This window comes from Enoplosus armatus, chromosome 11 (genome assembly GCF_043641665.1).
Source record: "Enoplosus armatus isolate fEnoArm2 chromosome 11, fEnoArm2.hap1, whole genome shotgun sequence".
NCBI classification, from domain to species: domain Eukaryota; kingdom Metazoa; phylum Chordata; class Actinopteri; order Centrarchiformes; family Enoplosidae; genus Enoplosus; species Enoplosus armatus.
The window spans coordinates 7,483,980-7,772,337 of NC_092190.1; the positions used below are offsets into that span (position 1 = coordinate 7,483,980).

The window sequence follows — 288,358 nt, forward strand, 5'->3', positions numbered from 1 at the left end:
GAAGCTGAGAGGGTAACTCCAATTTGTTTACAATAAGAGTTTGGCTATATGTGTGTGTGTGTGTGTGTGTGTGTGTGTGTGTGTGTGTGTGTGTGTGTGTGTGTGTGTGTGTGAATGAAGTCTTTGGTCATGACTTGGTTCCCAGCAGCTGTTCATTTGCTAGCGATTCGAACACTTGCTCTAAGCAGTGCCAAACAAAGCTCACTCTCCTTCTCTGATTGGTAGACATCTTGGCTGTGGGCATGTTGGGTGAAAGGGAGCGCATGGTTTTAACACTGCTACTGAACATGGACATGCATGTGGTCCCAGTCTAGAAATGCCTGAAAGCATTGGCTGTGACTTGGACCAATGCAAACGTTTCTAAATGAAACTACAACAAGCTGATCATGAAACTTAATGCTTTTTACATTAATGACAGAATGACGTTACTTTGAACACATTAAATATTGAAAATAATAATAACAATAATACCTTAATTTGTATAGAAACTTTCATGCAAAGATGCAGCCCAAAGTTAAGCACTTTGGCAAAACAAGATCAGATGACAATAAATAATAACCATAAGTAAAGAATATAAATGATAACAATAGCAAGAGTGAGTGAGAGGAAAACAAACAAACCAAAAACGGTTTGATCACAATACAATAAAACATTAACAATGACACCAGCAAAGTTAACCCAAATTAAAAGCCAAATTAAAAAGTAAGTCTCTTTTCTTTTTAGAAATTCCAAGGAGGTTTGCTGTTCCAAGGGGAGGTTGTTCCACAGTTTAGGGCCATAAAAACAGAAAGCAGCCTCACCAGATTTCTTGTGGGACACTTTAGCAACTTCTAACAGAACATCTGAGAGTTCTTGTTGGGACATAAAATGAAAGGCAGTCACAGCTTAATGTTTAATTATGTTACACAACTATTATTTTACAATAGCAATATATTCATTATTTGATGTCCATGATGTCCTTATTAATAACACTGGTTTGAATCAATAGCAGAAATAGCTTCATTATCTAGTGATCTTTAGGATTGTCCAACATTATAGTATGTAAACTATTTCAAGAACTTGCACCCAGTGTGTTTTTCTTATAACTAATAAAAACATCATCCAGGATTGCGTGATGCAAATTAGATTGTGGTGGAAACTGCGGTACTTCTCAGGCTTATCCTCCAAAAACAAAACATGCCAAAAAATAAAAAGCAAACTGATTGAAATATCCACTCCTTTCAAAAGGGCATGTTAGGGCACTGGGCACTGATGTGTGTAGACATTCATGAGTTTAACTTAACAATTAATAATGATAAAATACTCCAATTATCTCAATAAAGTTCATCATGCTTACTGCCACCTTGTAGCTTATTAAATGTATTTGAATATCTTCAGTCTAAATCGAACTACTATACTCTAATGGATTTCTGGCTCTTTGATATTAGATTGCACCCACTACTTTAAAGGGTAAGTTCACCCAAATTACAAATCTACTATATATGTGTGTGTGTGTGTGTGTGTGTGTGTGTGTGTGTGTGTGTGCAGATTGTTAATAAGAAGTCCAAAATTGTTTAAAGTATCCTGCAGTGTTATCAAATAGCTCTCTAAATATTGTTATATTTTTCACATTAGATAATGATACGAATCCCTCCATATATACGATCTCCAAATGATAACGCTCATGCAATTCATGCAATCTTCACACTCCCCCATGTGTGAGCCTTTTAAATGTGTACAGTAAAACCACAGAGACCATGAGTAAAACTGGAACCAGTCCATTTATCTCTGTGCATCTTAAATCAAGTTATTTTTCCCCATCAGGAGAAAACAGGCTGTTAAGAACTCACAAGGGAGTCACTTTCTGCCGGCTGCAGCCTGGGCAATCAAAAAGAAGTATTCTAATGATCCCTGACAAAATTGTCAGACGATATCCTCCAGGGTGCGATGATACTTTACATTACAGTAGACAGATCGATAGGGAGGATGACATGAGAGGCCTCTGCAGAGGGAGAAAGCTGGAGAGCCCACAGTGCACTGCTCAGACTTGCGCTGATTCCACAACGAGTCCATTTGACCTCACAGGACACATGTGGATGTAAGTCTAAAAGCACAGGCACGTTGCATCCACCGGTTTACTGGATATATGCGTGTGGGCGTTCTGTTGCTTTGCGTGTGTTCACCTAATAAGTGTGCATGAACAGTAAATGTGTTAGCAGGTACACGCCGTGTGCAAACTCGCAAATCAGTACTAATTGACAGCCACCTCTAAAGTCAATAAGAAATTCTTTCCAGTTGGTCTCTAAACAGTGACACAGCAACATTGTAATACCATGTAAAGGAAGTCAATCAGGAAACATTTTGTTACAAAGTGGCCCACATCCCAGAGGAACCAGTTATCACAGACAACTGACAAGACCTGGGCGCCACAGAACTAGGTCATTAAAGTGGATTAATGCTGTAATTCAGAGATGAACACACAACACAACCCCACTAATGAACCCCTCCAGTCTCTCATCAAGCTTCCTGCGCTGTGGTTAATATTGTTTACACAAAGCTCGCTTTTGCTCACTGGACGTTACATTGGATAGAAGAAGCTTTGATAATAACTCTTCCATACAGTTCAACTTTAACTTGTACATAAAAAGGACAAAACGGGAGAAATGGAATTTTTTTTATTCTGGAGAGGTTGGGTGATGTTAAATACATACAATGTAAAATTATTACATGTTACATACATGCTGGTTTTGTTAGGTAATTTGGAAAATGGAAAGATCAATGAAGTGATCGATTGCAACACGGTTTCCTTAAGAATGGATCAACCTTTTTCCTTGAGCTCATATTTACAGCAAATCACCATACAAGCCAGAATTCAATACACATTCCTGACTAATAAATTCAAGTTACAGGAAAAAATGAACAAACTACAGTTTCTAAATAGGTACTTTGTTCTTGCTGGGGCCATAATACTGGTCATTTGTATTTCTTCATATTGCAGCTTAACAAAGATGGCTTACTGGCAAACAGTATCTAACACCTGTGAGTGGGGTCAACACTATATTGAGCAACTAATGGGTCCACTTCCAAACACTGGCAGACAAGCAGGCTTCTGCCATTTGTGCTGGGGGCGGGGGGGTGGGAGAGAAGTCACGCTGACAGATCTATGAGTGATTAACATCAAACAGCAAAGACACCACTGGTCCCAAATCACATTTGTTTGAAGCAAAGTCCCTCTCCACAACCTCTGCCTGGTGAGGGCGGGCATATTCAGTGTCAAAACAATGTCTTCTTCCTTCTTCTCTCTTTGTCTGTGATGGAAAACCTTTAAATCCTCAGAGAAAAGTAGTCACACAGTGGAAACAGTCGTCATGAGCAACACTAACTGGCATGTAGCCCCTCAGGGATGAAGGAACAAAACAGAACTAGTAAATGTAACCATACAATATCACAATACCATACATCTGAATGTTTTGTCAAACAAATGATACACATTTCTGCTCTGCTTATATATATTTTGTAGAAGACCTACAAAATATGTTTTAATGAGAAAGTCGCTATCTGGCACTCTTCTGTATTAACTTTTATGATGAATATGTTGTTCTGCAGCTAATGTTTGAGTCAATTCATTCAGCTTGCCAAAGTAATAGTGATCTGTTGCAGTGCCCTATAGGCTACTCCGTACTCTGCAGCCCTGCTTCACTAATGCTTAGATGACTTGACACAAACACAGGGAAGCAGGTGAGTCTTTACACCTGTGACTTTGTAGCTTCTATGCAAAATGTCTCGGTTAACACGCACCTGGATGCACACAGCTGCAACAACTTATGGAACTGAGAGCAAAGAAATGACACGTCAAGTAGAAACGGTATAAAGACGAGGGCTGTAAATGCAGACTCCTTAATGTGCAGTGCACACATGCCGTGATGCAGAAATTCTACTTCACAGACACTGTCATTCCCAAGAAATCAAGCTGAAACGGCTTGGGACAATAGTCTCAGTCGGATCATAAAAATTTCCGAGAGCATCACTGAAATGACGGCGCAGAAACCACGTGTTTACGTAATGGAAAGCCAATCTTTCAATTTAACCCCTCCTCCCCGTCTATTTCTAACAGAGGTCCGACGCTAAAGGAAATTCATGCAAATGTTTTTATAGGCGCACCGTACTTTTGAAGATGCCAGTGGCGTGGTGCTGAAAAGGCTTTGAGGAAAATACCCCACAAAGAGAAGAAACGCACACTTTAGGAATCACGGACACACACCAAGAACCCAAGCCTGGCTTTAACAGAGACGTTGCAGTGTGGGACTATAAGAAATGCAAACTGAGGTTGGTGTTATCTGACCTCGCCAACCGAGCTGGTTTACACGAGAAGCGAATTGGACTTGATCCGGCAATGTGGTGTTTTGTTGGGGCTATCATTGCAGCAGTCTGTGCATAGGATGCATCCTCCCTTGGCTTTTGATGCTGTGCAGATCCACCCTCCTCTCCTCAGAGTGATGAACTAATAGGCAATGATTTTCTCCTCGGAAATCCACCGTGTTTTACTGTTTTCACGTTAGTTGTGTTTGTTTACTGGCGGCCCGTCTCCTCCCGGTGCGACACATGCAATTTACAGAGTATATTTTCTATTATCGACTAGTTGAGGAGGCATCCTTTATACGCCAGAAGAAGAAAACACACCATTATTACGAAGTCTGACAGATACTGAATATTTTGCCACGTGAATGAAAACGCATAGGACTTGGATATACCTGTTTTTCTATGATACAATTGGTAGCCTTGTCCTGGAGAACTGATCCAATTGTGTTATTATGCAACCGCAAGGATCTCATCTATATCTGGGTGTTTAAGCCACTGGATTGCTCTTCGCCCAAATCAATGTGGTTTCTTTGGAACATTTTCAGCAAAGGAACGCATATGCTGCAGTGTCTTTGTGGCAAGAGTCTTAAGAAAAACAAGAATCCAAGTGGTAAGCTCATCACCATTATGCCTACTCCTCCGTTTCGCTGGGAACCGGCGTTGTGCGCGCGCGTGTGTGTGTGTGTGTGTGTGTGTGTGGATCTGCGTTATTCGTTTGTTTGTTGTAATGGTGATAGATCTGCAATCATATTTATGCAGCGAGTGGATCATGCAGCGGCGCTGGGAGGGGGGAACAACTTATTCTGTGCAGCTACTATCTGTGAGACCAGGTTTGGGGACTCGCAGCGCACGGACACACAACGCCCCCCCCCCTCCTCCCGAATCACCACGGCACCATGATCTCCTAACTTTTTAAATAGCGCTCGCACACACGCACAAACACAGACACACACACACACACACACACATGCGGGCTAGATGCTATTTCAGCGGATCAAATCCATGCACAGTTATTCGGTCCAACGTGATTCCCCCTAACCAGATTATTCCATCCTCGGGTTTACTGCAGCAGCATTCCCCCCCTCTGCAACACCACTTCTCGATTAAATGGGCTACTCGCTGTGTTTCAAGCCAGCCAGCCAGCCGGAGGAGACAGACTATTCTTTCATGTCCACCTCTCGGCTGTTGCACGCCAATATTCATCATGCGGGCCTGGCGAAATATGATTTTTATAGGAGCACTTGAGTTGATTTTGTGTTGATCATGCCAGCCCGGGTAGCTGAGGTGCGAATAGGGCATGGAGAAAAGCAACTGGGCTCCACTGCACTAACGCAAACCCCGCACTTCAGCAGCCGAATTCAGACTCTGGACTTTTTGCATAAACCCTGCCTTCAGTGTCACCCCGACCAGTCTTAGTTATATTCTGTAGCTAATTAAATGTAACATGGGAGAGCTTCAGTGAGCAAAGCATTTACTTCAACAGGCTGTTGTAGGTATGAAAGAAAAGCCCCAGGTGGACAGCATGTTGTGCGGGCTACTTGTTACCTCATGCTGTGGGTTTGAAGACGATGTGCTCAGCAGCAGTACAGTTCCTCGACACTGCAGCTGCAGTATAGTAGATCATCATCACACTGTAGCGGGACTATTTTGCCTTGCTGACACTGCAGGAGCGACGACAACAACATTGTCTACTATCAACAACACACACTACCATTCCGTCTCCCCAGCATACGATGTATTTTACAGTTCAGATGAGTGTCAAGCCATGGTTTGAGCCTTTCAAGTAGCAATCATACATTTTCCATTGAAGACGTGTTTTTACATTAATGAGCTACATTCACAGAGTTAGCGGTAAGTAGCTGCTTTTCGACTAAGCTAACATACACAAGCTGAACTTTTGAAAAACCTCGCAGGCCGTTTGAAAACACTTACCGCTAGTTTGGAGACATTTCTAGATTCTTCCAGGACTCTCCTAAGCATCTGTGACACAAAGAGGGCTACACAATAAAGACGATTTAAACTGGTCTCCCAAGTTGCAATTAGCTAAACACACGTAGCAGGAAGTGGTATATCTCTGCTGGCCTTGTAGAAGCAACACCAGAAAGGAATAAAATAATTAATTATTAGGTTAATTTATATGTATATATATATACTAATACAGTATATACATGTTACATTACTTTTAATGTACATTATTTTATCATTTCTTATATGTTGCTGTCACGTCTAAGGTTCGTGGTAAGGAGCTATGTCATGTCTGGCTGCCATCTTTGTTTGGTTTAAGGAGCAGCATCACCACTTGGAAAGAGTTAAAATGTGTCTCTTTGTGACGCAAACAATGGACTTTTGCTCCAGATGTTAAAAGGACTTTAAAGAATATGGAAATATCTCCAAAACAGTGGTAAGGGTTATCACACAACCTGAGAGATTTTTCCCCCCAGAGTTTGGCTTGTATTTATCTTCGCTAAAAGTACATAGCATAGCAACGTGAATTTGCTTGTGCAAAGGCTTGAAATATAAAAGTGCTGATTACATGAAAGGCACAATCAGGGGCTAAGCCACAGTAGACTGATAGCTGACTGATTTCTGCTCAGCGGAAAAGCCGCAGCAAGACACTAACCTCCCTAACTGGTGCTCAACACCATGCAGCCAATCGATCAAAGCTGAGACTCACTGTCAGGTGTGTGAGATTTGAAGCCATGTGCCTCTCAAAGTGAGAGTAGCCCACCTTGTGGAGGCTCATTATCATAAACTGATGGTCTGGGCACAATCGTCAGGGTTTGTGCTGAGGCCGCAGATAGAGCCAGTAGTTTACTGGGAAATAAAGTAGGCCAAGATGCAGACTGTGTCAGTGGGGTGCAGTACTGTTTCTTATGACTAAAAACTGCTAACTCATTGAATGTACACTGTCAAACAAATCATGCTACAGATTTGTTTAAGCTACAGAGCTGCTCTAAACAACCCTAGAGGATTTTCTAGTACCTTTTTGTCGTAGTCGGGCATGTGGCCCTTTGTCAGCACAGGCAGGTGTTTCCAGAGCTCACAAGGCCTGAGCTGCAAAAGGCCTGGATATAGTGCTCCAGCTCTTTGGCTGTATTTTTAGTAACACAACAGAGAACACAGAGAGACTAAGCCAACTGGGCTGTATCAATAAGACCGATAAGTCAGGCTTTGTCAACATAGAAACATCAGTTTTATAATTCAGATATTGTTATCTGTATCTCTTTCCATACACAAAAAGTAAAAGTAAACTTAGGTTTGCTCACTGTAAGCCAGTACATCTGAAGAGGTTAAAAGTAGAGTGTTGATTCTTTAAGTGCCTTCTGCTCCAGCAGATGGCACTTACTTTTTGCCTATTGTGGGTTAATATTTACCCATTAGGATGTCGCCCCCCCCCCCATCCAAGTGGGGATATCTATCTGTCATATGTGTGTGGAGAGTTTGTCCATAAGTGCCTGTGATTGGTGTGTGGCAGGCACAGCTGTGTTGGAAGTCTGCATGAAAACGGCAACAAATTAAGACTTCTAACGAGTCTTAGCTGGATCCAAGCTACCACCATTGTAGATTTACAGATCAAAAAGTAATGCTATACAGTATAATCATGTCATAGACTCTATCTCTATAATTATCTTTAAGGTCTGTCTGCATCCCTTTCAGTTTCCTTCACATTGTGAAATGAATTCGCCACTCAATCTACAGAAAGGGCAGAAGTAAATTGTCACTCTGTTGTTTAAAACGAAGTGGTAATGCATTAGTCTCAGCTATTTTGATATACAAATAAGGTAGATATGTATGGAGTATTTCTTGAAATAGACCACATGGTTTTATGTGGGAGCCAGATGCCAGGAATGCAGTGTTTCTGTGTAGCTGAATGGGTAGTGCATGGCATTGACATTACATGGTTTAAGGCATCTACTCCCTTGGAGTCACCCACACTCTAGTGGCTGTCACTTTTACTTATAAGATAAGTAAGTGCAACCAAGAGATGTTGCATTCAGATGCAAATGAACAAGCTGGGTTGTTGTGTTGTATCACACAACATAACCACTCACTTTGTTAGAGACTTCACGTCCCCTTTTAGCCTTTTTGTCTCACTATGCCTTTGTAGTCTCTGACCAGTTGATATTCTTTCAGCCTCATGGCTGTTTTCCAGCAAAGTTCTTGTTTTATCTATGGTGGATTGTCTTTAAGGTTGGTGGTCTGGTACAACTGGCTTTGCTGTCCCAGCATGGATACATACCTCTGAGTGAACATACTTCATTAAGTCAATTAGGTAATGAACTAGCTGAGTGGAAGGGATGGAGATACAGTATGTTTCACCCTGCAGCCTGCGTAACATTTATGATTGAGTAAATGACCACATAGTTGTCATCTTAAAACTTTGAGAGCGCAATTGAATTGATAATATAGGTACAATGAATGACAGGGGTCTAATGAGGGCTTTTGGTGATAAATGTTATAGAGGAAAAAGTTATGCAATGAACTGCCATATAAAGGCAGAGGATTGATGGGTGCTCCCTGGCATTTCTTGGGCTTTGTAGTTTCGTAAAGCCTTGAATGCTGTAAATGTGGAAGACGTACAGCCAGGTTGCTGAAAGAGCAGAATTGCAGTGGATGTGTGAAGTCAGTAGGTGGCTTTCTCAGAGTAGCACAGCAGCGGCTCATTGACAGCAGAGTGGCAGTACAGGTCACAGAACACCCAGGCATCCACGTGAGGATGGTTCATAGCATATCAAGTGAAACTCAACTCTATTGTGTGTGACAGAGCCAGGGAGCCGAACCAAAGCTTCAGCCCTGTAATGCTATTGCACTTGTTTGCTTTATGGGTATACTGGAGCTTTAACCCTAAGCTCTAGCTTGACCTCACACTCATGAGGCTGTGATCCAAGGTAATTTATTTGAGTCTCTGGCATGGCCAACCATACGGACTACTGGAAGACTATAACTTTGTACTGGTGCTAAAAACAGCTTACTCCGAGAATTAAAATGTTTTGATTTGGTGCACACAAACTATTTGAATAAGTAGAGACACAAATAAACAAAAGGCAACAATTCTTTAGACTTTAAAGACTTGTGTTTACACGCTCTGCAGGTATAGGGCTATAAACTGCAGTTGACAGGCTCATGACGAGGCTGTTAATACCTTTTTTATAGAAAGACTGCAACAGCTTATTGAGTGACACCGGTGATAAGATGCATGTTCATGTGACTACATGCTGTTTGCTGTCATATCAACTTTATGAATTTTATAATGTAAAATATTCTTTTTAGTTTGCATTGTTCTTTGCTGAGCAGAGACTTCATAGTGTAATCTGGAATAACATATGCATTTTAATAACTCAGATTATACTGCTGGTGTCTTCTCTCCATTTAATTCTCACTTCAGAGCAAGAGCAACATATTTCAATTCGGCCATTTCCAAAATCATACCAGTTCTTGAATTTAAAAGGGGCCAGGATTTTTATACAGTTAAGACTCTTGATTCATTTGTGTAACATGGCCACGGTAGTTTAATTTGTGGTAGCAAAGAAACAGCAGTGTAATTAAAGGGGATGGGTAAGATTCAAACAAGAACTCCTACAATTAGAATAACAGCAGGGTTGGCTAAAAATATCCTCCTCCAACCACCATGGCATGTTGCTAGGTTTCTTCCAGAAACATTGCAGTAAGTTTGTAAATGGCTAAACGGCAGTAGCTTTTCTGATAAGAACACATGGGTTATGCAGGCCCTGGCATATCACAGCTCAGACTACTGTTAACAAGTTTAGCAAATGCTTGCACATTTATAAGGGCCATTCTAAAAACTGTACTTCTTCACATTGATGAACCTTGTTTCTAAGAATAGCTGAGAGTGCACATTCTCATGATGCAATTGAATACAGAAAAAGACGATTAAAGTGTGTCATTATTATGAAGCGAAATTAATTTAAACCTTGAGGTTGTCCTGACTGTTTTTTCTTCTCATGGCAGTGTAAAAAATCAGGAATGCTCTAATCCTTGATATGCATTTGTGGTCATTTGGAAAGAGAGATTAAGTTATGTGTAGCTGCAGTTGGTATGTCACAGGTCAACAAGAAACATTGCTTCTCTCTCATCTTTTTAGGCATGATAATGGCAGTGGCATCATCAGTTTTCACAGTGAATTAATTTGGCTGTCTCTGTCCTGCTCTTGAGAAATATGACATGCAGGGGTGATGAGATTCAACTTCCTGGCTGTCATTCTACTTCCCTCTGAGCGACAATCAAGTTTACATACAAATCAGGTCAGAGGAGAGGGCACATGTATATACAATGTATGTATAGAGAGAGAAGGAATAAGAGAAAGTGGTGTGTAGAAGGGTAGGATTAATATCTGTAGAAAATACATCATTTACATGAAGCATCTCCCAGGGTGCTCTGGATACTTCCCAGATGCCCCTGTTTGCAGAGGTGAGAGGAATGATGGGACATGTGGTCCTGGCTGGGTGCCTCCTAAGGCAACTCTGGCCTGCAGGTGGATGGTTTCACAGGCCAAACATGGAGCTGCTCTCTGTTCCCTCAAGGTTAGGCCTGATGGGGGTTCACTTGAAGGGGAGACACTGAAATGGATCAGTTCTCTCATAGCTTCTGGGATGAATAACATCTTGTGTTTGTCTGATGTTTAGCATTTGTAAATGCATGAAAAAATGAAAATGCACTGATGCAGTGTATATTGACATGTTTTTCATCATACATCTGAGCAGCTCGAAACTAGAAAACAGTGCCATTGTGGTCTGTTGTCTTTTTTCAGCACTGAACTGTAAATTGTATTATTGGAGTTAAAGCTGCTATAATCAGTATTTTTATTTTAACAGTGGATCAAATTACTTTATGAATGTGAAAGTGTCACTCGTAGTGACGACCCTACAGATAATATCACCGACTCTACAGGTCCTCTCAGCTCTACGGAGAGTTTCTACGTATTTTGGCTCCTTGTTTTGGTTTAACGACAAATTACTAAAAACACACTGTACACTACCTGCTCAGCAACAAACAGCAGACAGCCAAAGTTAGCAACTAGCTGGTGGACATAGTGGAGCATTTTGCCGCCAGATATTCCCTTCAGGAGTTGATAGGGAACAAACCAGACCTAACGGGAAAGTGAATATTGGGCCTACATTTGTCAGGTTGCCAGTCACACAACTCCGAATGAATGCTAATGTTGCTCCGTGTCTGCTGGATGTGTAACTGATCAACTGTTTGCTAACACTTTCATATATATATATATATATATATATATATATATATATATATATAGGTGTTGTGTCTACAGCTTGTTTCTGCTTCCCCCAAGAACATTGTCATTTGAGAGCTTGATTCTGACCTGATCTGTCTGGTCTTCAAAGCCAACTTTACTTTCTGTCAGCTCATGGGGCCAATACTGGCTTGCATATCAGATAGTGACACAGTGAAATTGTCAGTCTTTCCAAATGGAGTGAAAACACAGAGGATGGATTTGTGTTTCTAGCTAAAGGAGCAAGAAGGCTACCGTTACTCTAACTTGCACTTAGTTGATTGAAGACATTACAGATAATATTGTAGTTTTGAATAAACTGTCGTAGCCCTGGTAAACGTTTAAAAAGGTTAGATCTTTATTTGGTAGACCATCTAATGCACATTTCCTTTCCACAAAAAACATATAAAAACATCTCAAGCTAAAGAGATGACATTTCTGTTTTGCTCAAAATGTTGGTGTGCAAAAACACCCTCAATTTGATCTAAATGGGTAAAACATATCGAATACCTGACATATTTGTTGCAACCTCATTAAAGGACAAACAAATTGAAGAGTTCAGATTGAACAGATTGTTCAGATTGAACAGCAAGTAGAATGTGAGTGAGGAGTGATGATTAGTTGATTGCTTTGTGATTTGAGTCATAGATTCAGTTTGCTACCTGTGGTGTGAAAGGTTGCTGTGAGGAACTGATGTGGCTGAATGAGAATTACAATGTGATTACAGTGAATGATGCTGATTTAGCAAACTTAGACAGCTTTGTGAGATAACATTTATGTGTATTTTGTTATTAGGCTGTCTGCATGCCATAGACAAAGCATAATCAAGCACACTGACACATGACACTTTTTCTTTTCCACATTTTCTGATGGCAGATTTGTTTCTGTGGCTGTTTTGAGTTATGTTTGACACAAAGGGATGAAATTGGCCATTGGTGAGTGGGTACTGGCATGGTCTTGTCAGATTTGAAGGACTGACTTCAGAGGATGTAATAAATTGTTTCTCAATTGTCAGTTTTACGAACCTTCTTGTCATTTTGATTCATTTAAGGTCAGTGAGAGTTCTAGTTAGGCCTTGAGTGATATGTTTTCCATAGTCCTTAAGTGTTTCTCTGAGATACATTTCTGATCTCAAGACACCAGAAATTACAGTAAAATGACTGAAACACAATTTTAGGTCAATACTATATGAGCGTGTTCAGACCGACAACAGCCCTGCGTTAAAACAATACAAGGGGCTGCGTTAGTGGAGCTGTGTTTCTTCAGACACCAGTGAGATGATAAACTACAATCCAGGAAGTTCAGTTTGAGTAACTGATCCATGCATAAGTTTGAAGGCTTATCAGAAGCCAAAACTCTGCACAGCAGTTTGTAACACTCTCACGTGACAATTACTTTATCTTTTGGTGCAATGGTCGTGAGGTAAACAGTAGAAATATGGCTTTCACGTTAGTAATCTATCAGGAATGTGAGCTTGCACTTATTTGATTGGCTACTGCAAACTGATGCAGGCCGTGCCTAATTATGGTTGCTAAGCCATGATTGGAAAATTACTGCTTGGGGGAGGGGTTTAACAGTCAGTTGCTTGTATAGTATCTTACACACACTAGCACACACCGACTGGTCTGCTTCTCGTCCTTTATAACTGTAATAATTGGCGGTAACCTTAAAATTGAACACACAGGTGCAAGTAACATTTTTTTTATTACCATATAACAAGGGTATTCAACTAAAATTCGAAGAGGTCCAGTTAGAGAAAATTTCCTCAAGCAAAGGGCCGCAACATCATAATGTCTAACTTGTGTTGTGATTTAGTGTGATATATATTGAAGTAGCCTAGCAGTTGTATCAACATCTGCATGTAATCAACAACTGACTGTCAACTCAAATAAAGAAAGTACAATTCAAAAACATTTTGACAATATTTATTGTCACTTAACATTGAACTATACAGATATATAATACTGTAGATATGTATAATGTTCTTCTCTCATTAACTAAAAGAAGGGCTGCATTTAAAAATAAAATAGAGAAAATAAACAAGATAGCTTTTGAAAAATTGTGCTTCTTAAAATAAAGTGCTTAATTTTAGAAAAACAAAATAAAGTGTAGCAGCAGCTTGAGTTTCCCTTTTTCTTTGTTAACTGTTTCACATCTTGACTTAACAGTCTTACCAATTTCACAATAAATAATGTGTCTTCTCTCCCTTCCGCTCACTCGTCTCTCCGTCTTCTGTCCCTGTATCGTTAACTCGTCTTATCATTGTCACTCGCCTCTCACCTCTCTTGTCTGTCTGTAGAGTCGCGATGTTTATCGTCTGGAATGCACGGATTTGATTGGCTGAGTAGCATCACGTGGGCTGGCGTAACTCGTATGCAATTGGTCTGTGAGTTTCCTGAATCAGTGCCGTAAAGACTAGAAAAGCTGCACCGGTTGAAATAGAAGCGCCCTGTCAAAATTTTAAATCCCTGAATAATTTATTGATTATAGGTCTGGGTCCGTAAAGGACGCCGTCTGGGTCCAGACTCGGACCGCGGTCCGCCTGTTAGTGACCTATGCCATATAACATTAATTTCAAGGACTTCCTGATTTCACTGACCTCAGTAGAGTATAACTGGCTTTACTGAGGACATGCCCAATTTTGAAAGCTGTATTCTTTTCCAGGAACACTGGGAAATCGAGGTACATCTCAAAATGGTCATCACAGCAGGTTATTTTAGCCTGTGCTTTTCCCCACTTGGTTTTCTGCCCTGTGTCTTATGGAGGCTCCATAAATCATCTTGTAATTTGGCTCATCCCCTGCCCTTTAATAGTAGAAGCTGTGTGACATATCCCCCACATCTGTGAGTGAATGTTGGGCGTTGTGTGAGGAGCAGGGGTGTAACGCAACTATAAGCAGGTCGTGTAACACATGACACATCTTAATGCTCTCTACTTCCCGGACCCCAGAGGATTGGACTCATGACAGCTGCTGTGGAGCTGCTGTGATTCTCCTGGAGCTGCTTGAGCTCCTGTGCAGGGCTGATGCACTGCGCTCTGATTCACAATAAAGTGACAAAGTGATGAGAAAGGGTGATGAAGAGCAAGAGAGAATAATGCAGTTAGACTATGGGATTATTGATTTACGGGACCCGTAGTTTGAACAGTTGTGCACAGTTGTACAGCAGAGTTGACACAGATGCATGGGCATTTTTTGAAGTTCATCGTCATTACCAAAAATACATGGTGTCAGAAATGCCTGTGCACAATTGATGTTAACACTGTGAAAGTGGATGAGAACATTTTAATGGGTGTGAAGGGCTTTTGTCTCCAGAGAGAGCTTTTGTCTCAGAGTTCAGGGTATGAAACGATTGCTGTGACAGGCCAATGTAAAGTAGTCAACTACAGGTTACATGTTTTAAAATCAAATCAGTACTGATTTGATATCTCTGCAACCAGTGTGTCATGTGTTGCCGCCACATTATGGAGAGCATTACTGAAACTCACGTCTTGTGTTTTCATGCCTGTTGTGTGGGCAGCCTTGTCGAATGTGAAGATGTGATCGCATCCTTATGCTTTGTTGATTGAAACCAGAAGTTATTCATTCTAGCGGCCACTATTTTGACATCAGCAGATCAGTATCCTGAATAGTCATAGAGAGCCGACGTGAAATAGGAGTTTCAAAATCCCATTGACATTTGTAACAACGCTAATAACTAAAAGTCCAGTCTTGTGTCTTGGCTAGTTCAGACATGTCTGTAGTAATAGCAAGACAGAATGGTGTAGGAGTTTTTTGGACAACAGCGATTACAGCTAAGAAGTTGTAAAAATTACTTTAAAAGAGAGCTGTTGTAAATTTTATGGGTATAGATGAAACCAAGCTACAATGTCTTAAGTACCTGTGCTGCTGTGCTTTTAAATTTTCATGGGATCTGTAGTTTTTTTCTGCACTCATAAAGTAATCGTTTAACTAAAATCATGAAGCTTTCAATTACTGATAGTAAGTGCTGTAGTTAATGACGATTTGTCGTAGATTATGGAAAGTACACCCCAGGAACACTCATTTTTTCAGAAAGACTGATGAAAGAAATGTCGAATGAAAGATTGCGTTGAGTTACAGAAGCTAGTGGAACAGAGGATATCCTGAACGTGACGTCATGACTTTGGCTCTCTATAGGCTTTCCTGACCAACACAGATGAACTCCGAGTTAACAGAACATCAACAAAAGTAGTGAAAGGTTAACACTAAACACTGGTGGAGCGTTGTGTTCAAGAAGAAATAGTTGTGAATTTATTTCCATCACAAAAAGTTTGCGTAAAAAAGTGTGTTTTTTAATAGTGACAATGTGCTGTAATTATATGAATGAAATATGCTCTTTATGTAACGATATCCCATTTTCCATTATTTGTGGCAGTTTATGCATTCACTATAAAAAGCCAATCCTCAGAAACTTAACACAGCAGGTGTTTCCTCTGTGTTTGAGATCAGTGACTCACCTACAAGAGTGTGGTCCTTTAGGAAATGGAGTGAGAACTGATGTTAAATTGGTACGAGTTCCTGACTCCCGCGCAGTCATTGCTGCTATTAGTACTTGAACGTCATACATATTTCTGTTAGTTCCTGAGAACTTATATAGTTCTATGGTCTTGTTTATTTATAAGGTATACCATTATTTTTTTCACTTTTCTACTAAATGTACGATTTATATTGGTATTCTCGCTGTAGCCCTACCCCTTCATTTAGTGGCATCACCATTCACCCTGTGGTAACAACTTCTAAATAATCCTCTCACCCACTGACATTTCCTCTTTAGATTGAAAGCTGACTTGATTATAGTGTAGATATTTTTAAAGGGAGTGTTTATCTCCTGTTGTCTATATGTGGTGCCCAAGGGGGGGCATCAGAGGCAAAAAGCTGTGCGATGTTGACAAGGCTCATTGATGAGTCCCCTCAGATTTTTCTATAAAGAGCCAGTCTGTATAGACACATTTTCACCTTGATTTCATATCCTAGTCTATTCACCATTTTTTAGGTTTTTTTATGCAAGAAGAAGACAGCATTCACCGCAGTTAACCATAAACTTTGCAGTGCTTGCCTCAGTCATTGACTACACAGCCCCTCTTCAGTGATGCAGATGTCAGAATCCACACAAGCTGCCAAAAACAGACAAGATGGGCTTCAGAATGCCCCCAGAGAAACCCAAGATTGATGTCACACTAGTCCACGTTTTTAGATGTTTTGTGATGTAAACTCTGCCTCCTGTAGACTAGCGTCTGCTAGCTGCTCAGACTTTCATATATCAGTGTGCACGGCCCTGCTCTCTGACCCCTCACATCACCAACTCTCAGTCTCCCCTGTAGTGGTTCTTTGCTTCTATTACTTCTTTGCTACAGTCTTCTCCTTACCTCTCCTCTCCAGTATTATCCCAGATCTGGATCCAACCCAAAGCAATGTTGTGGTTTTATAACTTGTGGAGATATGTGTGTTATTGTAACACAGTCACATTGATTTATGCTTGTGTTGAAAACAAGCAATTTACGTGACAATACGGGTGTATCTAAAGCTATTTCAGTTTTGTTTCCTATGACCAGTAGCTCATCACAGCCCTTGGTACAGTTCCAGTACAGTCACACTGTAGTTCTAACAGTTTCTCCTGATAGATGATCACGCCATTGTGAATGGTCTAGAAGGTAATGCAGGTACCAAAACCCTCCCGGTTGCACTTGCCAATTTATTTTGAGTGATGTTAAGAGTAGCTTGCATCATCACAGTGTCATCCAAGATGACCATGGTAAAATGTAACAGAACTTAAGGTATATGCATTGCATGCAAGTGGCTAAATGTAGTGTAGTAGAAGGAAAGTCAATTTACTGGCATTTATCTTTCAGAATAGATGTTGTAGATTATGTAAATTACATTTTCATGCTGACATAAATCTTTGTAATGTGAATAAATATTACAAACTAAGCCTAAATTCATGTAAATAGTATGAAAATTGGATTTCTCAAGGAAAAAGGTACTGACCTTTTATTTAGTAAACTGGGTATAAAATTCAGTTTTTCAAACCATCAGTTGTATAAGTCGAGCCAGCTGACTCACTTTGAAGTGCCATGGCATCATGTTATCCTACATAAAAATGATTCCAATGAGTTCCACCCTGTGATGCACAGATTTTTAATTTGAGTTGAGGTATCGGAAATAGTATCAGGAGAGTGCATCCCCTGGGAAAAAGACTTGAGTAATACTTTTTTTCTCAAAGTATAATTAATATTATACTTGTTGCTTAATTGTGCAACGATTGCACAACAATGACTGAGTATTCACTTATTTAATAGTAAATATTTCTCAACAAATACTGTGACCATTATAAATTGTAACAATTGCATTAAAATATGCATTCATTTACTATCGCTGTACACTACAAATGTGTGTACATGCGAACACCATGTAGGTCATAATATATTAATTTGTAAATGGTGGAATTAATGACATTATGAACATATACATTCCAGCAAGACAAACCATATATCTTTGGTGAAGTTCAAAGGTTTAGTATTTTGCTGAGAACATACAGTGTCTTGCAGAGAAAGGCAAAGACATAAATGCATCCCAGAGTTTGTCAAACTCTCTGACTTCCCCTTCAGGTAATGGAACAGAAAGGTTCAAGTTTTTTCTAAATAAAGAAGAGGGAAGTCAAAGTAGTAATGCTACCAAAATTGTAGCATTATTAAAAGTTGTTTTTATCTTTATCATAAAAAGCCTTTTTATGTTTACATGGGGTCAGTGGACATCATATTTCCGTGATCTCTTAAAGCTATTGTAACCTGCTTAAATCAGAAGATAATACTCAAGCGACAAAAAAGTATTTCAGTCTGGTGCTGAATTATCCCTTTTGAGGATGGAATCATAAACAGTCTTCTCCATTCTGACAACATGATGCACAGCAGGTACACAGGATGAGGACAAGCGGCAAACTTCATGCTTGATGGGGCTTAATAGAAGTGGAAAAAAGTACAGATGCAGATGAGATGAAATACATCCAATAGAAAATGAATCTGACAAACCACTGAAGTGGATTATAGAAATCAAAGAATGGCAAAAATACAACAGGGCAACAAATCAACATTCCTGGGAATCATTAGTTTCCAATATTGTAATTTTGATACAGACAAAAATATTCAGCTGCATTGAGCCTGTTAATATTTTACCTGATGTTAAAGTAGAAAAATACACAGCAGCTGACGGGTTTAAGGGCCATGTATTATCAGCAGTATTGTTTCCAGGCCGTCATCTAGGAGCGGAATATGATGCAGTCGCATTAGCATGTTGTTGTGCTGCACGGCGAGAAGGTTGGGTCATGTTCCCTGTGGCTCTGGTGACAGGAAAGTAGCGTCTTTAACCTTTATCAAACACACCAGACCGAACATACTGGCGTGTGTGTGTTTGTGTTATTGAGCCACAGTACTGTGTTACTACAAATCCTACAGCCAGAGGCACAATGCTGTGGTGGCTTTCTGCTGTACTGTTTTAGAGCCATGAGGAGTGGTAGAGGGAAACACAGAGCGAGGTCAGCTTGGCCTGCTGCTTTCCTGTGCTGGAAGTACATTTTAATGATTTGATTATGATTGATTGCTGATATGATTTCATGACTCACTGTTGTCCTGTAGCTCATTTATTACTGTTGTCCATCATCTGAATGTGCGCCCTCCTGACGGGATAAGCTGAGCAGACTGCTCTCTCTCGCTCTCTCTGTCTGACCATAATAAGGTACAGTATTCCCAAAGCACGATGTGTCATTTAAGAACAAAGACAACTGAAGGTTTGCATATGATTTACCTGTTGAATGGAAAGGTAATGGTGAGAACTACACAAGAAGAGATGCATTCGAAGACGAAGATGAGTACGATTTTGATGGAGCTTAGTATATTTTCATGTGGTGCTCTGCTTCCATGGCAATGTCAGTATGCTTTCCCCAAGTAAATATTGCAGTTTGGTTTGGTTTGGGAGTGTGTTGAGTTCTTGGCATTTAAGTATTATTTTAGTAGATAACTTTTACAGTCTTCAGTGTTGCTCTGCCTCTACCTCTTGTTGTTGGTAGGACTGACTCTGTTTTGTCTGGGTTGTCTCAATGGCCAGGTTGTGGTCATTCAGTTTTTCAGTATCTCTTTTTCTAGCCACTCATGGTAATTTGCCTCTCAGCACTCTGTTCACTTTGAGTTTTTGTGATTAATGTCCAGTAGTTGATGTACTTAAATTTTTGTGAGGCTCTAATGTGGTCCAGATTTCAAAAGTCTCTCTTGTGTGAAAAAATGCAACCTTCTCCTTCATTTGAATGAGGCCAGTTTGTCGCCGCAGCAGGGGTGCAGAGAGGGTGCTGGCAAACAAACACTGGCTCCCCCTGCAAAACAAGTCGAACCTGGCTCCTCTTTTCCCGGACTGAAATGTGACATCATTCAGAAAGAGCCGTTTCAATCTGAATGCCCACATAGAGGAGCTGTGCGTAATGACCAGCAGGTTGAGGGGACTTCTCAACATCCTGTCAATGCAGAGCGTTGGGGCTCACTGGCTTTGAGGTCTTAATAGAATTATATTTCTCTCTTTTGAATCCCGATTAAAAGTGAATTGGCCTAATTCTGTGCATCATCCATTGTTTGTTGTGTTTCTTTGGACTCTGAGGATTTTACAAATTTCAGTGTGGAGTGTTCAACTATTTCATGCATATGTTCACAGACACAAAGTGGTCTCTGATTGTGATTGATGCTATTTGTTGAATATCTTGGAAAAGATATTTTTTCTTTTTTGTCATTCAGACGTCTTGTTTTTCCCCAGTCTCACGCACACACACATGCACAGTGTCTACCTCACTCTGTCTCTATCACCCCTCTCCCTCCGTACAGGGGTCTGTTCTGTGCAGTGCTGGAGGTTGTGTGGTGGCTACGGTATGCTGTGTAGATTTTTGCTGCAGTGCAGCAGGCAGCATTGTGCTGCTGCTGCCTCTGTCTTTCCCCTGCTCTCTCTCTGTCTCTCTCTCCCTCTCCCTCTCTTTCTCTGTATGCATTCATTTTTGTGTACATTGTTTGGGAGCAGTGGAACACTTCCAAACAGTTTTGCTGTAAAAAAGAAAAAATGGCATTAGCCCCAGAGCTTCTGTCTCATTCATTACACCCGGCAAACCCAACACTTTGTTGCTGTCCTTTTTTTGTCCTGGGCACTTGCATAGCTTTGTCAACGTTTTTTATGATGACCTTTTGGAAGTTCTTATTTCCGTGTTTGTTTTCACCTCTTGTACATCCCCATCTTGAAGTTCAATTCTCACTGTTTTAGGCTGCCCCGTGGCTGTTGTCCTTTATTCAGACACAGAGAAAGAGACGGGGAGAGAGGGAGAGATGATGGGGTGGGCAGTGACTAAGTAACCTGTTTGTGGTGAGTGCTCGGCTCTCTGCGCAGAAAGGCCAGTTGTTTTCAGTTATACACACTAGGCTAGAGACGGTGAGGCACTCAGGTACAGTGTGTCAGAAACCAGACAGATGCAGCACCAGGGGACAGAGTGGAAGCTGAAACACTTCTGTATAAACAACATGTCGCTAAACTCACCAGCCGCACAATATTTTCAGACCGACCTTTTTCTTTGGGGACTCAATGCATTCACGTGCTGTTGCATGCCGTACAGGCAGTGCATAAGTTGCCATTTCACCAACACCATTTAGACATGACATGACAGTACTTGACATTTCTGGTAGGGTACCTCCAGCCAGCTGAGTAAGTGTCAGTGCTATCTGTGGGATATGGTTATCTGCATGTTGGAAGGTTCTGGTTGGGAGATGGTGGCGGGGTCCTCAGAAGTGGGTGACAGGCGAGGTATGTGTGTGTGTGTGTGTATGTATATGTGTGAGAAGGTGGCCATGCTCGCGTGATTGGGTTAAAAGGTTGTGTCAAACTCTGTGGGACATCATGAGGGCTGTCAAAACCTTAGCAGCAGTGCAAAGGATATGCTTCTTCTAAATTATATTGCATTTATCAGCAAAGTTGAGGGAAATCAAGCTTGATCCAGTATAGGGTTTTTTAGCCAGATATGGAGGCATCGTCTTTTGCAAAGATTGTGGAGCGGCGTTTACGCAAGGCACTAAAGGCTGAAGGAGAGCATGGTGAGTCCTAGCAGGGAGCTTTGCAAGCTATTGGACAAGAGTCTTGACATAATTACACAATTATTACACTTGTTGCCCATTTAAAATGGTCCAACTGTTTATAGATGTCTTGACTGTGGACAGGTTAAACACAGGACATATAGTATTTTTTTGTTGATGTCAGATCACTTCATTGAGTCACAGTGTGAGTGTGATTGACATGAATAGTCTGTGACATATAAAAGAAGCACGGATGATGTGAACTCCATATGAGCAGGGGAGAAGTCTTATCAATGCAGTCTGCTTCACCACCAATAAAACTAATCACTGCATTGCAGATGATCAAACCTGAAGGTCACACTTTGTAGTGTGTGTGCGTGTGTGTGTGAGAGAGAGTATGTTTGCATGTCTATGTGAATGTGGTCCACACACCAATAATTTTTTACGCAGCAGTATGCCAAAGTGGATGAGGTCATTTCATTATGTATGCAATGCTTCTGGAGTATATTTCGTATATTATTTGTCCTGCATAAAATATGAACCGTTTTCGGGGCCAAGTAAGGAAGCCAAGTAGATTGATGCATGGCTGTGGATCAACAGTGACACCAAACTTTTCTCTTTTTTGAGAATGGAATAAGTTACATTCCTCTGAAGTACATGTGCTGTCAGCTCTGCCCTCATGTTCATACACAGATTGACATAAGAACATACATATGAGAGACACCCAGAGCCTGACAGACCTACACAGCTCACATCAGGCCTCAACACCTTACCCAACATGTGATATAAGAATTGCTCTTTGATAATGGCTAAGAAAGTAGTCACTTTGACAGGCCTGCTCTTATAGCAACACAGTCACGATGCACGGGTTCCAAGGTCAAACATCACGGCTGTCTTTTGTGATGCTCTCAATAGAACATCTCTTTTTGAGACTTCTCTTTATGCTTACTGTTGAAGAGTTATGTAACAGCTCAGAACCAATGTTGGAACACACTACGCCAATGTATTAACAAATAGAAGTGTACTGTATTTGAGAGAGAGATGGAGACTCGCCAGATGTGATGTGAAGACGGATTAATGCCTCTGCTGCTTGTAGACAAGTGGGAGGTTTGTCATCCAAATTGGCCAGTATTTTCCATCAGTGTACTGTAGCATTGTTACTCTTCTTGTGAACACTTGCTTTGTTCAAAAATGAAAATATTTACTCTGCCTTCTGTCTTGTAGCCATGCAGGTGTTAAAGAAGCTGAAAGAAGTAAAGAAATAGGAGAAAGTGGGTTAGATAGACAAGATGGTTGAGCTCCTGTAGGTTGGGCCTCTATGGCATGACTGTAGAATCCCTGTTTGTGTGTCTTTCGCGTTAGTGTTTGCAAGGTGCTCCTCTCTCCTTATTGCATATGCATTTCAGAGAGAACGATACAAATAATAGGTGGAGATACTGTATGTTAATTGAGGTTGTGTATTCAGCTGGATTTATTAAGGTCATGCAATTTGTGATGGCCAGTTTTGGTCAGTTTCTCCACCTCTCAAGATCAGGTGTAAAAAAAAAAAAAAAAAATTGTTCTGATTGGATTTGCACAAGCCACAAAGGACGTAGTGGTGGGGAAATGAATCAAGGACTATCCTTAATTCTACAGACACCTCAATGACAGCAGACAAAGAATGAAGTTACAAGTCACTGTTGATGTGGGAAGATCGTGGTTTGGGTTAAAATGACTTTTTCGTTAGGGTTTCGGGAGCTTTGGCACTTGCTGGAATGACTGATGCTATCGTTCTTCTTGAAAGGTCTGTCTTTTTTTTGTGTTCCTGAACACACTCTTCAGTGTAATGGATGTTTTTCTCTGCTGCATCATTAAGGGTTTACATGGTGCTGGTCCCTGAGCCTGCAGCAACCTCCCTACGCAAGTACGGTTTTGCCGTGTGACTGTGGGAGTGTGTTATAACGCTGTATGTACAGCAAAGTGAGGGAGAGAAAAAGAAAGGTAGCCAAGGTGTTTCAGAGTGCCTTGTTCAGACGTTAGCGTACAGAAATATGTTGCTCATTTTCTTCTTCAGTCCTTCTCGGCTCCATCAAAGGATCTGATTAACGCAGTATTGTTATATTGTGTTACATGACAAATTTATAATTCATGACCAGTGTGACCAATCTGTGACTGGTCAGCTGTATTGATTTTTAAAAGAAGCTGCTTGGAACAATATGGATTTGCAGCAGTGACCATTAATGCAGGGGAGGAACAGGTGAGCAGTATGCCTGGATGTGTTTTTCCTACTTGCCCAGAGTCTGAAAAACTCATGAGGATATATACCAAATATGTCTGCATGCAGCTTTGAGCAGTGAAAGCCTACTTTCTAAAAGGTAGGTTAATGCAGCTTCTCCTACACTTTGTACCCATTAGTCTGAAAAAAGGATTCTGAAGACCCCAGCGATTACATAGGGCTTGTTATTTAATGGGAATTTATCTGTATTAGTTTGAATATTTAAAACATGGGAATGAATAATAAAAACTCTGGGTGATTATAAAAACCCTCTGGAGCACAAATACACAATACTTTTAAAAAAATGTTTTCTTACTTTGCAGGGAAAGCAAGGAAAATATTCCTGGCTTGATGCATAATCAGCATCCAAATTATGTTTGCTCCCAGTTTTGTTTTCATTTTCTAGTACAAGAAGAGATGTGTTTACCACAGATGACCATGTTTAGTGTAAATTGAAGTAAATAGTGTCTCTATGCTGCAGGAAACACAACTTTTAGATGTTAAGGGACAACAAATCCATGTGAAAATCGATTCAAACCAACTTGCCAAAATGACGAAATAGCCATTTTTTGTGGCTTTCCTGCCCTGAGCTGAGCCTCTCAGGCAGTGCTTCCATTCCAGTGTATTACCGCCAGCAGGCTCCACCAATCAAGTGTATATAGTTAGGTTATAGATGGTTAAGATTCTGAAGGAAGTATGATTGAGTAAATTTGTTTGCAACCTGAGATGAAGCATGACCTGAAAGGCCCAACACAGGGCTATAAACGTCCTGTAGCATGCGCCATATCTCTGCGCATGTCAACAGGGAGTTGTAAGAAGTTTGGTACAATCTAATTTCTATGGTGATTCAAATAAGTATATATAATTGACATAAGTATACATATATGTAATTGACACTTTTATAACCATGTGAATGATAACATGTAGTTTATTTATACCAGCATAGACAGGAGACATTAAACAAGGAGACATTCATGACTTCAGCTGAGCTCAGCATACCATCAAACCACATGCAGACATAGAAATGTCCTCCCTGTATTTGTCAGAGTCTGAATAAGTAGGAAGGATAATAAAATCCTCATAAATGGAACTATCCCACTATTCTACCACTATCATTAGAGGTAGTTACATTTACCAGTTTACCACTCCATTGAGTGTATGTATGTTTGGTGTTGATGAAATCCATCTATCCCTCTTAGTATTTCTCCTTATACACACTGTAATTGAAACTTTGTGGTTTGTTTCAGGATCTCTTAAGTACTGAGGGAAACAGAATATAACATTACAGTGCTGACCTAATTATCTGACCTCCCCATGCTATTCATCTTTGTGAAATAGCCTCCTCACTATTTCCAAGGAGATCAATCGGGAAGCAACCATTCAAGCACTCACAGTGGGAAATACTATAATATCCTACACTAGATGTACTGTTGTGTAAGATAAAGTTACCTCATATTGAATATTTCATTCATGGAATAATGTATAATCCACTGAGAGTAAATTGAGAAGAAAGAATAATGACATCTACTGTAACTTCAGTATTGTAAGTACTGAGTATGTTGTCATCGCTGTATTTTAAGAATGTTAAATTTAGAAAAAGATGGGTATTAAGTTTTCCCAGTAGAGACAGAGGAGGCCGCTTTTTTTGGAGGCAAATGAAAGAGGAAAAAATGAAGAGTGACTCTCTCATGCTGCAGAGGATCACATGACAGATGACAGAAAGAGGAGTCTTTGTTAACGATCAATGAAGCAAAGAGTCAAATGTTTGTCAGAGTATCTTCACGGCTTGCAGAGGTCACAGCCCTGCTTGTGGTGTAAAGCGAGAACTATGTTTAAACCCTGCTATTGATACAGTTGTGGGCAAACGCGGCTATCACCTGTACGCTGTTCAAACCCTCTCATAATAACGTGGAGAGTCCTCCTGAATCACTGGAGTAAAACAGTGATGGATACACGATGGAGAGAAGCGATCACTAGTGAAATGTCACAGAATATGAATGGCTCTGCAGGTAAATGAATGTTGTCACAGGATGGTTTCGTGGAGTTCTCGGAGCTGACAAATCTCTGTGCTCAAGATAATAATTGCTTGGCAGTGCTTTGCTTTGCATCTCAAGACAAAGTATGGTCACATGTCATTAATCGCCCTTCTAGATCACACAGTTGTGTGTTTTTAAATCCATGTTTTTAGTTGATCTGACTGTGTCAACCTTCCTCCTAACCAGGTTGAATGTAGGTTAGGCGCTGCTCGGATTTGATGAGAATTTTGTTCTTTGTCTACAACTACACGACGAACCTTAAAGGAACCGTTCAACATTTTGGGAAACTGGTTTATTTATTTATCCATCAGCTCAGTACTTCTATGCAGTGTCTTTAGTAGAGACTACCTCACTGACAAAACTTCATGAAGCTGTGCTCAGCTGTTGTTTGGCAAAAAAACCCAGTACATTTTCATACACAGGGAAACCAGCTTTCACAGGTAACCCTGTTACACTAGCCCTTTTAAGCAGAGATCCCGCAATACTGCCCTACATGAGACCGATATTATGCCGGCTTTACTCTGAACCAAACGACGGAAGCAAAACAGGCGTGAGCGTTTAGTGTGCAGTGTACGTCGATTCGGCTCTGTTGCTACTTCTGCTGCCGGCTTAATGGCGGAACAACAATGCTCGACCAGCCTCGTTCTGTGTACGTTTTATACAGACGTCGGAATAACGCTGCAACATTCCCACCTTTAACATGCTGTATAAAAGAGGCTACTGTGTGCTATATATTGACATTGCTCTTTGTTTGCTTTGGGGTGTGTGTGTGTGTGTGTGTGTGTGTGTCTGGTTGAACAGCTGTGAAATCCCCCCTCCATACACACCTGTACGACTTCGGATCAGGGGGTGCTGTGTGCGACCGTTTGTGTAACTTTCCCAAACAGACAATCTGACATTCACACCCACTTCACCCAGTGATTAGCCAGCTCTGCGGAGGTGAGAAAGGAGCCAGGGTTTGAACTGCTCTCTTTCTTTTTTAATTCTTGACAACTATTTATGTCACTTTTCATGTGAACAACCGAGTGCAACCCTATGAATGCATTCCAGGACAGACCATCTGAAAATGTGCACTGTTGTCCCCATTTTAATCGATATCATGATATGTCTAATCCCCTACCCCAATTATGGAAAACAGGTTTCTTGTTTACATGATGTTTAAGAAATCAGCTTACTGGAGAAAGCCAACTGTAACCTGATATGCATATAAACATGCTGATTGTTACACTACTTAACTCCTAACTCTAAATCTACAAATTGTTGTTTTGGATTTCTATTTGTGAACAGAGGATATACAGCATGCCAATAGTGAGCATTGGAGACGTAGGTAGGCTTAGTTTTTCACTTAAAGAGAGCAGGTTTAGCCATTTCCCTCTGTTTCCAGTCTTTATGCTGAACAAGGCCAACCACGTCCTGGCTCCAGCTCCATACGAAATGCAAAGATGTTCATTGGTTTTACAGAAAATCCGTATTATATCTTAAAACATTGAGCTATTCTTTTTATACGTTAGATGCAAGTTAAAGAAATTGAGATCATTAGAAAACAAGGGAGCGTGAGAGGGAAACCAAATTGAAACTTAACTTTATTTGGTAATATGTAATGTAATTGTGTGTTTTAGAAGTGAAGTCTGCGGTTGCACACTGGAGTCTCTAAACGGATGAACCTGTGACAGCAGTCTCATGAATGGGTCAAACCCACGTTGAGTGTGTGTTCAGTTGAACATGTCGGGCGTGGGTTTCCTGTGTAAAAGGGGTATAATTAATGCAATTCTATGGAAACATGATAATATGGTTTTGGCACCATGAATGTTATTGAGTTTTGGCTTTAATGTGCTTCGTACTTGTTGTTTGTACTCGTACATTTTATTGGCGTCTTGTTTTCTCTAACCAACTCCTGTGATTGATTGATCTGACTGCTGCATCTGTCTCCCCAGGGCATTCAGCATGTCCACTGTTCACTTGTCTTTCTGTTGCTATAAAACTTAAAGGAGCAGGGCTGTTGGCTGTCTACATGCCTGGTTTATGCCATGTAATGGCTACGTACTGTAGGAGCAAATGTCAACAGACACAGACGCACTGTAGATGAAGTCAACCATTAAACGAACTTTCTCTTGTTTTCCTGTTTGTGTGTGTGTGTGTGTGTGTGTGTGTGTGTGTGTGTGTGTGTAAGCCCTGATATGGTGTGTATATCTACCTTGAGATGATTCTTTGCCTTTTTAAGCCAACAGTCTAATCCTCTGCGGTGGTCTCCTTATCTCCCTCTTATCTGTTTGTGGTGCACTTTATTTCCTTTTCCTCCTCATCTGTTGTATCACTTTTCCCTGCAAGGGCAACATCAGCTCCCCTAGACCTGCTCCAAAATGACCTGTCAGTAAAATCTGATCCTTTTAGACTGAGCAGGACTGGTCTTTTGCATGCCAAAGTCTTGTTGATGGGGGCCAAATGTCCTCCCGATGCCCTCCAACTCACCACGGCAGCAAGAAAAGGTCTCCTAATGTCTCCACAGTAACTCTAGATTCTGTTGACACCGAAAAAGAAGGTTGCAACAGCAGTGGGGTGCAAGCATTTCTCGCTAACCAAATCAGCAGTCTTTTTGAGCAGTGAGAATAGAGTGGGAATAGGGATGTGCGACAATCTTGGATCAATGCGAGCAACAGCAAAATATGTCAGATCTGAGACTTTATAATAGAATGAGCATTGACAGGGAAGCTGAGCCCCGGCCACTGCTGAACCTTCTTGATCAGAAAAAATGGAAAGTCATCACGTTTTGTCCCAGACAGACAGACTGTTGAAAAAGGAGAAGTTCCACAAGACAAATAATCTGTGTGTAATCTTTCTGTCCGTTTTTGTGTAGTGCAGGAGAGAATTGTTTCTGAACTGTTAATTATGAAATAAGACTGTCTAGCAGCTTGAGTGATGTGTGGTCCTTAAAAAGACTAAGGAACATGCAGGTTTATCATGTTTGTCAGATACACCGTGTGCCTGCTCTACAGTTGAGACAAGGAACTGCTCCATCACCATTAATCCAATTTAATCTCATTTTGTTAGGTTAATGTTGCTGGAGTAATACATTATCTTTGTGGGTTTTTCATTCTGAACAATGTTATTTTTTTTTCTCCCTTTCTTATTTCCGTGACTCCCATAGCGGAAGCAAAATATCTGTCAGTGATGATCTAAAATGAGCACAGAGTCAACTGTGATTTTCTCGCTAATTAATATTTAAGGTTTGAATTTTTCATGATGAAAACCCTCATAGTTTAGATAATGTGTAGGGTTATGTAATTACAAACAATCTTTTCGTTCATACATACTAGTGTGGCTGTGTTCGTGGCACACTCATCCACACGGGTCCTGGCTAAATCCAGTTGTCAGATTTACTGATTCGCACCGGTCCTTATTTGATTACCCCATTGATGTGAGATGTTGGCAGCAATGTTGATGGTGAGGAAAGGTAAGAGTAACTGACAAGGACACTCAGCGAAGCACCAAGGTCCTTGTGTCATACACACCCTGCACCATGCCACTCCTTGCTGCTGAGCTCTTCAGAAAACTGCTTTCTCAGACTCTGTATATTAATATGTGTTTTGAGTTGATCTTATTAGAAGTACCGGGATAAAAATAGATAGAGGAATAGACCGCTGAACACTATTATATACAGCATGTATTTATAAAGGAGAAAGCGGGTGACAGGACACCTGAGGGTTAATGGTATTGTAGTAAAACCACAACATAAGCAAAAAACAGTCATCAGTGCAGTGAGGCGCCAAACACACAGTTAACAAGTAGATTCCTTGCAGTTTTTTTAAATGTATTTGTTGCAAAATAGAAACAATATGAAATGCATGGTGATGTGAATTTTGATTGTTTAGAGGTCTTTCATGACCCATTGTCATAAATATGTCAGCTGCTCTCAAATCATGTTCGTGAGTGGTAACTGAGTTGACAAATTGAGGCTGTCTCATCGCTCAATTCAATGACACAACACAAGGTATTCGTGATGTGACTGATATATGTTGCGTGGATGGTCCGAAGTGTCAGGCTCGCTGGTTTATCCACATTATGTCATGACGAGAAAAGGATCATGGCCCGTTTTTATGGTTCAGTATATCACACAGAAGATAGAGGGCCATATGTCCAGGCCCATTCTTATTGCCCTGTGGTACGTGATGTATAGTGCAAGACAACATATAAGGCATTTGATACGATGTGCTACACACAGCCATTGCTCTGAGCTTCACTACATAAACATTTCTACAGGCACTTTCGAAGGGGGGATATGAAGGGAAGATTTGTGGTCTTGTTGCTGCTCTTCACCCCCTTGGATGATGAATATTTAGTCAAAAACATTACTGTCATAATTGACTATCATTGAAAATAAAATTGATCTTGGTGTTAAAGGTCTGATCTTAGAAGCAACTTTCCCACTCCGTGCCATTTCATATTTGACAGAACAAAAAAAAGATTACAAATTATTCTGAATCTAGGGAACACAGCTAACAATAATAATAGCATAACAATAAACTTTATTTGTATTTATTCAAATGGCAGTGTTGTAGCTGGATTTTACAGCGGCTCTGTGAGGATGTACTGGGCACAGCTAAAGGCTAACTGATGTTTGGCAGGTATAATGTTTCCTATTTAATTTTAGCCCTTTGGCATGCTAACATTTGCTGAATAGTACTAAACACAAAGTACAGCTGGGGCTGATGGGAATGTCATTAGTTTTCCCGGTATTTGGTCATAAGCCAAAGTCAGTAGGATTAATCCTCAGGGGACCACGAATGTCTGTACAAAATGTCTTGACAAGCCATTCAATAGTTGAGATATCTCAGTTTGGACCAAAGTGGTGGTCCGACCGACAGACCGACATTACCATCCCCAGAGCCATGCTGCTAGCGTCAGCTTGTTATGCAGTGAAAATTACTGGCCATTGAAGTTGGAGTTAGCAGGAGCAATAGGACATATCAACAGCCACAGTAGGAAAAGAGAGCTCTCTCCTACAGTAGGTACCCTCTGTTCTGTTTCTTCTGCAGCTCAGTGGGTTTTGTCATTGAGCTTTTCTTTCATTAAACTTTAAGCTGACTCACGCTTCTTAACCACATTAAGAACATGTTCCAGGAAAGACCAATTAAAGAAAGTCTCAATAAGAATCAACTGAATTACAGGTGCTAATTGCCTCGAGGCTAGCAAGCAAAGGTGGCAGAACTTCAGCTCTCCATTAAATGTATGCAGGCAGGGGTGTAGGCATAGGGTGCAAGATCAGCTGATCTGGTTGGTGCCACTGACTTCATGCTCCTGCCTTTACCTACACTAAGGGCTCTATTTATGGCACATTTTTAGGTTATTACACATTACACAGGGAATACACATACACACAAAAAGAAATAACATAGAAATGACTGTGATGGTTCGGTTATTTCTACCCTGAAAGTAGGCTGACAGGGACATCAAATTTCAGTTCTCAATTTTATTTTTTTTTTGGGATCTCCTGTGAGTCCTTTTACAAAACAAGGTCATTGGTCCCAGGAGCGAAAGAGGCACAGTGGTTCCATAAAGATTACAAAACCAACACCATATACTGTGAACTTGTGTTGAAGGCCAAGTGATAACTTGCCTCTATAATCTCTGCTCTAGATGTTGTTTGGACTTAAATGGCTTTAAGTGCGGAGGCCTCAGTTAACGCTTGAAAAGCATGAACTATTCAGCAGTGTCTAATGTTTAAAAAAACAATACAGTGAAATATTCATAATGGAATTGTCATGGCTCAGGAAAGTGTTATTTATTGATGCAGTGCATGTGATGGAAATTGGGGAGTGTTCTGTGTAGACAAACATGCTTACGAAACAGGCGGCTTCTGTGAAAGGCTGCTGTGCAACCTATGGAGCGTTTTAGCTGCCCTGGCCTTGTTTCTCACCACTCTCCCTGTCCCACATTTTCTTGACAGTAGCCAGGCCACAGCTCCCGTTTAAAAGCCAGTGCTAGCTTGGTTTTTGCTGTCAGCAATGCTGCAGTTGTTAAAAGCTGTTTGTTTGTAGTCAGCCTAAGGAGACATGACCTCTGTTGTTGATAACTGAATGGCATGCACAGACTTGGAAGTCCCACCTGCTCTCTCACAGAGACACAAGCAGTGAGGTTGTGCTTTGGTTACATGATGATTGTACTTTTCTTTTTCTTTGTTCAATTCTCTGTCCTGTTTTTCTCCCGTATTTTGCTTTCTAACCAGCAGAGTCAATTCCCTGTATAGTTATCTCAGTGAATGAATTCACTGCTGCTGTCGCAGCAAATGGCTAGCTACAGGTATAGCAGGTATTATGTGCATGCTTGTGTGTGACTGGAGTACATGAGAAATGCTGACAAGCAGGAAGTCAAACTGTTAAAGGTGTTTCACTAAAAGCTGTGAAATATGTGTGCTTATAGTAGAGTGCTTGTGCATGCACGTGTGTGTGCGGTCCTGTGTCCAAGGTGTCGTTTTTTTATCCACCTGTGTATTGTTGCTGTGAACCACCTGTGTTCACCTGGTATTCGTTCAACACCTTGATGCCTTTTGTTGAGTCCAGCCTCCCCCAGTGTGACCTGTACAGAAACAAAAGACCTCTCCCACGACATATAACTAGCACGTTTGTGCATGCACGCACACAAACTCATTGCTCTGCTTTATACTTCTAATTGGAGTACCATTGCTTCCCACCCGGATTCAAGTCTAGACTTGTTTGTACTTGGGAAATAATAGAAGGTGTAAGTGAGTCTGGGTCAGTAATTGTGTGTGTACAGTATATGTGTGTGTGTGCGTGTGTGTGTGTGTGTGGTGTTTGTATTACTCACAGATGAAATCTAAATGTATTATCGTGTTTTTTCTTCTTCCTCTTCCCACATCTGCTGCCTTTAAGTCTGAATCGATCTGTGTGTTGTTGCCTGATGTTTCTCTCAATGCTTTACTGATATTCCATAAGGAACTGCTGTCCATAGCAAGCACTTAAAATAATCTATTTTTCCACATTCAAAATATACATCAAATATAAAGTATGCTTTGTAATACAGTGCTCATGGCAAGTTTGTTAAAGAGTTACTACGTGTACGTGTGTGTGTGTGTATGTGTGGTAGGCTGTGCTGGCCTGTTACAGTTGAATACAGTACAGCAGCTGTTGCTTGCACTCTGTCCTGTTAAATTTATAATGGTTTTAACTCCCCTCCTTCTTCAGAACATGGAGCAGGAAGCACTTTTGCTGCCTGTTGTGGGTATGGAAGCATGGTAGAGCAGTCTCTTTAGTAACAGTGAGGAAGTGATGGGTCTCCTTTAAATTAGACGCCATGTGCATGTTATGTGGTGTTCCATTCAAACCATTATTAAATATAATGACTTGACAGTACGTTAGCAATGTGCATGTTTGTATGTTTGTCAGATACTTATACAGTGCCACAGTCTCTTCTGCAAAGCGGCTCATCAGACTTCCTCCACATCTTGCAGAGATACATCTCGGATTTTTGGCATACTTGGAAAGGTTGCAAGCCATGTGCTGATTTGCGTATTCATGATGTATTCATATTCATTTGCGTATCAACACATGGAGGGACAGTTTCTGAAAATTCTAATAAAATAGAACAGCATCTACTTATTGTCATATCATAAATGAAATCATCTTTTGTCATGTAGTCACAAACTGTTTATGCATTTGCAGGATGTAAAAGATTATCAATCCAATCCAAATCAACAGCTGATGAAGTGCTTCAATCCCAAAGTGTTCACTTTGTATAATAGTGAGAGTTGAGTTAAAAACCAGCAGGGATTTACGGTGGCCAACTGAGCTTTAAAATAATCAAGCAAGATGTCTTTTAAACACCAGCGTCTGTGTGAAATCCCCATGTAAAAGAGATGTTATAATCGAAAGAGTACATTGTCCGTAATCTAAACTTGTGTATTTTGAACCTGAATTACATTCATATCAGTGGCCAGCTGAGGTGTGAGCTGGTCTTGTGTTCCTCAGAAGCTCGGTTTCCTTGTAACCAGACAAATAAAGGAGTTAGTATGCTTCATTCATCCAGCTTGAGCATCATGCATATAAATTGGATCTCTATTACTAATATATTCTCTTATTGTCTTGATAGAGCCAGTGAACACTCACTATGTTTACTCACTGAGTGGTTACAGTGATTACAGCAGCATACAATGAGATACACAGCAACAATTACTTTTATCAGTGCATATGCAGCTGTTTACACATGTATGTGCAGATACACGTGTACAAACTCAGTTCTGGATGGTTCCTGTTGTGTAGGGTAGTAATCAGTAGAGCCATACATTACTACTAACAGATATGTTAATAAGAAATGCCATGAATGTGTAAAAAATGCTAAAAAGATATAATATTTACAGAGAAATACAGGGCACAGTGAATGGGCTGTGTGTTTTATGTGTACCAAATATATTCCAGTAAGCGTGTGTGTGTGTTAACAACAAACGTGCAGGTTAGTTGAAGACAAAAGTGACAGAGAATGAGAGTCAATGACCAGGGTTTGAGGAGCCTGTGGGGTGGGGGTGGGGAGGCGGCAGATTGGGACTCGGACAGATTCATTTTGAATATTTGGCTTTCGAGGATACAGAAATTATCATGAAATTATTTAAAGATCGATTTTTTTCTGGCATGCTTCTGGCAACTATTACTATATGCACACTAAATTTCTCTGAACCCTTCGTGTTATTTGCTACCTCGTTTATTGTGGCCTATTTATGTTTTTTATCTTAGTTGAAAAAATACTGAATTAATTATAGCTAATTGTTTTTTTATGGCCCGTTTGTCTTGAACTCAAATCAACTTCGTCTATCCGTCATCCATCACAGCAGAAGAAGGGGGTGTTTGGCTCAGACATCTGATTTATCACCACCGACTGTTGTTCTAGAAAATGTACTGAGGCTCCCTTTAGTCCAAGTAGAACGTCTTGGCCAAGACTTGTCTTATCCTCATCTAGTAACCAACATACAGTTCAACACAATCTCCCAAATACACCAAAAAAATAATAAATAAAGGGATGATGAATGAGGAAATATTTTAGATGTAGGGCCATGCACATACATCTTATACAAAAACATAATATCTAAACACACACTGGTAGCTGTGGCCAGCTGCCACATGTTGAGGGATTATTGTGAGATTCAAAGTATTTTAAAAGCTTACTCCATTGTGTTTTAAGTCATACACAACAACCGAACTGAGTTATAACACAAAAGTTTCCATGAGACACTAAAAACTGATGAACATGCTTGTAACGAATGGAAGGCTAATGTTGTAAAGCCAATGTCTCCAGTAATATCAGAATAGTGTGTTAATGTTAAAACTAAAATAAATATTATTAGCTCTGGACATGTTCATCAGTTTTTAGTGTCACAAAACTGCTTTTTATGTTGTAACTCAGTTCTGTTTTCTTCTGGATGACTTTCAGTGTTTCCGTGTGTTTTCTGTATTTGAAGCTCATCTGTTTATACAGTGTGTTTTGTCCATTTGTCGAGCTCTCTCAGCCAACGTGCAAAACAGGCATTCGTCAAGGCTGTTGTTGACCGTGACTGTTGTAAAGCAGCATGTTGTGGAAGTATGTGGCCATGTACAGTATGCCTTTCTCTTCATGTTACCTGCTCTCTTGGATGTTCACTTTACATTTTTTAAGTTCAGTAAAATTTGTTGTGAAGTGTACTGTGCCCATTGCAGATTAGCTTAGTTTAGTTGTGTATAAGCTTACTGCCCTCTACCAATAACAGAATATTACAGGGGGCATTAGAAGTAGAAGTACAGCAAGTGCGGGCAAAGGTGGAGCACTCTAACAGCAGGGTGGGGCGTTTCTTTGTGCTACCACTGTATGTGCATGTTTCAGAGACTAAGAGAGAGTGGGTAAAAAAAAATGTTTTTATCCTGTGTGTATGTGTGTCAGTTGATGTGCGTACGTGCATGTGTATGTACTTTATGTAACTTGAGTATTTGTACGTATTGTGGTGCAAGGCTGCCCGCTTGTTCGATCGTGTCCTACATCAAAGTGTAGTAGCCATGCAGTTTGTCTGAGAGGGCACGTTTCATTTCAGTATTTATGTGAGTGCGTGCTCTGTGAGTTATAGTGGTGGGCAGGTTCTGCCTTCAGATACAAATGGCATCCTTCCAGACTAGAGCACTGTATCTCTGATGAATCTGTTTCAGTGCAGATTCTCCCCACAGCAAAGCCACTATACCTCTGTTTAATGGAGCATATTACATTAATCTCCCTCTCTCTTTCTCTATCTGCAGTTGTGTGTTTTCTGTATGCTTGTGTATGTATATATATATACTTAGATGGTAAAAGAGAATGAAGGCTTGGCAATGTTTTACTTGTGTGCATATGTTCATCTTTTACGGCTGAGCTTGTTGCCAACCAAAACAATCAAGAAGATTTCATAATATGATCTTATGGTTTGCTAGAAAGTCTTATTAATGCAGTTTTAAATGTTCAGAAAGATATCTTGGTCCCAATTTCAAATAATGATGCAGGGAGCAGTTATGCATGACAGATGTAGTATTGACCACAGTTTTTGTGCTATTTTTAAAGCTGAAATCGGTGCCTTTATGGGTTTTTCAAGCAGAACAGATCAACATTTTTTACATTCCAGTGGAGAGTCTCCACTTATGGTAAATAAATACAGATGGGACATATAAATGATATATTAAAGACTTCAGCTTTGCGCAGTTATGTCAAAATCAGACGTATTACTTACTGATTATTCTGCTAAATACTGTGATCACAATCTGTTTTAAAACTGCATTTTTTATACTTAGTAGGCACTTTTTCCCCAGTCTGGTTTTCAGTCATCAGTTTTATCAAAATCTGTGTAGTTGCTGAGACATCAGGGTATCGCAATACAATACTCACAACACCGTCTGTTAACAGATATAGTTGAGTTTTTGGTCGTTGTAATCATTCCTCCTCTCCATTCTGGCTGTGAACTGACTGATTTGGTTTCGCTTACTCAGACTGCTGATGCCTCATTTTAGCTTAAGTTTAAAGTTGGAATGCATTTTTGCACTGAACAAGTATTGTGAATTTTGTCCCCTCATCTTTTACAGTGTATTTGCACCAGGGATGGATCACTTTACGGCCAGTTTGAATAGGAGGAATGATTACAGCAACCAATATGTCTTTAAACAAACATTTGGCATGTAAGAATTGTATTAGATAGACCTGGAAAAAACCCAAACCTCCCCTTAATTCAGCGGTTTAGCAAAGAGGCACTGGTGAATCCAGTCCATTCCAATCCCCTTAAGACTGTATACATTACTCTCTTCCCTTCCCATGGCTCCTCTGTCACTCTTAACTCTCTCTCTCTCTTGCACACACACACACAAACACACTCATCTCTGTTCTCCTTTCCCTCCCTAGCCCTCCTCATATCTCCCCCCTCTTTGGTGCATATGGAAACTCTAAGAATAGCCCTGTCACCTGATGGGCCTGATAATACTGTATTGATGCCAGCCCTACACTGCCCCGCGCTACCCTGTGTGGGAGTGTATGCTGCAAAGTGAGCGAGTGAGTGACTGCTGGAGTGCCTGCGCATCTGTGTGTGTTTCCCACCAGGAAGCAGGGGATCAGTGGGATGTTGACATCCAGAGTCCTGTTCTGCAGGAGCTTAAGTCACCCAGGGGGACACTGTGTTGCTGATTAGTGCAGCTAGACGCAAGGGGGACAGGGGACACACAACTGTCTCTCTCTCTGTCTCTCTCACTGACTCTCTGTCTGTGCCGCTCATTTTAACCCTCTTTCGTCTCAACCTCTACCCCCTCTCTACCTACCTGCCTCTGTTCTCCTCTCCGTCTTTTCCTGTCTCTCTCTGTTTAGTCATGCCTCACTATCCGACAGCTTTCCACTCCTCTTTCTTCTCTCTGAGTCACACGTCAATATCTTTTGTGTACACTTAACCTTTCCACGTTTTTCCTGTGCCTCCTCCTCTGATCACACACTGGATCTTCTGTGATGACACATGTGGTTTATTCAGTGGAAAACACTGTGTACTCTGCCTGCGTGCTACTCTATCGGAGAGAAGAAGGGAGGATGGAGAAGCAGAGGGAGAAAGAGACAGTTGGCATTCTTTGTGCTGATAATCCAGCCCAACATTTTCAAAAGACGGTGTTTGAGTCATAGTTAATCTTAAGCTTTCCTGGAAGGAAGAGACTCAGACCTGGGCTAATATAATAATTCCTGTGCCTGCGTTTTCTCACAGAAAGAAACATGATCTCATTTTAGTGTACCATTTACAGTACAAGTGGAGTTTGACTCCAAAATAAGACATCCGCCGTTAATGGTGACGCAGGTGACGGTGACTTGCACAGAATGATGACGTGCAAAGAAAAAACAGTGGTCTTGATGGCATAACGTGTCGGCTAACCATGACATCTCTGGTTTGAGACCAGCCCGGGACCTTTGTTGCATGTCACTCTATATTGTCAACTTTAAGATAAAGGCAACAATGAAGTTAAATGAATTTTGAATGAACAGTTTCAGAGATTTAATTGTCATTTTGGTTGCTGTAGTTTGCTGCTGTTGAATTGTGTTATACTGAGAGGTGTTTCTATGTTATGTCTACCTATTAATATACTGACTGTCAGATTGAAGTGAATGTAAATGGTTCTGGTTAGTTACCCCATTCTTCTGCTATCTGAGTGCATGCAAGTGTACATGTTCATGTGCATAGCTCAGACCTATGACGTGTATATCTGTCTATCAGGGAAACTTTCTGAGTGAGGTGTTGCTGTTGTAACCATGCTAAATCTATCTCGACTTGTCATTATCAGGGGTCGCCAGCCACTTTCCCTCCCCGTAGAAAGCCTCGGCCACAGCTGGGGATTGAGGAAACTGACAGCCTGAGCCAAAGTAAGCCTGCTGTTGTCCAGTATTGGCCAGAACAGATGTACGGCCAATGTACTGTAAGGAAATGTCTTGATCCTAGTGCTGAAACAATCTTTTTGAAAAATACATTTAATGTAATACATTTAAAGGAAAAATACAAGCATTAGCTGCTTTTCAAATGTAAAGATTTTTAAATTGAATATATTTGGGTTTTGGACTGTTCAGAGACTACTCCATGTTTCCTTACTGCCCACTCTCCAGTGTCAAGCTGACAGTTAGTAATCTGCACTGTAAAAACACACAGTTCAAGAAACAACTGTTTCTGTTTTTAGGAAACATTACTGTAGTTAAGAGTCCTTTTAGTGTTGCAGTAGCAGAGAGCAGAACAGCAGCCATCGCTTGTGTTTCACCCTGGGGTTGAAACTTGTCATGTGTATTAATCCTCCAGATTCCAAGTGAAGTGAGTGTTGTCTAATTATGACATAGTGCAGTTAGTGTGTGTCACTCTCCCTAATGATAAGTGACTGGACACAGAGGATAGGCCTTGTCGTACACTCCACATGCTTTATTCATGTCGGCTATACAAGGAAACTGCATTGAAGCAGACGAGCATGTTTCTGCTTAGATCTGAGGAAAGAAAGTTTTGGGGAAAGGGTGAAACGGCACTCAGCCCATTTTCTTCAACGTTTAATCACGTAGCATTTGTTGTTTAAAACCTTTGAAATAGGCAATATATTCCACGCTCATTTGTTGTTTGGGTTGCATAATCAAACCATGTAACTTTGGCAGATACAAATGTTTGTTGACCTGCAGTATAGACTGTGTAGCAGTTTAAAATGTCTATCAATTTTGGGAGGAATGATGAGAAACTAGAGACAGAGCAGCTGGCCTCAAGAATGTATTTAGACAGTAAGTTTTTGAAATCCATCTTGCACCACTGAGCACTCGACACACCCCTAGACCTTGAACGTTCTTGTCACCAAACATGCAGAAATTGGAAAAATCTAATGAACTTAAACTTCCAATTAACACTATCCTGGAGCCATTCCTCTCTACATACTGTTTTTCTAACTAGATTTGAGGGACATGTTAATATATACCATTAGGTGACAGAGTTTTGTCAACCCATAGACATTTGCTTACCAACATTAACGGTTGTTGATGTTGAGAGTAAAGAGCTGTGAAATGAAACACATTTGATTTTGACCTCACCCTGCTAGAATTTGTTGTGACACAATTTGTATTTAAGCAAGCTGACCAGGTGTTTCTGATCAGATACGTCTTTATCGCAAATGAGGAAAATACCAGGATTCCCTCTTGATATGTGAACAAAGGCAAAAGCAATCAAGCTCAGACTAGCAGATCAAGGCGTTGTTTCACACTGCCACTGCCCTCCTTTTTAATATTTGAAAAATGCTGGAGTCCCGGAAGGCGATTGTGCTAAACCACAATAAACCTTCCTTATATGGCAGATGATGGTGGCAACAGGGAACAGTACTGGTTCTACTGTCAGAGGAAGGAGGGCCAGCTCCTTTTAAGAGGTGTCCCCACAGACCACTGTCCCTTCCCCATGGACTCTCTTTGTCTTGTGTTAGCTTACTACAATACATCTCTCCCTCTCTGTATCTCACTGACACACTTATCTCTACTGGTACTATTTGTCAATTGTGTGCATTTTTTCAACAAGCAGTTTTTCTCGTCTTTGAAAAATACCTCCCTTTTACTCCTCTTTACCTCCTCACACCTTCGCCTCGCTTTTATGTATCTGATGGGTCTTTGCCATAACACCTTTTGAGCTGGTAAATGTCAGGTATACTAGATTGCTCCCCCCCTTGCAGTGTTAACTCATCAGCCCTCTGATCCTGCACACTCACTTCTGCTGTGGATGTGGATCACGTTGTGTAAATGGCCGGAAATCCAATACACATTTTTTTTTTTTATCAAACATGCTGTTATAGCATGCACGTTATAGTGGCGACATAGACTGGGCACAGTCTAAGAGATATACCTAAGTTTAATATGTGTGACATTGGAACTTTGTGTTGCAACCTCATTGGACTAAACTGGGGGTGTCTTTAACTGTTAAATTTAACTGAGTTAGCCTGAATAGATCTTCTGTCCAACAGAGGGATCTTTTCTGTAGTTACACAACTCAACATCCCAAATTGCCTTGTTTGTAAGTGATAAATTCACAGATGACTATCAGGTGTCATTTTCTCACCCTGTGAGTCAGCTCTCATCATGTTCCAGGAGGTGGGAAGCCTTCCCAGGGTTACAGACACAACAGTTGCAATCACGTCCCCTAAATACCTCATTCGCTGACAGAAAGTGGCGCCCCTGAATGTCTCCGACAGACTGCGACTCCACAGTAGATGATTCACTGATGCTGCATCACCAGTGGCTAGATTCAGTGTGTGTTCAGGAAGGGTCTGTCTATCATGTAAAAGCAGTAAATTAACCATTAACCTGTTTTGCCGTCATCATGACCAACAGAGAACAGATGGTGTTGTCAGAAGATCTTGTAGCAGTGATATATTTTTAATGTGCTGTAAGTGCTGAGAACTGAGAGGAGGTAAGGAAACGCTGAAGCTGCCACTGGTTTGACCGGTAGGCTTTGAGGGCGTCTATGGACTTTTATCCAGGTTTCATACAACGGATATTAACAGCTGCTGTTCCCTTGACAATTCACAGGAATACCCTCAACTGACATCAAGCCAATGCAGACATATTGTAACTTATTTGTTTGAAAAGAAGAAGGCAGTCCATGAATCCTAAACTAGCCTTTAAATTTCTCAAAACAATCCCAACTCATGGTCCACTTACCAGCTTTCACCTGTATCACACAGTCTTCATCAGCGAATGAATTTGGATGCTCAGTTGTAATGGAGATGGATCTGTTGACAAACGAGCTCAGTAACTGTTATGGTGTCATTCATAGCACTATAGTTCATCCTGGACCTTGGAAATAGTAGTTTGACAAAAAATTCCCAACTCAAGGTCCTCTTACTAGCTTTTACCAGAGCAAACAGACCAACCTTTTACCAGAACTTCAGCCTGTAATTGTTCTCGGAGGAAGGAATTATGTGAATTAATGAAAGTGTATCACAAGTGATGGGTGCTTGTTTTGTCCCATTTTTGTGTTTATCTATATATTTAAATATATTTACTATTTATATATTATTATTTTGTGTTTACCAGTGTGCAAAACACATACATGTTGTTGTTCAGTCCAAAAAACTGTAACTGTGATTTCTGCCTGCCAAGGACTCATAACACTGTGAAACACCTTTGAAATATATATATTTTTTTACGAGCATTTTAGCCCAGATTGGCTCTTCTCCAGGTACAGAGGAGCGATATGAGTAAATCCTCCTACCTCTGTTTCACACCATTATGATAGTTTCGTGTTCTGAAAACACACACATATATATATATATATTATGTATGTTCTTTAAGTTACTTGTATGGCTACTGCTCTCCTTTATCAGGTGCAGACTGTGGGATGGAACTACAAACCTCATTCATAGACATTGTAACTGCACATCTTCTAGGTAGGGACATGCACACATTGTTTAAAAGTGCCACTATAGACTAGCCTTGCCCACTTTGGCTATAACCTGTATTATTGTTGTATTTGACACTACTGCTATTAATCTAAATCTTGAGAAAACTACCTTTTAACAAGCCTAGCTCCCATTTAATGAGCAATGAGATCACTGGCATTTCATCATTTCTTTTAGTGGCCGAGTCAAGAAGCCCTCTGAACCTTTTTTTTTTTGGACGTATGCATGCCAATACTATGGACAACAGTTTTTATAGATAGTTGTGGAACAATTCTTGTGTGCAAATGTGAGAGATGAGAGGGCAATGGTGAGCAGACCAAGGGGGAAAGCCAAGGCCGAGAGCTGCCCCGTGACCTGAGGTGTGTCAGTGATTCTCTTTATATATATACAGTATGTGTGTGTGTGTGTGTGTGTGTGAGAGAGAGATCATGAATACACTTACACATGCGGTGCTACAGTAGCACATCGTTGAGCATTTAAGAACCACTTGACATATTCATGCCCATCTGTTGTTTAGAGTCAACACAAGGCGGTGCTCCAGAGAGACGGGAGGAGGTGTCAGATCCAACGGGTTTGTACTACACTGAAGGTCCAGACAAAGTCATTTCTATTTATTGGGGTTTTTTAGACCTGTCATCCTTTTTCTTATTTGCATGTTGACGTCAACGAGCAGACTGAAACTTTCCAAGTAGTTTCTGGAGAAGATGTACTTAGCTGGGATTTTTACCATCCCTAAAACAGTCTTGATAATGTATCAAATGTATAATTCCTAATGCAACCTTATTTTCATAAGCAATCTAGATGCACACCACCAGCTACAGCGACTTTACTGGGCTTTGTGCTCAGCATCATCATGGGTCATGGGTCATCATGGGCTGTCACTCTTGGACACACATTAGGGTATACACACACAACTTCCAGTTGTAAGAGGAATTGTTAAATAATATAATTCTAGTTATTATCACTTGATCTTCAGTGTTTTGTTTTCTTAAGTGCAGTTCAGTCTTTTTTGGAATATTGACAAAATAACCACCAATATACTGGTAGGAGTTGAAATGTTTTGTTGTTTTTGAAACACCATGATTCACCTCATCTTCTCTTCTTTGTCAGTGAAGAACGCGTTTGTAATTTGGTTTTCAATTTCCTTTTCCCTCTCTGCTTGTGGCTTACACACATTGTACTCAGTATAATGTGAAGCTGAGTGTGTTTGAAGGATAGCTGTGTCAGTTTGGAGTGTGCGAATGAGAGATGAGGTTTGTGTATATTAGGGTTGAGTATTCAGATTCAGATTACATTATTGTCCATTAAATGTACTTAAAATGGAAATTCGCCTTTTGGCACTGGCATATGGGACCACGCACACCATACACAACAATACATAACAATACGCAACAATTATACATTAAGGTAAGATGAAATCTTAAAGTGACAAGTGGCGGTAATAAAAGTGATGAGTGGATTCTTCTTCCACTGGCATGTAAGCCGTCATAACCTTCGCAACAATATATAATACACAGCAGTACTTAATGAATATATAAATGTACATTTAATTTGATGGTGTTGGTTGCAGAATGCCCTAAAGAGCAGCCTCAAAAAGCTTTGGGGAAAGGGTCAAGAACAAAGTCATTGTGTATGTGTGGGTGGAGGGCAGGCAGGTTCAAAGGGGCTGTTATTGAGGATGGTCACAGCTGATGGAATAAAGGATTTCTTGTAACTGTTATTCCTGGCAACTGGAAGTCTGCGGACCGATGGCAGCAACTTAACTGAGTGGAGAGGATGGGTGAGGTTGTAGATCTTCTTTTGTTTTGCTGAGAGGTTTCCATGCCATGAGACGATGTTGAATGTGACAACACTCTCAGTCAATAATTTGTAGACCATGGGAAGGGTGTGCTAGCTGGTGTTAAAGCTCCTCAGTTTCCCGAGAAGAGCAAAGCACTGTAGAATTGTAGAAGTAGTCAACATTGTCTTGAAAGGTGTGTTTTTATTGTCTATTACTGTTCCCAGATATGTGAAGTCGGTGACCTGCTCCATTTCCTGGTCCTTCATACTGATTGTAGGTTTGACCTGCACTGCCTCCAAGACAAAGTTCCTTAGTGACATTAAGGTCTAAGAAGGAACCAGTAGGAGGCACTGTTTATATCCTGCAGGACATAAATGTTGGACTTTTTCTATATGACAGTGGACTTTGTCCAAGAGAGTGAGTGTAGCATCTTCAACACCACAATTAGGAAATTGCATTGTGTCTATAAACTCTTAATGTGTAAAGAACTCTCATTGCTTATTGCTAAGTAGAGGTGTGAGAGCGATTGGTCTGAAATCATTAGGAGACTTGGCATGAGGTGTTTTTGGTACAGGGATGATGGGCGTTGTCTTCCAGGCCTGGGGGACAATGCTTGAGTTGAGGAATATTTGGAATATTTGGAAGGTGGGTGAAAATAGGTCCCAGTTGGGCCGCACATTCCTTTTAGAGCCGTCCCCTTGAGTCCGTCTGGGCCAGGAGCCTTGCAAGGGGTTGACCCTTTGAAACACAGTGATGACCTCCCTTTCCTGTAGGGCATGCAGTCATTCCAGTGCAGACAGCCTCACACTCATCACTGAAGTCCTATTTTATCGAATCTGGAATAAAATCAGTTCAGAGTGGTTGAGTTCATCACATTGAGGGGCTGGTTTCTGCTGCCTGTCCATCATCTTGTTCAATCCCCTCCAGGCATCTCTGGCATTACCAGTTCTCAGTTTCTCCTCAACCTTGTCCTTACAGAGGAGGGTGCGACCTAGACACATAAGTGGGTTCAAAATGACCAAAGCATTGATCCAGAGTTTTGTTCAGTCTCTTCGGACATGTTATATATTGTTCAAGATTTGTCAAGAGTGTGGAAACATTGCATATGTTAAAATCTCAAAGTAGGAAGACTGTCTCTGGCTCCTCTTTCTTTCTCCTTTGGATTTTAGGACGGGCTGATCGATGAGTGGAGCAGACCATTTCAGGAGAGCTGAAGACTGCAAATCCTCATGGGTGTAAGCAGGAAACATAGACATACAAAGTAGACAAACAAACACTTACGCCAGAACCTAGGGCCAGCACTCGCTCATGTGCCCCCGATAACTTGGATGTAATCTGTGGAGGCTGAGAAGCACTGAGTGGCATTTGTGTGTGCAACGGCAAGACCCACTTAGAGTATAATAAGAGAACGGTTGGATGAAGCTAAGCAGGTTGTCCTGGATAGTATGGTCAAAATATGGGTCAAGACCGGATCCTTTACAGCTCCCTGTTTCACTTTAACCCTTCTGGCTATTGTGCTTTGACTGTGATTCAAGCGTCTGTGTGTGTGCCTGCATGCAGGTGTACATGCTGAAGCGTACATTTGTGGAACACAACCTACGTCTGTGCACATTTTGCATCGGACTCACCGGTGTATTCATCTTAGTGTTGAAACAGCTTTACTTGTCCCTCTGAAATACAAAAGTCAAAGCAGTGCTGTCATTGGCTCTCTGTTTTCTGTCTCATTTTGTTGATCCTCTTGTGTTTTCAAAACAGGATGTTACAGCTGCACCGGTCACATACTGTCGGTTCTCCAGTTTTCCACAGTTTTCATTTGTTCCGCTCCTGTACCATTGATGTCACAGCTTTATTCGTCCCTCCCGCCCCCCCTGTGGTGAGTTCGGAGTGTCCTATGGGTGTCACAGCTTAATCGCTCCCTGTGGCCAGTGTGTAGTCAGAGTGACTGATGAAGGGCACTGCTGCCATGGCTGATTGATACTCTGAACCCATCAATCAAGCACCAAAGTCACTCTGCCAAATCAGATAGCTGGGTACACGTTTGCATACCCTATCTAAGTGTGTTTTCAAGTGCGTTTGTGATTTAGGTTGTGGATGGGGGTAGAGTGTAGAGTGTCTATCTCTTGGTTGATTGTTTCTTTTACTTGAAGCTTCAGTTAAAGAGCTGTGTCTCAGTTGGTTTGGAGAGTGAAGAAAGGAAGAAGGATCATACTGTAACATGACCACTTGTCACTACCTAAAGTTTTGCTGGCCCTCCTGCAACAAGAAATCTTTATTCTTGGTAATGACTGTCAAACTGTGACAGACTTTAATTGCTTCACAAACTTTGCCCTGTAACTGAACTGTGAAATTACTGTACATTTGGACCACAGCACCAGTGTGCAAAATATGGATTTGACAGAGTGTAAATCATCTCCTTCTCATCTAAAACAAAGGCCACATTAGCCTTACATATTGTTGAATATTCTTTACATATTTAATGTGAAATTTGTTACAGAAAGATATGGATACCTTCCTAGCTGGTGTGTATATATGTGCGTATTTGTGGACAGCATGGCTGTCAGTGCTGTGAACCAAGCACTTTTGTAGCAGTGCAAAGTTGCATGCACCAATACGGAGCTGTGAAATGAAATTGTCTGCATAGCCATTGCTGTTCTTAAAAACTTAAGAGTTGTGAAACCCAAGATCAGCTTTCTCAGTCTGCAGTCTTTCTTATTCAGATTGCTTGCAGTTTGTAAATTTTAATATCATCTGGCCAGCACCTTGCATGGCAGCTCTGCCGTGTGTGTGTGTGTGTGTGTGTGTGTGTGTGTGTGTGTGTGTGTGTGTGCGTGGGTGATTGAGAGGCATAACTTAACTTGAGAAGCACCATGTAAATTTATATTTACTATTTTCTATTTGCTGAAGGAGACTCTCCTCTCTGTTTAAGCTCACAATGGTGTACGGTGGTGGTGCTGTCCATGGTGCTGAACTTCACCGTCTGAAATCTATCTGGTCCCATCTATAAGATTTTGATTATTTAAGTATTTGAGTTCATATCTTGTATGTTCTTTGTTTCTATTGCAGACTTTCACTTTGTTATCCATGTCATGTGTGAAGAACGTCAAGAGTGCCTTAAAATGCCTTTTCAGTGCATTATTTATACATTTCAGAGTTTGAGAGTTTGGGTCTGTGGCTTTGTCATGTTATATTCCCATCAAAGGCATTCCGTTTCAGAGTTTATTCATTTTGAAGATACATTTTCTTATAATAGCTGACAGTCAAGAGAGAGAGATAGAGAGACGTTGCTCAGTCTTGTTGTCATTTAGCAAGCCTCTCTCGATTACTGTTGGAAATCAGCAGCTCCATGCTTCATTACACCACTCCATGCCCATCTGAAAAGATGGCTAGATGGCCAGTTATCATCACCATCATTTCCACGTGCCACACTGTGTTTGCTCTCTTCCTGTGAAGCCAAAGTATTGAGAAAACTTTGAGAGTGACTTATAGAGTATGACGCATTTTCTACATTTTACATTTACTAGCAGAAGATATCTCAAGGTCTGAATGACACGGAGTCATTTGTTTATTTGTTTGCTTTCACATTGGTGGCTTTGTGTTATGAGTATATGCCATTTACTCTAAGTGAATGATAGCTGGCGTAGAACTGTTAAAGTGCTTTTACCCATAAATCAATGCAAGACACAGTGAAGAGAGGGACGAGGGACACTGTGGCAATGGACACATATTGTAAGGCTTTAACATGTGTGTAGAGCTGGATTTGTCTACTATTTGTCTACAATGTTCATTGTATATATTGCCTCGAGTAATCGTAGCTAATCTTTATCAGTGCATAGATAGATACTGATAAAGAGATACATACTGATGAGGAGATAGAGACAGAGAGCACCCTGGGAGAGTACATCATGAGTAGGAGGTATGCAAGCCTCTTGGGAGCTTGCCTGCAGGTTAAGTGAGGCTCTTGGAGAAGCTAGAGAGCCTCTTTATTCATTTAATTACAGGTTAGCACAAAGTCTTTGATTAAACACTTTCTTATTGAATTCAAGGTGGCTTTAACAGTCCATGAGTACAACTAAAATGTAGTACATCACATGCTAAATTAACATAGAGCCCTCACGCCCCACCATGGACATGACAAAAAGAGAAATAAAAACATTAGCTCAGGTCTCAAAAACGTTTTATGCATCTAGAATGTGTCTGTTGCTGTCCTCCATGGTTTTAAAATGCTTAATTTAGTCTTCTGAGTCAGGTTACAGGACACAAGAAGCACTGTATGGAGCCCTGAAGTGTTTGGCAAAGGCTCGTAGTTAGAAAGTTCTCCTGCTTGATCAACAACCCCACGTGTGGCGATGGGGCATTTTGTCAGTAAACCTGTTCTCACATGGAGGACATAAGGTGGTACATATAGGATGCTCATAGATCACAGGAGTAGTCTTGGCTAAGCGCCCTACACCAGCCCACCTTCCAATCCTTTCCACATGTGTGCACCTTCACACTCGTTTGCTTGTTTTTATCTTGTTTTGTATTTTAAGGTTTTACTAATCAGATTAAGTGAAAAATCAGCACTTAAAGTACTCTACGGTTTATTTTTAATAAGGTTATCACGCCTTCTACACCAGAGCTTCAGTAATAATTTAAGTAATAAGAAAAAAGCATGCAAGCTACACCTGCACCATAACCTCTGTCTGTTCATATTTATTTTTACTCATCTGTAACTATCAGTGGCAGGAATCATTGATTGATGAGTATTTTGTAAAGAAAAATCAATGGAGAACTACTTCATCACTTGCTAATGGATACAATATACATTACTGCTTGATTTATCACCTTTCTGATGGTAAAACAAAGTCTGTTTTTACACAACTATTGACGTTATTTGTTATTGATTAAATGTCCCACAGATGTGTGTACTTAATTATGGATATGCTCTCAATTTACATCTCAGCTAACATGCTTGTGAGTCCAGGGGAAGGAAGATGATGTTGGAACTATTGATTCTAGTCAAGGGTAAAGGTGAACTTTACCGTTGCTTAGATGGGATTATCTCTTAGACGGACGTACACAGTGTGTACATGTGCTCACACACATGCTCATGTGCTCCAAACTGGGAAAATTCCAGATTTACATGCACAGATCCGGCAAAAGTTTCAGCATCTGCGTTTGCTCTACTTCTTAAACTTTTACTTTGAAGTAAACTCCAAGAGGAGGGTGTCTTCAGCCTCTTTAAGGTACCAATCTCTACTGTCCACAGACTGGAGTTCAGTATGAACTGCGCTGGACTGTTTAGCTAGGTGCCTCTCAAAGTAGGCTGTTTGTAATTGAGGGGGGTTTATTATAGGAGGCCAGAGGATATTTTAAAACAGATAGGAGCGTTCTGAAAGCCAAAGCTAGCTCTAACAGCCCTGATTCTGTCTTGGTGATTTACACCACTGTGTGGTGTAGGTCTTCTAGAGGCTTTCAACACAAAGGACTGGGCCTCTGTTGGGGCTGTATACGTGATGAATTACCTGGTGGTTATGAGATAACACACGTCAAAGTGTTGCTGTCACACTCTCACAATGCCTGCACAGCAGTCACACACAGAAAACAATGGCCTGTGTTTTTCTCACTCTAAACGGAGAATAAGTGATGACAGGGAGGGGTGGCAATATTGTAGCACCTTGCTGAATTAAAGAGATCAGAGGTGTTTATTTATAATATACGAGTCAGTGTCAGTGACAGACAGAAGAGAGATCCACTAATTATCCAGGGCGACTTTGCTCTACTTGAACTGAGAATGTTAATGCATCAAAAAACAGAAAACAAGCCTATTACTACATGTTATGATGTTTTTGGTAGAAGTGTTTTGCCCTCATGTGATCCCTGTGATTTTCTCTTTCTCTTTATCATCCACTTCATGTGAACGCCTCATATATAAAACATTCTCATATTTTACTCTGACCTCATAAATGTGTATTTTCCTGCATTGTGCATGAGTGACCTCCCTTAGATCATTTTAAAAGCACTGCGAGGCAAAAAGCATCATTCCAATATGTTGAAGGAGCAAAAGGAGGCTGGTTGGTGAGCGGAGTGGACTCGCAGTCCTCCATGATGCCCTAGTGCGCTCTCAATGACAGGTTTTTCCCCTGTCCACCTCCAGACTCATCACCTTGGAGAACGGAGGGTCATGAATATTCAACAAAGTGTCCGCTGTTTATTACTATGCAGCAAAGATCAATGTGTGCCCTCTGCATGTGAACACACTCTAATCTCTCTGTTACTGTTCCAGCCAGTGTGCTGGACAGTAAAGGCCAGAGCACTGAACCAATCCTGGCTTTACTTGCTAACACTTTTCCGTAGTGATTCATGTGAATTATAGAGATGAAGACAGAGACCTGGAGAATTAATGTGCTTAGTGAGAAGGAGAAGCATGAAGGAAGCATGTTTGTAGAGCTTTCTCAGGGAGAGAAACTTTCCGTCTTTGCAGCGGACGCTCAGGATCTCCTGGACTCACTGTTTGGCTTTGTTTCTCAGTTGGAATGCTGCCCCTTGTACACAGTACTTGTGCTGAAATGCTCACCATGAATAAGCTGACAATTAAACATTTGGACAGAGCTCCAGAGTGAAACAACTCCCCCTCCGCAGCATGCCAAATAAATATTGAGTTTATGAGTTTCTACTCATTCTCTAATTGGCAGCATACTTTGACTGTGACACTGTAGAACAAATAATTTAATTCCAATTTGGTGTCCATCCAATCATTTACTTTCAAATCTGGAAGTAACAGAGTATAATAGGCCTTATATATTGTTTAGCTGTGGGAATTACTGAAGAGTATGATATACAGTAAGGCAAGATCCAAAGTCAAACAAACAGTAGTTATCAAAGGTGCTCTGTGCTTCAGATTAAAATATTTACAAATAGATTCCCAACAGTAGAATATGTGGCTCTGCCAGCTGATGCACATTGTTTCCCCAACCCATTTAACATGGGTGAGATTGTACTGTATTTAATCAGCTAATGCTGCACTAGGTTGACTTATCCTGATGAAGCCGCACTAACACTCGTATTGAGTGTCTGCCGCGCTGAACAGCTGAACTCAGCCACTTACTCAATCCAACCCAAAGGGAGAGGGCTCATAATAAAATTGTTTTATTGGGAATACTCTAGCTAGCACATCAAGTGCAGTGGGAGGAAGGAGTAGGTGGGTGGGCTTGATGCTGCAGGGGTGGGGAGCTGGCAGTGTGTGTGTGTGTGTGTGTGTGGTCAGTGTAGTTTGTCAATAAAATATGTCCTATAAGTTCAGGTAGAAGGTGAGTTTTCTTCATGTAAAGTAGGATCATGTTGAGTGTGTGAATGGGAGAAGGACTCTGTGTGGGTGGACTCTTCGTGTTTGTGTCCCTACTGTGCATATTTGCTTGTGTACATGCATATACTGTATGTGGTAGCAGGAGGCGGACCAGTGGGTGTGCACACCGAATGATTCAGCACTTCATGGACAAGATTCATGTTTTATGAGTATGGGCTCCCATAAATTACATGGCCTGGCTTTTCTGCTGCTGCAGCACAGCGCCATTCTCTCTCTCCGTCCCTCTCTCGCTCTTTCTTCACTCATTCTCATACTCCTTCATCTTTTCACTCACACTCTTTGACATCTTTCTCCCTTTGCTCTATCTGTTGCTTTTTTTTTGTTGCACACAAAATGTATTGTGTCAATATATTTTAAGATGCGTTATGCCCTTATGTAAATGTTGTCAAAAAACAATCACCCTCAGTAGAAGTGCCTAAGGCTGTTTGCTGCTCAACCTACTCGTGCAGGGATAAAGTACACTGTGGCAGAAAGACGTGCAAACTTGACTCAGTATGTTTACCTGTGCACCATGTGCATGAACTTACTGGAGTGTGCTTCGGGGAGCTTCCTGTGTGTTACTTAGCAACGGTGTGCTTGCACTGCGGAGTCTGTTTCAGTTTTCTTAAGGAGCACCATCTCTCCCTTTGTCCCTCTGTAAATGTGTATTTCAGTGTGCATACAAACAGAGAAAGAGACCAAAACACAGTCAGAGTGAGAAACTTGAATAGACTTGACTCTGTGTGGTGAATCAACAGATGTTTCAGGAGAGCTGATGGAACAGCTTGACTCAGGGGGAGTAGGGTCACCTGGCTCTGCAACTGAACGTATACCTGGTCTCTGTCTCCACCACCTCTTCATGGACAAGAAGTCAAAGTCAAGTCATGAATTATATGCAAAAAGTAGAATAGCACTCCATGCTGTTTGGTTGGATTTAAAAAAACACCTGGACCCTTATGCATGTGGCTTCTATGGTTATGTACATGCATGTGTGTACTAAAATATTTATTTATATCATACTTTGCCCATGGGGGGGTCGGTCAGTCAGCCTGCCCTCCTTCCATCCAGCTCACATTTATCCAGAGCCAAATATCTCATCAACTACCTGCGCATGAATTTTGCTGTGTATATTTACAGCTCGCAGAGGATGAATACTGATGCTTTGGTGCCTCCACCTCTAGCAATTTTCACAAGATATCAAAATCTGTTGGACAGATTACCATGGAATTTGCTGAGCATTCAGTGTACCTTAGATGTGAGATGATTGATTTTTTTGTTGGGCATGACAGCAAGCAGTAAACACAGCACTGGCATATGATCAGCATATAAAGTTGATGTGGTGAACATGTTGGCGACAAAATGTGCCTCTTTGCACATCCAGCAGATGTGGAGCAACATTAACATCTTGACGATTGTAGGTCTAATATTGACTCTCGTTTTAGCTCTTTCGGTCTTCACCTGAGGAAATGATTTGTCTTTTTAGACACTAAATTCTTCACAGTGTTCACCAACTAGTCGCTAACTTTGTCTGTCTACTGTTTGGTGTTGGACAAGTTGCTTACAATGGGTTTATGAGAGCTTTTTGTGCTGAAAACAGCTGCTACAGCTGGAAGCTATTTGATGAGAGCGGTGAGAGCGAACCAAAACAGCGAGCTGAAAGATGGTAAAACAGTCTGCAGAGATAAGGGAACTGCTGGGTCAGGTGATCATTCTGCCTGTTTGTCACTATGAGCTTAATATATATGTCTAGTGATATTTTTGATTGTTAATATAAAAGTATTAGTGCAGCTTTAAGGCTAACTGCACACAAGACATTTAAGAATTGATCGTGCTTGTTGCCATGAACATAGGATTCTATACAGTGATTAAGGGTTTGTAGTCTGATCAGCGATCCTATCAGTGCCTTCCTCCTCTGATACCTGAAGTCTTTTGTTTGCATTCATTCTCTATTCTTAACACGCAGTTATGCTGTGAACAGACGCATATGTGCATGCTAACAGTTGTTGTTCCTTGACAAAAAACAGTGTGTTTGCCATTAGCCTGCGGAGAGACAAGACTCCGACCTCTCTATAAGACAGATGAGTTAAACCAATCTAATTCGAGCTCGTCGATAGGAAAGGAGCACATTTCCCTGAGCAGAAATTGACCAGGTGTCAGGGGGGCTGATGGAGAGGGCAGTGTGTGCTAATGTGCTTGCATGTGTGTAGCAGCTTTTGTGAGTGCAGACATTTGTGTGCACCTGTACTTCACAAGCATCTTACTTTTCCCAGGAGCTCCCCTTTATTTGAGGATGTTGCTATTTTTAGAGCTGTGTCGAAAGGTCAGCTCCTCTATCGGCTGGAAAAACACTGAAACAACGGTTTAACAGAAAAACATGCATCCTCTGGGAAATAGGCACCGCTTTGCCACAGTCACCTGCTACATGCTTTGCATCACAAACAATGCATTGCTGTGATGACACTGTGTGATGCTATTTTGACTGATGGTTTAGCCAGTAGGCTGCCTGCTGTACATGATGTCTTATATCAAATCATGCTTTTCAAAGTTCAGTTTTGTTGTCATTTTACATTTTATGACACAGGATTGCACAATGAAATGCAGTTATAACCCCCTCCACGCTCAACACACAGAAAATATATAAATACATATTTAAATTAGAATAGAATAAAACAGTAAAATAGGCATAACATAGAACAAAGTATATAAAAGTAGCACTAAAGAAAGGAAGAAAAAGGAAAACGTAATTATCTTTACAAGAAAGACAGTTATGTGTATATATACATGTATACACACAGAAAATATGTACAGTATGTGCAATATCAGTGAAATAGGAGTAATATAAGTTATAGTGCAAAACTTTGGTTTTAGTAGAAATGGTAGTGCAAAAGGTAATGGTGTAGTAATGTGCAAAACCAGCATAACAGAAAGTTCAATGTAAAAAGAAAAATTACCTTGAAAAATTTACATTAACCAGCTTTCGTTGTCTGGAGTCATCATTATGCCTCCAAAAAGACTGCTGCTTTTTTTAAATCGACCCATTTTGTTTCACCAGAATTTCACCAGATAAAATGTGATCCTATAATTTTTTTGGGTGACCTTCATATAAAACCTGCTGGTCTTATGCTTGACCCAAAATCTTTCTTTTGACCATCAAATGTTCACCCCATGTCAGCCTGAACGCTGTCTGTGAGAAGTTTGTAGTTTTCTTCACAAAGAGCAGCAGATATGGTCACCTTGAATTCATGTGGGTACAATGGATTCCAAGGGTGTTAAGTTTTCATGTCAAAAAAAAGTATCAAAACATTCACAGAAGCTCCTGAAGCCACTGCAGCAGCATCAGTCCACTTTCCCACCATCCATCTATGTGCCTAGTTTGTTCCAGCCACTCATATATATCTTCAAAATATAGATATTCTGCTTCTTTGCTGCACTGTTGTCCTCCTGGAAGCTCCAAGAGAAGATATGTATTCAGCCGTATTTTGGAAAAACAATGATATTTTGATGTATGTTTTGAACATACAGTATCAATACCACAATGTAAAAATACTCTGTTACAAAGTACTGTAAAAGTCCTATACTCTAAATCCAGGACAGAAGTTTTATCAACTAAATGTACTTAAAGTATCAAAAGTTAAAGCACTAAAAATGCAGAATGTCCCCTTTAAATACGTTATGTTATTATATACAATATATTATATTATTGGATATTTTATATATTGCGTGATTATTGTTGATGCATTGACATTAAAGCAGCATTTTAATGGAGTAGCTGGTTGAGGGGGAGCTGATTGTAACTACTTTATATACTCCTGGATTGTTCAATCTATAGCAATGTTACATATTTCATAAACTGACATGTTTTACAAGTACAATTTAAATATTATGTAAATAATAACTAGGATTAAGTGTTATAAAATGGAAATGCTCAAAGTCCAAGTGCCTCCAAATTGTATTTAAGCACATAACTTTCCAACACTGTCTACGAATAAGTTGATTTATGCTGCAGGAGGATCCATCCATTGAATCAACATGAATTCAAGCTGATGAAAGTAAACAACCACCTCTCTAGTATACAAAGTTGTGTGGTGTTTTATGCTGATAAATAAATTTTGGGTGGAGTATCACTTGAAGCTAATAGGCCGTAGCAGCGATCATATGAGGTCAGATGTGTTAAGTTGCAACACCATCATCAACATCATCTGCTGTTGTCTCATCTGCCAAAACCTCGATCTTAAATATCTTGCAGCCCAAGATAAAAACATGTCCCTCCTCTGCGTCCTCCTCCACCTCCTCTGTAAGTGGGCGTGATGGAGGAGGTGAGTGAGCTCCAGCAGTACAGTGAAGGCCAACATCGATGTCCACATTGCAGGCTTTGTCCTGCCAATTTTTGAGCTCTCAAATCAAGTCCCACCCCAACCGGCTGTTTCATGTGGAAAGAAAATTACAATATTAAATAAATTTTTTTTTTTGCATGAACTTCAAGTAATTTTCTTCTCACAGTACATTTCAAATGGGTTAACATACCCTCCCTCATGTGTAGCCCAGTCATGAAGACTTGGGTTCTGGCATCTCACTTACACACTAGCTAATTATAGTCCACTGTAATTACAAATGTGTCATTTCTCATTAGGCCCTAACAGCAGACATGCAAATGAAACACTATTTGACAGAGGGCTTTTTTATCTTTTCCTCCACTCTTTTATATCTTTCAGTTTGACACGGAGTAAAAAACAGCTTAAAGGTACTCATCCTTCCATTTTAATAAAGCTTACATATCTGTCATTATTATTTCATTATCCTGATTTGCATATATGTTAATTAGGCCCTTGGGGCATAAACATAGCACATGGTGTTGAAGCTTTGATTTTGTTCGTCTCTGCACTGTTTTTCTGCATCACCTGCTTTTCTTATGACACTACTTTCTCTTCTAACCTGCGCAATTTATGTGCAGGTTAGAAGAGCTCTCTAAGACCTTTAACCTGTGGAGATTACTGAGACTGAGATTATTTACATCTTTGTAATTCTGTCATTGGTAGAGGCTAATGTCTGATTTCTACATTAAATCAAGAACACATAAACACATTGCCAACTGTGGTCATCTGGCTGTGTACATTAACAGTGACCAGCTCAGTTAGTGTGTGTGCAGGATGCACCACTGACCGCTATTGGAAACTGTGTCCTAAGGCTCTGATCTATACATCATAGAGCCCTCTGTGCCTCCATTGCATAACATATGGAAATGAAAACAAATGTCCTTTTTTTCTATCTTTTATTTATGACATTATATTTACTGTGTTTCCCTCTCTCTTTCCATCTATGACATTCACACATATGCACATACACATGAATTTATGAGGAGTATACATACAGAACATATATATGTATCAGATACCAGTAGGCAATAAGGGATCAATTAATCTTTTACAGCACTCAGAAACCCACAATCACATTATGGCTTATCACTACACCAACTCTAATATTAGTTACTGCTCACAACACAGCCTCACTTCCTCTAGTTAGGTCATAACTCCACATAGAGTTCACCACTGCTTTCATCATGTTGTCAGAACCTCTGTGAGTTAATAGTTTATCAAATCAGCGGTCTATCTATCAATCAATTGAGAGTTGGACACCAGGGGATGTCATTATCAGACACACGTCCGAACACATCTTCAGTGATGTGGCCTGTTTTGGCCACTTGAGGGCATCTTGGCTTTCTTAAGACTAAGAGTGTTTTGTTTCTTGTAAAGTGTTCCAGTTTTAGTTCAGTGTATAGCTTCGCCAGCTGGTTATCTAAATGCAGTGGAAGATACGTAATGTAAATATAGTGGTTACAGTCAGAGTAGATTTCTAGGAAAGTAACAGTCTGGCATGTTAGTGTGAAAAGATCTGGTGAATTAAACATAGGACGAAGCACTATGTGTTGCTCCAATTGCAAATTGAAGTTGATAGGGATCCATTTAGTGGGAACTCTTTTGTTTTTTTGTCAGTGTAGAAACCATCGTTAGACTTGTAACCTTCGTTTTAGAAAGAAAGACTTTTCGAATAGAGCTACAGAATATATTCTCTGTGCAGAGCAGTTTGCCTCTCTTTGATCAACACTGTAATCCTGCAGCAGTGTCCTGCTGAGCTCTGTACTGCGCTCTAGTGGCTGAAAAGTAGTAAAGCAATTTGTAAGTAGCAATTTAAGCATGACAGGAGGGTCAAAATCACCCCAGCAGGAGCTGCATGTTCATTCTTATTCTTCATTCTTAAAACAGTTGCAGATTATGTGAAGTTGGCGTGACACTTTTGTCTGCAAGCCTGTAGCTGCAACAAAACAGATGTAGCAAATGAGCTGGATAATTGTGCACTTCTGTTTGACAGTTTACCAAGAGTTTATGAATTCAACTCTCTTGCCAACAAACAAACAATCCAGCAATGTGTGTCATCTAACATCAAGCTAAGAGCAACACTGACATGATCATTTATACTGACATGATCCACCGGTGAGTTACTCTTTTCTGTAAGCGTTATTGGTGCAAAACACTCCACATTCACCTGAATAGTGATTACAGTGATCTTGTGGAGCCACAATGTTCTGAGTTGGCAAATATTTTTTGCTGCTTTACTATTTCCAGTCATAACGACACTAAATTCCAGTGAGTTGATACTGTTAATACAAGTACCGATTAACTGAAAACATTCACATTATGTTCAATTTTACAATCAACCCAGCTGATCTCAGAGAAACCCTTTTAAGATGTCTTTCTCTACAAGCCCCAAGAGTTAGTTAGTTGTGGAAACATAAACAGAGGCCAAATAGATGACCTCATAGTATGAATATGCTCCAGAGTGCCTCTGTGTAAGATGCCTGCATTTGCAAATCTGTTCCACACATACAAAACATTTAAAACACTGTTTATATCTTTACATCTTAGGCCCTCATTTCATTTAGTTTGTCTTTTGTATAGTATTGGGTTGTTTCTTATGTTGCACATATTTAATGATCAATTAATTCACCACCATACAATCTGAACATGGCAGTTTTGTTCAGCTCACACACTAAACTTTTATCCACACAACATAGATTGTTTAAATGTAACTTTTCAGAGACAATAAAGTTTCTTTTCCCTTAAGTTTTTATATATCCATCTGCAAGGTACAAGTGCTGCTACAGTAGCATCAACTGTCTTGCCTTATACTGTCAACACGGAGCAGACCTTCCTGACTGGTTTCGTTGTAAAATTTTGAGCAGCATTTTCCAAGGAGCTTCTGATCTGTACCTCACATAATTTGGCTAATTGGTTTGTTTGCACTGGCTTCTGGCCAAATGTTGCTGAAAATTAGTTGAAAGCAAATGATCTACATGAGGAATTTTTCTCAGCTCATGTACAAATCTCCAACGGGTGATTTTTAGGTGTGTGTGTATTCAAATATGTATTTTTCCATGTTTGTGGGTGTGTGTGTGTGTGTGTGTGTGTGTGTGTGTGTAGGTGTGTGACTGTGTTGACCATAGTTATTAGAATAACTGAAATAAAAGTGAAGATATCATGTGTAGTAAAATATGACAGAAAATATAGGCTAATACCTTAGCAATGTCTGATCCTAAATTAAGCACAATACAAATTTAACTGTCTGCTAAATAAGTTAAAACTTAAAATGAAAAAAGCTGAAATGACACATCAGGGATCGCAGACCAACTGTAACTCCACTGTCTGTAAGACTGAGTGGATCCTGCGATACAGAACGTGTACAGAAGTACTTGATGTATTCTGAGCTTTGGTAACATTTGATCTGTGACGGTGTTAATGGGTGTCTGAGTGTGGGGTAATGTCTGCCGGTTAATGACTGCTGTCATACTAGAGTATTAACCCCCGTCACTTCAGACGAATCACCGCGCTGCTCGTCCCCCTTCCACCTCCATTAGCTCACAGTGTGTGACGCACACACACACACGCATTATTTCTGCAGTGGCAGGGCATCGTCTGTTTTTTCTTACTTTATTCTCAGGGCCAAGAGGGTCACAGCAGCCAAAGCGCCACCCAAGCTAATGACGATTAGCGTCATAACTTTAGCCATTACAGACATCATTAGTCTTTCATTGTCTCTTGGGGAAAACTTTATTGCTGTTGTCAATCAGAGGTCGCTGAGGTCCCATTCACACACCGTCTCATTGGAGATCTATGGTGCATATCACATGAGCCCACCTTAATAGACCCGGAGGAAGGAAACATTAAAACAGGAGCGATGTGAAACACACTTATTAGACATAATATTTCATGGAGGTATTATTTTTTATGGCTATGGTTTCATTAACAAGAGGACATTTGTCATGTTGTAATAAAGAATGTTTATAATTCATATGCAATGCATGGTTATGAAGTCCACTTTTTTTCCAGTATGGTAGTTCATTCCTGAAAAGCTCCATTAAGCAATATTTTGAATCAAATATACACCCTTCTTGAAATGTCAAAGGTCTATTGGTACTTCTAATATATAAAACTCATCACATTTCGCAGCTCTTTGCAGCATTAAATTGCTTTTAACTCATCATTTTGGTCTCTGTCTGCCCCTAAACTGTGTGGCCACATTTTTGTGTTATAGCAGTTGTTGTAGTTATTATTAAGATTAAATTAGACTTTATTAATCCCACAGCGGGGAAATTTACAAGTCACAGCAGCAAAGACAGAAAGGTGCAGAAACACACAGCAGACAAGCACTGTGTCAATAATAATTAGAAGTATTTTTTAAAAAAGAAAAACAATATACAAATAATAAATACAGATATGGGGGACAAAAATAAATGCATACACGGAAAATATAAAGTATGTACAGATTTATGTGCAGTTAAACAGTCTTATAGCCGAAGGAATGAACGACCTGCAGTAGCGCTCCTTCTTACACCGTGGGTGTAACAGTCTGCTGCTGAAGGAGCGGCGCAGGGCCCCCACAGCCTCGTGCAGGGGGTGAGAGGTGTTGTCCATGATGGATGTCAGCTTGGCTAACATCCCCCCCCCCCCTCCTCAATGGAGTCCAGCGGGCAGTCCAGAACAGAGCCGGCTCGCCTAATCAGTCTATTGAGCCTCCTCCTGTCCCTGTCCATGCTGCCCCCCCCCAGCAGACCAGAGCATAGAAGATAGCTGAAGCTACCACAGTGTCATAAAACGTCCGGAGCAGTTTGCTGCTACACACGGAAGGACCTCAGCCTCCTCAGCAGGTAGAGGCGGCTTTGGCCCTTGTACAGGGCCTGAGTGTGGTCAGACCAGATTTGATTTGGAGCTTGACCTGACCTGACATCTCCCTCATTACCATTCTATCAAACCCCAGGACTGTATGCTCAGGCCCTTTCCCTGCTTCAGATGATGATGATTATGATTATTATTATTGTGCAGACCTACACACTGTGTTTGCTTACCTACATGCTCATGCACCACTCAGAAACAAACACAGAAAGCATGTAAACACTCATCCATACAGACTTGGGAGACCAAATGTCCTCACAATAATAACATGATCAGGATGAACCTGATTTTGACAGAGAAGAATAACTACGAAATAACAGTATGAGTGCAGACCTTAAAGGAATAGTTTGGCATTTTGGGAAATATGCTTTTTCTTTTTCTTACCCAAAGTTAGATGAGAAGATTGATACCACTCTCAAACATGAGCATGGTCTTTCCCCAAATGTCAAACTATTCCTTTAAGGTCTGCACTCAAACTGTTATTTCTTGGTTATGTCTGGGCTCAGGTTTAGGTTTAAGGCTAGGGTTTCATTTGGGGTCATGGTTAGGCCAAGTACGTGTTAGGATTAGGCTCAGTGTGAAGGTGTGTGTTTTATTTTACGGATTAGGGTTGAAGGGGTAAACACTTTGGATTTCCTTTGGAACATCTATCTGTATATCTGTGTGGCCTGTCCAAAGCCTGGTTCCTCTTCCAAGCTATTTGATTTGTGCTTGTTCTAAGTAGAATACCTGCTTCTGTATATGTGTTTTTATGAAGTGTGTGTGTGTGTGTGTGTGTGTGTGTGTGTGTGTGTGTGTGTGTGTGTGTGTGTGGCCATTTGACAGGAGTGTGTAGAAGCTGTCAGTAGTGGTAATGTTGTGAAATGTAGGTAGGGATTCTGATGATACCTGATGTGAATGCAGGCGTAAGAAGCCCACAGGTCCATCTGTGGACTGCAGCTTGACAGGGAGCCAGTTTAGAAAAAAAGGCACTGACCACACCTGAAGGTCACTGCCGGCTCCGTCTATGTATTTGTTTTGTCTTAAAATATGCGTTTGCAAGCTTGTGTTGCAGACTCAACCAAACTGATATCCTTTACATCCACAGCAGCATTCACTGACCTGATTTTCCCCATATCACATCTTTTGAATTCACAAACAGAGCTTGGCTTGACCCGACATCAACCTCATTACCATTCTATTAAGGTCCTTCACCTGCATCAGAAAATTATTAATATTAATGCGCTCACCTATGCACTCTATGCATTTGCAAGTGGGCACACACACTGCCTTTGCTCACCTACACACCCATGCATCGACACTTTTGCTCGCTGAGAAATAAACAATAAAGCATGCACTCACACACACACACACACCTATACGCACTTGGTGTCAGCCTTCAGCTCCGGAAGCAGGCCTTGCCAGAAGGGTCTGGACTAATTGATATTCTCCCACACTGCCCAGGGCTTCTCCAAGGAACCTCACTCTGCAGTGCTGCTGACAAGGCACATTCCATCACTGCTGCAGACTTAAAATAGGATCAAAGGATGGAGCTGTGTGTGTGTGTGTGTGTGTGTGTGTGTGTGTGTGTGTAAGACTGATAGAAAGAGAGAGAGAGAAGAGAGAGGATATGTGTGACCAGTATGTTGACTCCTCAGTGAATAGTGACAGGGTTGTTTTGAGTCTGCATGTCTGCCTTTGGTCCCTTCTGTGTGACTTTCCTCTGTATTTGCATCCCTCTCTTTATATTTGCCTCTTTGCTCACATTAGTGTCCTTAAACACCCTCGTTTTGCTTCATACCAAATTATGCACCATATAACTGGGGTTGTTTGTGATTTGGGCTATTATCCGGTAGTTAACCAATCACTGCTGGTGAGGGGGCCACAGGGCTGTGTTTAATCACTGGCACTCGTACCCAATTGTGCCTCCCTCCACTTTCTGTAACCAGGTTTTCTTAAAATGTGCAGAAAGTCAGAGTAGATGGCAAAAAAAGCCCCCAGCCACATATTTTTTTCACCAATTGACCTTTCTGTCCAAAGTTATGGTCACCAAGAAGACTTAATTAGGTGGCTCCTTTAGCCTTATAACCACGGAAACTCACAATTCAATCAAGATGTCATTATGTGACCCCCCCCCCCCCCCCCCCAACTTAACAGCATGTCCAATCATTCCTTCCCACAAGCCCGTCCTCCACCTCTCCTCTCTGATTTGTTCATGTGGTTGATTTTGTTTTACTGTAGCTCAGCAACATAAGTGTTAACTTAAGTTTTTTTTTTTTATCTGGGAGTAAGCTATTTGTGAGTGGAGCTCACAGTTTGAAGCCACTGTGTTTCATTAATGTCTCCGTCGGAGGGCTGCACAGCTCAGGCCCACTCTAATCTCATTCCTGGGGGACGGGCAACACTCCATCATGCTCACAACAGAGAGACATATTGTAATGTGGCTATACATATTCTCTGGTGGCATATTTAGTGCACCTAGCGGCGATTATGTGATGTACATTTAAATGATTTTATGACACTCTGCATGAGATGATGAACAAGCTATTTAAAGGTCTGTGAGCAGCAGACTTAATGTATCTGCTCCTTCGCTCGCTTGGAACTAAATCTCTCCAGGGTTGTTTTCTAACCTTTTCAAATATATTATTCATTGACAGTGCAGTAGGCAATAAAACAACACTTGGATTGCCTCTCATTTGATCGCTCACCAGCTCATTCGTGCATTCATACATTCACCTGCATGTTATGAGACTGGGGCAGGTAATAGCCCCTCGCAAATAAGGAGCAATAGTCACAAGAAAAGCTCCAGTCCAAGAACTGAATGCTACGCCTTCATGTCACATCGGCTGTATCTGAATGATTCGAGTATTCACAAGGACGTCTATGTAGAAGACTAAATTGTTCGGTCTGTGCAATACGTGATGGTGTTGACTGTCGCTTTTACACTCGTTTTTATTTTGAATTGTGGGACACTTTGAATCCACTATAAAAGTATAAAGTAGTAAAGCTAAGTTTGAAAGCACTGTAAAGACACTGTATGGACTGTATCTCCTATTACGTCAGCCTCTATTCCACCTCCAGACCCCTCTGATCTTGTTACTTTTCGCCGTCCCACGTTTTCCAGTCAAAATTCAAAGGTGATGGAGCCTTTTCCCTGGCTGACGGTTTCGCTTTTAAGCAGCTTTAAAGTAGTTATAATCATCTTATTCTCCAATGCCTGACTGTGTTTTACATATTCTGCGTATCATCTTGTTCCAGCTCTATGATGTTTACACTGAGGAAAATATTCAAACCCCAAGACTCTGTGTTTTTAATGGCTGTAGTGCTCCATCAAATGGAAATATTCTAGATGTGCATAACTTTAGACAAATTTCCCCCAAATTCAGCCTGACATATTTGGCGTCTTTGGAAACTTTTGGATCTCAACTATAATTTAAAAGAAAATGATGTGGCTTGGTCTCCACAGTAATTAATATGGTTGCTTTTATTTTGACTGTTTAAAATAGTCTCTCTGCAGCACTCTTGTCAAAATCAGTTGTTTTTAAATGTGCTCTTTAAATACATTTTACTTGACTAATAATTCTCAGTAGACACTTGGCTAACACTATTAAAAGGGCAAACTCACTATACAGTAAACTCACCACAATATTTAATGCGGATATTCTTGATTTATAACAACCCCTTGAACTTTCTGGCCCTCACCCACCTTCAGGGCCTCACCATGTGCTCTTAATTTGTGGCCATTTAACAAAAGCTCTCCATTTTTATTCCCTCTTACAAGCACTTGATGTGTACTCGTCTATCTTGGCTCTCTGATTAGCTTGGCCTATTAGACTCATCATAACAAATGAGACACATGCACTGCAGAATACTTAGTCCATAAGCAGGCTCTCTAAGCTTTTATTGCTTCAGTAGATGGACTCATGATATTCAATGATTAAACAGCTGAAGCATGGGGAGGAAGAGAGGGACAAGGGAGGAAAGAAAATGACACAAATCCCAGCTAAGCAAAATCATTACTCATCTCAAATTAAATTAACTCTCTGTCTTTGATAATGCAATGTGATTTGATTCCGGCAAGTTAAGCTTCTTTTATTTCACTGGGCCTGAGAAGTGCTGACTGCTTTTCCTATCAAGACGGGTGATAAAAGAACACGGCCCTCAAGCAAAGTAATAGCAATAATCAAAGGGGTTGTTTACCCCATTCCAACGGGTGACATTTGCTTTGCCTCGGCAGCAGGACATCTAACGAACAGTAATGTAATTTCCTCAGAGGAGATTGGATTAAAATGTTCTGACCTGATGAGGCTGTGGCTTCACAAGTCTGCATCAGATTCTGCCTCGCTGAACCTTAGTGCATTTGGGTCTCCTTTCTTTCCATACAGCTGTGGATGGTATTATGGTCTCTGGTATTCTGCGTCCAGAATGTATTGATAATAGAGGAGTGTAAGCCCATATGCACCATATTTCACACGAGTCTTCTTTGCAACAGATTAATTTCTTGTAAATTAGATCACGCGGCAACATTTAGTCCTCTTTCATTTGTGGCTGGTCTCGGGCGAAATGTCCAAATGTGTTAATCTAACTGCCTTTCTCTGTGACCCAACTTAAAGAATGAATGAAGTGTTTAAAGTGTTTGTGAACAAATTAATGTGAACAGCTCGGGGCAGACTGTCAGTTCAACGTAACCACATTATGTCCTACAAGGGGCAGTATAAATGGGGCATTAGAAGTCACAGGAAAAGGTCTTGGCTTAGAGGGCCTTGGAATGGGACTGCAATGGACTCTCATTCGTTCACATGTAGGAGGAAAAAAAATGTAGGTATGTGCGCCCTTGTTTTGCTTCGTGAAAGAATATTTCACAGGGTTTTGATGTGCTTTTTGACGCCCTGCATTGTAATCTGTTTGATATAGAAGCATTCTCTAAACTTTTATTTTTGCTCAGTCAGTATGTGCTGTGGTAAGGCTTTTTGCATGTGCATGTCTGTGAAGAAGGCTTGTCTGACCGTCCATGCGTTCAACCTCCATGCTGTGTGATTAAGAAGGTAAAATCCACAGTGCAAAGCCTCTCCTCTCCAGTATTAACCCAAACCTTCATTGCCACATTTGTAGAAATGATGGGGATACTGGCATTACTCAAGCACACCAATGCTATTGTATGCCTAATATGAGATCATACTACTGCATACTGTTTCATGACTTTTGTTGTCTTTCGTTCAAATTCATTTTGTAGCACAGTCTTTCACTTCTGTCTCATATTTTTAAGAGCATTATGTGTCAAATTCTTCTTCCAAACTGGGATTTGTCTACTTATGCAGAAGAGGCTCTAATATTACCATCACAATCCTGTTCATACAATTAACTGTGTGTATTAAGCAACATACAAACAAGATTTGCTAAACCTGCAGGAAAATATTCCTTCTTTTCCTGTGAGTTGCGATTTTACTTTCATGCAATGCCAAGTACCCCGCCCCTGCATGGTTGCTATTGAAGAAGATCGATTAAATAGCCGTTACTGCTCGGCTCAGAGACGGTGCTGTGACAGTGCTGCTGCTGTGGCTGAGGGACCATTGTTGAGCTGACAGTGTCCGCTGCTGGTTGGAGAGATAAACTGCAGCGCCTCCTGCAGCGCCGCAGAGCAGGAGGCTTCTGAACAGCCACGGGACACAAACAGTGCATCCACAGCTGGAGCTCGACTGAGTGTAGGAAGGGGGGGGGGGGGGGGGGGGGGGGTCACCTGACCACCGGTGCACATACCGAAGCATGATTTTAAATATGCGGGATCATGAATACCCTTAAATGTGAATTTGATAAGGCATCTATGAGACAGTCTGTATGCATTGTGGTATCAGTTGCCACGCAGGGACAATGCTATCATTTCTTCTGTCTGTGACACTTTTTGCTGTGATGGAATAAGAATGATCCCTCTATACTTGTGTGCCTGACAGCTCAACCCGTCCATCTTACATCCAGCACAGCTGGGTATCAACAGGTGCGTCTGGCGTGCGGAGAATGAACGCACACCAGGGCAATGCAATACAGCGCTCCAGTCCCCTATTAACCCAAATGTTTAATTACAGCCACAAACAGCAGATGGCTCTCTTGAGTTTTAATTTCTCTGCCTGTGATTGAGACTTAGATGATATTCAAGCCCCAAACAAGAAAAGGATCAAATGTGTTGTCTTACTCCGGCTTTTATTGTCTGCTCCATCGTCTGCATGGAGGAATTAGGTGGAGTGGAGCATTAAGTGGTTCTCCAGTTGCTTGTGGTTCACACGAGATACCCCGCAGTCCCCTGTGGACGTTCAAGTAAAGGTTTTGATGTCCGACTCGAGGAAGCCTTTCCCTCCGTCACTGTGCGGTGCTGTCCGCGGTGCTGAAACCACAAAGCGCAAATGGAGCGCGCAGTCTGAAGGGCTCCAATTAAAACAATGTGAATGGGCTTCTTGACCACAGTGACCAGTATTCCCCCTCATGAGGTAGAACATAAAGGCGTTGTAATCGACTTGGATTTTTTTTATTGAATTGAAACGATGCAGATTTGACTGAAACACTGAGGTGAAAATGTAGAAATGCCACTCTGCCAGCAGTCCTTTGTATTATCATTTGTGTAGTTACTTCCAGTTATTGAGCAAAAGCTCTCATTTTACAGTAAATGTACTGAAGAGCCCAAACTGAAGCATTCAAGAATAAAATCTTACCATCTACCCAGCTGCTCATTTCCCTTCAAGCAGGGGCTTGGTGGTCGAGAGGGAGGGAGGGAGGGAGGGAGGGAGTGGGGGAGGGCATCCTCTTCACTCAGGCGTGTACTAACGAGTGGTTAGGACTTGTTGATGGGGAGGATTTGTTGATCTGGGGTATATAGACTGAAGCCAGTGACCACCGCTTCCTTTCGGGGGTTGTTTTTTCTTTGAGCGTGGGAAAATAATTAGTGCTGTACATCAGTGGCGTCCCTTTACTTATTCCCTTTACGCACTGGTCGCCTTACATGGATCCCGCACGCCGTGGGCTCTGTAGGAAGACCCGCTGGGTCGCCTGCTGATCGCCGGCGGTTTTAAGTTGATATATCTGTATGCAGCTTGTCACACAATGCAGACGTCATCTCCACAGGATTTAGATCAGCTTTGGTTATGCTTTTTTTTTCTCCCGGGCTCCTGTCGCACCCAGCCGCCTGTGTTGTGGTTGTGGAATACGGTGAAGAAAATCTGTTTTTGAGAGCGAGATCTGGCAGGTAGTTGGAATACAAGTTTGCATTCATTTAGCCTGCTGCATCGATTTCTAACTCTTGTACGGTTGCGTATTTCTTCCCATCTCCCAGTGTGTGACAGTTGATCAGTCACCGCAGGGTCGCTGTCGCGGATTGCTTCTTGCAAACTTGGAGTTCGTTTCGGCCGGGCTGCTGTTTCTTCACTCGAGCGCTGATCTCCGTAGGAGTCGCCTGTATTTGGCTTGATCGCTGCCGGCGCACATGCACAGGCGTCCCCGCCGCTGCCCAAACAGCGACTCCTGATAGAGCCAGCTCGTCTGGCAGAAGGAGGAGAAAACGGAGGGAGAACGGAGGAGAAGAGTCGGTGAACGTGCTGTGAGGACGCTGCAGCCGGTATTGGACATTTAAGGAGACGATGCCACTGAACATGTCACAGACAATGAACAAAAACATCACTGTGCAGGTATGACAAACCCTCTGACATCTCGGTCCGCGTGAGTTTGGCATAGCCCTTCATCAAGACTGTGGTTATTGATGCATGTGTGGAATTACGCATGAACTGATCTCATTTTCCATCATGTGCAAGAATCTTTCGAGTGATGATGACAGCTGTTAATATCGCAACTATCATGTAGTATTTGGACAAAAAAAGAAAACCAGCTCCTAAAAAATATATATATATATATTTGACATTTGACACCCCGGAACGGACCACTTAGCCGCCACCATGGGACTGTGACCCGGGCTGCGAGCTCTGAGAGGCGGCTGTTTGTGTAGTCTGTGCTCCGTGTGCAGACTGGACCCGAGCAGTTGTGACATTTTGAGCCATGGCTGCTGCTATCGCGAGTGGGCTGATCAGACAGAAGAGGCAGGCACGGGAGCAGCATTTAGACCGCCCCTCGACCAACCGACGGAGGAAGAGCCCCAACAAGAACAAGGGGCTCTGCAATGGGAACCTGGTCGACATCTTCTCTAAAGTGCGCATCTTCGGCCTCAGGAAGCGGAGACTACGGAGACAAGGTCTGGGAACTTTAGTGTGCAAGGTGCCTGCTGTGTTGGCGTTGTGCATCCAGTGTAAACAAGTGTAAACATGTGCATACCTTCAAGCACTGGTTGATAGCTCTAATTAGGCCTTTAACGATCATAATGACGTGACCACATGTGTAGATAATTAAAAATGAGCGATGTGCATTTATTACTGATTATACAAACTTGATTATACAAATTGCTGCTCAGTGCGTAAAAAGTTCAGCTGAGGGGGAGGAAGCATTTTGTTTTGTATGATGGCCACTTGGTTGAAAATAACAAACCTGCCTCTGATTTACATGCAATCCCAGGGTAGCTGACAGGCTCCTGACGAGTTGTACCAAATGGTTTCGACAGGTTTACCGAGCTGCCACCTCGGCGATTCACAAAAGGGCCTGATCGTTAGAAAGCGCATCCTGCTTAGTACACGAGCGCGTCACAAAAGCCAGGAATGAAACTCATTTATATGCAAGCAAAAAGGTCAATATCTCCCTCGGCATGGAGGTTACGCCTTTCAAACATAATCTTTTCTCGAATAATTTTTACGAATTCGCGGGCCAAAGACCTCTTGCTGCTCCAGCTGATATTCGTTCCACTTATGAAAATGTCATGAACGTTTTTGCTCTAATGTGGCAACCTGGGGTTGTTAAAGAGCACTGTCAACAATTATTTCACTGCTGGAATCAGTGCCAACTGCGAGGATCATTTTTCTTACAAAAATGAATTAGGATAATTCATTTAGGAAGGAAATTACTCCAATTATTTCCCCTTGTTAGTGAATGATGGAAAACGGGTCTGGAATCATCAGGTGTCAAACCTGTTGCACCAGAGATGCTATAACTCCAACTGATTAAACTCCATTTTGCATGGTTTAACGGCAAACTCACTCAGTTACTAAGAAAGGAGAGAGCAACAAATCAGGAACGACCTGATAATTAATGAATCTTTAATCTACTATATAGCCCTCAATTTGGAGTTATTCGTTGAAGATTAAAGTCCAATCAAAACGTCCATAAAGTAATGATCTGATGATCGTGAAGTAACGGAGGACTACATTGTAACTACTCATGTAGATGTACCTCTTCAAAAGGGGGTGCATAAATAGAGTAACTAATAATTCAATCATTAGTAATGAATGAGTGGCTACTAGTTCAGAGCTAATCAGCAACGATTCATTAATATAGTACCTCCCAGTCTGTTCTCTGGTAACTCTACTATAGACCTCAATACGGAGTTATTCAGGAGCTGACCATTAACGGTTCATTAATTATCAGGTCGTTCCTGATAATGGCATTCCTTCCTCTCGTTTCTGAGTAACCACTCGCATTTTTGTGTATTGTGAAGTGTGTCTTTCATCTCGTTCACAAAGAGAACCATTTTGGTAGCCGAAAATGTCCCCTTCACTAGCCCTTAGTGATAACATGGATTAAACTGGCTTTAACAGGATCTATATTGTATTATGGTAGCACATAGAGGCCACATCTGGACAGGGGTCAGTTTGCAGCAGAATGGCATGGTTATAATCGGCTATCCTCCAGGCTGCTGTTTTCTGCTTAGGGCCCACTGTGTGCATGCGTTAGGCTCTGTGTGTGTGTGTGTGTGTGTGTGTGTGCGTCTGTCCCAGTGTTTGTCTGTCCTCTGTCATCGTGGAAGTGGCTCGTGGCGTATCTATCTTTTCATTTGAACGTCAGCAGTGTCCAGCAGCCTCCACAGCACAGATGTGGACAGACGATGCTGTCATTTGGTCTGGCCCCGCTACTAGAAAAAAAAAATACAAGGCTCTGTCCGCTGTCTTTTCTTGGTGTGGCGTTAGCTTGTTATGGATCTAAACAATTGGGATCTGGCTCAAATAAATCAGTCAGGCGTGGATTCCAAGTCAACCTGCCCTGGCAACCCTGAAATGACTTGACAACTTCACACCTGCAACGGCCATTTTATAGAGCAACTTGGGGCCTCCCCCGAGCCTCACGATACTGATGATAATCCACAGCAAGTGTTGGTGAACTGTGTTGGGAGGCTTCAAAAAGCCTGACCCTGCTGCCTGGAAGATGAGAAACACTAGTGAAAATAAAATTAAGGGGAAAAGCTGTTTTTAAAATGGGCATTTTGTCCTAATTTTTGAGGCTCTAATCAGAACGCTGTTTTCCTTTAATTTAGTGTTATTTGTGATTAGAGGCCTGATGGGAATATACTTCATTAATTTCACCCTCACATGAGAATTCGGGAAAAATCTTCAAGTGATAGCAGGCTTTGAAAAAGCTGCACATACCTACGTTTCTCTCTTCACCTCTCTCACACACTTTCCTTCTCCCCCTTCTTCTCTCTTATTCACCGTATTATCACAAGAGCACGCAGCACAAAGACTAACGGCTTGTTTGGTGTGCTTAATTTAATATTGGCCCCCAGAAGGACTTTTTGTTTTTGTGAGTGAGTGAAGTCGAATGCACCACCGATCATATGTGTTGTGATAACACAGGCAGACAAACGCTGTTGTCTTCATCTCCCAGGGCCTCCCTGTGACAGGTGAGCCTGCAGAGCAGAGCAGAGCAGCTTTCTAACCATCCAGACTACGATTCTATATTGAAGTCACATTCAGATTCCCTCTGAGATCTGTCAGGATGAGGGAGTGGAGGTGTCTGAAAATGTACTCTAACACCAGTATTCCCTTTGGCTTTGAGTATTGATCTTGTGAGTGAGACACTAGATTAGCTATTCTTATGGGCTGTATTGATTGGCACTGACATGAATTGTGTTTTTGAGCCAGAGCTCGTAGGTCCAATTCAAAGAAAATGTATCAAAACCATAAAAAAAAAAATCAATAGTAAGTATCCTCATCTTCCTTTTATTTTTGCAGTGTTGTTATTATGACAGGCTCTTCATAAAACCAGAGTACCCTCAGACCTAGATAAACAACACGAAATGTAAAAAATGAAGTGTTGTCTGCCGCGTTCATTAGAATGCACAGATGTGGTTTCCTGTCCTCATCCAGCACTTGAGGGAATATGCTGGGAACACTTTGTGTTTCCTCTGTCTTATCAGCTTTAATTTTAAATCATCCATGCATTTTGATCGCAGATGCGGAGCCAGTGATCACACCAATTTTTTTTTTAAGGGATTAGATGTGAATTGTAAATCCTATTACACTCAAACCCAGTAAGTGAGCTGGGGGCACATCCAGCTGGGGCTTGCCTATAATCTCACTGCTCTGGCTCTAATTATCTCTCTAGATTAGATCCATAGATCATTAGATCATGTTACATAGATCAGACCATTAGATTAGTTTACACGATCTAGAAACCCATTTGAGATGAATGCTTTCCTGCGCCGTCGCTGTTTATTCAAGAGTATGTTGACAGGACACAGCAGTGCGTCATCAGTCAGCTTTCAGAGCTGCCTGTATCAGATGAGTTATTGTTGAGATGTCAGAGATGTGGTTGATATAAGAGAAATTGGAAAGGGGTGGTAGTGCTCTAGCTTTCCTTTGCTTGATCTACTTTTACCATGACAACAGAAGCAACATCGAGGGGTTTTTCCTTTGCAGGCTGGAAAAGCCCTTCTCCTATTCCAGAAACATCCAAAGTGGGTCAGGCAGGGCAGGGCTGACAGCAGTCTACAACTGCTGCTGCAGCTGTGCGTGTGTGTGTTTGCTTTGCACTGAGCTGAACATGTGTCTTTGCGCACACACACACACAGACAGAGGAATGACACAACAGAAAATAAGACAGGAAGTGAATGAGGGAGCTGCAGGGAGGCCACTTTTAAAAAGAACCAAAAAAAAAAAAGAAATCACAACCTTTCTGTGACAGTTCAATTTATATGCAGAGAGGACTTCTGCTGCAGAACGGTATGATTTGAGATCTTACGGTTCTGATGCTTGTTGTTTTTCAGGGAACCCCCCTGCGGCTGCCAAACCACCACTCTGTTTCCGTAGAAACAAAGAAATGGCATTTAGAAACATACAGTCCTTCTGTTGTAAACACTAACACCAGTGCGGACCGGGAAAGTCCAACTGCAGGAGAGGCTGGACCGTCCATCAGTGATGGGGAGTCCGTCATAGAGGGGGAACATTCAGACAGACAAGGAGAAAGAAAGAAAGGAGACAAAAAGACAATGAGTATCAGAAGAAAGACGGCAAATGAGTCAAGGACCTTCTCAACTTAGGGAATTCCACAGAGACATTTTCAAAGCAGCGTGCATAGACCATATCGAGCTTTTCTGACAGTGATTTTATAATGACACAGCATTTCTGGTTCAGAGTCTTTCCTTCATATGTTTGCGTACGACATTTTTATCTTCCCATTCACGTATTCCCTTTGTCACAGTTTTATAAGACAATTCTCTTTCTTTCACTTGATAAACTGCCTCACTTACTCAATATTTCATAAACAATGCACAAAAAAATAAGGGCACGCACGCCTCTGTGGTGTAAATCACATTCAGATTCAATGGATTTTGCTTTGTGAGAGAATAAATGACCTCAAATGCATCGGAAACATGTTATCTATTGGCCATGAGTAAGTTTGACCTTCAACATGAGTTGTATCAATGGGTTGCCAGCTTTTTAAGAATAACAAAACCCATTATGCCACTCTAATGTATGTAGTAGCATACATGAATGTCTGATGTGAAACTGTCAGTCATAAATAATGCACTGGTTATTCGAGGACATTAATTCAGGACATATTCATTCAGAGGGCCCTCTGAATAGGATTATGCTCTATGTCAACGACTGTATATTATTGAATTATGCTTCATGACTATCTATCCAGTTTAATTCCCATTTGATAATTTAAATGAAAACTGAAATGTTACAGGTTTCGGCTCACTCTTGCTGCAGCTCAGAAATACTGTAGCTCGAAACTGGAGGGGAGTGTGTGTGTGTGTGTGTGTGTGTGTGTGTGAGATATACTGGCTGGCTCGCCTCAGGGAACACAGCCAACATCACATGATTTATAGCATGATGGAGGAGCCAAGTTCACCTCCACACACACACACACACACACACACACACACACACACATACACAAAGAGCATTCACACAACCAGTTATGCAGTTTTAATTATTACAGATTGCCCCCCATGGATCTGTCGTCAGAATCAATCTCACTGCGACACATTGTTTAAATGCTGCTGATCAAAGTCATTAATCGATCGCAGGTTAGCCAACTTCGTGTGTCCGCACACACGAGTATTTGCTCATGGGAATTGTGTAGTCATTAAACATTCTTGTGAAATTGCGTGTGTGTGTAAGCCTTGTGTTTGCATGGGTGTGTTTTTGTCTCCTGCTCTCGCCGCTGTATGAAAACTCCCCCGTCACTAGATTGTAAGGAATGTGTGTGTGGTGTGGTCTCGAGGTTACACTGAATGGTATCTGATTGCTGGATTCTCATGTGTTTGAAAGCGGTGGCAGTGGCTGGAAGACTGAAGGTTGAAAAGAGAGGTGGAGAGTGATACAATAAAGGCAGTAGTGCATTTGAATTTTTGTTTTTTTCTACTTCTCGGTGGTGTTAGAGCCATCTCTCTGATGCAGCGCAAAGTAATTGTCTCATATATGAAATAAGGAAGTTCTGAAACATTTAGTAGATTAATCAATTAGTCGACTGAAGGAAAATGAAGAAATATTGTTGCACGGTTTGAAGACACGCAGGGTTTTTCCAGAAACATCCCAATGTGTTTTCTATTCTTTTACATCTAAGCTTTGTTTTTCTTTGTTCAACTAAATTGCCTCGTTAGTTAGCAGTTGTTAAAGTAATTTATCAACCAAACATTTGTTTGTTCCAGCGTCTCTAACATGAGATTTTTCTCACATTTTTTCTTGTTGTAGCATTTGTAAATTGAATATCCTTGGATTTTGAATTATTGGTCGAACAAAACAAGATGTTTGAAGGTGTCGTGTTGAACCCAGGAAACTTGTGATGGCCATGTTTTACTATTTTTCAGACATTTTATAGATTATACTAGGGAAGCCCATTTCTGCCACAAAAGAAAAAGCAAATAGATGAAAAGTTAGTCATGATAAGGGGAAAACGTTTTTCATGGTCAACTACATTAAGCGTAAAAAAAATCATTGTTAGTTGCAGCCCTAACGACGAAATTGTAGGTGGGTAACAGAGGAATGCCCGTTCACAGATGAAGGAATCCATCTGTGTGTTACTCAAGGAAAACACCTACTACAGTATATGTTCCTCTCTCAAATAGAGATTGGACAATGTCTTCACAGCGACATCTGTCTCTCGCTGAATGTCTGCAGCTGGTTTGTCTGTATTATTGTAAACCAGGCAGATACAATCACCGTCCTGTCAGCCGGCTCAATGCGTAGCAGTCAGTCAGATTCTTCTTTAGCCACCTTTTCATTTTTCTGGTGAGGCAACAAAGCAGCGCTGTTGAATGCCATTGTGGCGGTACTGCTCGGATACACCACCAGAGAGGCATTTTCTCCCCTTTTCAGGCAGCAGGGAAAGGTCTCAGAGCTACCTAATGCCATCACCCGACAGACATTTCAAAAGACACTGCCTTGAGCCGTACACCGACAGAAATAAAAGCCTCTCTCTGCCCTCAGCAAGACCTCCTGAGTTCTCCTCTGTGGCCATGCTCTCTCTCTTTTTCTCTACTTTTCTCTCTCTCTCTCTCTCTCTCTCTCTCTCACTCACTCACTCACTCACTCACTCACTCACTCACTCACACACACACACACACACACACACACACACACACACACACACAGTGTGTTGCTTGCAAGGAGCACGGTTTAGGCTCAGGTGAATTTGATTGTTCACCTCCCCAGGGCTTTCTTAGAATGAAATCTGGTGTGATGGCTGTCTCTACAATAAGACTAATGTTGATGGTATATGACCCCAGTGCTTGTCCATGCACACACCCAGACACACACACGTACACACACACAGATGAAGAAATATTGTGGTACGGTGTGAGCACAAGCAATATTTTTCCAGGGACCATCCCAATGTGCAGCCACACGCAGGTTTATTAAAATGTACCCTTTTAAGTTTTCCATTCCTTTTACTTCTTAGTTTTTCACTTTAACTTTTTTCTCGTGTTATTACAAACCCAAAAAATGCCAAGTAAATTGCAACATGACTGGTTGAGCTGCAGTGGCGCTGGGCAATTTAACCGCAGCACTGATTTATTTACAGTAGATGTGGCTAATTCCCCTGGTGGGTCAGCTGGAAGGGACAGAGCACAGACGCTTTCCATCCTACACACTAAGAACCCAGAGAGGGTGCTGTTGGGTTCATTATGGGAGTCAGGCGACCACAGATTAATTCTGCTGCCTATAATTGGATGGCCTATCTCTGAGCAGGACAGGGCTTATGTGCCCAGAAAGTTGGCTGTGGGATTTGCCTGTGAACGTACACAGGAGTCCCCAAGTACTGTAAAGTAGTTCTGCACAGTGTTTCATGGTGTTTTATAGCTTATTTGGCTTCTTGTAGCTTTTCATCATTTTGCTAATTTCTAATGCCACTGTTCTTTCTCCCTCTTTCTCTCCTGCAGATCCCCAGCTCAAGGGTATAGTGACCAGGTTATATTGCAGGCAGGGATACTACTTGCAAATGAACCCCGATGGCTCTCTTGATGGGACCAAGGATGACAGCAGTAATTCCTGTGAGTACCTCGACTGTTGGCTTTCTAGAGCAAACATTTGATAAGAAGAATTGCTAACAGAGGACACTGATATATAAATCAACTATAGTTTGAAACTATAAAGATACTGATACTTAAATTCTGTGTAGGTTCCTTGAGCAGAAGTGCCTTGCTCACTTTCTGGTCTAGATTCATCCCTCATGTGCAGGAAATGAACCAGCGACCTTCCAGTCACGTTTCTCTAACCTTCAGGCCAATACCATACCTCATTTTTCAGCCTTAGGAGCAAAAGTGTCTTCTTAAATGGCAGCTATAGGATCACACAGATTTCTCCTCCTCTCTGAGAGGGAAAGTGGACCAGGAAACAGTAGGCTTAACAGGGAGAAAAGGGTATTATTAGCTTGTTCTGGCACTGCTCCTCCAGCGCTCCAGGCTAGGTGGTTAATTTGATTCCAGTGCTTGGTGCTAACTCTAGTCTGACACTCTGAGGATGAAGAGATGTGGCACATGTCACATCTGATAGGCTGAAGGGACTTATTTAAACAGTGGGCAATGCATATAGTGTGCACAGGGGATATATCATAACTCCAAGATCAGATCAAGTGTTGGCACTGACTACTCTACATTCAATTTTACAGTTTTGAAATTGGCCAAAAGCCACCAAAAACCAGTGCAGTAGTTCTCTCAGCCTTCACCCAGACTCCAAACCTGCCAATACCAATTACTTACAGGGTCAGCAGAGGTCATTATGTGCCTTTAAGTCTCCCATATACACACACTTAATGTCCCAGCCAGGCCAATCCTGTTGTTTCTCACCAACACAAACAATAGCCATTACCTACCAGGCCCAAGGAGTCTGCTACAACAAAAGGGCTATTAAATCTGCCACGCACCAGTGGTGGCCCCAATTACAGCTACTTCTCAGGTAGCTCTGGGTGGCCGCGGCTATGCTAGGCTAGTCACGTTCACCAGCCATGCCGCAATTCATCTTCAGAGATTACCTAAATGCAACAGCTAGCAATTGTATTATCCATGCTTTGCGAAGCATTAATGATAGGCAGCTTGCATTTGGATGATGAATTACACAAATGTTTTTTTTTTTTTTCAGTGTATTTGCTGTCACTTAATATTTAGGTCTGTCAGTGTTAATGATGTTTGGTGATATTTTTATGTATGTGTGCCTGTTCATTTGTGTGTTTTTCAGCTTTGTTCAACCTTATTCCTGTGGGCCTCAGAGTTGTCGCCATTCAGTCCGTGAAGACAGGGTTATACATCGCCATGAACGGGGAGGGCCATCTGTACACATCAGTAAGCAGGCCATTCTATTCTATTGTATTGTATTCTATTGTGTTGTCAAGATATCTGAGCATGTACTTGAAAATGTACTTGATCATGTTCAAACATAAGGGCATACAAAAACCTGCATTACACACTATCATGATGCATTATGTCATATATGTGTCCTGATTGACGGAATGCTTGTATCTGTACTATGTGTGTTTTTACATGTAAAAAAATAGAGATTCAAATATAGATGTTGATATAGTTAAATTCGTCAATTTTCACAGCAAGCATGACACTATTTCCAATAAGGGGCCCTGAACATGTCTCAGATATTTACCACATTTGCAGCAGGATAATTGTATTTCACTGAAGGTTAGGGAGCAGAAATTCATACATACAGATTTCTATTCATCAGGTTAAACGCCCCCTGAGTTTTCATTCCATATGAAAAAAACATTTATGTCAGGTGACATAATTCAGGAGAAACACATATTTCGCTCCCTCACATGGGATCTGCTTTCGTGCTATTACAGAGTATATTAGAAAGTATCAATCTTTTGGTCTGTTAGTCTATACAAATGATGTAGGTGTTTGCTATTGGCATGTTTAGCATAATGTAAACCACACCTTAAATAAATGAAATGCAGAGCTGCTTTTGACCAGAGTTAGGACATCTGAGGAGCAGCCATTCTTTTTCACTTTGTAGTCACCCACTGTTATTGACTACCTCTCTTTAAAATAAACTAGGCGTCTGTGGGCTAGACGGCTGAGGGGGTGATAAGACGTCGCCCAGCACAGATAGTGCTTCTAGTCTCACTCCTCCACTCTGTCCTCTCCCAGTCATTCAAATCAATCAGCGGGGAAGAACATTGGGAGTAGTGCTCCTCTCCCAGACAGCAGTATCCATCAGACTCACTGTCTCTTCGTCCCTCTGCTGTCCTCATGTTCCTAATCCTCAGAGCGCAGAGCAGGAATTGCCATCTTATTCTTCATTCATTACCTTGGAGGTTTAGAGGGGCCAGTTCTCCTACTGTACAATGCAGCGGTATTCCAGTGGAATTTTCTAGTACTTAATCACTGCTTGACTTAAGCCGTGAAATGAAATTCATTTGAGGAGGATTGACCTAGAATCCTATGGATTTTGTTAAGGAACTGTAGGGATTATAAATTAATATTTTCTATGGGTGCTGGAGAGCAAACAAGAAGGCATCATTTTTCTGATTTGTTGATTGCACATAATCTTTTTCTCCTCACAGACACACACTCCAACACATTTGATTGTAGCGGCATACCTGCACATGTAGAGCTTTAAATTATTATGTTGATTTTCATAAGAAATCTGTTGTATTTGAGTAATTAATTCAATTAAATCAACCGGCTGTACAGGACAACATTTAAACAAACATTAAACGTACAAAACTGCAAATAAAGCATAAGGATACATTTATACATTTTATATTTGTGTGTTTCAGTGCTTCCTCTCAGAATTATTGCAGATCATTGATTTAGAATCTGTATTATGATAGATGCTCGGTACATACATAAAGAAACATACATCACAATAAAGGACCTTAAGCCTAAAGTGACTCACTATTTAAAAAACTGGCATACGGCTACAGTAAATTAAATTATGTCTCATTCCGTTCAGCAATATTTGACAACCCCACAACATACGTTTCATATCTCTGTTGGTTAGATTCAACTTGTGATCGCTGTCTCTCTTCATCCTCACACAGTGTGTGTGTTCGGCATATGTTCTTATGATTTTGCTACTCCACTTGTCACTTAATAATAATAATAACAATAATAATTGTGAGGTGTTTTTAACGCCTGGAAGTTGTTCACCAATGGTTTGGTGTTTCTGTAGTAAGCTGACAGTTGCTGTGAAAACTCACATCCAAGCGTTGATTGCCAGACCGGCTTTGTAGTTGACAAATGCTGCTAATTTGCATCAAAGCTAACTACCCCCCCCCCCCCCCCCCCTTTGCAGCAGTGTTTTATCATGACGTGTTTTTGTTATTTTGTCCATTAGCCCCTGAACATGTTTAGTCCAGGCAGAAGTGCTGTGAAGTGGGTCTCGTTGAGCCAGGTCAGGGTGTTGTGTTCCTTCAGCACAGTTTACGCTGCTCCTCTCCTCACACAGCTCCCCTGCTCCATTTGCAGCTTATTTCTGTGCTAATGTAGGTTCTGATCAGACCTCAACTATCCAGCCACCCACTCAAAGGTCTCTTTTTGCTCCTTTAGTGTGTGAATTACTCCGGTAATGGCAGCCTTGTACGATGTACTTCATCCTCCTCCCCCTTCTTTCTGCCTCTTCTATCCTCCTCTGTAAGCAAGGTACAACCACTCCTCCCATAATCACTCTGTTCCTTCGCAAACGAGGCTCTGACAGTCGACCTTTTCTACCCATTAAGGGTATTTGATTATGGTGCACTCACATTTTCAGAAACTACTTTGAAGGTTATATTAATTCACAAGAACATGTTGCTTTGTAGTTGGTGTTGTACACAGTAAATAGGGAACATCTGCAAAAAACAACCTGTTTTTATTGGGAAAAGTATTCTTTCTCAATATGGCCGTGTGTCTCTAAAGCCAGGTCATTTTTATTAACTAGAATTCACTAGAATTCTTTCTTAATATTAAATACATTACTGAGGCTTTCACCGTGATGACGTACTTTGATAATGAATAACACTCAATTTTTTTTAACAGATGAGGTGACTCAAAAGGAGAGTCCCACTCTTTCAGAGAATAGATGGAAAGCCCATTCAAGGCCTTTGGTAGTGCATCATATTCTTTTGTGTGAGGCACCCAAGGCGCAGCGTGCAGCTCGAATGACAGAGATAGCATCAAAGTGACTGTGCAGCCTGGCACAAAGGACACACCATGGAATAAAGGAGAGTTCAATCATCTCACCCCTTTTTAATCTGCTCCTCTTGTATCTCAGCCAATAAACTCCCGGCTAATTTCTCCTCCAGGCTGCTCCCTGGATCAGGCACCTCTTCTGAAATGTAATAAAAGGAGAGGTATTCTCTCAGTCTGTTGAAGGAGGTAGCAGAAACCGGACTTGGTGGTAGTCTCTAGATAACTGTTATAGAACTCTTTATGCAAAAACAGACAAATTCAAATGAGATAAAAACATAAAAGCCTTAATTATTCTGTAGGGACTGTGATTTTAAATCCCTAAAAGCAAACAAGGAAGTGTTGGGTTGTATAGTTTTGTTACACATGATGAAATGATGGTGCCAGAGAATGCAACTCCCCAGTGCTGATTTAGTTGTTGTTTTTTCCGTCCTGCTAATACAGTCTACCATCTCTCAAGTGTAAAGGTTTGGCATTTCATGGTTGGCTGGTTTTCTTTAGAGAAAGTTCCCCATTCCCTCACTTCACTGGAGTCTCTCGCTGCAGGCTTCCTTTATCAGGAGTCTGCACTTGTTAGTGCTACCTTTCATGATTGTCAAATTGACTTGCCACATCACTTGAGTGGTCCTTTTTAGAAAATGAAATCCTTGAGAGGACCAATCTGGAGCAGTGCAGTGGCTTTAGCTTCACTTGTTAGAGGCTGTATCATCAGCCATATGAACACAGAAGTCTGAGGGCATCTGTTTCCTGTAGTGCCCAATTCAGAATATATGACAGCTTTAAGGAGCTTGATGTGAGGGCTCCCTCAGTTTGCATCAGTATGAAAATGAAAGTGCATGGCGGCTGTGTGTTGGGAAGAATAGAAAAGAGCGGCTTACTCAGGAGTCAGTGGTGCAAAACCAAGAGAGTCCTTTGAGAGGTCTCAAGTCCCCCGGGTTCGGGTATTTGATATTTTCCCACCAACATTCTTATTCATCTTCCAACCTCTTAGGCCGCTTATATAATATTGCTCTCAAATGTTCTGCCTATTAAGGACACCCTCCCATGGATGCCCTTTGCTCCCTTGCTTTCATCTTCAGGTGTCTTGCAAAGACATGGCATTTCATGGGTGGAGAATTCAGTTCCACCTGATATTAAAACAACCTTTCAGTGCGAGATCACAGAAGATAAAAAAGACCAATTTGAGAGGCGTGCACATCCAGGTTTATGTTATGTCCTCTCTATCTTAATACTTCGTAGTAAATTCGTAGTAAATCCTCTCCAATCTTTTGTTTCATGATCAACTTTTGTGAGCGTTGACACCGAAGTTTGGGGCATTGACCAATAGCATACGGTCTTGACTGTGCTGACCTTTTGAAGGAATGCAGAACTAGACAGTCCAAGCTATTCTAGTTATGTACTTGCAACATATGGGGAGCATAAATAGAAATACAGACAACAACATCAACAGATTTGTGACACCTTTTCACAAGACACCAATGGGTGTACGAGCACACACGTGTGTGAATGTGTGTGTTTTAGACTACATGCAGCATTGGTGCCCAACAGATGGCTTCGTGTGAACATGTTTCATTAGTGGTGATTGCAAACCTGCCATGAATGAAAATGATCTTTTTTCACAGTCATTGATGTTTTATGGAAGGATAAACAATGAAGGTGGGGCGTCAGGGGCATCCCAGATTCTTTTAATGCAAATGGAGCCTCTGGCATTTAGATGTGAATTACTTACAAATGAAGTAGTTTAACTCATATTTGAAAAATGACATAAAACATATGGAATTAAATTAAAAACATTTGCAACAATGATATCAACAAGGAAAGTGATTCTGTATACCACAGCAGCATGAATGATTTAGCTTCCGGAGGAGGGTCAGGCTCAGAGTTGAGGTGTGTGTGTGTGTGTGTGTGGGGGGGGGGGGGGCTCATTATTTCCAAAGCGTTGCTCTCTTCTGCCTTTAATGCAGTGTCAGTGTCCGGAAGGAGGGAGAGCAGCGTCATGCATTAATGAACAACAAGGTCAGAGGTAGGCGTCAAAGCTGAACTGGTGAACTGTTGGTCGGGGCCAAGAGGAGCTAAGAATAGACGCACCAGTCCTTCAGCCAATTAATATCGCTGTTGTTATTAATGGCTTTCTAACGGATGGAGGCTCTTGGCTCGTTTATGAAATCTCACAGATCGGAAAAACACACATTGGCAAAATATTTAGTAGCCAGATATTATTATCCAGGAGTTTCGAGAGTTTTGCATCACAGCAGTGAGTTACCCACCATAAAACAGGGAGTCCCCTCACGGTGTGTTTGGCTTTACCTGTGGGGATTATGCCTCTCTGAACAATAAATCATAAATACACAACACAGCCAATTTGTCCTCTATCTCTTTCCAGGTCAACAGCTTAAGGTCTATTAATATCACATCTGCCCCTGTTCCTCAATCACTCTGTTATTCCCCTGTTTATTTAAGGCAATTAAGAGTCGACAAGTGCAGCTGTTTTCTGAATCACTGGTTTACATGACACATATTTATTATATGCAGTATAGCAGCGAAGTGGAGGAATATCAAGGAATACGTAATGGATTGTGAAAAGTCTCTGAACACTGAAAGTCCTGAACGTCACTGTCACTGTCAAGTTGTGTTCTGGAGGCTTTTTAAATAGTAAATCAGATGTTTTTGCTGTGAGGCTTGTTGCAGTATCACCTATCACCCTTTCATCATGTGCACATCTTGTAAATTAATTTTGTTGAGATTCCTTCAAAGTTCCCTTCAGTAGTCCTGGTCGACCTGTATAATATATGTAGCACAGAGTTAGTTCAGACAGAGCACTGAAGTTGTGTTTGCATTAGCTGATTGGTGTCAGCTGCTTCACTATCAGTGGCTCATTTGTTAGCTTAGCTGACTAATATCATTCAATCATACTTTATAACCACCTTTTTTGAAAGTTACTCTGCTGATTCTATCATGCGTTTGCTGATGCATCGTCTTTATGTGCAAGGAGATGATTTAACTAAGATTTCATTTCCATGTAAGTGTTTATTCAGGGGGGATTAGTTCTCCCAGCAAAACCTTTTTTGCTGCTTGAATTTCTTTGGAGTTCCCCCAAAGACCAGAGCCCCTTCTACCAAACCTAAGTGTTTAACAATTTTCTATTAATGGTAAATTCATTAAGTATCAATGACGAATGATTTTTTTCTAATTCCCATTTCTGGATTCTTCAAATGTAGCTTAACTAATTCAGGCTACCATGCTGTTGTTTGTTGTTGTTGTTTTTTAAATCCTGGATGAAGTTATCTTGAATGTGCTCTTACTTTGAAATAAAGGCAAAATGAGTAGAGAGAGTTTAAACCATGATCAGTGTTAATATGATTGGCATGCACTGGGGCAATAGATTCATGGGCAGAAGTCATTTTATGTGCATTGTTACAGGTGTTACATTTTATTCTACGTTGTGCTCCACAGTTTCTTCGCCGTTAAATGGTCGAGCCTGTGCTCTATGTTCATAGAAGCATGTTCCAGCGATATTTCTGCTCCCCAAGTGGGCTGACTTTCTACCACGGTGGCCATCAGCCAACTATCGATCCGTCAGCTAGAGCTTACGCTGAATCTCCCCCATCCATCTGGGGTAATCCTTACTTCTCTATTAAAATGGAGTGGCCAAAAACACACAAGCCGTGGTTAGTCGGTATGGTATGGATGCTGCAGAGGTGGCTATAATTTATGTGCTGCTGGCTGATAATGGGAAAGCAGGAGACAGGAACAAATACAAATACTGCATCGACTGGAGAAGGAGAGTTTGGAGAGAAAACCAGGGAGGGAACTCTGTGGGGTTTTTGCAGGGAAAGCCCTGCTGTGGTCAATATGATCAGTGTAGCATGCAGACAACCACTGCTGGTTGTCCCCATTTGTCTATTGCTCCTTCTGTTAAAAGCACTCACCATTTTGAGCAACATAAAAATGCACCATCCAACAAAACCAACAGCCTTTTAGAATCACACAGGAATGTTAATTTATTCATTTCTTATTATAGCAGGTTGAAGAAAGCCTTGTATCAAATGAGTGCTAATAAGCGTGTTCTCGGTGGCTATTAAATGAAAGGACACCAGAAATATTATTGATCCCTCACCTTTTTATGAGACAATATTTCAGGATACTTATTTCCATACTGGCGTCTTAATCTATTCATATGTGCTGTGCCGTGGTTGCTCACATATAGACTTCCTGTTAATACCTCCACATGCTTCCTGATCTCTACACTAAGTGCAAAATATTTGATCACCGCAAGTAATCATATTTTATCACTTCTTTTATTACTAAATTGAAAGTGAGTGCTTGAATCAAATGCTTTCAATCATGAATTGATAAATAACAATCCAATAAAAGATTTAAAAGCTGTTTCTGAGGGCCATTTGAAAATATTCATCAAGTAAACATCAAGAGGCTCTAATTGGTGATTGGCACACAGGGCGGATATTGACTGTGTTGTGCTTACACGTGACATCAATTATTTTTACTCTTTTTACTTATTTATGTAAAAGATATCTGTTTCTGTATTCAACACCTAATGTTTTGCAAATAAACAAAGGGATTGTTTTTTTTCTTTTTCTTTTGAGTGAAATACTTACAATTTCTGTCAGAAGCTCAGCAAAAACACCATAGCTCAAATTTACATTCACAAGTGCTGTCGCAAAGTTGAAGGATTTACAGTGGATATTTTCACAAAGCCTTCCCACACTGCAGGGGAAACAACTAGGCTTCAAGTTATTAAGTGATAGACAATCAGACTGAAATGAAAGTTTTTTAGTACAGGAAAAACACTTTCAAATAACACAAATACAAGCAGGATATCAGGGAACAAATGTTATGCCTGTTGATGAGGTTCTGATGAATGGCTCCACCTGCAGGATGGTGCCTGTCTGGTGTGGTACCCTCTCTCTCTTGTGGATAGGACATATAGTAAACCTTGATCAGGTTTAACTTACTTCTGGAGTAAAAGCTTCGATGCACAGTTGCCGGTTGTCACTCGTCACCCACTTAACCATCCGATAAGGTAACTGCAACTATTACTGCAACAGTTATACAGTAAGTTGGTGACCTTCCCAACCTAGGAAGACGTTTTTAAATTCCCTTTTTGTTTGAAAATGACATTTCAGATTCCTAGAGCTTTGAAAATTCAACAGTTTGCAGACACGAATCATTCATCCATGATGACTGTAACCCTTTCCATGTACCCTTCTAATAGTTAAACTATTTTCAAAAGTTCTTCATGTCAGCAATTAGTATCACTCACTGAGTCAGTGATTTGTTGTTTTTTAACCTGTGATCCAACCTGTCTCTTTTACCTTGAATTGGCACCAGCAACATTTATTCATGCCATCTGTTGATGTTTCCTTGTTTCCAGCGCTATTGTCTGTATTCTCTTGTTTTCCTTTGAAACCGTTTGAAAAATGCAAGACTGCGCTTTTATACTGCTTAGATTCAGGCTGCCAGTGAAAGACAAAGACATTTTTTATCGTGCATGTTTTTGTTGGTGTGTGTGAGTGTAAGTGTGAGAAACAGAAGAAGAGGAAGCGCTCAGAGCAGGGAATTCTGATTTTCATCTTTGTTCCTCTGAGACCCACAGAGGGTATGTTAGTATGTAGATATACAGATGGCGTCATTGTCATTTCTCCATGAATACATATTGCAGTAGCTATCAGAGCGAACACGTCTCGCCTGTTCACTCTATTAATGACCCTAGTTCTGGCCTAATTGCTTTCCCAGTGTGTAAATGTCAAGCACCATGCAAATACAAATGGCACACTTGTGCTTGTTGCCTCAAGAGCAGAGTAATGTGCAAATAAGCAGCGGAGAGATGAGGGCTCATATTGCAACAAGTAGTCCTCAGGAACTCCGTATCCAAACAGTAACAGGATGCGTATCACTTGCAAACTCACGTCAGATCATGCACTCAACAGTCCTCTTGGCTATCTGTTTTGTAACTCTTGTTCTGTTATCACAGTTACTCAGCCAAACCAGATGAGCCTGTTCAACCTTGTGGGAGTTTATTCTTTATGAGGCATCAGGAGGTTGGATAAAAAAAAATACCACATTGTTGCAACTGCAACCACAACGTGTTTTTAGTTCTGCTTGCAGCATGGCTCTAGGGATGGATGTGTCGGTCTTTTCACCACGTTGGTCTAGACTAAACATCAACATGCCAGCATTATCACTGTGAGTGTGCTAGTGTGCTGATGTTAGCTTTTAGCTAACAGTAGCTAAGTACAGCCTCACAGAGTTTCTCGTTTACTATAAACTACAGGAAACTGTCTTTTTGCAACAGGAAACACCCCAACTTTCAGATGTGTGGGAACATAAAATCTGATTGGAAATCAGTTTCTGTTCCTTTTGAAAAAGCCAAGTATTTTCAATGAAAATCTGATGCTCACGTGATGCTGCCTCCATGATGACATCGGGTCACTACCAAATTTTCAGTGGTTAAGTCTAAAGAACCTGCGTGAAATGTTTTTGTCTTGCATTGCTTAGAAAAGTCACAGTGAACACAGTATGCATAGATTATCCACTGGTTTTGTTTGGTCCTTGATACTATTTAGCATCAAGGAATGATTCATAAAGAGATGTTCTGGAGGGTTACGGCAGTCTTATCATGGTTCAAACCACAGAAGGACTTTTGTGTCTTGCCCATGGGGTTGCCGGTTCAAGTCTTGTTCAAGCTGTTCTCTGTTGCTGGATCAAAGTGCGTGTGTGTGTGTGTGCGTGTGTGTGTGTGCGTGTGTGTGTGTGTGTGTGTGTGTGTGTGTGTGTGTGTGAAGGATGGAGGTTCTTTTGCTGTGACAAAAAAAAGCCTTCAATGTTCTGCCTGCATGCTGGTTTAATAGCTACAGTCCTCTCTTTCCCTCCACAAGAATCCTTCTTCCTTTTCTATTTCCCCCCATGAAATGAAAGTAACATTTTATCAAGCTTCACCCCTGGAGTTATAAAAATCAATACTGTGAGAGCTCTTACAGAAAAACCTTTAAATCATGAAAATTCATTCTCTGAAATCTGAGGTAATCCTCTCTCCACTGTGTCTATGTGGCTCTTCACACTGTGAGGAGTCAGGCAACACAACAGCTACTGCAGGAACACTTGAAACTGCAAGTTCAGGCACAAGTGTGTTTGTGTTTGTGAATAATAAATAATCCATCTAAGAGTGGCACTTTTAATTAGCGTCATACCTCATGAAAAACTGTAGTTAATCAGACATCTGTGTGTGAGATCACATTTATTCTGTATGGAAACGGGATTCTATTCCTTTCTTATTCCTGGTTATGGTTCGTACACCACAGCTTCACTGCTGAGGTCAGAAGGAGTTATTGTGTGATACACCCACGCACACTCTTCCACTAAAAAGCTATGCATACTAGAAAACATGCGCATGAAAAGGAAGCTTACACTTTGTATGGCAGATGTTGCACAAGCAGATGTTGAAGATCTGAAACATCATCACACACATGTTCCTGCTGTATTAAGTAACATATGTCCAGTAAAGTCTTCTACACTTCTGCCCCCTGCACCACCACCAACAACGAAGGACTACACTCAGAGACCAAGTTCCTTGATTCCTTGATGGGGGCTGGATTGTCGATGCCTGTTGTAGCGGCAATCCGTGAAAATTGCAAGAGACCCAGCAGCTGGAAGTGTATTCCAAATAAAAGGGCACAGTAGAAGTTAGGAGGATGTTGCCTTGCAATAACCTAGAGGCCTGTTGAGATCTCAGATGCCAAAGATTATAGGGGGTATAGATTATGGAGGAGAAAAAACATTGAATATTTTGTTTGTTGGGAAGAAAGATTTTAAATCAGCTCTATAAGAGCCCATGCATGGGGGATACATGGAGAAATGTATGGAGTCCTTGTTAACATTTTTGATTAACAGCTTTCTTGGAGGACAAGCCTTTATGAAAAGCAAATGACTTCTGTGAGACTATCAGTGAACCTTAAGGAATTTCACTGTGTGATATTAAGATGAGAAATTGATTTAAAAAAAATTGTGAATAGACTTTTATAGCTGTCGTCCTGAGATGATATTGCAGAAAGGTTCTGATTAGTATTCTTCCCCATAAATTGTGTTGGATCCGTTTGATTATGATTACATGTATTGGAATAATGCATGAGAGCTTCAGACAGTACAGTGGGATTTTGATCAGCTGCAGGTGAAGTATTGACATCAGATATGGCAGGTGATGGGCAGGTCGGTTGGTTTTGTGGTTCCTCTCTGGCTGACTGGTTGAATCACTCAGCCGTCCAGATGTAGCCATGCCACATTTTATCCTCGGAAATGCTGTAATGTGGTGGGCTCCATTTATGTATGAACTATGAACTATGAACTATGTATGAGAATCCTGTCTACAAGGGAAATTATATTATTGTGATTATCCAGTATATTTCGTCAAATACTTGACACTTGCTTTAACTCACACACATAAAAGAGGTTTTGGTCCCCACCGACAAACCCTAAACGACAACACGGACATTACAGTCCTTGCCATGTCCCAAGAACCCTGTCAAACTTTTGACCCCCTGAATTATTCAGGCTCCCCTTCCCTTTAACAGCATACATAGCATCAAAACTGGTACCAAAGTTGCACTGTACCGCGTTTTATCTGCATAAACAGAACCTCTGCTGCGCCGTTCTACCCACTCAGTGCAAATTGTCAGTTTAGAGCCACAGAGTTGCCAAAAAGGCGAAAGGGCAAAAAAATGCAGGTTTGCCCGACAAAAATGGCATTGCACCTGTGTTTGCTCTGCCTCTGCTTCTATGAAAATAAAGCACTTTATCCTTCAGCCAGACGAGGGAATTATTTGTAGTTACATTGCTAAAATTCTGTTGCAGGTACAGTTCAGCTCTTGCCTAAAGAAAAGGACAATAGGTAGAGTGTGCTAAAGCCCCAAAGACACCTTTTTTTTTACGGTTTTCATAGTTCTGAAGAGCAGGACAACCCCGGCCCGTCAGATGATCCTGTGATGACATGTGGGGTTGTCTTTGAAAACAGCGGCCATTTATATCCCTACAGTGACCATGCTGGATACGTCACATTGTAATGTTTGTGTATGTGCATGATTTTGGCCTTGTAGATAGTTCACATATTGATGCATGCCTCACTTGTGTGCCTCACATACAAACACGTATTTCCTGATATCACAATTTAAGTTTGAGGCTGTCATTATTTTATATTCTATGTTGTTTTTTGTTGTCAACAACAAATCCCATGAAAAGACCAAAGCCAACACTGTGATAGGCTGGGGAACTCAAAGTACTGAGAGACAGACTGTGGTATTCAGCCCTAAGCCCATCCGTCTCTACTGAAGACGTAAATCTGTGGGAAAAGATTTGTCAGAAATATATTGTTTCATTTGAAAATAAGGCTCAGTTACTTCCTTTAACAGCTGGGCAATGTTGTTTTTAGGAAACATAATTTAAACAGGAACAGAATTATGCATTTCAGCTGCGGATTAATACGCTTTTCACGCTAGTAAGTATTTGTGGAATTGACTCTAAAGAAATATGTCACCCATTGCAAAAGTGGGTCTGCTTGATGTGTTTTTAATTGTTTGGGCAACAATAGAGGTCTGTTGTACAGAGGAACAAGATATATCAGGCTTTGGATACAGGCTTTATTAGTTGAATCAATTCATTGGTCGTTTTGGTCTTTTCATGTGACTTGATCACCAGCCTTATCCTTTAGGTTTTAGCAATGTCTTAGTAAAGTCTTTACAACTGATTGGTTGAACCCTTCAGCTGTAATAGGTTAGCCAATGAAACAGAGAGGAGCCTGAATATTTCCATTGACAACAACCGTAACAAAAATGAAAGAAGCCTCAGAAGCTCGACTAACAACAAGAACAGCAGCAATGCCACCGCTGCCACTAAAAATAAAACACCAAAGCCAACATAAGTAAGGCCACCAACACATCTAATGTTCAAATGAACACACTGACATATTTTAGGTGTTACAATATGATATGTCACAGGATGCAGAGACAACAAAAGGGACTAGTTTCTCTCTCCTCACACGCTGCAAACATTCATGTAAATGAATGCTCACTAGAGCTGAGAGCTGAGATGAGGAAGATGTTTAAGTGCAGAGAGGGAGTCAGTGACAAGTGAATCTACAAGGAGAGGACATGCACTTCCTCTTTCAAAAAAAAAAATCAAAAAAAAAACTGGGACGCTGTTCCTGAGGGTGTAAACAACACAAACAGAGCAGAGGCAGAAAAGCACAGGAGAGGAGACACCTCTTTCTGTATGTACACTGTAACTCCGCCGTACACTGAGTCTGTTTATTTCTTTTTGTGTGTACTTGGACAGGAGTGTGTGACATGTCTTACGCTTGTCAGCTTGTTGCACAGGGCAGACTCACTGGCTTGCCTGACGAGCGATGACTAGCCAATCTAGCGAAAAGTCTGGCTGCCTTGACACCAATCTGGCACCAATTTACGGCTCAACAGCAGCAGAGTGGACACAACACACACAACACAGACACACAGAGAAGTGCTTGAAACCCCACTGATCTAGGTGTGGGTGGTTGCGCTTTGTTTGTGTGCTTGCTCACCAACAGGCTCTCCTGCAATGTTGGTTTTTTTTTTCATTTAGTGTGAGCAAATCACTTTTTCTCTTGCAGTCTTTACTGTGTTCTTCTTATTTATTCCAAAGGCTTACAATGTTTGCCACTTTCCAGGCGTGGCTTTTTCGGTGTGTATTTAACCGAACTGACCCCAATGAACCCGGAGTTTGAGTATAATGTCTCCTGTTTACAACCAGTTTAGGCTGGTGCTTGTTTTTCATTGCAGCTTCAAAACCAGTCAAAACGCACCCAAATACCAGATAATAAAGAAATACCTCATTTCAAGATTTCACTTGTGACTAAAGTGCAGTTTGCATTATGTACTGTATAATCGTGGCATTAATTTTGGCTGCAGCATTAAGTTGCTCTTTAACTGAGTTTTGAGAGCATCTGTGAATATTTTGTCACTGAATTCACTTTAAAACAGTTGTATAGTCTCTTATTTGGCAAGCAGAAAACTCTTCACCAAGACAGACACCCTTTGCACATTTTAAACCCAGATCATGACCCTAAATCTTTATTGGACTTTGCATGCCACAGGTTCGTCTCCTACTGGGGATAGCAACACTTGTAACATTTCTAAGCATGGACTGTGTGTGTGTGTGTGTGTGTGTGTGTGTGTGTGTGTGTGTGTGTGTGTGTAAAATGTGCCAGGGGAGCTGTACTGGGCCAGTGTTAAAGGGTCTCTGCCTTCAGGGAAACTTTATTGAACACTTAAGTGCTTCTGGTGGCCAAAACACCTTAAAGGTGTCAATGCTTTTTGTCACCCTGTCAGTAAAAGGTATGTTTTTGCTCACTTGGGTTAAAAAAGAAGAATTGCAACAGCATGTTTAGGTGACTGTACGCAAATGATAGGATGTCTGATAGGAATGGCTGTTAAAATAAAGCCATATTTCACCCTGTAAATTTGCAGTAAAACTTCGGAGTGCTGTCTGCTGGCTCATTATTTTATGGCTGCAGGGATGAAGGTTTTATATATGCTGCATAAAACGCCTACAGAGTACAGAGGGAAATGAAAATGTATTATATCTGTATCCAGGTAACATGATGCAAAATACTTTAAAGAAGAAAACTTGATTAAATTGCAATAGTAAAAAATAATGAATTGAGTTGTTTGCTACATTTTGAGGGTTTTTATTAATCAGTTCTGTTGTGATACGACTGTCTGTCCTGTCGCAATAACAACAGCAATTAAGTTTTTGTTTTTGTTTAAACTTCTTGTAATATAAAACTCAGACTTGCTGGTGGTTCATAATCATCATTTAAAACTGCTTTTCTTCAAGTCATTCATGAAACATGGTATTATTTGCACCGCCTGTGAATTTCACAAAACCGTTGTGGCTAATAATCGTTGCAGCTCAAATCTGATACAACATATGAGTCAGTGTTGCAAAGCATGACAACATACACTTTAGCTGTCTGCAGATCCAAGTATCTGTGAAGACAAAGAGTCAAAATAATATTCCTTTGACATGGTGACTTTGAGGCTCAGCCAGGGAGTCTCCTTGATCACACTTTGACTTCTGTCCTCTGTTTTTTTATTCTGTCATAAGCAAATCGGCAGTCTGTCAAAAGCTGAATCTGTTTCATAAAAACATCACTGTTGAATACTTTAATTTTATTTTGTCAGGAACCACCTGATTGCAAGTGTTCTCAGACAAGTTATTGTCATGTACCTGTAAATATAAGCAACATTTTCACCTTTTTCATTTACTTTTTATGTTGTAATCTGGCTGTCACATATGCTTCCAGTCATGTCACGTGTATTCAGATCATTGTAAGTAAAAAAAACTGAAACTGTACACCATCTGTATACACAATCCATCCAGCTGTTTACCAGCGACTCTCCTCATTTGGTCGCTGTCTCCTCTCCCTCGTCTGGGTTTGATAATCAGACAGGTCTGCTGAAGCCCCCATTGTCTGCACACACTGTCGACGTGACTCTTATACATATGAGAGCGGCTTAGCATTGTGAATGCAGCTCAGCTTTCTGGAGGCTGACCTTTTTCCATGGATTAATAGGTTTTATGCTGGCAGCATTAATAAACAATTTCTTCGTTTCCACAGTGGGGTAGTGAGCAGTCACTCTGCATATCAATGTGCGTCCCCCTCCCCCACGCGAGCCTCCTCTCACCTGCTTTTAGGTGGTCATGCTCGGCAATCACGACCCGTTTTTTTTTCCCAAAAGATGTTTGTTTCAGAGTGACTCTCTTTGCTCTCTTGTCTTTAAATGTGTATTCACTCTTTTTCAGGGCTTTTATTTTAAACTCCCACTCTCTCCATCTGTCAGTATCCATTTGCCTCTTTCCTTTATATGTTATTTTTCTGCAGAGAGTGTATTCCTCCCAGGATCTGCCCCTTCCGCTCAAACACACTCCTTTCTCTCTCTGAGTCAATCTGTGTTGTTTTTTTTTTTGTTGCTGTGCTTTCACTTGACTGTTCATCTCGCTGCTGTCTTTTTGCTTTGGTGACTGGGGCTGATTATGTGGGGCTGAGCAGTTTTGGCCCTCACTCTGTCTGTGGCCAAGGTCAATTACGGCCTTTCCCTTTCAGAGCAGGGAGCCACTGATGTGGAGCGCCAGGCGGGGAGATCGAGTGAGAAGAAAATCGTGCATTTGGTGCCTCAAAAATGATTCGTTTCGCCCCTGGTGTGAAAGTGTGTGCTGTGTCCGAGTCTCTCTCTCCTTTTTCTTCTTCAATGTCATCCATTTTTTTTCCAAAATATTAGTTTGATGCTGGGAAGAATTATACAGCAAACAACTGTGAATGTAAAGGTAATACTGCCACACACATTTTCTCTATGGTTTGACCGCTCTGTTGAAATGATCCCAACAAGCTCCTCTTATTGACGACATTACAACAAAATACACCAGCGCTGCCATTATACAGTCATGGCTCACATGAAGATCATATTCAGCAGATCAACATGTGTGTGACATTTCTCTCAGACATTTACTGTTTGATCATCAACGATATAAAATTTAAGGAGGACTGGTGGTGGATGTTATTAGATTGATGACTGTATGCGATGCCCAGTCGACATTTACAAATGATCACCTTTATTAGGTTGTATGACAAGCGTGTTAGTTAACTGTTGCCTATTTACACATCTAGGAGACATGGAGCAACATTAGCATTCATTTGGAGCGGTTTAATAATGAGCTAAAACACTCGTACAGATGAGGGCAACTACAGAGATGGTTCATAGTTCTCTGTGGCTTTGTCACTTTAAGCGCCCGCTTTCACATTACACATCATTATTTGATCCTGTGTTAATTTAAAAGTGTTGATTAGCACAGCTTTAAGGCAAATAATTGGTACAGTCAATAATGTGTTTGCACCTTTGTGGCAACAGTCTGGGGAAGGGCCTTTGCTGTTTAACACAACAATGTCAACTCACACAATACGAGGTCAATGATATGGGTGCAATATGTAGTTGTCTATATACTTTGTTTGGGTGTCTACATACTTTTGGCCATGTTGTGTGTAATGAAAGTCAAAGAAATTATTGTATAATATGAATTATCAACAATTTCTGACACATGAGTGAATAATCATTAATCACAAATGAGGAAAACTGACAAAAGCAAAAGCTCTTTCTTGTTTTCTGACAAGACAAAGGAAGAACATGATAAAAGCATTCGTCTTGTCAGTGATATTTGACACGCTTAAAATGCAATCAACAAACAATGTGTCTGCAGTCAGCTGCCTTCGCTGCTCTGACCTTCAAATCAAACTGATTATGGTGACTGACAGTGTTACATTTTTTGCTCAGCATCAAGCATCATTCCACAAACAAACCACCTCCACTTGCTCTGCCTCTGTAAACAAAGACAGACTTTTTGTGCGTCTATGTGAAGGCGTTTGATTAGCCACAATTATGGCCTTGGCACCAGCTTGTATGATTACTTTGACTGGAGGCTGTTTTGTATGTGCCGTACAAGTAATCAGCGCTGGGCTAAACCTGGACCAGCATTGAAAATGTTGTGTCTAATTACAGCAGCCAACCAACCTGCGGCGCAGCTCACCTGATGAGGAAAAAGTAGAATTAATTACCTAATTGAAGCAACTCAGGGAACCATGAAGGTAAAACTGTTTGCCTTCTAATCGGCTCAGCAACAGAGTTTGCTTCAGCATGAAAAGAGCATGTTTAAACCTTCTTTCAGAGAACAAAGGTTATTTGGTTTAACAAATGATGCAATGACTGTGAAGACATTTTGTTCTGTGTTGTTGGCTAGAAATCACCCAAGCGAGTTTTTTTTTAAATCTTACATTATTTGGGATGCATTCAGTGGCACGTGCTGTGTACAGTGTGTAATGTCCTATTCTGTCACCGGTCCAGACAGGACACAGACCTCCCTTTCTGACAGCTTTGACATAATAAGCAGCCATTTGATAAACTGCTGCTTGCCGCTGACACACAATAAATCCTAATGCTCACCACAAAATGAATAGCGATGGGGTCGAGCCTGTGCATCATCCAGAGGGAATGTTTATTTATTTGATATTAAACATGCCAGACGGCCTCGTGCTCAGGGTTTTTTCATGTAAGGCTGCGTTTTTATTGCTTCTGCCTGTCAGTGGATTGTCTGCTCAGCTGCTATGGAAGCAGCATTAATAGTTTTGATCTTAATCCCTACATTTGCCACTAGAATAATTCTCTTGTGTAATGTAATCACTGGCGAGACAGACTAAAGTCGGCATGTAGGATTTCCCAACACATATCTCACATAACAGATCACCACTCTGACCTCTCAGTGCCGGCACTGACAGTTTGGACTGTTTCTCACTGTAATTGCAGTTTTGTGACATCTCAGCTGATGCTGTTGTTATGCATCATGCATTTGTGCCTTCCACTCGGAAATGCCCACGAGTCCTAAATCAAGGATAGAGAGGACACTTAAAATACAGCCGGGTGCTTCTCAGGATCATTATGGTCATCCCAAGTGTCTCTCCGCTCCTTCCTGCTCAGCTCTGCTTTCAGCTGAATACTGTCTGGAGGATAAGCTCTGACAGGAGTAATTCACCAAAGGGCTAATTACACCATAATCATGGCATGGTGTGTCCTGTCTTCAAAACGGAGCTTTTGAGGTACAGGAGATTTATAAAGAGAGAGCCGCACCATAGTAACTATAAAATAATATAAATCACTATGAAGTCTGGTGAAACATGGAAATCTTACTGAGAGTTATTATTGAGAATTAAAGTAATGTTACATTTTTCTTTAGGGATGGTCAGTCAGTCAGTCCGCCACTTTGGTCCAGACTGAAATATGTCAACAACTTTTTGACGGATTGCCTTGAAATGTTATACAGACATTCACAGTACTCAGAGGAGGGATCCTGTGCACTTTGGTAATCCTTTGATTTTTCTTTTTGAACCGCCATGAGATTGTCCTTTTTGGCTTTAGTGAAATGTCTCGACTACGGGATGAATTGCCCCAATATTTGGTACAGATGATCGTCGTGCCCACCGGGTGAAGCCCGCTGACTTTGGGGATCCCCTACTTTTCATCAAAGTTTTTACTTAACTGTTGAAATAGCTTAACATCTACTTGATGGACTGGAACAAAATTTGATACAGTCATTCATATCCCTCTCAGGATGAATTGTAATAACTTTGATGATCCCTTCATCAGGTCAGAATTTTACTTTGGTTAATGCTAATTGGCAAATATTTACTATGAACTATGAACATGGTAAACATTATACCTGCTAAACATCAGCCATGTTAACATTGTCATTGTAAGCATGTTAGCATACTGACTTCAGAGTTTGGCACAAAGCAAAGCTGTGTGTGTCCGTCCTCACAGGGCTGCTAGTGTTGCTGTATAATCATGTCAGTTAAGGGATATCAGTTGTTAGGCATCAACACACAGGCTGCCACCATGTTTAGTATAATCTTCTTTCACATTTACCCATATCATTTAAACACAACTGAGTCAAAGAGGTACACTTTTTTTTTAATCTTCAGTCATCAGAGAGCTTGTTTGATAAGATTGTGTGTTTATTTATTTTGATTTAGCATAGAAATTCATTTATAGTGTACTGTAGGTTGGAAGTTTACACTAGATACAACAAAAGCATCCTAAACAACCTCAATTTTGCTTATTTGTCGCAAAGAAATTAACCTATTCTTTATTTCGGCTCCCTCAAGAAGCTTCCTTCTCCAGAAGACTCCAGACCCTGACATTGAAAACCACGACAGTGTGGATGTGTCTGAGGATTTTTACATGTACTGCCAGTAGTTCTATGAACCAGCCTAGTGTGAATCGCTCACAACAGATGTGGTGAAACTCTCCATTGTGATGAGTGCGCTTTGATTAATACACCCCGATGAATGCCTTTTATTTTTAGCCTGGCAGGGCAGACAATGTGGAAATGCTTTTTATTACCCTTCTGGTTGGAGATGAATGGGCAACAGCAGAGAGAGATGTGGCGCCTCGGTGTTCATTCGTCATTGCCAGATTGAGGTGTAAAGGATGGAGGAGTCACTTGATTAGTTCTATCATTATTCGTACAAAGTTCAGAAGGCAGTCATAGACAAATTGCTAATGGAGACATAATATTTGGGAAGAATGATTTCCTTTGGGTTTTAGCAATTTAAAAAAAAAAAGGGAAGGAACAAGCCTGGCGTGTCTAGCTAGACATGTGGGGGGGTGGGGAAGTGCTGATATTTCCAGTGCTGAGGTGCTGGGGTCAATGCCTAACAATATATACTCTCTGCCAGGAACACGAGCTAATTGACTAAACGAGTCCTCTTACATCTGATGTCAAGGTTAAGGCCAAGGAGAGAATGAGAGTTGCATTTCATCAGAGCAGGTCATTAGGCTCGGCGTGAATTGGACATGATTATAGCGAGATAGACTCTGCAGCGCTCACCCTTTTCACGACAGGTGGAAGTATGAAGTCCATTTCACCTGGCGAGGCAGTTTCTGCGCCTGCCATAACATTGTTCTATACATTGTGAGCGTGAAATAAAGGTGGCATTTGTCCTGTGACCTCCATGAAAGTTCAAATATAAATTATGAATCTGACATCCATTTCACTCTTACATAATACGAACCATGAATTATTTATTTGAGTCCACTGGAATGTCTTCCACGTGTTATACTGATGAAATCTTCTATGTATTGTGTTTGGTTTGAAAGAACCCTGTTCTTATGATCTCTGGTCTGGTGCTTGTGTCTGTCTCTGCAGGAACTCTTCACAGCGGAGTGCAAGTTCAAAGAGTCTGTGTTTGAGAACTACTATGTGATCTACTCGTCCATGTTGTACAGACAACAGGAGTCGGGGAGAGCTTGGTTCCTAGGGCTCAATAAGGAGGGCCAAGCCATGAAGGGGAACCGAGTGAAAAAAACAAAACCAGCTGCTCACTTCCTGCCCAAGCCATTAGAAGGTATGTGCTGTAGTAGACAACATTTTAAACTGCACAGAGGGTTAGTGTTGATGTGGTAGGCAAAGGCATTTTTGTTCTTATTTTTCAAATAATTCTAAAAAGATACTAGAAAAGTCTGGGAATGTATCGTTCTTTCATTTTTATATTAGGATAGGTGTGGCGATATTCTAGATTTTTCTTTTTGTCAACAATTTCCATGAAAAGACCAAATAGTAGTCAGATAAATAGTCTCTGATAAATGTATTATTTCCTCCCGTTTGAGTATCATGTGCTAAAAACTACAGTGCCCAGCTGTTTTAGGAAATTACTGAGCCTTTTAAAACAAAAATAAAAAAAAATCAAAGGATACATTTGTGACCTTTTTTGAGGGCTGAGAGCCAGAGAGACAGGCTGATGGACTAACACATTATTGGTTTTAGTCTTTTCATGAGATTTGTTGACATTAAGACACAAACTGAACATCCCCAGCTTTCTCCTTTAAAGGCTCAGATCAGCCAAATCAAAAAATAACATATTTTCTCAGTTTCACTTTTATGTGCAGAGGTTTTGAGATATCAGCCTCTGAAAGTTGTACAACCATCACATTGGGGTGGCAGCAGAGCTCTCACAGATGGATTTCTCATATAGGCATACAAAGCTATCTGCCTGAGCAGTTTTCACTTGCAGTAGGGGATTTTTTTTTAAATAATGCAATGTTTTGGGAGAGCTGACCTTCACAAAAAAAAGGTGAAAGTCAGATTCTTTAAATGATAATACAAGAAGGTGCAGTATAAGAACACAGTTTAACAGCTTTCTGTCTTGTTTTGTTTTTACTTAGAGGGACTCCAGGGGCATAATTAGCATTTCCTCCCCATTTTCTCTTTCAGTTTTTAGTACCTGAAGCAGTTTTTCAGCTGTCAACATTACCAGAGACCTTGTTACTGTAAACGATGGCATCTTTTTGCAGCAGGAAACATAATGTTTAGGAGGAGACATAAATACATCTGGATATATTTGGATTAAAAACAATAAAAAGTGAAAACAATGAGCATGACTACCCTTGTTACATTACAAGACAGACGTCCCATACCATAAGACATGGTCCTATTCTCAGTAATGGTACAACTATACCATTATCTGTTTGACATAGCTTTTCATTTATGTGCTGATTCACTATTTTGCTGCTGTAAGCATACAGTGTGGGAGGCAGGACAGCTCTGTAAGTGCAGTATGAAATGTTGACCGTCCAGCAGATGCCACCATCACTCTCGTCAGCCACCAGCCTGATTGCTTCCCATCATTTAAACATGGAATCAAGTTGAAGTGTCCTGTCAGGACGGTAATACAGCTGTAGTCTAGGGGCTGTAAAGTGGAGGATAATGAGACACTTTTCGCTGTTTTGTTGAAAAGCGTGTGCTTAGATTCGGAATCAGCCCTGACAGAGACAGAAGCAAGTCAGGATGGTAGCATGGAGCCCATATTTAAGAAATGTATTAGCTTTTTTCCATGTATATTGCAGTATGTCAGGTTTTGAGGGATTTTTGTCTGTATAAAAACGTTTGAAAAAGGAAGCAACAGCAAGTATTGTTACTGCATATGTGCTCCTTAAATAGTTTTAGACAGGCAAACTCAAAAGTGCAGTAAAGAGGTTCTTGCTAACAGCTTCTTCCGTGTCTCTCTGCTTTCTTTCCTTATCGTCTGCTCCTCCAGTTGCCATGTACAGAGAGCCATCGTTGCATGATGTTGGAGAGACAGTGCCCAAGGCGGCAGTACCTCCCAGTAAAAGCACAAGTGAGCCGGCGGTGATGAACGGAGGCAAACCTGTCAGCAAGCCCGACAAGCCCACCACATAGCCACACTTGACCAGTGCCCAGTGTGTGTGTGTGTGTGTGTGCGTGTGTGTGTGTGTGTGTGGAGGGGAGGGGGAACGTGACGGAGGCAGGGCTTTCCCCCCGTCTAGACTCCTACTTTCTCCTGTGAATCAGATCCAGGCGAACCTCCCTTCCTCTCTCCTCTTGCTCCTCCTCCCTCTTCCTCCGCCTCGTCCTCCCTTTCTCCGGCTGTCTCAACACGGGCGGATGGATTCTGAGGCGGCTGAGTTTCTCCAGCACACGAGGGAAGAGGACCTCTGATCATGGAATGCCTTTAGATTCCTCTGAAACTGTGAGAAGTCATGTGAATAACGCGTTTCACAACCACGCTCGTGGTACGTTGCTTGCTGATGGTTCATTCAAGAAACCTTCCCCCTCTCCATAATGCCCTGTTGCAGCGGAGTCTGTGTACCTTCAGATCTATTTTCTATACCACAGTTCACCAGCTATGTTCTGGGATAGAGACTGTATAGATAGAGTAAATATTTGGACGTCGTCCTCTATTTTTTACAAGTATGTTCCCCCCTCCCTCTCTTTCTATCTCTAGTCACACACTTTTCTCTTTGTCAAGTAACCTAGAAAAGATAAAAACATTTTGCAAGGGGGTTGTGTGATTTTCTAAGAAACACATTCACACAGATATGGCTTAAAAAACAAACATATATATAAACTATCCAAATTTCCTTCTTGCCTACAACATGCACACACACACTTACAGACAGACATACAAAGTTTGTGGGGAAAAATCAGAGATGTTGCTTTTTACGGCTGACAGAAACACACTGGAGGCTGGCAGATAGCTCCTGCAATCATAGTTGATGAAGTGCTAATTACCGCCACTGCAATCAATGCAAGGAGCTCCCTACACACATACAAATACACACACACACATGTATAAACAGATGTGTGTGTGGGTGGGAGAGCGCTGTAAGGAATGGTGTATACATATCACTATCTAAGTCCCACCAGCGGTTCAGTCCGCCTTCTCTGGTAAATAGAAAACCTGAAGTCTATTTTTCTTTAATCTTATTTCAGAGCGTGGGCTCTAGGAATATCTCTAGGCCTTGTAGGCCTCTGTCCCTCACTCACTGACTTCTTTGGACGACGAGGCAAGGCTTGTGGCTTTGACCCAGATGGTCTATAACTGCAGCACTGGCAGCCATCTTATGGCAGCGTCTACTTAAAGCCAGAAAACAACATGGCTGAAAACCAGTAGGCAACATTTATACTGGCTGCATCCCTATTTGGTTCAGCAAACTAAAGCATGGGCAAGGTTAATATTGTGTTCTCTCTTCTTGCAGCAGTTATACAAGAGATGGCTTATATTGTAACATTTTCACTGTATAAAACTTAGGGAAAATGACTATTAAAATAACTTTTTAAATGACTAGATATTATTATTATTATTATTATTATTATGAGAGGATTTGTCTCCTAGCTCAGCATGCAGAGTCCAGTACTGATCATCTTGGCTTATCACGTGCCTGTTTGGACCTTGATTCCCGGCATGCAAAAACAGGTTCCCAGTCCTCACTGGGCCAAAGGTGCCTCACCCACCCGATACATCCATGTAGAGGACACGTAGCATTATCCACTGAAAAACCACACTCAGATGTATTTATTCTGAAATGACCAAAGTCTTTTTTCATCCCAAGAAGAACTGATTCTTTAAAAAAAAAGAAAAGAAAACAAATCTGATTCTCTCTCTGATTCAATTCATCCAAGCTTTCACTGTGATAGCATTTGTTCTGTCCGAAAGAATCAACTCCGCCCAGACCCCCGACGGTCTTGACTGATGTCATTTTGGAGAAGTACGTATACCTTGAATTAATCACATGCATGTATTTTCTATAAGGAACAAGGTATGGGTATCGTTCTTCACTCTGTGTAAGCTGAGGAGCACTGAAGTTCGGTGTGGGAGTTGAATGGGCATGTTGTAGGCTACGGCACACACACAGCTAATCTGAAGGTAACCCACTGCACTTTCTGTTTTGCATTTCCATCATGACTGTTAGCAGTTTATCAAAGCTCTACCTGATCAATCAATTTATAACAGTTTGTCTTGCTTCAATGATTTTTTCCTAATAGTTTGGTTAGATAAGGTTTAGAATAGTGAATAGATTGTGGCTGCTGTGTGCTGCTAAAACCGCAGCTATATTAAGAGATTTATTTGGTAAATTAAAGGTTTTTTGGAATTACACATGACCATTTCTTATTACAGCACATCAAAGCACATTAGTTAGAGTTCAGTATTTGTCTGTACGAAGCTGTTAATGCTATAACAAAAATGGCGTACCATACAGGAGCTGGAAACCACTGTAGTTGTATTTGGGGCTGATGTTCTGTCCTCATTACAGCCAATCATCCTCCACTCTTACAAACTCTACATGCTGGGCTGGCTGCTGCTCCAGCCCTGCAGTCCAGGTTACTGGCTCCTCCAAGGCTGACTTTATTTTTGTAAATGACCGGTGTGTAAATGTACATCTCTGTTTGGATCTCTGTCGCCACCGTTTTTCTTTTTGTTTTTGTTTGTTTGTTTGTCCTCATTTCCCCTCGTATACGGGTCGTGTGTGATGTCGTCTCCTGAATCCCGATCACTTTTGCTTTGCTCCCCCCTCTCTTCGGATGTGTTACAAGAATATTCTAGCAAAAGTTTCTTTCATTGCTTCTGTTTCCAACCTCTTATTTTGTACGTTGTCCCATCTGTTGCATGGGGAGAGGATGGCATTGATGAACTGCATGTAGTAGGCTATGTCTATCAAGAACTGTTGGTATGTACCGCTAATTTTACATACATATATGCAACGAGTTTGTCTACACTATACAGTTTGTGTTTGTTGTATACACATATACAACATATTGAATAAAATATTTATATAAAGGGTGTACTGTAATGTCAGTAACATACTTAATGCAATATAGTGTGCAGTATATTATTGCACCTGTCATTTTTGATGGGACAAAGAAAACAGAGGGGTTGGCTAGTTTAAGCATGAAAAAGGCCAAAGTAGAATTTACATTAAATTTTCTTTGTGACTTCTTATCGGTCCTCTTTTCAAGTGGTGACTGAGCTCTTGTGTCAATGCAGCTCTCATCCCCTGATGCCACCTTTTGAAGTGACATGGACATCCAGCATGCCACAACTGAACTATGTATGCCCTCTCTTTGTTTCCTCCACTTAGAATTTAACCTTATCACTAGTATGAGTTGAGGGAGAAACGTCCATCACGTACCTTCAGTACAGTGTGCGTTTCACGGCAGATTGTTTGGTTTGATTTCCCGGTGGAGATGAATAGGCACTATTAAAATGATTTATTTTCAAAAAATATATATATATACCATTGCAAGTATGCCCATTGGAGTTATGTCATGTTATAACAAATTTGTAACCATGTATGATTAAGGTCTTCGCATTGTTTTCCATGCAAAATGTTGTGTCATGCGGCACATTTAATGTTTTATTATTAAAAAGAAATAAAAACCTCAAACAGTAACCTCTGCCTCGAGCTTTCGAGTGAACTGTCAGTCCAATTTTGGAACAACACACCACTTTGTACCAGTCAAAAACAGAACATTATCGCCCCGCAGTATCCCACATGTTCCAAAAATATCACCTTTAATAATAATTCTCTTTCCAACATTTGGATTTGTCATGTACCTGCATCCTATTATGTGTAGCCATCTGGAATATGTAAGCGTTCCTACATTATAAAAAGAATGATACATAAAGCTGTTCTGGAAACAAATGTTAACATGGTAATATGTTTATGTTTCTTTTACACCTACAACACCCAGTTTTATAAGGATAATTTGTAACCAGTACAATAAAAGAATGAATGCTGTTAGTGATATGCAGAATTACATCCATGTTTACTTTAGTCTTCTCCCTCCTCCCGTGGTTTTCCAGGCTGTGGTGTTTTACCAGCCTGGTGGTGACCATCCGCGGAGCTCCTGGTCGCTCCGGGCAGCCAGGCCTCCTGTTTCTAACACCAGTGTCCTCTCTTCCTCAGTACTCTGCTCCCACCCAAATTTCGCAGGCGTTTCCTGTCCAGCCATCCCAGCACTCACAGTTGCCGCAATTGCACAACCCATTCCCTGTGAGAGGAAAAGCTGTGAATTAAGAGCTGTGCCATCATGCCTGACCTTTAACAAGGTTCCTCTTTTCACACCCTTCTTCCCTCTGTGCAGCTCTCTGGTGGGGATGGAGGCTGACAGCACTGCTCAGGACAGTTTGTGGTTTCCCACCGCTTTAGCCCACACAGCAGAGGAGAAAACTGGTTTAATTAAGAGTGAAAAGCCTTTAGAATTTAGAGATTGTACAAAGCTCAGATATCCCAAAATCTGACTCTTATTATTATCAAACTCTTCCTTTTATTAGACGGTGGTGGTGATACCATAAAGTCAGACTGTCCTCTCCAGGAAAAATGTTTTTTAAAAACCTATGTTTATTTTTTGTTCAGTAGCTAAGGAAGAAATATTGCTGTCAAAAGTCAGAGTTCAGGGTGGATGGAGGGCTGTACTACAACACAAGACATTCAAGTCTCATCTCCTGCAAGCTTCCCCTATCCATAACTAAGTAGCTTAAGTGGCCTCAACTTGGAAAAACTACTGTCCATCCAATACAGGAGCAATCTACTTTTTCATTCAGGTATGAGGACTTCTTTAATTTAGGTATAAAAACACCCAGAGTGGGGTAACATCCTACTTTGTGTGTGTTATAATCCAGTAGCCCCAAGCTCCCTGAGCTGTCAGACAGAGGATGCCGAGGTTAGGAGGAGGGCTCCTGCTGGCCTCCTGTCACACAGCTGAAAAGACATATCTACTGCAAAATATCACTGTGGGACAGGAGGGAGGAGTCTCAGGGGGAGAGGACAGGGCAGATGGGCAATGAGGAGGATACAATTATTAAAGTAAGGTGAGAAAAAAAAAGGCAGCATGGATGGGTAAGTAGGTGTGAAGAACAACAATAAAACTGAGGTAGGAAAGGGACTGAGCTTGAGGAGTCAACATGTGGTTTCTCAGAAATGGATGTGCTGCTTGTTGATCTGCTGAATCCAGGGAGCAGACCAGACAGACCTTCCTCTCATTAAAGGATTAGGCTGGCCTTCCTCTATATTCTACTTATTGTCGATAAATCACATGAAAAGACTAAAGCCAACAATGCCTTAGCCTGTCACTCAAAACTTTTCAAATTCCCTAATTCCCTCAACCACAAGTCCATTCATTCCTACGAAAGATGTACAACCTTTAAAAACGAGTCACAAATATACAGTTTCATTCATTTATTGATTTTAATGCTAAATATTTTCACTGTAGTTTTTAGCAAACTTTACACACGCAGAAGTAAATTGAGTATTTATGGGCAGTTTTTGACTGTAACTAGGTACATTTACTGAAGTACTGTACTTAAGTACAATTTTAAGGTACTTGAGTGTTTCAATTCTATTCTATTTCTATTCCACTACATTTCAGAGGGAATTATTGTACTTTTTACTCCACTTCATTTATTTGGCAGCTCTAGTTCTGGTTTTATATACAAAACATGATCAGTTCATGATAATCTAATACTACCTGTATAATATATAATAATGTAATTCTGAGCGGAGCCATTCTGCTGCATGATGAGTACTTTAACTTTTGATACTCTAAGTACACTTTTCTGTTAATACTTCTTTACTTTTTCAGATTTTGAATGCAGGCGTATGTTTACATGTTATTATTGCTAAAACATTCAATACTTCATAACCCTAACCCTTCCATCACTGTTTACAGCAACAGGACAGTGAGACTAAAAATAAATTACAGTGCCCATGCAACCGTGTGGATTCACTGATACTAAAACCTTTCAGGTTATTATGATAGCTCTGATGGAAAAATGTTTTCTACAAATTGAGGAACATGCCCCTGTTAAACACAATTAGGTGTGTTGCATGGTGACAAAAACGTTGTAATTTATTTGTTTTTACACTTTTAACTGTGTTGCAGACAGACACACAGACATCTCTTTTCTGAAATGGTTGCTGAAATTATCATATTCAGTGCATGAAATTAACCAGCAAGCATTCCTAATACGCTGAATTTTCCACATCACTCATCAGTTGTATGTGTAATGAGAATCTACAGCTTTGAAGGGTCCATGAAATCTCCAGATGCAGAGTAATTTATTGGCAAACTTGGACAAAAACTCCATCACTGCCACCTGAATGTGACTGATTTTACCTGCATACTCAACGATTGCCTTTTCATGTAAAGCACCATTATATAATAATAATTCTCATGTGTTCACATTTATACGGCAGTCAGTCAACAGACACTGCCATACATTCCCTTTGTTTCCTCCCAGAATCTACAATTTTTAAGCAACGTTAGTCTGCATCTGGAACCACTGATGCTCATTTGAATGACATTAAGGCTGACATTTGGAGTCATGATGAGAAACACTTCTGAACAGCTGTCCAGATTTTGACAGGCCCCGGGGCAAAAATAATTATAAACATGTACTGAGATTTCCATTATCAGTGGGGAGAAGACGGCTCCTGTGGATGAACAGCTTTAGAGAGAAAAATGTCTGTGTGTCTCTCAATTCATTTTTCTGCTCTCTGACTCACAACCATAGCCTTTCACATTTGTGGGATTGGTACGAAATCTACAGATACAATGGTGTGTGTTACAGGTCTTCACAGGTCCACTCAGTTCTGAGGAACCAAGACCTACAACTGTACTCAGTCTAGTCGGGTTTGGATAGGGTCTTATTATTTTGACAAAGGTCTTGGGTCTGTTTGTTAAGTCTATCACCCGAGTGGATGTGAGTCTACTCAGAATCAGCTCAGGTAGAAAATGATCATCCTCTGTCCATCTATCGCCCAGTTGGCAACAGAATGTTTTATTGTTGGTGCAGGAGATGAAAATAGAGCTGTCATTTATTTTCTATAAATTAGTTAATAAATAAATAATAATAAATGATATGACCTAACACTTGTTAGGACATTATCATTATATTGTTGTTTTCAACTCAGTGGCTTGATAAGTGGCAGCGCATCGTGCTGCTGAGGTGTTGGTGTTCTCTCTTTATTAGGGTCAGTCCGGATCTGATCTTAATATCCTCCGGTCTCCTCCGGATCGGGTCTCTATTTTTTGAAAATGAATTTATGCATGTCGGGTTCGGGTAAGTTTTACATGGATCCGTTTCAGATCCGGTCCAACATTCTGGACTCGTCCAGACCTCTAGTGTGTGTGTGTGTGTGTGTGTGTGTGTGTGTGTGTGTCCTACTCTACCTGTGCAGATGAGGCCGTCATGTTTGTCACACTCTCGGTCGTCGCACTCGCAGTACTCGCCAGACACCCACCAGTCTTGGGGAGAGCAGATACATTGGCCGCAGTGACAGGAACCTGCAACACACACACACACACACACACACACACACACACACACACACATAGACACACAGACACACACATAGACACACAGACACACAACTGTTAATTAACATCACATTTTCCTCATCCAAGCTGAGTAACATTGTGACAGTGTATATTTTGTATTTCTTTTTAACACCATCTCCCCTTGCTGCTTTTGCTGCTGTTTTTTTCAATAAATGCTGTTTGTATTATTTCCTGTCTTTATTTTACAGAGAAGATTAATAGTGTTGGGCAGAGTGGATATGAGATGTTCCCTGGAGAAACAGCTACTAATATACTTTTGCCACCAGGAGACCAATCCACCCACACTTTAAACTTCCTCTCTTCCCTATCAGTGTCTATTCCTCTCTCTCTCAAGGGCAGCAGCAGGATAATAAGGTATTAAGGATTGGTCGAGGGAAACAAATCTACTGCTGTCTGCTTCTTCTTTTTTCTAAAGCTCACACCCAGAGGTCCAGAAAGTATGTTTTCAATCTCCCCAATTTTTATCAACATACCCCGGGTTACAGGAACCCACTATGAGAGGTGGAGGCAGACAGAGTGAGGCGTAGGTGAGAAAGTGAAACGGATGTGAGAGAGGTGAGACAAGGGGAGGAGCTGAGGGAAGATTGTTCTGGTGTCTGAATGCAGCGGAGCGTGGAGGATGAACACGCTCATCTTCATTTTCACACCCTGCTCTGCTCTGCAGACCTGGACTCACGGCAGCCGGTGCTATTTATGTGGATTCAACGCAACACAACAGTGAAGGAATCCTGTTGTGTGGTGCCATTTGCCACCGAATGATACAATGAAGCGACAACGAAGAGAACTTCATTATAAGCGTAAAGGATACAGGTGACGGGCAGCAGCTTTAAGTAATGACTATATTTTCAATTAACCTGATAATTTTGTTTTCGATTAATTGTTTAATAGTTTAGTCTATAAAATCTCAGAAAATAGTGAAAAATGCCCCAAAAGTGACGCCTTCAGACTGTTTTGTTACACCAACAGTCCCAAACCAATTAACAATTACATGAAACAGAGAATAGCAGAAAATTGTCACATTTGAGAAGCTGAATGATGTGAATGATTAACTTATATGAACATTGTAGTCGATCAATTCCCAACCAAACAACTAATCTGTTAATCGAGTGATAGTTTCAGCCCGACAGGAGGCGATCTGAGTTTGTATTGGAAAACAGATTTTGGAATGTGCTGCAGCTGAAGGTGTGTTTACTCAAGTACTCAAGTACTGTACTTAAATACTCAAGTACTGTACTTAAGTACAAATGTGAGGTACTTTTTTCTTTGTACGTCTTCTCCACTATGAGTCAGTGGGAAATTTTGTACTTTTTACTCCACTACAGTTATTTTACAGCTTTAGTTACTAATTACTTTGCAGATTAAGGTTTTACATACAAACATATAACGATCTTACAAAATATGTTGTAAATTAAACTACCGTAGTATATAACAGTATATAAAATATCTAAAATTAGCTTCACCTCAACCAACTATGACAGTAAATGCTAGTTATACATTAATGCATTGTAACAATGATCAAATAGTATTTATAATATAATTTCTGCAGTCTGAGAACTGTTGCTTTTGATAATTTAATTACATTTTGCGAATAATACTTTTTCTTTAATACTTTAATACAAGTAATATTTTCAATGCAGGACTTTTACTTGTAATGGAGTATTTTTACAGTGTGGTATTACTATTTTTACTTAGTACTAAGTAAAGAGTCTTCTTCCATCACAGCCAAAAAAATGACTTTTAGGGAAACTTACTTACATTCTTATTTACTTTATTCACAGTATTGACAAACAGCTAGTTCACCTTTTCCACTGCACACGACTCCGTCGGAGGTCTCACAAAGCTCCTTGCCCTGGGCGTCGCTCATTTCACAAGACCTGGTGAACTGGCACAGCTTCCCAAACCAGCCATCCTCGCAGATGCAGCGTCCACATGAACAGTAACCGTGACCTGGCGGTGGAGGGCAGAAGGGCCTTCATTTAAAGGAGACAGAATATGGAGCATGGCCATGAGAAAATAGCACAAATAGCATAAATAAATAAATAAATAAAGCATTCAGCGATAGAGTGAAAGGTAAAGAGAAATGTCACTGGAGAGCAGAAAGAAAGCAATAAAGCATATAAACACAGAAAGTTGACAGTGCAGACATTGAACCTTGACAGTAATAGGCTGTACAAGGAGACAGAGCCACGGGGCGACGAGAGAGACGCAGCAGGCTTATTGTATTTCCTCTGGGGACATGAAAGGAACTGTCATCACTGGTCTTGTCCTGTCCTTAATAAATCTCCAGCGCTTCAGAGAGAGATGAAAAACAAAGACAGGCAATGGCAGACAAAAACACAACAACATGCACACACAAACAGGGAAACCAGGGACGTTTAATTGGTTGAAAAAGACAGGTGGGTGCTGGGATACCTTAATAGCTGACAGCATCACTGCGGTTTTAACAGGCACACGTACACACACACACACACACACACACACACACACACACACACACACATTCACCTATACCCTCCTTCATCTCCAACAGGACCCTCGGATCACTCGCAATGTGCTTACTTCAATACAAATCACATCATGTAGAGGCAGTTGCATTGATTGATTCCTTTATGTTCACATCTGGTTACAGATGCCAGGTTGAAGAGGTGGTGATGAGCAGAGCATTTTCCATCATTTTCATCATTGTAAATCCATACTGTGCTGTTGGAAATAGTTTGATGTAGGGATGCATTGATTCAATGAAACAGCTGTTTGATTCAATTTTGATTTTCAGCTGAGATTTAACGCCTCTTTAAGTCTCACATTCAGTCCAAGACTCACATACACATATGAATGCACAGAAATTGTAAAACTTCCTTAAAGGATTTCCTCAGCAATAACTCAACAGATAAAGGACACTAATTCAGAGATGTTTTCAACAATCCCACAAGGGATAGAATTGAATTGAATAGCACATCAACATTTGGTACTGGTGCAGAAGATGCAGTAAGTATTTCCATGAAAACAAACACCGTCTTATCTTATGTTGCCTGTTATGTCTTCTGTTTCCCCCTGCTTCCAGCCTTCATGCTAAGCTCAAGTGAATAGGCTGGTCGCACTGTAGCTTCATGCATAGAGAACAGATATGAAATAGGTTTTCATATTTAAACTCTCTGCAAGAAAACCAAGAAGTGCATTTCCCAAAATGTTGAACTATTCCTTTAAACCCCAGAGTTTGATTCTGATGTTTTGATTTATTTCTCTGAGCGACTGGATAAGGAAAAAAAATCAGTATATTAAGGGACATAGTTTGCACAGAATATAGCTAAACACCACATATGCAAACTTGAGAGCAATGGATCATTCTACAGCTGTACTGTAGTTAATACATCAATATTGGCTGCCTTTGCAGTAAAGGGTCCGAGGCTGGAATCAAACACGTGTCGCTGTGGTAAGGACTCAGCCTTAGTAAATGGTACGCGCTCTACCAGGTGAGCTACCGGGCCTTTTTTTGCTGCTTTTAGGGGGTTGGTGTATCGTGAGATGTGTGTATGTGTGGTGGTGGTGTTGGTGGGAGGTTGTAAAGGAAAGTTAACCAGCTTCTGTCTCAGCCGGAGTGGAGTGGCAGCTATGGCAGGCCATGCTTGGCTGCTTCAATCAACCAGCCTGGGAGAGCGGTTAATTGCTTTGGAGGAAAAGCAACCTAGCCTTCATTCAATTAGTCTGCACCTGCCTTTCACAGAGCATGCATTGTGCATTAGCGTTTGGAGATGGACTGTGAAGGGGAGGTGGTGGTGCCTCTGGTGTTTCACCCAGCAAAGATCTGTACTGTCTGCAGAGAGAGAGTCTGTCAGAGGTTAAGAGTTCATTGCCACAGAGAAAGGATGGAACTCAGTGAATAATGTGGGGATGAGAAGAAACTGGTGAGGGAGGGGTGGGGGTGGGGGGGGGGGGTCTAAGCCCGCCTCTGTGCACACACTGTTGCTGCACTACAAGCATTTCTATCTTATCACATCATATCTGTTTATATTTGAGTGCTAACACACAAGGGAAAACATTTGATCCTGTTTCCAAAAGAGATCAACTTGTTTCAAGAATTTAGTGCATCTGTATCTTGAAACATAAAAGAACAAGGTAGATAGCTGCATGAGAATAAAGAAAAAATAAACTTTACACTTGAAACACTTGGAAAGAAGTTGAGATGTTCGTAATGCACTGGCAGATTTTTTTCACTTCTTCCAAAAAATAAAACTTCAAGGGCTCAATTATGGACAAAAAGTACTTGTGTGTGTCCCAGTTCAGAACCTTTACCTTCATCATCTCACATTTCAAGACCAAATATGTTATTACAAGCTGACAAGGCATCTGCCATTTTAACCGCTCTGAGAAATGCAACCTTCTTCTGTCTGTAACATGAAGCATGTCAAAATCTATTGTAAACCGTCAATTACTTGATGGTGCATTCAGGCAATACTCCTTAACTTATAATGTGACCACTTTGTATTTACTAGTCATTGATCACTGGTAAATATTTTACTAGTTCAGTGTAAAAGCCGTGGCAGTTATAATATAAAGTCAATAATGGAAGCCATGCGTAAACTCATCATCACTCATGGACTTTGTTGTTTGTAACTGGTACTAAAATTGGAAATGGATGACGTAAACAATTAATGAGCACCCAAACATAACATTACTTTTGAGCTCTGGGAGAATGGACCGCCTCATTTGGGGAGAAGCAGGGTCACCCTGGACCATCCTTTGAGGGCCAGCCCCTGAATGAGAATACAGATGGATCTTCAGGCCTACATAAGCCAGGTATCCAACAGCACCCATTTACTCATCTGTGTACTGACTTTTCACAGGCACATTTTTACATGTAATAGCAGGAAATACATGAGTGCAATTCATTCAAAATGAATAATGGCTGCATTTGATTTCTATGTTCTGGTTCCAGTCTCACTTGCATGTTTTACTGAGGCACGTGAATAGAGAAAAGCTGTCATTAATGTTATTCATTACACTTGTGCTTTACCAGCTATGACAAGTCAAGTCAGGCCTTGGAGAAAGCAGAGCAGAGCCCTGATACCCATCATGCAGCAATCTGGCTGAACAGTAATGCCATGCTCATGTCCTATGGGGGTTGGCATAATCACCGGTTAACTTTTAAATACCATCCATGTCAACATCCAAGTCATAATTATGTCTGTGAAAATCCGATATTTCGAAAGCTCAGACGCTGTAAATCAGACTTGGAACTTAATACAGAATTTCCTGAAAAACCAAACAGTTATTGAAACCTCACATGAACCATAATTAAACGCATCACTACCATCTATCCCATATGACGTGAATGATGAAAGGTGACTAGAGAGGCCTGAAGAATGAGCACTTAGGCCTTAATTGCAGGGTGTAAAGTGGATATTCTGGCCGCTCTCGCCGCTTGTTCTTTGTGTTTGGAGAAAACCCTTGACAGCCAAGTGTGGACTGAGCTGACTGACAAGCTGAAGGACTGAATTATATGCAAGGAGCCTGTGTCATTTCTCACTTCTCTCCTCTCTGTTGTCTGCAGTGAGGCCCAAACATCCGGGGCGCTGACAGCACTGTACACTGGATTGGGAAGTTTCTTGCAGCCCCCTCGCCATAAAGCTACTTTCTGCTTGATCCTCACTCCTCACTCTAAATACCTGGTTTAGAGTGCCTCTCAGCTTCTCAACACACCCAATAACTTCCACAGGCCTCTGAGTATACAGACTTAATTGTTAGCCTGACAGCATTTCTGTGTGTGTGCGTATGTGTGTGTTTGTTTGTGTGTGAAAACTGCGTTGGTGTTTGGTGTTCAGACAGGCTCTCCCCGAACGCCTCATGAAGAATTGTCTCTGGACAGCCCAGCACACAATGAGCCCCAGTAATCCATTCACATAAATACTGCATTCCCCTTTAAAAGGAGAAAGTTACTCTCAGATGCTGCAATGCACCACTGATACAAAATGGCACAGCCGACCAAAACAACATTAAAAAGGCTCAGAGGGAGGCAGCTACACACACATATCTGTGCGGTAGCTGGGTGAAAGGAATAGACAGACTGCATGTCAATTTAAGAGTGAACAGTTTGAGCAACAAGTGTTTTAGAGTGAAACAGAGAACAACGAAGTGACTTCCCTGCTTCCTGTTGTTAGAGAGGTTTGGCAAAATCTCTCTCTGTCAAACTCTGTTAGTTTACTCTTTGGAAAGAGAATGTTGTATCGCTTTTCCAGCACTTTAAGTGTCGCAGATTTACTGCGTGTCATCTGCGCTAAAATTACAGAGGAAAGCGATAAACAATACTAAAACAAAAAAGTGCATGTGTAGAATCAAATAGTGTAACCTTTCCTATAAAGCCCTTACAATGAGAATTCGCAGCAGCAGCAGCTGCAAAGGGAAATATCAATTTCAATTGAGCCTCTAATGTTTTAGTGCAATCTATCCATTACAGTGGTTGTGCCTAAATGGCTCAAATTAAGAGCACAAACTTCCCAAGACCTCAAACAGAAGCTTCAAAGGCTTGGAGCAATTTCTCTCAAATCCAGCTCAAGGGTTTAGCGGGGTGCGCCTGTGGATATCAAAGAGAGCAGATAGGATCACACTTTATTGATCTTCAGATTCAGCGTCTGCTCCTGGCATAATTTCAAAGTGAGTGAGTGTATTTGTGCACATGCTGTACAAAATGTGTGTAGTTTTCTGTGCAATAATTAGGAGTGGAGTGGTGAGTGTGTAATCGCGCACATCAGTTGATGAACTTCTAATGTTTTTGTTCTTCAATGGAGAAGTGAAGTGGATGGATTTGCGGGTTATGGGAGTATTTTCTACATTGCAAATTTACTACATTTCCTCAACATAGAAACACAGAGTCTCTGGAATAATTTATCAATAATATGTTGCAGTGATTAGTTATAATTATATCAACTCTGTTTTTAAGAAATCATACTTTTTCTGTGGCAGCAAGTGCAGCAAGAATGATTCTGTGTACTGTGGTACCCATGAGCCTCAGCAGCTATTGCTATGGAGAGGGAGGCTCAGATCCATGGCACCATGGGAAATGCACAAAGCTTCGCCTTTGCAATCATGAAGAAAATAGCACTCCATAGTGTCTGAATTCATTGAATCATTTTAAACGGCTCGATTAGCATCGCGGTTAACAGAATTTTAGCCTTGTTGATTCGATGTTTCTCACTGAAAGGCTCCATGGGAATCGTAGTTGATTCCAACTTATTTTTTTAATGTACACAGTTCATCACATCACATTGGGCTTCATGCAAAAACATTTTCATATTCCTCATCTAAACCTCTTGTACTTTTTTCCGTGAGGCTTGGTTGTACCAACGTTCCAAGTTTCGGCAAACTCTTTAAACTGCATTAGCAGTTGGTCGTTTCAACCTGAGGAATGTCACCTGTTTCATAGGTAGGTGCACGTTTGTGATGTTCGATCATTTGCGTAATTGAGTTCTGCTGTCGGAAATCAGCAGAAGTAAACATAGCAAATGTAGCGGTGTCAGTCGTCGTATTGAGGCTCCAAAAACAGTTTGAAAATATAAATACAGACAGAAATAGATATAGGACGGTTTGATGCTAAAGAAAGTCTTGCTCCATATCCATTCAGATTTAGGGGTTATAAATCTTAAACTCCACCTGTGGAGGATGATCTGTACATGACTCACATGACAGGTCTGATCCACTCGTGAAATTCATTTGTACGAAAAACACTGGTGAATGCGATACGTTCTCTTAAATCACTCGTTCGTGCCGTTAAAGAACAAATCTGTTTGTGGTTCTTTCATGAGTGTTTACTTCTGGAAGACTGGATGCCTGAAAATACGCCTCCCACTTCTCTACTTTATGTAGCTTGAACGGTAATGTTGAAATGTCAACTTGCCATCTGTTTATTGCTATGTTCTGTCAATTCCTCTGTTGCACACAAAACTTGAACAGCCCTTAATGGACACAAAGAGTCCATGAATGTGTGTGTGTGTGTGTGTGTGTGTGTGTATGTGTGTATGTGGGCATGTGTGTGTGTGTATGTGTGTATGTGGGCATGTGTGTGTGTGCGCTCACCTCCACAGACCTCTCCACTGATGTCCTCGCACTGACGGTCGTCACACTCACAGTTTTTGCCATGAACACGACTGTCCCCAGGTGGGTGGCAAGTACACTGTCCACACTGGCACTGACCTACAAAAATGTAGAAGAGACGTTTTCTCACATGTGAAGAGTGTTTTTAAAAGCTGTTCAACAGAATAATCTCACATCATGCTGAATTTTTACTGTTTTTATTTGACCTGTTATTCAGGAGAGTCATTTGCATACCTACAGTAGATGTGTGCAATGATTGATTTCAAACTAGCCTTAAAAACATTCCCTTCAGCCGCACAGGGAGATCTTGTATGTAAATAACTCACTCCAAAAAAACTCACATGGGCTACACACACACCTCGAGATGTTGCTATCCCACTTCAATCAGCGAGCTGCCAGTGAAGAAGGCCACGGGGGGAACTTACTGAGTGAGCATGCCGACTAATGGTGAAGCTCATTAGAAAAACATCATCTATTCTGAACTATCATTGGAGGTGTGCAGCATGCCTGCTCATTGATCATTTTACCAGGCTGCTCGGAGTTATATTAATTATGGGCGTAGTGTAGGCCATACACAGATATGGAGAAATGGTCATAGTCACTTTTTTGTCAATGCTCACGACAGATTCTTCTTTTGCATACAAATGCTCCAAATAATCTACTCAATTCAACAATCTTGAATAGAGTTCAAGATAAGAATACAGAGTGCATTTTTTTTTTTTACCACCTAAAATAGAGCTTAAGAATAACACTGCATAATACAAGGCATTACCATGAAATGTGCATTTGTCTTGTGCGCTCTATGCTTTACTGACAAAGGAGAAAGACACACACTGTTGGACATCTTTTAAATGTTCCTATCCACTGATAAAAAAGACACCCAGAAGGGCTGCGAACAGGTAAACTGCCCACCATGAAAAATAATTGCACAAAGGGAATTTCCCAGCTCAGTGAAGACAGATGGTTAAAACACAGCATACTGAGTGCCTCTCCTTCTCTTTTCTCCTGTTTTTATTGAGCTGGGTATGTCCTTTTTGCACAATCATTATTCACTCCGAGTGTTTTCCCTGTTTGTAGCCCTGCAGGGTACATTCTGTGTTTAGTGCCACTAAATAACACCTCAAACATATCCATAATGTGTATGCGCCCGCCTTTATCTTTCGACGACTCATTGAGTGGAATTAGGGGCAATAAATAGTGCTGAGCATGAATTTACAAGACTGCCACTCGACTGACAGCGTCGTCTAATGTGTTGTCCATGTCACATCACTGTCAGTTTTTATGACCACACATACACACCTCTCTTCCTGTTTCACACACAACATACCGCCATCTGCTCAGGGGACGCAGTTACCCTAGCAACCAGTGATGTCATAACACCCCTGCCTTATCGATTATCTCTCTGGTCGTCAAACCGTCTACGCCAGTGTCTGCGTGCATGTTGATGTTTAATTTGTCATCCTGTCAAAGGTGAAAAACACCTTAATGACAAGCTCAGTCATGTTACAGTCCAGCACAAACTGGAAAAAGGGGCTATGAATATATATTTAAATAGATGAAGGGTAATCAAGTCAGCCCCGCTCATTCATTCTAAAAGCAGCAGACAGTTTCTTTTGGGGGCTAGGAGGAGAGAGCAAGCAAGCTTCTCCCAAGAGAAAACTGCTCTTTTCCAAGAGAAGCAAGAGTCCCAAAGAAACCAAGACCCCCAATTTTACAGGGGCAGTTGGTATCTGTTTCTGAGTTGAATTCTCTTCAGGAAACACAGAAAATCCACTTACTTTTTTTTTTTGTCTGTGTGTAAAATAATTTTTTGAAGGCAGTGATATCTGGGCAGTTTCATTCATTGATAAATGTCAGTCAGTTAGTCATATTTAAGTGTGTTTACACGTGCAAACTAATGACAGTACTGCTAATAGTTTATTTAAACAACTTACAGGAGTACATGAACTGACAGCTTCCATATTATTTCCATTTACCTAAATATTTTCCAGAGAGGATGCCTGTTGTAAAAAAATAAATATCCATGGAGTTCAGAAAACCTCCTTAAGGATGCCTCCTATACACCTTATGATTTGCAATGCATGCATCTGAAGAACAGCTTGGAGTCTATGCTCAAACGTACAGAAGGTTGTGTACTTAATACTTTACAGCCAGGTGCCATGTACAAGGTTTCAATTCAAGTATCTACCCTGTTTAAATCATGCACAATTTCTATTTCAGGACTTCAAATTAAAGACTGCATATAAAACATGGCTACAGGGACTTAATCAACTTAAAGGGGAAGCCCTCATTCATTCTGCAGTGGTAGCAGATCAATCATTAATCTCACTTGTTACAGAGAAACACTGAAGTAGTTTTGATGTGCATTTAAATGTGAGGCTAAAAAAAATCGAATCAACAGGAAATCCGCAAAATTCAACAAAAATAAAAGATTTATGTGATTTTGGAGATGTATGTGTGTGTGTTTGTGTGTGTGTGTGTGTGTGTGTGTGTGTGTGTGTGTGACTACTTTGTGTCACATTTGTCACATTTTTCAGTAAATTGGTCTGAACCCAGTGGAAATGCATGCCTGTTTTCATGCCAAAATGAGTACCAAAATTGTGCTGCACTGGCTGAGCTGCATGAACACAACCACAGCTGTGACACTCTTCTCACCATAGAGCTGCGAAACTTAACACCAGGCAAAAAGGCAAACCTATGTATCCACTTACATTCACTGCTTCACCACTTAAAACAAAAAGTAAGATTAAACCTAGATTTTGGAAATAACTTCAAAAAGATTTTCAAAGAGACTCATCACCTAACACCATGGATTGGCAGTTTTAAAACCACTCTGGCAGCCATGTTATCTCCAAAGATTGCTTTCTCTTTTGACTTGCTTTCATTATCAGTCCTGTGACAGCTGCAACGAGTCCAGCATCACACTAAAATAATAAATCCAGTCTAAAGACGGCCCCCTGTGTGCTGTGTCTCATCCTGTGGTGTGAATGAAAGCATTCCATTAGCACCGAAAGTGAAGCACCTATCAAACGGGTGTATTGTCATTATCAAGATGTATTAAGTGTATGATAGTATGACAGAACACATACAGTAAAGTCGGCTGCAGTAATCAATCCATTTGGATGCATAGGCGAGCAACAATCACACCATCTATTACTGAATAAACAGAATCAGAGGGTCTGATTTTCCATGGTCAATGCCACCATTAACACACAGATAGTGCTGAAGATCTGTTGATCTTAAAGCACCACTCACCAGCTGTATAATGTCTTCTGTGGCTTTGAAGGGAGCTAAAGGGACTAAATATAGTACTCCTAGTGAAGTGTAGGATCCAGTGAAACAAATAATACAATACTAAATGATCCCATATCTTTTCTCTTCTAACACATAATATTGTTCATGATTTGGGGGTGTATTCATAAATCTATCCAATGAAATGTGATTAAGGGGGGCCAGCTAACACCTTCCATCCTGCTGTATAAAACTGCTCTTGAAAGTTAGCTTGAGGGTCGCAATAGCTAGCGAAGCAATATAAAAGTAGGTGGTGTGAGTTTGAAGAGTGTGGCTGAGGTCTAATTTATTCACATCTCCTTTTTCTCCCTTTCCTGATCTAAGAACACAGGTGAGGGAGGTGTAGGTGGATGTGAATGGTCCACTTCAGATCCCTCTACAGTTGCGTATAGTTTCGCATTCACAAAGCCGCATCCTCTTTTGAGCAATCTAATTAAATCTCAAGTATTTGATCAAATCCCTTTTGAAATGATTGCCGTCCCCTATGTTTTCTGTTTCACTCATATGTCACATTATTCAAGCTAAAGACACTCTAACTGCCATTTCACTGGGAAACTAAAAGTCAAGATATCTCCGCCTCTGCTGTTCCAATTTTTGTCATCTTTTTTTAATTGGTCCCTTTCAAGTTCAATGTAGTACAATAGCAAATTGCTGGACAACCCTTTAAATGTTAAGTATTGGAGTACAGTAATTCAAAATCACAAATCACACACATAGTTAATGTCTATAACAGGCCACACCTTAGAAAGCAGAGAAAGGAATCCCAAGAATCAGCAGAAAGATGTTTAAAGCAGGTGTTTCCTTGAGGAAATACCACAGTATAAAGAATGTGCTACCCATAAGCGTCTTGCCTCCACCTCTCAGGAAGAAAAGCTCTGAAGCTGCTGTTTCAAATTTCAAGGCTTTTCCGCTCAAGCTGCCATCGGTACCAGCCGCATTCATCCATGCCTAAGTGATTTTCTACGTCTGTCTCCTTCAGTTTCTCTCTCCCTCTCGTCCTCTCCCACCCGGCTTCCTGTCTCCCTTCATTGTGTTTCTCACATGCCTTCACTCTCTCTCTCCCTTTTCTTTCCCTTCACGTCCTCTGCCATCCATCCAAACCTCGCATTGAACTCTGTTACAATCATTTGTTTCCAACCATTGTGATCTTCCAAACACTAAACCAAAGGGGCATCCTCTGGAAGAGAAAGTTAAATAAATAAAGCCACACATGCACACACACGCCATTCTAAACACTCAAGTATGCATGCATGCACAGTCACCCTTCCACTTTATTACTGTCCTGACAGTTTCCCTCCTCTGTCTATCTGAACAGAGGCGGTAAAAAGTACACTCAGATATTTATGACTAATAACAGAGGAGGAGCAGGGGGAGAAGACGGTGTGAATTTATGACATGCAGACAATGCTTTCAACATGTAATAGATATAATTTGTTGGCCTCTGCAGACATTAGATATTCTGATTCTATGGAACATTGTCTCCATGTTTTATTTATTTAATAACACTGTAAATCAGAATCAGAATCTATTCCTTTAGGAAAATGTTTATTCAACACTGTGCCGTGTGGCGTATATGTACACTTTAAACTGTCACTGAATGGACCGGGATGGCTGCAAAAAAATGCAATTTTTAAAAGGAAGAATTTATGGATCCCATTAATAGTTCTATTGCACAGGGTAATTTAAAGTTCCATTTTGTTGCAGCAATTGGAGATAATTTAAAGGTACTGCTGGAGGAATTAAAGCTAATTAACTCTCCCAGCACAAGTTAATCTTTGCGGTTTCATTATGTGAGGGGGGCCACCATGCCTGCTCAACCCTGCTGTTTGTTTGAATTGGTTTGAGGCCGTCAAAACCAAAGTCTGGTTTCCCATCCATGGGTGTGAGGATGTCAATGACCACTCTAATAACATACAGTAGGCTACAGTCCACATATTCTCTTTTCATTTGGAACACAGCAGCGTCTGAAAGGCTGTGGATTCCCCAGTGACTTCGCCCACAGCCAAATGAAGCAGGAAATCAATGCTTCACATTAACCCCTGATAAATCCACAGAGCCCTGACACCAAGCAGCTTGTGCTTCTTGTAGTATCGCCCACCGCTGACTATAATATTAAGTTGAATCACTGTGAGACCAACAGAATACAGCAGGCTTTACTCTAATGTTCCTTATTGTCCTCTCCTCATTCTGAAGCACAGGGACACTGCTGGGCATTCCCCAGAAATCTACAACAATGTTTAGAGCAAAATGAATGGCGTAGTGGTACACTGAACAATGGCCCATACAGCACTGTAAAACTGACTGATTAAGGCTGCTGCATCAGTGTAAAATACAGGTACAAGAGATACCTCAGAAGACTTGTAAGTGTGCACAGCATAGCCACTAGACAATTCATCTTATTAACAAATGGCCATAGTGTACTTTGGAACAATGCAGGTTGTCAGTCAGTCTAAGAGCAATGGCAACGTGACCATTGTTAACCAATGTTAACTGTGGACGTAGGCAAAGTATCTATCTGGATAAGTTATAGCTTTATTTCCATTACTTCGCTTATTGGTGTCTGGAAATTCTACAGATGAATTAACTTGTGACTGATGTAATGTCAAGTAGGCTGTGTAATAGATGATTGGCAGTTTTTTTCTTTACTCAAATGTCATGAATGTGAACCCTTCCTCCACCTGATTGGATGAAAACACCACATCCCAGGCTGTCATTTGTCTTGCCATGCTTAATTCTATATCTATCACTCCTTGTTTTCTTGAATTTTTTCTAAGGCACTGCTTTGCACCTTTGCCTGTCAACACATATATATCAACAAAGTCACACATAACCTGTCCTGAAGCCACATACATGTGGCTGATGTTTCTTTTCTTATCATCGCTCCACCAGGTCATATCTCCACATGAACAATAGCTCCATGAAGCTGTGTTTTGTTCTTGGTTTTAGCTTTACCTAGCTCAGTTTTTCGTCCTCCAAAGCCAGTTATCTTGCTGTCCCTTCCGAAACTTTCGTTCGTTCATCTGCTTCTTTTTGGGGGAGCGATATCCAAACTTCCACTGAAATTGGACTATAAATGCCATACTTTTTGGATTACATGGCTCAGAATGTGATTTCACCCAATTAGTTTTTATGACAGTTCAGTATAATACAGTATATTGTAAACGTGGCCAGGGGCGTTTACATCCACTGCCTGTAAATATTAATCAGCGCAGCTTTGCAAAAGGTGAGTAATTTGGGTCTCCCTTTGTTGGCCGAGAAGCTTTGGGCTGTGTACATTTGTAGTAGTTCAGCGTAATCTTAATTAATGGTTTGTGCTTCAGTTGATGTCACAGTTGTGCAGTTAATGGTCTGACTGCATGTTTTCCCCCATCTATTTAAAATATATTTTGGCCTCACTCCACTAATAACATTAAGATTGTGGGTGTTACTGTGCTACATGTGTTTCTTGATCCACTATGAAACAGTTACAAGTAATTGTGGAGAAATGCTTGTGGCATGGTTTTGACAAGGGTTCAACATGCCTGTTTTATTGCAAGTCTCAATCAGGTTCTTAGTATAAGCAATAGGATCCTTTAAAAACACATACATTTCTGCCAAATTAGAATTTCTGACTGTTGTTTTGTCTGAGCTCACTCACATACTGACAGTTGTGGGGTTGTTTGCTTATATTGTTAGTATTGTCAAAAAATCTGATCATGAAGTGTTAACCTCATATACCGTGAAAGTGTTTTTTTCCATGAACTTGATTTCTGCTTCTTTAGTCATGAATATTTATCAATCTTTTCGATGTAAAAATGATTTGAATGTGAATAGTCATACACAACTTCCACTACGCACACACAACAGGCAGATACTGCATGATGGTAGAGTAACACACAAACAGCCTCTATAGCATATTGGTTATCTAGCCCTAAAATATATACTACTGTTTTTTTAGTGTATCTATTCCCCCACTTTCACCTTACTGTCATCAATCAGCAGGCTCAAGGGTACATGACTGGGACAACAAAAGGAAGCACAACCTGAACCTTTGTTTTGTTAACACGGGTTTCTCAGTATCGGAGCCTCATATTAGTATTACGCCGAACATTTGGAGGCTCCAAGAAAAGAAGCTTCCTCTGTCCAGATGGTCAACTAATGAAGCACAGTGCACTATAATAAATCTAGACACATCGACCCACAGCCTGCTGTATTGAGAGAGCTGTCGTAGCCGTGGCTTACATTGTTGCCGGCAAACAGTGGCACTTAATCTCACAATTATGCAAACCCACATATACATTCATGTAAATGATATGTACCACAAAATAAATGCACTGAGCGGCTGCTTTTCAGCTCAGGGTCTGTTTAAAGATGATATCAGATTTGATTGCTGGGTACCCTGGTGTCTTTATAGCCATCTTAAGGAAGGATTAAGAGATGTGAAACACTGGAAATGGCCTATTTTACACCAAGAGGTGAGGACAGAGTACAGGTCTGCTGCAGTAACCGTGGCAACAGGAGCGGAAGGGAAGACCAGGTACCTCGTCCAAAGCAGGGCAAATTGGACGTTCCTCGACACTTCTTCAGGCTGCTCTCCAGAGACAGGGAGCAGGACAGAGGATGCTCACACTTCTTCCCAGCCCATCCCTCCTTGCAGTCACACCTGCCACAATTACACTGGCCGTGACCTGTCGAGACGAATGAAGAAGAGGTGGAGGAAGCAGAGAGGTGAAACAAAGTGGACAAGGAAAATTCAAATAAGCATACTGAGAGGGGAAAAACACTGGCTGGTTATGGAGCAGAAAAGGAGGCAAAGAGGGAGCTCGTGTCTGTGTGAGAGAAAGAAAGGGGAGACAGGGAGTTAGCAAATCAAACAAAGGATAAGGCATGTTAGAGGTGAGAAGATGAGGGGGAATTTAGTGCCCTTAAAACATCTACTCAACAAGCTTTGACTGTCTGGCCTCTTCTAAGCTGCTGGATGACCACCATTGATTATACCTGGTCTGGTCTGGGGGATAGACAGTGAGAGAAACTGATGGGGAAAGTTGAGATTAAGATGTAAATTGTGTTTGTATTCTCTCAAACAGTAAGCTATACTGTACATAAAGTTATGCAGCAAAGAACTGTTAACTGTGCATATGCTAAGATACTAAGATACATTTTCTGATACATACATTATTAGTTTAATGAATAGTAAGCATAATAGTAGCATCCATCATATTTTGTTGACTACTCTTTAGAGAAACCATGAAAGGTCATTCCCACCCTACCCTAGTTTATTGTTAAGTGTGGAAAGTTCACTTTTAAAGCTGCAAAGTTGCACCAGAGTATTAGAATCAGATGATGAGCTGTTGTTGGGGTTTGCAAAGTGCAAGGAACTGCAGTAACTCAAAGGTTAAGATCAATATGTGGTACCGACAAAACAATATTACCCACCAGTAGTTGTGCATTGTGTAAGCCAGTTCCCTTTTAAAGCAATACTAAAAACATTTAGGGAAATATTATTATTTGCTTTCTTGCAGAGAGTTATATAAGAAGATTGATATCACTCTCACATCCATACAGAAGCTTCATATGTAGCTGGAGCGAGCACCCAGTTAGCTTAGCATAGCATAAATACTGGAAACAGTAGGAAACATCTAGCCTGGCTCTGTCCTAAGGTAACAAAATCCACCTACCAGCACCTGGAAATCTCACCAACTAAAACGTCTCGTTTGTTTAATCCGTACGAATCCCAAATTGTACAGTAACAATGGCAATTTGCCTTTTTATGGGGGGTTTATGTGCTGGGCTGCTTCTTGGCCGGGAGCAGTTGCCAAGCAACCCTGGGAGACTCCATGAAGTTACTGGTCCCAGTCAAAAAATAATTCGGCACATTTACCCCTTTAGAACGGGAAAGGGTTGTTTTTACACTTCGGTTTTTGTAGCAGGTTTTGTTACTTTAGAAAAGAGGCAGTCTCCAGGCTCCAGCTACATATTTAGCGCACAGACATGAGAGCGGTATCGATCTTCTCATAAAAGAGAATTTCTGTAAATGTATTTCACACATGTATGTGACTGTTTTTTTATTGAATCCAATAACAGCATCCTGACCTGAGCAGAAGTCATCCGTGTATCGGTCATAGGTTGCATGACAGTTCCTCTCATCGCACTCGCAGGTGTCTCCATGAATATCTCCCCAGTCGCCAGAGGGGTCTACATCATAACAGTTACACTCCCCACACACACAGGTCCCTAACAGCCACAGTAAACACAGCCACACAAGCACACACACTGTAAATTGACATTGTATTAATTCTCCAAAGAAAACAAACAACCACAAGAAAACTAAACAATGCAAAATACAACTTATTGTCTGTAACATTGCAGAGGCTGTAGCCAACAGTCTAGTTTTTCCTTTCTTTATCTATGTATCTGTCTGTCTCCCTCTTTCTCATTTGTTTTACATCTTAGCCAGGGCATCAGCTGAGCAGCAGCCAGCGGAAATCCCATTTTCTCTTATCAGCAATGACAGAGCACGGGAAACCCCAGGGGAGCCAGGCCAGCTGGCAAGCCTGTGGGCTGTGGCTGGCACGTGTCTGGCCCCTGGCCCTAGGTTCGGTCTCCCTCATCACCTCATAACCCTGGAGCCCTGGATTTATATCTCCATGCACTTTTATGTCTGCCACTAATGTCACGGCCCAGTTTCACCAGAGCAGATTATATCACCCGCACTAGTTACTGTTCAAAAATGTTCTATAAATGCTCTTCTGTATATTCAGAGACAGTTTATGATCAAATTCCTGTTTTTCAGCCGTAAGGCAACCTCTCTCTCAACACGAAAGGAGACTGTCTCCTATCTGTGTGCCTCATGCAACCATATTATCTCAGTGAAATTGTTTTGATCAAGAAATCATATATAGATGCATGTATTTAGCCTCCAGCATTATGCGGCTGTTATCATTTTGACAGCATGCCCAATAGCGTATTATTAGCTGAACTGAGGAGGCTAGGTGAACCCAACAGATGGAGGGGGTTGACAGTATGTTGGAATGAAACAGAGTAATCTATTGGGTACTGTAAGCCAAATCATTCACTCATTCATTTCAGAGTGTGAGCGGAGCAGGAGATAAAAGGTTACTGTTGAGCAGAGAGAGGGAAGATATTTTACAGTCATATAAAACACTTCACATCATCTCTGTATCTATACAGGATGATGAAATCAAATCAACCCTCTCTTATGTAATCATCTTCCTTAATCCATCTCCCGTAATCACTAGGATATATCTTCACAATGCTTTGAAGGATGATTAATGCAGAGCAAAATGGTTACATGTCATATAGGGAGAGGAATTGTTCCCATTATAATCAGCACCAAATTGTCTGACTTGTCTTGTCTGAATGTGTAGTACTTGAATGTGGCAAAATGAAAACATTTGAAAATGTTGGATTTTTACCAAACTGGGGGCAAGGGCAAAATATAGGATATGATATTTCAAGCAATGGTCACAATACTGACAATGTGTTCTAACATTTCTTGGCAGTGGGTGTGGGAAAGTGGTGTTTTTGACAGTTTACAGTACAGGGGTGTTGCATTTTCACAAGTATAATTTGCTAAAATATTAACATTAGAGCCACCCAGGCAGCCTTGTCATATTTGTTTTTGCCTTGAATTGAAATAACTAAATTTAAAAATAAATCTTTCCCAAACATTACACATAATGTTATAATGTTAGCCAGGCTCAGGTTGTATCCAGTAGTTCCAGCGGAATAGTGATTTACTCTTAAATATGACAAATGTTGTTACTGTCAAATCTTTGATTTCCTGTAGATGCTGTAATGTTTGTTCTTTTCATTGAAGCAGTTCAGTTTTTGCTCAACAGAGAGAGTAAGAAAACTAAATCAAAGCTATAAAACTGCATCTTTTTCCACAGTCCAAAATTGTGTCAAAAAGGAACCAATGAATAAAACACTGACATGGACTTCTTTTTAATTGCAGTCGTATTTCCTTTCTTCATTTTCTCTGGTAACTCTTGGGATTGTCAGGCCTTTGCCTGCCCTTTTCTGTACTAAAGAAGAGTACAATAGACTACTACACCATGAACACAGTCGATAGTTGTTCATGCTGTGTCAGCTGTGCACTTAACCATAAATCATGGGGCTCTGACCATGTAGCCTACCATTTACCCCTACCACTTAGCCAGCCCTTAGCCAGTCCACTGTAATTAATTTTAGAGAGCTTTAGTGAAATCCCTCAGGATCACTTTCTCTGACTGCCTGTCCACCAAGCTCTGATGTCTCTCAGTGGAATTTACATGAGGATGTCTTAAACCAGTCTTCTCAAAAATCCCTGTTTCTCTATATTTCTCCTGTTTTTTTCTTCTTTGTATCCATCTCTTTTTACATTCTCAGTTTCAAAGGTGGATGTCAAAGGTGAATCAGATAACAGACAAAACACCAAACTGCGGTTCTCTTGACATACATGCTGGAAGCTGACCGATCCAAAAATGTATGTAAAGGGTATCTTAAGTACATCCACTAAAAGTGCTTGTTTTTGCCACTGACAGGCCAGATTGTTAATGTAAGTGTCTGACAACATTATGGAAAGCATCCCTACCTAGCCATGACTTTAGAAATAAATTCTTGCTTGCAGTTCTTCTATGTAAACTCTCTCGGACTCACGTTTCCACCATACTTTTGACAGGCACAACTGCCCCCCAGGATCCCGTTGCAGCCATCGCAGCCCGTTTCGCAGCTGCTGGCTGATGCAATCGACTGGACCAATTCCAAATATCTTTGTCCTTATTAGTCATTTACACCCCAAAATATGAATAAGTAGGGCCCAGGTTTAAAAATACTGAAATGACCCTTTAAATATAGATTGAGAATCACTTCCATTCATTTCTTTCCCAGTGTTTCACGACTTCCTGGACAATTTCTCTTCCTCCCCTTAATGGCCCTAGATAACAGACAAGAAATGAAACTGACCCCATTCAGAATGTTTGTTACCTGTTTCCTAGCAACACAATTCAATTGAAATTGTCACTGTTATGAGATTCTAATGGGTTTTGAAGCTGTAGTGACAAACATGAAAATACATAACATACATAACTTCCATATATCATTCCAGTATTGTATTGCTTTGTAAATCAATGATAATAAATATCAGCATCCACATAATGGCTGTTGGAAATCGTGTTACACATTTTTGTTATGTTTTGTATATATTTTATTATTTTAGATTTCATTCATATATAATGACAGAATCACAGTAATTGAATCAATAATCCTAGAATTTTTAAAAATGGTATCCCAGTCTACTGTATACTGGCGTTGAAGCGGGTAAACAGACCTCTGTTGCTGCAGATTTTGCCATCTGGAGATGTGCATCTCCGCTTGCTTTCCCATGGGCTGATGTCACATTGGAATTCACATTTGTCTCCATGCCAACCAGCAGCACAGTAACAGTTTCCACAGTAACACTGGCCATGGCCTGGAAGAGGATCAGAATGCAAACGGAACAACTGATGAGTTCACCTCTGTCAGTCGGTTAAACATTCCTACATTAACTCCTCCTTACTTATTTAAATGTCCAGGTTTTAGGATTTTAAGATGACTGTATGATTACAACAATGCTCATAATGTTACATTTTTGCCCACCCAAATCAATCTTTCATCAAAATTTCATATCACACGTTTTACAAACAAAAAACAACACATTCAACATTTGTTTTTACTGTTTTAATTTGTCACTAGACAAATGAAGGTACCTGTATTTCTTACAAAGGCTTATGAATGGCTAATTGACAAGCAGGCACTCGAGACAACAGTTCGAACTACATTTAACTTCCATTTAACCTTCATGGACACATGAGGCTGATGTGTTTTCTTTCTGTGTCAAATTGATAATTTATTTCAAATTGTGTAAAGGGCATCATGCTGATTTACATGGATGGCCACATGTGGGAAAATGTTTGTATGAAGCTGAAGCAACAACAAACACACACTCCTCAGGAGATTAGATTTTTTGTTTTTGCTGAGCAATATCAATATCATGTTTGAGCCTATCCTGAGGTAGCTCTGGGATGTGTTTAACCTAGCACAAAGCATGGAAGCAGGGCTAACAGCTACTGTTAGCTTGACAGCACCAGGCCAGGCACTCCTCAGCTGGCTTATTAACACATTGTATGAATTTAATACATGCAAAACTACAAAATGAGACATTGGGGCTTAAGGAACAATTAAGCTTACGTTATCTGTTGGACCTATTTCTTGACCAAGCTGGGTCCAGCTGCATGTGGCATCTCAGAATCTAGCACCAGTTGTGCCTCTCAGGTATTAACATGAATTTGGCTCACAGAGGTAACCATCAGCATCTCTAATTAACTGGTGGCATTTGAAAAACCCAGATCACTTAGCTACATCTTACCTTGACAGTATTTTTGTAATATTCAAAATCTCTTCTAACCATCTGGATAAAAAAAATATTATGTCCACTGAAGGATAACTTCTAGATGTATTGGTGACTAGCTTGCTAGCCAACAAGATGACAAATAACACAGAGGATGGCTGTCCCCCTGTGAACGAGGGAATGGTTTCGGACACAACAATGGAAATAAATGAGCAGCTTTGTTCTTGTATTGCAGGGTAGAGCTAATTACCCCTTAGTACAGAAGTATAAGGAAGATAATGAGGAAGATAGACTATTTCTTTTTAACATAGCCTTGCTCAGATGCTTACTGCTGCTTACTTACTGCCTACTGTGCCTAGCTACCGTTGCTAAGCTATGACTGGACAATTGTTGTTCAGGGGAGGGGTTAAGCAAATAGTCAATTGACATCAGTGTTCTCATAACATAAAATAAACAAATTCTGGCAGTATTCCTTTAATATACCGGTAGTCATTCAAAGAGAACTACTCCAGTTGCTTTGATCTGACCTGCTAACACAGGGTAGAAGAAATAAGTCAACCAAGACAGAGTGATGAATAACCATATGTTAAACTGAGGTGACTGTCTGTGAGACAGGGGCTGCGGGGCATACCTCCACACACCTCTCCGGTGTCCTCGTCCAGACACTCGCTGTCGTCACACTCACAGAAAGGTCCCGTCACCAGACCCCTGTTGTCCTTATTGTCACACATGCAGCTACCACAGTGGCAGGTGCCTGTTAAAGATAGAGATACCAGCTTTAGACACAGTTTAAGGATATTTGGTGGAAAAGGTCAAATGTATGTGTGTGCATGTGTGCGTGTGTGTGTGTGTGTGTGTGTGTGTGCATGTGTGCGTGTGTGTGTGTGTGTGTGTGTTTACAGTATGTGGTTGAATTGGAGGATGTGTGACTGTTTTGATGCAGTGCACTTTAAGACCAAGCACCCAGCTGGTTTGCAGATGTGCACTGGAGGCACCGTCTGTGCATCGTGTGGCAAAGGATCGAGACTGGTGTCTGACAACTGAAGGTGGTGGTGTGTTTGTGTATGTGTGTATGTGTGTGCTGGGGCTTTTCGAATTATGCGCTATAGGGACAGAAAGCTAGACAACTACATGCTGTGAATACATTTGCATTTTTACACACTCAAACAGGCCACATACTGTACAGTACATGCTTTCATAGACACACAAATACACGTCTACCCTTCCTTTAGCTGGGGGCATTGCAGGCCAGTGATGAGGTTAAGCCCAGGTGGGTGAGGGGTGTCAGTATCAGGTATCAGTGTGTGGAAAAACAACCTCAGCCCAGACATCACCTCACAGTCTGCATCTTCAGTGTGCCAATGCTCAATCATGTGTCCACAGACATCAACACAGAAACTGGGACTTTGTGCATCAAATAAACTCTGGCTTGTGAGATTTGATATCATTAGATTTCACAACCTGGCAACCTAGAACTTGTCTTTATTGATGGTTTATTACTAGCCTATAAAGTATTTATGAAAGCCATTAATTTAAGCTGTTAGTTACACCTTATAAACCCTTTATAAAGAATGCATTATTGGAAAGTGGTACCAAAAGCAAAATAATAAAAGTGGATGTGGGTGTGTGTGGTTGCAGTACCTCTGTTGGAGCAGACCACCCCCTGTGGGTTTTTGCAAAGCTCTTTGCTCTTCTTCTTGGGAAGGTTACACTCCTCCTGGTACTGGCAGGCATCTCCGAACCAGCCTTCATCACACTCACACATCCCACAGTCACAGTAGCCACGGTCTAAAGGGAAAGACAACACACCACATGCTGTTTATCAATGCTGGAAAGCATGCCCATTGCCGGCGCTTCAGACCGCTCTATAAACACAAGGACACACATAAGCGTTATCTTAAATGGGTATGATGGCATTGCACTACCAGGAGGATACATGTATTAGGGTTATAGGATTCATTTGACTCCCTTAACTCCTAATCATTGTAACAGACTAATTGTACTCCCAATTGACTTGTTTTAATGAATGTGAAATATCTCGCATCTCCTTTGAGACACATAAATGTACATCTAGTAAGCAAGGAAGCAGGCAGTACCATATTTCTAATATATTTGTAATTCTTATTTGCAATACCACCCTTTTTGTTACAGAATGTCAGGATGACATACTAGCTTCCCCATCAATCAGTCAGTGAGAGTGTTGCCTCGTTCAGTGTTCAGAGGACCTACACAGGCAGTTTGGCGTCACTATCTCTCATCATTCTGATGGCCGTAGTGAGCAATACGAAAAACAGGAGGAATCATATGATGCAAATGAAGGCTGTTGACAAGTTATTATAAATGTTGCTCCCATTGCATTTAGCAGCAAGGGGCCTTGTATGTCACACTCAATCATTCTCCTGACTCGTTCATCATGTAGATGTGGTGTCCTTTTCAAGGGCTATCCATCAGTCATTAACAACAGGCAAGTCCCCTGTCCCTCCTCATTATCGATACGTCTCAGGAGACATTTGGTTCAGGTTCAAGGAAAAGAAGAATATAGAAAGTGCACTTCAAAGAAAGCTGCACCACAGATTCAATAACATTTTGAGGAAAATAAACTGATTTTACAAAAATCTCAAGCCTCTGCATAATTGTTGTCATACAAACTATAAAAATTGAGAGGCACACTGTCTCGACGGTGCAATTAACATTATAAATTCTACTGTGACTGTTAGATAGACCTGCATCTCTGTGCAAATATAAAGCAAAAATGAATAAAAAACAGAAGTTCAACGTTCCATATTATTGCAACGTAGCCACATATAGTTAGATATCATCTTGTAAAGCAATGGGTATTCTCTTATTTTCTGGATGCACTGGCTGTGTTTTCTCATCCAGATACTGTCTCTCTCTATGTGCTGAGACTGCCAAACTGTTATTAAACCGCAAAAACAGTCATGCACATCAAAGCCAAAGTTGTTTTTCCAGTAATAAGGGATTATTGAATCGTTGTCACATTTAAAAAAAAATCTACTGTAGACCACAGCCATTGTATATTTGATACTATTTTATTGCTTTGTGGTTATTATTAGATTTTTCAATACACGTCCAGCACACATTTATGGAGATAATCTGTATAACATTATAAATGTAGACATTTCTTTTTGGCTTCATCATTTAGTTTTGAGAGGTGGGAACTAGCCCACAATGGCTGTAGAACACAATTAGATTAAAGTCTCTCCGACTTAATTCAGCAGAATATTACAAAGTCACTGCCACCCACTAGCCCCCATTAATCTCCTCTTGACAATCACTCTGACACATAAAACGGCCCCTCTTTGTCTGCTAGGAAAAGGTTTGTGTGTGTGGGAAGATGCCCGCCTGTTGACAGTTTATCTTCCCTAGTGCTTCCTGAGCAGTAATTCTCTGTGGCTTGGGGGTGTCAGGGTCCTTCCTACACTCCACCGGCATGCCCAGTCAATCAGGTTCCGACCAGTGCCCAGATTCATCCAAAGGGGGGTCGGAAAGAGAGGGTGCATCTGTGCCAGCATCAGTGGCAATAATAACAGGTGATGTAGTGTTACCATGATTAACAGCTGATGAGGGGAGGATGGTGACTCATGCAGCAAGCTAATTTCAGGTTTAGAGTTTAACTTGTTCCTGTGTAATGATATTGAGAGGGAGAAAAACAAGGAAATAAGTTTTTATGGAACATAATAATTCAGCAATTTTGAGTGATTACTGGTTAAATATATGTACCAAAAGTAATTTCCTCTCCATGAGCAGAAAACACTTATATCACTTACATTTGAGGCAATCTTGGGGCTATTCTGAGATTTCAGTGCAGTTTCAATTATAAACAACACTATAATGCAAAACATACATTACATATTGCAAGTCTAAAAACCCTGAATCTGTGCCCATTTATTTCTTGCACTTGATTTTTCGTCTCCGAATGACATTTCCTCTCTTACTTTGTTTAGATCGTGTTCTCCATAACATGACAGTCATTTCAGTGAGTAATTATTCCTCCTTGCTTTCCTCTCCCTGTGGGTTGCGGGGCGTGAAGCGTCAGCGCGTCAGCTCCTGTTCTGTGGAAAAGATCTAGGAGACACCCGTCTCAGGTAATAACTCATTCTCTGTGTGCGCTGCCCTCACAACGAGTTTTTACAGTTCTCCACCTGCTATAGGCATTCAATTGTCAGCTTTGGTGACTTCATCATACCTTTGTAATACCACTAAAGATATTTTTTTTCCAGGCACAGCAATGTAAAAACACTTGTTCCTACAGCATGAAATATTTGGAAGCTGCATTGGGTCCCAGTCAAAATTGCCTTTTACTAGTAAACTTGGATAGACTTGAGTGGCTTTTTCTCCTTGCAGCCCACGCTGGAATCATTAGGTGACTCACCACACAGGCAAACTGCCCAGCAAAGCTCAGAATATTTAAGTGAGAGCACATGAAAATATGTACTAGAAAAAAAAAATCAGAGATGAACAATTTAATGGGCTGTAATGGCTCAAGGACTGCATTCCACTGTAGGTCCCTATTTCTGTTTTTTTCCCCCTCTCTTTGGGAAATCAACAGAAATTATGTATTAAACCTATTAGTCACTTTGGACAGACTGCAATTAGTGAGTTGTTCTCCCATGATTAGTTTATATCATCTGTCTATAATGTGTCCATATTGGAAGCAACATCATAAGCTTATGTAATACTGGCGGAAAGTGCATCTGGAGGAGCTTGATTTGGAACAGCACTGGACAAACTGACTTCTTATGTGCTGCTGACATGAAACCCCCTTGGGTGGGATCCTCTCCGGCTCTGGCAGGGGGCACAGAGGCTGGGGGCTGAGCCAGGAAAAGAACAGACGCTCTGAATACCCATAGCCTGGGAGAGAGAGAGGGAGAGAGGAAGAGGTGGAGAAGCTAAAATGTGTTCTTACAGAACCCCAAAACAACCAACCATCTGGGGGGAAAGGGGGGTTTTCGCTCGCATGCTCCTGCCTCCCCATTTTAACTGCTCCTTTGAGATAGGGTGAGAAGGACACGCATATGATGAAGTCTGTCAGAATCGTAAAGTTACAGATTGTTCTGGATTGCAGACATACTTGGCCCTCTGCCTCAGTCCACATCAGAGGCTGGGGGGATGGTAGCCGTTACCAGAGACGCGGAGAGAGCTATTGACCCGTGTGATCAAACATTTCATGTGCTATTACCGTGCTGTTGTATCAAGAGTCTTTGATGAAGAAAACCTCAAATAAATTAGTCATTATGTTCCAATGAAGATTGAACTCAAAGATGATTGCTCACTAATGGGTTCATTCTTGATATAATGGTATAATGCTACTCAATATTGTAACAGTAATCACTAACAAGTTGATTATACAGTGTTTTTTCATTGGGACAATGCTGGCCTGCAGCACCCAGGGCCACCCTCTGTGTTTCTGACAATGGAAAAAGAACATAAATTGCAGAGAAGCACAGCCTGTCTGAACACACACCAGAGGAAAACACTTTGCTCTGTTCAGCACAGACAGGGAGAGAGAGAGAGACAGACCGAAAGCAAGAGTGAGGCAGAGAGAGATTTCACGTGGCTCATCAATGAGGGGAAAAAGAGGGAAGGCTGTGAAAGAGAGAAGGGAAACATTGCCACGTTGACCCTCATCTATGACATAATAGGATAAGGATAACAGAGGAGTTGTTACAGAAATGACACAAATATAAAATAACGTCAAAAGCTTGATTTTATTATTCATTCAAACACTCAAAAACAAGGTTAAATGCTATATTTGAACACTTCAGAAATGTTCAGAGGTTATGTATGACAGAACAGCAGAGTGAAATGACAGGAAGGTTTCACACAGTTGGTGAACAGATGTTAGTACAGGTCATCATCCCATTGCTCTGCTACAACATGGGATGTATCAGAGGGAGGAAAAACATGTGAGTGACGGCTTCAGAGCTTTGTGTAAATCTAAAACTAAAACTCCAATGTTACGCCTTCATTTCGTTTACTAAGGCCTATCACAAACAAGTTCCATTATATTGTGATGGAGGTGAAGCATTTGCACCCCTATCACAGACCATTCCATGACACAAATTATGTGCAATAGCAGTGGCATTTTGTCTGGCCATGGATCAAGTAGTGTATGGTACCGGCCATAATATCTGCCCAATAAATTCAAAGCACCACTTTGCAAAAGTCCCATAATGCACACAGTAGATTAATGACGTGGGAGGAGCAGCTGCTGGTTTCGGAATTATAATTTACTAGTGTATTATTCCCATTTGAATGTCTGATATCCTTTATTGTATTTCTTTATCAGAGAAACACCAGAGCTTTCTAAATAATTCTACCATAGGTTTCCATTCAGTGGTAATGGTAATTCTAAAAACTGAGATACTGTATGTAGGAGATCACACAATGGGACAAAAAGAAAGAAAAAATCTCCTATTATTATGTAGAAAGAACATAATATGCTCTAAGAATAAAATGACAAGGAGACCTATTCATCATTTCTACAAAGAACAGGGACATTTCAGTATATGAACTACTTCCATATGCTTATATAATGCCTCCATCCCAGCATGCATTGGGCAAGAACACCCTGGGCAGTTTACTATAGTCATCTTTATACATAGACACATAAATTAATAGCTTCCAGGTCATTTGACTTGCATGTCTATTGACTGCATCCAAATGAAACCAATACAACAAAAGGAAAGACCATGCAAAACTCCCCACAAATAGGAACAGGACCGAGAACGTTCTTGCTCTGTGATGACAGTAGTATTCACTTTGCAGCCTTTTTTAATCAAATAAAATAAAAAGGAACTTATTTCACCTTTCTTCAACAGGACAATAGACAACAATGCTGACAACATTTCAACCTAGATTTAAAAAAAATATTGCTATCAGACCTAAATTTAAAGATCCCCAGCTGCTTCATCCAGCTTGACTTGTTGCACTGACTGAGAGGATCTGAATTAGCCTGCGTTTGCCTGATGAATGCCATCCAAGGTAAAAGACCATCACCAATGCCAGGAAATCTAATGTTTTTGGAAAGGAAAAACACACAGTTTATCCCTGAGGAGAAAAATCTATTGCATCTTATCAGTGGGCAGTTGTGAGAGGCAGAGATAAGCGAGCCGCAGGGAGAGAAATTGGCTGCCGATCTCAGACAGCAGACCATGCATGCTGCATGGGCCATTGAGCAACTGGGGGGAGGGGGTGTTTGTATTCTTCTCAATATGCTTTGAATATATCTGCTGGGCCCTATATGCACATGGGCATATGGTTGTGTGAGTATGTGGTTGGTTGTGCACATCTGTGTGTGCACTATGAGAATGAGCCTGATCCTGTGTGTGTGTGTGTGTGTGTGTGTGTGTGTGTGTGTGTGTGTGTGTGTGTGTATATGTGTGTGTGAATGTACAGTGTGTGTCTGGGTGTGAAAACCCATCCCTCTTCTGATGCATCTAGGTTCCATTTGCAGTCTGTGTGCCAGTGAGTGAAACCCCATTATCAGGCTGAAGCAGGGCCTTCTCGCTCCAGACTGCTGAACCATAATGAGCTCCTCACAGCAGCCAACTTGTCTGCCCAAATAAATCACTCTACCCCTCACGTGCACACCCACACACACACACACACACACACACACACACATTCACACACACACACACACACACACACACACACACACACACACACACACACACGTATCTCCATTAGACCTGTTCTGGATGCACACATATCTCCATTAAACCCTGACACTTATAGCCCAGTGACTACAGAGGACACCGGACTAGCCTCTCTCACAACTTCCAGGGTATCTCATCTGATAAATGTCTGGTAAGTCTTTGTTGCAACCAGTCCTCTTTTACATATGTTTGTGCTCTACCTCAGTTGCCAGTTTATTAGGTACACCAAGCTAATTAATGCAGTCTAATACTAATACTACTACAACAGATCCTACCTTTGTGAGAGTTACTGTATAATTCATTGAAATACTCTAGTCATTTTAGAGTCTGCAGTTTGTCGAGCAGTTGAATAGTATTGTGATATACTGAGAGGGGTTTCCTCTGGTTTGTTAGCCCCATTTATATCAGTGAGGGTAGACTAAATATAAGAAAAACCTAAATATTCAAGAGAGCCACAAACAGCCTCCAAAAGGACTTCATAGTTGAATTAACACCTAAAACCTACATTAACTAACTTTTGGCCACAGAACTACAAGCTGTAAACACAATATTGACGTATTACAGTATTACCTTATAAAGCTATGGATATGGCAATTAGCAATCAGTGGCCTACTTAGACATCAAGCAGAAGCGTAGGAACATTAGCATTCATTTGGAGTCATGTTTCGGGCCATCTGATGAATAATGCAATTCACACTCTTTTTAGCTCAGTTTTGCTTTCCACCAACTTCTTAGGGAAATATCTGTCAGTATAGCTACTTAAATGCTCCACTTTGTTCACTAACTACTTGCTAATTTTGTCTGATATTTGGTGCTGGACAGTGGATTTTTGGTGCTTTTTTTGCTGAAAACAGCTGCCTGCTGCGTCTGAAAACAACGCTGATGAGAGCAGTGAGAGTAAACCGCGGTAAAGTTGCGGGCCGTAAAACCAAAGTAATGAGTTAAAAGACGCTATAAAGCTTGGTGGAGCTGAGGCAAACTGCAAGGTCAGATGATAATTCTCTGTGGGTTTGTCACCACGACCTATCCCTTTCACATTACATGTAGTCATTTGATTTATTGTTGATATAAAAATATTGATTATGGCAGCTTCAACAAAAGAGCACCATAAACTGCTGTCTCTAAAAATGGCCGTAAAGTTAAGTCAACCTAAACTAGTTTCAACAAAAACTGGACATTGTAACCTTCATGAAAGGTGAGATTTATTGCAGAGCTGTGGCATTAGACTGCTTTAGTTTTAGCTAGATGTACCTAATAAATTTGTAACTGAGTATAAAATCCATATCAATTTTCCCTTTTGATGATATATTAGCTTATCAGATGGTGTCCAGCCTGCTCAATAAGTTTTGCAAAGTTAAGTAAAACAACTGACCAACTAAGTTCCTTATTCTTTCCATAGCCTTTTGTTGTAATATGTGAGTCTGTGAATTCTGCACTCATCTTGGAAAATGAATGTGCAAAGTGGCTAATATCTCATAAGGCAACTTGTTCTTCAGTGTAGATGCACTCTCGAGTGTTTTTTCTGAGAACTTGTAAAATTTCAGGCAACAGGCTAAGTTCAAAGCTGTGCCTCCCAACAAAAGCTGCCTTGGTAACGTACATGAACCAGCCAGCTGTCTATTACCAATGAAACCCTTTGAAGTGCTGCCAAGGTGATGTGAGCTCTCAAAGACACAGTGCTGCACCCCTCTGATTTGGCAATAAAGAAAGAAACAAGGGTGAAACCAAAATGCTTTAAATGCACTCCTAGTTTTCGAAATACGTTTCTTTATTTGATATCATATCAAACGAATGGGATATTAAAAGCATAAACAATTCCAGAAAGTTTTTCGATTAAACTCTCTACCCTTCCTAGTGCCTGGCTGAAACAGACACTAAACGTCAGCTGGAGAGTCCATTTGCCAAGCTGTAAGCCCACAGTGAGGAGCTCTGCTGCATCATTTACTGACCCATCACTAACAACCATGCCCAAGTAGTAAAATATGTGGAGCCATGTGCCTGTACACTACTTCAGAGTCACAGTCAAACTTTTATTAGACAATGCCAGTAAAAGAACAGAGAACAGTGTTTTAGCATATTTGACTTCTCACAATAACACCAAACCATCTGGTTGTGTTATGTGTCAATACATTATATCATTGTACCCACCATTGCAAGTCTTCCCATCATGTGTAGCACAGACCCAGTCGTGGCACTCGCAGCGTGGACCGTAGAACTTCCCCGGTTCTGTGACCTCGCAGATGCAGATGCCGCAGTCACACTTGCCCCTCCCACTGCAGATTTTGCCATCAGGTGTCCGGCAGCGGCGCAGGGACGACTCTGTGGACAGCTTACACACACCACCCGCCTGGCTGGGGAAAAGAAAGAAGGTCAGTTGTTATGCAGCTTCGGAAACTTCAGAGGTCAAGGTTCAAGTGGGCTGCCACCTGTGTCTGTTTGAAATCAGACACAAAATACCACATCTGAGCGAAAACACCTTTGCTGAGACATGGCAGCAATGTCTACCTTCATACATCAAAAAGAACCTAATATTTAATGGTTTCATGTTTGGTGTGTCTAGTATTTATTCATCTTTTTTCCTGTGAACATGTATAGCTTAATAGGGGTTCACTGTTCTGTCACCTATCATTCACATACAAATTAGAGCAATTGAAGTTCAACTCGCCCTCTATTTGTGGGTATTTCACTGCAACATCATGGAGGAAAAAAACTCTAAAATGAAGAACAGTGGGAAGAATGTAACTTCTCAGAGCACGACCAGCCTGTTTGGGTCTATATCAAGAAAAAACAAACGCCTTAGAGATACAAAAAAACAGAATATGATGGATTAAGCTAATAAATCAAACAAATCAAACAGCATAGAAACAACTTCGCCTCTCATTGAGCACACTCCAGCAGCTGTTGCTGAGCTTTGTTTTTACACCACGGGATCTCTCTGTAAGATTTGTTTCATTTGGATGCTGTCTGACATTCTTTTTCTATTCCTGCCCTCCCAAACTGTCCAGTTTGGAAACAGGAGACACATTTCAAACAATCAACAGATCAAGTGTTCCTGACACTCCCATTAAAATGAAGTACAGAATGTGTGTGTTCCACGTGTCATGGAGAGGTCATACAAGTTCCATTTCACACAGGCTTCACCCACGGATGGCCTTTTTAGGATTGACCACACTCATCTGCTGAGCAGCGCACTGAATGTTGAATGTATCTGCTAATGAGCCCTAGTCCTTTCCTGTGACAACATGACATTGAGATGACTTCCTACGGTCAAGCATGACACATGCTGTGTCCGAAACTCACTCACTACTCCCTAAATGATAGATACTAAATTGTTTACTCAATAGTGAGCAGTAAAGTGAGATTTCGGACAATTACTAATCCTCATTTTGCATCATCACTGCCAAGTGTAGAGCCATACACTGCAGTAGCACTAAATAGTAAATAGGGAGTGATTTCGGACTCTTGTTTCAAACAAACAGAGCAGATTGAAGTTGCCAACAGACAAGTAATGGTTGCACCACAACATCTTAAACAAGATCTGGGCATGTCAGCCATTCTTTTTTAATCTTGCACTTGTGTTTCAGCAACACATTTGTATTTCTTCATTTGGTCTCAAAATGCAGGGGCGAGTCAACGGTGGCCAGCTGTGCGCCTGTCTGTCCTCAGGGCTTTGTCAAAGGAGCCATTTCATCCCATTGAGGAGATTTCCCTCAAATAGTTTCTGTTGCTGTACCTAAGAACAACAGGTGTTCTTCTACGTCCAGGACAGTGCAGCTCAATGCATTTTTCCCTCTGTTGCTTGGGAAAGAAGAAAAAATTGCATAGTTTGTGTCTGCTGTGTGTGTGCTTCGACATGCTACAGTATATGAATATATGGGACACACAGACTCTGTGAGCAGAGGTTCTTGATGTTAATGCCACACTGTAGATGGCTTGAAAGGAACTGAGATCCAACAAAAATGCTGAGGGCTGAATACACTATATTTACCGTCATCATCAGTGGAATAGCGTGGAATGAAATCAAATATGAAAATATGACAGGCTCCAAATAACAGTCATAACAGGGCAAATGCCTCATTGTAAGGATAGTTCAAGTGGTTGGAAGGCGGCCATCTTCACCTGGTGTACAATCATCATTTTCATCAAATGTGTAAAAAATTATACAAATATGAAAAAACAGAAGTTGAAATAGAGTTGAATCAGTAACATAGATATGAGAACTAACTAGTCTGTTAGCCTAGCTACATAAACCAACAATCATATTCTGCTAACAGGATGAAACAAAATGATGTAATTGCAGGTACGTGTGTGTCTGCTCAGTGGCTGGCAGTAAGAACCAAAAAAGTTGACAAAGCCCAAATAAAATATGTCTCATAAATTCTCTAAATAATTTAATTTGAACACAACACAAAGACAAAAGCTAATGGCCACCGACATGCATGCTTGTTCTACGACTGGATGAGAGAAAATAACAGGTCAGTAACCTGTGTTCCTTATCCAAGAAATCATCAACATCATAGTAAGAGATAGCAAACATACCATACCATGCTTTGAACTGGTACTATTAGAAAGGGCATGGAATATCCGAGAAGCAGGGATTCAACCCAATTTGTTCTCATGCTTTTCCTGTCCACTGTCTTATCCACTACCTTTTTTTTTTTTTATCTTTCAAGGCATTTGATAAGCCTTATTTTCAGTTAATGTTCTGTAGGTGGCTCCAAGTGCATCATGTGACCTGCAATTTGACTGCGACTAATATACCAAAATCGCTGCACAGCCTGGTGCTGTTTCTGGGGGCTTCTTTTGTCCCCTAAGGTATAGGGCCCATAAGGGGCCAAAGCCAGTGTGAAGATGAGTTAAGGTTATGCATTGTAACCCTAGTTTTATGAGAACATGCGGAGCCCTCCAACCTTAATCCGGCCTCTCTAAGAAGCTGTTGACATTTTGGATGTTGATTGGATTTCGCATTACACACACATGGATATGGCGTATAATGTGCTCCCTCAGCGCCAAGCCTAAAGAGCTCGTCAGAGGGCTTTGCCTGTGTTTGTATAAGTGAGGTTACAAAATATAACCTTCATCACTGAGTGTTTCAAACCTACTCTTTTTGGCACTGGTAAACAAACAAGGCAGGAATTATTTGGATATGCAGAGTTAAAACCTGGATTCTCAGGAGCTGTTGCTTTCTGTGGTAAAGCTTGTGTGGGTTTGCCACTGCTGTCCAATAAATACTATGCACTGTACACTATGACATACACTATATAATCACTACACAGGCACAGTGCACCTGCTTGGAGTGAACACCTGCTCTGCAGCTGAGTTACGTTTGAATCATAAGGCAACATTTACAATTCTGCTGACTGAGGCTCTACTGCAAAAGGCTAAGATGAACAGAAATGAATCTTTCACACTCATATTTTAGCCAATTCCAGTGATTTACTTATTTAATTCTTTCCATTTTCAGACTTGATTACAATTAAATTGAATATTTTTGAAAAAAGGTTTTACGGCATTAGGGGCTCAAGTTAAACATTCTTGATTATATAAAAAAAGTATGATACAGTATAGCACAAAAGGTTACTAATAAAGTTTTATGTATAAATGTAGTGTTAACACATGACATTCTGGATTTTCCTCCTCATTTATATTTTGTTTATGGATGCAAATTATTGCTCAGTAGAAGTGTTTGAAATACATAACGCTTGCTCCAGACAAAATGCCACTGAAGCTTCTTTTACACCGAACCCACGGCCACAAAAACTTTATGTTACTTCATGTCAGCTGAGGCGTCCAAATGAAAATACATGAATATCTTTAAGTTTTACAAAAAAAGTGCTATGCAGCGTTAAATAATGGAAAGAGAGAAGCAGGCTGTTCCCCCATGACTTGGCATGCAGAATTATTGGCAAGTAAAGCAGCACAAAGGAAACTGCACAAAAAACTGCAAACTACATATATAGGCACTCCTAAACTTTCTCACACTGTACTCTCCAAATGTTGTCTTTGTCAGCAAAACTCTGCACCTCCCTCTTCCTTCTCGCTCTCTACACTACCCCAAAATAAACAAGAAAAACAAAGCAGCGCGGAAACTCACCTCACCGATTGTAACAAAGTGTCCTCCACGGTGGTGAGCAGAATCAGAAACAACGGCACTAACATGGACTGTACAAAAACCTCAGTGTGCATGTTTAAATCCCACAAAAACCTGAAGTAAAGTAGCTTGAAGGAATTTCCCAATCTTTCTCTCCTTAAACAGACAGGACAGGAAGAGAGAGTGAGAGGGAAAAGAAAAGGAGAGAAGGAGAGAAAGAGCAGCAGGCTGGCCTGAACTGGCTCAATCCCTTCAGAGGCCAACAGCCCTATCCATACAAGTGCCTTTGATTAGTCTTGACTCTCAGTCCTGGGCAGGAGCTGGAGTGGGGAAAACTGCCAAAATGAAAAGTTAAGTCACCAGTTTGAGATGTAATTAGAAGCAGACCGTTTTTTTTAATGTTTTGTTTCATTTTTTTTCTCTTCCTTTTCCAGATGATCTCTCTATGGTGCTTTAGTTTTGTTTCTGTCTTTCATTTTGATGTTGTTAATTTTAAATGAGAATCAAAATCAGTCCCTGCCTCTAATAGGCCTTTTCTCCGAAGGCATTTTGACGTGTCACATGAGGAAAAGCACAGGTGTGAATGATAAAATAATTATGGCTGAATCCCATTTAGCTGCTCTGGGTCCTGCATGCTGGCTAGCTGTCACACTGTCATGGCTTACTGGGACACTTGAATGGAAAAGAGTAAATGTTATCAGTAACACCAATGCATCCCCTACTGTGAGTCAAAAATAGCAGTGGAGTGAGAGGAGTAACATATAATATACTTTTGTTTGTTCTTGCCCATAAACAATGAATGGACCTTTTTGCAGTAGACATTTTGACATCGTTGCACAAAAAGCAGAGGTATACCTAATAACATGAACGACATCCTGTTAAGTTTTGTCAGTTCCAAGGACTCAGTGTTGTGAATAATGGCACTCTGGGCTTTGTTATTAGTTCCACCTGCTATGACATGTAAACATGTCTGCTAACCTGATTGATATCACCATTCATACTTTGCATTACTGTGCTGATACAAGCATGCCCTCCACCACCACAACCTCCTCTTTATGTGCTAAGATCTAGTCATCATGTTGTTGTTTTTGTTACTTACAGGGTTCATTGATATTGTACTCTGGTTGCATTTACATTGCTTGTTACAAGCCCGGGCCAAATGAAGGAAAAGCCGATGAACAGTAATGTCATCTACAGACAGCAGGCTGAAGAGGAATTTTCAACTTGCACCTTTCATCCCACAGGAACTCTACACTGCTCTGATCTGACCTGACAGCACTGTCCTCTGCTGAATAAATTATGGGGACTTCCATCAAAGGTACGCATAAAAAGTTCAGGCTATGTCTTACCTGGTGAACGATTATAAAAACATTTATTTACATATGAATGGGCTACTCATGATTTATGATATTGAAGGACAGCATTTAGAAGAGAGAGAAAAAGAAGAAAAGTTTTTTGTTATGATGCAGATGGTGGTCTGCCACAATGTGTCATTACAGTATTAAACCAAGTGAGAACAATCGAGGCAAATAAAAATATTTGGGAGACTGTTGTGATGCTGCAACTTGAGGACCTTCGGCTGTTACCATGGAGACGGCTGCGCGCCTCCGCTGCATGCGCTGGTGCTGTTGATGTGATTGCAACCTGCGCGCTCCCGCACTCTCCCACACGATCCCAGCACACCCGGAAAACAGCTGATGTATTGGACAGGACGAGACGCGGCAGATAAGGGAAATCCTCCTCTCGTAAGTGGTTCAGTATGTTTTCTTAATCTGCTACTGCACCCGTCGTGTGTGAAACTGGACACCCAGCTGTTTTAGTGCTTTAAGGATGCGACGGACGCAGTGCTGCTGTGTGCTAGCTTGTTGGTGCTCCAGGAAGTGGAGAGATTCTCATCCTCCGGAGTAGGCCTTGGTAAAATATTGTCGTGTATTCGCTACACTATCACGTGGCCAGGTTGTCTCACATCGTATTAGCTTCGTTTAGGACCTACCGTTGCCCACATGTTGGTATACGTACTGTGTTTAACTTGTTTTTGCCCAATGTAGCGCCTTAGCTCCCATGCGTTTCCATAGTAACCTTGGCTCCGTCGATGTCATTCATTCAGCTTTCAATCTCGGTATGTACGTGCATTTCTTGATTGACATCCAGTCGTGTGACAGCCATTTTACACGACGTGCGATCATGTCATGTGCAGGTCATGTTGCCACAGCAGCTTGTCGTGTGTTGTTAAGGAGTTTCCCAAAAAGATTTTAGAATTTGACAGTCGCCCCTTGAAGCCTGCGAGGCCGTAGTGTGTCAGCCATAGTGTGTCAGCCATAGTGGGGCCTCTACATGAGATCACCAAGATTGATTTGGACTTCAAGATTATGCCCGCACTAACCTAAACTAACTCCTAAATTATTTTCATGTAGAAAATGTGTGAAATGAGCTGACAGTTCTGACAAATGACCACTCTTTAACATGCTGCAAACAGAACTGGAACAACAGCACCTTGTAATGCAAGACAACATTCTAACATGCAAATGAAAGAAACATAAAGTAAGTCATGATAATGCTATTGAACAACATTAGTTATACTGTACCTTACAGAAGGTATTCATTGTGACAAAGATCTTGTTGTCCCCTGTGTGTTTGAGTATTTTTAAAGCCGCTCTAACCAATATATATATATATATATATATATATATATATATATATATATATATATATATATATATATATTTTTTTTTTTTTAACAGCATCTTTCAGCTCAGTGTTCTGTTTTTTTGGTCCACAGTTTACCGTTTTGTTCTCACTGCTTTCTTTTGTAATTTTCAGATGCAGCAGGCAGCTGCTTTCAGCAGAAAAGCTCTGATAAATCCTCTGTCAATATGTCAAATGTGTTTGTAAACAGTTGCCTATTTACACATCAAGCAGACACGGAGCAATATATTCACTCTCCTTTTAGCTCGGTCTCAGTCTTCACTAGCCACTGAAGGAAATATCTCTTTAGCTGCCATGCTATGCTCCCCTATGTTCACCAGCTAGTTGTTAACTTTGTCTGTCTTCTGTCTGGTGCTGACTCAGTAGTGTACAGTGGGTTTATGAGAGTGTTTTGTCCTGAAAAGACCTGCCTGCTGCTGCTGGAAACAGCCATTACTTTGGAAATGTCTTGATCCTTTCCATAAATTTGAACAAAGTGCACCTATTTGAGACCGGTTTTTATAAGTGCCTAAATTCCGCTCCAGGCTATGTTAGAGAATTAGAGGAATGTACAAATGTGCTGCCCACATCGACCAAACTTTTTCTTGTCTGTTGTAATTAACATGACGCTGCCAGAGTGCACTCTTCAAGAATAAAACTTCAGCAAAGAAAAGTTTGCAGACTCCAACAAATACTCACAGTTACAATTAATCTGCCCAGTGATCGCATCCTGCCCATGAGGAACATGTCCTCTCTCCAAATGGGAAAGTAATTGCAGTCTTTGCCACCTATACTCCCACATAATAGCACTTAGACCCTGTAATTTTGTTTTCACTCTTCCTCACGTCTCCATCTGCATATGTTAAGTGTAGCAATTACACTGGGAAATTGCTTCTAACTACATGGGGTTTATAGGATGGACAGTTTCTTTTCTTAGTAGAACATAAAAAGAAACAAGGGTGATACAGTCACATTGTTTATCTGCATTCCCATCCTAACTAATTGTTTTTGTTCTCATGCTTAGATTTTTAGTCTCTTCTGACATTTTAAAAAGGTTTACAAAGTTTTAAAATGGTGTACAAAGTTTTTGCACCATTCATGTTTTGTCAAGACGCCACTTTTTTAATCGAAAAATTCTTTGTCAGTTCAGGACATTCGAGGTTCAAATTTTAATGTATTCATTTGTTCTGTTTAAGATGTTGAAGTTGAATTGAGACAGTAAATGTCTTTTCAGCCCATTAGCATTCATCAACTATTTTATTAAAAAACTCAGAGACAAATTTAAACTTGATATGTACTTTTATCATTTGTCCACCAGTTTTTGAGTAGCATGTCTGTTGTCAACAAGGACTACCAGCCAATTTAAAGTAATTTAATTTAATACTTTAATTCAAAACTAAGACATAAGCAACATAAAAAAAAGAATCTGCAGTCAGTAGTGGTTGTAATGGTGAATGCATGAGTGGTGTTATAAAGACAAAACAAAAAGAAAAAACAAACCAAAAAGGTTGATTATGATGGTGAGAGTGAGAGAGCCAGAATGAGGAGCCAGCCTAAATAAGCCTGCCCAGTTGCAGGACGTCAGGTTAGATGGCTCTGCCCATCTCTACCTGCAGGCAACCTGCGAAGTGAAGAAACACTGGACAGCAGGAGGAGCGCTGACCGAGTCTGACCGAGTCAGTCCGCTGTCACACCTTGCTCAGTTCATTCTAACTGTAAATGTAATCTGTTTTGTCGTTTTTTATTGAATTTCATTTTTTATTGATTTTCATTTTGAGATATAAGCACATTTCATTGACGGGAACGCGTCAAATTTAAATTACAACCCTTTGCCTTGCTCATGATGCCATGATGTCACTTCTGTTCAGACTTTTTGTGTTTATGGTTCTTAAAGGATTGATTCACCCAAATTACAAAACACACAGTTTCTCAGGTTCCTTCTGAGGTATCAGTCGCTGAGATTTCTGCCTCTATCCCATTATAATTATGGTGAATGGAATTAAGCTTGTTGTGCTCACAGCATTGAAAAATGAAAATCTTAATGAGCTGAGAGCACCACAGACATTGTGTTGGGGTGACATCAGAGATCTCATGTATAGATATCTCAAAATATGGACAAATATAACCAAAACTGTCTGCATGGCTACATACCGCTGGAGGTAAGACAGAGAACGTGTTTTTATGTAAGTTGGGTGGACCGAATTAATTGCATAGATATGTGCTGAAGCTGCATCCCGCAGCACTTGTGAATATGTTGTCTCACCCCTCTTTACTGCTCTTATGACTGCTACCATTCACTGACTGCTGCCGCAGGACCTCCAGGCCTTTAGGACATTCTCCTTATTGCATCTCTAGTCTCTCTCTCTGGTTGGTCTCTCCACCCCTCTGTGACCTGGGGATGAACGCACCAATGAGGAGCCTCACAGTGAGTCCCCTGGTCCTCCTCCACCCCATCTTCTTCTTCCACAACACCTCAGTCACTCACTCACTCACAGAGTGTGTCGCATATATGCCTTGATGTCAGACGTGGTGGGCATTCCTGTCTCTATGAGCGTACTGTAGATGTGGGTAGTGTACTGTACACCATATAAGCCATGATGTTGACTAACTGTTGTGTGTTATTTACAGGGTATGCCTGATCGCATGTTATGTGCAGTGCTGGAGCAATTTCAGCTTTACTTTTCCCTTTGGTATGTGCGCTTTGTCTCCATTCAGAGTCATTTCTTCTTGTGTTCTTATGTTGAAACGGCCTTTAAACGTTTATTTTTCCGCATTCACACACACATGCACACAAACATACACACAAACATGGACATGCACAGGTAACACCAGCTCACACCTCCTCACACTGTACAGTTGGTTGCACAGCTTAATCTACTGGCACCTTGGTTTTCAATATGATAAGGATCATGTACGATCTTTTCAAATGGTAAGTTACTGGAGCTGTTGTGAATACACTTGTCCTGTGTTCCATGTGTGCTACGTTGTGTATCACGGTGGCCATTCAACGGTGCAACACATGTTTAATTTTAGTACACACCTCTGTTCTGGCAATTCAAGTCAGGGTAGTTTATTTAGCTGGATACGCATCACAGATTACCAAAATTTACTGCTACATGAAATTATGCCCAAAAGCCACTATTGATACACAGCTTATTTAATACTATAATACTATATTTAAATACTGGTGAACCTAAGCTTTTTACAGTTGTTATTTTTTGTCAGTTACGGTTAATGTGGCCATATATGGCAAGCTTCGCCTCCGAGCTGCATTAAGTACACATTAAAAGTATTCATTTAGATTATAATCCACATGATTGGAGTTACAAAAAGTGTTACTGCCACTGCCCAGACTTGGATGCAGCCAGAGAGTTCTCCTGTTCCTCATTTAGCTTTGGTCACTGTGTGTTCCGCCTCCCTCTCTCTGTCAGATCCACTCTCTGTATAGCACGGCAAGCCCCAGCATGCTGAAGAGGAAACAGAGCTCACGGGTCGAGGCCCAGCCCATGACCGACTTTGGGCCAGATGAGACCCTCGCAGACAGTGCTGACATCTTCTGGATCAACAAACCAGTGAGTGTATACTGCACGCATGCTATGTTGGGTTTAGCTTACCACAATGAAATCCTGCTCTGTTATCTGTTCCATTCATACCAGATATTTCAATTATTTTTTATGTCAAACTTGTTGATGTATTTCCCTTACAATTTAGTTTTAAAGATGTGGAAATATCTTAATATATCAAGAATGTCTAAATAGTTGGACAATTAAGAATACAACAAAATATTATAGCACCATGTCATAATTTCTTCTTTTGTCCTCTGCCTGCAGTGGGTGCACACCCTGCTGCGGGCCTGTGCCATCATCAGTGTCATCTCTGTGTGTATGAACACCCCGAAGACGTTCGAGCATTACCCTCCATTGCAGTATGTGACATTCACGCTGGACACACTGCTCATGTTCCTCTACACCGCCGAGATGATCGCCAAGATGCACATCAGAGGAATCATCAAGGTAGCTAGTTACAAAAAAGTTACAAAAAAATCAGGTTATAACAAGGTTAAAGAATACTGACTCAAATTGTCATTCCACAATACTAAAATATTCGACAATAAAATACCAAAAAAGGAAACAGAAAATGCTGTTTTATTTTATGTATGTTGGTGTTGTTCTCCATTCTGTCCTTGTAGTTATACATTAGCAAGATATCTGAAAAAGGCAGGAACGAATTTGAATGAAACTTTACGGAAAGGTTATGGGGCACTGGCTTGACTTTCATACAAAACTAATTCATATCGCACCATCAAAGTTTATGTGCATATTACCAGAAGACAATGAAAGTAAACTTCTCGTTACTGGTCCAGTCAAACAACATGGAGACACTGAAGAGCTCATTTTCAGTTTAGACACTTAGCCAGTTTTTACATAATGAAGTAAGTGGACGAAGGGAAGCCCCTGAACAAGCAGACACCTGATTCACCACATGTTGGTCCATCATCTCAATATTCAGAGGTGTGGCTTTTTTGCGCCTTGTCGAATTTTAATCACACTTTAAATTCAACCTTACTAGTTGTATTGTGCTGTAAATTCAGTTGAAACAATACAATTCAAAACCAAGGTAGATAGCTAATGTTCTATAGAAGCATCCAGGAAGAGACAGCTGGCAGATGAAAGGCCCATAATTACTGCCATAAAAAGTGTGGACAGCTTAATTGGCAAATCAAGGATAACAAGCAGGGAGGCTCTCGAGGACACAGAATTAGAGTCACCAGTGCAGGAAAACAGCATAAAAACTGGAACATTTCTTCTTCTTCTTTCTCTTAATGTTTCTTTTAGTTCTTAAAAGCAGATTAAAAACCCATCTTTCACTATAAAATGGCAAGGTATTTTTCTGCATTTTTTAAAATAAAATTCAACTTGTGTAAAGACGCACACGTCACACATTTGAGTTTCTAGGTTTCTTAATTTTAAGTAATTTGTGTTTTAAATTGAGTGGGAGTGGATATACTCAACATGTCTATAACCGTATTGATTGACACTTGGAAGTTGTATTTTATAGCTAGTTGATGAAAGTGCCTGCACAAAACAAATGATCCACACAGCGTGGTAAAGTAATTGCATGCTTTTGTTCTTGTCAGTGTGTAATCAAACATGGTCTTATCTGTAGAGTGTTTCAGAACACACCCTACTATTTGTAGCCTTTATTCCTGTGGAAGACTGACCCCCTAAGAGCTCCTTACAGACTCTCTCTCTCTGTAAGTGGTAATTAAGTATGCCCATTTTTGCTGGCCCCATGGCATTTCAGTTGGTTCACACTTCAGGGGCTTAATCATTTTTTGTCTTATCATGTTGAAAACAAGACTGTTTGAATGTTGTCAGCATGTCAAAATGGGTGCTGTAATTTCGGATTCTGTTTGTTGTTTTCCTTGAATATTGCCATGCCGTTACTTTTTCACACAAAGGCTTTCTATCACAATAAAAGCTTTCTGTGTCTGATTTTCAGAAGGTGATGTTTTGCACTTGATATGGGCAATTTTCAAAGCCATGAAGAATAACATTATTAAAGCCATGAAACATCACAGGATGTTTTGTAATTGGTAGAATACATCAGCTCTCGAAAAATATGGCTTTGGATAATGACAATGTTTATATTCAGTTTTTTATTTATGTTCATATTTCATGCTCCTGTTCTTCTCTTCCAATTATTATCTGTTTTCTGTCTCACAGTTGATGTCTCCGCTTTCTCTGTTTCTCTCTGCACAGGGGGACAACTCCTATGTGAAGGATCGCTGGTGTATGTTTGATGGATTCATGGTGTTTTTCATCTGGGTGTCCCTGGTGCTGCAGGTATATTGCAACATTTACCATTACAAGTTTTTCTGCAATTATAATGCCGTTTTCTTGTATAGCTTGACATGAGGCGATTAATTGTAGTAGCTGGTTTTTACTTCTTAACAATCTATTTCTTTTTGTTTTAGGTGTTTGAAATAGCTGAGCTTGTGGATCAGATGTCTCCATGGGGAATGTTGAGAATCCCCCGAGCGCTCATTATGATCCGGGCCTTCAGGATCTACTTCCGCTTCGAGCTTCCTCGCTCCCGCATCACCAACATTCTGAAGTACAAAACTGTCATGAGCTTTTCTCTTCAATATGTTCTCCACAATTAGTGGACAGCTGTACATGTAAAATATGGCACTTGGATATGCCTTCTCTCTTCTGCTTTGCAGGCGATCCGGGGAACAGATCTGGAGTGTCTCCATCTTCCTGCTGTTTTTTCTCCTGCTCTATGGAATTCTGGGTGTTCAAATGTTTGGAACGTTCAACCATCACTGTGTTACTAATGATACACAGAAAGGGTAAGAACGAAGTATAAAGAAGAGTAACTTTGGATGCTTTGTTGTTTCCAAAGGTCTGTATCTTTGTTGATACTCTATTACCTGTTTCAGCTAAGCAGTTTTACTGAACACCTTTAAATACCTATGAATATATATGAATATCAAACTTCAAAGAAACATCTGCATAATACTTGTCTGGCCATGCTACTTGCCCCCTATGTACAATACACAGTAAGTTGGTCACACATTCCCAGTGTTCTGTAACTGACTGACCAATATTTTCCACTTGGAAAACATTTAAAACGGTGTCCTGTTTACGCCCCACATTGTGACATCCTGCTTCAATTAATTACCGCAAACAAACCAATGATGGGTCAGCTTGATCAGTCAGTAACTGTCACCTGCTGAGCTGAGTCTGACAAATCCTGACAGCATCTCATCTTTTGGGATCAATTTTGTGTGACCGTCTAAGCAGTAGGCTCACACATTAGATTGGCTTTTTTTAATGTGGAGCAGCACCTCTGCACAACCTCCTTTCCATGTCCAATATTCAGGAGCTGGTTTTGACAGGGTTTTATTATTAGTATTTAGACTATTTATTAGCCATTTAGAGTAGAGAAACATAGGCTGGAGCTCATTGCTAGAATACATGGTTTACTTTAAACATTGGTGGTCAGCATATTCTTGCAATATTCAATTATTCAATTAAAATATTCAGTGAACTTTAATTTAACCGCCCCCACTCTTTAATTGTCTTTAAAAAATTCTAATTAAAGTGAAATGAGCAGTATCGTAATGTTGAAATTCTGTAGCAATCCCTGGGTACCTGGGGGAGATGTTGAACTGGGGAAGTGTGAATAATTGCGCATTACTGTACAAAATCAATATCTATTTAAACACATTTGAAGGTTTTTGTATTGAATCATTCAGTTGAGGAGGATGATGATGATATGATACAGGGAATATGAATCCTTGTGGAGACAAAAGATAGGTGAAGTGAGCATCATGGCTAAAGCCAAAGGCTGCAGGGAGTGCTAACACTATAGTAATTAAAATGTCCTACGTTGTTCAACTGTATTAACCTCATTTGTGCTCAACAGCTACCCATCTCTCTCTCTTTACTGATTGTGTGCCTAAGCCCCCTAGGGACACCGCATACATTGACCATTAGGAGCAGGAAAGATAGCATGGGACATACTCACATTTATAGCTGAAATCCCTCTGTTACATCATTCAAGTGGCAGCTGCACATCTAATTAGTTTGCTGCTGTGCTCCTCTCCCTAAATCCTTCATATATATATATATGTTTATAATGGGGTATTTTAGAAATATGTCACACAAGGACTGATGTGTCTAATCTCTATCTGCCATATGCCCTTGGCACAAAGTCAATGCTCCTTAGCTTTTTGCACACAAGGGATTTGATGGAAATTGGGAAAAATAGCAGAGGAGACATTTTGTGATATAGGTATAAGATGAAAATGGTTTTGGATTTGTGAACAAAGTAGGGTCTCCTCCTCTGGATGTCAGGATTTCTGCAATTGACCTCATTGCTATTTAACTCCATGGCATGAATGGCATATATTTGAATTAGATTTACTGAACCAGAGGATGACATTTGTGTTTTGTACATTTTTTTAAAGCTACATTGTGGTTTGTGTGTTTGAGCTGAGATAGACAGAGGTTGTTGACAGGACCACACATTTTCAATCACGCAAAACATTACATATTAATTCGGGTTTGATCAAATTACAGATTCAGAAGACCAGTCATAAATTATTTCTTATCACAAATAATTTTTGTTTTTCATTTGACTCACCAAATTATTAATGTAACTTTATTACCAGACATTTGGTCTCTCCTTTGAGGCTTCATTTATCTCCCCTTTGCCATCAAGAAAAGGGATTTCTTTGATAAGACACAGTGGTATTATTCAGCCCAGTATAATTAGCTTTATCGAGATTCATCACTATGCCTCTGATTGCCCTTTGTGATAGTGCCATAAATTATCCCCTCTGATCCTGTACCCCTTAATAAACAATTTGGATGAATGTCTGGGCAGCCAATTTGAAGGCATTAATTTTCATTTGAGAAATCAAGCAGCTCCTGGAATAACACCTGTGGCTAAAAGACAGGGGGACAGGGAAAGAGGGAGGAGGGGCAGTGTGTGTATGTACTCATTCATCTGTGTATGTGTGTATCGCATGTGTGCTTCTAATGCTTATGTGTTTGAATTCTTGCCACCAAGTCATTCAACACATTTATTATTAGTATTGACTTTTAAATTTGTAACTGGCCAGCCATTTCTTTTACCTTTAGCGATTTCATTATAGAGCGCAGTATCACCCTCAAAGTCCACTTGTACCTCTTAAGAAAAATACGTTTTTATTCTCACATAGTAAATATTTGTTCTGTATTTTAGATATTAATTCCATGTACCACACATTGCATACATTATTTAATGAGTTTTATTGAATCTTTTGTTTTTTCTCTTGGTTAGTAATGTGTCATGGAACAGCTTGGCCATCCCAGACACCCATTGTTCCCCAGATGGGGAGGGCTACCAGTGTCCTCATGGCTTCAAATGCATGGACCTGGAGGAGCTGGGCCTCAGTCGACAGGAGCTCGGTTATAGTGGCTTCAATGAACTAGGTATGAGCTATACACTGAGACATTTAATACATTCAAAAACACATACACATAACCGTCTCATAACAACTAAACACCCAGTTCCATGAAGGGATTCACATTAATAAAAACATCTATACACATTCTTGTCAACTATAAGTGTATTGTATATGTAGAATTGTGTAAGAGAGTTAGAATTAAAGTGCTGTATGTACCAGCCTTGGTGTGAAGCTGTGCCATTCAGCAGCATCCTGCATTCTTATCAGCTGAACGTTTCTCAAATCCACTGTCAGTGCACAGTGCAGTGGCCCGAATCTTTAGATAGCCATGAAGGAGAGTGAGAGCTTCACAGTAAACAGTACCTTAATTTAGACATTAGACTGGAATTTGGCACATTCAATGCAATTTACAGCTTATATGTATTGGTCTATCAACGCAGTTTATAAATATTAATGTAGCTTTTAGTGTGAAGCTTAAGTGCATTGTAGAAAAACAATAAAAAAAGTAGATTTTATTATTATTATAATGGTTCTCACTTCCTAAAAGACTTTATTGAGGATTCAGAAGTACTATTTCTATTCACATCAATGCAGAAGCAAAAAGCAATTCATAAAAATATAGTATCTAGCCCAGAATCCCAGAGGCCCTGATTCAGAACTGTTAAGATGATGAGTTTTAAACAATGATATGATGTGCTTGATCGTTGATTTGGGAGATTCCGACTATCAGCCAGTTGTCTGTCAGTTAAAATGATGTGATGGAATCAGGGATTTCAAGGTTTATGTAGTGAAAGACTTATTAATCTGTAGGTCTTTTTTAATCACAAAAGGGCACAGTGCAATCTTTTCAAACATGAAAATATTATGGACTGGTGTTTCTTTCAGGATGAAGTCATCTTTGGCTGAGTGTTGAAAGTGCAGACAGTTAATTTGCGGATAGCACATTAGCCAGAAAAGAGCCAAGATTTTCATTTTGTACTTTAGCCAACTCACATAATTTCTGTTAATTAGCTACATCTGACCAAATTTGTAGGTGACAGTGATGAAGACATGCATTAAAGATAATTTCGTCAGATTAATGAGTCTTCCAAACGGTTAGAATCGGTCTAAATCTTGTCATAAAGAAGGTAACTATGAGGATACCGGGGTGCCGTGTTTGTATATGCAAGCTGTCAGAATGTACATCCCTTATAGAAACAGAGAGTAAAAGAGAAACTCAAGGTATTTTCTTTTTGAAAGGCTTAGTCTGAGTGGAGCCATGACAGTTGGTATGAGGCTTACAGACATCACTATGTTAAGCAAAAGAACGATACTGACACTTGTTTCCATAACAATCTTTGCTTTTCATCTGACCGTACATCTCTCTGACGCCTGTGTCTGTCTCTGTTTAGGTACGAGTATCTTTACTGTGTATGAGGCTGCATCACAGGAGGGTTGGGTGTTCCTCATGTACAGAGCCATTGACAGTTTCCCTCGCTGGCGCTCCTACTTCTACTTTATAACTCTCATTTTCTTCCTGGCATGGCTTGTCAAGGTTAGAGCCAGTCTCTCTCTACTGCACTTTTCATAATGCTTTTTGCTCCCCTGGCATGGCAGCAAGCGATTGTTGGAACATCAGAGGTTTTGGTTAATTGACATAACCTAATCTTTCACCTACAGACATAACGATTTCCCCTTGTTAGTAGAATGTTCTCTGGCTAATGAGAGAATGAATGTCACACATAGTGAAAGGCAGCCAAGAGACAGACCTGCACTTGGTCATTTATTTTTAATTGTTACAACACTCTGTCTCTCTCACTGTCTCTGTTTCACTCTTTCTATGTCTTTCTCTTTAACAGAATGTGTTCATTGCAGTCATCATCGAGACATTTGCTGAGATCAGAGTTCAATTTCAGCAAATGTGGGGGTCAAGGAGCAGTACCACCTCTACTGCTACAACACAGGTACAACTATCACACTCACAGACACACAAGCTGACAAAGTACATGGACAACTTTATGTAGCAACTAAATCTGACCTGATTCTAAACATTTCTTGAACACTGGCTTTCTTTAAAGCTGGTTGTCTTGGCACAGAGTGCCAAAAAAATCTGTTCATTCATCAAAGTTCAGCTCATCAAAGTTGCATGAATCCAGAATTATCAAAGGAATGAACACAAACACATTTTGACAGGAATGGCTTTCTTAAGGGTTACAAGAGTGCATGGTCATCAATAAATACCTTCGCTTACATCAAACTTGGGCCCATAGACCATCAGATGTCTGTTTTTTTAATACATTTGGCATCAGAGTATGGAAGATCAGATCTGCTTAATAAGAAATTAGGCCAGATTTTTTTTTTTGATAAAGCAGATTAAGGAGATTTATCCAGCCAATTGACAAGTAGGCACTCTGGTTGCAGGCTGTTGCTCCTAGAGTTGGTCCCTTGTGATGTGAAATGTTACCTCTCTGGGGGAAGAGGATTCATGGCACCTGCTCTGGAATCACACTCTTGGATAGGTGATGTACCCTCCTGGAGTTGACCATGGTGCTAGGCATTTGGCTGGTATGGCTATATTAGTTGTAGTGAGGGTGAGGCCATGGTATTGTGTCATTAAATGGTGGGGCAATTCACCCCAGTCATTTGGTTGGGAGTGAGTTACTTACTGAAGTGAAGGAATTCAGGTATCACATGGTTTTGTTCACAAGTAAGTTTAAGCAAGAGACTGACGAGCAGGTCAATGCATCACCAATAGTACCAGCCAGTTGTGGTGAAGAGCTAACTCAGCCTGGAGGGTAAGCTCTTGATTTAGTCAGTCTATGTTCCAACCACTCTTTAAAGGTCATGAGCTCTGGGAAATGACTGAAGTGGCCAAAATTAGTTTAGGTCACAGGATGTCTGGGGTCACCCATAGGGACAAGGTAAGGAGGAGCCTCTGGAAAGAGCTCGGAGAAGAATCACTTTTCCTTAGTGTTGAAAGGAACCATTTCAGATAGTTTGGGAATCTGATCAAGATACATCCCTTTGGTGGTATTCTAGGCATGTCTAACTGGAAGAAGACCCAGAAAATACAAGAGGGATTAACCCTCCAGAAAGAGCTGGAGGACATCTGGGCTACCTGGCTCAGCCTTACTTTGCCTGGCCTCACTTCCTACTTCCTAAAAATTATATATAATTCATGTAAATATATATTTATTTATTTATTTATGTAAATAAGACATTACATTAGTTTCTCTGCATTATTTTAAGCCCCTCAAAACAGTGTGTGTGTGTGTGTGTGTGTGTGTGTGTGTGTGTGTGGGGGGGGGGGGGGGGGGGCTGTGGCTTGTGGTTTAAGATGCTGACCATGAACCGCAACATCCCTGATTCGATCCACATCTCTCCCTCATTTCCTGTAATCTCTACACTGTTGCTATCTAATAAAGCCGTAAAATGCCCCCCAAAATAATTTGATACAACAAGATAGCTAAGGTTGCAAATGCTAGGGTTTTAATCAGTCAATTTGAACCTCTAAGTGAGTGAAAACCCCAAAGTCTAAGTAGGCAAGTTTGGAAAATATTATAAAAGACCATTGTCCTAAAGAGTTTAATATTTATTTTAAAATAGAAACTTGGATTTTACTGATTTTGTCCAATATGGATGTTGAAAAGGAAATTACAAGATTGTTACCTCAAAGCTGCTTTGTGCTCCTATTTTCCTCCAGCTTTTTCCCATCACTGCCTGTAAATTGTCTTTAGATCAGGCCACAGAGGGACATACACTAAAAAGACATTCAATCTCATAAAGAAGCGATATGGGTGAGGGGAGGGAAATAAAAATAAAAATAAAAAGGTTTGATAGTTTTTTGAGGTTCTTTCTATAAATGCCTGTAGATTTCTCACCATCATTCAGTCTAGGCAGCACCCATTTATGTTAATGATTAGCAGTGACTTGCCATTGTCTTCGAGTTTGAACGTTTTGCTGTCTTACCAATGTCCTTTTAGGTATGACAGGAGTTGTTACTCTGGTCTTGATTAATGCTTATTTTTCTCTTGATGTGACCAGCATTTGATTGCCTCTTCCACACTTACAGTAGACTACTCTGGATTGACGAAGAGGGTTGGGAAGTGAATCTGGTGCAGAGAAAATCAAGAGAGAGAAAGTATTTTGTAAAATGTATGATTTATGAATACATTACAATTGAAAACTGGGAAGATAAGGAGGCAGAAAATCAGTCAGTTATTTATTGTTTCAGAGCTGAATGTAAGGTGTTGTGTATATGACAGTAGCCAATTAAAACCCTAATAAATACAAAAATAAATAATGAATATGATGGTTGGATGCATGGATCTGTATTTGAATTGTGCTCATGTTTTATTGATTGAAAAGAAAAGCATGTATTGTTCTGTCACTGAAGCATATCTTAAGTTATATGTTCGGATTGGATTTGTTTGTCCAAACTCCGTTTTAAATATTTGACATTTTTAATCGTAACTGAGTTGGCTTGACAAACAGTGAACTGTTTCCCTCTCAGGAATAACAGCACGTCACAACCATGATGGAAAACAGGCTGGTGCCACTGGCATGCATATACTGCTATGACCTTGAAAACAATTAGCCTTTCTTTCCATTATCAAAATTAATTGTAATCACATCGTCATGCCCCAATCTTTATCTTAGGAGGGTAAAAACTAATTAGCTGTGGTATAACACTTAACTGTCAATCACAGAGGCTGAAACAATACGCTCATTTTCTTCATGTTCCCTTGAGAGGAAGGCTGGTGTAAGGTGGCCCTGGGAGACACAACCCATGCCACAATCCCCATTCCATGACTTTGCTATACTGTCTCCAGATTATTGAGGCTTTTAATAGAGATTAGGCTGTAAAGCCTAACTGTATTGATAAAAAGACAATGGATAAATCCACTTTTGTTTCACAGGATCAGGCTTTGTGTCCCATATTTTGATGAGTGGAGTTGTAATTAGGGGCTGAACTTGAAGTTGAATTACACTGAAGTCTACATTGGCTTGTCTGAAGTTGAATGATATCAGTGATATGTGTTTGACATCAAGGCTCTTTGTATTGACTGTGTGATGCAACTGGAAGTTTAAATTTTATATAAACTTCAACAACCTTGGAATTTCACTTGGATCTCACAGTTGCATTGTATGTCATTCTCACTATTTCAAAAACAATTAATGACACACAGTGATTCAACTCACTACTTAGGGCATGGAAAAATGTCAAGTGAATGTAAACATTCATTCATGCAAAAAAGCCAACCCATTTGCCAAATAGAACATTGATATTGGACTATTCTGTAAAATCTGAATCATGTGGAGTTTTGTTTTTTAAGATTAGTTATTTTTAGCTCATTTTATTTTGCTAGCGACATGTCGGCCTGTAGGTTGGCTGTTGGGTTGGTTGTTTCTCCTCTTTGGTCCAGACTGAAATATCTCAACAAATATCTGATGGATTGCCATGATATTTGGTACACACATTTATGCCCCCCTCAGGATAAGTCGTAATCACTTTGTTGATCCTCTGGTCAAAATTTTAATTTAATAAGTGCTTTGGTTTATGACTGAATACCTGCAAAACTAATGACATTTTAATGAATGAATGTTAGCTTGCTAACATGCTAAACTTAGATGGCAACGATGGTAAACATCATATCAGCAAAATGTTTGCATGTTAGCATTGTCATTTTGAGCATGTTAGTATGCCAACATTAGCCTTCCAACATAGCACCGCTGGGCCTAAGTATAGTCTCATCAAGCCTGGCTGTAGACTGTACGTCTTGTTATGATATTAGCACATGGCAACCACAGTGTGGTTATTTGTTTAAGAAGAACAGAGAAATACTGTGGTTATGGCAACATAGCTGTGGTTGAGACATGGCTAAGGGTAGTTTTGGCCCATCAGAAACAATGGCATCTTAAGTCCTTTTGGGGTTACAGCAAGGTTAATTGAAATGAACACACATTTTGGAACCAGTTGCCATGATAGTACTTATGACTAAGATTTTTGCGTTCATGTTTTAGAAGAATGATTGATATTCATGAGTGAGCCAGCTGTCTTGTGAGTTTGAAAGTCTCTGCAGTGATATTGGTTTGTTTTTATTTCTGGTGTTAGGTCCTTAGGCCTGCATACTGTATTTAGTATCTACCATGCTGTTTTTGTGTGGGTACGAATCTGTGTGTATGATGCCTTCAGCTTTTTTTGTGGCCACAGATGTTTTATGAAGATGTAGCCAAAGGATAGATGTGTGTGTGTTTGAGTTTTGTCCAGTACTTTGAATGGTGTGCAGGGTTTTTTTGCGTGTTCTGCCCCTCATGTGCTGTCCTTGTGCCACAGATGTTCCATGAAGACGCTGCTGGGGGATGGCAGCTTGTAGCTGTGGACGTCAACAAACCACATGGCCGAGCGCCTGCCTGCCTCCAGGTAAGCACACCATATAATTAATATGCTGCTGATGCTGCTGTAAAGTGTTTCTCTCTCTTACACACACACACACTTGATTCAATGAAATATGTTCAGCTTGTGTGATAGGTGACACCTGAACATGCATCATTTTAAAATGACCTGAACTGTAAAAACTGAGCTGTTTGTGTGGGTGTGTATGCACGTCTTTCCATTTTTATTTAAATGTCTCTCTTGATGTTGAAATGTTCTGTATTAATAGAGAATCAGTAAACCTCATCCATTTAACAAGTCCCACAGACGCACGCAGTATCACCTCATTGTTTTCACATTTGTCTGTGTCTTCAATGGCTGTGTCAAACGACTGAATGATGGGATTTTAAATGAGGGAAGGCTTGTGTTTGATGTGTAGAGCTGCACTAATGATGTTGCTCCAGTGATAGATGAGATTTAAATGACGTCTACATGATGGACACCCCTGTTTCCTCGTGGTCAGTGTGATCCAAACAGTGGGGCTTTAAAGATAAGCTGAAAGCAGCGGGCGTTGCTTACAGCTGGCCCACTGTTGATAGCAGTGTGGTGTAAAAGGCTGGGCCCTTGCTGTGAGAGATTGCCAATAGAGTCTACAGCTATGAGAGGGAGGATAGCTGTCAACAGACCCTCATGGAGAAAATACTGTTCCTGAGCTAAGCTTGAAGGAGGCACACACACAAACAGTGAGAGGAAGAAGGCACAAATAAAAATAGAGAAATGGGGTAGAGAAAAAGGGAAGAAATGAGAGAGAAAAGAGAGAACGTGAAATATGCAGTATTCCCATTAAAGCAGCATGTCCCCCAGAGCCTCATCATCAGTTGGAGGAAAGATTTAGATAGAGGGATAACCAGAGGGATAAACACGGCTGACTTCCCTCTGAGCCCTGTGCTCCATTATATGGAACACCCAAAGACTGCTTCATCTGCCCCATTCACTCATACCAAAATAGATGTTATTGTCATCCTGTGCCAAGAAGACCACTTCTGACGGTAGGATGAGGGGTTAACAGATTGACAGAGAGAGGCATTAGGCCACGTTCAGACCGACAATAGCACTGTGTCGAGAAAAAAAAAACAGCTTCCATTTCAGTGAGACTGATGTGCGGGTGCCAAGTTTAACCTGGCTTAATTTTTGCTGCGATACGACATCATTTAGCTACACAATGCATTACCTAACAGAATACAACATACACAAAAGCACATATTTCCTAGTGGATCACTTAATGTAAATGACATAATTCTGCTGTACCTTGTTACAGTCGAGTAGGAGAAAGGATGGCCACCATGATAACTTACTAGTTATAAAATCTGCTAAAAAAGCACAGTGCAGTGTTATGGCACCTATAAACTCATGGATTATTCGTCAAACTAGACTTCTCACTGGTTCCTGACCCACGCCAATGCAGACCTTTTCGTTTTTTTCCACACAGTCCTATTTTAAGTCTGAACACCTCCTTAAGGATGCAGATTTTGTGGGGCTGACTTTCTGTGAGAGGGACCGAGTTGCACAGTGTTTTAGTGGGTCATAGTGTAGAACAGCTCACACCTCCATCACATGGACTGTTTCAGCTCTGGGCAATGGCCCAGAAATTGTGATAAATGTCTCCTGTCAGAGAGCCTGACACGTGAAAAGCACCTTAGAAGTAAAGAAATAAAGAAAGGAATAACCATCTTATCAATCGTTCCTCATAATAATATAAGGAGAGTATTGTTCATGATGGGACCAGTGTTACACAAGACATTTATCGCAATGCTCTGCCGGTAATACAAGGTCGCAGAGTGGGCGAGAGGTATCTAAGTGAAAAAAATAGGATAATGAATGAGACAGAGTGCTTAAAGGATTTCTCATTGTAAGAAGAAAGCAGCAGGTCTTTGTATTTGACTGGATGTGTCATTCAACTTGTAGTTTGAGTTCTCTTAACACTCAAATTCTGTTTTCGTGAATGCATTGCATGCATTTTTTACCAATTAAAAAATGACACACAATGATTTTACCCATTACCTTGAGTTCAGTGGCAATGTTGTGTTTTACATTACCAGTGCACGACAACTACTTTATGATTAAGGTATAGTTATGGTTGTGGTTATGGCAAACAAACTGTGGTTAAGATATGGTTAAGGATGTATATATCACATCTGATACAATGCAATCCCTTTGCAGCCAAGTAAAACATTTGTTTAAGGTTAGGAAAACCATTGTCATGGTTATATACTGAAGACAAGAACTTTGGTGTCCAGCATCAACGTTGAACAAATTGTCTCCACACCTTTACCTTTTGCCACTACATAAATGGCACATTACTTCATTTGGCATTGGATGTATGTATGATCAGAGTGATTCGTCCCCTCTGGTCACCCTTCCTCCTGAATACTAGCCTGGCCTTCCAGGCAGCCTGTATTTGTTATTCATTGCAGTCAAGATCACCACAGTTGTGTGAAGACATTCATGACAATGCTCCACTAGCCACAGATCTATAAGGATGATTACATTTTCTCCTCTCATGATACATTCATCATGTAGATAATCAATTAAATTGTTTATCATATATTACAGATGTTCTTCATTGCCCATCACAGCAGCCAAGATTGATATCCCTTTAAAAAGCATCAAATTGATTGTATTGATTTTATGACATCATCCAAAGGAACTGGCTCACTCTTCAACTCTTCTTGTCATCTCATATTAGTACAACTTTACATCTGTCGCCATTAAAACATATTTGCGTTCAGTTTCACAGTTATTGAATTATTATTAGCACATGTATCCAAGCTGAGCGCAAACCTTTGTCTCTGTTAATGATAAAGTTTCTTACCTTTGACAGACTCCTTTTAAGCTTACATTAATGTATTTCAGTATTTAGCACTAAAATCCAGATTTTGGGTGAAGTTCTTGTAAAAGTACTTTTGTTGTTATTTAAATTTCTGCCTACTTGAGGTTTCAAAGTGTCAAGCATGAGACAAATAATAATCAAGTAGTGTAAAAATTGAATACTACTGAGAGTGACTTTGACATGCTCATATAGTACTTCATTTCAAAAGCCAGCCATTGTTATCGGTTGCCAGTCACACACTGACAGCTTTTGTGGCATGTCAAACCATCAAACCACTCTGAAAATGTTTAGATTTTCTGATGGTGACAGGAAACCGCAAGATGTAACCCAGCTGTTCAGTCCAAACCACAAAGGCAATCAGAGATCAAAGAGCACACAGAGGATTAATAAAAGGCAATGTTTTCTGTTTTTACAGACTTTCAGTTGGAAAAGGTCTGTCTTGTCTCAGAAATACAATTTGTAAATGCATTTTTTTGTGCCAATTTTGACTTAAAAATATCAAGAAATTTTAAAACGAGTAAGGTGGTGGCAAGGGCTGCTCATAATGTGCTTTGATAGCTAATGACGAGAAACACGCAGAGAAAGCAAGAGCTTCTCTAATTAAATAACACTGAAATGTGAGACAACATTTGTGCTGCAGATGGTAGTGTTATTATCTGAATTTCTAACATATTTTTGTAATTTTCAAATACTTTTATATAAACCAATACATCAAAACTTTTAAATTAAAACATTAAACAATGAAAATGAATGTTACTAGTATGTTTATCTCCAAATGTTGAGGAAATAAGTATACAAGTATCATTCGGTCACTGTAACATCATCTGAATAAAATGAAACAGGAAATAGAAAGGGACCAGATTATAATGGATACACTAACTAGAGTGCCATAAGAGTCCTGCATATGTACATGAGCATTAGTAGATGGTGTTGTGCACCTGCTTCTTTATGTATATGTTTAGCTGTGGGACAGAATATTGTTATTTTTTCAGCATTTTCTGTTCTTTGATGTTGTAATAGAAGGTGATTGCAATAGAGGGCACATCATATTACAGTGGTATCATTTTTGATTAATGATGGACCTCCCTGTCTAAAGCCTTGCCAAACACCTTATTCCATTGCATTTTCACCCATACGAGAAGGGAGCAGTGCTAGCTGAGTAGGCAGGTAGAGTGAAGACAGGCAGCGGAGATCCAGCCTGCAGGGCCATCTGTGAGTGCCGGGGAAGTGAAGTGTGAGTTTCTGTTCTGCTCTGCCTGGCTCCAGAGTAATTGGCCGTCAAATGATTAAAATGTTTCAGGGCTGGCAGGTGGGCGCTATCTACAGACAGGCGGCCTGTGTGTGTCCTCCTGTTTGTCGGCTGCTAGATCACCCATACCTGTCCGACAGTCTTTTAAACCACCTGACCTCTGTGTGTCTAACTGTCAGCCTGTCGATCTGCCTGTTGACGTCTGTCCATTTGTGCACGTGTGTGTCTGTCTGGGTCTGTATGGGTCCAACTGGCTGCAGCAGTTGGAGATAACACATAATTGATTAACCACCTGCTCTTTTTGGAGACAGGGCTGCTTCCCCTCCTGAGGGGCTACAAACCAAAATAACCCTCAAAGCAGGGAGCATCACCAACTTCCTCTCCCACTGGCAGTTGTTCCTCAGTGTTTTTATTAATCTTACAGTGATAATCCTCAATATAGTCTTAATTTTGACAATTAAGACTGTCACTCTAAACCATAATTGTTGTGGCGTCTTCTCCACTTACTTGAAATTACATGTCAGTCAGTGTGGCCAGTACTTGCTGTGACTTGTGTGATTTATTTTTTGGGTTTGCAAAGTTACAGTTGTGGTGCTATTACAGACGGTTATGGTGATATCATCACCAGCTGAGACTTCAGGATGTCACTGCACCCGCCCAAGAAGCAATTAAACAAACGAGATATAACGTGTTAATTAGTGTGTTTTGGAGGTGCTGGTAGGTGGATTTTGTTTGGACAAAACCAGGCAGGTTGTTTCCCTGTTTCCAGTCTTTATGCCAAGTTAAGCTAACCGTTTCCTGGATCCAGCTTCATATTTTACAGACAGATAGTGAATGAGAGTGGTATCAATCTATCTATCCCACTGCACTGTATCTGTTCACAGTAAAGACATTGTTTTTAAGGTTCTTTTGTGCTTTCCTGGGTTTCTCAGTTTTTCTCTCGTGGAGGTTAATGAAGCGTCCTGTTTCGTTCCCTACAGACCTGGTCTACTAATTAGCCCCTGGTACACCACCATGCCATAATTACACTGCAGATTGGAGCTTCGGCTGCTATAAGCAAAGACAGAGGGTGACATTCTATACAGGTGTACCCCACTGGATTAAAAAAGTCAAGTCTTTAAAATGCTACACCGACTAACCCGAAATAAAAATCAAGGAACTAAGGAATTTCTCTAAGAGACCAATTAAAACTGCTTTAAAATGGCCACTAAGGAAGGGTTTGAAAGCGATGATATCTACTTCTAGTAATCCAGGAGGATCATGGGATTAATTTAGCATCGCCTGCATCCCATCAGCTGCTCACTCCCCCTGTCTCAGCCCTCTGTCCACAGAGCTAAATACAGAGTGATGGATAACCCAGTACCTCACTGGGGGGTGCTGACGTCCAATGAAAGAAACACCTTTTTGACCTTTCCCACCCAAGCCAGAGGTTATTGATTGAATGGAACCCTCCTTTTACCCCTGCCACCGATCTTTGCCCTCTGGATCTTCCCAGTGACACCACTCGTATCATTTTAAGTGCACACGTACGCACAACGTGTCATGGTTGGGGTCAGTCTCTGTGTGTGGAAGGAAAGGGAGGGCACTGAGTAAAGGGAAATTGGCTGGAGAGAAAAAACAGGAGAGAACATTGTTATAGATGGCGACAATGAAAAAAAGAGACGGCACTGGGGCATAGCAGGGTAGGTATGTGTGTATAATGGGTAGCAAATCACCTGCAAGAGGACACTGAACAAGATGTGACTAGTCCTGTGAGATCAAGCCTCTTAGACAGAGCACGACAACGTTTACTCGGTCTAGACTTCAATCAGCCAGATGCACATATAGTGATATATGCTGAAATGAAATAAACCAAAAGCCTATAAGGAATAGCCAGACGGGAAATGGACGCAGAGGTGGCAAAGCACGGCAGATATTATTAAGAGTAGGAGGGTGCAGACAGGAAGACCATCATGTTTTATTAAGACCTGTTTCCCAGCCAGAGGCATGAGTCAGCCTGCTCTAGTCAGGGCCGTAATAAGCCAAGGGGCTCCCACTTCACTAGATCCTCAACCCAGCAAGATTTGACACACCCACTGCTTCAGCCCAAAGCCTTAGATTAAAATACCACAGTTAGCCATAAGTTAACTGTGCTGTTTCCTACTTTGACAATAGATTTCTAAATTAGTTTGCCTGTTCTACATCTTTTCATTCAGAGTTGTATACAGTAGAGTGGAAAAGAAAAGAGCCTTGACAGAACTCTGATTATCATCACTTGTTTATTCGATGTCAACAAATGCCAGTGAAGAGACTGAAGATAAGTCAAGTGAGGCAGTCTGTAATCCCACTCAGTTTTTTCTTAATCTCAGTAAACAGGACAGAGAAAACTGTAGCATGAGATTGTGCCAGAACATGGCCCAGTCTGTTGGTGACAATTCCTGTGTGAATACTGTTAAATCCTGCCAGCTATGTGCACATGTGCTACACTCGTCTCATGTACCAGCGGAAAGAGCATTTGTCCTCCTTGGCATTCTGAGTGAACAGACGGAGCATGAGGAAGCAGTCCTTGGTCTGTCAGTCTGCCTCTCTGTCTTGGTTGTGTTACAGTCATAGCCACTGGAAATGCTCCAGGTATGATGCATATATCCCCCCTCCTCCGGTTGATCGGTATGCTTATTGACAGCGGATCATGTTGGGACACCTCTTATGAGCACAGCTGAAAGTTGTCTCACCTCTTCTGTGAGATTGCAGTTTATGTCACACTGACTAGACACACTTTAGCGAGTGAGGCTTTGCTGCACTGTTTAAATTGACTCGGCATTAATTGGCCGATAGAGAAGACAAGTACCCAGACAAGAAGCCAGAAGGCTTGATGAAGAGATAAATGGGTGTTTAGTTCTTCTTATTTTTAATGTTGCTTTTCATTTTGCACTGCAGTGAACTGTTTCCCCAAATACCAATTTACATGCCACTTGAAATCTCTATCTCCAACACTATTTGCATACATAATTTCTATCATGTACACTTTTTTGCAGTTAAGCAAATAGGAGCTGAGTATGTGCTGTATTTTGCAGAATGTACTCGTGTATTAGAAATTAGGCTTTGCTCTGCAATCCGACAGAATAATGCTAGTGTTCCCTGGCTAAATGACAAAGCCAGAACTTAATGTGTGGCCTCTGCTTGTAAAACAGCGTGTGCGTGTGGGTGTGCATGCTTGTGTCCGTGCACAGTGAGCACCTGGTGTTTCAAAGACCCAGCCAGAGGCAACACAAATAAATAGCATCCATCAAACAAGTGTGAAAGGATTTCAGAGACACACACGCTAAGAAACATCAAACAGCAGGGGAGGGCCATCTTGTCTCACAATTGATGCTGTTAAATTGATTCTGACATCTTGAGGCCATATATGGTGTGCCAGTGCCATCAGCTGCATCGGGCAAACTAGGCCATTTTGCCTTGGGAAGGACATGGAGAGCGTTATCTGGTGAAGTGCACCAAACAAGGGGAATGTGAGGGAACGATTTAAAGGTTATTGTGGCAGAGCTGGATGGGCAGACTGTATCTCCATGTGACAGAGGTTACAAATGCACACTGCTCTCCTGCTTTTCCCAGCAGTGTGGTTCCCAACAGCTGACAGAGAATATGGTCAGCGTCAGGACCTTGAGAAAATCAACAGTTTCATACGCAAAAGCATGTACTTTCTGTTCTCTGTCAGTCCGCCTCTGTCTCTCTTGCTCCCTCCCTCACACACACACGACTCCGTTCAGCCTAAACACCCATGGGGGAGAGCGTCTGGTTGCTGGAAATGTCAAACTGCTTTGTCACGTCCAATCTAAGTCAGGGAGCCTAACCACTGTGTGTGTAGAGAGGGCATGTGTGTATGTTCTGCAAAAACACCCAATCCCAAGGCTAGCAGCGGTCGGTGTGGGTTATCAGTTGAGCAGAAAAGAAGGGCTAGAATTCACCTTACTGACAAAAAGTAATGGCTTGTTGTGTTTAATAATAAGACAATGAATGAGATAGCAAGACAAGACAAAATAACAGCAGAAAATACAATAGTAAAACACTAAAACAAAGTTATGAGAGCAAATGAGTATAGGAAAGATGGCTGCCACTTCTATAGTTAAGGTTTAGTTCGACAGCTAAGTTGACTTTGTTATGGTTAGGGGAAAGATTGTGGTCAGCGTTAAAAGAAACTAATGTGGACAGGTAGGAAATGGGATGCCAACAATGGTCTTCCATGTTAAAGTCACACACTTTGCTGACCCAAGCATTCACACCAACCTCCTCCCAATTTTCACAGCGCTATAAGAACCATGTTACTTGCTCTGCCGTCGCTCCTGACAGACAAGTCATTACTTTCATTACCATAAGGTAGTCCTTGTCAGGTTAATGCAAATATAAGCCATTTTATTTATTTTATTCGTGCTTAAATCAGTGGTCTCTCTCTGTGTGTGATCCTTTTTTTATAATTTACCCACAAGTTCAAAGTTCAATCAGATAATTTTATCTACTAATTCCATCAATACTTGTTTTTAAAGCACCGCACGTGATTGCAGATCAGGCTTTCTAGACTTTAAAGAGTTTGTATTGTGAGTGCATTTGTGTGTAGGAGGGTGGATGGCTGTGGTCCCGTTTTCCTGGGGTGAATTTGATCTTTCCATCTAAGCCGCAAACACTCTTCATCTGTCTTAAAGTCTTCCTCTCATTTTTCACTTTTTCAATCCTTTCTATTGCCAGTCTCACATGCAGGTCTTTTTTTAGGGTGAGTGATTCTACCCACTCACAAGCTGTTCATTCTGCCACATACATGCAGTTCAAGGCTGTGATCACATCTGTCATATTGTCTCTGAAGGAATGCACAGTAACACCGTTTGTCTTTTTTTGGGTAGTTTCTCTCACATTCTTTTAAGCCATGATTGTTTCCATTATGCGATGTTGTTGTAGGCGTTCAATGCCACTGCTATTCCCACAGGAAATAACATACATTTATTGCCCCTTTCCCTTCTTGTTTCCGGCTGTCTGAATACACACTGATTCTGCTGTCTGGGTGGATGTTTCTCCCAGCATCCAATGAAAGGCTCCTGATTGCTTTGAATTTCCTGCGGTTTAGCTGCTGGCCCTCTTTGCCTGTTTCCACCTCCTTATATACTGTACAGTCTATGGTTGGCACCTCCAAGAAGAAAGAACCCACACCCATGCTGCCACATGTATATTCTTCTTGTCTTTGCACATCTGACTGTCCATCACTTGTCTTCCATCTTCTGTGTTCTCTGAAATTAAAATTGTTACTGTAAATGTGGATATATGGGGAGATCAAATTTACACTATGCCTCCTTAACTTTTTTCAGAATAATTCAGTCTAGCTCAGTGGTACATTCTGTCAATCACACTGGAAATGGTTTCTCAGACAAGTTCAATGGGAAACAAATGAAAATGGATGTTGATTTTCTACACACTTCTTCTTTGCCTATTGTGTGCAATTTACATTGATTGCAATTGAACACTGCTCTGTTTCCACAGCAACTGATGCGGTCCTCTGTGTTCCACATGTTCATCTTGAGCATGGTCGCTGTGGACGTCATCGTTGCTGCTAGCAACTATTATAAAGGCGAGAACCACCGCAGGCACTATGATGAGTTTTACCTGGCAGAGGTGAGATGTTTTTTTTGTTTTTTGCTTTTTCTGACAATTCCAAATGTCCACACCAAACCCTCAATTTTTAACATTAACACAAGCTCTTGACCAAGGTTTTATTTAAAGCCTTGTTTTTATGTGTTACACAGATCATGTTTTTTTATTGCATCTTTTGTTAAAAGCCTGTTAGATGACACATGCGTGGGGTTTTCCTCCACAGTAGAGGTCTTTATTGGGAATTTCCTCCTTGGTAATGTTATGGTCAGTTATTAATCCTGCATAATCTGTTTGAGTGCCTCATGATATTGCCCTTTCCACTCACATGACGTATAATGCATTGATTTTAGGATGTGTCAGCCAGTTTATTATCCATACATCTGTATATTTATTATTGTTCAAAAATGAGCATAAGACATTTCATTTCCGTTCATTCATTGATCAAATTTAGTATATGTACATCTGTTCTTTTTATTTGACTTATTTTTTTTTATAATATGCACATGTACACGACACTGTACTGTATGTGTCACGCACGGTTGGTTTGATGTCATCAGTATGCCGGTGGTAAAACGCCAACAAAGACGTGAAGAGTGTGCCCACCTCCCCGTCCCTTTCATACCTCTCGCTCTCAGAGCTGAATGGAGGAGATAAGAAAAGGGAAAAAAACACACACGATATTACCTTCTCTCACTCCCTCCATCCATATCATACAGCCATCGATCTGCAGATTTGTTCCAATCTGTGAAGGGAAAATAGGAAATGGAGGCACTGGGTTTAGAGTTAAATGGAAAAATACAGGTTTTATTGGTGAGGTGCCAATTTTATTCTCTCCTTCTTACTGTGTTTCCCCCTGCTGAAGACAGTGGAAGTAGAAGCATTCAGATCCTTTACTTAAAGGAGTCCCCCAACAATTTAGTATTGCACTTACCACTACCAAGAGACAGGTTTAAAACCGAATGGTCAAAATCGATGCAACAGAGAACGAGATATCCTGATGTTTAGTCCCTACTCTGGAAAAAGCTCCAAAAACACAAGATCCTACATTTCTATAACGCAAATTGGTTATGCTCAAGTCTTTCGAACTCCATGTCCCCAATTTCTAACACAGGCATTTTAGAAACTGAATATTTGTTATGTATGTTAAATCATAATCTGCAAAGTCACAAGTAAATAAATCTGTCAAATAAATGTAGTGGAGTAGCAATGAATGTCTGTTTGCAATTACTTAATGCGTAGCTGTTAACCCTCATCACTGAAGAAAGTTGTCTGGAGATATTTGTGGTGGCAGGGAGTAAATGCCAACAGTGATTTCTATTTTCTCCATTCCTTCCCAGGTTGCCTTTACTGTGTTATTTGACCTGGAAGCTCTTCTGAAAATCTGGTGCCTGGGCTTCACCGGCTACATCAGCTCCTCCCTGCACAAGTTTGAATCTCTGTTGGTTGTGGGCACCACGCTGCACATCTATCCTGACCTCTACCACTCTCAGTTCACCTACTTTCAGGTATGGATACAGACGTGCACACATACACATATTTACAGTATTCATTTGCACAAATGCATGCCTGTATAAACACACGTGAATCCCTTTATATCCTAAATATGAAACTGAATCATCCACATGTCAAATAATATTGCCGTGAAGAACAGAAGCTGTGAATCATTTTGTGACATTTCTTTTCCTGTGACCGTGCATTGATAAGTACAAATCAATCATATCGCTCTTCTGTGTTAAAAACCTCTCCTCTATTCATTCAAAATGCTTTAAATGTACTGTCACCACAAATGTCTAACAGAGATTCGGTTAAATTGATTTGAGTTAAACTGTATTTTTCAGTCTCTGCATATTTTTGGGGGACATTTACGCTTGATGTATTCAGTGAAAAGAGTCGTACTCTGATGGTTTTATTTAATGATATTTAGCATAAATCTGAGCCTGTATGTGAGGCAGAGAGCTGGGAAAGTCCTGTTCATTCATTAGCTGACAGCAGTAATGCAGTGTGTTTGCCTATACGTTTGCGTGATCTGACAGTTTTGTGACTTCCCAATTTGTTCCGAATTTTTACAGTTCTCAGGGCAGAAATATACATCAACCGTGTATATTATGACCCATGTGGCAATGGTGCCTAGTAGCATTGTCATCCATGAGCAGAGCCTTTAAGTGTTGCACGCTGTCCAAAATGTAACCCTGTGACATTGCTGTAGGTCATGTAGCCGATGAAGAGCTCTGTAGAGGATCTGAATGGATAGGGCTTCTTGATAGGTCTTTAATGAGCCTTGACCACACAAGCTGCCCTGATCCTGTCTGACTCTCTCAACAGCTGCCATCCACACATGTGCAGTGCTTCACACTTGCAGCAAACACATGTAGACATACAGTATGTATTACATTAAAAATAATTGTTGACTTGGTGTTCATTGATCTTCTTTTTTTTTTTTAGCATTTTATAACATATTCTAGATGTTACTGCCGCACATTTTGCAAAACATACAATAATGTTTTTTGCTAAATGTGTTTTCCTTCCTTCCAGGCAGTTGTTTCAACTTATAATGACTTGAGACTTGCTTTAGCTGGGTAATCCATTCCAGTGAAAAGACCTTTATCTTGTTTGATTTTAGAATACCTTATTTTTGCAAGGTAATGCAGTCCTGAAATGTTTATGTATTTCAGACTGATGGGGCATTCATGTGCTAGCGAGAGGCTCCACTATCCCAAGATATTAGAATTAGTTGCTGAACAACATTGCATTCATGAGCTATGTAGGGCTTTGAGGAAAAAATGGGATGACCATTTTTCTAACCAATATTGCGACTGTGAATTAGATTGGAAATATTTTCTATAAATTACACTTCAGGGCTGTGTTGTGGTCTACATGTCATATCTACCAGCTAAAGCTTTTACTACTTAGCTCTTGTTAATAACACTTGTTGCACTGCAGATCTTGCAGTTTGAAAATTGCACTTTTACAAATTGTGACTTGATAATGAAAACCATTCATCGCTCAGCCCTACAGCTATGTTATGCTACGTAAAAATCTTTTTTTATGTTGTAAAGAAAACATGGATGTTGTAAAGAGGGTAACTGGATTTGACCTTGCGTCTTAACAAATACAAACGGGGAACAAGGTGAGAGCATAATGAGCAGTTTTTTAAGAGCAGCTGGGAGTTAAGTACCTTCCTCACTCATGGGAAAGCATTTCTCATTCACTCTCCCTGTTGATATATATCCGTATATCCAAGTAGGTCCCAGCTCTAACAGGTGACATTTAGTCACAAGTGATTAACCTTAGGGCTCTGTGCTGGAATCAGAAGTTTGTGCTGGCTATAGGAGAAGGGACTAGGCTGCACAATCAATGATTGTTTCTGTTTTTTTTTATTTAATTTTATCCAACCAAGGGGTGTTTCACTGCTAAAGGTTAGCCTTGCTAATTGTCTTTCAGACCGGACCAAATGTCACATGCTTTAAAGCCCTACTTACAGCTTCACACACACACACGCACACACACACACACACACACACACAGACACACACACACACACACACACACACACACACACACACACACACACACACACACACACACACACACACACAGTGCACTTGGCAGAATGATATATAATCAGCCAATGGAACCCACCTCAACACGTCCTCTCTGTGTGTTCAGAATTGCAATGACTCCAGTAGCAGCACGATTTAACAGTTCAGTCAATTCATTCATTCAGAAAGGCAGGGCATTGTATAATTTTTGGACATTTCTGGTAGGGATGCTCTGATCCAATTCTAGTTATTGGTATTTAGCCAATATGGGTTTAAAATGCTGGATGGGATATCTGTGACAGTGGCAATGTGACACAGTATGCAATTCAATTTGATGTTAAGCATTGCTTTGTCTTGCAAGAGGCTAGAGCCAGAAGCACACACTGGCAACACAGCTGGGAAGCCATTCTCAAGATTGTTGGTTTTGCTCATCTCATGTCTGCGTTTTGGAAGTCAAGAGGTGTTTTTCTCTTGAAACACTCACATTTATTTGTATTTTTTTTGCAGTTGTTTTCTTATTTTACGTGGAAAAGAATGATCACAATATTATATTGAACTAGTTTTGCTGTTATAACTTTATATCCTTCGTCATGGTTTGCTCTTAGCCTCACAGCTTGCAAGGATAGTAAAATGGATAGTGGTTATCACGGGCTGTCAGGAGTAGAAGGTAGTGTCTTCCCATCCCATCTGTCATCATGCTGTGAGTGTTATTGCTGTATATTTGGTTTCTGTAGATTCCCTTTTTGACCAGCACCCCCTGTTTGTTGCCCATATTTTGCTGCACATCCGGGGAATGGGAGAAAAGTCTTTGTCCACAGGCATCACAGTGAGGTGCTTGATCAATAGCCACTCTCTGGATCCCTGATCAAAGCTTGACCAAGATGCATTGCCTTTTGGGGGTTGTTGTCACCACAAGCAATTTAGGGACTAAGCCTGTTGACAGAGCACAGTATCACTGCACCTTTACCACTGGGTCAAGATCAATGCTCTCTTTTCTAAAATCAATATGTAATCAATGTGCTTCTATGTTTGCTTTTTTAACTATGTATCTTTAAAACACCACCTCTCTCTTCCTTTGGTGTTGATTATAAAACTACTGTTTGGAAGACCAAAAATAACAATGTTTACTCAAATAGCAACCTTACAGTAGAGATGTGTGTTTTTTCTTCCCCTCAGGTGCTACGTGTGGTGCGTTTGATTAAGATTTCCCCTGCTCTGGAGGACTTTGTGTACAAGATATTTGGTCCAGGTAAAAAACTAGGCAGCCTGGTGGTGTTCACAGCCAGCCTCCTCATCGTCATGTCGGCCATCAGCCTGCAGATGTTCTGCTTTGTGGAGGAGTTGGACCGCTTCACCACATTCCCCAGGGTAAGGAACCGCTCACAATCTGCATAGTAAAGTATATTATTAAAAAACGCAGGTGGTCTGTTTAAGCAAGCTTCTATGGGTATGATCATGTCTTCAGTTTATTGCTTAGATACATTTTTGTATGTGTTCTTTTAGGTCGCTTCACACCTTCACCACTTGTAAAAATGTCATCCTGAGTCACATACTGAAGCACAAATAGATGATTTATTGAACAGATTTTTGGAAATCTGTCTCAATACATTCTGTGCCAATCAGGGTAACTTTTGCTGAGCATGATGGACTTAACTCTTCACTGTAATAAGCCTCTCTGTGTTTGTAGCAGGCAAGAATACTATAGCTATATATAAATAGCCAAATATGATCACCACTGCAGGCTGTAATTTTCTGTCTTTTCATATTATGCAAGTGAGTGACTGCTGATTATCAGATATAAACGTATCTTCTATTATAGAGTATTTTAATTCTTACTTTATTTAATTTGGATTGCATCTCATTTGGAAATGGATTAAGCCAGCATTTTTAGGCAATCTCAGCAAAGCCACCTGACTTTGAATAACATTGTTTTCTAAGCCAACAAACTCTCTAAAGACTCAACTGCCTCAAACACACTTTGTCAGAATATGCCGTAATGTTCAAATTATTTTCTCTCAGGGAAACATTAAGTGTAATTAAATTTCAGAAGATACAGGCAATATATGAAATACACTACATAAAAAATTTGAAATTCATATGAGAAGTTCCAGAAGGACACCTCAGACAAGCAAAGGGGAGGCCTGCAGATGTTGGTGATAGGTTGCATGATGGGTCGACAGATGTGGGACCTCCTTTGATTTCTAAGTGCTCATGAGCTTTTTTCACTCTCATTAGCCACATCTTTCCATCCTCATTTCTTTTTTTCTCCCCTCCAACATTTCACTGATCCCAGGCACAGCGGGACATGAAGGGTTGCTCGTAAACAGATGCCAGTTGTATGCTGTGTTACCCTTCTCTCTCTCTGTCTCTCTCTCTCTCTCTCTCTGTCTCTCTCTCTGTCTCTCTGTCATCACTTCTGTATTTCTTGTGCCTCACACACACACATGTATGCACACAGACACACACACACATCGTAGTTAATGATGTTTGGCTGTTTCCCCTACGGGCAGACCTGTTGCTGGGTTTATCTTTATCTGAAGTGACTGGGACATGGGAGCGGGTGGGAGCGGGTGGGAGGGGGTGGGAGGGGCTGGGAGGGAGGGGGCCACTGTCTGGAGGTGAGACGCTAAGGAGGAAGCGCAGGCATGCCATTTGACTCCAGGGGCCACAGTGTTGCAGCTGGCTGTTTCCTACACCTTCATCTGACCTCTACCAAGTAGATGAGAGGGCAGCAGAACAGAGTAAAAAAAAAAGAAGAGATGGCTGTCTCCTCACTTTCTTTCTTCCCTCTCTGGCTTATATTTCCAAATCTCATAATCGCTAACTAAAGAAGGATGGTCAGAAGGGGATATGCGCATCAGCTGTGTGATATTTGCTCTCCTGTGAAAAAGCATGTTTCAAATGTCAGGTCTGTCTGTTTCTCTGTCTAATTTCCTCCCCGTCTCTTCACCGTATCCACTTGTGTACTCAGTTGCCCTCTCAAGCCTTTTGCCTCCCTCACTTTCTCTTATCCTGTGCTTTCCTCCCTGTAGGCATTCATGTCCATGTTTCAGATCCTCACCCAGGAGGGCTGGGTAGATGTCATGGACCAGACTCTGGTGGCTGTAGGTCATATGTGGGCTCCGGTAGTGGCCATTTACTTCATCCTCTACCATCTGTTTGCTACCCTGGTGAGGAACCTACTGGGCTGTTTCAAATGTAGAAGTCAAATAAGTTGAACTGGAGTTGTTTGGTGAAGTTAGGTGGGCTTTTAGTTTATGCTATTCAAACAAAATTTCCCATTTTTACTGACCAACATAATAGAAAATAAGTGGAAAAAGGATACATGACTTATTTTCTTAATGCATTCAATTAGTGCCCCCACCCCTTCAGTGTTCTCTCAAGTGGTACATCCAATCACAGTTAATCAGACTTGCAGGCCTAAGAAGTGCTGTCATTTCAGTGTTTGGCCTTCTTATATGGGGAGCCATCAGACAACAGAGACAGTCTGAGATGACTCACACTTCACCCCAGACAGACAGGATGTCTTTGAAAACCGAACAAGCAACAAATGCAATTACTGAGCAGATTCTGTACTTTTGAAAAGCCTTATTTTTATTATGATGTTGGTAATGACATTTACATATTGTAATGTGTTCACAGCATATGTTCTTATGCACTTCCTCTTCCTGCATTTTAGATTCTGCTGAGTCTTTTTGTGGCTGTTATCTTGGACAATCTGGAGTTGGATGAAGACTTGAAGAAGCTCAAACAGGTAAGAAGCTGATGTAAATGATGTCCGGAGACTAAAAAAGTTCGAGCTCAGATCTATAGGGGAATCATTATCTGGGAATTTGAACATTTTATTTATTTACAAATACAGTATGAAGATTCAAAATGAAATGAAGTAGCTACTAAATAATGAGTATGTGGTAGATTTGAGATGTCTCTGAGTTGGTGGTTACTTTATGCAGTGGAGCTACACCTTGAAAACTCAGTTTTCACTGCATTCATTAAATGAAGATGCAACTCACAAATCAAATTCAATCCAGTCATATACAGTAAGTACTGACCAATCAGTAAATGTTTAGATGATTATGTGACTCAACGCCTCACCAATCCAAAGGCTACAAGGCCCAATTTTCACTTGAGAAACTCACTGGACAAGGTTTCTAGAGGCTTCTTGCATTAAGAATAATCATGACAGCCCAACAAGTGGTATATATGCACTCAGTTAAGTCTAGGACCGTTTTTTATACTGAAGGAGAGGACTGTCAATCACCCCTTACATAAAATTCTGTTTCTCACAGGCTAATTCAACCATGGCCTTGCCAGACTACAGTGAGTAAAGCTAAAATTGTGACATGGCGTGACAGCAACTGTGGCTGGTTGATCAAATGTTAACATTCCACTCTGGTTGTCACACTGGGTGCCTTTTAAGTGGTTCATTTGAATGACCCACTGTTTTTATTTCATTTATTTTTTTACATGCTCTTTTCTCAACCACAAAGTAATTTTGAAAAGAGGACAGGGCAACTTCCCATGTTGAAAATCTGACCTCAAGAGTTCCATTTGAATTGTTTCAATATGTTGCAGTACAAATAATGTACTGTACTAAACTTTTATTGGTTGACTTTTTGAGATGTGGTTGGTGTGAATTGGTTTCCTCTATTTTTGGTGGTGTTAATGTACCAAGTACATACATACAAAGAGCTGATTCTGATCAACCATGGCACTGTTCACACAGAAGTGCAGCCAGGATGATCACTTTGAACTCCTCAAAAGCTTTCTTTCAATAGACATAAAGACCAGAATAACAATAACAAAAGCGCACATGTGACACATTTAAAAATGACATTTTCTCTCCCTGTCATCTGAAGGGCCAACTGATTTGTCTGCTGATTGCCATTTCTACTTGCTGTTTGCTGCTACATTTTATTTAAAAGCTGAGCACTTTTAGCCGAGTTGCTACCCTGGGAAGAGTGACAGGATTGTATTATGTGCCCACATGTGGGCAGGGCTCTGAGTAATTTCTTCATTCTCACCTTTTTGGGGCTCTCCTCTAGAGGGTTGAATAAGTGGGCAATTAACTTTAAAAAAGCAAAAACCTGTTGTGTGAAAAAGCTGGCACTTGCACACTCAAATACACACACAAGGCCTGGTGCTAGTCATTGCTCAACGGGTGGACTTTAATAAGCAGTTTCTGTCATCAAATGCAAATAAAGTGAGGTTGCAGATACATTTCTATAGGGAAATTAGTTTTTGAATGGTCACAGACAGAGAAATGCCTAAAATTAAAGCCCCAGGTCAGTTTCGGTTTCAGTTCTGTAGCCATACAATACCTTTACATAAATTAATGAATCTATAAGCTCGCTGACATGAACAGGTTTGCGCACACACACTCACATAACCGCTGTGCACTCATAGCTGGCTGGCATGTCTCAGCTTGCCTGGGCAGGTTATTTCCCACCCACAGCTGAGTGATTAGGCGCAGTGACTGTAAAATTGCCTATTTTACAGGTGCTTCAATCATGGATATGGAGAATGACTATAAATAGACCATAGATTGTGATCGCCCTCCCACAAGAGACGGCTTCTGCAAACATTTGGTGAAAGCCCAATGACATGGCCAATCTTTCTATAACAAATACACATGTGGGTTGTGAGGGATGAGAAACCAATTACAGTGTATGTGATGAATGATTTTTGCCTGCTGTTTAGTTAATGACTTCATTGAGTTGGTAATATTTGTTATTTGTCATTTGTGTGGGTTATGTCCATGGCAAGCTCTTTAAAGAAGAAGAAAAATGACTATATACAGAAAATAGTATTACCTAATGTACCTAATGTCATGCTCAATAACTGTTTTGTTTCAGTGAGAGTTCAGTGCGTATGGAATTGATATCAATCAATATTTAGTGTTTGACACACAAATGCCATGTGTGTATTCTCTTCCCTGAGACATTTGTAATCCTTTCTTCTTCACAGTTGGTCGAACACATAGACAGTTGCTGTGTTCAAATTAATTGGAAATAATGGAACAACAAATTGAAGCCGAATAAACTATTCAAAGAGTGAATTCATGCAAATTATAGAATTGTGTCTTGGTATTGTTTGAAGTCGAATAAGTGATGGTGTGTCTGTTTTTGGTGGAAAACGGGCAAAGTTGACAATACAGGAAATGTATACAGTTACATTGTTGGTGGCATAATTTGTGGCATTTATTGGCTAATGTGTCAGTTAATCACAGTTGCATTTACTGTCATACTGAATATTGAATGTGTTGCTACTGTGGAGAAAATGATGTTTTTGAAAGTAGTTCAGCAGTGTATCTCCCGTTCCTTGTCATGCTCCACGTGCGTCAGAAATATCAGTTGGAAAACCACTCAAACATGTCAGCTCCCCTTAGACGCCATTGTATTTTGCTTTGACCCATGAAAGACTTCAGCATACGAGACGTGTGTGGTTGCAGGTGTGCCAGCGGTGTCTTTATGTGTGTGTTTGGTGTGTACGTGTCACATTGAAATGAAAATTCACATGTGCAGCCAAGCTTTGAGCGATAACACCCACCTGCACAGCACAATGATAGATGATAGTGAACCATTCTTCAAATTATATTCTATATATGTTGGTAAGTCACTGCCAATGTCATGCTCTTTGTGAACATTATACTTTTGTTATACACTACCCTATGACTGTAACATAAAGTAATCACTGTCAACATTTATTTATTTTGAACTCATGAACTCATAGTGAATTTGTTAATGTGCATTAAAGTAAGACCTCTTGGTGATCTCCATATACAGTAGTTCACAGCTCTCCTGATCATTGACTCCAGGGTGCACTAGCCGGCTAGCTTAATATATGAAGACACCCCCTTCGTATATTAACAATGTTGTTCAGTCAGCCAAAAGTTTGACTGACCCATCTTGGGAATTCATTTCACTTTCAAGCATAATAGGTCAGCAGCATCCTATTTAAAACAGTCCTATGAGTATGTTACTGCAGCGTCAGTAGATGCATATAGAAAGGGAAATACCTTTGAGTCATGACATACACACCTTAGAGGCCAAATGGTCTGTTTGGCTGTTGGTACGTACAGAATCACCTTGTGACTCAGAGCTGAGAATAGAACTGATGTTGTCAACAACTCCGTAAAAGTACAGCAACTGTGACAGACTTTTATAGGTCCTATAAGACCGTACTTAGACAGCTTATACCTTTCGACTTCATAAAGTTGGTAATGTTAAGGTGACACTATTTCTCTCACCTACCTGCAAATATCTACTCCATTATTACCTACATCCATGCTCAGCATTAATGAAGCTGATCAGCATGAATGGAGTTCCCAGGCAACACTTTTTGGTCATCATCATGTCGTCATCAGGGCTGGTTTCCATTTCCACTTGTCACTTCAAGCTACTTTTCCTTGACTGTCAACATAGCCAGGTGTGTGTGTGTGTGTGTGTACGTTTTTGTAAAGCAGCAGGACCACTGTGTCTGTCCATGTTGCTGATTTGATATTGACATCATCAATACGGCATGTAGCTAAAAACATCTGTCATCGTTTGTATGCTGATTGCAGCCCAGCCTTTTAGGGGAATGACTTGCATCTGTCAACCTCGACAGACCATTTGTCATGAGATTGTTTTTCATCCGAGAGCTTGAAACGCCGGGAGAAGCACAGAGGCTTGTGGGTAGTCGCTCTGTGATCAAACAGATCAGTGTTAGCTCGCTGGGCTGTAATATCTGGTTGCTTTAATGTTGTGTGATGTGAGCTGTTGGCAAGTTAAACTGTTCTGATTCTCTGCATTGTAATCACAGCCTGAGAACAGGAATTAAAGTTATGTGCTTTCAACACGCACACAAACCCATACACACACAGAGGTGCACATGCGTACACACGCACATGTGCACACACAAACACACATGTACGCACGCATAAAGAGTGGTCATTCATAATTAGGGAAGAGAGAGTAAGGAGGGCTGCAGCTAATGAAAAACCAGTTTATTCCACCATACTGATGAGCCAGGAAGGAGCTCAGCAGTAGCAGGAATTTCTTCACACACACACACACACACACACACACAGACATATGCATGTGTGCACCAGTGCATGCTCCACTCATCAATGTTGATTAGGATAATGCATTTATTGCGTGAAATTAGGTTTGCTAGAATTTTTTAATGAAATGAAGCCTGGGACAGGAGAAAGGCAGACAGCAGAGGAAAGCAGAAGTGAAGGGAGGAAGTAGAGAACCCCCCACCCCCCTCCCGTAAACACACACACACACACACACACACACACACACACACACACACACACACACCAGCCTCTCAGGTGTGTTCCTATTCGTAGCTGCTCACGAAATAACAGTTTTTTTGTGCACTCTAGTGTCGCTGCTATTACTTCAATAGCACAACTGAATGCAAGTTTAAGCATGAATTTTTGCGATGATCACGGTCAGTAGTCACCCCCTCCGACAGCTGTGCGAGTTAGTCTCAATACACATGCCTGTCGTCTGACATGGGTTATGACACAGGCTTTGGGGAGAAATGATAATGATGGACCACTTTTGACTGACCTGTATTGGAAGCACCGGATGTGAAAGTGCAGAGTAGTAATTAAAACCTGCCCGGTATTACTTGCAAGCTTATGATTATAAATCAAGTAACGCGCAATCCAGGATTTTTTGCGTTATCGCGTGTCACAAACTGGCTAAGGGAATGTGAGGAGGAGTCCATGCAAGAGCTATACTTAAAAACTAAATGATTTATTAAAACTTAAGGTTAACTCAAATGAACAATGGAGTGCGGAAATCAGCAATGTTTGCCATGACAGCAATGCATGGATGTATGGCATGTGTGCTGTGGAGGTGTTGAAGGTGCAAAAGCAAAAGAAAGTGATGCAGGGTGGACGTCAGCTGTAGGAAAGGAGAGACAGGGGAGCCTATTAATTGGCCAGAGTGCCACCCAGAAACACCTTTTTTCAATCAGAGGAAGACAACAATGGGCCAGTAGCTGCATGTGATTTGAAAAACGAGTTTGTCTATTGGACGTCGCTGCTGCCCATTATTGCTCTACCTTCATCTATGGTGTCACAGGTCGGTGGGCTTTGTTATGGGAGAGACTGATGGCCCATCTCCATCCAACAAATCATTCCTGCCCACAGAGCAATGTCTGCAGGAGTAAGGGGAGGTGTAGGGAAAGGGGAACATGTTTATCCTGTGCCAGTAGATATCAACCAAATAGAAAAAGGTGTTTACCCCTAAGGGCAGCGATGATGATGATGATGATGATAATGTGTGTGTGTGGGCATGAATTGTTAGTGGTGATAAATCTGTGTGCGCGTTTTTGCTTACATACTTTTTTTTTGCATTTCTGTGTGTGTTTGTGTGAAAGTGAAAATGTCTGGCAATCAAATAGGTCCTCAGGCCAGGTAGATGAGTCATGAGGAGCACATTTGGGAAATGGGCACATTTGGGAAATTGTACCAGTAAAAAGCTAGGCAGAGAGCAAGAAAATGCTAAAAGCACAGCTACCTTGCCTTCATCTACAGTCTGTTTACGTAATGCATGTAGACGAACAGACATTTGAATCCTTTGCACATTTAGTTCTGAGACCTCTGACTCGGTCCTTTGACATTTCTCCTTTCTCCCTTTCAAAATCTGTCAGAACAGAGAGGAGTGAGTGTTCAGCCTGCAGAGGACATTATGTGCTCTACAGGCACAGTAATGGTTTTCCTCTTTGTTGACTATTTGTCCTTCATATAACCAAAATGAGGACCTGTGTGACTGCATTTCAATTTTGGTGTAAGAATAGATAGACACAGACATTTTCTTGACCTATAAGCAGACACAGGCAGTATATAGTATGCATAGCCTGTAGTGTGTAGTATGCATAGTCTGTAGTGTAAATTGGCTGTGCCAGTATATTAGCTGATATTAGGTGCTTGCAGATATTGCAGATATCGGCATGGGTTGAATGATGAGTGACAACAAATTAGAGCCAGATATGTTTGAGATGATGATATTTAACAAATAGTAAAATACATCCTTGTCCATCCACCAGAAAGCACTGACAAGTTTGTTATTCACTTGAAGAATAAACCCACATAGTACATATCTTGGTCACAATTTCTAGAGCAGTACCGGCTGAATATCTTGTTTCTGCTGACCCTTAGTGGTTTACTTTCTCATCTGCAGTGATGTAGAAGTGTACTCCAGGGTGTGGTCAGTACACCTTGACATCACTGTGGCGTGTCATTACAGGTGAAACAAACTTGAAATTTAACCACAGTGGGCAGTGAAACTGGTTTTGAGCTTAGCGTTAAGTTGGTGTTGGTCTTTATCAAACAAATTTAGGGGGTGACAAATCTTAATTTACAGGACCACTTACTACCTTATGGTGTTGCGATCGGATCCATTGTGCTCTGTTCATGTGCGGACCCAGTGACCACTGGCCTTTGTTATTGTAGAGCTAGACCCTCAATGGCCTTCGGAAAGGATTTCCTCTGCACACACTTGAGGATAATTGTTGTGGTAAATATTAGATTCCCAGGTTATCTGACAATGTAAAGTTCAGTTAAAAGCTGCAGAAATGATAAAGCGGACTGCTTTATAGCTTGTACCATCTAGCAATAGTGCCATCTAGTGCAAGTCTTATGCATGCAGAATTTGAATTATGATTTGTTGTTGTTCTAGGATTTATGGCTGGACAAGAAAAATGAGTGTGTGTGTGTGTGTGTGTGTTTATAATGATGTGTCTCTTTGTACCTTAGAGGTCTATGTGGGTATCAGTTGTGGTATGATGGATGATGATGAATGACTACTCTTTCAGATCCCCAATATATTATCAGTCTAACAGACATGGTTGTGAGGGAGGGCTCACTACCAGATGAAAGTACTTAAAGAAACTGTGGGGAGTTCCACACACCAAAGACAGAGGTTGTTATGTGGCACAGAAGTAAACAGATTGCTGCCCCCAGTGTGTCAGGCTTGTCAAAGTTGGCGTGGAGAGAAGCATGGCAGTGACAGTGTGTGGTCGTCAGTTGAGTTGCGTCTATCTTCTTGTTCCATATTTGTCAGTTGAACAGAGTATGATCTGGCATTGACTGTGAGAGATCAAACAGGAGGTGGAGAAGGAGGTGGGTGAGGGAGATGGAGTGAGGTGGAGGAAGAGATAAACACATGGGAGGGGAAGGAGAGGAAGGAGAACAGGAGGAGGGGGAAGAGGGGGAAGAGGGGTGTTTGCTTTGGGTATAAATGAGGTTTAGGATGAGTAGTCACTGTTCCACAGCTGTGACAGCAACATACAGTGTCACCGTGGCAACAGTGACAGGATAAGGGCTCTTCTCTCCAAGCAACACATGATTCTTCTCAATATTGATATGTGCATGTGTGTACATATGGGGTGGAGTGTTTTACATGTGCATTCAGTCTCCCCTCTGCTCTGTGCTACAGCCACCATATATCAAAAGGCACTCAGCATTCAATGTACATGTTGAAAAGGAGAATTTCGTTAGATCAAATGTGTTATAGAGTGATTGTATTATGGCTTCCCACCAAGGATTTAATTATTTATGAACTAAACTAAAAGCCTGTCCTCAATTTACGTGATTTAATGGACCAAGGACTTATTTGGGGATTTAGTGGAAGAGAAGAAAGGCGAGGAAGACGGAGCAGAGGAAGAGAAGAGCGTACCCCTTGGAGAATCCCAATACAATGTGTTCTTATCTTTTTGAATGTCACCTTCAGTTTTCTATTGGAAGACACTCCAGGCACTGTACCCCTGCCATGGTCTAAAACTAGCATAAACACACACACACACACACACACACACACACACACACACACAGTAACACCCTCACTCACAACATTACCTGTGTATGAAATGATTGTGAAAAAAATAAATAATTTGCATTTTTTAGTTTTTGTTTTTGCATGTTTTTCCTTGGCTGCAATCGCATTCATTTTGTCCAGATTGTTACTGCATGTTTTTAGTAAACTGACCCATTGAGTATCGCATCCCTGCAAACCAAAAGAAGACTAAAATGGAGGCATACTGTGAAATGTCCCAGTCCTTTTTGTTTAACACATAAAGGATTGAATATATTAACGTAGTTTTTGTAGATGTCATTATTTTCTAAAACAAAGCATTTGACAACAAGACAAACAGCACTAGACCTTACTTTGAATATAACTTTATTTGGCATTTTTAGCCTTTACTGAGATTGTAGAGTGAAGATAGGCAGGGAAAATGGGGAAAGAGAGGGCAGTGACATGCAACAAAGGTTTTCAAACAGGGATGTTGATTACTGTACATGGCATGAGCCTCTAGCCTAACCACTAGGCTAGACAAGACCTGAACCCAAAGGCACACAGACGAACGCTATATACAGTAGTTTTAGATATTGAGGTAATTTTATTAATGGTATCCGCAGTTGTTTTAGTTTACAGGCTGTGTGACTTTACAGCAGCTCCACAGCACGGCTCATTACCCAGCTAATGAGAGGAGAGGATGACCCTGCTAACTCGCTTTCAGCTCTTCCACCCCTGGGTATTACAGCTTGACTGGCCCAAGGCCTCGGGAGCCCAAGCAAGACTGTGAGGGAATGTGGGGTGCAAATAGGTTAGCATGTATGACAGGGACCACACATGTTCTAAGATTTCTACATATACCTTTTTTACATTTTAATATTGGCATAGGTTATGGATTTGATTGTCAAACAAACACAGATATATAGAAGGACACAGTACAGTACATACACACATAAGTTACTACCATGCTGAATGATGGATTACTCAGAAAGTAAGGCTGTGTTGTATTAATACTGAAATATGTAGTCTAGGATCACACATACACACATTCTCACACATACACAGCTGTTGTCTGGTGTTGTTGGTGAATAGCAGGATCTGATATCTGAATGGTAAAATGCAGATGACTGTACGTACATCCTCCCACAGGCACTCGGCGAGTGTGTGGGCAGCAGCTTTGTAGGCGGCTGTTCATCAGTTCCCCATTGTTCCATTGGCTACTCTCATAGATATTCATACTCTATGTTTGCATGCCTCCGAGGCACTTTCACGGAACTGATCGGAGAGTTCAGAGGAATTACACAGATGAAATGAGCATTCATGTTCCTATCAGACTCAATAAGTAGTGCTCAAGCTTTTTATGAAGGCATATGCTTCAAATGGTCAAATGACCAGAACGCTTGAGAGATGTTAAAGATTTTGACTTCCTGCCATGTCAGTGATTTTCAAGTTGCCTGCTCGCAGTTGGAGGATCCCTTGTTAAAGGGGTTATCTATAAGGTTAATTTGGTTTGCTTACTTTCAGGTCAGTTTGAAACCGAATAATTTTTAGGTTGCGTATTTCGAACAGATAAGGGTCCAACCTCCAGACAGAGTAGTCACTCTGCTAAGTGTTGTTGTCATCATGCTATCAGCATGGAGCTGCCTTGGAGAGAGCAAAGCTGGTCATGCAGCTGTGAAATAAAACTTTCATGACAGCTTGAGTATCTTGTATGTTATCTTACTTATATGGAGTTATTAATACTGAATGCAATAGTAAGTAGCATCACTATGCAGGGGTTTTACTTCTTAAAGAGAATCATTTTCGCTTATTTTAAATGCTTTTCCTCCCAGCTGGTTTTTACTCCTTACTGTATTAGACTCTTCAGCCGCTTATCTGAGGCCAATTTGATGCTGACTACTTTATCTTTATCTTTATCCCCCATGCTCCAACTGAACTATGGCTATGACTTCATTTGGTCTAATGCTAATGGTCAGCATTAGCTTTTCTTCCTCTTTCAGCGTTGGTCGGGAAAGCTGCGGCAATCCCGGACGGAAAGCTCCCTAGCTCAGCCGAGCCTGAAATTGGCTTGAATGGAGGGGGAAGCAGTGGCAGGTCACCTGAATGGGTCTCAAGGCAAAACACATTAGTCTCGGCTCCATTGTTACACCACCATACACTAAATCTCATCTGTGGCAAGAGAAGCACTAGTTTTGATTTATCAACCATTCACTGTGACATAAAGAGGAACATAGACATTTTCTTCTACACACACTCATACAGACATACAGGTGGAATGTACATAACACACGTGTTTGTCTCACACAGACAAACACACACACTTGGGAATAGTGCTTATCCTTTAACACTTAAACCTGGAATAACAGATTTTTTTTGGTGTGGATACAACATGTTGACACAACACTGACATATCACCATATAAAGTTGAAGTTACCACTTAAAGCAACTTTATGTAAGAATTGGTATTTTAGGCAGTTCACCAACAGTTTTCGTTTTTCATTTGTTGACATTTGGTGGGCTGACTTGGCTTATGATCAAAAACTTCAACCAAGTTACATAGTGCAGGAACAGGCATTCGGGTGCAGGGTGGGGATGAGGGATGCACCGTTCTCGCTATTACAAGTCGGTGTACCATCTAAATGATATTGAAGCTTTTGTTTTAAGATAAAATAGTTACATAATGTTGCTTTAAGGTACACTGACAGAAAGAAATATGCCAGGTGCATTTAAATACAGAAATGTGTTTCTATATAATGCATACCATGGTCAAATGTGCACTGATACAGTAACACGCAAAACCAATGATCAGTAGAGAATAGATTTTGCTGGTAAGTGCTCTGTTCCTGAGCTCTTGCATGTCCATGTGTGCTTTATTGATCGTATGTATTGACCAGAATGAAGGCCCAATGTGTTAGTACGTACAGTTAGTAATGATCTATGGCAACTTACTAGTGCACCTACTGAACAGGTAAACCTTTTACAGAACAGCCTTACACAGCATCAGTAATTAAGGAAACCATACGTTTGGAGCTGACAGACACTTTTTCTTCCTTTGGCCTCCTGGACATTATTTGCTACAAGGCGTCATAGCACATCCCTACACACAAGAATCGAAATAGTCCGTGGTAGAGTCGATTCCGATTTGTTTTCCCAGGGTAAGATGAAATTAAATTCAGTACATCCTTTGCTTATTTATTTTCACAGTAGGTGGGTCCACAGATGCAGTATATAAATAAATGAATACATACATTGATACATTGAAGTACTGTGCACGAATAAGTGTGCATCACTCACTACACTGGTCTATTTATGAAAAAAGATTTTAATAACAATTCTTCTTGAATGTCTAAGTCTGTTCCTCGTCCTGCTGTTCTCTTTTGTATCTTTTGGGAAAAAGGGAGGAAGAATGGGAGATCAGCGAGAGAAGGGTGCAAAGAACAGAATCTGATTTTGAGACTGGGGCAGTCTTATATAAAGAGATGTGGATAGATTTGATGGAGAAGAACAAATTCTTTCGAGAGGTGGAGAAAGGGAGATGAACACAGAGAGCAACAAAGGACAATATATGGCACAGAAAGTTTTGCTGTAATGGGACACTGCTGCAGATAAGGGTGTACATCTCGCTGAGTTGGCCCAATTGATTAGGACCTTTGGGAACAGTATGGTTCATATTAAGTCTGCACTGCGTGTGTGTGTGTGTGCGTGTGCGCGCGCATGTGTATGTGTGCATGCTTGTTTGTGAATTTTTGTTTGTGTGTTTTGCTTGCTGGGGATTCGGCAACCAAATGTACAGATAGTATTTGAGATGACTGCAGCACTTTCTACTAGTTTCACCCACAGAGCTGCAGCACTGAAAAGAAGCTCAACGCATTTTTATTTTCAATTCAATACTACTGAAGCAGATATAGTATAAGGTGTTTTGTTATTATTGATTTAAGCCATACTAGATCCATACTCCACTTGTCTATTTGTAATCATCCCTTAAGTTTTGTCTTCCATACATTTCCTGCTGTCTACTTCTCTCTTCAACTTGTTTTAGTCTCATGCTCTGTCTCCCTCTGTCTCTGCCTCTTTCTATCATGTGTCTATCTTGGGAGTCAAAATATAGACAGAAAGCCTAGGCAAGCAAATATGGGTGCATAATTCCGTCTTCACAGTATGCCGCTCACCACTCACCCACTCAGGGTAAAAAAGAAGCTCCCACATTTTAGTCTGCTTGGAAAAGAAAATGGATAGACAGATTTCCATTCCTTCTTTTGTCAGGTCTCTCCTTCCCCCGGCTGTTATCCCTCAAATACGAGGGGCTGTTCCAGTCTTTTGGGCGCTCGCAGTCAGACAAGCGCAGACAGAAATACCAATGCATACGAACAGCATGAAGGGACGTCTGCATTGGTAGACAGACAGACAAACGGCATGACTGACAGAGAAACATTGACCAAGCCCAGTCAATATGTTTCACAGCGGTGAATGCTGCTCTGAATGATAAGCTGCCATTCACCATTGCTCCAAATGCAGTTCACTTCCACGCCTAATCTGCATTGCATCAGGGGTTATCTCCAGGCACCCAGACAGAGAATACCTGCAAGGGAATTTCAATCAGCCTCCCCCATATGTAATTAAATGGAAATAATTGGTTTCATTGTCATCTTTTTATTTCACCAGCCAGCGCCACATTGCTCAGGCCTGCACTCATGCACATTATTCTAACTGTCGCTACCTTTTCTTTTCTCCATGAACCACTCCAAAGTAATCTTTCCTTTTTCTTTTGTTGCCTTCTCCATTCTTTTCTAAAAGTAAGTGGGACCTCATCGTAAATGTGATTTTCTGTGCTGTATGTCGTGTGTGTGTGTGTTGTAGGTAAGTGTGTTGCTGCCATCATCAGGCAGAAACGTAAAGCTGCACTCTTAAGTCCTTGATAAAACCTCTGCATCTCACAGTTTTCTCTTAATACCAGGCTTAGTCTCTTAGTCTCATGCCGTTTCTCCTTAAATACCAAGGGTAACTTCATGCAGGTCTCAAAATCCCTAAACTTTCCACACCCAAACTACAGTAACTGTGTCCTTCTTTCCCTTTGTATCTTATTTTAATCCCTCTCTTCTTCATTCTCATCACGTGGCTGACTTTTCCCTTTTATTGTATCTTGTCTTGCTCTTCTCTTCTGTGCCTGAACTGGTCCTCTTGCTCTCCCCTTTAGCTCAAGCAAAGTGAAGCCAATGCTGACACCAAAGAGAAGCTCCCTCTACGACTCAGGATCTTTGAAAAGTTCCCCAACAGACCTCAGATGGTGAAGATCTCCAAGCTCCCATCCGATTTCACTGTGCCCAGGATCAGGTACACAGTCGCAGGCAGACACGCACCAAGTCAATTCATACAGCATATGTTCTTTGAGATATGTGTATAGACCTAAATGTCTGTTTTGCAGCTAAGAATCACGTTGCAATATAAAACAGTAGTGTGATATCCAGCCATTTTAATAAAAAATGTTAAATTGCTGTTCTAAAAACAGGCTATCTAGTCAAAAGAAGCTTTGGCACATACTAAGTGAACCATTTTATGTTTCAAGCTCTAGCAAGAGTTGTTTTTTCGGCCTAAAGAGAATAAAAACTGGGTCATTAAAATGAGCAACAGTATTCCTCATACCCAAACAGACCACGTCAACAGAGAATCAAGGGGAAAAAAACAATGTTTTATTGAGTAGTTATTTCCAGTTTAAAGTGGAAACACTATGTGTTGCACTAAAGATGTAAAACCTTTTTAATGTTGCCACCATTCTCCTTAAAAGTCAGACTTGCTCCTGTTAGATAGTAACCGATAATATTCTGCAAGAAGTCCTTTTGTATCTTATGCAGTGTTTAGCAGGAAAGCTGAACTGTGTCCAGAACAGTGGACCTTGCAATCAGTTTTATCATTTAGTTGCTGATTAATGCACAGCTGGGTCCTTCACTCCCAGGACATCCCCCTCTGCAGCCCATCTGCCGGTCTGCTGCAGAAAGAACTCCCACTGACATATTTTGCAGATGAATTTGCACTGAGATGGTTCAGAATTATGATACAATTGTGATTATTTCTTCTATCTTTAAGCATATGGATTTCTTCAGTAGGAAACCATCCATTACAATTCATCACGTTTGTGTGTGCGTGCTGTTTGTTGTGTACTCTAGGGAGAGTTTTATGAAGCAGTTCATTGATCGTCAGCAGCAGGACACCAGTTGTTTGTTCCGACGTCTCCCCTCCGCTTCATCCTCCTCCTGTGACCACTCCAAACGCTCAGCCATTGAAGACAACAAGTATATTGACCAAAAGGTACATTCACACACTTGTTCTCTTATTCAATCTCTCTCTCTCTCTCTCTCTCTCTCTCTCTCTCTCTCTCTCTCTCTCTCTCTCTCTCTCTTCTCTCTCTCTCTCTCTCTCTCTCTCTCTCTCTCTCTCTCTCTCTCTCTCTCTCTCTCTCACACACACACACAGAAAGTGGTGATAACTCCATTTCTATGGCTACGTATACAGAAGATAAACCATAGCGATAAGAAGTACAATAGCAGTAGCAAATTGTCCCTCATGTTGACATTTGTGTGTATGGTGTGTTTTTGGATGGTACACTACATTTAACAAACTCGCAACTATTGGACTCTCACAATAGGCTCTCTCAGCTTCGCAGGTCAATATTTAGCATCCGAGCTCGTAACCTCCTGGAAAAAGAAACTACTATCAATAAAATCCTGCGGTAAGACACATCTACACCTCCCCGCGAAGCATGGTTTTGGTGATCTCCAGGTCAAAAGACGTCTCAGTAAAACTGAGCTACATTTGATTGAATTTTGTTCTTTCAACAACATTTCAGTGATTCAATGTGTATTTAGCACGTGCTCCACACTGTAATTTATTCATTGAAATGCTGCTGAAACAACAGTTATATGTAACCCAGATGTCCTTTCACTTTTCAACCAAATCTAGGACAATTTTCACCCACATGTGTAGACGTCTTTTGACCTGCAACTTTAAACAGTTCCTCCCCAGTTGTTCGTGTTCTTTTGGCATTACTCAGGAAATCACAACATTTTGGATCAACACCATCCTTAGAGATCTCAGCTAGATGTGTTTAGTATGTATCATCCACAGTCATGAAATACATGCCAGTCTTTGTGTGGGTGAAAGTAATAATGTGTGTGCATATTAGATGAAGCTCTGCTGCAACAGCACTCTGGTATTGTTAATACTTCCCTCTCACACACACACACATAAAGACGCACACAGACCCACTTCAGACTCATTTACTGTTGCAGTGAAGTAAATGGATAATTTGCTGTTCAGCATGGCAGAGCTGGCACTAAGTGTAGATTAGCTCGCCGACACCGTGTCCAATCTGCCCCCCCCTCCCTTATTCAGTCAGTCTGAAAGATAGACAACATATCAGTAGTCATAACACGTTCTGTCTGGCCTGCTATCTTCCACACAAACACACAATTAGGCTCGCAGTCGCACCAACATAGGCAAACATACACACAGTCCAGCATACGCAGGCACTCATGCATACTTACTGCCAATAAACAAGTAATCGCTCAGAGTCTCCGTAAATGATTACAGTACACACACTGCTGGTGCCCACAGTGTCATTAGCTCTGTTCTGGTACATGACGCTGTTAGCCAGAACAGACAGGAATGCCCAGACATCACACACACACACACACACACACACACACACACGCACAGACACACTCACTGAATAATGGAATGATTGGAACCTTTGGAAATGACTCTTATGGGCCCAGGAGGACGAAGGCCAAATATAGCTTGTTAGGCAGGAAGATGGACCAGATCCAGCCGTGTTGTGACTGCCAGGTGGTGACCTCACACACTGATATTTTTTAATCTGCATTATATTGATCACAAGGAGAGAAAAAAAACATTTTTGTGTTTGTGTTTCCCAGGGCTTGTACCAGACAGCGTATGCTAAGTGGATCCTTTGAAGGCCAGCCAGCCAAAGAACGCTCAATACTCAGTGTCCAGCATCACATACGGCAAGAGCGCAGGTCTGACAGCACACAAACAGAAAACCAAACAAGCAATCTTACGTACCTGCACAGTCCTACGTGATACCTGTCTGCTCTTTGTATCTGCAGATCTCTGAGACATGGTTCCACCAGTCAGAGGATCAGCCGAGGGAAGTCGCTGGAGACACTCACGCAGGATGTGAGCCCACAGACACACTCAAATAATGACTAACGTATTATCCTGTGTTCTCAAGAATAGCTGTTCTCAAACAAGGCTTTAGTTGTTTATGTTGTTAAAAATGTGTCTTTTATAACTTCATCGTCTCTTCTCTTTCTTCAGCATTCCAGTACAGTACGCTATCGTAACGCGCAGAGAGAAGACAGTGAGATCAAGATGATCCAAGAAAAGAAAGAACAGGCAGAAATGAAAAGGTATTCACACACACATTCACCCAGTATCAGCCTGTATAGTAAGCTTTGACTAAAAAATGTTATGTCGTAGGAAACATTCAGTCGTTGCTGTTTCATTGATACCTACATAGTAACCGGTGTCTGTCCCATCTGTCTGCTTGTTTGGCTGAGCAGAAAAGTCCAGGAGGAGGAATTGAGAGAGAACCATCCTTACTTTGATAAGCCTCTCTTCATTGTGGGGCGGGAGCACCGCTTCAGGAACTTTTGCAGGATGATTGTTCGAGCTCGCTTCAATGTGTAAGATCATTTATGTAGAAGTTGTTTTCAAGTTTCTCTAGGCAGCCTCTCGTGGCTGTTAATGGTCACACATTGGACTTCAGGGTTCAACAATTGTAACATCAGTAAAGTCCACAAAAGGCATTTATGTTTACCCACCTGTCTATGATTTCTTTATATTTAATGAGAAGAATATCAGCAGAAAGGGAGAAGTTTGGCTCAAAACAAGAGAAGATAAAGAGAAGAAGAGTTATTTTGCTTTTTTCCTGTCAAAATGTTGACAATTTTATTTTATTTGTATAAATTCATATCTAGATCCAAAACTGACCCCATAACAGGAGCAGTGAAGAACACCAAATACCACCAGCTGTAGTAAGTGTGATGAATTATTGATCCCCTTCAGTCTCTATTGATCTGTTTGTTCTACAACAGTCTGTAGCTTAATTACCTGCCTGTTATGCTTCCACAAAACTGTGGTAAGGAATGAAAATTCTGGAGTTAAGAGCTGTGGAATAGATTTCACCCATTATGCAACCTGATTGCAATTCAGCCGAGCACAGAGTCTGATTATTAAAGTGAGAGGCAGTCCTTTGTACCAGATACTGTTGGTGCCGGGGGATTTTTTACTGACTACCTGCTGTAGAACAGATTGGTCTGCTCACACATACACACACAAAGATTTATTCACTCTCTGATACCTCTCCTCACATATCCCCACTCTCTCTTTGTCTGCCCCCTCTCTTTCTCTTGAATTATCCCTGAGTATTTGCTGGTTTGCAAACCAAACAGCTTTCTTGACCTACTTACGCTGAATATACTATTACTCTGTGTAAATTCTAAACAACTATAACTACGTTAATGTGTGTGTCCCTGCAGCGATCTTCTGGGCCTTGTCACCTATTTGGATTGGGTTATGATTGTTGTAACCATCTGCTCCTGCATCTCCATGATGTTCGAATCACCCTTCACCAGGGTCATGCATGTCCCCACACTGCAGGTATTAAAAGCAGATGGATCAATGGCTGAATGAACAAGCGAGCATATGCATGATTGGACAAATGTTGTTATACCCTCTGTTTCAGATTGGGGAGTATGTGTTTGTGATCTTTATGAGCATCGAGCTCAACCTGAAGATCATGGCCGACGGTCTGTTCTTCACCCCTACAGCTGTCATCAGAGACTTTGGAGGAGTCATGGATATCTTCATCTATCTTGTGAGAAATCTCATCCAATCTAAAGGCTGCTTAATTTAAATATAAAAAGTGATATGATCATAATGGATGAATCATACTGGTAAAAGTCCTTGATGGTGGACCAATGACTTTAGATAACTTCATTCAGTTTGGTGGCCTCGCTGTCATCATTTCACATTTTATCAGCTTTGTGAAGTGACTCAATTTCTTAGCTGCATCTAATTTGCATGTACATTATGCAAAAGACTGATTTAGTCTTTGTTCAGTGGTGCTGAAGTAGAACATGTCTGTCTCAGGTTGGTTGTGTTAAGGGAATGAGACAGTTACAAGGTTATTGATGTAAATCAAATGATGAAACTGTGACACGGACACATTGCAAGATCTGTAGGATGCTGTCCTTCTCCCTAACCATTCTTCGCTGCCCTGCTGTGGGTCTCCTGTAGGTGAGTCTGATCTTTCTGTGCTGGCTGCCTCCTGACGTCCCTCCTGAGTCTGGGGCTCAGCTGCTGATGATGCTGCGCTGCCTGCGTCCGCTCAGGATCTTCAAGCTGGTACCCCAGATGAGGAAGGTGGTGCGGGAGGTTCTCAAAGGATTCAAGGAGATTTTCCTGGTTAGTGGTTAGCCATGAAGAATTTCCAGAGTGTAACTATTTTCAAAATCTACTAGCTTTTATGTATTTAAGTTATTTTTTACGTCCGATATTTTGGTGAACTACTCCTTACATTTACTCAGATACAATACATGTTAGTGAATGGCGGCTTGCTCAGGAGGTAGAGCGGGTGGTCCACTGATCACAGGGTTAGCGGTTCTATCCCTGCCTCTTTCTGTCCGCATGTCAAAGTGTCCTGGGGCAAGACACTGAACCCCAAATAGCTCCTGATGGTTGGCCAGCACCCTGCTGCCATCAGTGCGTGAATGAGCTGCAAAAACCTTGTAAAGCACTTTGGATAAAAGCGCTATTTAAATGTCCCTATTGATATGCACTATAGGCATAAGCATGTGCATAAACATCGCTCACTCTTCTCACTCTTTAGCTTACTTTCCACCACTTAATAAGGGAAAAACTCTATGCATTACCTTTGTTTTCCTTATCTGGCAGGTAGTTATTTGTTGTCATTTCACTTTAGTGCATTATAACATTAAACCTCATTTGCTCGCAGTGATAAGACTTGCAACACTAATAGCAAATAGTGTGTGAAAAACTATGATATGCTTTTGAAAAAGGTAAAAGTAAAGTATTCATGATTTATAGTACATGGCTTAAAACATGCAATAATACAACCAGGATTTGTGCACAAATGCATCTTATTCACCTTTATTGGATTTATGCTCTTGTTATTACATTGTCGGCAATTTCTGGGCTTTGCTTACCCTTTGCTTTGCCTACCAAGGTTTTTATATTATCAGAAGCTTGCAATAATTACTGATTCTCTCTGTGTCTGACTTGGATTTTCCCAGCTGAGGTCTCTACATCCACAGCCGTCCGACATCCTTAGCTTGCTCTCTAATCTCGCAGGCTTGGATTATGTTGAACTGTCTGCCTTAACCTCCTGATTGATTCTGCTGCAGGTTTCCATTCTGCTCCTCACACTAATGCTGGTGTTCGCAAGCTTCGGAGTTCAACTGTTTGCCGGAAAGCTTGCCAAGTGCAACGACCCCCATATCCTGAAACGGGTACAGCAAGAAACATAATCTCCTCTCTAAACCACCCCCTCCCATTCCACACTCCCTGCAGAGAAGCACACGCTGAATAAGTACAAGGGGTTTCCTCAGTCAAATCAATAATCCAGTGGTTCCTTTTATCCTACTTTCTTAAAAACTGCTCTCATCTTGTGCCCTAGCAGATCTTTTATTATGTAGAAGACCCTTTACAGATGTTTTACAGTATAATGCTCAAACAGGTCTTCCAGTTTGTTGCAACGTGGGTCTTTTTGACCATTGTTCCTAATAATAATATAATCACTGTACTCACCAAGTTAATTGTGAGAACTGGGAATGCGCTGATGATTGTAATGCAGTAATATTATCCATTAACTTGCATATCAGTGAGGAGAAACAAATTGTCTTTAAGCTGTTATTACATTTCAATTATTTAAGAGAAGGAGTTCTTCTAAAACCACTTGTGCATTATGCAAAAACAAAGTATTATGGTCTCATTTTTTTTTCATCATTTTAGCAAATAAAATTTTTGAGTAGTTCCTTCATAGAACATACGTAGTAAACCACTTCACTAACAGCCCTATTTTTCTGTTTTACTTGCTGTTCTAATGGTTGCTTTGTTCTGTGTTTTGCTGTAAACTGTGTTGTTGGTTATAGGAGGATTGTCACGGCATATTCCGAATAAATGTCAGCGTTTCCAAAAACCTCAACCTGAAACTGAAGCCTGGAGAGAAGAAACCTGGTTTCTGGGTACCAAGAGTCTGGTATAGCTGCTTGTGTTTTCATCACTGCTTGATTTAGGGTTGTTTTTCTACAGCCAGAGATTGATGTATCCATTCCGTCTTTCCTCAGGGCCAACCCTCGTAATTTTAACTTTGACAATGTGGGAAATGCCATGTTGGCTCTGTTTGAAGTGCTGTCACTCAAAGGCTGGGTGGAGGTCCGAGATGTCATTATTCACCGCGTTGGACCGGTACTGAACCTCACCTCACCTCCCCTTACGTGTCCAAGCACTTCCATAAAAGTGTTTTTTACTACTGACTCCTACATTATAAAATAACTTTAACAATTTCAACATCTCTGTGCCTGCAGATCCATGGCATCTACATCCATGTCTTTGTGTTTCTGGGATGCATGATTGGACTCACTCTGTTTGTAGGCGTCGTCATTGCAAACTTCAATGAAAACAAGGTAAGAGCCACACATACTGATACAGCTTCCTACTTTTGTAAGATTATTAGTGTTTTTACCTTTATGTGGCAGTAAAGAGACTAGAGAAGCAGACAGGAGAGGCCCAATTCAAACAATGGATGCTGCAGTTAACATGGTATACATTTTAGACCACCAGGTTATCAGAAACACCACCTCCAGGATTTAAATGTGTTGTGTCTCCCACCACCAGGGCACCGCTCTCCTAACAGTGGACCAGAGGAGATGGGAGGATCTGAAGAGTCGACTGAAAATAGCCCAACCTCTCCACCTGCCCCCTCGCCCAGGTGCTCACACACAAAATAAAACACAAACACATACACCTAATGCTTTGGCAATCATTCTGTAATACAAAGCAGTGATAGAGCATCAAGCACGACATTATGAAAGTCACGTTTCTGCTCCATCCCCTGATTGCTCATGTGGTGTGGTGTGCGTGTCTTTGCATTGTGAAGTAGTACCTGCATGATTAATCCATAGTTAATAGTCCTTGTTTTTCATTGAGGATTGATGCCTCGATGATGACTAGGCACCAGTGATGAAAAAGCTGAATGGGAGGACAGATAACATGAATGGCTCAGACACTGAATAATGCATGTCACAGCCTTCTACAGGAAATTTATGTACAGAATTTATCACATTTTCACACCTCTGTTGAGGTAAACTACCAGCTTTATCCACACTAAATTCACACTTATGGACAAGCAGAAACCAGATGAATGCTGAGTTTACTTTACTAATTTTACACACGATCAAACTATATCGCTATTGATCACATTTCAACATGGTAATAATGTACATTTGCGCTGTTGCTCTTCCTCCTGTGATTAGAGTCGTGAGAATAGTTGAAGTGCTTCCAAGGTAGTGTGGGAAATCGCCTGTTAGTACAGTTGAGGCTGAGAACTAACAGAAAATCAATGGCGTCAGTTTTAGTCAGCAGTGCCGCTGACACCAGCACTATCAACCTGACTTTGATCCACATCCAAAGGCCCTCGGCACTGGCGCCACTCACTCACTACTGGCAGATCATTACAGCACTGAGCTGGCCTTTGCTCACACGATACTACTCAAAGTACTTGCAAAAATTGTCTCTATGGTGAGCAGTCATATGTAATCACAGAGCCTGCCACTGGATGTACTGTTAAATTTCTATTTCATGTTCATTAGATGTTAAACTCCCTGCTTTGAAGTGGGCACTAGGGACAGTTGTAACAAGGATCTGCAACAAGGATCTCTTCTAACAAGGATTTGTTGTGACAAGGATGAATTATTACAACAGTCTTCCAATTCAAACCTAGAATACTGACTCATCAAGCAGGCATGAACTTGAAATGCAAGAGCATGCAAATTGGGAAATTCAATTTTGGAAACCCGCAGTGCAGTCTCAGTCCTCCTGCTGGAACAGGAGAAGTGGCGAACTGAATATAGTGTCATTAGGGAGAGTTAGGGTGGGCTTCAGTAATGGCCAATCACATCAACTCCTCTCATCCCTTTTTAAAATAGCTCCAGCTTCTTAATGGACCTAAGCGGAGACTCTACATCTCCTGTCATGGAGATCATTTTTGTTTTAGGAGACACGGAAGTACAGAGGCAGTTCTGAAACCACTGATGTAACAGTAATGTGCAATATGCAAAATTCACAAAATCTAAGACACATTTGCATTGTTAGTGTTTTACCATATCTTGACACAAACACGTCTACATACATAAATGTTTGTATAACCTGCAGCACAATTAAGTGTCATCACACCGATAGGAACACCCAAGCAGTCCATGAGTGCCATCTGCAGGACAGCAAGGGATACTACAACAGACTTATAGAGACCACCGCTACGGCCAGTTCAGACATTCACATTTGACTTTGGCAGAGAGTCCCATCCTGACTGTATGAAAATGGTGAAATAAACAATTTCCACAGAAACATTTTCTTATAGCTGTGCAGATATCAATCTCAGGTCTATCTGCCTGACAGAAAACGGGGGTTTCCGGGCCAAGATGTATGACATTACTCAACATCCCTTCTTCAAACGGGGCATTGCTGTGCTGGTGTTGGCACAGTCAGTGTTGCTCTCAGTCAAGGTAAAGCCTCATATCACAATGCATAATGTCATTTCAGTTATGTATGCTTCTTAGTTCTTTTGTACATTTAAGGTGTTTCATATTGGAATGTGCTAAATAAATATAATGTATGATGGGAACTGACATAGTGGCATGTGTGTGACTCTTCTCCAGTGGGACGTAGACGATCAAGTAACATTTCCTCTTGCCACCATGTCAGTAGTCTTCACCTTTATATTTGTACTGGAGGTGAGCCTGCTATCCTGTCTACTCATCCATCCATCCTCCTATGAGTGAAGACGTCTGTCTGATACTCTGTTGTACTTGTTGTTGTTACCCAGGTGACCATGAAGCTGATAGCCATGTCTCCAGCGGGCTACTGGCAGAGCAGACGGAATCGCTATGACCTGCTGGTCACATCGTTGGGTGTCATCTGGATAGTCCTGCACTTTTCCTTACTGGTGAGACAACCAACTGTCACATTAAGGAAACATTTTAGAATTCTAATAAAGGCAATATTAAATATTTAAGCAAATACTACACAAATAACTGTAATTTCCCCCTCTAGAATGCATATACCTACATGATGGGCACATGTGTGATTGTCTTCAGATTCTTTACAATATGTGGGAAGCATGTGAGTATATTTGCGTGCTAGAACACACTCAATTCAATGCATTTTGCCAAAGAAGAATGTGTATTGTGACAGCAAAATACGCTTCTGAATGTGTGTGCGTGTGTGTCTGGTGACTAAAGGTGACTCTGAAGATGCTGCTGTTGACTGTGGTAGTCAGCATGTACAAGAGCTTCTTCATCATCGTGGGCATGTTCCTCCTTCTCCTCTGCTACGCATTTGCCGGCGTTGTTCTCTTTGGAACTGTCAAATACGGAGAGAACATCAACCGGTAAGGATTAGATGGTCTGTTTATTGACCAGACCCTGTGCTTCATTATGCTGCTTGTTCTCGCTGATGAGCATTGCAGACTGTATGCAGTAGATACAGTAAAAAAAGATCTTTATAGAAAGTTGTCTGATTCTGTCTGTCTCCCCTAATCGCAGGCATGCCAACTTCTCCACTGCGGGCAAGGCTATCACCGTTCTCTTCCGTATTGTCACAGGGGAAGATTGGAATAAAATCATGCATGACTGCATGGTAAGATGGGCTGCAGGTCCAGCACACATCCCCACAGACAAAAGAACAGACCATCTATTCCACGTCTGGAAAAATATGTTGTATTGATATTTTATTTTGTGTTGAAAGGGTCGCTTCACCTCAATTTTCTGCCGTTACCCCAATACAATGGAGGAGAAAGGATTGTGGTGCTCACAGCAAAATTAAATTTACCCCAATTACTCCCACTTGTTCATATAACTTTGGATACTCCACAGACCTCACTGCCAGCAGTTTTCACTTGAAGTCATTATTTCTAGAAAGAAATAGCCCCAATGAATACTGCTGACATGGCTATCTGCATGGCTAGATATCACTATGTAAATAAGAAAGCGTGTTTTTTAGTGACTTGGGCGAACCGACCCTTTACCGTTACATTTCAGGGAGCTTTTGTGTTCTGTTTGATGTTTTAGTTCAACCTCAAAATGAGATGCAAAATCTTGTTTTTTTCTGTCCCCAGGTGCAGGCCCCATTCTGCACCCCTGATAAACATCGCTACTGGGAGACTGACTGTGGCAACTACGCTGGGGCGCTTATCTACTTCTGCTCTTTCTATGTCATTATTGCCTACATAATGCTCAACCTACTCGTAGGTCAGTGTGTGGGTGTTCTTGTATTAATAACATTATGGGAAGCAAATCTTGTCACACACAGTCACATTATGGGAACTCATTTTCAATTTGGGAACAGAAAGCAAGTTCCCATTAGGTAACCTATCACATTTTAGGGTTAAGACTTTGATTAAAGTTAGGGTGAGGCCAACGTCAGTGAGTGACAAAAGTCTGACAAAACAAGTGTGTCTGCATGCATGAAAGCCATTCAGGGATGACAAACTTGTTCTTTGGCAACAGTAAGGGCTTTATTTCATTTTCTGCTTTATGTTACGCAAGACTGCAGAACTCATAAAGCACACTTACATGTAGTTTTGTCATCTCTCCAAAGAGACAACAGAGCTTTTCTTCCAGAGACGAGAGTTCAGTTTATTACAGCTTATTATCAGCGCAGCAATCAAACCCCTTCACGTCAGACACTGTCATACAAGAAGAGGGAAAGGAGTTACACAGAGGACATGAGTAGAATGAAAATGGGTTTTAGATTTAGAGCCAAACCATCTTTCTACATCTTTTTGAGCGTAATCTATAGTGTGTAGTCTCTGGTTTTGTGGACTGTATCTGTATCATTCCCTTTCATATGGGTTGTAATCTCGTCTGGAAAGGCACAGATGGTGAGGCATAAGCCACAGATACTTATTATGATATGAGAGCCACCACTGACCTTTTGCAAAGAACACTCTTTAGTACCTTAAAATCCCACACAAGCAATGAATGAAAAAAGCAAGAAGAGCAAGAGTGATTGTTGAATGAATAAAAGTAAACTAGAGAATCGCTTCGAGTAGCCTCTTGCCTGAGCTCATGTTGTGAGTTTATTACTATAACAGTCTGGGTTTCAATCAATCCATTATTGTGATGTGATTCATTGAGCCTGGGCTGTTAACTCACGGCATCATAAAGTAAATCAATATTTAGAGCTCAAAGGGCAGCAGAACAGGTTGCATTCATTGTTATACAAACACAGATGATTGATGCATCTTAAAATGAAAACTTCATGGAGATTGCTGTCATGGAATATTTGCATCTGTGGGTATTAATATCTCTTGCTATTGCTGCAGCCATCATTGTGGAGAACTTCTCTCTGTTCTACTCCACCGAGGAGGACCAGCTGCTGAGCTATAATGACCTGAGGCACTTCCAGATCATCTGGAACATGGTGGATGACAAACGAGAGGTGAGAAATTAGCAATAGGAGAGAGGATGAGGACACAGCAGAGGGGAGAGGATGACGATCATATGGCTATGACCAAAGGATAATATAGAAAAGATAAAAGCAGGGCGAGAGCTAATGAGAAAGGCTGAAGGGAATGAAGTATGGCAGTGAGTAATAGGAGTAAAAGTAATTAGAACAGTGGGTGCTGGATTAAAAATGGAGACCATTAACCATGATGTCATTTGGATGTACTTTGGGCTTTTCTTTTCAATTACTTGTGCTGGTATGTGCAAGTATAACACACAGAATAATATATATGTGAGCAGCAGCCCTTACATATATATGGTCCCACCCCAACCCTATTGACCTTTGTCACTAGCCGTAACTGTGGTCTCACATACCATATCCAACCAATTCAATTGTAGTTTGTGTGAAAAACTGATTGAAATGAATTGAAAAGTCCCAGCATCATAAACGTGCGTCACCTCTTGAATGACCCTGTGACGTCTGTGTTTCCCCAGGGTGTGATCCCGACATCCAGGGTGAAGTTCCTGCTGCGCCTGCTCCGAGGCAGGCTGGAGGTGGACCTGGACAAAGACAAGCTGCTGTTTAAACACATGTGCTATGAGATGGAGCGACTGCACAGTGGAGGGGATGTGACCTTCCATGATGTGCTCAGGTGACCATGGAACACCACACACACTTACCGCAGATACAGTTTATAAGCATTTAAGAAGGACCCACAAGGATAACACAATGTAACATCAATACTGAGCTGTGCACCTCCTTTACTACCTTGCAGTTTGTTTTATACACTGGGAGTGTAGAGTTAGTCATGTCACATCTCATCATTTTGAAGTTTTGAAGTCTTTAACCTTCAGTTAGGTCTTGATGGTTTGGTGCAACGTTGTACAGCTTCACCTGTGTAAGAAGTTAATTTTTGCTTTGTAATTTTAAGGAAGCACAATTATATCCCTCTAAATATGTCCCTGTTTTGGCTGTGTGTCTCTGTGTGTGTGTATTCATACAGCATGCTGTCATATCGCTCAGTGGACATTAGAAAGTCTCTCCAGCTGGAGGAGCTGTTGGCCAGGGAACAGTTGGAGTACACCATTGAAGAAGAGGTTGCCAAACAGACCATACGCATGTGGCTCAAGAAATGCCTCAAACGCATCCGGGCGGTTAGTCTCTCAACAGAAAACACACAAACATGCCTTGTGAAAACACATTAGTTCCCAGGGTATTTTGCAAACACACACGTCTCCACACACTACGGTATCACACACTGACCACATATGTCCGTGTGCGCTCGCAGAAGCAGCAGCAGTCGTGCAGCATCATCCACAGCCTGAGAGAGAGTCAGCAGCAGGAGTTGAGCCGCTTCCTCAACCCCCCAAGCATAGAGACCACCATGCCAAGTGAAGACCACAATACTAACAACCCAGACAACCCCTCGCAGCCTGAGGTAAAGCCCTGCATCCATACCAACACTGCGTACACACTCACACAAGCTCACAGCTTGATGTATAGGAAGCAAATCATATAATCTGCAGGTGTGCGCTTGCACTGGTGAAACAGAGGATATGTCCTCTTTGTTTAGATGAGTGGTCTCCAGCAGCTACTGAGCCCCACGTTGTCAGACAGAGGAGGCTACAGGCAGGATTCTTCAGACCTGGGGAGACCACAGAGGAAGCTGGGACAGTGGCGGCTGCCTGCAGGTGTGTACGCCTCTGTATACTCTCTATGGCAAGTGGTACAGTTCTCTGGAGGATGTTCTGTTAAAGTGATTTGGAACTGGAACAAATCTTTACTGAAGAGTGTCTCTCTGCCATGGAAAATCAGGGCTTTATGTGACGTTATATTATAAGTGATTTACTCATCCAGACAAGTCATTAAGAACCAATTGTTATTTACAATTGTGGCCTGGCAAAAGGCAAGGACCCTTTTCATGTGGAAATGTAAAAATGAAGACAAAGAAATGCATGTTGACATGGCAAGAGTCAGGCTGTGAATTCTCCGTTCTTTGTGTGTGTTGTGTCAGGTCGCACAAGTGTTAAGTCCATAGTGTGTAAGATGAACCCCGTCAACGATGAGGCGTCTTCAGGGTCCGAGGTGAAGAAGTGGTGGACCCGTCAGCTGACTGTGGAGAGCGATGAGAGCGGCGACGACCTCATCGACATTTAGAGGACGAGGCACGCCGCGTCCTGCAGGTTTTTACAGATGAGCCGGGAAGCTTGCTGGCCGTCTCCCAAGTTGTTTCATTTCCTCTCGCTCTCCGCCAATCAATGACAACATTGCTTTTTTAAAATCTTTTTTTATCCAGGTTCAGAACTGTTCAGAAAGTATGGTAGGCTGTGCGTGCATGTTATCGATGAGACGTTCGTTGAGCAGCCATTTTGACACGCAGTGACGATTTCATACTTCTGGGACAGGTATCCTCTGTGATTTCCACTCATTATGATTGCTGAGTTTTTCTATGCAGGCACATATGTTGTTAAAGCAAACCGTGACAGGAAAGGCATTCATGAAATGAACCAAGAAGCTGCTGCTGCCGTCCGTGTTTTCTACTGTTCTGCTGTTTCATGTCAGAATCATTGACTTGTGTTCATGCAGCTACAATAATTTGTGATGTCCTTTCATGTCAAAGCTTTGTCTCTGTTCTTCTGTTTTAGTCCATGTTTCTGATAATGTCTCATCTGGTCTTCAGTATTACTTGTATAAATATCGATTTTCTTATAGTCACTTTATACTTAAACCAGGCCTCTTGTTCTCGTTGGTAGAACAAGAAAATTATAGCAACTTCTAGATTTATGACTGTGAATGTAATTTAAAGTCAAATCTATCTTATGTATTTGTGTGAAATTAAAATATGAAATATTTTGTAAATGATTATAAATTCTTAGCTTTATCAAGTATACAATTATTCTAATAAAGGCCTACACTGCTTAGGCATTTATGAGCAAGAATTGTCTAACTTTATTTACTTTTACATACTTTTTGCTTTTGTCCAAAGCGACTTATAATCACATAATTATATAATAATTCATATATTCCCCAAGTATATTAATACATGTAATATATGAACATATTTATCATACAGTAACATATCCTCACTGTCCAATGAAAACCATGTATCTCCAAATTTGTTTATTCGATAAAATGAAGGATTGAATATGGGCCGAGAAAACTTGTGACCTTACATATGAAAGCCAATTTTAATTGGGACAAAGCTGAAAACAGGGCTGTTCTTAGCCCATGAAAAGTTGTTTTGGAGATGAACAAACGATGGTGGCAAACAAATCTTTCTTTCTTTTATGCTGGACATTTTGGAATTTGTATGACACATTTAGAAATATTTACAATCATAAACATAATCTCAGCACCAGTTCATTCTCTTGCTTAACTGCTGACGCTTTGTTTATCACACTAGACTAAGTTACTGTAAGTTCCGGTCAGCCTGACTTATTTGAACCTGGAGAGGTTTTCCACTAACAAACAAAACTGGACCTGCAGGCTTTACACCTTATGGAGTCCCTCACTTGCAAACAGTGGTTCCTTGTGGATCCTTAAATTAGAGATCTGTAGGCAGATAACTGAAAACCCGATCACAAAGAATTAATACAAAATACCTGATAAGCTAACTGAAGAACAATGTCTACCCATTTAGGCATATGTACTCCAGTCACAATCTCAAGTCAGAATTTCAACAGATGCTGTTCAATAAGAGACAGTTGAATTCCCAAATCTCTAAACATATGGTAAAACTATTTTCCTGTTTGAATTTTGGCTCCACAGTAAAACAAAAATCTTTTGCCCTTTTTCATCTCCATATGTAATTTTTACATGCTCATTATAGTCTACAGTGCATCATATGCAGCCTGTATCACCTCAAACACAAGTCCTGAGTCTTCATCATGACTTGTTTTACACAGTAATTCAATTCAATTTAGGAGGAATTTAATTATCCCGCTATGAGTAAAAAAATGTGGGATTAGACTAACGAAGGGGGTAATTGAGTGGACAGATGCTGTTTAATGATTCTCCTCGCACACATCTGCTCCGATCAAACACTCAGTCCCCACCCCTTCTCAGCATAACACTGCCCTCTCCTGGATACATGCTGTGCTGCCCTGATAAGCTGTTGAGCTTTTTCTTCTGACTATATGGTCCCAACTTTGTTGTTTACATATTTTGCTATGTATGAAATCCAAATAAGTGACCAAAGGAGAATTGACTCAATGCTGAGGCTGGCGTGCAGGGCTGTTCCTATTGACTACATTATATTCTACAGTGTTTTCTTCCTCCTTAACCTTCTTTCTATTGAGTCATTGCTTATCCTGGTGCCCAGCACTTTCTCCATTCACAGCGATGACCGGTGATGACAGTCCTGTCATCTGCCATGAGCAGCTTGCTGTGGATCTAGATGAGCTCAGTTTCAACCAGCCATCCAGGCCAGCGTGAGTCTGCCGTCCATAGAATGAAATGTGGTTGATCCAGTAGACAGGCACTGTGAGTACACACACCCACTCACAAAAACAAACACATAAACAGAGGTGTGTGTATTACCCGCTCATTTTACTCCTTGTGTTCCTTGATGATGTATTTCTTTCTCGTTAATTCATCAGACAATCGCTCTGGGTTAGATTTGAGCTAATTGACTAATGCACTCAACTGCCGGCTGCAGCTGAAGCATTTTCCCTTAAAAAGGGCCCTTGTTAGACACAGAATTAGCCCATTAAAAGAGACAGGGTCTTCATTTGTCCATTCAAAAGCCCAGTAAGTTTCACAGTTGATGGAGTGTGTATGGGGTTGGCTGGATAATGAATGTGAGGGAAAGCAGAGGGAGTGTAGAGAATCAGCTGCCTGTGGGACACCTACTTGCTCTATAGAAATCATGACTTACTCACACATTCCAGTCTCTTGATGACTGAGTGCTCCCCCCGACATATGGTCCTGTAGGGAAACAGTGTGACATCAGCCCTCTTGCCAATCAACTGTCTTTAATTTCTCTTTTCTCGCTCTTTCTTCTCCTCAACCATCGCCTCTTAAGCTCCACTTAGCTCAGAACTAGCTCATCAAAGGGCTTTTTCTCTTTTTTTTCATTTTCGCCCTGCGTGGTAGAACACTTTTTTGTCTTTTAATTGCCTCTGCATCACACTGGCTCTTACAGGGCCTGTTGTTTTTACCCTCTCCATTGTAATTTGCCCATCTCTCCCTTGTGCATGTCCACTGCTTATTTAGGGCCTAATTGAGGCACTTTGGTAATTGAGGAGGAAGTTCTTAAGAGCAGAGGGAGTGGGAGAGTGTCTGTGAGTTGAGATTACCTGTAATTAAAGTACATGATGGCTTTGATGGCTTGGTCCCCTCCTGTTGAGATGTCGCCTTCAAACCCTGGCGGCAGCCGCAGCATCGCATAGACAGATAGAAAATGCCTTCTCTGCCTATGCCGCAGTACAAAACCACCACACACACACACACACACGGTTGCAAAATCTGCAAATAATGCTTGCATGACAGACAGAGCGACTGAGAAGAAATTCTTATATAAAAGACACACACACACACACACACACACACACACACACACACTGTTCATACTGTACGTCCCTGGTGCAGTTGTTAATGGCTCTCCAAAATGTTATAAAAACTGGTTCTGGAGGAGGAAGGGTTGGAAAGTAGATATAATTTGGAGCACACTTGTCACCCTCCTACAGAAAGTCTGAATTTATACCTCTGAGGCCAGAAATGAGGTGTTATTGCTCTTGAATGTGTAAATGCTTGTTCTTTCAAACGGCAGTGTTTGGATTCCTCAGGAACTTTGGATCTGACTTACTGATCATTGGCCGACAAATTTCAGCACCTTTCCGAAGAGCAAATTCTCAATGCTTGGCCTCACTTTCCAACTTTCCATCCATTATAAAGTATTTCTGATTCTGATTCTGATTGATTGATCTTGGCTGCAGCTCCTGTCCATCTTGTCTCTTTTCCTGGAGTTTTGCTTCATCGTGTGTCTCCTATGCTGGTATTGGAGCACCATAGCGGTGGAGAAAAACTTGGAAAACAGACAAAAGAACTCTGCACGTAACACACATGTTCTATGGCTGCACGTTAAACAAACACAATAGAAACTTGCCTTTAAATCATATAACACATTGTGCAAAGACCTGAGACCAGAGCAAAGGCATTATGTGTGCCTCAACAGTAAGACTGATTAGAGTAAATATGAGGTGAAGCAGGGTAAAAGCTTTCTCTCACTGGGCTCCTCATGGCTATTGTCCCTTCTAGACATTATTGAGTGTCTGTCTGCAGCCTTGAGCAATTAAGGGACACAGACAGGGGTTAAAGCAGGGTGAGCCTCATGAGAAGGCCATTGTTCCTCAAGTCCAAAATGACGTCTATTTCAAAAGATGCACGGTATAATCTGGCATGTACATTTGTACAGTTATGACTAGTAATTTATCCTTTTGGTACGTGACTGCATAATGAAGTGTGATGCAGCTTTTCAGTGAAGGCACCAAGTGTTTTTCTATTTCATTTCATTTCAGATCCTTGTTGTGAATCTTTCCCTCCTTTCCACACATTCTTAGCCTCATAAATAAGGTGGTGGCAGTGCAAATTAGCCGCCTGTATCTCATGTCAACATCCACCCCAGGTCTAGGCCTGATTCTGTCCCCGTGTTTTGAAACAGATGGCTACTACTACAATAAAAAAGTAGCAAATTATTTTAGCAGCAGGCGGCAAAAGCAATTAACAACTGGCATAATGTGTTGATTAAAATCCATTCCAGTCTCAATGAAGGGAGAAAAAACTCTCATTTTCCACTCAGTCAGTTGGCATACATCCACCGCTCAAAGTACGCTGACCTTGACCTGACCACAGCTGCTGTTCACTTAGGACCAATATATGATTCTTTGACCTCATTCACTTGCCATCGGTATGAGTAAGTCCCAATCGTTTTGCTGATGTGTTTGTTACATTTGAAAGTACAAATAAACCTAATCCCTTTTTAGTTACTATGTTCAACAAATTAAATGGATCTTTTCTTCCCGCCACATGTGAATTTAAAGAACACAAGTTTTGTTCCGTGATGTACAGGTGAACCGTATGTAAGTCACGTAAAAACATGGTGAGATAAAACGGCCTCAGTCCAAACTCAAGTTCAACTCCAGCCTCGCTGTCCCACACACATCATTGTCATTTCACTGGTTTTCTCCATGCTGCTTAATCTCCACAACTGATCTGGGACAGGCGGTTTTCTGCCTAATTAGAACTAAAATCTTCTATTTTTCCATATAAGTTGAATTTAAAAGCCTGTTTCATGCTTGAAATGTATCTCTCAGATTTAGACTTTGACACTGCGGCTCCTTTGTAAATGTGATGAATGCAGGAAGTCATTTTCGGGCCTTTACCTCATGTACCTCATCAACAGCCGTCAATTGCCACCCCACCGAACACTGAGCACCGAGTGAGAGGCTGTACTTTGTCTTTGAGCCAGAAAATCTCATTTTCACTAAACACCTAATCAGTCCCATTCATCTGGCCATGGTTCCCCAGTTCCCCAGTTCTACACCTGGCTTTGGCATCTTTAATTACTGGGAGACAGGCTTTGTCTGATCTGGAGCCAAGATTGGAATATGAGTGGCAAATTCGGAAGGAAATCATACAGGCTCAAACCAATTCAATTACCCACCAATCAAAGTAGAAAGGCCTGTAATTGCAGTGAAAGGGTAACAATGAGCCTCCGCTTCAGTCCGAGCACTGAGGGTATTATTAGCAAGGAGTAATGTGTACCTGCAGGGGGTGCTATGCTCAAACTATTAAATTTCAATGCAGCGAGCAATCTTAGAGATCACTGGGAAAGCATTTGTGACTGTTGCCCTCGGTGAGACATTACCTTATAATTTCATGTTTTTAACTCCGCTATTATGTCAAATTGTGCATGAATATGGTGTTTGTGAGCAAGGGAGCAGAAAATGGGTATGACATTATGAAGAAGCAAAGCATGCACACTGCAATGTGAATCAGTACTAACAATAACCGAAGAAGCAGCATTGTGTAGGAAATACTTCATGTCAGAATAGTCTATGACATATGTCCTAAAAGAAAGACCTGGCTACACTTGAGATCAAACCATTTTTTCCATACCTTTGTAAAACTCTGAACAAAATGCCTGGCTACATCCCTCACCGTCTTGTTGTGTATTTCTACTCCAAAATCATAAATATATATATATGTTTTGTCATATATATGTATATGACAAAACAAATGGAAAAACAGCATCACACGCTACAGCAGGTCAAGCTGAAGAAGAATGGCTCGCAGACTCCATCATTGTGAGCTGGAACATTGTGCATTCACACAAAAGAACAACGTGCTTCCTCCTCAGCTCAATAAGCATCCATACGTAGTCTCTCATTCTACTACGATCAAAGACAGCCTTTAATTTCACTCAGTCCCCACATGCCCACTTTTCCCTCCCCTTCCTCTGGAAATTGTCAATGATTTTAATATATGTATTTGTCATCTGCCCCCCTCCTCCCACTGTGTCCGACCTAGTCATTTCAAGACCCAGAGATGTATAAAAGCCCAGACAGAGAAATGGAATGGCGGTGACAGAGGCAGAGAAATATAGAAGTCTGCTGCCGACTGACAGAAACCCCCACTGGCTGCAGAATGGGATAGTTTGGGACAACTCAGGTACAAACTGACAACTTCAATTTTGCCTTTCCTTTGTTTTTCTCTTTTTACTCCTCTTTGTTTGGCTGCATTTGAAGATTGCCAATCACGATATCAAAAGAGAACGCTGTTGTCATATAGTTTGTTTTCCAAATGTAACCTTTCGCCGCTCTGCAGTCACACTCTATTTTTCAGATTTCCAAAAACTCAAACTCACGTGTCGGGGTGTGCGCGTGCATGCCGGCACATACGCACAGACTCACATGAGGACACACGCCCAAAAGCAAACAAACAAAATCAAACAACATCAAACAGTATCAAAGTGAAAATCAGTGTCCTTCATGGATTGTGTGATGTTACAGATTATTTTCTGCTTGGCTTGGCACGGTTCTGATTTTTTAAGACAGCGTAGATCTGATTTGAAAATAAGATTTTGATATTTGGCATGACAGCTTCACAGCAATTAATTTCACACTGGGGACAGGAATTGCCAGGATCACCTGTCTGGTCACAAGATTATTTGGATAGATCTGTTTTACTTGTTAATTTTCCAAGGAAACGTACTTATCCCATTTATCTAGGCGATAGCTGCAGTCATCTGAAATCTCAGCACTTTAACTTGATAAACAGACTCTACACACATGTTCAAGAGACCATACCAAACAAGCAAGTCAGTAAGTGTACCGTCAAAAGGTGACAGTAAAGTCTTCACCCTGCCCAGAAACGGGCCACTCCAGCCCACACAATTCATTATTACTGATATGGCGCTATGGGGAGTCTGTCTCTGTGGGCGCACACAAACACAGAAGATTTGTAGGATTACCAGAATGTTGTGTAAGTTTGCTAACTTAGTTCATACTGTATATAAATGACTTACCCTAAGACTGTGGTAAGGAGTAATGGAGGCCAAGGGATCCGGACTCACTGGAGCGCAGACACAGGCTTTTCTTGTACCAGTCTCGGGGTGGGAGAAGAGGAAGCATCCTGGAGTTCAGGCTGCCTCCATTTCTGTCCCACTTACAAATACACACAAAGTGCAGCATCTTTTGCAAGTTTTGATCTTTCAAGGGTTTGTAATGAGGAGCGCTGTACTACACTGAGCAGACAGTTGCATATGATTAGCTCTGAATAGTTTTCATTTTTATTTACGTTCTTATTTACGTATTTACGAATTGACAAAAGGAAATTTTACTGATGATACAGTGCCGATAAAATTAGCACTACCTCTGGGATTTTATTCATGTTTTACGGTTTTATAACTTTGAATCACTGAAGAATTATTAAGTAGGAGCAAACTCTTTAATGTCAAATGAAAAATAAACAGAAATAAAAACAAACAAGTTCAAATATAAAAAACAAAATTAATTGCACAAGTAATTACTCCCTTTATGGTGCATCTGGCAGGGCAAGTTTTTAGAAATCACTGGAGATTGCATGTGTGTAATGAATGTTTGATAAATAATTTTAGGTCAAATACACCTGTTTCTGGTTAGTCAGTTCTCAGGCGTGGATTATAAAGACAAAGAAAAACTCAGTAAGTATCCCCACCGCATTAAACTGCCTTTTCTGACCACGCGGTGACCAAGAACAGGAAGAGGAGCAAGATATAGCCTATCAGTTAGGTTTATATGTTACATCAAATACCAGAGGGCATAATATATTATTCATAATAATGAAACTACAAGGCGAAATAAACAAAAGAGGAAATAAACAAAATCAAGAGTAGATTCTACACACACTAACAAGCACTTATTAATCAATGGGGCCAGATTGAGGGCAGTTGTTTCTTTAGAAGTGCCACTTTAATGAATGCTGAAACTACTGCTCTCTCTGGCTGCAGAGGGTAATCAGCAGTATACACAGTCCAGTGGTTGTGGTGGTGACTGTTGATGCTTGTGCCACGCGAGAGTATAGAAATGTGGGTCAAATCGCAGCTCAATCAAAAAGGTGAAAAGCTGATTTGTTACAATTTATTGACAATCTGTTGTTTTGTTCTTCGAGGAGCGCAGAAGAAAAACATTCAAATATGCAAACCCACAATATCACCTTCACCAGTCCTGTTTTACAACCGCTATCAGCTCTAACATAGCTTTCTGAATAAAACATTATGGCTAAAACAATGTGGGGAAAGCGCTGTGGATACCGAGATAGCTAAGGATTCATTAGGGTGAGGTTCATTCTTAGGGTAGTCAAGCAAATTCTATTATCAGCTCAGAGAGGAGTCTAACGCACTATAAAAACAAATAACTAGTAACTAGAGAGCAATATCATGTTTTATGCAAAAAAAACAACTAAAGGGGAGGTTGTCAGGAAAACCAAGATAACAACAAAAGAAAGATAAATGTCAAAGCGTGTCGGCTATTATGAACAATAACAAAAGCTTCCCAAAAACCCCCCCCACAAAAATGTTTCTTTAAAAAGTGATCCAACCACAGAATAACCAGCATCACTGACAAATAAACAAAAATCTGTAAAGTATGAACAATGTTCAAAATCACTTACGTACATAAATCCAGCAACACATATGCACCATATTTTTAACAAGAAAACTATATATAAACCATATAGGCATCTGAAACGTACTGAATGTGCCAAAGACTGTTTCCAATATGACTGAGTTTAAATAGGAGTAATAATTAGCCTATATTTAAAAATAGTGCACTATGTAAGCAGCCAAAAGGACCTAAAGTTACATGAAAATTTCACATTTAAGCAGAAGTACAACTTTAGTGGTCTCAATTTAAAGCTCTCAAAACTCTTTTCTGTTCTCAATCAGCTTCTCACTATGAGTGATGGGATCCAACACGAGCACGCTTGTCATGCATATCCTTGTACCTCTTAGGATTTAGTTGCATGTGAATCAAAATGTGATGACAGTTGTGGGGTTATTTGCTTGTCTTGCGAGGCCGCTTGCCAATCAAATCTGATCAAACCACACTCAGTCCTGATGAAGCAGTAAGTTTTTGAGTGTGTAAAACTTTTAATAAAGGATCCCTAAGGGTGTTTTTTTCCCTCTGATCTTTAACTTTGATTGTTGCTTATTTAGTCATGGATATTTAATATTACAGAAAAATACTTCAAAAGTTTTTTAGACTTTAGACACAGACTACTTGGGTATACTTTTTTTTCCTTGGGAATAAAACATGAAAAAGTCTAAGGGGAATGGGGTAGTGAACACTTTTTATAGGCACTGTATATGACTGATCTTCTTTTAAGCTCATTGTAATATCTCTGATGTATTCCCACTGCATCTCATTGTTATCGATGATGACTTCAAATAAATTTTTAGAATAAAGATGAACTTTAAAACACAACCTACAGTACAAGAATTAACATGTCGGAGCACCAACAACAAGCGCACACCACCTAACAAGCAAACATTCTTAAAGACTGTATGTTTAAACTAGGCCAAATTCATCATAATTAATTAGTTATGAAGAATAAGTCCCTTCCACTGCATAGCTGTGTTGTACTTTCAGCTCTATAACATGGATTGAATAATTGCCATTGAGGAAAAAAATTGAATTAAAGTTTAAAATCTTGTGTTAAACATGGCCGAAAAGAAATGAATCAAAGTTGTACTAAAATCTGTGATCAGTTATCCATCTTTTGTAAATAATGCTGCAGACCTTTTCTTCTGCCCTTTTCCCTTGTCCTACAACAACAGGAGGCACCATACCTACACAGCATGACCTCTTTTTGACTGTATCAGGGAAGGGCACGACTTCTGCAACATCTATCACTCTGCATGGGCTAAAGTTGCTACAGTAACTGTGCTCCTGATGCTAAACTCCTCATTGATCCCTAGTTTTTCTTTCGGTAACACTTTCGAGTACGGCCCGCAACATACAGTGTAATTCTTCAGTGTACCAGTACAGTATGTGCTGATACATACATGTTGGTAAACGGAACAAGATGTGAAGTTAGGGAATAAGGGGGAACTGAAAAACAAGTTATACTGTAGGCATTTTTTAACTTAATATGACTCGAATATAACATGGTACAGTGTGACCTACTGAGGTTTGGGAGAAGATGGGGTAATCAGTTCTGTAGCATTTAATAAATCTGCTCTGATTTATTTCAAAATTACCATATACTACTTACCAACACTGGAGGAGTACAGATGTTAGGAAAGGCAGTCATAGTTCTTTTTTTCTGGTACTTTCTGGTATTACTACATTGAGGTACATTTGTGTTATTACTTTGGAACATACTGTAGGACTATAGCCTACTGTATAGGTTACTGTGTACGCTGTAAAGATGGCCTCCTTAGAGGTACAACATTGTATAGAGTGCTGTTCATTGTTGTTATGGAGTACAGGAAGCAGAAAAGCTTTCATATCGTAATGTGTCTACAGTAAATACAGCTGAACTGAAAACCAGGAGTGTCCATCTAACAGCCAAGGCAGTTGTCCTGTCACAGTGTAATTGTCATCAACAGTAAGGAATATGGACACCACAGTCATTGGAAAACTTTATTGAGAGCCAGTGCACAGTGTTAAAATCAAAATGGGATACGATGAGCTGTGGGTACTTTCAAAACTTTCTATCTCAGCTTGTCTCAGTCTCAACAATTCTGATGCCAAAACCACAGGCAAACATCTCTCTACACAAAATATCTCTGTCGTGCCCCTCACCAACAGCTCCACAGAAAACACTATCAGCTGCCACTCACGTCACCAGCAAGCATCATATTACAATAGGTATATAGTTAAAAAATACTTACGGTATAAATTAGTTTCCACATTATTACCGCCTTATTTCCTAACTTCGCATTTTGTTCCTGTACTGATACATGTACCTACATGTATGTATAAGCACGGACCGTACTGGCACACCATTAGTACAAACATTTACTTTTTTCTTCATCATCCTCCTCGTCAACTACGATGCCAGATCGCTCCAGAAACATGAGCTAAGAGTTGGCACTTTTCAGCATAAGATTTACTTTGACACTTACTACTAAATGGTACACTGCATTAGAATGAAGGAACGATTTACATCATGCTGTGTGACAGATGGGAACAATGTTAAGCAGGTCTAATGCTGAAAAGGCTCCTTTCATGTAATGTGGCAGTTACATATGATCTTTCCAAAGATTGCTTCAATGTACAGTAATAGACGACGCAGACTGTAACCAAAACACTAATGACTCATAAAGCCTCACTGCCACCTCAACTTGACAAATGGCAAATGTCAGCGGCATATTCTCCTGGTAGGCATAATTTTATTAAGTGCAAATATCACTGTGCTCCTTAGGAGACACTCAAAGGTTAGACCAACAGCTGTAGCAGTTTCATGTGTATTAGCTGGGATTTTGCAGCAAGTCAAGCTCCCCTGAGTTGATGGACACAACCAGTCAAGCATGAGGAGGGATGCTCTAACTAAATGCAATAAGGAGAAGCTCAGGCTAAGATCATGTTTATTTAAAAGTCTGGGACAATAACCTAATGGAGGACAGTAAGGTAAAGGGGAGGAGAGAGGGAGGAAAACAGTAAAGAGGAAAGAAAGGGAAAGAGAGGGAAAATAATAGACTGGTGGCATATAGAGGGGCAGATCATTTTTTCCCATTTATTGGCCGTGGTAATTTGTTGACTCACTCATCCATGCAGAGTCTTTATGTTTAATGCAGGCCTCCAGAGGGGAAAGGAGGGAAGAGTGGGGGGTGGGAAATGGAAAGACAGGCAATAGGGGGTTAGGGGGTACCCTGAGAGATTAGCCTCCAACTCTCAGTGTGAGAGACGGAGGTGGATGAATATCAACCCTTAAAATGGGCCTCAGATGCTAATGGGGACTTCATATTGGCCTGACTCTGCTCAATACACCTGCCAAATAATTGATGGAAGTACTCTAAAAATGAATGTCAAGATTCTCTGCCAATGCCTGGTTTGACCTTAAAGGGTGTGTGTGTGAATTTATCATAAATACAATCCCCAAAAGTATTATAGTTAACATTCTGTAAAATATCATATCATTATGGTTTATGGAAATGCATTTCACTGATAGTAAAGATGAGCTCAACAGATTCTCCTTAACTCCCAGTTCAATGTCATCCAGCTGTCAGATACTTGTCTGGACTTTGACGTGTGCTGTGGTCTGACACCCATCATCCTCACCCAGCTGTTACTGGCATGCCTGCCCTGACCTGGCCCTTGAAAGGGTCATACCCATGTGGACAAACATTGGTGGCCCACTGCTGGCAATGGCTCCCTGCGAGTCCCATTTACAGAAAGGGTTACCACTGTCTGTTCTACTTAGAGACCTGAGAACGTCAACCGATCCTTAACAACTACTGACAAAGACTGAAACCTGTAACTTATCATATTTTTAGTGTATTTTAGTGTAGAGTCACACTGTGAGGTTTCATGGTAAATAAGTGTTAAAATAAGTTAGTTTCTGGAAAACTGTCTGGCAGATGTTCGGATCTACTTCCAAAAGTTGTCTGTTGTAAGTAAAGAGAACCACGACTAAGCAGGATATTGGCATGTGATGGCCTGGGCAGCAGAATTGGGGCCTAAAAGGTTGAATATGATGAGAAGCCTTGGCTTGGCTTGGCTGAGGCTTTCACTCTCGCGAAGGAACTACCAAAGTCCCAGGAACTAACAAATCCCAAGAAGCAAATCAGTAACAAAAAGTCCCAGAAGAATCGTAAAGATTAGGCTGCGAACTGAAAAGTTAACTTTGTCTCATTTGCTCTATCTCTCACTTTATACTAGTTGGGTGGCTAGACTTAAAAAAGTTACATTCAATAGAAATTCTCATCACAGGCCCTAATATTGACACCAGCTACAACTATGCTTACTTGTAGTCTAGGTGAATAGTGTTAAGCAACGCAAACTCCAACCTGAGTTCCCAGACCATCGGGAAGTAGTACCGCATGAGCAAACACTTGGAATATGCCTTCCCAAGAAGCAAGCTTTTGTTTTTTGTTGAATCCTAAATGAAAGCAGAATGTCAGTCATTCAACTGCTTTATCTGGGCCTCACATCATATTAACTTTAGAACAAAGATGAGATCAACATTTAACTCTTTTTGCTTGACTTTCATCTATTTTTAGGGTTCTTTGTTGATTTACTACTCCTTGGTGTGTTTGCCAGAGATGTTACATTGCTGCGGTAGAGCATCTCTTGGGTATATAATGACATAAATAAAAGCCTGGAGCTACCTCCAGCTATAGGAACTGATGTTCCTCTCATAAAGGAATCAGTGGACTGTTCCATACACCCTGCTGCCTAAAATAGCATGATGATGTACACGATGTGCAAAACATCTGCGCCCCTCTATGAACCTTCCCCAGTATTCTGCCTCTAGAGCATGAGTATGCACACACACCACGGCTGAGATGTATTTCCAATACCCAGCTAAAGTGTGTTGGATCTCCTTAGGGTGTGTTTGTGTCTACTGTATATGTGTGTGCATGCATGCATTTGTGCAGGCATGTATGCGTATGTGTGTCTGTCTGTGTCTGTGAAGTCCCCAGCTACTTCCCAGTATCACTCCTCAGCACTCTCTCTCCACCAGCGCTGTCATAAGATAATGTGACAGGGTGTCAATCACACCGGGGCCTGGGGTGCCATGGCGACAAGAGGGTTTTTGGCGGAACACTTTTGTGAGCAACACCAGGGAGAAGGCAACAGCAGGGACCACAGTACAGAACAAATCAACCATACCACTGCAAGGTCTCACACATATCCTTCTTTTTTTCTACAATCCCCCTCCGGCCACTTGATTCATCCAACCAATCTCCTGGTCTAAATCCTGACCCCTTTAAGAAAGAAGCCTGTGGGGGGGTCACATGCAGACAAAATGTTCTGCCATTCCTTAAGAGAATCATCCCTGGCATCTAGCGAATGATCCGAGTATCCATCCCATCTCCGTGCCCAGCGGCCTACACTGTACAGTAGGCTAGCTGGGTGCTGCCACTCTTCCACTCTGAGCTGTGATGTGTTATGATGGCTCCGTCACTCTGGGAGGCAGGGCCACAGACACCTGTGGAGGCACTGGGTAAAATTGATGGAATTGGACAGGATTTAATCTCTGACAGTGTCTAGAGAGGAGTGTTGACAACTGCAGGTGTTTAAGAATTGTGGCAGTTGCTGAATGTCTGGAGTTTAGTGATTATTAAACAGCTACTTTACTAGATTTTATATTTATTTAATAATAATTGAGGAAATTCTTACTGATTATTAGTATGTGTGGTGGCATAGGGCTAAGTATGTTTGAAATATTTTGATACTGGTGCCAATACAGTACCTGAGCTTCAGTACAAATACCAATTTCATACCTTACTTTGCCAAGTAAAATTTTCCCCACCCTTTTCCACACTTCTCAATGTTATTAACAATGGATCAAATGATGTCACACATGAAATGTTGAACCCATGGTGTTGAACCCACAGAGAATTGATGTCCAACTCTGCAGCTCTACTGAGCTTTTAAGCCTCTTTTATCTGGTTGTTTTGGGTTTTTTTTACAGCATATTTGGTGGTAATGGTTCAGCCTCACTGCTGACATCAGCCCCATTTTCAGCAGCAGGTTTTTGTTTTAATCCAAAAAGCCCTGATAAACCAGCTGAACACTACCTGCACCAAAAATGTCTGACAGACAACGTTAGCGTCTGACATTTTATTCTTGGGAGTTGATGGAGACCAAAAATGAGGTGGCAAGACACACAACTCAGTGTAATGTTTGCTAATGTCAGAGTTCTTCTGGACAAATCAATGAATACAGCTTCAATAAACTTCTCAAAATCATTATTGTTTAATTTTGTCTTAAAAAAAACAAATGTTTTACACTAGACATTTCCACCATGGAAAACTAAACTCATACATATCACAAGCTTCTGATAGAAATTAGTTAACTTCAAAAAAGTAGCGTGCCACAAACAAACTTCTGACTGTAGGGATGGGCAGTTCATACATCTCATATGTGCCATTAAAGACTTGTTAATGGTTGATGTTTAATCAAGTAACTTTGACATTAATGTCCCATCATTGTCCTTATACTGGCTGTAATGTCACTCTGCCATTACCTCCTGTGCTCTAATGCAGTCGATGCGTGTTTTGCTTGCTACGTGTTCTCTTATTTGGTAGCTGGCTGGTAAAGGGCTCCAAGTAAATAACATTTGTCATTATTAAAATGCCTTGTATTATAATGTATTATTGTGCGTTTCTGTTCTCCCTGATGAGGATGAAGGATCCATGGTAGTCCTATAAGGTCAAAGTCTTACCTATACTTTTAAGTATAGGTAAGACTGAAAAGTGAAACACTTCAGTGGTAGTGCCCTTCGAGAAGACAAAAGAAAAAAACAGCCACGCATGCTGTAGTTTTAGCATTTTAGCATCTAGTAAAGCCTGATGGAGACAGCATGCGTTGTCCTCAAACAATATGGATGTGACATATGTGGCATGTATACAGATATATAACACACCACACAAGTAATCTGTGGAGGAGTACAGTCAGCACAAATGTCTGGCTATGCCATCACAGCAAAATGTGAAAATGATAAGAACAAATGCCTGCCTGCAGAGGGTCTCGGTGGTGACTCCGTGATGGACGCCAGTCTCCTGGGTGCTCATCTTGATGTGAAAGCTCTTATCATAGAGGATCACCATTCCCACCTGGTTGTCCTTCGGCCTCATGTGGAGAACAAAAGAGTCCTTCAACACCAGCCATCTACAAAGTGCACTGAACCACACACACACACACACACACACACACACACACACACAAAATGGCTGAATTCAGTGTGTAGAGAGCTCAATCTGTTTTAACCCAGATGTAAGGAATGACGGAGGCAATCATGAACAAGAGAGCTGCATGAGAAAAGGCTTTTATGCATATTTAGTGAGCTACGGATTTATGATAACACAGAATAGTGTGAAATCATCTTGTTTTTCAGACTGGAAGTAACACACACCATTGCATCCACACTAGTAACACACAGGAATTGTATTTTTTTCCCTTTGCTACAAGATTAACCCTTGACTTCACACACACACACACAAAGAAACACACAAAAACTTCTCATTTTATATAATCTGTGTGTCATCCTCATCCTCATGTTCTCACATTTCTTATATGGGAAATCTGACTGACGTCCAGGCAAAACACACAACAATGCTAAGACCTTATGGAATACATAAAATTAAATATATAAAGATTCATCTTCGTTTCCTGCTGAAAGGAAACAGTTTAGAATAAAATAAACTGCAATGACCCATTTCTTCTCCGGTCTTTGAAGAGTTATCTGTGACACATTGGCAGCCTAATGAAGCTTCAAACTTTTCAGCAGAAAACAATACTTCACTTCCAGTTTGTCGCACATATTCTTTAAGAACAAATTTACTTTGTTTTACTGTAAGATGCTTACTTTGCACTTATGCATCATTATTATAATGTGTCATCTCATCGCTTTTTTTCCTGTAAGTAATGGATATTAGCGGCCATCTTAGCTCTTTAAGTGATAGTTTCTTTGCTCCTGCATGCTGTGTTTCCCCTCATTAATGCAAGCTATTCTCCATCACCATCCTCTATGAAGGGACTCTCCTCATGCAGGCCACAGAACTCTGACAAGGATGAAATTACTGTTAGCTTTCACACCTAATTAAAGTGTGAATGGCTCACCTTCAATGGAGTTGACTGTATTGATGTCATTCTTTTACAAGACAAGACTTTGACTGTAAGTCGCCGTACTCGTGGTCGCTAGATGGATCTTGTACACGGAGCTTTTGAGGACGTTTCTCTGGTTGTCCTCCAGCTGCATCTGTCAGACAGATTCAGAATCAGCTGCAGAGTGCATACATAGCCTAATGACTGTTCCCCTACAGAACTGGAATTACAGCACTAATATTATCATTACTACTGTATATGGCGGCCGTCGTAGAAGCCTGATACCTTCAGAAGCATTTAAGAAGAAAGACTTAACAAGATAATACTCGTGTTTGATACCAGCTCTCAGTTTTCTACTCAAACATCATGTTTGCCTGATAAGGACTTTGAAGGACTTTGCATCATGGGGAGCTTGCAGTATTCAATGTGCGGCCTACCTCTCCTTTTCATTTGTAGACTGGGGTTGGATGTTCACATTACCTTCTTGAACAAAAAAACCCCAGAAATTGTTAAATTGTTAAATTTGAGACTGAGAGCAGCAAGAGTTTTAAAAATACAGAATGACAGCCATTCTCTCCAAATCCCAATATCCCAGTGTATGCTTAACCGGACTCAAGCTTTCATTTGGCTGGTTGTGTTTTGAAATCCTTCAGTGGGCTTGTTATATAAATGAATTTTCACTGTCAGCGAGAACATGCTGTATTTTTCCAAGCTGCTGAACAGAAGGAAATGAGAGTGAGCTGAAGAGAAACTGAGTACTCTCAGCTGAGAAATGAACACTCTGGGATATAAGAGAGGAAGGCCGGGTATAAATAGGCTTCTTGCTTAAAGTCAGTTTTGTGCATGTGTCTACGTCTGATTCTGCGCATGCTTATGTGTGTGTGGGTTTTGTGTGCTGCATATGTAAGTGAGTGACAAAAGGTGAGCAAATTAGCAGTTCTTACATGCAGGTTGGCAGGGGGAGCTTTAGAAGAGCCTTGAACATCGGCAGCTCCTGATGAAGAGCTTGGAAGTGCTTGAAACAGCGTTTGATTTTCCATGTGAAGTCCCCGTGGCTCAGCTCAATCGTGTAGAGATTTGGATTCAGCACCTTTGAGGTGAACATTTCAAAAGGAGACGTTCAGCTTCACCGCATCGATAGTCACTTACAAGAACTTTAGAGGAGATGTAACACATATAATGATACAATACTGTCTTTAAGGATAAGTTTGGGGATTGTAATATTAAGAAACTTTTGATCAGAAAAGGTGAGGTTTACAGCTTTACCAAAATAATGAGTGAAGAGCGCCTTTTAAAGAGGTTCAGAAGGGCCATGTGACAAGCGATGACTCAGTACCTAGTTTACAGTCAATTATATCTCACTCACCTTTGTTGTAGATGTCTGTTCCACCTCTGTCACCCAGACAAAAATAGGAATGTTTTCCAAGAACACTTTGGAGTCCAGTGACTTTAATGGGGGGAAGTTGTAGATAGTCAGAAAAGGAATGGTTCTTGCTTCTAGAAAAAAAAGAGACAACTAAGGTTTTAGCAAGCAGAAAAAGGAATACATTTCATCCTAACTGGGTTGTTACAGACAAAGATGCACCACCATCACACTTTCAAATAAGAGAAGGGAGCCTTTGAGTGACACTGGACTTGGCTATCTTTGTTTTCTATATTTAAGGTCTGGCCCAGGACTCACTATGTGTGATTGACCTTGTGATTTGCCATCACAGCCATTTCCATGGCAGCAGAGCACCTTGTCCGGGCACCGGGCAGATCGCACGGGTCTAGATTGCCAGAGAAAGGGCTCATGGCAGAGTTTATGTGCTGCAGGGCATGAGTACTCTGTTTGACTCTCACCACTGGCTATGTTCCATTACACCACGGCTGGGAAACATCATATCTACATACAAGAGATACGAACAGCTCCCATTAAAGACAATAATTTACATGACGCCTTTAGACCTGAATTTTAGCACAAATTTATTTTTGGTAAGTTTATTTTCTGCCCTTCTCTCAAGTGTGAATGAGGCTAAATTATTTTCTAATTCCAAATCATCTTTATTATGTCCACTACCTAATGTTCTGTATTACAGTTTGATCCACTTGTACTCAAGTTCTTCATTTATTACAAGATCAAAAACCTCTGCAGCTGTCTTACAGTAAAATATTACATATATATATTGATGTGATGTGATCTAAAATGACTATTCAATGTAAAAGAACAGTATCTACTCTTTATTGTTTATTATTATTGTTTCGCCCATCTGCCATGCTGGTCTTGAGTCATTCCATACTCTGTCCTCTGCTACTTATACATATAGTTTGACTCTACTTAATAATGAGATAGAAGTCAAATTTTGGAACAATTCATCTTCATGGGCTGCAACTAATGCATATTTTAGTTTGAGGTCTGAAGGGGATAAACACACATTAGCCCAAGAGATTATTTTTTTCCCCAGTTGCAAAAGTAGTTCTAGCACATCTATTTTTTGCCAGATAAGTAATCTTTAAAAAATGTAAAATATTTCACCAAAAAAGCATGTTTTACAAATATAAACTTTGCCCATCGTTAGTAAACATGTTCTTTAATAAACAAGGGCTTTGGAGAATATCACTGTATATCGCCCACTGTGATCAGAGAAAAGGAAACTGTGCCAACGGAGATTAACAGCTAATGATGAAAAACACATGCGGGCTGCATCGTTCATCTCAGGACATTGCGTGATGCTAAGCCATTTCTTCACTTTTCACGCCATTTGACCCTGACCTTTCCTTTCTGCTGCGATTCTCTGTCAGACTGCACACAATCAATGTCTGTCACCTTCTGTGTGATGACAAAAACAGTGGACCCTCCCTGACAGGGTCTCCACTGGCAGCCCTGTCCCCCTGCATTTGGGCCACTAGATCTTCCATTGGTAGTGCTGGGACATCCTCCCTCATTATCTCCTCCACCCCACCCTAGCCAGCCCACTGGAAGTGATGCTAATAACATGAATTCCAACTGACTGACATGGGTGAGGAACCAGGAGATGAAATCCATACTTCATGCATTTTGCATGGAGTGGTAATTAGCAATTTTGGTGGTACTAAATGCTTCTGCCAAAGTATCCATGTTCCTGGTGAGACAGCTGCTGAAAGCTTGTGATATCAAGGCCAGATGTAAAAACTGAGTAAATTAAGAATTATGTGCATGCTCTGAACTGATTTGAACATTTTTTAGCAGAGAGCCAGCGGCACCAATTCTGGTGTATTCTTCAAACCTTGAAGCTTCACCAAACCAGTAGCACCCAAATGGGTTTGACTGTGCAGATACCATGGGTGATGTTTTGAAGCATGGCCTTAATTATGTGTGCTTTCTTGCTGAATAAGTGTCTGCTTCTCTAACCGACCCTGAGACCCATTTTAAAGGTCTGAGAATGTGCCCTTGACAATCTTTCCCCCCTCTCGTCGCCCTGGGCCCCTGGCTCTGGCCATTAGGGAGATTCCTTGTCTTCCCTAAGCAATGACAGGTGAAGTGGAGCACAAAATCCCAGAGCCTGCCATGGGCCTCTCCACAGCCTCAGCACCTCTAATTCTTACAGACACTCATCTTTCTATTAACACTTCTTTCTACTAACATATCTTATGATAGACAACAGATTACGAGTGTTTGAGACGACAGCCGCACAGTCTGTGACGGAGAAATATGTACACCATGCTGTTACAGCATTCCATGCACTGACAAAGGCACCACCCTACCAGACAGAAACACTTTGCGTTCAGGCCATGCCGGTGCAAGACGAGAGATGGCAAATGCACATAGAGGTTTTACATACTCTGACATTAAAAGAAAAGCTTGCTTTTTTCAGTTTCCTTATTCAGTGGGTAATTATGAAATTGAGATTGAGCTTCAAAATGGTCTCTCTGCTCTGGTCACCTTGTGAAATACATTTCATATTATGATACTTGGTCCTTCTAAGAACTTGATCATTCAAAACCCCAGAGCTAAAGAAATTGATTTGTCTATGGCCAAAATGGTAGTCATGTCCACAGCTGCTGTCTGTTTCTAATAACACTGGTGTCCCACATGCTTTTATTTAGACCTTTGCCATAATTAGGGTCATGCCATAGGGTCAAAGCATTGCACAGATTTATGGGAATATGTCTATCAGTAGTAACATAAAGCTGTATGTTACATTTCTTCATGTCAAAAATGAACTCCAGATCCATGCATAACAAGGGGGTTACGTGATGTAAAGTATTACAAACAATCTACCTGAACATGAAACCAAATTACATGCATTACACTTTGTATAACAGTTGTATTCTGTGCTGAAATGAATGCTCCTCCAGCAAGTTAATTAAACCACTGTATCATTTATATGAGAAACTACTCTCAGCACTAGAAACAAACAGCACAACTCAGTGTCAATCAACACTACATAGGTGTATATACTATACAGGTGATCTCATATAGAAACATGCATAGACAAAACTAAACAAAATCCTCTCCATTTTAGACAAACACTGACTGCCATAGTAACAGACTCACCTTGAAATTTGTTGGGTTTGGTGCTTCACAATTTAAGGTGGTTGAATTTAGGATGAGAGGATAGAGAAAAAAATTAAAATGGGAAAGATAGATTGTAACTCAACTTTGTTTCATGTAGAACTAGGATGCTGAACTCACCAAATATGTGTGTTCACACACTGTAGGCAAGCGTGATTGGCAGTGTCCCTGATCTGATGCATCAGCAGCGTTATAAAAGGGAAACAAGGATGGACAATCAATGACAGGATAAGAACATTATGTCAGAAGCCGAGCCAGCAATAAGTAGATAAACACAGAGAGAAGGAGAGAGTGAAAAGTGCAAAGTGTTGCATTGCAAAACAACACTATACAATATTTACAAAAACTAGGAAGGAAATAAATCCCAGAAAGGCAAAATAAGATGCATTAGAACAACATGGCAGCCTTCATAAGTATGTAGAAAGTATCAATAAAGAGCATGATCAGCATAAACGTGTCTGAAACTATACAGTGTCATCACAGTTTAAGACTTCAAAATCAGTCGTGAACTATTCCAGGGAAAGGAGTAGTATAAAAACAGATTTTCTGAGCTACGCATTGTAGGGACCTGTTGCTGAATCCAGTCTGCAGAATGAGTTTGATCATCTCCAGATCTCCCTGGGAGAAGTGAGGGAAGGGGTTAAAGGCCCTCCTTGAGCTTTTAACCGCTTTTCACCTCCGCGAAATGACTGATGTCAGTTTGTCATTCAGTATCATGTGTGTTTCTCTGTTTAACCTGTAAGAGCTTTCACAATAAGCTTTAATGTGTGTATGTGAAAATTGAAATGAAACCATACTGTACCCCACTTGCCATTAACTCCACTTTGGCACTACCATTACACCTTTTCAACTATTGGCTGAAAGTGAACATGTGACAATGACGCTTGACCGGAAGAGTTGGAGCCCGAGCGTGTATATTTGTTTACAGCCGCGAGTACTCCGTCTGCACGTCGCCGGGGCTGTCTTATGCGACTGAAAATCTTCACAGTTTTCGGCTAAATCTTTAAAATAGACCGCGCATAATACCGACATAGCTACTACCGTGCGTCTGTAATGTTTGTGCCGTATAAATTCGGATAGCATCCGCTAACAAGACATGCTAAAGTCACGCTTTATTAGCCTGCTAACTTCAACGGTACCCTTCACGTTACACTGTCATGTGTCAGAGACAGCGTAATTATTTCACCTCTATTACAAAGTGCTGAGCTAAACACCACGTTTATGTGCATGTATAATCGTTGGCTCCTTCGGCGAGCTAACGTTTACGTTTGCTAGTTAGCCAGCTGGCAAAGAAGCTAACATGGGAGTTAAACAAGACAGGGTGACCTCTGACAGCATGTCTCTCAAAAGATAAGGTGTGAGTCAGTGTATAAAGTATGTTCTCAGTTTTTACAACCCATGATTTAGATTGTGTTACAATCAGCTGACACAGTATGACGCTGTCTGCCTGCACTCGTCCTCTTCTCATCAGGGACTAGATGATGATACAGTATGACCAAAGACCCGGTGCATCATGGCATTATCTGAAGTTTATTGGGATCACCAAATACCTCTGCCAAAGCTTGCTCCAGTCCAGGCCAAGGTCACTGTCGCCCTGGTGGCTCTCCTGTGCTTCATTAACAGTTATGACGGGGAGTTTGTATTTGATGATTCGGAGGCAATTGTGAACAACAAGGTATTTTTCTCTCTGCACTAGTATGATACCCACAAGTACAAATATGCAAAAAATCGCATATTAGCATCAACAGAGTGATATATCGGTCTAATTTTATGTTTCTCTTCCAGGACTTGAAACCAACAACACCCCTGAACAACATCTGGAGCAATGACTTCTGGGGAAGCAACTTGAGTAGCAACTCTAGTCACAAATCCTACCGACCTCTCACTGTCCTTACATTTAGGTACATATCCACGCATATCTACTGTGTGAATAACACTTGTTTCTGATTGGCTGCCAGGTTTTAACATTCTTTAACAGGAAACCACAACATAGTTCCTGGCAGCACTTTAACATGAGGGTGCATGATATGTTAAAAGAAAATTCTGGTTTATTTCAACGTGCCCACTCGCTGGGGCCATAACAGGCCATTACTTCTCTGGCTGGGGGAGAAATGATGGGCCTTGGCTCCACTGGTGCATCTAGGTCAGTTCTGCTAATTTCCTGCCCGGTTGAGGTTGTCTGCAGGGTTCCTGGGAGAGTCCACATATCGCCAAGTGTACTGACCTGTCAGCTACTGGATTCCTGGAATCCTCGTGCCCAGAAATACTTGAAAGTGGTAGGATATTGACACAGTTGAGTCAGACCATGGGACAACTCCGTCGATGGCAAGAGTGAGCTCGTTTTCAAGCAGCTTATACAGTTGAGCTCCATTTAGGGCAGCATTTAACTCACGGCATGGAATTATGAGGTGCCGCTGAGGGGCTACTTGTGACTTGCGGCCCTCCCAATCCTCTGTGCGTAGGTACGAGACAGACCCATAGGCCTGCTCAGAGGTATCACAGAAAATGTGGATCTGTCGACCACTGGGCTGGTCTGAGTGTAGTGCTGCATAGCACCGTGGCAGGGTGACACTTGGAAAGATTGTGAGTTCCCCCTCCCATTGACTCCAGGCTCTTACTGCTGGAGCTTGATGCAGTCTTACACTGGTGCAGACTTCAATTACGCACAGTTAAGAGTACTTTCCAATCTGTTGCCGCCTCAAGTAACGAGGTCACTTACTGGCGTTGCCTTCCTAACAGTTACTGTCCTATGTACTATGTAACAGATACAACACACAATGACTGATACACTTTTTTTTCACACTGCCCCAATGTCATCAGGTCACATTAGGCTTTACAATAGCTCATACCCCCCCCCCCCCCCCCCCCCCCCCCCTCACACACACATATTTCTGTACTTTTCTTCATCTGCCACATATTTAGCATTAGGTATTATTTCCCCATCTTCTTGTTGCAGGCTGAACTACCTCTTGGCGGGAGGCCTGCACCCTGTTGGCTTCCATGTGCTGAACATCATCCTCCATGCTGTCATATCTGCCCTTATGATTGACGTGTTTGCTATACTGATTGGTGGACTGGCTTATGATGAGAAGGGTAGGATCCTGAACCACGCTCCCAAAACCTCTCTGCTTGCTGCCCTCTTCTTTGCTGCACACCCAGTTCACACAGAAAGTGTAAGTAGAGTTCAAGTTCGAAAGTGTTTATTTTTTTATTGATATTAAGTCTATTGGAGTTCTTATATGCTTGGCTCTCACAGTAGCATTAAATAAAACAAGCAGGGCAACAGGATGCACTATAGTGTTAGTACACAGAACAGTAGATGCAATGCTGACAAGACACATTAATGTCAGTAAAACATAACATACTGTATACATCATATGATGTAAACTCCTGTGCTAAACAAGTGCTAATCAGTGTGACCATACAGAGAGCGGGATACTTTGATAGTTATTTGTATGATGCATACTGATTCACATTTATGCCAGATTTAAGAGTGAGTGACACAAACACCAAACTGTGCTCCAGTTTGCCCAACAGTCAATGCATGCTTCAAACTGTGTTGTCTTTTCAGACAAGCCACAAAATTACATAATGGTGTCTGAAAAAAGAATGCTGTAAGAAAACACTAATCACCAAATACAGCAAAAAGAAAAACAACCACAGTAATCAGATCATTGCTTCACACCTGCAATTTTTAGTTGTGATTTAAAAAAAAAAACTGGCGTGACAGCAATGAGTCTGACCTTGCATTAAAATAATTGAGACCTGCTTGCATTTCCTACTCTCGCTGCTTCCATTTGTTTGACATAGTAAATGACCAGCCTGAAGTGTTTACATGTAACTTTATACAGATTATGAAATAAAAAGTTTTGTACCTTTGCATATTCACACACTGAATGAGCCGCAGAAACAGATTGCTCTTTATTAGTAAAAAGTTTAAGAATATTGTAAGCAGAAGTTTTAAATGAAGTCTGAACTCTGCATTTGTGTTTAATGTTTTGAACAATGAAGAAAAACTAATTATTCTGACATTTTCATCCAACTCTTGGTGCGACGAAGGCATTTTTTGAAATATAATTAATATTCACGGTGTTTAAACTCATGACACATGATAGCAAAAAACAGTAATTTACATATTTATATCAGCTTTTTTTCCTACTATAGCCTGATGGACCAGTTGTGCCCAGTTATGCTGGCTACCATTCTTGCTTTGAACTTGGGCTGGGTCAGGAAGAGTTGCTGTTGTGGGCCTTTACAACCCCTTGAGACATTGCACTTGTTGTGATTTTGAGATACAAATACACTTTTCTTAACAACATGGATTCCCTACAGCAGCACATCATGGCATCTTGACTAGTCCAGAGGTTTGATTGGTAAACATGCAGTGGTTCCATGCCAAGAACAAAAGCCCCGTCTCAGCTGGGCGTGCCGGGCAAAGGTGCGTGTGGTAGCACAGCCTGACTATTAGCTGTGTTGGGATGCTTATTGACCTGCCAGCATATGTGTGTATGGTGTAAAGCCTGGCTGGAAGGCAGCAATTCCCCCTCTCTATTCTCTTTAATCATGCAGGTCAAGGACTGGGTGAGACCTGGGGGGTGAGAGGCAGGCAGACTGTTGGCTTAGGCCTGCTGAATGTATCAAAGCAGGCAACCCCAGGATGCCAACCATACTGTACCCACACACTATATAGAGCGCACACACCAACAGGCTGATAATGAGAGATTTTTCCTACATCTGTGAATAAGCCTCCATTCATAACTGGATGCACCTTGCAAAACAGAAGGTGTAACACAAGATGCAACAATTAATGAAAGGATGCACATGATATTGCTGTTTCTTAATGTATAATGTCATTTGACTTGTTTTTCTGCCTTGCATATCACATCTTTCATGATCTTGCTCTTTCTCTCCCTTTTCCCTCTCCATCTCAATAAGGTGGCTGGCATAGTGGGTCGAGCAGATCTTTTATGTGCTCTGTTCTTCCAGCTCTCCTTCCTCACCTACTGCAAAGCTTTCAACAGAAGTAGGTATCAAACACGAGTATTGCTCTTACTCATGTACACTGTAATACTGTACTGTACAAAGGACTGTCCATGTGTGCTGATTAGATATAGTGGCAGCGTCAAACAGCCTGGAGCTGGAGCTGTGTGTTTTTAAATGCATCTGTTTGAACACCTACATTTGAATCGTTAACTGTCCATAACTGGCTTGGTCTTGGCTTTGTGTTCCCAGGGAGTGACAGAGATGACAGGTTTTCTGTCCAGTGGGTTGTGGTCAGCCTCTTGCTGTGTGCTGCAGCGATGCTCTGCAAAGAACAAGGCATCACAGTCTTGGTACAAAGTTTTTTTTTTTCAGTTTTTTTTGTAAAGCCATTTTGTTGCGAGTTGATGATTTCATCACATCCAGTAAGAACAATGTTAAAAGAGAGACCTCATCAGTGATACATGATAAGTACTCATATGTTAACACTTGAAGACATACCAATTGATTTGATCTCTTCTTGTTCTTCTTGCTTACATGAAAAACCTGAAAGTCTCATGTTTTTCATATGTATGATAGGAGCTAAAGATCCATTTTGTTGCTGACCTATATACATTTTAAATGCCACTTCTTCTTCCCTCTCTATGTATTTGCCTTCAGGGTGTGAATGCAGCCTTTGATGTCCTCCTGATCTGTAATGTTAATGTGTATGAACTCAGCCAGAGGCTACTCCTTAGGAAGAATCCACTCGATGTAAGTTACAGTTTGTATACCCTCCCCCTCTTTTCTGTCATAAATTATGCACTCCCTTGTATGATTAATGTCACATCACATACCTTGTCTATGTAAAGCAATATGAATTTTAGCTCTTTGCGCTCATGAAACAGTGCTTGCAAGTAACTAACGTGGATTTTCATCTGTCAGTGACAAGTGGTAATATTTTTCTGACAGGTGAGTGAGATATTGCGAACGGGATTGCTTACACGATTGGCTCTCATGGGTCTTGGAGGTCTTTCAATGCTCTATGCACGCTGGAGGATCATGGGAACAGGACCACCGGCATTCACTGAAGTAGACAACCCTGCCTCTTTTGCAGAGAGTATATTTCTTAGAGTGAGTAAGACTTTTGTGGTTTTTATTTAGTGTGAGATGCTAATCATTAAAAACATATGTTCAGATCTATGTAATAATTAATTGACTCTAATGAAGCGTATTTCTTTTAGTTTAGAATATTAGGTTTGCCACAAGTAACCGTAATCATTTTTAAACTTTGATTCAGAATTTAAAATGCTTTTCTCCCCTCATCTTTCCCAACTCTCTCCCATTCTGCACCCCTCCTGTTCTTTGATTGGCAGATAGTGAACTATAATTACTACTACTCTCTGAATGCCTGGCTGCTGCTGTGTCCCTGGTGGCTGTGTTTTGATTGGTCCATGGGCTGTGTGCCTCTCATTAAGTCAGCCACTGATTGGAGGATGGTGTGGCTGCTGCTCCTCTGGTGCGTCCTGATAGGCTTGATAAGCCAAGCCTTATGCTCGCAGGACAGCCAGAGAAGGAGGTAAGCGAGCACAGCCATCTCACACTCGCTGTAGATGAAATGAAGTACATGTTGGCCTCTCTAGACTTACACTTGATTATGAAAATGGTATCATAGCCACTGTGGTGTGACCAGAGCACTGTTGGTTGGTTCCTGTATTTAGGATGATTTTTGGAATGGTTTACATTAGTCTACATTTCTTAGCCTAAGTTTCTTCACCATACAGTTCCACACTTTTGAGTGTCATGTGCATCTATATAATCCTCGGGCATTCAGTGACCTCTGTCTCTCCCTGCCAGGACTTTGACCTTGGGTCTGGTGCTGCTGGTGGTCCCTTTTCTGCCGGCCTGTAACATTTTTTTCAGGGTGGGCTTCGTCATTGCTGAGAGGGTGCTCTACCTGTCTTCGGCTGGCTATTGCCTGCTGCTGGCCTACTCCCTGGGACGCTGCTGCTGCTGGCCCAAATACAGGGTAGGGCTAAATCACACCAAAAGGATCACACCAAAGTAAAGGATGCCTCACCCTGATGAACTCTGTTTTCAGCAAAGAGTCAACCCAATGACCTTTCTATTTCTATAAGCCACCAGGTCACACTGTCTTTTAGTTAACCGCCTGTTTATGCAGCTTTGATGATTCAATAAGTCAGTGATGCAGAGAAGGGACAGGCATGAGAAAGGGCTAATGACTCACCTATAAAGGGATGATAACAGCAGGTGGTTCCCACTTGTTACGTAGATATATTTGCAGGCTATTAACTCTTGAGTCACATATCATTTATTTTTAAGCGTATGGGTTATAATGACTTACAGTACATGGTTGGCAAATGTATTTTTACTGGGGGTTTTTTCTTTCTTATTCCAGAAGCTACTGTGTGTGTCGGTGCTTGCGCTGTTGTGTGTGTATGTAGCTCGCTGTGCTCTCCGCAGTCACCAGTGGCGGTCAGAGCAAAGCCTCTTCGCCAGTGCCCTGTCTGTGTGTCCGCTCAATGCCAAGGTAAAATATCTGTGTTTTGTGTGTTTTCCTGCCTCTTTACACCATGCGTCAGTAAAATGTTCCACATGTGTAAACAAATTTCAGCCAAGAAACTGAAGTCACACTCTGATGCCTCATGTGCTGATTCCTCAGGTCCATTATAATGTAGGTAAGAACCTGGCTGACAGAGGGAACACTACCGCTGCTATCAAATATTACAGAGAGGCAGTCAGGTATGTCTCCTCACAAGCATTAGCAATACAGTCAGCTACTTTATTGAAGTTGAATTATGGCAGTATATGTGAGAGAGGGCTGCGTCATGTTAACTGCAGTTTTCTGTGAATTTCAGGCTACATCCTACTTATGTCCATGCCATGAACAACCTGGGGAATATCCTGAAGGAGAGGAACGAACTGATCGAGGCAGAGCAGCTGTTGTCTAAAGCTGTTTCTATTCAGTACGTCACCCAACACATAGGAACACACTGATCACTACACACAGACGTTTCATTTGACTGATTCCAACACAGAATATCTTGAAAAAGCTCCCTACCGATAGCTTTGTGTTTTTTAAATCCACGCAGGTCTGACTTTGCTGCAGCTTGGATGAATCTGGGTATAGTTCAGAACAGCCTGCGGAAGTTTGAGGAAGCAGAGCAGAGCTACTGGAATGCCATCCGCTTCCGGAAAAAATACCCAGACTGCTACTACAACCTAGGTCGCTTGGTGAGACTCTAAGATGTAAACGCTATTTAGCAGCTGCTGCTTTTAAAACATAGAGAGGCAGTATACTTTCACTACAAGTCAGTTTTGGATGATGCTTCTCTACAACTTGGATCGGTTTTTGCCATACATAGAAAAGGGAGAATATAATAACACTATTTCTCTCTTGTCATGATAGTATGCTGACCAGAACAGACATGTGGATGCCCTGAACGCGTGGAGGAACGCAACTGTCCTGAAACCTGATCACAGCCTGGCCTGGAACAACATGGTCATTCTGCTGGACAACACTGGTATCAACAAAATGCATCCACACACACACAGACGCTGTACATACAGTACATAAAACCAACTGCTAGTGATTTAATTAAAAAAATCACACCTCGTGATTTGAACCTGTTGTCACTCCAAAATTGATTGACTGGTGTTTTAATATGCAGAGAGAACAAAAACAACTTTTTTTCATGCTGCTAAAGGTTTGTTTACATCAGAAATATTATAATTTGTGTAATGCCAATAAATGAAATATGTAATCACATGTAACAATAATAGTAATAATAACAATAACAACAATAATAAGCGCTCCCTGTTTGTGAATCTACGTTCATTTACCATTTTAGTTTCAAAGAACTCTCTGTTCTGGGTGCAGCTTATTCCAGCATTAACAGCCAAGAAACACAACGTTGTTATTTTGGAAAGGCAGGAAATCTAAATGGCCAACAAGATTAGACCGGAAGAGCAGGAATCAGTAATGCTTGAAATTTATGTATTAAAGCTTTGTGTTGTGAGTTTTGAAGGCACTCTTCCCTGCCGTGTGGAGAATGCTCTGATTTCCAAACGCTCGAGCCGTTTTGTCAGAAGCTGCTCCCACGGGGGCGGAGTCTCCCAGGAGGGCACTGGAACTGTCCAATCAGGGCCCAGTATGTTCCTGATCAAACATGGGCAAGCACAGCCAGAACAGCGCCCCCTCAGAGTCCCCCCACCGCATTTGTTCCCCAAATCTGACAGAAATAATTCTACCCCTCTCCCCAGCTCCCCACCAAACAAAAAAAGAGAAAAGAAGAACAATAGGTGTCATTTTCAAATAGCAAGGAACTGGGAATATTCTTTTCTCTTTGATGTTCACCCCCCCTCTCTTGTTTTGATCATCACAAAAACAAAAGGCAGAACCAGTGTAGATTCAGGCAGATGCGCTCAGAAACAGTCACACATGTAGTCACATGTTGGCAAGCTGTGTCTGAAGGGCACAGGCCATGACTCGGGACATGACGGTCATTGTCTCTCTGTCTGTCTCTCTCTCTTTCTCCATTTCTGGCCAGACATCAGACGGGTCTGTGACGGAGATCAATAACCCAGTGGGCCTTGTGTTCAACCTTAATTAGGAGACTAAACCGCTCCTCCATGTGTGGAGAGGGAAAAACTCTGCTCTAGACACTGCTGACAAATAAAGCAAGCAGTCAGATTCTCTCTTTACCAGCTGTTATTACAGTTGCGTCTCTGCATTTGTGTTGTTAACTGTGTATGAGTGTTAAGACACAGTTTTAGTAGCATGTATGTTGGCTACCATATTGTGTAGATGACTAAACACACGTGCATGTATCTGTTAAGCCATATGTGTGATGTGTGTATCACTAAAAATGAATGTCTGACATATTTTCTACTGTCTATTTATTTGTCTTCGAGGTAACTTGGGTCAAGCAGAGCTGATCGGCCGAGAGGCTCTGAAGCTCCTCCCTAACGACCACACTATCATGTTTTCATTGGCTAACGTCCTGGGGAAATTACAGAAATACAAGGTCAGCTAGTGTAGTATAAACATTTCAGCTCAGAATATTATTTTTCGTGCATGTTGATGATGTTATTCCTTACAGGGTCCTCCATGTCTGCTATGAGTCAGGAAAGGTACATTTCTCGATATAATAAAGATAATTCAGTGTTTTGTTTTTTGTCCCCAGGAGTCAGAGGGCTTCTTCCTTCACGCCCTTCGGATCAACCCAAATGCTGCTAGTTGCCATGGCAATTTAGGTAAGCTACTATAACTTTGGTTGTCTCACATATTTTACAGAGTTGATTAGAGATTCTAGGCACTCGAAAGCTAAAAGAATAATTATGCATGCAGAAGCAATACTGTGACCTGTATTGAATGCACTAAATGAATAGAATTAGAATGATCGCTGCTTCTCAGCTTGAACAGCGTTTCTGTTTTTCCTCAGCTGTGCTGTATCATCGCTGGGGAAAGCTGGAGCTGGCAAAGAAACACTATGAGCTGTCTCTAAAGTTGGACCCTGAGGCTCCTGGGACCAGAGACAACTATAACATGCTGCGACGCAAACTGGACCAGCTTAAACGCCACACACCCTGAGGGAGCCTACTGGGACCCCTGCCTGCCATAAAACAAATTTTTCCATTGTTCCACTTGGTATTATTTTATCTCACTAATTCCGGCTTTATACCATTTGGAAATAAAGACCATGATCTGTGTATCGGGCTCTGGTTTTGTTCTTTGGGGGGAAAAAAACAAAAGGGAAGGCAATATGTTGCACAGTTGTAAGTTGTCATTTTGTAGCTTTAACTATTATTAGAGACCATTTCATATGTATGAGACTGCTTGTGTACCAAGTATCTAATTTGATTTCATGGGTGTGAGATGTGTCGGGGGCAGGTGTGCTGGATGCCTGTGCTGGTTACATGGTCGTCTGCACTGTGCTGTCTTGCTGCTTCATTCGAAGGCCATGTGGAACTGATCCATGGTGAACCCCATCCTCTTTTCATCTCTGACCCTGTGTTGTGTCAGCTGGACGGAGCACCATGCATGTGTGGATCCAGAGAATCTATCTAGAATTTATTTGAGTTGGCCCTTTTTCAAGAGTTCTGAATGTTCCTGTACTCAAAAGCTACTATAGCTTGGACCAAGAGCTGTAGTCTGCACACGGGACACCACAGTCTTTATTCAAGCAGAAAATACACAGCACGTTGACTGTCCGTGAGAGGCCTCAGCTGGTTACTGCTACCCACTGATGGGCTAATGTGGTTATCATGTTTGTTTTTTAATGCCCATCTCCTTTGTTCCTGAGTGGGATGGCACTCGGAGGTTCAAAACCCCCTTTGCTTCCCTGCTCCTCTTGAAGCCTCTGTAGTTAATGGGAGAAAGGTGTTTGTGCTGGGAAGTTTTTCTGAAGTGTCCACAAGGAGACAAGGGGTCAGCTCAGACAGGAAACCCATGGCCGGTGCTGTATGAAAACAGCTCTATAGCACAGAGCCTTCAAAGGGAGACGGGGATGATCTCCCCGGGGACTATTCACGCACGCACACACATACATACTCGCACACAGGCCTGCTCCTCTTGAAGAACGCTGCTGAGTGAAAAGGCGACCCCAGTGTGAAACATCAGTCAACAAGTGTGCACCCGGGGTCAAAGGTCAACACACTTCTATTTTTTCACCTGCTTCCTACAGCTTGCAGGGAACTTTTGAAGCTCTGGCGGGCTGGTATGGCTTTGCTTTAGGGGCCGCTAAGTTTGTTTACACATACAGTACAATACACCAGTTGATGCTTTGAAGCTTGGAAGATGTTACTGATATGCACTTCAGGGGGTTCCACAGCACACACGACCATCGGCGGCCTCTGTGTATGACCTCCTAAATATGCAACTAATATCACATGATGAAATTTCCTTGTTACTCAACTTTGTTTTTATTTTTGCTGCTTTGATGTAAAGAATCAGTGGTAGATATATTTGAAACCACAACAAATAGCCTACACAAACAGCACACTCAGCATATTGTTGAGTTAAAGATGAAAAGATGTTTCAACAAGACTCATGTAAAGGTCAATGTGGTGAAAGGGCTTCATGCTATGGAGCGAGTGCAGACAGAATAAGATCAAAAAGGTAGTGGACAGTAACATTCAAAACCGAAAGCTTTTTCCTCATATTATTTTTCGTCATGCAGTGTAACATGCAGTGCTGCCGATGTACGGTTGGCTACAAAACCATCAGCTATTCGCTTTATGTACTTATGGATCCTGTCTTTACTTTCTGTGTGATCCTTTCATTGGGGGCCTGCAGCTGACTGTCTAGCTGCACAGCTGTGCTGGCACATCAGTGGGGGAGCCCACTTTTATCATAATCATTCTTTGAATACCTTTCATTATCATAAAATATGTGAGTATTAAAGGGATGGATTCACCGGCCCCGCCGACATCTTCATTATCCATTCTGACTGACAAAAACCTGCTGTCCTAGGGAGTGACATTAATAAAAGATGGGATACTAGAGCCTTATGAAGTCCTCTCCTTGTTCTCTGGGTTTTCACTGTACACCTTTTACCTGCTTGGATGCTCCATCACAATGATATAATGAAATCAAGTCCCAGGAGGGGTTCTTTATTGTGTTCTATTAATCACACTGATGAGTTTTGATCATTGTAATCAATGGATTTGGGAGAATCATGTCTGATTGTTCACAGTCAAAACCACTCAAAAATCTGTAATACTAAATTCAACAAACTCGTGATGAAAAAAACACACATTGTCATCCTTTTGTTGCAGCAGCATATTCAACAGAAGAACAAGAAGCAGGGGACCACTAATTTGAACCCACTGTTCAAATTTTGGAACAGCAGGTGTGCTAATTTGCATCTGATAAGCACCAACAGCCGCCGCGCCAACAAAATAAAGAAACACAGGGCTTATCAAAACTGCTAAAATGAAATGTCCCGAGACATTAAATGAAGCAGCAGTGGGAACACATGTGATTGTCACCCTGAAATTGAGTGACTGGGATTGGAAGAACAGGACCTTTTGATTTTATGATCTTAGATGTATGGGTGAGAAAACCTAGACCTTTTTTTGCGGCTAACTTGTTGTTTTATTGTATTATGTGGTATTTAGAGACTGGCAGCTTGAAGCGCACACACACACACACACACACACACACACACACACACACACACACACAGTCACAAACATACCGTACATCTCTAAGAGTGGCTTTGACAGAGTTCGCATCAATGTGACAGGATGTGATCAAGGGCAGTCCTGTGATGTGTCCGCTGGGCCTCTGTAGGGCCCTCACTGTCCCTCCCACCCGCTCCCCCCAACCGCAACAATCCTAATGGGCTCTGATGGGCACCTCCATCTTGCCTGTCTAATTGATGTAAATACTGCGCATTTGAACCCGCAGTCCTTCCCACCATCCCAGCCTGCCCCTCCCTCTGTTTCTTATAACAGTAGGGGTCAGAGGTTAGGCTGACTGAGTGATCATTAGAATGGCAGCCCTTATTAGAGCAGCAGCTTGTCTGACACCCCATCCACATCCCAGAGACGGACCCACCCTGTCCGCTTCATCTAGATCATATTACATGACACGACCTCAGAACAGATACTACCAGTGCACTGCAACACTGTAGGCCACTAGGGCACGGTGGCATTTTCAGAGGGGTCCCCTCGTCTGTCACAGCGCTTCCCTGACACCACTCTGTCCGTCTGGCTCGGATGCACTCTGTCATTTTAAGGAGGGCTACTGTCAGTGGGTATTGGGACCGTTGTGTCTACATGCCCTGGCATTTTCAGTGGTGTTCCCTGTAACGTAGCATCTAGCCACCCTCTTGAGAGTCCGTGATGTCTCGGCCAATGATTAATAGTTAGAGATGGGCAATAAAACGTCCAGTGTGGCCAGATGCTAGCCAGGGCTTTGCTGAACTGATATAATGGACGTAGTCTGCCAATTTGGCTCCCTTACAAAGCCTGGAAGTTCCCCAAGATTGATTCTGTTTCTGTGTAGCGGTGCCCTGGGGGCTGAATGTTGAGGATGCACTCTTGTGAAAAATGTTGTGGTGTATTATCTTCAGTTGAGGAAAGCACTAAATGATTGTGGATATAACAAAATGGCCAATATACTCACTGACATTTGCATGCAACAGTGAAAATTTAAGCCAATTTATGATTTTATCATTTCTTAAGTCAAGGAAAGGCTCTCTGGCTGTGGATGAAAAGGGGGGGCTGGGATCATTTGCAGCAGGAGCCTTCTGAGGCTGTTTTGCAAAACAAAACGAAGCAGCTAGACCCTTATTGAAAAATACAGTGCAGTGAGACGGAAATTTATTAACTGGCACCAGTTAATGTGTGCATTATTCATTTCTGGTGAGCATGAAAAATGATCTAAAGAGGTTTGAAATTGCAGACGCGCAGGCTGACTGCACAGTGGCTGGGCTTGCTGGTTCGTTTCATCCTCTTGCAGGGGTGTTTGGGCAGAGAGGTGGAGGGCTGGAGGGACAGAGGGATGGAGGATGGAGGGGAGGAGTGCGAGCCCCTTTCTGGACAGTAGGGCTTTCCAGTAACAGCTGTGCTTCTCTCACGAGGGGGCGGCAGCAGCACTGGGAGAGAGGCTGCTTGGGACAGATGGACCAGCCCAGCACCACCTCCCCTCTCACCTCCCACCACCGCTTCTCTTATTAAAAATACATCTCTACCACTATGAATGTGTGTCGCTGAGTGTATGTACTCGTGTTGTATGTGAGTGGTAAAGTCACTGAGAAGGCTCTTGCTCTGTTTTACTAACTGTATTCAAAGTTTTACTGATGTAAGTACAGTACCACAGCTGCTCTTTCAGGTGGTGACTTCGGGCAAGACTAGTGCCGTTTCACTTTTCTTTCTGTTTCTTTCTCTTTCAATGCTTAGTTTCCTTTATCTTGTCCTCTTGCTTTTGAACCCATATCTCTCTCATCCTGCCGTTTTCTCTCTGACTTTCTTCTTCTCCTTCTTCTCTCCACCACTGCTACAGTAGGAGGTGGTGGGCAGGAGTCGGTGCCAGTGGCATATGGCTTTCCACTGTGCTAAACATTCATACAAAAGACAGGCCCATCAGTCATGGCTGTGGCCGGATGAGGGGAGAGAGCAGGCCTCTGATGAATGGTGTTTAGGACTTACCTGCTGTTAAAACATTACCTCCCAAACACCAGCTCCCTGAAGCACACACAACATTAAGAACTGTATAATATCGTGAAATACGGCCCTCGTGTGCACACATCATGTACGCCAGGATATAGCAAATAATAAATATGCTTCTTAAACCCCTTGCACAAACCCCAGGTCAGGCCTTCATAGACCAATTAATGCAGAGCATCTGCTGTATAGAGAGAGCATGCTAAAGAACTTCCGAGCCATTTTAGGCAGTTTAATAAGGAGGAGAGCTGCTTCCTGCTTGCTCCAATAGCTCTCATTGCTAGAGTAAGCATGGAATGGGTCTCCTCGATTAGACCAAATTAATCCATTCTTCAGGGATTCTTTTTCTGGTTCTATGGTGAAACCGGCGCGCCTTTGTTCTTCCTTGAGCCCCGGTGTTTTTTCTGCCAAATTTAACAGAAGGCTCGGAGGGTAACAGGGGTCCAACCCAGTATCACCTTCTGGAGCAGAGCAACTAGCAGAGAAAGACAATCAGCCTGAACCCTGCTGTCTCCAGCACAAAGTGAAAAGACTCTAATTGGGCTTTTTTACGCTGCATTTTCCTGCAGGATTGCTGGATCATGAAAAAGCAATTAAACCTCAGAGCTGCAATTCATTCATTCTCATTTTTATCCTTTCATTGGAAAGAGACAAATTTGAAATCACTTATGTGAGTCAAGACTTATGCTTATTTTTTCGTTTTTAATATGAGAGACCAGCTGTCGGCTTTAAGGATCCAATCACATATTTAGACAAGTATAGTCAAATTACAAGACAAGGAAGGTTAAGGTCTTTAGTAAATTATCTCAAAGGTACCAGTGCAACTTCAAAGGAGATCTTTAAACTGCAACGTTTTTAAACAAAATGCCTCACCTTTAAAAAGTGTAACACAAATTCAGATAGGACTGTAGTTCTCAATGTTACATCTAGAGGCAGTGCTGCCCACAAATCCATGACCTCAGGACTGCAGACAAAAAAAGTAGTCAGAAAACATTCAAAATGTATAATCTTTATAAAATGTTGTTTTTATTTTGTCTGTAAAGGGGAGAATATGTGCCAGTCAAAGAGCAAGTTAGAGGTGAAAAATGAAACATCAAAGCGTGTCGTGTGGACCTTATGGAAGTACAGCATCTTTAAATCACATTTACTTTTAGTCTTTGACAGTCACGGTGTGTGAGTGAATGAGCCATTCCTGCAGTTCAGTTTTCAGACCTGACAGAAGTGTGTAATACATGTGTTCAACATAATCACTGATATTTTTAGGTTGAAAAACCTGAAATAAAAATCTGATAATTCATCTAATTCAGATCATTGATTACATCCATGTGGCCTGAAATTTCAGGTTTTCTTTTCTTCAAAATAATAACAATGTATTCCCCCATCAGAAATGATTTCCTAAACACACTATTTGAGTAAATATTTTGTAGAATTCATAATCCAGAGGAGCCTAAATTAAAGTTTCACTTGCTGTGTTGTAAATGATGAAACTAAGCACAGAAATCCTGCTTGCTTTTTCAAGCAGAAGAATCAAAATCTCATTTATTAGGGGCAAGTTATAAATCTGTCGAAAAAAACAAACAAACAAAAAAAAGCAAAGCACTGAAACAGACAACAGCCAAGTAAAAGATCTCAAATATCAATACATGAACTGTCAGTATTAATTTCGGAACATTTCAAGTGATAAAACACAAACAAATACACATATTAAAATCTGAGGAGTGAAAATAGAAAAAGTTCCTAACAAATAAATGAATAACTATATAAATAAAGAGAGGTTCAGTATATTAACACAGCCTAATTAATGTAACATTATGTCATACTAAAGTATTTAAAATTACATCATGTGCACACTAATAATTACACCTCACTAACTTACCTTTAATCATTTTATTACAAATTAATTCTTTAGGCATTTTTCTCACTACATACTTTAAAATCTCTACAGCAATAACTCATAATTAGAGACACACAAAACGATCACCAGCCACTGGCCCCTTTTTCAATCCGAGCATTGTTAACCAAGCGCTTAACTGTCTCATAACTCCAAATGTTCCAGTCTGCGGAGCCCATACATTGTAAATTAGGTCTGTTAATGTACTCTACTCTGCTCCGACACTCCGAGAGGGACAGTGGTGGGTGTAACCGCACACACACTCACACACACACACACACACACACACACACACACACACACAGTCTATGCAGTAGGGTTGGCTTTGCATGCACTTTTGTTTTTTCCCACCATGCACAAAGTGATCAACTATCACAGCCCAGACGGTGAGATGTCAACATGAAATACCTTCATTTGCATCAGCTTTAAAAAACTGCCTGACTTCTTGGTATGCCAGCGACCCACCAGTGTCTCCATAAAATTCACTTTAGCCACGGGGGTCCTGAGACCTTGCTAAATACTGCCCCAATACTGCTGTCAACAGTCCGTCAATCACATGACAAATCCTTCTGATTAAACAGAGCATCACTGGCTGCTTCACAATGGACTGGAATCAACTGAATTAAGTCTGGACATGTCTGTGTCGCAGAATTATGTCATTATGTTTTTTCTAAAGACATTTTTACATTTTAGTTTATATGTTTAAGTTAAAGATCAAACATTAAAATCTTAATTTCGAGCAATTGAAAATTCATCCATGCATGAATTTGTGTGTTTATCATCTTATTCAGATAAAAGTATTTAATAATAATTGTTTGAATCATACCAATTGTACCAATTCACAGGACAAGAGTTGTCTCACCAGAATTAATTAAATTGAAAACAATTAAATGAATGAATTAAATATGTTAAAATAAAAATGATTTGTTTATGCATTTATCTCAAATTAAAGTAAATTAAAATGATAACTTTTAATTGTGACCACTTTCACAACTTGTTTTTACAGATGATTGAATAAGTAACTAGCAAAAATCACCAAATCATTCTTTAAGGAAGCAGTGAGTGGACGCATCATACAAATCAAGCTGCCTTGCTAAGAGCGTCTAAGAAGCCTGCAAAAGCCTCAGACAGACAGCTGAATAAAAGGCGGCTCAAAAGACAGGCTGTGGTAAGATAAGAAGCAACATCTAATCTGACTCGGATAGCTGATACAGCCCTGCCACATCTAAATCCTAGAGGTTTGGTCTGAAGAGGAAGGATTTAACTTAAACCCCTTTCAACGTGCTAAATGTGTTTTTGTAATTAAACCCATACAATTAACACTGACAAGCACAGGTCAAAGAGAGCACAGCTCCTCTGTTCAAATGGACCTCCGCAAGTGAAAAGGGACAGAGAAAGAGGACAAGAGAAAGAGAGATGAAGAGGGAAAGATAGAGGGAGCGAGAGCACACGCTGCCGCACTACACAAAGTTACAAAAGCTGCTCGAGTGAGAGAGAGAAAGAAAGCAGCGAATGAATGAAGGGTGAGGTGGGGAGAAGAGTGAGAGAGGCACCTTCATTGAAGCCGTATGGATTTCAGCATTCAGGCTATATAGTACTCTGCAAGTTAACCTCCAGACCACAGTGTTTATTCTGGTACTGTGTTCCAGATCTGGGGGGATATCCAGTTCCCTCACATCAAAGACACAGAGCTGTTGGAGCAAAGCTTTTAGCTGCTCCTTAAAGCCCGACATTAAGTGAATTGGAGCAGCTGTGGCAATGTGTGACGATATTTTTACAATAAATACAGCTCCGCATGGCTGTGGGTAATGGATTACCAACAGCAGGATTACTGTAATTTTAACATAGAAACTATCTGCAACAACAAAATCCAAATGCATTACCCGAGAAAGAAAAAGGTGTAAATGCACAGTGACATGCAAGAAAAAAATGAAACATTTTAACTCGGTTATTAATTGCATTTTTCTAAAGATTCAGGAAGCCAAAAGTATCTGAAATATTGTTTCTGATTTGAGCAAATAATCCACGCATGAATCACTGATTCCATGTTCAAGCAGATAAGCTGCAATATGTGACAACCTCCACTGTAAAAGTCTGTTTCAAGTCCTACAGTGAATGCTAGTTTAAGAGGGCATTGTGTTACTGTTATCGAGTTATAGAGTTTGTTATAAGTATCAGGTAACTTTTCTTTCAGCTTTAGTGAAAGATTACTTTGTTTGCCACTTACACTAGTTTATAAATGAAAAACTTAGGTAAGGTAAGTGCATTCAAAATAGAATTTAAATCAAATCTGTGGCATGTATGGCACATTCTGCTTTTGAATTTTATTTTAGACAAGAAATCAGTTATGCTTTATTCCTCCTATTTTCATGTCTTTTATAGTTTCTGTAAAACCTGCATCTGCATCTGCATTTATATGTTTATTAACGGGCAATAATAAAATATTCAGTTTTGCCTGCCAGAGCTTTTCTGGCAGCTGTGAAGTCCAGTTATTTTATTAATACCAATTTGACTTGCATCAATAACGTGTAAAAATTATTTTATCTTGAAAAAAAAAAACAATTGTGATGTGACATTCAGTGAGTGATTGATCTTTTCTGCTATTCTTCTTTTCGTATTCGCCATGTGTAACATAAAATAAAAGATTCAGGTAATTCTAAGTGAAGCCGACAACACCTTTTAAAGAGCATGCAGTTAAAACGCTGTCCAACCAGCCATGAAATCATAATGGATCTCATTCAGAGGCCACTATGATGGTCCACTCATTATTGTGGAACCATTCAAAACATTGGTACTTCTATTGCTGCCAGCACCACATGAAAGGATTTAATAGAGTGAAGTGAGGCCTGCAAACTGAAAATAAATGAAAGAAAATCTTCTTCAGTCTTTGTGTTGACTGAATTATCTATCTAATTATAATTATAGTTCACTGCTGCTCTGTATTTGAATCCTTAAATGTTTTTTAACCAATCTGTCTCTTTTCAAATTAATACATTACACATGCACAGTGTCAGTCACAACGAGGGGCTCCTGGACTTCCTCAGTGAAAGTCATGCATCTGCTTTTTTCTTTACACATTTGCAATAACACAGCCAAAATACGTTTGATAAAGAACAAAGTATGGCATCAACATATCCAATCAAAATAAACTTTGAACATTGTGAATAATTGAATGACAAATGATAACTGAAAGAGTTAGAAAGAGTGTGTTTTTCTTTTTCTTAAATCACTGAGAAAAAAGGTTTGCTCACTGCACTGTTTGTTTGAGGGTCATGAGGGAGCCTCTGCACATCTCCTCCCTGCACAAACAGCTAGAAGAGCTGCTCCGCTGCCATGATCTTAGTGGGTTCTTAGCATGTGACCGATGTCACGGGCCTCACAGCCTGATGGACACAGCTGTCTTGCCACAGGCAAAAAGGAGGAAGGAGGGATAGTAGGAAAAGATACAGACAGGAAAAAGGAGAAAGGGAGAGAGAGAGAGGGAAAGAGATTGTGTGTGTGTGTGTGTGTGTGTGTGTGTGTGTGTGTGTGTGTGTGTGTGTGTTTGGCGGTGGTGATTGTCCTCTGGCACTTTCTGGGGCATGTGCCCACTCAGCGTGGCATCCCGCTTATTCAGCACCCCACGCCAACCCCACCAAAAACTCTACACAACGGACAGCAGAGCAACACACAAAGTAAAGTCACACAAACGCTTTTAACACAGAAGGAAACACCAACTCTCATGTTGCTGACCATCGCGCCACATAGACAACGCAGACACACTCACATGAACACTTGGCAGGTAACACCAAGGCACACAAACACAGATACTGGGCCCGGACACCGCACAGCAACACGATGAAACATAGCCGGTGGAGTTGCTGGACGCCGTAAAGGAAGGCACACAAACGTCCCACGAGACATCCTTGTCCTGAACAATGGAATGAACACAAATGCCACAGGACTTGGCTGAGAAAGTCTGGGAAACAAGGTAATAGTACTCACTGTAGAGTAGGATTTTCTATTGAACACATTTCAATCAAGGAAAGTGTTAGTGTCTGCAAATGCTTTAGTAAAAAAAGAGATGGAAGGATGCTAATGGACATTCACAAAACAAATCTAGTTGTATTTGTTATGCTTGCATGTTGTATTTAGGGCTGATGAATGTGTCTGAAATCACTATCAAGATGTTCATTTGAATTATATTCTGATATGGATATACAGTATGTCATGATATGGCAAATACATGAAAAATCACATGTAAAATAATGTGATGTTCAGTTTACTTTTTAATAACAATTAGCTTGGAATCATTAACTAAATTAAAACAATACGATTCTATTGAAAGTCAATAAATTACAATATTGAATTATTGCCCAGCTCTGCTTGGAGGTCTGTATAATCTAATACGCTCTCTTCAGCTACAGTAAATGGCTGGCTCCTTGGTAAGGCCCTGTCTGTGGAGGACAGGGCCTCACAGAGCCAAGCAGGGCTGGACAGGGATGGGGAGGCGCAGAGCACATGTTAGGAACAGAGGAAAGAGCCACTCTGACTGGTGGAGAGCCACATGTGCTGCCGCGGAGAGAGACTCCGACACTGCTCACGCTGTCAACATGCTGACATATACATACGCAAACATTTGTGTGGAGGTGCAGACACACACACAGACACACACCAGTGCACATACACACTGCAGGGCCAAGCCAATTAACACCCTGCCACAGCACAGATCATTTTCGGAGCAGCGGTGGAACAGGAGGGCATATGTGGATAATCATACATGCAAATTAGATGAACAAGAAAAGCATCTAAATTCTGGCAACAACTCATGACAACACCTTAAAGAACAGCCTCATCAAAAATGTATATTATTGCATAACAAGATCAGCATAAATTCACAACATTTATTTATGATTCTTTGATATATATATATATAAAACTCAAATAAAAGTGATGAAGAGACTTGGTCAAGTTAACCCTGACTGAACCAAACAAGTGGTGGCCAGTGGCTTGTTTGTAAAATACATTGTTATAAGAAATATAACAATGCCACAGATCTTTTAAAGCTTAATTTGGGTGCTGCAGTGCTGCCAATGAAAAGAGAAATCTCACTTACATTTAAGTCACAAATATGATAGATGGAGCATTGGAGGTCTCAGGGCAAAATTGTTTCTTTCCCTGAAGTTTGACTCCAGAACCAGAAGATGGCAACATACCTCTGGCTGAGACACTGGGTTTGCCTCCCTGCTCCTTGAGTTGTTTATGCATTCACATGTTCACCTAGTGCTTCATTTATTTATTTATTTATTTATTTATTCATTTACTTGTGCTGCAATACAAACATTATAAGTCTTGAAGAGAGGAGCAGGTAAATAGTGAATTATTCACAAGGTTCCTGACTTGACTACTGGTGGTTAGGCAAGATAAAAGCCAGACACACAGATCCCTGAGGTTGGGTCTGAGTGTGAGGTGTACATGTGTGTATGCGCATCATGTGTGTGTCATTGTGTATATTCATACCCTGTAGGTAAAGGGAGATTCATTGCTGATAGATGGACAGTGTGGTTGCCACAGAATTTAGCACATACCTTTTAACATTCTTCGCTCTGAAGAACAGTTTACTATTCTTCACTATTCCTCACTGATTTTCTTTTGCTCTTCCTCTCCTCCTCCTCCTCCTCTTCACTGTATGACGTTTGTTACATAAGCAAACAGAGACCACTACAGGGTTCCAACGTTAACACCCAAAAGCAGCGTCAGTCCTGACTAATGCAGAGTGGGTGCCTTTCCAACATGAGTGTGTGAAGAAGTGACACAACAGAGTGAATGGTAAATGAGTCTCTTAGTTACAGTAGTAGATCCCCGCGATACGACAAGAGCTGATCCACGCTGCAGAAATGACTGTCACTTCAAACAGGCTGGGCTAAGATGAGTCTATTTGCCTTCGTAAACAATTTAATATTTGATGTACAGTACAGTGAGCAACCCTCCCCTCATCTTTTTCTCCCCTCTCCTCTGTTTGTTTTGTGTGTGTGTGTGTGTGTGTGTGTGTGTGTGGGGGGGGGGTGCTGGTGTAGTCAGCGAGGCTACATGAGGCAACGAGAGCATTTGAGTGCATGCATAATTGCACAGAGAGATGACGATGAAGAAAACATGCTGGCTGCTAAGTAAACACTTAGATGATGATATAGATACTTCGGTATGATGGCTGCCACCATATTTAAAATGTTTTTTTTCTTTTTACAAAAATATCTCTACAGTGAACATGAAAAAATATTTAAAATATTTTCACTCTAATCCCACAAGCAACACACATATCATCCAAATTTCCTCTTCCATAGCCATAACATTTTGTTTTTATTTTCCCAGGTTCTATCCACTGCGCCAACTTTTACTGAGACAATTTCTTATGTAAGACATTGTGTTTGCGAAGACATTTTTTTTATTTTTCTTATTTTGAGCACCATCTGCTCACCTGCACTATATTGGTGTGCAAACAGAAGTCTTACTCTTAAGGTTCAGTGGAACAATTAGGAAAAATACTAAATCTATTTACAGTATCAAACACATCAGTACAATACAGATTTCTTATTGAATCCTATTTAACTGTAATGCTTCTTGATATTATTGATACCAGGATGGGATTTCTGTAAATGCTGCAATCATCAATGGGCATTCATCTGAAAGAAATTCCACATCAACATCAAACTGTACAGTTGTATTAAATCTCTGTGGTGGGGGGCTGTGGGTCCATGCCAAGACGGCCCATGAGGGCAATGTGGCACGACCAGGAGGAAGGAGCCAGTTGGTTGGCTGAAGTGTACGAGCTGGGAGCGGAACAATTACAGCAGTCACTTACCATCACAGTGTCTGGTTGAGGCAATGGCACAGCAGGACGCCGCGGGGCAAGAATGAAGCTTTCATCCAGCTGGTATCACAAGATCAAGCTGGTCATGCCAGAAATGACAAAACAATATGCTGAGCCCAGTAAAAGGTTTAAAAAAAATGTTTTTATTTTTTTTTAAGTAATTGAAACTTACAATTAGAGATGTAATGGACTCACCTGTTGTTACCAGTTAGACTGGTTACCAGTAAAGCGAAAGGAGATTAAGGATCTAATGTCAAAATCTGATATATCACGTCTAAAAATTGAATTCCACTTCTGTTCATTAGCTCCTCTTTTTTCAACGTGATTTGGTCTGCTCAACCTCAACATGTGTCATTTGGCATCTGTCACAGTTTTGGGAAGGTCCAATAGCAGATATTTTGTCAGCTTTCAAAATAAAATGTAACATCCTACTGCTAATGAAATACTTCAGGTCCAGATGGAGAATGTGATTGGAGTGAAAAACTAAAAGAAAAAAAAAACTTGACTGCATGTGCCAAAAGAATCACCCACAGACATGGGCATTCAAATGCATGTATTTACACAGACGCTAACATATATGCATGCAAACACTCACACACAATTGCACACAGACACACACACACACACACACACACGCACACACACATACACAGACACACACACACACACACACACAGAGCTGAGGCAGCTGACCGCATCTGCCCCTCGTCCTCAGGTTCAGTGGTGGCCACTCCTGCAGCCTCACCTCCCCCTGTCATGTCTGATTCTCCTGGTAGGATCCATCATCTGGTTGGCAGTCTGGGTGCCAGTCAGCTGCTTCCCAGGGGACTTGCAGGCGATGGGAGCCGGGAGGCACTGGGCTGAAGCCTCCCCAGCCTCGGCAGCAGCTGTGTGGGAGACAGAGAGAGGTGCGGCACAGATGTGGGAGTCTGGAGCCAACAGAAGGTATGGTTGATTTCAACGTCGGCCATGTTTGTTATTCCACCTTTTCCTGGGAGGAAGAAGCCGGCCCTTGATCTGGCTCACAGCTAAACACTTAGCTTTTGTTCCCGAGATGAATAACTGCAAGGAGAACGAGGTGCGAGGGAAAATGAGAGAAAAAAGGAAAAAAGACTTGGGGCCAGAGGAGAAATCTGTTGACCAAGTGCAGAGTGAGGCTGGTCATTCTATACTCCGCTAAAGCTGAGCCCCTATTACAGAACAAGGGCCTCTGAGCTGTGACACACCTTTCCTTGTGCTGCATTTCCTTGAAGCTACGGAAAAACTCACACTATATCACAATGCCTGCACACCATGTCAAAACATAACAATTATGCAGATTTTGCCCCTAAGGTAAACTATACATCTTAAATTATGAACATAAATCTACGTGATGAAAACACATTCTAGTTTTTATTCAGTACATTCACAGAAAAAAAAAACATTAAATCAAATTGTATGTATGTATGTATATACAGCAAATAAGATTTATTTTTTACTATATTCTCATCACTGACAATATTCTAACTCTCCTGTTCTAACGGTGGGAAGGGATTCAGCCCACCATAAACAAACTTGCTCTGCTGACTCTCAGTGGACCCATGTGATGAATAGTACCAGTCAAAATCATAGCTAACGCTCATTTTGCACAACTTCATTTTGTAGTAACACTATCCACCTTGTAAAAATGAACACCCTCTTCTAACAGCACAAGTGAGAAATGGGATAGTTTTCCCACTGAGTTCCCAGATGTAGGATTGCCATTGTATTCACACACCCGGTGTTAGCCCAAGACGGCACCCTCAAATACAGCTCTGTCTTGGCTTTGCAGAAAAAACAAGACTGTGATATGGAAGAGGTGGCAGTGTGAAGCTGTCAGTACAAAATGTTTGTTTATACTAGAGTAACCCCGAAAGCAAAATTCGATTTGAAATCTGACAGTCTCTTCTCATATTGCATCCAGAAACCATTGTCCTAATAAATATTTGAGTTCCCATGATGTGGCTAATGCTAGAAAATACTGTGCTTGTGTAGGTGCATGTGTGTGTGTGTCTGTGTGTGTGTGTGTGTGTGTGTGTGTGTGTGTGTGTGTGCAGTACAGCGGAGCAGAGTACATCTGCAGTGGTAAGGAAGCAGGCTGTTAGCATACAGCTTTGACAACTCCATCAGGCCAGTCTCAAGGTAGCTGTCAATCACAACAAATCATCTCATCCCTCAGCGCTGCGAGGACCTCTCTCCACTACTACACACATGACAGGCCCCTACAGCTCTATTTACCCATGCACACCCTCCCCGTGCCAATGAGTTTGTAATTAGAAAACAGGAGAAGAGAAAAGAGACGGGGGAAGGAGGTAAAAGTAAGTCAGTGGCAAGTTTGGATACAAAGCAAGTGAATGGTGCCTTTTCACCAGCGACGTTGGCATTTGAAGAGTGGGTTGGCACTTGCATGGTGGCAGTGCATTGAGAAGCAAAGGCATTCTCATTCACTCTCCTATTTAGGGGACAATGTGAGCGTGTGTGTTTTGTGTGTGTGTGTGTGGGGGGGGTGGTGGTGGAGTGGGGGGTAGGCGTGTCACACACAGTCCTGATTTGCAAGACTCATTTTCAGCTATCTATAATTAGATTAATGTGGTGATGGCATAGCACAAAGCCAAGCCCACTCCTCTTCCATCCCAGAGCATATGAATTAGGGACTAAACACGTCTCTCTATTTTTCAGGCAGAGAAAGTGGTGGTGTGAGTGTTTAGCATACCCTTTATGATGGGGAAAGATGTTAATTGTGTGCCATTACCTCTAAACTGTTTGCTTGTTGTATTAATCACTGTGCTAATTGATGCAGAAATAAAATTGTTGCCACAGGCGAGGAAGGGAGTGAACCAGAGTCAGGGATGGCGGATAAAAGATTATCGTAGGGAACATATGGAGATGGCACTGCTTTGAAAGTCTGCTCTATATGCCCACCAGCACCACATAATGACGAGTGGAGTGCCAATAACAGCACCATCTTCTAATGTAAGGTTTGTGCAGACTGAAACAAAGCATGTCGGCAGGTTTGTGTGCATATTTAGCAGCGGACGATAAATAATTGTAGACAGAGCGACTTTTGTAATATGATAATCTGGACCTTGTCTTTGCAGAATGAATAAAACATATGCAAGATCTCGATCATATTTTAAATACCCTATGATTCAGAAAGACTGTGCTCAGTTTCAGTTACATTACAGGAGTCCTGGAATCATTGATGCAGTCAGTGCCTTGCTCATGTGCTCAATTTCGAACAGATACATTTAATACATATAATTACCATCCTGCTGATTTTTCTCCTATGAACAACAATGTAATATATATAATGGTGCTTCCAAATGGAACTCGTTCATCATGGGAGGTCAACTACACATCATACTCAGCATTAAAGTGGTTTAAGTGTGGGGTGAACACTTTTGCTCAATGACTGACAGAAAGTCTTGCCTTTCTTTCCTTTTCAAAGTTGGTGAGCGATACTGTTTGTAATTCAGTGTGTGACTTAGTCAACTTGAGCGATAGAGTCACATAGTTCCTCTCCAAATGTGGTAAATGTGCTGATGCTGGGTAATCATGTCTTCATCATGCCCATAAAAGTTAAGTCAGGCTACCGAAACAGAAGAGAAAAACAAGAGCAAGAAAAACTGAATCTAGCTACAGTATCTAACATTGTAATAATTAACTTACTGATAAATTAAGCAGCTTTTCCCTCATTTTCAGAAATCTACAGAGAGTGCATCAGAAGCAGGTCTATCACCATTAAGATAAGATCTCTAATGTTCATAGTAATTGTGTTGCACTGTAATTATGCAGTATTTACAAAAAAAGAGGACATAAATATTATATAATTTTTATTATGTATTATATGAGATTTCAGAATATGCGTAATAAAACTAAGACATACAGTACATACAGTGTTTTATAAACAGTTCAGTTACCCTAATAACCACTACAAATGTGTCAAGTTGGTGATTTAGTTATTTGTACATTCATGAGAATGGATGCATTAAAAGAGGAAGGGGGTTCACTGATACTACATATACACAGGGCCTAGATTTTTGTGCCACGCCTCTGCTCTCAGACACTTTTTACTTACGAAGCAAAGTCGTGAATACCACATCTGTGGGTCGATCAAGTAGACCCGTAGATGTGATATTCATATTCTGTACTGCAACCTTTTCAGAACGTCTGAAGTTACTGCGTGAGATTTAGCTGGTAAATGGACGTGCAGGTGCCAGCCAGAAGCACAGAGGATTTAATGTGTGGCTGTATGCCTCACTGCCTTACTAGCCTCCAATGTGAAAAAGGGACAAACAGAGGCGGCCATTTAAAGAACCATAAGTCCATAAGGAGCAGGCAGTGAATGAGGAGATTCAGAGAGCTTCAGAGGCCCTCACCAGTGGACCAGCCACTGCCTCTAAACCCGCTGTGTTTTTGTATGCAAATTCCCCTTGTCAGAATTCATTTATTCAAAGGGAGTTATCTGAGAGAGCGGGTTATGAGACAAAAATAGTCGCATTCACATTCGTCTTGAAAAACATTTGGAATGCTAATGCCATGAGAACATGCCGTTGATGTGCTTGTGTTTGCGTAAGAATCTGATCCAGCGCTCCCTTGGCTTGCTGGCCAAGAGGCGCAGTTCACATAGACAGGAGAGCACTGATACCGCTTACAGGGTTCAATAGTCTAAATCAGCTCTTGGGGAACACTTTTTATACTGCCAGGGACATTTATCATTGGCACTCACCGTATGCAGCAGTTTGATCCTCTAGCAAAAGCCAAAAAAATCTATATTTTTTTTAAAGGGTCATTAGATCATTCTGCCAATGTTCATTCAATTGTACCTTTGTTTATCAAAATAGATGTCTTCGGTGATGATGACAAAATTGCCTGCCTTAAACTAAGAAACGATAAATCTCCAGCGTTTGAACCATGTCGTCACAATCTCTCTTTCTTTTTGTCTCTGTGTTTCTCTTCCTCTCCCCCGCTTTCTCTTGCTCTGCACAGGTGGTAGGAGCTTCCTGGTAGAGTCTTTCTCATTCCTTTTTGTTCCCCTCCAATTGCTCTGATCGGGAGCTGTTGATGATGATGACAGTGCTGGCTGTCCATTGATTTGCTGTGGCCCCTAGTTGTGAGTTCACAGCAGATGACACTCTTCCTTTGGCTTTAATTAGAGCTGCCCCCATCTTCTCTTCTTTCCTGCCCTGGATGTGGTTCGACTCGTGAACACAAAAAGCTCCTACACACAAAACTCCCTGCTAGGAAATAGCCAGCACTCGCCTACTGCAGCTAGTATTTAGTGCCTTGAATATAAACCTGCATGGTCAAGAAAAAAATGTGTTTCTTGAACTATAAATAAAAAAGACCATACTGTGAGCAGATGCACACCATTTTATTCCAGCAAATAGACATAATATGGACCCATGCACATGTGATTATACACAACTGCAGTACCCAAATGCACGAACATATAAATATGCAAGCATGCATGCACTGTGCCTGATTATTTTTTCTGATCCACACATGAATCATTAGAAAACAGCTATTAAACCAATTTTGTTCATCCTTATATCACACATGAGCCATTGTCCTGCCCCCTGCTCTGCCAGGAGATACAGGGGCCTCATCTTACCATCTGTCCCAGAAAATGACCCACTCCAGACCTGGGTGGGAGTGGAGGAGAGAGTGGACAGGGGGAATCCATGGTCTGGGTAGGGGCTATTATCTCAGTGGTCATGGGTCCTTGCACATATTTCATGGTTGCTCTCAGGGTGTCTTCTCACAGCTATTAGCAAACCGCATTCATTTGAAGCACTTGTGGGTCACTTGTGGCTTACATAGCACTCTTTCGCTGTTGAAAAAAACAGATGAGAAACAAATGAGATGAGATCTGACAGGCCGTCATAATATACAGAACATTCAATTACATTTGGTACACATCTGGCTCTCTTTATCACGGTCATCTCTGTCTTTCTTTTTCTAGTGGAGTGGTAGTTTCAGTTACTTAGCTGCTGACATGTAGACACAAGTCCACTGTCCATTAGGTGCTGTTTGCCCCTAGTTTTTGCATGTGTCCAGCACCTTAGACACGAGTCAGGTCTTCTCAGCTGCTGTTTAGTTGATTCATGCTGGACGCTGGTTGGTTACAAAGCTTTCTGACCTCCACTTATAGGAAATTAATGATTTCACTTATATTGTGTAATTTCTCCTAATTTATTTTTGCCTCAAACATTTCTTTTTTACTTGCACAAGCAGCAGACAATGAGCTGACAACACCAGTGCAAAACAAAGCAAAGGCGAGACGTTGCAGCTCATGTTGCAACTTTTTAGCAGACATGTTCTTAATTTGTATTCCAGGCATGACGAGACTGTTAATGAGGTTCACAGCCACTTAAAAAGAGTTGACTAGTATGCTTGCTTTGTATTTCGATGAGATTTTTGGTAAAAAAATACACATTATTTACTAATTATTTCCACACATGCTGGTACAGATCATATGTGCTTCTCATGGTTCAGGTTCAGCTGGCTGTCACCTGATTACAGTCTTTTTGGTGTGTTCCAGTACAACTCTGGTTACAAAACATGAGGCATCAGTCTGCCTTTGTCGGTGCTAGTTCTATAAAGATTCTGATGGCTGAAGATACTCCTTACTGGACGGGATAACCTAATGCTAAAGCTAACAGCAAAAACAAAAGCTGCCTTACCTCCTCATGATGATCCTGTCAAGCCTCGTGAAAATGTTGGCATGAAGACTTTGGTCCATACAAGTACAGTACAACACAGAGTCACATTTGCAGACACACACACACACACACACAGATCTCAAAACGTGCTCACATAGAGTACGTGCAGATGCTAAAATGCACATGCTTGACTGCATGCTTGCAGACAAGCACATAATCAATGCAGTCTTACAGCAGGGCTGACCAGTGGGGGGGCATGACCTGCCAGGTGACCCATGTATGCCTCCGCTAGTACCAGTGCATGCCTGTGAGTGTGTATGTGTATGAATCTATTAGAGTGAAAGTCAGCTGTTCATCCACGCGAGCATAGTATATTTCAGTTTACAAGTTTTAAGGGGTACGGTGAACCACTACATAATGGAGCAGCAACATGTGCTCAGTGCTACAGACACTGACAATGTACAGTATAACTTACTCCTAACCCTTTCTGTTTCCCCACTAATTAACCCTCGCAACAACTCAGCTGTAGTACTCCCATACTTCTATCAAACAACTCTCTAAGTATTACATCTTCCAGGGCAGCTTAAGTTTAGAGATGAGGACCCCCAAATGACAGCAGTAGAGAACAGAGTGGAAGTCCTGTCATAAAGCCAATCAGGGGAGACCTCGTTGGGCCTCGTAAATCTCCTGCCTTGTAGGGTTACTGGGAGGTCTGGGAAGTGAAGATTTCCCCCTTATTATTCTCAGGAAACCCCAGACAACCTCCCCCTGAACTCAGGTCAGGCAAGGTTACGACCTTGGGATGGTCATCATTGTTGTTTCAGTAACTATGGCAATCAGGCGCCTCAGTGACGTGAGATTCACACCCTATGTGTATAGCAGAGTCTGTGAATCTCTATATAGACCTAAATATAAACATATATGCAGTATGTAAATACACACTTATTAGATATCCACTTTGTAATTTCCCTTTGTGAATGTAATGTGTTTCAGCTGGCATAATATAACTAAGTACCTCATTACCAGAGATAATGTAAGCTTAGTTAAAACTGTTTTGTGGAAATATGTGATTATTTGATGCGGTTCCATTTGCTTTTTCACTGTGTGTGTGTGTGTGTTTGTTTGTGTGTGAATGTATTCTGTTCTGTGGGGTTTTCATTGCAAAGCCCTCAAAAAGCTTTGTGCCAGTGTTCCAGCAGACACCTTAACAGGCATGAGACACATTTCCAGTGGGACACCAACCATCTCTTTCTGTCTCAGCAGAGAGCAGTGCTCCCGTGCCAGCCTAGTGCCATCAGCACAGGGATAAGCTTTCTGGCAGAACATTGACAGGCTTTCAGAGTCTCCTGAGGCCATTCCAGACCCCGAGAGGATCAGCAGGCATCCAACAAGTGGTCTTCAGGGCAGCACAGTCTTCCATACTGTGAGGGTCTCTGACAACTGAACCACAAGAAAGTAAGTGACAGGAGCTGAGAACCAATTACAAACACTATCAAAGGCTCCATCAGTCTTGTCATATGTGCAGCCCTATAGTTTGCCCCTGTATTTTGTATTATATACTATCGTTTCAATTTATAAAATCAAAAAAACACTTATTTTTATGACTGCACCGGTGTAAAAGAGGAGGTGAGCCAGTACTGCAATAAAAAACAGTGACAAGGTGGCAGGACACAGACCTTAATTTATAAAGAAAATATAATTCATATTCTGATGGTTACGTAAGTTTTAAAGAGAGAAACCCTAATTCCCCTGTGTTAATATCATCATAATATCAATTTTCCACATTTACCACAAAATCTAAAGCAAAAAATAGACGAAGCACACCTTTCACCTCTAGCACTTAAAAAGTTTCCCTTAAAATATCAAAATGCCTTTTTATGACTTCTGTTCCACTTCTAGTTCTTGTAACAGCCATATAGGCCATGGCAAATGTGCCCAGAAATAAGCTGGGCCTCCCCACTGTCTCTGAGATTGCCCACCCAGGAGTCTGGCACACGCCACAGCGAGCAGGAGGCCCTCTGGATTACAGTAATACACACTATCTCATAATGGAAAGCTGCCTTGCACATTTCCCTCTCTCCGCCCTCATTGTCCACACTACCAACTGCACAATCAGGATATGAGAGTGTGATTGCACCCGTTAGCATGTGTGAGTTTTCCGGTGTGCTTCTCCTCCCGCTTTTCTGGGCTGGGCACTGTTTGGCTCCTGCAAGGTAAAAAATGACAAAAAAAACCTAGGTACCGTACACTGCTAATAACTATGTCATGACACGTAAAATTAACCTCCTCACACCACAAACCCTAAACTAAAAGTAGCTAAAAAAAGATATGTGATATGAAAAACGCCTTGAACCCTCACACATGGATGGCTTGATTCATTTCAGGCAGCAGAGGTCATGGGTCACAAGGAAACAATGGCATGAACATACTTAACCTGAGACACTAAATAAACAGTGAAAGCGTCCCTGTTTGGACCCGCCACAGGCTAAGCAAACTCCGCCACTTTCCCTCTCACCCTGTAATCACCAGAAGCTGTAATTAATGGGGAGGCTGACCTACGGTTCAGGGCAGTCGAGAGGAAAGCCAAACAAAGTTGAAAGCCATTAAGAGGAAAGGGAGGTTGAGGGGGACAAGAGAGATGCAAGCATGGAGGACTATGGACTTTGTTAGCCACCCAGGGAAGACTGGGTGGCTAACAAAGGGGCAGGTGGGCCAGGGGGAGCAGAGGTGTACTCTGGCCGGAGTTTAGACCGCCAGGTTACCACAGACTGTACGTAATTACACCACAGAGGTCATTTACTCCACTAAGTGGCTTGCCTACCAATCCTGTTGGTGAGTACACGCTAATCAGGCTTGGTGCTCCAAACAATGGACCATGTGTGCCTCTGAGTTTTGTGGGCGGAGCAGAGGTAACCAGCAAACCACCACTGATCAACATGGACGAGATGTTTCAAAAGGACACAAAAGCTCTTAAAAGGGGGAGAGCGTGAGGAGAGGCCAGCGGCAGACAGACGGGCGGGGAAGGGTCCACTAAAGTTGCAGACTGGCACGTCTTCAAACCTGTATTTATCCTGGAGGTTCTAGAGGATAAAGGCGGATACAGTGACACTTAGGACAAGCGTAGAACAGATGCTTCCTCACACAAGGACAAAGAGGATTTGAAGACATTAAAAAACCACAAGTCTCAGATATCCACTTTATTAAAATGTTATTGGCCTTTCACTTTCATTTGCTGTTACTGCTAAGATCATTGTATTTCAACGGCCTTGTGGACTAAAATTTAACAGACATCTGTGAATAAATCAAAACAAACAAATGAGGAAAAAGGCCTTGAAGGACTTGATACCTGTAGGTAGACCTACACCATAGTGAGAAGTGCACTGCCATAACGTTTAGTCCTCTAGTTTGACTGCACTGCTAACTGCTAACATCTAGATCATATATAGTAACACGTATATTGTTGTTGTTACTTGCTCTTGTCCTCTTGGCTTTTGGTATCGTAAGCTTCAATGATGCATTGCTAAACTTTGGCCGTCATAAAAGCTAACACAACATAACATAATAAAATGATCTGTCCTAATTAAAACTGACCCCACTACACCACTGTGAGGAGTTACACAGGAGTTTGGCAGCTCTCTAGTATGATATATGTGTACATCGCTAACAAGCCAATCAGCCCTGCCAACAGAAGCAGTGGAAGCACGGAGAGCCATTAAAGGCCTGGCCGCAGCTACAAAAACAAAACCTATCCACCTGAGACCACAGAGGGACAGGATGCAGGCTACTTATAGCAACCCAAAACCAACCCACAAGAATAGCAGGAAAAACGACTCGGTACGGGAGCCGCACCAAGCCTTTTGAAGTGCGCCACCTCTAAACTATTCTGATACGCCACAGCAGCATCTTTGAAGGCAGGTTATCCTCCACGGCCGCGTGTCCTGTTGTGGACGAATTGTTTCCTCTTTCACTTTGTCTCATTTTCCTGTAGAAACTGACACTGTTTTATTGTTCTCCTGGGCCAAACTGTTGTCTAGAGGAGCACAGGGGATGGGACCTCTTGCTGTTCTCCTGTTGGTAAAGGGGGACCAGTGCAGGCAGTGCCTGGTAGATGGACAGTAAGCTGGTCACAGGTGACGCAGGGGTGGTTATCCGAAAGAATCAACAGAAGGATGACCCCCTGCTTATTGCAACCATTTCCTCTATCCTCAAGGTCGTGACCTTACAATGACCTCTTGTCTAAGAATGGACCATTAGAGCAATTAATCAGTTAGCGGTCAGTGATGTCATTGCACAAACATGGCACAAGAATAGGGAGAACGGTGACATATTTTGTTGTTGTTGGTGTGGTGCTGATGGTTCTGCTCGTAAATCCTACAGATTTATGGTGAGAGAACATGCACCTGCTGCTGCACAAAGAAAAAAAAACAGGTAAAGGCAACAAACAAACACCCGTTGTATCACTTTTAGACTTTTTGAAGCACAAATCTCATGCCTGAATTTTGACAATAATTTGTTGATAATCCATGGCTCTGATCACATTGGATTTACTGAAGACAGAATATGCCCTAAAATGTAATGAAATCTAATTAAAATGTTAGACTTTAATAAAATATGTCCTACTCCCGGGGAAGATAATAGAGGTGATGTTGTATGCTTTACAAAAATATGTATGTATATGAAGAAAAATGTTTTCACCTCTGCTGCCAATAGCATTGTAACCGAGTATTATCTGTGTAATCTGAGATAGAGGTACAGTACATGTGCTTTCCTTGGCTCCTGTGGAGAAGGAGAGCTCACTTTAACACTCAATATCCGGGAATTTAATTGCACTCACAAATCGTTCCTTTTGGCATGCTTCTCTGGAATAAGTCTATGGCAAATGGTGTCATATCACAGCCCTATCAGGCTTATTACAGGCACCATTTCAGAGGCTCAGAACTACATCATCGTCAGTGAGATATAGAATCTGATTAACTGCCTGTAAGAGGTTAATTCAGGGTATACAGCATAACTCCGAAATAGAAGATTTTAGATAATTCTATGTGTAAAAAAAAGTAATTAAATTGATATAATTACATTTCAATCAACTTTCTCTTTTATTAACTGCCTGTAAGAGGTTAATTCAGGATATACAGCATAACTCCGAAATAGAAGATTTTAGATAATTCTATGTGTAAAAAAAAGTAATTAAATTGATATAATTACATTTCAATCAACTTTCTCTTTTATTTATTACGTTTCTCCCAATTCCCAGTGTTGACCACTGTTGTTTGTTTTATTTTAATATCCTTTTATTTTAATAATTTACGGTGGCACATCTAACAATCAGGCTGTGTTCATGAGTCACATGCTGTTATAGTTGTTTTCCAATCTAATTATCCTAGTTTGTTTTCCCTTCCTCCTGGTTTTGATTTTATTGTGCTGACATCATAATGACAAGGCTCTGGCTAAAAAAATAGGTTGGTCTGTCACTTTGTGATCATTAGCATTAACACTGTGATGCCATGCCTGCAGCAAGATGAGTGACATGGAACAAGGAAAGGGAAAGTCACATTTCAAGAACTGGAATACAACATCTGTGTTCCCAGTGCAAATGCTTTTCCCACCATGCGCGGTGCATATAAAGGACCCACTACTAAGGAACACTAGGCATTGCCCTCACCCTCTCCCCTCCTCTCTACATTTATTGTATTGTGCACTATGGCCAGAGAAAGCTCTGGTATTTCCTCTGAGGAGTCAGCTAACGTGCAGATCAGCACAGATTTTCTGTGTGCACGGGCACAGGATCAAAGAACAGTCCGAATGCTCACTAGAGCTAAAAATATCAGATTTGATTCAGAGTAGAGGTTAATATGTCTCACCCCTGGCAACTATATTGTTTACATTCAGCACAGACACTGATTGGTCTATTTGATTAGTTTCCCTTGACTTATCTGTGAAGCCACTTCCACTCATGTACTCTAATATAGTTTTTCTCCATTGTTCATGTGCACTTGTGCCAATAGTGCTCTAAAACTGGAACGCAGTGATACAATGATCAAAACATGAAATGGTTTTTAATGATTTATGGTTCTTTTCACACAACTATGACATGGAACAGTAAACGGACTGCCTAAAATTTGTTGTTTATTTCATCATCAGAAATTTTGATTTGATGCATGCATGCATGTGCTTTTCGCTACCTTGAGTGAGGAGTTTTTTTATTACAGCATTGTCTTCTTTAGAGACCATTATGTGATTTTGTTGATTGTATGAAGAGGTTTGAGAACATCACAATTTGGAGCATGCACTTTTTTGACAATAGGAGACAATTTCCAACAATGGGGAAAATCGTGACTCACAACCTTTGTGTAAATACACTTTGCGTCAGTACTTGTTGGACAGCACGTTGTCATTCATGTAAATTAAGAGAACTAAACAAGAGTACTTAAACTAATGGAGTATTGCTTGCACTGATGACAAGAGATGAGAATAATGGATTGTTAGTTCGCTTCATAATGACGTTAGATATCCGGGGACGTGTAGATAGGCACATTAGGAGTCAATACTGTTCCAGAATAATAGGAAGGCTCAGAGATAATGTACTCTCACAAGGGGGCCTCGACATTAGCAACAGCCCAGCAGGACTCGGCTTGCACGTGTGCCAATGACGCATTAAATCCTTCAATGACAAAAGATAAAAGAAAGGTAAATCTGTAGGCACATTGTTTTGCCACGATCATACACCAGACACCATACTGTACTGTACACATGCCAGTAACACAGAGGGGTGTTGAGGTGGTTAGTAGTAGTTAGTAACTGCATAAAGCAGGAAAGAGCAAGAAAGATACATTAAGTGGAAAATGATGTGTGAATGTTTATCATTTTAAAAGCAGGCCTAGGGATCACCCATATTAATACAAGGCTCTTTGCAGTCTTAAACACAAATCATTACTCACTATTTTAAAACAATTATTTTTTTAAAGAAAACACTACTTACAAAAGTCAGAAATCTTTAATCAGCCCACACTGTGATGAAAGCACAGTTCCAGCGTGAACCTCATAGATGAAAACAAAAATAAGACAAAAGAAGGAAAGTACAGATGACATTAACCTCTGCTCAAATGAGCACAGTTGGAGAGCACACGAAGTATTTAGCACCACTCTTTCTGTCTTTTGATGTTGTTTGTCAATTCACAGCATCCACTGCAGTATTTAGTGTCTTCAACCTCTATCTTCCCTGATGGCACGAGTGCAGGGTGAGTGTAATAGTGGCCCTCTCCTTCATTAGATATTAATTTATTCATTACATGTTAACTCTGCAAGACCTTGGAAGGAGACGCCAGGTGACTCTTCTTCATTTGGTCCCCACTGCTCTCCACTGCGCCCAGGAAAACCACAGTAATGCCACGCAGTTGGGGAAGTGGAGAGCAAATTATTCAGCTCCATAGAGAGGGACTCTTTGTGGTAAACACACAGTGGGACGCTCTTGCTGTCATAATTAAATCTGCAAATCCATAGGAGCAGGGTGCTTCCATTTTAGTACACAAACACGTGGTGTGGTAAACACAACCAAGCAGAAGCCAAGCAGTACATATATTTAAAATACACAAAAAGTATATATCTGAAATATAGATTATATATTGAATATTATATAATGTATTTATACACATGCAAAAATATTATGTCATCTAAGACATTGCTCCAAACATAAGAATCAAATTTTGCTTTCTGAGTTTCTTAGTCAAGAAATACAGAAAAAGACTGACATAAATATAGGAACACAGAAAGAAAGGGGTGAGAGAGAGGGAGGGAGTCATGGGAGGGTAAAGGGGGACTTTGTAACTTCCTCATATAAGAGTGAAAGAGCTCTCAATCTTCGACCAAGCCGTGGCAGATCAGAGAGCAAGACGCCAAAGAGCATCAATCCCAGCTTCTCTCAGTGGCCCATCAATGGGGGAAAATCCCCAGTGAACAGGCAGCCTGGCTAATCCACCGCTAAATGACACCTCCAGACGCTAATGCCCAGACTGACCACAGAAGCAATCCACGGCGACTCCTCCACACATGTACCCACTGATGCTTTTCAGCCGAGGGAACTTGAAAGGGCTGGGGCCGTCTCTGTCTCTCTGTGTGCCACCTGCTTAGCATCCCCGCGCTGCAAGCTGCTATAGAGAGACATCTCCGGCAGAGGAGAAAGGCCCATTGTGTCCAGACGCCTTTGAGGGCATTGTTCTGCTTCACTGAGGCCAGGCCGACATCTGCACCATTCACACTGAAGGAAGTTGTAATCACTCCCCTGCTCTTAGCTCTGTGGCTCCAACTTCATACCAAGAGGGCTTGTGAAGTTGGGCCTGTGGTAAACAACGAGGCGAGGGGAGGGGGAGTGGGTGTGGGTGCATAGGATTTGGAAGGGTGGCTGTTTTTGTTGAGAGGCATCAGTTTAAATAGAAACTCTTACATACCCCCATACAGGCCCCCTGATCCCCACTCTCCCTTCCAACCCCCAACTCACCCAAGTGCACTCACTCTCTACAATACAAAGCTGGCAACTGATTTACAGAGTTACTGCTCCATCAAAAGCACTGATGAATTGCTTGTCTTTCACAAGCAGGGCAAAAGATTTTAAATGTGTCCATGTAAAGTATAAAAACGTCTGGCTGCCGCGTTTTCAAAATGCCCTTTTCGCTCTCTTTTCATCAGTAAGAATAGAGAAGAAAAAAAAGGAGCAGTGAAAGTCTGCATTGTTTCAGTGGTCAACTTCAGAAGGGATTTTTATGTTGTTTTCATTTCCATATAATTACACTTTAATGGAAATCTGACTGGTGTGGGGTAAGAGGCTAGCCATGCGGGCTGCTGAGGAGACCCCCTATGATACAGGATGACAGGCTGTAGCGCTAGCTCCATCTCCGGCTAATTAAACGAATCAATTAAGAGACTATTGTTGTAACTGTGTAACTGATGTTCTGTAGTGGCAAAAATGGTCCCTTGGGGAGGCCTTCCAACCATATTAAAACCCCTATCCTCTACATCTCCATCTGATACCAATATAGACACTTATTTGCGCCTTGCTGTCATGTCATTGGAGGCGGGCACATTATGGAAATTGAAATGGAGGGGTTGAGGGGAGCAGGGCTGAGCTCAGTGTGAAGCGGCGGGGTTCACTTCCCATCACCCTCCAAGGAGAACTCGCTTCAGCAAACTCCAAAGTCCCTCAAAGTTCCCTAATAGCAGAGCTAGAGCCAGCACACCCAGCTGTGTGCATCCAGTCACTAGGTAAGGGTCGCGCAATTAGCATACTCCTCCCTGCCAGGCGAGTCGCGTTGATGCAGATAAATTATCATATTAGATTTACCCTCCTCAGTTCAACTGATTGGCTCCCAAATTGTTTTAGATGGCCGTCATTAATCCTTAGCATAGGCTAAGTGCTTTGGCTTCAGATCTGATTGCATAGAGGCGCCTTGGGTCAAATTAACAGAATACTAATGCCTGAACTCTATCTCATTTGCGGTGTCAGGATGCTGCTTCTATTATAGGAAACAGAAAAGAGTCAATTGCCATTCATCTAATGTAAGATTTAGAAACTCTCAAGATGATAATTGAGGTCCAAGGTAAGACGTTACTGAGTGAGCTCTTTCTCAGTAATTGTTTTGTTTTATATGTATATATATATATATATATATATATATATATATATATATATATATATGAGAGGCTATCAGCTCAGACATTATCAAAGAATGCCATAGCATATAGTAATTTCAAAGACAGCCAGTAAAAATAAGTGGGAAGCTTCAAATGAAGCAACTTCTTTCTATACAGTACTAACAAGAAGTGATCACAAGAAAGAGCCACTTTTAAGTTGTAAAAATCAAACAAAGCAGTACTGCATAGATAAATCGAATACATTACTTATCTTTGCTTGGGTAATGACCACCCAGCTGCTGTGAATATGCCTGTGTGCTGGGAGACTGACATATTTATGAATAGGGCAAATCTGAAGACTTGACTGAGATTCCAGTGGATCCATGTCACTCCTTTGTCTTTGTGAGCTGACCCTGTTTGTTTAAGGCCCACAGTGCTGGCACCACATGAGTGGAACGGGGCTGCCTTGGCGCCTGGGCTGTCCTGGCTCCTGTGTCCAAAGTCAGCATTGGCATGTCGCTGGGACCTTCTGATGGAGATCAAGGGATTATCCACACACACGGAGAATGCAGTAGTTTAATACACATATAGCTCCATTAAACCTGTTGATCTCAAGCAACACTTAAAAACGTCCTCTCAGATATTTGCAGAATTGATCAGGCACACTGCACCTGATTGTGTCCGATCCTCCTATTGTACCAACAAGCCACACAGACCCCAAAGGAGAGCAATCTGAGCAGGGGCATCAGATTCCTGAAGAAGCAGTGGAGGATATTAGACCCTGAGACCCTCCAAAAGAGCACAGACACCATATAACTTGAATGTCAGTCCTTAGATCCCCAGATATCAGACAAGGGTCTCTCTGACTGTTCTGGGATGGCATTCAGATCACATAGACCAACAGAGGTGCACAAAAGCACTAACATACTGCACATAGGCGCATAAGAGGTGTTTTACGTGTACATGTGGGTTCATCAAGTTATCATAAGTTAAAACATCAATTTTTATCCACTTTCTCCAAACCAACCAATAATGACCATAGACATCTTGCCAAGAAGATAGTTAAAATTTTATGTGGCAAGGATTTGCTGCCATCACAATATAGCTACAATATCAGTGTCAGGTCAATACATTGTGGGAAACAATGAAACACAAAATGTGTTTTATGTTTGTACTGTATAAGCAGCAATGGCAATTTGCTGAACGTACTGAATACATTGGAACAAAGAGAAGAGGGGCTGGTTATGGCATGACCAAAAACAAACAAACAACAAAGAACAAACAAAGAATAAAATGTCACCCACAAAGTCACAAATTAACCACACAATATCTACAGAAACAGATGTGATCGTGTTAGATCTTTAAGTAGGGCGGCAAATAATAACAACAGCAATGACTGCTGGTGACAAAAGAAGTCGCAAAAAACTGAATTAATGAGAAACTTGCAGATTATAGTGTTAACTGGTGCTACTGGAGGCAGAGAGAGAACTTTTACAAAAGTAAAACTGGTTCTTAAAATGGTTTACATATTGTCCAGTGCTTTTACTCTTTGCTTTCTCATTAAAACATATCTCCCTTGAGGGCATTTGTTCCCAGCTGTGTTGTGGAGGTCTGGAGTCCTGTTCATTGTCCTTCAACTGGCCATGTATGTGTGAGCATGTCTATGTGTGTGTTTAGGTGTGTCGATGAAGCCAGCCCGGTGTTTCTTTCTTTTTGCCTCCTGAGCCTCTCTCCCCGCCTCCCTCATACCTGTCATCTGGCAAGGCTAACCCCCGGTAGCTCCCCGCCAAATGCACACACGTACACACACACACACACACACGTTGTAAATCCCCGCCAAATGCCCACCCTTCCAGCCCCCGCACACGCCAGCCGGTGTCAGCGAATCAGCTGAACCGTCTCCGCCCCGAGAGTAACCCCATGACAGACAGCCCTAGTGGCCTCCCCTTGTCAACGCAGCCGGCCTGGAAAGCTGACAGCCAGGGCACAGGGTGGACAGGCTACTGTAGGCAGGAGTTTGCACTGGGCTGGGCCTGGAGAGGATGGGCCTTGGGGTAGGATAGGAAAGGGAATGGCGATATATGCAGAGATGGGGAGTGGGATATAGCTTGGGATGTGGAGAGGGGCTATATGAGTACAAAGGTAGGACCAGAATAGAAGATAGGGCTTATCATAAAGCTAGGAGCAGGGTCGTGGATGGGAATTGGGAGTGTGAGGCCTGGTGTTGAAACTCATTAAAGCCGGGTTAGTTTTTCACTCTACAGCATAATAACAAAAAAAGAGCACCAATACATCAGAAAATAAGGATTATAATTGCAGAGGTCAGCTGCTGTCAAGGTTACTGCGGCATTCGGTGTACAGTACTTGGCTGGCAGAGTTGAGTGGTCAGTCCCTGCAGAGCAAAGATTGAAAGGTTCGGTTTGGCCGGCGGCCGGGAGACTGTTATTCTTCTATCCTCTCTACAACAATTCAGATAAGAGACACACTAACGCTAACTTCTCCTCTGACAAGCCTTCATAAGGAACCCTGACTCACACATTCAAAGCAAAATTCCATGTTGCATGATGTTTTTGTTGTGTTCTGACAGATAGTTGACGTCCCATTTATATTTAATAATTTGGCTCAGCTTGAGAACCATTCCACATTGGAAAAAAAAGGCATAGAACATTATGATACATTTGTTTCAAACGTGGGACATGGGTGACATGCAACAAGATAAAAATAAAGAACAATGACTGCATCTTCCCAAGTCCCTCTGTCATGTGGATGATGATTCCCTTTATAGCTGTCGGCCTTTGAACCAAGCACATATGTGCACACAACACACACGCACACACAAAATGATGAATTTGAATTGATGATTTCTTAATGGCGGGATGCACACTCCAAGTAACTGACGAAATAATAAGAATCATGTAATAAAATCTTGTTGAGGACATATTCAACTACAGAAACCATGATCATGTAGTAAGTATTGGCAGAAGTGCTTTTTGGGAGCACTCCTCTTTTCACCCCAAAGTTGCTTTAGAATCATACATCCCTTTTGCAAAGGAACAACAAAATCAATCAATAGTTAATTATCTTGTTATCATTTTAGATTAGCTATCTAACTGTAACTAGGTGCAAAGATACAACGAATGAAACCATCATGGTGCCCTTTAAGCTTTCTCTTACTAACAATGCACTCTGCCTTTAAGAGTGACAACAGCAGCGATTTCTATTTGATCAAGGCCTGAAGCTATGCTTTTGCAGGCAGGCATTAATTCTTGTTTGTTGGGGGGGATCTTAATGATTTCTGAGAATTGTCAGAGAACATAAGCACTTGCTCTGTCTTAGCCTAATAATAGAAAAAAGGGCAAGGAAGGAAGGCTTGACAATGAGCTTTGGATTGAGACAGTGCTTCAAATACAGTTGTAAAATCAAAGACAAAATCAATTATTGTGAGGACTGACATGGTTTTTGACTGCAGAATATGGATAAGCACGTCCTCACTAAGCTGACTGCAAATGGACGATCTGGGAAACACGAAGTCAGAGGAGTGGGAGAGAGATGGTGATTCAATGCTTGATATGAGGCTACCACACACACACAGACACACACACACACACTAACACTTAGTCACACTCACACACAAACCAACTGTGTAGATAAAAAGGGATCGTCACATGACAGATTCCCAGCAGATTGTACATGCAGAGATCTTAGGTCTTAGCTTCTGTGCCTTTTGACTTGAAGCGCATGCAGAAAAGAGTGCACCCTCAGAAAACACAAGCTGCAGCATAAATCAAAATTCAGGATCAGGATTATGGGCTCAGTCGAACATATCTCAATTTTCAGTGAGGAAAAAAAAATCTATTTCAGGGATGATTTAAGTTATATTTAAGGAGGGTTGGAAATGAATCAGTCTAGTGCTAATGAAGCAATCAATGAAGACTGACACAGATAGATAGATAGATAGATAGATAGATAGATAGATAGATAGAACGTCCTACAGTATTTATAGGCAACATCTTTAACAACAATGCCCCTGGGCTGCTTCCTAGTAAGGCCCAAGTTCTCCCAAAATTTCACAGTCTTGACACAAATCTTTTAATCCCTGATGTTTACTTGTTGCTTCACTGCCAAGGAAATGGTGCAGCAGCAGTGGCGAGACCTACGTGACTGTTTCACTGTATTCTTTATTTGGCAGAATTTGCTGTTACAACGATGGCATTTACCTGGATTTTATCTCTGCAAACCTGGACCCTTCTGCCAGTGTAAAATCCCCCTGTAGTGGTAACCAGGAAACAGGAAAACTTGCATCAATCATCCTTTTGTTCAGCTTTTTATGAATATGCCCCAGGAAGTTGCATCCCCAACTTATGAAGGACTGACGAGTGAGAGGAGCATAAGGTTTGGGCGAGCAAGGCAGAGCAGAGAGCAGTGGGACTACACGGCTTAAGCCAAATACATATTTATGAGTAGCATCCACCCACAAGCCTGACTTTTCAAACCTAGCCAAGCTCAGGCAGGCATGCAGGCACACAAGCTGGGCCAGAACAGGGCAGGCTGATTGGGCCAGAATCGGCAGGGGTTTGGGTCTCCACTCAACCTTGTTTACGTACTATTGTGTCCTCTCCTTTCATTGCTGGTTCAATTATTTGGCTGTCTTGAGAAATATGCTAAATTTTGAAATATTAATATCTTAGATGCAGATGAAAGCTGCAACCTTTAAGTAATGGTGGGGGTAAGTAAGGGTGTAAGGTGGGAGGACATGGAGGGAGCAGGGGGATGAAAGAAGTACTGGTGGAGAACGTCTTCCAACGGAGAATTTCGAAGGTGTTCATCCCTTGAATAATTTCACTGCGAAGTATCTTCCCCTTCCTGTTGATGTTCCTCTTCCCTGTGCTCTCATGACCCTTTCCTCTTCAAGGTCATTGTGTGAGTCATTAAGATCTGGCAGCTCAAGAAGGGAAAGAGGAGCTATGTGCTCAGATAGCAGCTACTTGGAGGAGCAGTGCAGTGGGTCGACTATCGACTGGCCCATCCAGCGTGGCTACAACCACCACAGTTTGGTCTCCTTCACCCACTTCTTCAAGGCTGCCTTTAATCTCTCCCTGTGCCTCCCAATCCATGCCTTTGATGTGGTGATGCTATTCCTTCACTTACTCAATATTTGATCTATCTCACTTCATACAGCTAAATCCAGTTGAAGTGGATTCACATAGGGTACTCCCTCTTTTCTTCTACTTCTTCTTCTTCCTCTTTCTCTTTCTTGCTCTCCCTCATGTTCAGCAAAATGACCACCTAACTGACTACAGGAAATCACTTTTTGGTTGTCATGTAACATGGAGCTGAAGTTAGTGTTAATTGATAGAACAGTCAATTCCGTCTGCCTCAACACACAGTGCATAGACTCATACACTGAGATGGACATGTAAACAGGTTGAAAAGCATGCTGAGCTTGTGCAAACATTCTCTATCTCTCTCTGACACACACACACTGCAATGTCTTAATAAAAGTCAACCAGCTGCTGTGCTCCCACCCACCATGTTAAGCCAGAGGTGTAAGTATCAACTCTCATCTCCTCCCTGTCTGCACCCACAGACGAGCCTACGAAGTAGAAACAAGATACAGAATTACTGCCTGTTTACTTCAACTGGAGACCCAACACATGTTGTGTAGGAAGATAGACTTTATTGTCAGCATGAAAAAAAGCTGTGGCTGTATTTCCATAAATGTAACAGATGTTTCACAGTACAACAGACCGAACACTGAAAGCATACAGTCCTATCATACAGTTAGCAGGCGACCGTTGATGGGCTGTGTGTATATAATTGCTGTCTCTTTATCGTGCACGGTAGTTGGTGTCAAAGAGTGACCCTGCGGCCCATTCCCAAGTCTTCTCTTCGTCAGGATGGCGATGAGACATCTACCATATGGCCTAGCCTTCTGCATCCTTGTCCCTGCATAATCACAAGACCAACACTGTATGCAGGGCAGCAATTCAACTGAAACAAAAAACAATAGAACCTCTAAAAGTACATATCCTATACTGAGAAAGGTGAGCGAGCTTTTGATCATTTGAATAGATATGTTCTGTGGCCATTAAGATGGAAGATAAGCCCAAATGTAAACCAACAACCATAAAACAAACAACAAACAAACCCCAGATTTGTTTCAGACATGACTTGGATCAGTGAGGCACTCTCCCACTTAACAGCAATCAGAGATTCGTTATTACAGAGCAGAGGGTTTATGTGACACTGAACCCAAACCCTCTACTATTCTGTCCCACATTAGTTCCACTTAGTTGGGTCCCAATGACCTATTCAATGTAAATGTACTGAGCAATAATGAGTGGCAGACTGCAGCAGCTCTTTAATGGGTGAGTACGTTCAGGGAGAGTAAAAAGACAAGGCGGGGGGGGGGGGGGGTTCAAGGCCTTTCAGGATGGGGATGTTTTAGCTGGGTAATGATGGGAAAGTAAATGGCTTTAAAATAATAATTAAGCCAAGATAGGGAGAAAGCCAACCATGTCTCAACAGATACACCTCTGGATTCATTAAATAGAATAACAGTGTCAAGCTACCATTAGGTGCACTTGCTTGACTGGTGTTTTTCTAAACTGTGATTTCAACAAAGGACAACAGAGAGAGAGAGAGAGAAAAAAAAATGCATCTGTGATACTGTAATGACGACAAGATGTCCTCAAAGGTAAAAAACCTGCAAATCAGTCCGAGTCACACCTCAAAGCCATCCACACTGTTTTGATTTGAATGCCGTTTAAGCGAGAAAGGACTCAAATTAATGAGTGAGGTGAACAAATGAGTGCATCAGAGACATATTAATGACTTATGTGTTAAGAGGAGTGCAACAGTCGCTTCTTCTCTTTTTCATCCCAATTTGGCAGGAGGAGGTGTTGAGGGAAATAGGCTTTTGACATAGCGCCGTGTCGGCAGCCAGAGAGTGTTAGAAGAACTTGACTCAATCTGTCACGCTCTGGGACCGCCTCTCTTAATACTGCCTTAGCTTAATGGCCCGAGGTGTTTGTGTGTCTGTTGCAGAGAGTGTATGTCTATTTGTGTGTGTGTGTGTGTGTGTGTGTGTGTGTGTGTGTGTATGTGCATGTTTGCTGTGCATGTGTGACTGTGTATGGTGACGAGGGGTGTACCTGTAGGTCCTCAGGGTGCTGTTTGATGCTAGGTAGCACATGCAGATGCCAAGTTCAACTCATTGGACTCCCTCTTTCTCTCGCTCTCTCTCATCCGCCTCCCGTCTCTCTCCCCGTCAGAATCCCCATGTAGAAGCCAGGAGACAGGACTGTTACCTCTGAGACAGACACCGAGCAGATCTCAGGTTGAGCTCCCTGTTACCATGCGGCAGCCATTGGAAACAGATGGTCTCCAAACAGCCTGTCATGTTTACTGCTGCTGCCATAAAAGACAAGAGTCCAACAACACACTCCCTCAGGAGCCCCACGGGATCGCACAGGGGCCTGCAAACAGCTGCCTGGGGGGGCCCATTGGCCCATGCACACTCACTCATACACACACACTCACACCTTGAACTGACTCCTACCTTAACTACCATCCAAATGCCTCTATTACCAAACACACACACACCTACATACCGACACAAAAATGGCCAGGCACGCACTCCAAATGTCCTCCGCCAACCTGTCCGGACATGCTACATTTACTGCAATTAAACAAGCATGCCATTTGAATATCTGATGACACCTTGCAACCTGCTCCATGGGCTCTGAATATAATGGTGTCCCTGCGGAGCCCGGGAGAAATTGTCCATGTCACAGTTAATGAAGGGAATTTGCATTGTTATCTCAATTAAGGGCAGTGGAATAATGAAGCTCACTTCTGAATTAGTTAATCGACAAAAACTTGTACAAATGTGTTTGCATGGCCCATAGGTATGGCCCGCGGCTAATGTATATTCTTCAGGGTTAGCAGGGTTACGTCAGGCGGAGGGGGGGCGGACGGTAATGAGGCAGGTGCTGCCGGACACTTCTCCTCCTCTCCAAGGGAGTCGAGATGCTACTCTGACCTCCCAACGCCTCATCCTCCATCTCTTCCTCCCTGTCTTGCTCACGCCATGTCTCCCTCACCTCTCTCGATTAGTTCTTTCCCCAGTGCCCCATTCTTTCACCCACACACCAAATCAAATACACAAACCAGAGGCAGACAGCAGATTGGAGCTAAGAAATCCAGGTGTTTTGCCCCCACCCCACATCACCCTCCTCCTCCTCCTTCAGGACATCAACGCTGACCCTAGCTGGAGTTTCTGGATACAGATACCAGTACAAGGTAGGTGATAAAAGACTGTCTATCTATTTATTCTCAGTATTGTCAGGTGGGAAAAAAAGCCTCATCTTTGGTATAAGAGGATAATGTTGAGTTTGGGCTTCCCATTGATCTGCTGTGACAGTTTAAGTGGCTGCTTTGGTGTAGTTTGAGAGGAGTGCATTCTTGTGAGTGAGGCCTGTTTAAGTGGATGTTTGTAAGAAGTGACTAAAGGCCATCACTAAAGGCTCGCACAAGTGCTCTTCTGCTCCGGGGGCCTCAAATGGCCAATGAATTATTTATAACAGCCAGGACATGAGTTGATGTTGGGGTAGAGGAGGGGTGGCACACGCACACACACACATTCACTCACAAACAAACACAGTCTGAAACACAGACACACGCACACACACACTTGCATGCACACACAATGTGGCCTCTTAAGGGGGTCAGTGTGCCAGACAGCCACAGGCTAAGCAGACAGCTCATAGTCAAAGAGCACTGTGGGACAGTAGAGAGAACAGGACTGGTCAAAGGGGAAATGGAGGGTTTCATTGCTGTTTTCTGCTCAATCTACTAACTACTGGAGCTCAAGGGAATAGAGGAAAGAAACCTAAGGACCAGTAAAAGAGAGAGCAAAAGCACATTCACAGTTGTTACTGTATGGTGCACAGACAGGTATCACCGTACCTGGCAAATCAGTTTAGCCACTAACTGAGGACAAACAATCCTCTGACAAATGAAGGACAACAGGATACATTTGATCAAAAAATAAGATTATATTCTATTATGTTTACTTGATGTTAACGTTATGAGAATCCTGCACATACGCTGAGACATAATGAACAGAAGTTGCGTAACACATGTATACCCACTGGTCCTCAACGAAAGTTGTTCTGCACTAATAGATTCACATCATCATCATTACTGTGAAAAGTATTTGGTATAAATAGCGGGCTTAGTGCATTACTTGCCTCTTTTTTCTTAGTGTATAGGGAGCATTAAAACAAATCTGCATGATTAACACTGTCTCTTCGGTCTAAATAGCAAATACTAAAGGCATGTGTATGCATGAGGATTGGGATATGAAGAAGAAAAAAAGCTTTGACACAATTACTGCTGAGTTACAGCAGATTGAGACATCCTCAGCATATTCCTGTTGTATTAAATCCTTCGGCCTCAGCTCAGGTCTATAATATCTGAATATGACGAGAGGGATTAAACTAAACTCTCTAAAAGAGACCTGAGGTTGTAGGCACACACACGCACAGAATTATAATAATGATTATGAAATCACGTGGTATCACTAAACCCAGGATTGGGAGCTGCAAATGATGACTTGTGCAAACAGTATCATTTTTTTTTTTTTCTAAAAAGCTTCTGTTCACCAAAATATAAAATTGGCCATCTGATCACAGGGGTAACGACATTTAACCTGGGCTCAGGCCCTATCTACTATCTACTATGTCCAGCTCTGTCAGATTAGCGGCTGCATTTATCTGTAGCCGTGTCAAATTTAACTGTTTTCCCCCAATGGGCAGCTATCATGCCCCCCCCAGTCCACGTTAAAGGGAGAGTTTGGTCTAATTCTGCTCAAAGCTGAAGTTTTTCTGCAGGCCTTGGAGACAGGTGTGGTGAAGATGTTAATATCTAAATTAACATGAACAGACCGATATTTGTTTATTTGGTTTGGAGTGTCAGAGACATGTTAAACATTTAACACTGCCATGTTGGCCAGGTCTCTCTTGAGACAATATATCTCAAGATAAATAATGGATGGAGGGATGGATTATTAAGTAAAGAATAAAACAAATATTTATGGATCTATTTTGCTTAATTAAATATGAGGACATTTAATTGATCTTAAGGAACATGATTGCCCAAACTAATTTCTGACTCGAGTCTGCCGTTTGGGATTCATCCTCTCTGGAAGGTGAGACCAGACCTTGGACTGAATAAAACAAATCATTCTTTAACTTTTTGCTGAAAGGATGGATAGAGACAGAAGACAGAAAAGAAAGGAATGGGGTTAGGGAAGAGGAGAATAAGTCGTGGACAAGAAGGCAGGAAGTGAAAGGGAGCACGTGAGGGAAGAACATATTTCCAGGTCTCAATGAGGTTTAAGTCCAAAACAAAACAAAGTGAATGCGGATGTCAGCAATGAAAGCTTCATTAAAAGGTCATAGGTTCGAGAGGTCACTTAGATGGATTCTCCCCACCTCTGAATTGTCTCCCTCATTCCCCGCAACACTAGAGTCGCATCCCAGCAGCCTCTCTGCTCTGATGCAACATGGCATCTTAAAACAAGCAGTTTACATTAAAAGGTCAGCTGGGGGAGGGCACCACGCTGAATCTGTGGCTCAAGATGAAGAGGGCATCCGAGCAACAACAACATTAAAGCACAAACACACACATGCACACACACACAGACATTCCTTTTTATCACAAGCACATGCTTACATACTGTAGGTAGACGCATACATGAGCATATGAGCGCAAATCCACACGCACTGTTTCATTGTCTCTTTCACAAAGCGCACAAGATACCCAAACACGTGTTCAAATACCAAAGAAGAGCAGACTCGCATCCAAAAGGTTAGTGAAATCCAAAAATCAACAAGACCAGAGTTTAAATGCCAAACTGTTTCAGATGCAGACAAAGTTAGATTTCCATCAGTGTAAAGAGGTCACAAAGAAGGTTAATTTAAGAAGGTGAAGATAAAAAAAATAGTCTATCCAGGCTAAAATGAACATGTTTTATGAGTATTTAAGCCGGGTTCAGACTGCAGAAATTCGGGTTGCATCGCGCACATAATGAGAAACTTCACAGATGTTCTTCTCTCTAATCTCAAACAATCACACACTACAAGATATTATTAAGATTATCGTGCAAGAGGGAGCAATGCACCACCTCACGTGATCTCATGGGGAAGCAGATGTAAATAAAATGGAGACTAAAGTGGCGCAACAACTTTCTGGAGTAAAGCTTTGCAGTGAGAAAAAACAAAAGCAGAAGGCTAAATGAGTGTGGGTGAGAGAAAGGTTGGGGTTTATTGTTGCTTGGCAGCACCATCAGCTGCTCCAGGACTAACGTTAGCTTGTACTAACGCTTGTACTTACTGACGTAATCATCCAGATTTTAACTCATAAATATCAAACATGTTTGATGTTATCGGGGAGGCCCCGATGAGTCTACAAGCAGCTTGGACGGTTATTAAGATAATAATCATATCATAATCAATAATAATCTGGGCCACATCGGTACCCACCAGAATCCCAGACCAGATTTCTCCTCCGATTGTCGGGAGGGATTAAATGGATATAAATCTTCCCACAACTCCTGTAGTCGGCTTTAGTCAAGCTGACCTGGGACGTACTTGTAAGAAAGCAAAATGTAAAACTACGCCATTACTAATCAACTAAGTTTTAATGAATTTTATAATGAGATGTATAAAACAGAGGCAGTTGCAAGGTTAAATATCTATATGTGCTCTAATTATGTGTGTGTGTGTGTGTGTGTGTGTGTGTTCGAGCGCTTGTGTTCTTCGGGTGATAACTGCTTCCTCCTCTGACACACAGCCACAGTGAACGGCTGCTTGATTAATTCTGATCCACTTAATTAGAAAGCTGACGATTTCCCGCGTGAATACCGATAACGCGGGGAACTGCTGTCATTGACTGTTATTGACTGATGAGTTCATTAAGACTGACGAACATGATTGTTGAACTGAAACTTTCCTGCCTGAGAAAAAAAAACAAAAACAAAAACCGTGAAAGCTGTTGGTGCCATATTCAGTGGTTTGGTTACATTACACAGACAGATGTGATGAAACTATAAAGCTATTATGTAAATATAAATGTAAGTGACATTAACACTGCAATGAAATAGATACTTCTGTGAAGGAGGCTTAATAGTCACCCTGTTGAAAACTTATGTGCTAAATTTGTCTGAACGCAACAGTTCAGTGTTAAAACTGAAGGTGTGTGTGCTCTAAATTTGCAACAGAGTTGAAGCAACTAACATGCTGTGTGCGGTGTGTTCAAGTGTGACCGTATGTGCGTGCACACGTGCCACAAATATTCCCTCTGCTGGAGCAACACAGTGCATGTGTATGTTCTCTAAAAACCTTATGTGCGCATCAGCAGGATGTTTTGACAGCTGCAAGTGTGCAGGTGTAACATCTTTCTGTTACCACGAGCAGCGAGATGCTTTCACGGCTGACAAGAGAGAGAAAAATGTTCCCTTATACTGCAGCGTACTGTAAATTCGACAAAAAACACGCAGAGACGCAAATCTGCATGATCACACTGCAGAAAAGCCAGACAGTGTGGCACCTGTTTACTTTTATGTACGTTATGTTTGTCAAAAACATTTTGGTTTCCACTATGCTCACAATACGGCAGCAAACAGAGGCGCGTGTGTACAACTTTTTTGTGATGTGAAGTAACATATCAGCTTAAGTCGGAATGAAATGGAGGCAGAGTGAGAGGAAGATGGACAGGCCAATAGTGAGAGTATGTGAGGAATGTGTGTGAGGAGGTGTGAGGGCTGTGGATGGATGTGTCGGGAGTGTAGGGGGCCAGAGGGCACTCTTTCCCCCTGTGGCGATCTCTCCAGTAGGGTAGACAGTGATAGTATGGACCCCAGATCTCCAGCCCCGCCAAGAATCTCTGCATGTCCAACTCCTGCTGATTACCCGCGACTCTGCTAAACAATGCCTTAATTCTCCATACTCGCACTCTTTCTGTCAGCGTCTGTCTCTCTTGCTCTGTTTCTGTCTTTCTCTCACACACGACTATTCTCACTCTCTTTGTCACAAATGCGCAGATCAGTAGAAACTCGGTGGCAGCTCTGTCAGCGACTGGTGACATGCCTTTACATTCTTTCCACATAGGATACGCTGATATGGCCATGAATGTCCCGCAACTCAAACAGGAATGAACCAGTGGAGAGAGTGACAGGTCTTCTAAAACAGGCAGCCAAAGATTTAGAAAAGCACAATTTATCATTCTAATTTGAATGTTTGTCTGCTTCACTATAGGGGCCCAAATGCATACATACTCCCTAAGTGAATTGGTTACAGGCCTCTTGTCTCCTACACCCATCTCACACAAATCAACTTAGCCAATATTGAAAAGCCATGATTATGTGTAATTCTGATATATTGCTTTGGTTTATTAGGAAAAAACACAGAAAGCAGAAATATGATCTATTTCTGTGTTGCTCCCTTTGCCATTTTGGTAGCTCCCACTCACTTCTACAAAACCCATTAAACGTGAACCGTGTACACAATCACACACACCTCCATGCATACAAACACACACATTATGCACAACAACAAAAACACAAGAACTTTGGGGAGGTCAGGTTTGGCATCGAGTTCCTGCTTTATACGTTTTTATTTGCCAAATTTAGGTCACATATCAATCTGAAGGAAGACAAAAAAAAGATAAACAAACTGTTTTCACAAGAGACAAGCTGAAACGTTCCCATCTGAGAGAGGTCGTTTGCGTTGTTCGACATTCAGTACTTCCCACAACCCAACAGTTGCACCCCAACCTCCTTTGAAGTCAGCTAGAATTACTTATGACACAATAAGCTGCAACAATGAAGCAACAAAAGAGACTGGAATTTAAAGGGCATTCCTCTTTACCAAACTCCACCCAAAACACTGCTACGAATTCTCAAGTAGACATAGCTTGAGACGTGTTTTACTATAGCTCTGCAAAGGGCAGCGATCCAAGAACGCTCGCAGGTGGCAGATTTGCCGCCATAGAAATGTCGATCCAGTTTGGAAACTGAAAGTATATGATAGTGTTTTTAATATGCTCTCCAATGATTAACATCTCGGTGTAATCCAGACTTGGCAGAGGGACTTAACCAGAGCTTCCACACTGGCTCTGAGCCAAGCTGGCGCTGTGACTTGTCTTCCCACAGACAGAGGGATGAGCCTGGGATGGGATGGGAGATGCGGGGGCCTAGATGGACTGGCTGCAGACACAATACTGGCACTGTGACAGCAGACACCGATCAAGACTAATCTTGCACTACCAAATACAACACACACGTACTCTCATGGACTCTGTATTCATACAATCTGTATTCTAAAATGCAGTTTATGCTCCCAAAAAAAAATATATACATATATATATATATTCACTACCCAAAATATGAAAGAACACATTAATAACATCTTTTAGCATATTGTAAGCTAAAATCAGCCTTAGACAGCATTTTTTTGGAGAAAAGATTTGGAGGATGTAAATTGAGTAGGTTATTCATAGGAAACACTGCTTGTTCAGGAAGGATATGTAAGAGCAATTTAAACACCAACTTGAAAATGAAAAATTTAAATGATATCTGATATCTAACGGAAAATATCTGGAAATGACCAAAAGCTGTTGGCTCTAAGGCTGTTGGAAATCAGGCACAGTCAAATTTTCCTTCAGTAAGACACTGTCATTGGACTGTGCGCTTGACTTGGCAATTATTGCCGTAATCAAACAGGATTATGTATATTTTACCAAAATCTCGTCACTGTAGATTCCCCGGTTTCTTGTATCTATATTTGACCGGTTGGTTAGGAGAACGAGGGAGACATTTGGACATAAAACACTGTTAATAGTCAGAGCATCATTAAGGGATCTTTCCTCATAACTGGCTTCACGGGGGGCAGAGGAATGATCAAGAATAATGTGCGGTGCTTTGTAGCCACCCAGGTCACAGCCTGCATACAAATCCGCAATAAGGAGGAGAGGCAGGGAAGGAGGGAAGGCCGGGGACGAGGCGGGGGGTCTCAAACAGTGAATGGGTTTGAGAGGGGAAGAGAGAGAGAGACAGAGGGTGAGGATAACCGATCTCAATAAGGCGGGTCATTTCTGTGTAGCAAGTTCAGAGATTCTGTGGGTCCTTGTGGGGAAGAGGTGGAGGGAGGGGAGGCTATTTGGGAGAGTTGGGGGAGAGGTAACAGGGTAGAGAGGGGGAGTCTTGTGCAGGCTGAGGCCCAGAGCTGTATTCAGTGGGGGTAGGCTGCTCCAGCTTCAACACTACTACAAAGCTGGACTCCTAGGGTTCATGAATAAGGCGAGGAAATGATCAGAAAAAAAGGGAAAAGAACCCTGAGAGATGTTTAGACAGATGGCCCACTTGAAACGACGCAAGGACACAGAGAGAGAAAAGTGATTTTAATGAAACTTCAGATTCGGCAAATAATTGATCTTTATTTCCCCCCTCAAAATCCCAGCAGAAAGGTGAGAGTAAATTTGATGTGTTACAAGTGCCTTTCCAACAGACATTAAAAGATACTGGTTGTTTTAAATCCTTTAGATTGAATTAAATTGACATCATGAGAAGGGGCTGGAAGAGAGGGAGAGGGAGGGGAGAAAAAAAAGAGAGAGGCATGGAATCAAATGGAAGACGTTCAGAAAAGAGCTGTGGTGCCAAAGAAAATAGATAGCAGGGGACTTCTCTCCTCCTCCAGTCGTTCTTAAAGGGCCACTGAGAGCCTTTGAGGGAGAACATGCTAGTCAGTATTTTTAGAAATTTCATTTGATGGGATTCTGGCAAACATCTCTGCTCTGGGCCTTAGATGTAATATCAAATGTTACTTGCTGGGGACTAGATGATGTTTTATGAATTTAGTGAGCATGAATTATTAATGGCCAAACTGCTATCAAATATCTAAAATGTGCAACTAATTATTTGATGGGGGAGACAGAGAAAAAAAAGGTATCGCTTTTGTGATTCTACCAAATTAATGCTGATTATTTGACCATATCAAACCTTCACACTTGAGTTCCCTCATAAGAGAAAAAAGCCAGAGGAGATTTCAAAGGTTCTCGGTTGCATGGCAGAGGTTTATTGAAAGCTTTGAATAGAGCAGCAAATACGGTGTAAGGTGTGGCGCACAGGCACAGTATAGTATGTACAGAAAAATGGCATAAAGAAAAACACCAAGCCTACATTTAAGGAAGAAAGGACAGAGAGCCTCCTGGGGGGAGCTTTGCCATATTAATGCTGCACAGTGTAGGTACAGCGCCAACCCGACTACCTATCCTTTATAATCATAATCCATTTCCACTGCTCTTGTCCTCCATGGAAAATGCTCGCTCCATGAGATCCCCAAATGAGAGAGAGAGAGAAAGAGAGAAAGAGCAATAACAGTGTAGAAATTGTACGTGTTGGTGAGAGGGGGCAGCTCTCACCAACTGAATGCCTATTAGAAAGTCCCCCTGAAACCAACCTGCCTATCCCACCCACAGTCTCCCCTCTGCCTCACCCAAACCTACCGAGGCCTAATCATACGCTTGGATTTCTCTTAGATGACATGACCATGGCATTGCGGCAGTAGCAGTTAACCACTCCACTTTTAGAACATGGGATTAGATTTAGGATGGCGATGAAACCCAAAACAGCTTGATTCCAGGCCCGTGTTCCAGTCTTAACCCAACATTTGAGCTGTGTTTATTAACCCCTCTAACCCAACTCTCTGAGGTGTGTTTGTGTGTGTGTGTGTATGTGTGTGTGTATGTTTGCCCAAAGGCCCGTCTGCCTTGCTCAGGGTCTCATTACTGAGTGAGTGAGTGATAGCTGTTCTGCTTGGTTGACGAAGGGAGCAAAGAGGTACGCCTCAGAAAATGGGTTTTCTGGATTTTGATTAATCAGATTTTGTGTTTCTCGGTTAGAGAAATCAAATCAAAAGGTAGAGGATGGACTTAAAACATTTATAATATTTGGAATCACCCATGTACTGTATAACCTAAGTGCACAAATGTAAAAGAAACTATAGATAAAAGGGAGTAAACAAAATGAGCACTGAACAATTTCATTGCTTTTGGTATCATTTTCTTTGACACATATGGTACATCAAAAGAATCCCAAAAGCAAGGAGAAGGAATGAAAAAAAGAAGAAACAGAGGGAAAAATAGAAACAGCTGCTTACGAATGCTACCAAGATGCCATTGTTTGTGTGTGTGTGCATATATATATATATATATATATATATATATATAGAGAGAGAGAGAGAGAGAGGAGGGGAGAGCGCTCACTTATACCCGAACACGCTGTCCTGTGATTATGAAAGCCTGCCATTATTGCAAACACTCCAGGTGAACACACTGTACTGCTGACACACACACACACACACACACACACACACACACACACAGAGATGCACCACTGTGGCCTCAACAGCTCACCAGCATTGATTTTCACTTAAGTCTTACAGGTCCAGCATACACCTCTAACCCCCGACCATCCACAATATTTACCTAGTTGCCAACAGGGGGATACCCTATTGTCAGGGTGGTTCGGTGACAGATAGGTGTACAGTGTGGCTGAGAGGCCTCTCCTTTGACATCTGTGCTGGGTCTATTCAACCGGGCACCACAGGGGAGCCACGTATGAGATGACCTCCTCATTTGTTCGTCCCTGCTCCTTCTCCATCCCCTGCACCTCTAACTGCTTTATTTCTCCTGTCCTTGTTCTTCCCACTTATTGTCACCTTCACTCTGTGTGTTGGGTTGCTTGTATGTTGGATATAATAGCTGCCTTTCATAATAAACTGTGGTCATTTTAGATGTGCTTTCTTGTTGTTGCTTCTTGTTGCAACTGTAACCTCAACGGCCACAATCATCACTGGACAAAAAAGGGGACCAGCACATGCAACGGCAAAACAAACTTTTGTGATTCCTGTTGAAGACACTTGTGTTGCAATAGTTGAAGAAGACAGTTAAAACATGTCTTTTAACAGGAGGCAGTCCTTTCAGATCCACAACACATTATAGTGCTTACTTACTGTGGTTCAGCACTTTCACTCTTCACTTGTTCTTCAACTTCCTTTTCTTGTAACCTCGTCACTCACTCGTGGTTTTAGGCTTTTCTCTTGCTTGATGAAAACAGTGAAAAAGAGTGTCTGTGACTGCCCAAGATTTCTATTTCAGAGCTCTATTAGCAGAAATAATAAAATATTTCGGCCTGAAAATCTCTCTATTGGTTCCTACCCTTAAATTGTCAAATGATATTACCTGGATCAAAGTTCTGCTTTTCTGTTTTCACAGATTCCCCATTGATGTCTTGTTTTAAAAAGTCTTTAAAAATACAATTAATGAGGTGGGATAGAAGTATTCTATCCATATCTATTCCAGTTGGCTCTTGAGTGATGGATGCTGTTGGAAAATAGATGGAAGTCTGGGGCCAGTCACTCACTAGGTGGTTACCAGGGAAAAGCTCAAAGTTTGTGCAGGAATGAAGGGGTCAAAGGTCAACATGCAGGGGACAGGTATGGTGACAGGCCGCTTGGCTTCAAATATCATACTTGCATTTAGTAAAATGCCATATGCCCATATGTGCACCACTCTCAATGACAGGCATACACTCACACAAACATGCACACGCACAGTCTGACACAGCACCCTGCTGGTGTGTTCCAGTCAGAAAGTCAGTCAATGGGAAACAAAGAAGAGAGAGATTTTAGTCCCTTCTTGCATCTACTTCTTTACCTGTTTGTGCAGGATGAGTCTCGCTCTCAGTGTTTTGCGGCAGGTAATGTTATAGCAACCATCTTATCTGAATATTCATGGATGGCACATTTCCAAGTCCAGCGGTGAAGGAGAAACACAGGCTACAGAGCAGATTAAAAGCACAAGTCAAAGTCCTGGGGAGGAAAGGTGGAGGAGTGTGTGTGTGTGTGTGTGTGTTGGGGGTGGGGGGAGGGGGGGTGCAGATTTTAATGCATGGTCAGAAGCAGGCATCATTGATTTCAACGCTAAGTGAAGGACAAGGAGTGCCGAGCTCGATTCCAAATCAATGACACAGTCCAAAATGTCTGCCATGCCGAGTGCAAGGCCCCCAGATTAGTGTGCAAAACGCCAAGTGGCACAAATTCTGTCAGACACACGTGACGAAACCTCCAGTCGGAGAGGAAGACAGTCAGTCAGACGCTCCGACTGAACCACACAGTCCTATCCCCTGTGACGTATATAATGTTTGTTTTTCCCCCCATCATTTTAAAAGAAAAAACAAAAGAAGCTCGTCTATGAAATCGCATGGCATATGCAAAGGAGCAGCACTTACGGGGATCCTATAGAGACCAAAGCAGTGGGTGTGATGGACTAATTAAGTAGGGCCTGTGTACTCAGACATCAATAGGTTCCATCAGACTGCACATAGCTTCTATAATGGCACACCCATGCCCAATCATAGAGGGAATACTGCTGATTACACACCTGCACATATGCACACATTTAAACACATGCAATACTAAAAAGATGTAGCTCTAAAATCTGTATACTCAGTTTGGAGTAATGTTATTTTCAAGAATTAAAAGAAAAGAATCAGTTTGTCGTTCTGTTTCTTGCTCTTCACATTAAAGTGAGTAAATTTCGCTGCTTGTAAACTTATTTAAATCTATGAAAAAAACTGAAAAGAAAGATGTAAATCAATTTACTCTGACCTCATGACAGGTTAAAGATTTGGAAAAAGAGATGTTGCACAAAGGGGAAGAAAAGGGAAACCTCTGACTGTTGTCCAAGTGGAAGTGCGAGCAGAAATTAAAATGTTTCATATCGAGCAATCCAAAATGAATTGGGCGAGGCTAGAGGAGAGAAAAGAAAAATCAATGGATCTCTGGCTGCGGTGAAAGGGACGGCATCACGAATGGGATTTGCCAGTGGGGCACAGCAGCTGCCAAATAACCTAGAGCTAAAGAATTACAATAATACTGATGAAGTGTGTGAGGGC

The 288,358-nt window shown here is 41.2% G+C and overlaps 4 protein-coding genes across 6 annotated transcripts; 3 read left to right on the plus strand and 1 right to left on the minus strand.

Annotated features, from left to right (window-relative positions):
• Positions 1-4,740: 4,740 nt before the first annotated feature.
• Positions 4,741-100,517, plus strand: fgf14 (fibroblast growth factor 14). 3 transcript variants are annotated; one of them, XM_070914124.1, is made up of 5 exons: positions 4,741-4,948; positions 76,455-76,565; positions 77,749-77,852; positions 98,487-98,685; positions 100,375-100,517. In XM_070914124.1, the coding sequence occupies exons 1-5, from the start codon at positions 4,741-4,743 to the stop codon at positions 100,515-100,517; spliced, it is 765 nt and encodes a 254-aa protein (XP_070770225.1). The 3 variants fall into 3 exon arrangements, with proteins under 3 accessions (XP_070770225.1, XP_070770227.1, XP_070770226.1); XM_070914126.1 differs by lacking the exon at positions 4,741-4,948 and adding an exon at positions 21,643-21,715; XM_070914125.1 differs by lacking the exon at positions 4,741-4,948 and adding an exon at positions 68,744-68,936.
• A 3,468-nt stretch (positions 100,518-103,985) lies between these two features.
• itgbl1 (integrin, beta-like 1) lies at positions 103,986-143,630 on the minus strand. Its single transcript, XM_070915116.1, has 11 exons — positions 143,500-143,630; positions 139,554-139,756; positions 131,365-131,511; positions 130,355-130,477; positions 128,665-128,805; positions 125,427-125,567; positions 123,875-124,021; positions 116,046-116,162; positions 109,779-109,925; positions 107,811-107,924; positions 103,986-104,630 (listed from the first exon to the last, which is right to left on the minus strand). The coding sequence occupies exons 1-11, from the start codon at positions 143,589-143,591 to the stop codon at positions 104,542-104,544; spliced, it is 1,461 nt and encodes a 486-aa protein (XP_070771217.1). The 5' UTR covers positions 143,592-143,630; the 3' UTR covers positions 103,986-104,541.
• Positions 143,631-148,829: 5,199 nt separating this feature from the next.
• nalcn (sodium leak channel, non-selective) lies at positions 148,830-206,504 on the plus strand. Its single transcript, XM_070914402.1, has 44 exons — positions 148,830-148,871; positions 149,613-149,753; positions 150,012-150,194; positions 151,944-152,027; positions 152,159-152,298; positions 152,408-152,536; positions 155,017-155,168; positions 156,535-156,677; positions 156,982-157,086; positions 161,460-161,546; positions 171,140-171,271; positions 172,588-172,755; positions 175,966-176,157; positions 177,822-177,959; positions 178,469-178,543; positions 191,782-191,918; positions 192,749-192,890; positions 193,238-193,311; positions 194,516-194,617; positions 194,708-194,777; positions 194,919-195,010; positions 195,164-195,286; positions 195,581-195,637; positions 196,142-196,262; positions 196,348-196,479; positions 196,902-197,069; positions 198,029-198,133; positions 198,776-198,882; positions 198,971-199,091; positions 199,211-199,309; positions 199,521-199,614; positions 201,300-201,406; positions 201,560-201,634; positions 201,727-201,846; positions 201,954-202,022; positions 202,142-202,290; positions 202,445-202,538; positions 203,017-203,149; positions 204,226-204,341; positions 204,842-204,999; positions 205,351-205,501; positions 205,636-205,785; positions 205,921-206,038; positions 206,362-206,504. Exons 1-44 carry the CDS (start codon positions 148,830-148,832, stop codon positions 206,502-206,504), a joined length of 5,238 nt encoding a protein of 1,745 aa, XP_070770503.1.
• Positions 206,505-229,400: 22,896 nt separating this feature from the next.
• tmtc4 (transmembrane O-mannosyltransferase targeting cadherins 4) lies at positions 229,401-238,832 on the plus strand. Its single transcript, XM_070914689.1, has 18 exons — positions 229,401-229,495; positions 229,612-229,815; positions 229,926-230,041; positions 231,097-231,313; positions 233,076-233,167; positions 233,377-233,473; positions 233,781-233,873; positions 234,072-234,233; positions 234,476-234,678; positions 234,957-235,128; positions 235,519-235,650; positions 235,783-235,862; positions 235,979-236,086; positions 236,213-236,354; positions 236,530-236,644; positions 238,035-238,147; positions 238,307-238,376; positions 238,565-238,832. Exons 2-18 carry the CDS (start codon positions 229,654-229,656, stop codon positions 238,711-238,713), a joined length of 2,223 nt encoding a protein of 740 aa, XP_070770790.1. The 5' UTR covers positions 229,401-229,495; positions 229,612-229,653; the 3' UTR covers positions 238,714-238,832.
• The last annotated feature ends 49,526 nt before the right edge of the window (positions 238,833-288,358 follow it).

Coding starts and splice junctions, on each gene's coding strand:
- fgf14 (XM_070914124.1), top strand. CDS start 4,741: ATGATACAATTGGTAGCCTTGTCCTGGAGAACTGATCCAATTGTGTTA. Junction 4,949..76,454: donor GAAAAACAAGAATCCAAGTG/GTAAGCTCATCA, acceptor TCTCTCCTGCAG/ATCCCCAGCTCAAGGGTATA. Junction 76,566..77,748: donor GGATGACAGCAGTAATTCCT/GTGAGTACCTCG, acceptor TGTGTTTTTCAG/CTTTGTTCAACCTTATTCCT.
- nalcn (XM_070914402.1), top strand. CDS start 148,830: ATGTGCAGTGCTGGAGCAATTTCAGCTTTACTTTTCCCTTTG. Junction 157,087..161,459: donor CCTCTACTGCTACAACACAG/GTACAACTATCA, acceptor CTTGTGCCACAG/ATGTTCCATGAAGACGCTGC. Junction 178,544..191,781: donor ACTTGAAGAAGCTCAAACAG/GTAAGAAGCTGA, acceptor TCTCCCCTTTAG/CTCAAGCAAAGTGAAGCCAA.
- tmtc4 (XM_070914689.1), top strand. CDS start 229,654: ATGGCATTATCTGAAGTTTATTGGGATCACCAAATACCTCTGCCAAAG. Junction 235,651..235,782: donor TGTGTCCGCTCAATGCCAAG/GTAAAATATCTG, acceptor CTGATTCCTCAG/GTCCATTATAATGTAGGTAA. Junction 238,377..238,564: donor TAGTTGCCATGGCAATTTAG/GTAAGCTACTAT, acceptor GTTTTTCCTCAG/CTGTGCTGTATCATCGCTGG.
- itgbl1 (XM_070915116.1), bottom strand. CDS start 143,591: ATGCACACTGAGGTTTTTGTACAGTCCATGTTAGTGCCGTTGTTTCTG. Junction 116,163..123,874: donor TTTGCCCTGCTTTGGACGAG/GTACCTGGTCTT, acceptor ACATTTTTGTAG/GTCAGTGCCAGTGTGGACAG. Junction 109,926..116,045: donor CAGTGGAGAGGTCTGTGGAG/GTGAGCGCACAC, acceptor CTCCACCGCCAG/GTCACGGTTACTGTTCATGT.